We start from the raw sequence: 288358 nt of genomic DNA, 5'->3' as shown, positions 1-288358 counted from the left end.
TTTAAAATCGCACAGCAGCTCTGCTCCTGCAGCGCACACAGCGAGTACCACGATCGAAATAACAGCTGACAAGGGGGAGCCTACAGTTTACCTGGCTTAAGTACACGCCTAGCGTCCTTCTGACGACTAGAGCGTCAAGCCTACCTGCTAGCGCCGAAAAGCGGCACAAAGTACTTCCAAAATGGCGCTCCTAAGATGCCAATTACGCGAGGATGCGGACCCGCCCAACAGCGGTGTGGTTCCCAAAAGTTAAAGTGCAGGTGAGGGCCAGGCGCTATTTAAAAGCAGGGGAAATGCAAGTAAATCTAAATAAAATAGCAAAACGAGGTTTTTTAAAATCGCACAGCAGCTCTGCTCCTGCAGCGCACACAGCGAGTACCACGATCGAAATAACAGCTGACAAGGGGGAGCCTACAGTTTACCTGGCTTAAGTACACGCCTAGCGTCCTTCTGACGACTAGAGCGTCAAGCCTACCTGCTAGCACCGAAAAGCGGCACAAAGTACTTCCAAAATGGCGCTCCTAAGATGCCAATTACGCGAGGATGCGGACCCGCCCAACAGCGGTGTCGTTCCCAAAAGTTAAAGTGCAGGTGAGGGCCAGGCGCTATTTAAAAGCAGGGGAAATGCAAGTAAATCTAAATAAAATAGCAAAACGAGGTTTTTTAAAATCGCACAGCAGCTCTGCTCCTGCAGCGCACACAGCGAGTACCACGATCGAAATAACAGCTGACAATAAATTATACTTATATAAAACAAACTATTAGAGGTATGGTGTCTAGGGGAATCAGAAATAGACCTTCTGTTGCATGTTGAAATTTCGTGAGTAAGTGTTAATTAAGGTAACTGACCCCACATAAGCTCAATGTTCAATCTTGCTCCCCATTAAAGCGGGAAAGCACCATTCACTCTCCTCTTCTTCACTAGTTACTGTATAATAGCCGCTTAGTCATATGTTGTGTTAAAATCGCCAGCTGCCAATAGATTGGGTTTCCTTCTGCTGCCTCTGCATTTACCAATCATGCAAAGTTTGCCATCAAGACAAGCTTGAGTTCAGGTCTTTGCTGCGTTTTGACCACCTTCATTGCAAAATTCAATGGGCTCGATTCACAAAAGTAAACTTAGACCAGAAGTCTAAGTTTAGACCTAAAGTCTAACTTTAAGACTGCTAAAGTTAAAATGTTGGTTTAAGTTAGACTTTTGGTCTAAACTTAGACCATAAGTCTAACTTTACTACTACTACTAAAGTTAGACTTTTGGTCTAAGTTAGACTTTTGATCTAAACTTAGACCAAAAGTCTAACTGTACTCCTACTAAAGTTAGACTTTTGCTCTAAGTTAGACTTTTGGTCTTAACTTAGACCATAAGTCTAACTTTAGTAGTAGTAAACTTAGACTTTAGGTCTTAACTTAGACTTTTGTTCTAAGTTTACTTTTGTGAATCAGGCCCAAAATCATTAGTGGCTTGCAAATCTTGAATGCCAACACTGGCTATTGGATATCATGGAAATTGCAATCAATTTATTGAACCGTACAATTCAATGAAATGTGTACTCAAATTGTTAGGCCACCTGACATTCTAACTCTATGTTGCCTAAATGGTAGATTATTAAGGATGCTTTTTAGGATAGGCTTTAGCTCCCACATATCCTGGAAAATACAAATTGCATCTTTCTCAGCTACATTACACTGATTGATTTCCCCCAGTTTTTATGCTAGCCTGCCTAGTAAGTTGATGGATGAGGACGCACAAAGATGCTCTCCATTAATATGTATTTCCTCTATATTTCCTACTATCAGACACTCCAGGTATACCGTATTTGCATACTTAAAGTAGTTATTGAAGGCTTCATTGCGCTCTTTTACTGACGCTTTTGCTAGGAGCGATGCTGTGTCTTCTGTTGGAGGGACTGTACTAGCCACTTACCTTCAAAGCGGTCTCCCCTATAGGTCGTCACAACCCTATTCTCTATATGTCAATTGCAGTAAACCTTCACACTCAACCCGTCTACCATATTACTGCAGATAGGGGACTTAAAATTAACCAGACTCCTCCTTAGCACCTGTCCGTTGTCATAAGGGCAATCACTTCTGTGGGTAGGCTGCCTCTGGTGAGTCTTAACAAGAATGGATCTTAGACACAAGTATTCCAATATTAGGTTTGCCTTTTGAGCCCATCATGCTCTGCAGTGGCATTTCTCTTTGTCGCAATTTTGGACCGTCCACTTTAGTTTAGGCAAGTTCCTCTTCTATATGTGCTGCATACATTTGAGAAGCCTTCTTCGTTCCGTGATGCATCAGCCATTGCATCATCAGTATCTGACTCCATTTCAGCATGGTTTGTATTTTTTACTTGCATGCATGTTTCATCTGGATGGGAATGTGCGCTTATGTCGAGTAGGGTTGTCTGCAGGGGAAAATGTAAACTGGCACCCACTACACAGTGGAGATTTGATGTAGTGCCAACGTGAACTGTAGTAGTTGTAAGCTAGCTAAAGGCTGTACCTTTAGATGCTGTGTTTTCATTTAATAATCCTGTACCATCCTCTATCCTGCCATGATGGAAGGTGACTTTGCAGCTGTGTCGACTCAGAACACAGAGTCACACTTGGTGCTTCAGATGACATGTGTGTCTGATCATTGATCAAAACCTCATTTGATCCCTCAAGCCATTTTGCTGGTAATAGTTGGATCTCTTTGATAATATCATCAGCCCTAGGGTAGAAGATGTAAGTTGTTAACATTTCTGGTGAAATTGCTGCTGATTTTAGTTCTAATTCTGTTAAAGAGTTACAATTTTCCAAGAGGTCGGTTATCTTGCCCAAGAGCCCTAGATGCTTGTTGCTCTTTACTGCTTGGGCAAAAAGAGACAAGGAAACAGGGTCCAAGGCTTTTGCTACAGCGGTCAGTGCCTCAAGCACTAGAAGGACCAGAGGGGTATCGTTGGAGAACGGTCCCCCCTTGTTGTTTCCTTCTGGTATGATCTTATTTGTCTTTCTAGCCTCAACCAAAACAGGCATCAACGCTTCTAGTGTGATAATGCAGGCCAATTCTATCTCTAGATCTTGTAGGACTTCAAATGTTCTGTTTGTAATTGTTGTCTCTGTACCATTGTACATGGAGCCAGGAAGTAAACTATAAGGCCACTAAACTCCTCTCAGTCATACATAGATTTGTTGCTATTCTTCAGTATGGAGATCAATAAATCTTTAATAACACCATTGGTGCCCTAGTAGAACCGGTGAGCTGATCGCCAAGGTTACAAAAATTTTGGACCGCCAAGCTACGGTTGTTGCATACCGGAATAATGTCTCAGAAGAGGAAATAAGCCTTGTTTTGTGTCCTCTGTCATAGGAACATCCAGCCCACCCTAGCTCCCAAGTGTGATGTCATGTTCAAGAATAAATGAAAGGGGTCCTGGCTGTTATGGCAGGTTAGGCTGTACCTGCACACTCTGTGTCACAGTTGTTACTAAGCCCCTAGGCCAGAACACACAACAACCTGATGACCAGGAACTCTGACACTCCACCACTGCCTACCAGCTGCACTCCAGAGAGGGTGCCCTGCAAGCCATTGAGATGCCATGTCTCTAGATACCAATGCAGAGACAGACGCACACTCATATGCAATCTATTTACAACTTAAAGAATCAACTGTCTCTGCCAGAAGATGGTCTGCAAACAAAAATAAACCTGACTTTTACTTTAATCCCATCTAAAAGTGATGCCCCAAGTGATGACGTCTGCATACCAGACACACCAATTTGAAGAACCGTGATTATACGATTATGTCGATGGAACCACCTGAGCAAAGATTTTGCAACACTGCTAAACAGTCAACACTTCATGGTCGTAGTGGATGACTACAGTCAGAATCCAAAAGTGGGAATAGTGCAGAACACATCTGAGGAAGCTATTCCCACATTTGAGAAAATGTTCGCAACCCACTGTCTCCCACAGGAGATCAAGCCCAACAACAGACCCCCTCTTCCAGGTCTAAGAGATGGTCAACGACTTTGCCCCTCTGAACATCAAACAACTGAAGCTCATGCCCTGGTGGCCAAAGGCCAAGCAGAGAGGTTCATGAGATCTTTAATACAGTGCTGTATAAAGACCCTCAGAACCAGTGAAGGAGAGACATTGATGGCATGAGAAGAAGGCGGAAAGCATAACGTAAGCCCCTAAGCCGAGATGACATTTACTACTGCTAAACTAGCAGGGAAGAACAAGTTCAAGTCACGCTTTCACCCCAAACCATGGACCATTGTAGAATTCTAATGAATGATGGTAACTGCCAATGGTGAAGGCACTGTTGTCACATCTCACAGTTCCAGTGGATTATATCTCAGGCAGACCACACCAAACAATGCCAGTCATCAGTGAACAACTGGGTACTACCTAACGTATAAGAAAGTACTGATCAGTCAACTTTACACAAAATGTGTGATGAAAATTACCAGAAACCTCTCCGCCAACTTTATTGCTAACCCCAACTCCCCTTCCTGACACTGCCAGGATTGGCTGGCATCCTTACTTGCTGCAATCTCACACCAGATCACTGCAACTCTACAAGGACTATGACGTCTAAGACTACTTACTTCAGGACACTCATGCCAGCTGACACTCTCCTAGTTTCACCATGCTTGTATGTAAATGTTAGGAGGGGTGTTGTGTCCTCTGTGATAGGAAACCCCCCCTCACCTTTGCATTAGTCACAGTTGGTAGCTCCCAATTGCTCTGCCACATTCAAGTATACATAAAATGGGCCCCTTCAGTTCCAGTAGGTTGTGCTGTACCTGCATGCTGAATGTCATAGTAATTTTTTACTATGCCCAAGGTCTCCAAACCTAGGCCCATCCAAACAACATCCAGGTTTCTTTGAACCATTCACCAAGACCCAGTTCCAATTCCTGGTGTGTGACCACCAGAGTTTCTAGTGCATGTGCAAGGACAGAGACATCGATGTATGCCAACGCCACAATAGATTTTGTGGAGACTACTGTGTTTTGCAGAAATTGAGATTGAGATTGCAATCGGTAGAAGTAATTTGTGCTATGGGCAAGCAAGACTGCTGTTTCTCATCTATGTTAACTGCATCAGTGTCTAATTTTTTTTTAGAACAAGTCTGCATATTTAAAGATGTGGGAAAAGGAATTCCCATAAAAGATGGTTAGCTTTTTTTATTGGATACCCCTTGGTGTACCAAAACATGGCTGAATTAGAGTCAGGTTGAACTATCGAGAACTGTCGAGAAGTCACATAGGGGAATATTATCAAGGGTGGCCCCCAGGGTGAAGTGAAGAGGGGGATGTTCATGCCATACACTACATCGCAGGCACCATGTGGTACCTGCCATGTAGTGCATGGCAGTGCCGTGCACAGTCCTTTTCCATTCTGGGCGTGTTTGCAGTCAGCAGATCCACCCGCAATGGAAAAGGCACAGGACGCATCCTAATGTGCATGGCGGGACCGCCGCAGCATCGTCGGGCGGTTCTGCGCTCCATTACAGTGGTGGGCAGACTATGTCTACCCGCCATCATATTAGGCCCCCAAATCACTTATGCCACTACACTACAGAGTCTGTTAGGAGACATAGGGTTCCCGCACTCTATAATATACAAGACACTACTTCTCCCCTTTGTTAAATAAAAAGTACAAAGGACACATACACACACACATACAAATATATCGATGCTGGATTGCGGTGCCGCTTGTGTCCTGTCTCGCCTGAGGGCATGGTGTTTTTCAATTAATACGCGGCGGCCCTGCCGCGGAGGCATGCACCACCCCAAGTGCTGGGAGTCACAGGACTTTGAATCACCGAAGCCTGATGTGAAGCGATACCAAGGGATTAATGGACACATAGTATTCTGGGGCCCATACAGGGCTGTATATTTTTCAGCGGTGGCCCCCCCATCCAGAGAATCAACACTTACTACAAATCCCACAATGCAGCGTTCACACTCATTTGAGTTTTTTTCAATTAACAGTGAGAGTGTTGAGCGCCAAGGACAGTCGAGCCTCTAATGACGAGCAAACGGCTCAGAAACGCGTCAGGCGAAGAAGGACTGAGAGCTGACACCGGCATACTGATGTGTCTTCTACCCGTTGGATTGCGGTGCCGCTCGTGTACTGTCTCGCCTGCGGGCATGGTGTTTTATATATATATATATATATATATATATATATATATATATATATATATATATATATATATATATATATATATATATATATATATATATATATATATATATATTTTATATATCATAGTTCCTCAATGAGTCATTGAGGCTCTCAAACCACTCTTCCAGATCCCGTGATGTGAGGCTGAGGAAACACAGGAGAAACAACCGCAGCAGGCACTGATGATCTAGACACTGACCCTTTGATGACAAAGTCTCGCTCCAGATATCTGGAGCCGACATCCTCCAAGGCAGGTGTTGGAAATGTGAGGAATCCCTCATCATGGATTTTCCAGGACAGTAGCCAGTTACCATGTGTCGCTTACCAGCAACTTTGCATGTATTGGCATCAAATGCAGCATCAGATTTGCATTTCAGCCTCCGTTTAATAAGGACACGGTCTCCTGTCTGAAAAATAATGTCCCAAGCACATCAACGCATGTCTGCATAATTCTTCATTTTGGATGTGTGAGATGAATCAATGAGTCGAACTTTCTGAGCATTAATTGTTCTTTCAGTTGTGCACTGGGGCAGCTTGGTACCCATGACTCTCTCGAACATCAGGGTGGCTGAGTTTTTGCCGGTTGTAGAATGAGGGGTAGATCTGTTGGCATGAAGAGTAGAATGAAGAACTGACTTGAGCTCAAGTCCTTCTAGGGCAGCGAGCTGGACAGCCTTCTTAAGAGTGCACATAAAACACTCAACAACACCATTAATCTGTAGCCATTGAGGTGTACTTTTCTGTTGCTAGATATTCAAGCGACTAAAAAAGTATTTGAATTCCCGACCATTGAATGGTGGGCCATTGTCAGATTTTAGAATGGACGGAACACCCCTGGTTGCAAATATGCCTTGTATTCTTTCAATTAATCCATCATTACTCGTTCATGAGGTATTGACGAGAGGTCTTCCATCAGAGGAAACCGGGAGTACTAATCCACAATTACCATGAGGTCCAAAGAAGTCAATTGCAATTTTCTTCCAGACCTATAATGGAAGATCCAACATGTTCAAAGGATGCCCATTGTTTTGAGAGATAAACAGTTACACAGATGGCAAGCCTGGAGTTTTCTCTCAACTCACTCATCAAGATGAGGGAACTAAACAAGTTCATGAAGGGCTCCCGTTATGGCGACGATTCCACAATGTCCCTCATGCGCCACTTCAATGACTTGCTGTCGTAGACTTTCAGAAATTGCATTGGTAGCAGCACTTATTTGCTCCATGGAGACAGCAGCAGGAGTGCTGGATCTTACAATAAAGTTAACATAGGACTCAACAAGTTTGGAAGGTGTACCCTAGGACTGAATGGGCACTCGAGAGAAATAGTCAGCAGGGTTTTGATCTTTTCCCGGCCGGTGCGCAATGGAATAGTCATACTCTTGCAGTCTCTGCCCCCACCTCTCAATGCAAGGAGGCGTCTTGGCCTTTGGATTACTAAAGTTAGTTAGCAATACTTGGTGATCAGTAAGAAGCATAACATGTTTCCCATGCAGAAGCACATGAAAGTGTTTGTAAAACCACACAACAGCTAGGCTTTCTTTCTCAGGTGGCGAGTAAGCTCATTCAGTGTGTGACAAACTTTCGCTAGCTGAAGCTACAATGCGCCTTCATATGTTTGCATGTCCACCATGACAGATCAAAGTAAGACATTTCAGAAACATTCAGAATTTAATGCTTAATCGTCTTGAACCTTTGATCACACTCCTGTGACCACTGAAATGAAATATTTTGTTTCATTAACTCTCTCAATGGGGCACTCACAGTGGAAAAGCCACAGATGTACCTGGAACAGTAGCTGGCTACACAAAGAAAGGAACTCAGCATGGTTACATATTGTGGAGGGGAGGTAGATGACAAAGCCCGAACCTTGGCTTGATCTGGAGTCATTCCGTTGTCCCAGAAAATGTGCCCAAAGAATTTTAGTTTTGTGTTGTGAAATTCACACTTTTCTGCATTGAACATAAGACCTGCATCAGCAAATAGACGGAGCACGTGTGTAAGGAATCTATTAAAGTCCAGTGGCCCCAAATACCAGTATATCAACGCTGTAATTGAAAGTATGCATGACAGGATGTATAATGCGACAAATGATATCTTGGTAAAGTTTGGCAGCTGAAGACACTCTGAAACTCAATATTTTGTATCTGAACAAACCAACATGAGTTGAAAAGGTAGTAATGTACCTGCAATGTTCTTCCATTTCGAGCTGATTACATCTGTGGAAAATAACGAAATTGATGTACATAAGCAGCGTTCATTTGCCCTTTCCCATTCCCTTCCCTGTACGTTAACCACACCACTCCGCCAGTAAAAGCCCGTGCCCACATGTACCTGATAGCCATTTTTAGGCACCATGGCCGTTTGCCCACTCGTCGGAATCCCCGGCTCCCCTCCTGTGCGTATTTGAACCCCCCCCCCTCTCACATACATAGACCATGCAACCCTCTCCCTCTGCGCGACCCTGCTATGAAAAGCAATCCTCTTGCTTGACCCACGCAAAGTCCCCCATTTCCTCTTGAAAAAGCATCCCTCGCCTCAGCTGACATAACCCCCCCCAGCTGTATCTGACTGCCCCCGCTCTCTCATGTACAGGTCACAAGACCTCTCTCTCTGTGCGACTCTGTCCCTGTGCGCACCCTGGCTCTCCCCTCCTCCCTCACATGGGCAAGTCATAAACCTCCTTCTTCTGCAAGACCCCGTCCTTGGGAGTCACAGCCGCACCTGACCAGCACCTCCTTTCCTTTCATGAATAACCCCTCTGTTAGTGAACCCTCCCTCCGCGATGGACTGTCCACATGTCCGAGGCCATCGCCTAAGCCGGAAGATACTGTTTATTGCCCCTTATTGTATAGAGTCACTCCTCTTCAAAGAACCCACTATTGATCCTGGGCTCACCACCCCTTGGGATACGATCAGGCGCACATATCCTAATAATCAGCGGAACACTCAGCTGCGTCATTGCCCCTTCTCTTATCGACAGTTCAAGGGTCTCTATTGTAAACATATGTGGGGTAGGATTGACACGAGGATTATGGGGATGTCTTTTCTTTGTTTCACAATGTCATGATTGTAATGCCAAGTGTTTTGTAAGGTATAAAAGACGATGTCTCAGCTCACTTGTTAGAGCACCTCCCGAAAGACACTGTGTTTCGTGTCCGAAATGACAGGCTCTCTTCATGAGTAATAAATCCCGTTCTTGTGATTCCTGCTTCCAGCGCCCGTCTCTTTATTTGGTAACTACTTAGAATGGGAACTAAGAGGCGACTTGCGCCAGCAGCCCGGGCATCGATAGTAATTTGGGCTCACTTTTTACAATTGGCGTCCCAACGCGGGGCCCATCAGTGACATAAGGTCCAGTAAGAGAGATCCAGACGAAGAGGTGAACATCTAAATGATCGGAGTATACCTGCCTTGAGAGGGCCCTCGTCCGGCTGCCGATCGAATGAACTTCACCGATTCTGAACGGACCTCTCTCGAGTGACCTATTGTCCTGACTGGGATCCACAGGAATGCTGCATGGAGTAAGAGAACGATCGGGCGCTGGAGGAGGAAGACGAAGAACTGTCCGTATGGTCCGGTCCGGGTAAGATTAAGTAGGGCGTTTTACGCCTGATTGGTAGGATGGTTTTATCCATCTGATTGTTTGATTGATTGAATTGGAATCGGTATTTGGATACTGATATTGTTTGGTTATTGGTTCATTTAGCTTTGGATGCTACTTGAAATATTGGTTCTCTTCTTGAGAACGAGACATTCTCTGTTTACAAACAGCGGCGAATAGGAACGTTCGTCTCTCTTTGCAGATAGAGAAGGGTAGGTAATGCAGACTTTTGTCCCCGTTGTAATCCGTCATGCCTACCTTTCTCCCCACTGATTGTTTGAAATCGATTAAATAATCGATTGTTGCTCTTTGAGATCTTCCCTGTCCACAAACAGAGACGAATAGAAATATTCTGTCTCCCTTTGCAGATAGCGAAGGGCAGGTAATGCAGACGTTTGTCCCCGTTGTAATCCGTCATGCCTGTTTTTCTCCCCACTGATTGATTGAGTGACTGGACATTGTTGTCCAAGGAATTGTTTGTTTGAGGTATTTTCTGTTTGCAAACAACGTGGAATAGAAATATTCTGTCTAGTCTTTGCAAGTAGTAAAGGGTAGGTTATGCCCCTTTATGATTCGTCAGTCCTACCCACTCCCCACTGATTGACTATTATTTGGGGGGTAGCTCACCTGGTCCGTCCAGGAGGCTACCCTAATGGAGGACACATGCCCCCACTTGTTGGCCATTTATTGGAAGTAACCCATCTGGTCCGTTCAGGAGGCTACCCTAGTAAGTGGAGGTACATCATTCGGTCCGTCCAGGATGACACCCTAACGACGGGATATGTGTTCCCCTCTGATTGATAATCTAGTTCCACCCTGGACCATTTATTGGAGGTAACTCACCTGGTCTGTCCAGGAGTACCCCTAATGAAAGGACATATAAAAATGAAGTGATCACCGTACCCTACTAACAGAGAACTTTAGCTCGAAACACGCTAAGGAAAGGAAGGAAAAATAAAAGAAATCGGGCTAAGTCAGTAACCCCCTGATGAGCTTTTGACTTCATTAAAAATAAGAAACATTAGAAACAGTTCGTAATAAGAAATATAAAATGGCGAAAACTCGACAACAAAATAGCCACGAGGTAGCTAGGCTCCGCTGCCTATTCCTGCTCCCAACATGTCTGCCTCATTGTCTGCCACACCCAAATAACGGTAACATGAAATAGATACAAATCAATAAGACACCTACCCCCATTCCGGAAAACTCCCGAAGTGCAACAGGTCCGCGGTTACGCCCATCCGGAAGGCGAGGCCTCAGCGTGTGCAGAGCAGGGCCTGGCTGGCCGCCATCGGAGGGGGAGGCTGTAGGGCGGACGGCCCGAGGAATCATGGAGGTCTCTCCTTTTCCCCTCTCCTGCTGCCCTGCAGGCCACGGGGGGGGGGGGGGAGCTGTCTTGCCTCAGCCACCGACCACCCCCCTGCCCCCCTCTCTTGCCTGATCCGGCCATCATCGAAGACCGGAGCCAAGGCGAGGTCGTCAGCGTTTTTCCAATTATGTCTTGGACAACCCTTGAGAGTTGCAGGTAGTCCCGCCACAAGCGGCAACCCCTGACAGTTGCAGATAGTCCCGCCACATGAAGGGGGGGGATGTCTTGCCTCAGCCACCGACCCCCCCCATCTTCATCAGCTGGCACGGCCAATACCGAAGTGCTGGAGCCGAGGAACGGCGCAGGGTCGCTGGAAGGGGGAGGCGGCGCGAACGAGCCTCCCCCACCTCCCTCCAGGTGGAGGCTTCCAGCGACACCCCAACGCTCCTGCTTAAAGAGGGTCCACATCGAAAAGCGTTTTTTTTTGCCCGGGACGGGCGCACGTCCCGTGCCTTCTCTCCTCAACTTTGAAGATTCTATGAGAGCCGGGGGCCCCCCCCCGACCCCTCCGCATGGGCGCCCCCGTCCCCCTCACTGGGAACCGCGACACCGGCGCACTCCTGCCGGCACCAGCCTCAGTTTGGAAATGGCTAAAATACAGCAAAGGTACAGACTTGTTCAGTTCCGGTGGAACACCAGAACGACCCGGTAGGAAAAATTGTTACCGCCCTCCCCACTCTTTGACTGATGGTCCATATTACTAAACTTTTAACCCATTGCGAAAAACTTTTGAAACCACCAACGGAAGGTTCTGGTCCTACTACGAGTCAGTGGAGGCAATCTGACTATACTGGGACTTGCCTGACCTCGCCCAAAATGGCGCTGATACAAAATGAGACTTTTAATCCTTGTTGCACCCTGATTGCTCGGCTTTGATGCCCCAAGATATGTATGCAGTTTTGGACGATGAAAGTAGATAAGAAGGATATTGAGTATGTGCTAGGAAAAGAAAGCGATATAAGATGGATATTGATTATGTGCTGGGACGATGAACTGATTTAGAGTGGGTACTAATTATGTGTTGGAAGAAATGAATTTGTATGAAATAGGCACTGACTGGGCATTTGAACAATGAATTGATATCCGTTAGGTATTGAGTAAATAGTAGGATAATGAAATGATATTATTGAACGCTTGACACGCATTATACTTGCCGCTTAAGAAAGTTCGATATGATTTTCATTGCACTGCTGCACTTTATGAAATAAATGGCCACCGATTTCGTTCCTCTTATGCCCAGTTCCAGTTTGCTCCGTAGCCGGCCCACTGGGTTGTAGGCCCGTATTTGTGCGCCAACCTTTTCATTAAAGTTTTTTGAACACGCAACTATTATCGTAGCGTTTGTATTTATGAATGGTATTGAAATGTATGGCTACTGTCACCGACATAAGTAAAATACATGCAGTATGACTAAGGTTGGAGGTTAAAAGGGTCCGATACTTAGCAGCTACGTTATGTGTCACAGACAGCCGGAAAAGTGTTTCAGACGCCCTTAAAACGATACCGAAGAAATGCCCCCTGACCACCACCCTTGCACATGACCTAAAAGGCCACGATCAGGTGATTCATGAAGATACGCAGACCATCAACGATTATCTATCTAACACTGCTGGTCCCTCTGGGCTTAAACGCCGAGATGCTAGAGAATGCACCCCGTGGAGATAGGTCGAGTATGTGGTAGGTAAAAACATTTTCAGATCTATGCTCGTTGGTGTGTTTTGAATGCTGCCCCCACCCCCTTCTTCTCCTCCCTTCTGCAGGTCGCGTTGGAACGTCGGCTGACGTATGGAAGAGCGATGATCGAACGACCGACGATACGGGAAGGAGGAGACTTGAGCATAGTACTTATGCTAGACTTAGATATGACTGTTCCTCCTTAGCACGTTAGATCGACTGGGAGGATGGACTGACATAGAATCTCGACGGGTATTGTATGACGGGAATTGACTCGAAATTAGCACGTTAGATCGACTGGGAGGATGGACTGACATAGAAACTTGACGGGTACTGTATGACGAAAATTGACTCGAAATTAGCACGTTAAATAGTGCAACCATGATGTTTAACTAGGTAGGGAAAGGACAAGGAAAAGTCCTGAGGTAAGGGTTACCCAGGCACCACCCGTCTGGGAAAGTAGAAATGTTGTTGATGTTCGAAATGTACCACCTCCTTCTCACCCTCTTATAGATATAAACAAGCGGTCTGGCTATTCTCCTGATCAATACCCTCTGTTGCCTCAGCCTGGAGAACTTCCCACCAGAAGAAGAAAATCAAAAGTGTTTTAAGATCCAACTGTGGGTAATAGCCTGACCAGGTTAATTTCTGACCGGCTGACCGAGGTGTAAGTATCAGTAATTGAGAACGCTCGCAAAAATAGCAAGCGAGAGGAAAAAGGCGGAATAGGTAAAAAAGAACTCAACCCGTAGATAAATAGGATATTAAAAATGAAAAGAGATCTTTTTTTTGGCCAATAACTGTTCTATGTCTTGTCATAAATTTCTTTGTATGTAATATATGTACTGTCTTCCTTCGTCTGAAGTTTTGTGTGTATGTATTGTATGAGTTTATGTCTTCCCTCTGTTTTGTGTTTTCGTGTTACTTGACCCTGCTGTTCTGTGTTGTGAGCGCACTAAAAGACCTATTTTCGTACACGTCTCTCCCTCTCTCCCTCTCTCTCTGTCCCTCTCTCTCCCCCTCTATCTATCTCTCTCTCTCTCTCTCTCTCTCTCTGCATGTCATACGTGTACTGAATAGCTCGTTTAGGTTGCGGATGACTCTCACTATCTACGAGAGTCCCCCTGTTCCATCTCCTTTTTTTCTTGTAGATAAAATTGTGCCCCGCTGGCACCAGTCTGATTGGATACTTATCGAACACGAAGGTGTTCAGCGAAATTGACAGAAAATAAAATGATTGTAATTTGCCGTATTACTACCTCTCCTTTCTGCAAAATGAATGAACTCGAATTGGCTAAGAAAGAAAGGACAGGTGAGACGACTAAGGTCCCCTAATCTGGCCCTCTTAAAAGGGGAACTATATGTCAATGGCACCCTATTTTTGTTGTCGTTAGAGACAAGCGCCAACGCCTAGATTGACCCCCAATACCCAGATTGCCCCACCCCCTTTGCACCCAAGCGCGAATGCCCGAGGCGTCCCCGCCCCACTTGATTGACCCCAGCTGCTGTCCCCGATATATATAATGGCCATGAGTACCTGTCGCCCCTCGAGAGAAACTTGTTTAATCCTGTCTCACGATGATTGCACCCTCCGCTTAAAGGGTTAGCCGGCTCTAAAAAGGGAAATGTAAGACTGCCAAGGCTTGGGTTGGAAGGACGAGTCTCCCCTGAATGTTTATTTATTTTGATGAAATGCACAAGTGATAGGAATCTGACCTCTGTCCATATGTATCATGAATGAACGCCAATTAGACTTCCTACAAACACAGTAGAAATACCCACATACTTACTTCAAGGTAATAGACTTCTGACCATGACCAATGAGCATGACCCCCAGGTGCTAGGATTGCGGGTGGAATTCAAATGTTAAAAATCTCTTCTCCTGCCAGTCCTCTAAAACTTGTTTTTACCCATTCAAAGATATACGACCATCGGAGGAGAAGGGTTGGACGTGACACACAGCCTGGCTGCAGATCCTGGGACGCATGCGACCTCGACCAAAGGTGGAGCCACAGCACAGCAGGAATACGGGACGAGGCAGCACTCTCCAATGTGGTAAACGAAAGGATGAAAGGCTGTCCTGAAGCCATCTGTCCGCCTACCCACGCGTGCCTGAAGCCTCAGTCCCCCTTTTCAAGCCCGGTTGATGGGCCTGCCCGCTTGTTATCCATTGCTCCCTTGGTCCCTTTGGTGTGTCCCAGGAAATCCGACCCCACTCCGCTCTCTCTCTCTCCCATCGACTACTGAACCGTACCCCCTTTTCCACGTGACTTTTTGTCGAAAGGAAGAACAGCATTTAGGTGGAAATGGGGTTATGCCACAGGAATATAGGTGCCGCGCATAAGGCACCATTAAAAGGATTGGTTAGGGAACAGGACTGTGGTCTAACAGCAGAGGACTGACCGCACCCTGCAACGCGTAAGGATGGATCCGAGCTGGACCTATAGCTCCACCGCCGGTGCTCAACAGCGCCAACAAAAGGACACGGACTAGAGCCTACCAGTGATGGCTCACTGCTAAAAAGACACTGTGACGAAGAGATCTTATTTGGACTGAATTCCTCCCTCAATTGCTTGGTCAAAATGTTCATTGGTCACCCTTTTTGAGAAAGTCGGAAGCATTTATGCTATGAAGTTCGTTTGCAAATGCAATTTCCTATGTACTGCATTCTGCCAATCCCACCAACTGTTCATGATTATATGCAATATGTTAGTATTGACAAATGCCATTTCGTCAACCACACATGTTTATATGTACACCCATTTACTAGGAAGAATAGGGAAAATGAACTTTGTTATGTAAAAAGCGGCGACTGTGGAAAATAACGAAATTGATGTACATAAGCAACGTTCATTTGCCCTTTCCCATTCCCTTCCCTGTACGTTAACCACACCACTCCGCCAGTAAAAGCCCGTGCCCACATGTACCTGATAGCCATTTTTAGGCACCATGGCCTTTTGCCCACTCGTCGGAATCCCCGGCTCCCCTCCTGTGCGTATTTGAACCCCCCCCCTCTCACATACATAGACCATGCAACCCTCTCCCTCTGCGCGACCCTGCTATGAAAAGCAATCCTCTTGCTTGACCCACGCAAAGTCCCCCATTTCCTCTTGAAAAAGCATCCCTCGCCTCAGCTGACATAACCCCCCCCAGCTGTATCTGACTGCCCCCGCTCTCTCATGTACAGGTCACAAGACCTCTCTCTCTGTGCGACTCTGTCCCTGTGCGCACCCTGGCTCTCCCCTCCTCCCTCACATGGGCAAGTCATAAACCTCCTTCTTCTGCAAGACCCCGTCCTTGGGCGTCACAGCCGCACCTGACCAGCATCTCCTTTCCTTTCATGAATAACCCCTCTGTTAGTGAACCCTCCCTCCGCGATGGACTGTCCACATGTCCGAGGCCATCGCCTAAGCCGGAAGATACTGTTTATTGCCCCTTATTGTATAGAGTCACTCCTCTTCAAAGAACCCACTATTGATCCTGGGCTCACCACCCCTTGGGATACGATCAGGCGCACATATCCTAATAATCAGCGGAACACTCAGCTGCGTCATTGCCCCTTCTCTTATCGACAGTTCAAGGGTCTCTATTGTAAACATATGTGGGGTAGGATTGACACGAGGATTATGGGGATGTCTTTTCTTTGTTTCACAATGTCATGATTGTAATGCCAAGTGTTTTGTAAGGTATAACAGACGATGTCTCAGCTCACTTGTTAGAGCACCTCCCGAAAGACACTGTGTTTCGTGTCCGAAATGACAGGCTCTCCTCATGAGTAATAAATCCCGTTCTTGTGATTCCTGCTTCCAGCGCCCGTCTCTTTATTTGGTAACTACTTAGAATGGGAACTAAGAGGCGACTTGCGCCAGCAGCCCGGGCATCGATAGTAATTTGGGCTCACTTTTTACACATCCTTTGTTGAGATCAAAGTGCAAAAAATCATTGGCACCATTCAACTGGGTAATCATATCGGTAATGTGCGGACCTGGGTGTCGTTCTCTTTCAATTGATCTGTTTGCTTGACGCATGTCAACACAGATTCGCACAGACCCTCAACTATTCTTTTTAGGTACCGCCACTATCGGCGACACCAATCGTGCCAGAACGGTAGAGTGCTCAATGATATCATGCTTTAGTAGAGTCTCAGTTTCTTTTTCAACAACCTCTTGTAGATGAAAGGCAATTTGACAATGTCTTTGAGCAACAGGACAAATGTCCTTATTAATGTAGAGCTGCACTTTCATTTTATTAGGTTTTCCTAATCCATGAAAAAATGACAGAAACTGACTCACTATGGGGCATATTATCAAGGGGGTTTATCTCCGCTTTTTTGGCTTTAAAAGCCAAGAAAGCAGAGATAATTTATCTCCCTATGACCTAGCTGTCGCTAACACCAGTTAGCGACAGCTAGTAGGAGATAGCGACCATCTTGGGTCCCGCTTTGCATGTCAGTGATATTTATCACTAATGACATGCAAAGTGGGCGTGCCAAGATGTTAGCGACTGGAAACAGTCGCTAACATCGCTATCTCCTGTTACCAACTTTTGGAGATATTTGCGCTAAGCGCGAATATCTCCAAATGCTAACACCTGCCCCTGAGCAGTTCTTAGCCATGTTATCCAATGGTAGGTATATCGCTTAGGAGATAAACCTTGATAATATCAAGGCTCCTAAGCGATAAAAATCGACGATGCTCGGCGATATAATTTCGGCCGCTAACCAAGCTGAGCGATATTTTTCACTCATGCTTGGTACTATGCCCCATGTTGTAATGAGCAGTCCCATGTCAGCAGCAGCGTTAAGGTAAGCAAGCATGCACTTGACAAAGGGCCCTTAAGGACATGGATTGGGGCTTGTTGCTTCGTCTTTTTATGTTTCATAGTCTTCATAAATGAACCTTGACTTTGCAATGGTGTTCAGGCTGCCCATGTGTATATTTTGGTTTGAGCTGGTTTGAGAAGGGGCACCTGAGACAGTTGATGGTACTTTTTGGCTAGCATATTTATTGACGCACCACAGTCTATGACAAATGGTATATAACAGCCATTAACCTTTAGTTTCATTTTGGGACAAGGTCCAAATGAATGACGTGATTTCACTTGTCAATTCTTTTTTCCAACTTGTATTCTTTCTTGCAAGAAATGAGACCTACATGCGCTCATCTTTCATTAGTGAGCATCGACATTGCAGGCCCATCTTCTCCACTGTCTCTCAACAGTGACGTTGAAGAACACGGAATTAGATGACAATCAGCATCTTTCAGTTTCCACTTACCTCAACTAATGTTGCAATTTACTTCGGTGGGCATGACAGGAGTGCTTCTGGATTTTTCTGGCTGCTACTCTGTTTTTATGATGAGGATTGCACTGGCAGCCATTTTGTCTTCACAACGTGACACACTCACTTTTCCTCTCACTTTGCAAACTGTTTACTCTTTACTGAAGCCTTCACATATCTTCCTAATGGCAGAACATTTACCTTCATGGGGAAAAGAAAATCCACATCGAAAACACAGCTTCTTCTACTTCAGAGTCATCACTTTGTGGCCTTCAACCTTGTGTTTTTGTTTGCTTTCCATACTAAGCGCTAATTCACTCTGGGCTCCTCCAGCCTCCATGTCAGTGACTTGCTTGTTGGAACGTTCTTTAGCTCTGGCTGCCATGAGCAGAATGCAGCACACATAGAAAGAGGAAAAAATTAAAAGAAATAAAGATATTTCTCCCATTAAAAAAATTGCATTATTGAAAAGCAAGCAGAGACATTGTTGTCTCCTGACCACGGTAGGCCACCATCCCTGTAATTGTAGTCAATTGTAGTGGGTTGTAATTTGCCATCTACCTCTTACATTTTGATAGGTCGATTTGCGACTCTCTATGATTCTATATTTTGTGAACTTACCTATTAGTACATAGGTTGGTTGGCAAAACACAAATTTGCAAATTGAGATCCCTTTTACCAACTGCATTCTTTGCAGATAAGGCCTGGTGTTAATAAATAGTGAATCCTTAGAAATCATTATTTAAGACACTGGACTCATAGTACACATCATTTTGCAATTTCTAAATAGTGAATAAGTAAACATCTCTATTTAGGAATCAGAAAATGTACTTTTCGTACATGAGCCCCTAAGTTCTGAACTGATAACCCTCAAGCATTTTTTTTTAGCATAATAGGCCTTCACTAATACCAGCATGCCTCATGCAAAATATACACAAACTACCTGTTATACGACTGATACTCCTTTAATAAAATATTCAGCTTTCCTATGATCATTAATTATTGCAGTTCATACTCAGATATTTCCCACTCTTATAAAGTGATCAATGGATCTACACATTTTTCTTAAAGTTATACCGTTAGCTATCACTTCAAATGCCTACCTATTCATTTCTCCCACAGAGAAATGTTTACAGGTGAATGGAAGAAAAGATAAATTACATTAAAATAAATGATGTTGAAAGCATAATGATGCCACTGTTGTCACTACCTTTGTTATTAAAAATAATTTGTATTTATTTAAAGCTTCCTATTGCAGCTTCTTTGTAGCATTGATTATTAGAATAACCATATTACTCAACTAAATCATGCTTATTTTATTGATCTTTACGGAATGAAAGACTGAGCTGGTCCTGTTGGGATTAATACAAAGCTTTGGGATACATTACATAGATTGAGTTGAATGCCTTTTCTGCATCCAGCTACCAGACTGCTAGATTTCTTTTTATGGTCCTTGTGTACTTAAAAGAGTTATGAAAATAGTGAAAATGGTCCTGTGGGGCACACATTCCATCTGATCTGGGTTGATCAGGGTTAGCAAGAGGAGCAGCAGTCAGTTTACTAGAATATTCACCAGTATATCTGTCTCAGCATTCAGGACTGAGATGGGCCAATAGGCTAGGCAGCTATATCCTGGTTTATTTTTCTTATGTATTAGTGTCACTATACCATGGTTCAAATTCAAAGACTAGTTGTCTTCCTCTCAGACATCTTTAAAAAGCTATAGCAGGCAAGGGTCAAGAACAGTTTTCAGATGTTTGAAGAGTTCTGTTGGGATCCAGGTCTGGTCTGGGACTTTCATCTAATGGGTCTGTCTTATTACCTTTGAGGGGTCTTCGAGATTAAGTGGTTCTTTAAGATCACTTCTGTTGGTGTCAGACATTTTGAGCAAGCCTAACCTATGAAAATATTGATCTTGGTCTTCTATAGACACTTTCATTTTAGAGCCGTACAGAGACTCAAAGTATTTTGAAAACTCATTTGCTTACTTGAAGCTGACAATAATGTTAGGATCCAATTCTTTGCATATTTCGCCTATCCACCTCGAGGTTTCCTCGTGTTTAGCATTTTGTCTGCTTTGCTGTCAGTTTCCTATACCCTATTTCTAACCCTGATATAGGGCTTCCTGGCTATCTCTATGGTAATGTCCCTATATTCAGCAGTCAGTCTGTCTATCTTCCTGGCAGTAGCTTTGTCAATGGAGATTGGAAGAGTTCTTTCAAAACATACTGACATGAATAACTAACTGTTACACACCTAATCAACCCCCACATGTTTATACTCAATTCTGAACTAGCCACTCCTTCAAAACATGAAGTGACTCTCACACTCATCTGAAAACTACTCTATAGAATGCTACCATTTGATCATAAGACTGACTTGTTCCAGTTGCACAAGTTGTCAAAGAAAGACAATAGGAAAAAAATAGCAAGTAAGGAGATGGTGATATAATGGGTCATGCCTTGCCTGGCTTCAAATAAGCAATATCAGGTGAGATTAGATAACAGCCCTAAACTATAGTTACATTACCAGTTAGTTAGGCAGGCACATTCTTCTGTGGTCAGCCTCCCAGGAAATGAATGGACAGAGCGAGGCTGCTATGAGGCCCATGTCACAACACGTCCTCATCAATCTATCACGATAGCCTGCATAAGTCATTATACATGGGAATGTTTCCTCTGATGCTGTCAGCCACTCAGTTTCACAGTAATCTTGCACTAATTCTACACTTATTCCTCTCAGAGTGGTAGGTCTGAGTCCTATGTTGGCATTCTTTCGCGGGTAAGTTATTGTATCCTAGTTAGGGCCCCCATCTACAAAATAAGGGGATTTTTGTTTCCAATTCCTCCAGCCAGTCCCATGCCTCCTCTTGTGTCTGGAAGCATTTTGTTTTCTTATCCCAAAGGACCTTCAAATTTGTGTCATCATATAGTTTATACCCATATTTTGATGCTTCTTCTTCAACCTGTTGAAACTTCCCCTTAGCCGCTGGACTGCCTGAGTGAAGTCAGAGTATAGAGATACTGAGTTGTCTTCACTGCGGGTATGCTCAGTCTTTCAGTCATACTGTAGGGGGACATCCCTTTGTTTATAATTTATAATTCAGGAACCTAGGTATTACTGCCCTCAGAGCTCTCCAGGCTGGGGCTGCCGGCCCATTACATGATGAGCTCTCTCCACAAAGCAGGCTTCAAGGTCCTCTGGCTTGAGTACTGACTGGATCCAGGCTTTTAAGAAGGGTTCTGTGTTGGAACCCTCAGCCCGTTCTTCTATACCCACAAACTGTACATTGTTTCTTTGAGACCTTCGTTCTGCATCCTCTGTCCAATTGAAGAGGTACTGAAGGTCCGCAGTTTGTTTTTTCACTGTTGTTTGGAAATGTTTCACAGCAGAGATATCTTCACTCTGGCTACTTTCCATTGCCCCTCTTCTTTTAGAGATCTTCCCAAAATCAGTAAGCAGGAGGTTGAGGTTTCCATTCATCTAGTCTGTCTTACATTCCAAAGCCTTCCTGGTATTATTTACTGCCTGCCGAGCATCATTGAGAGTGGGTTCTGGATCTAGAGTATAAATATTTATAAAGACTATTGGACAATTGTTGGGTCAACCCCTTATGATTCCCATTCTTTGGGGTTACAGTAATTCAGTTTTCCCTGTGACTGTTGACTTCAGTGAATGGGTGCCTTTTGCTCAGATCCTTGTCCCCTTAGACATTTCTATATTCATCAGTACTGGTGTTGTCTCTTCCACTTACAGAAAGCAAAGTGGAGGGAAGGTGGGCCGGAAGTGACTGCAACTTCCCCCTTGCTTGCAGCACGCAGGTTAGCAGGCTAGTTGTTCTGCCCACCCTCAGTACAAAGAGCTGAGCACTCCCACGCGCTGGTGGACTCGTCATTACAGGTAACAGAGACCAAATTGCCACATCGCTGGAGCAAGTGAAAAAGGGCTCCCATTGTTTTTTAAACCACTGCTGCACACCAGACCTTGCACACTGTTTTTCTGTTTTAATCAGTTAAAAATCGTGTTTTTATCACATGGCTCTCACCTTGCTAAAGCTCCCCATTCCCCGGTCCACCACTGACGTAGTCAGATTGTTGTGGAGGGAAGGCAGGCCAGAAGTGACTACAACTTCCCCTTCGCTTGCGGAGCGCAGGTTAGCAGGCTAGTTGTTCTGCCCTGTCCCACTATAAAAGAACAATTCCATTCTGTTCACGCAGCAGATGCGCGCAGCGCCGAATGCGTGCCAAAGGCAAGCCCGTCTGCGCCTGTCCACGCCAGAACGGGCCCAGGGCCAGGAATCTCTGCTCCCCTCAGGCCCTAGAATCTATACCCAGGAGACACTACTTCAACTCAGGCAGACTACAAATATACCATGCCTCCACTCATTCTCCCTAGAGGGATGACAAAGCCATTGCACCCACTGCTCATATACTGTCACCAAAGACATTCCCATCCCCCATCGAGCCCCCAATCAGCATGGCCCTGCTGAACTGCAGGTACCTACCTAAGCACTCCTCATAAATCTCCATGCTTCTTCAAGACACAGACACAGATGTTCTGATGCTGACAGAGACATGGTTATCCCTAAGCTCTGAGCCGGATGTTGTTCAAGCCCTCCCCCCAGGATACCTCATCCAGCGCCTCGACAGAGTATGTGGTAAGGGTGATGGAATTGCAATTATCTATAAAAGCCACCTCTCCTGCCGCATACTAGATAGCCCGATCCTTGACTGTGAAAACGCCCACTTTATTATTCAACTCTACCCTTCAAAATCATTTTCGGGCATTCTCCTGTACCACCCACCGGGAGCACAGGGACAATTCTGTAGCTCACTGATGGAAGCCATCATCCGGCGGGCCTGCTCCTCTTCCAACTTTACTTTACTGGGAGACCTAAACCTCCACTTTGATGACCCATTGGACAAAGTGGTAGGTGACCTAACACTTGACTTGGCTACCTATCATCTTCACCTAAAAATCCTTCAAGTCACAGACGCAAAAGGCCATCTACTAGACCCTATCTTCTCAAACATCACTGAATTAAAAACTAGTGATCCCTTACCCATCCCATGGTCAGACCACTTCCTAGTACCATTCACCTAGCAAACCATTAATGAGCCCCCCACCGGCCATCTCCTCGCTTCCCAGATCGTCCTTGGTCAAAACTAGCCCCCGATGATTGAAGACGTGAACTCGAAGTCACCATCCCCACATTCGAACCAGACCCATTGTTAGCAGACAAGCAATTTTCAACTTGGATAGAAAATTCATTGGATCAAGTACTGCCAAGAAAAATCTTACCAAAAAAAATGGAACCTTCAAATCCCCTTGGTTCACCCCAGAACTCCGCGACATGACAAAACAATGCAAAAACTAGAACGTAAATGGAGGAAGGACTGGGCCAATAATAAAAAAGTAGAATACAGAGCAGCCATCAGGTCCTACAAAGCTACCCTTAAAACAACCCAGGCGGCTGTCTACGAAGAAAAAATTCAAGCCTCCGCCAACTCCTCTAGGGAAACATTCTGTATTGTTAGAAAACTTCTGAAAGTCCCAGACCCACCCCCCGTCATCGACCCCTGTGGCCGCAGATGCAACGAACTGGCAGAATTTTTCACCACCAAAATTCAAAATATCCTAAAAACCCTCCCAGTTACCGACTACCTACCAGAACCCCCCCCCCCCATTTCCCGCAAATAATGCCCCCCACCTAGACTCTTTCTCCCCCTCACAGTGGAGATGCTCCCCCTAATCTTAAAATCAATTAAAAGTGGATCACCCTCGACCCCGCACCTTTTAACATCCTGAAACTAGTGAGACCCACCATGACCTCCCCATCACCAACTTAATTAATGCCTCCCTAGAACAGGGTACTGTTCCCCCCAACTGGAAAAGAGTTCCAGTAAGAGCACTGCTAAAGAAACCCCATCTGGATCCCCTAGAGTTGGGCAACTACCGGCCCATCTCCTTCCTACCTGCGCCTTGGGACCCTCACGGGTAAGTAGCATGCTTTACAAGTACTCTGATTGATTGATTGACCTGGAATCAGCAAGGTGGCAGAGAAATTCATTAACCAACAGTTCTCCGCCGTCCTTGAATCTAATGGACTCCTGCACCGCTCGCAGACAGGTTTTCAGCCTGGCCAGGGCACGGACACCGCCCTGGTGGCAGTTGTAGAAGAGGCGAGAATGATCCTGGACTCAGGTGGAACTGCAGCAGTGATCCTCCTGGAATTAAGCGCAGCTTTTGATACAGTGGATCACTGTATACTTGTCCACCGTCTAAGCAGAATAGGAATTACAGGGTCGGCCCTATCCTGGCTCAAATTATTTTTAGAAAATAGAACCTTTCAGGTCTCCGAAGGCAACATTTGATCCAGAGCTATTCCACTCCAATGCGGGGTGCCCCAGGGCTCATCTTTAAGCTTTACACTTTTCAATGTGTATATGTCCCCACTGGAGGAAATTGTAGCCCCTTTCAGCTTCAATCTGGTCACGTACGCAGACGACACCCAACTAATTGTCTCCCCAAACCAGACGGACCGCTCCCAGGAAAATCTATGCTCCTGTCTCAAAGAAATCTCCAGTTGGATGAGCAAATCTCTCCTCAAACTAAACGGAGACAAATCAGAGATCCTAGTGCTAGGCAATCAAGCTAAATTCTCCCCCAAACCCATATGGCCAACTTGCATGGGGCCAGCTCCCTCCCCAAAAAAGAAATAAAAAGCCTGGGTGTCTGGCTCGATCAGGACCTCACTTTCCAAAGCCAAGCTAGGAAAACCGCGGGAATCTGCTTTGGTCTCCTACGCACCACACAAAAATCCTCCCCCTTTTACCTCCCCATTCCAGAAAACTCCTCATTCAGGGTCTCATCCTCTCCAGACTGGATTACAGTAACGCCTGCAATCTTGGCGCCCAGAAACCAGTCATAAACAAACACCAACTCAGCCAGAACTCAGCAGCTAGGCTGCTAACAGGCATAAAAAATTGATGCTCTGCCAAACCTGCCCTAAGCGCCTTACATTGGCTCCCAATCCAAGAGAGAATTATTTTCAAATCCCTCTGCATAACACATAAAATTCTCCAGGATAAGGCCCCTCCAATCCTGAGAGCCCTGATCAAACCATACAAAGCCAACAGGAAGCTACGATCCGACCACCTCTTCCTGGCAAACATCCCCAGAATCAAGTAGGCGCGGTCAGGAGGACGCCTCTTTTCTTACAATGCCCCCAAGCTCTGGAAGTCCCTCCCCCTCAACATTCACATGGAACCCAAACTATTACAATTCCATAAGCTCTTGAAAACCTGGCTCTTTCCCTAGGTCACATCCAGTCCCGAGCTAATTCCACAAGCTCAGAGCTGGGACGCCCCTGGGTAGCCATGCGCTTTACAAATCCACTTCCAATTTCAATTTCCCATGACTTTTTGTGCACTGCCTTTTTGGCACCACTTTTTTAGTGCCTTTTCCACCACTACTTTCTTCACAGCTCTCACTGCATTGAAGTGCTCTTGTCTAGTAGAGGTGTCTAGTAAAGGTCAGGGTGCCCAAATAGTGTATTAGAGTCTCTTTTATGACAGTTTTTAGTTGGCAAATATAGCCATACTGTGCCTCTGGGTGTCATGATTCTACCACATCGGCTTCCTGGTGCACCTTGTCTGGCACCTGTTTACTGTTTTCTGCCATGTCAGTTTCCTGGTGCAACTTGTCTGGCACCTGTTTACCGGTTTCTATTGTTTTTTCCAATGCTTCCTGGTACTTTGCCACTTGTCGGTGCTAGTGCTTGTTTCAGAATATGATGTTATCAAGGCCTATTGTCCATTCTCAGCTCCAGTAGTTTTGTTTTTTTTAACTTTTTTTTTTACTCCTCATCTCACCGTGTAAAGCCTTTGTGGACCTTTTACAGCCAAATTCTCTACCTATTGGCCACTTAGCTGACCACGCTTCACTCGGGTCGCCTGACCTCTTCCCCTTTAGTACCGGGGACATGGTGTAATCATTGGAGTGACTGGATCATTCTTACAGTTCTCCCCCACCTTATTAAAGAGTGCCAGATGTTAGATGGCTTATCGTCTGCCCTTTCATATTCCAGCCGGGCCATATTAAAAGATGCTTTTAACCAATCCTCTCTTCCCGGAGTAAGGCGGTCTTTCCATCTCCTACATATTTCCCTCCTTGCCAAAAAGATCATGTACAGTAGCAGCCCTTTTTCCTGCCATGTGGCAGTCTGACAGAATAGACCGTCATCACCAAATATAATCAAAGAGGGGTTAACTTCAACCCTGGTCTTAAAGACTCCGAACAGTACTAGCCCCACTTCTTTCCAAAAAGGTTCCAGCTCTTTACATTCTGAAAACATGTGGATATCGCCTGCCAACATTTCCTGACATCTCGGGCATTTTGGTGATGGTGCAGGGGCAAATTTCGTGATTTTAAAGGGAGCATAATAGAGCCTATTGACCACGAAAAAGTTTCAAACAGGCAGGCTTTATATGTTTCTATAATATCCTCAGAGATGATTCGAGCATACCCTCCACCTGTGTTACCATGGAAGAATTGTTCCAGACCCCTTCTGCCGAGGCTATCCCATTATCCTTAACCTTTAGTAGTTGTTGATACCATACTGAGATTTCTTTTTTGATTGGTGTGGTGTATTGGGCTAGCCTTTCTATCTCCTCATTGCTTCTTATCTCCTCGCTTTCTGCTGTGTGCCAAGAGACCAATTGAAGGTATTTAAATCTTGATAGGTCTGTCCATACATTTACCCTCAAGTACTCCCATGGATGTATTCCTTTCTCATCCATTAACTCTTTCCATATTGTGATCCCTGCCCTTTTAATTGGTATTGCCAAGGAGTCATTTAAACAATCCGGGGTACCGGGTGAGTCCCAGACTGGGGCCAAATCTGAGTAATACCCGATCCCACTGCTTACCCTTATCTTGTACCATGTCTCTAGAGCTGTTTTTAAAACCTTCAATCGAACCTGCTTAAATAATCTTTTAGGAGAAAGGCTTCACTTCCCCCTTCCACTCTCACCATTCTCCCAGCAATCTTCCCCATGGTGAGTGATCTGGTTTGGTAAGTAACATACGTATGCTCTTAAACTGGAATGCCACCACATAGAGACTAATGTCAAGGAGAGCTAACCCACCTTTTATTAACCTTCTCCATAGTTTCTTCCAAGTCAGGCGCACCCCTTTATCCCCCACACGAAACTCCCTATTTTGCTCTGTATCTTACTTAAGTCTTTCTTTGGAAATGGTAGCGGTATAGTGGAAAACAGATAGGAGAGCTTGGGCAGAATGACCATTTTCACCAAATTCACTTTTCCATATATGGTCAATGGAAGATTTTTCCATCTGCTAAACAGACGGTCTATTTCTCTAGTTATTCTGTCCAGATTTAACTTAGGAATTCGATCAAGTTCCCTCACGATATATATTCCCAGATACCTAAACTCCTGACTCTCAGTGCCATGCCATTGATCTATGTTCCAACCCATGACCTCTGTCTTGGATCTATTCACCTCATAGCCTGATAGAGCCGTGAATTTTACTGACAGTTCCTCGATTCGGGGGATCGCTGAACTTGGATCACTAGTGTATATGATCAAATCGTCTGGATACAGGGCCAACTTGGAACTGTACAGGCCTGACTGAAATGGTGTTATAATAGCATCAAGCCTGATTGCTTGAGCCATTGGTTCAATATATATATTGAACAATAGTGGTGATATAGGGCACCCCTGTCTGGTTCCCTGCTGTATGTTAAAGGCCGATGTTAATGTACCATTTAAGAGGATCCGTGCAGAGGCGCCTCTATAACAGTTTTTTAAGGTATGTATAAATACTGGGCCAAACCCCATTATTTCTAAAACTTCCCACAGGTATTTCCAGCAGACTTTATCGAAAGCCTTGGCCACGTCTAAAGCTACCACGGCCAAGGGTTCCGTTGTTTCTACCGCTAAGTCTATGTTCCCTAGTAGGAGGTGTGTTTGATCTTCGATGTGTCTTCCAGCCACGAAACACTTTTGATCTGCGTGTATCAGTTTAGGTGACAATTTGGCCAATCTCCCCGCGAGAATGCCCATAAAGATTTTATGATCTGCATTCAGCAGGGAGATTGGTCGATATGAATCCACCCTTAAGGGATCTTTTCCGGGCTTCAAGATCAAAACGATAATTGCCTCCTTCCATGAGCTGGGAACTCTACCAGTAGACAAATATACGGAGTTGAAAAAGGTTCCCAGTACTGGACACAACTCATTTATCAGATGTTTATAAACTTCACTAGGAAGTGCATCTGTGCCGGCAGCTTTTTTGTTTTTTGATTTCTTTATCTGTACTGCTATCTCTTCTTCTGTTATAGGGGGGTCCAAGCTATTCCTACCCTCCTCAGATAATATTTGTAGATTTTTGTTTACCAACCATGAGCGTATAGCTTCAGAGGGAGGGTTAAGAACCTCTCTATATAGATCTGAAAATAACGAGAGGAGGCATCCTTGCATATCCTCTATTTTACTTGATGTATCCCCATTACTGTTTATTATTAGTTCTTTAATATCATTCCTAGCCCGGTCTGTTCTAGATTTCCAAGCCTGCAATGCTCCTGCCTTCTCTCCATATTAAAAACTATCCATCCTACTTGAATCCCATTGGGCTTTACACTTCGCATCTAATTTCCCTCTGTATGTTTGTCTTGCCAGATCTAATTCCTGTTCAATCTGGGAAAGTCGTTCCTGGTCTATATTATGCATGTTATTCCTCTCTAGCTCCAACTGTCCAATTCTGTTTTCTATTTCCTTCAATATCCTTGCCTCCGTTCTATTCTTGGCGCATATGATACCATAGAGCCTCTCTCCTAACCCGGCCTTGTAGGCATCCCAGATATAATCAAAGGTTGTAGACCCCATATTAAATTCAAAGAAATCTAAAGTAAAGGACGGAATGGAGCCAAATATTTCCGAGTTTAAGAGCATGGCCCTCTTTAATGTCCATCTGGATTGCATCTGCTGATTGTTTATTGAATACACAAACAGTAAAGGAGCATGATCTGACAGGAGGCTAGGCATAACTTCTATCTTCCTGATATCTGTGATGGAGTGTCTATCTATAGAGACATAGTCAATTCTCGAGGCGTGTTTGGACTTCTTGCTATAGAATGTAAACCCCTGATGTAAACACTGTTTAGCTCTCCACAGATCCACCAAGTCTAGATCATGGATCATATTTCGCAATGCCGGCCGTATCTTTGGTGCCCCTACATAGTTTACATAGTTGCTCCCATTTGACCTGTCTTTAATGGGATCTAACAGTACAATAAAATCGCCTCCCAGAATATAGGGTGGCGCCTCCAACATTAATACAGATTGTAATTTCAGGAGGTAGGAGGAATCATCCACATTGGGACCGTAAAAGGAGACACATACTATATCAATATTATTCAATGCCATTTTCACTACTATCCATCTCCCAGAGGTATCTGTTTGGACCGCCCTTATCATACATGAGGTACAATGTTTAACTAATATAGCTACCCCTCTATTATGTGCTGTTTGTTGTTAGACTTCGAAATATTTTATCCATTTAGTCCTAGAGAACACTGAACGACTTTCAGTTAGACTTAAGTGTGTCTCCTGTAATAAACAGATCTGAGCACTCGATAGTTCTAGATATTTGAGAATGAGTCTCTGCCTACGGGGGCACCGCATACCATTGACATTCCAAGTCGTGAAAATGATCTGTTTACACCCTAAACTTTGGTCTCCCATCTTTCTTTCTATTTCCTAACAGGCTTAGGCTCTTAATTCTAGTGAGACAAGTATTTTTTTTATTTTTTCCCTATGCTCTCCCCCCAAGTGCTCTCCCTTCCTCCCCTTGTGCCCAACCGCCCATGAGGAACCCTCCCTTCCAATAGGCTAAGCCTATTTGGCTCAACTCCCTTACCAGGATGCAATATTTATTTTCATTTTTTTTCCCTTAACTGTACAAGGTCCTGAAGTTCAGCTCTCTATCATGATATTAGTGCTACTAATCAACCAACCTCAGTGGTACAGCAGTAAAACAGTAAAAAATGAGAGAAGGAAAAAGGAAGAAACCAAAAAAAACAACAAAAAAAAGATGAAGATGAAACGGAACAAAGGGGCAAGGGAACAAAGCCAAATCCCTGTTTACTGAACTATGATCCCTGCTCTTTCCTGATCTTCGTGATTAACGCGTCTGCCTCATCCCCTGATTTTACCAGATGCATGTGGTTATTCCACATCACCCTAAGGTGCGCAGGAAACTTTAACTGTGCCCTTGCCCCCCAATCCATTCAGCTAGTCCAGCCTTTTCCCGAGCTCCCATTGTCTAGTTGCTGTCACATGAGAGATATCAGACCTTATTTGAAAGTTAAAGGGGTTGGAACTATTAAAAGCAATTGATTTTTCTTTTAAAGCCAATGTAAGGATCGGCTCTTTCACTGTGTATGTCAGAAAATGTATCAGTATTTTCCGCGGTTTTTGCCTAGCAGGATTCCTTCGAAAAGGATCTCTGTGCACCCTCCGGATTTCCCTTGCTAGGTCCACTGTCTCGTCTCCTTTCAAAACAGTTCCTTTCATCAACATTATCACAAACCCCTTTAGGTCATCACCTTCCAAGGCTTCAGGCACATTTAATAGTTATAAATTGTTCCGTCGAGAATGATTTTCCAACCTTTGGACGTCTTCTTTTAATTCACGATTTTGCGCACTTAGCTTTGCAACCACTTCATCAGTAGTACGCAGGGAGTCCCTTATCAACGACATTTCTTTTTCCAGTGCCTCAGTTCTTAAGGTAATATCTTCCAGTTTCTTAGCTAAATCCTCACACGAGGCCTGTATAGATACCTGTTCGCTTCAGACGTTAAAAAGCGACTAGCCAACTCTGCCTGATTGTTTTCCGAGACTGTAAACCTGTTCGTTATTTCCTCTTTCATAGTCAAAATAATATCTGCCAGTGTGGAAGAGGTTACTTCTAAGTTAGTTACACCAGGTTTACTTATATTTATTGTGTGTCCCTGCTTCTCAAGCTGTCCATGAGGCCAATGGCATAATTGAGTAATATCCCCTTCTTCGGAGTTACTATTTCTCAGTGCAGAGTACTTATTTGATAGGCTCACATCTGGATGTACACTTAAAACGTCTTCATTTTCAACCTCAATTGCCACCTTGTCAATCGGCACTGAGGGGATTTTTTTTCTTATTTTCTGAGCTTTCCTCCAACGAGGAAAGTTCCTTTTGCTCCACTGTGCTTTGTTTAGTGACAGTTTTTGGGGTGGAGGTGGAGGTGAGGGCATCTGTGTTTTTAACGATTTTGACGACTTAGATGGTGTCTGAGAGGTGCTGGTAGCCATGACTTTGTAGTAAGTTTTCAGCGAGGGTGTAACCTTGGTATATGCTGGAATACCTTTCTTAGTTTTTACCTTCCCTCTATTTACACCTGTGCCTTTTTTTTCTTCCCAGACCCGGGCACCTCTAGGTCTCTGTCTGGGCTGCAGATTTTACCCTTGCCTCACTTATTACTTGATCTAACAAGAGAAATGGGAGGAGAATGGAAAGGGGCGACCACTCGGTCCCCCCGAACGTATGGTTGGGTGCCCCGATCCTCCCGGGAAACCATTTTGGGCGGGGGGCGTGTCTCGGCTGGTATGCCCGAAGTGGTGTAGCCGGGGCGCGCCTTTTTCCTAGACACCTACACCGATGACCATGCCCAGTAGGCGTACCGGAGGAGGGTACACGCCCTCCCGCAGAAGAATAAATAGAGCGGGAATCCGAAGATGCGACCTCTTGTTCCTGTGCTCTGAAGGCTGCACCCACTCGTTGCTCGTCAGCCCTCGACGGAACAAGCAGCAATTTTGAGAACTTGTAATTCTTGTGTTTCTCTTTCAGTTATTGGAAGTCGAAGAGTCCAGGACCTCGTTGATCGTCTAGGAGAGGATAATCGAAACCATGGCTGGCAAGAAAGCAGAAAAGGGTTCCGAGACGGATAAGGTGCTACGCCTGTTGTCGAACCGGATGGCTTGCATGGACCGGAAACTCGGACAAGTCCAATCGATCGGTCGAGGTTTGGCGGAGGTCAAAAAACAACTGGCTGCACTGAGCAATCCTGGTAACCCTAAGAAGGTAATAGGCTAATGGCCGGGAATCGTCCCCGAGGGTAGAGGGAAGCGGGTCAAGAAAAGGGCCATTTCAGGGGAGGTTCCGGTCCCAGAGGTACCCCCGGCCGCCCCTGTCGCACCGGCAGACAACCCAGTACCAATCCCAGACGCGGGTCAACCGATCCCGGTAGTGATTACCCCCGCTAACGATGAAGATATGCCTCCCGAATTGGCCACCCAGTTGGCCGCATGGCTCAATAGAAAGGCAGGGGGTGCCAAGGCACCTGGCGACTCGGCCGAAGAGGCCAAGCTACTAATCCAGCAATTGCGGCAGTCGAGAGATGCCGCAAAGGCGAATCTTCCTCTTGTTTCCCCACAGGTGACACCGGTAGGACCTGCTGTTGGTCTCGAGAAAACGGCGGGAACAACGACCGAACCGGGTAAGCTCGCTTTGCCAATGGCAGGGGAGGGCTCATTACCCTCAAGGGGAGAGAGGGTGGCACAGCACATCCCTATGGCCACAAAAGAGTTGATATGAGGAGACAAATATGTCAATATGTTTTCATTATTAACTGACCATCGCGAGATGGAATATGCTAAAACCCAGAAAGATTTGTGGCACCCGAGCGTGTGGCACGCCAAGATGGCGGAATTCAGGGTTGATGAAACGATAACGAATTGGGCGAAGGCCTTTGCAATATTTACTGCAGTTATGGGGGAATGTAAACCCGAGGTTTTAACTGAACTGTCTTGCTATCAAATTATGGATTTTTATGAAATGTATGAGGGAGAGGAATGGAAAGGTTATGACATGAAATTCCGAAAAGCGAAAGAATATGATGCCTCTCTGACATGGGACTGCCTCGACTCGGTCTCATGGCATAAGCAGCTCCTGCCGGGGGCGGCAGGTACATCCTCGCCGGGTGGGAGTGGGTCGGGGGTCGTCCGCCAAAAAGCCCGCGGTGCCCTTTCGAGCAGGCGCTGGTGGCGATCACCAGCCGAAAACCGGCGGGAATGGCCGCAAGCGGGGGGTCTGTTGGGGCTTCAATCGAGGCAACTGTAACAGACCGCAAGGAACATGTAGGTTCAAGCATGTGTGTGCGGGCTGTGGGAATTCCTCACACCCGGAGAGTTCATGTAGATCAAAAAATAACGGGGCGGGTGGGAAGGGAGGGTCCAAGCAGGAGTAAGGTAGAACGTTGTGACCAATTGCCTACACCCGTTGATCTCATGGCTATGATTCCTTGGTTGAACAAATACCCTGATCATGTATCCGCTGGGGTGTTGAGGAAGGGATTTTCACACGGCTTCCACATCCCGGCGGGGGATTTTCGAGGGGACTCCTTTTGTAAGAACCAGTTATCGGCGCAACATAACCCAAGTGTGGTAGAGAGAAAAATTGTGAAAGAAGTCAGCTTAGGGCGAGTGGCAGGGCCTTTTCATCGCCCACCGGTGGCGGATTTCATCTGTTCCCCGTTAGGGGTTGTCCCGAAGAAAGACCCAGGGGAGTTTAGGCTTATTCATAACCTGTCTGCTCCAAGGGGTTCCTCGGTGAACGAGGCCATTGACCCAGAAGTCTGTTCGGTGCGGTACGCATCGTTCGATGAGGCCGTGGCCATGCTGAATCGCCTGGGCCCCGGGGCGCTGATGGCGAAATCAGATATCGAGTCAGCGTTCCGGTTGCTCCCGGTACACCCGCAGGATCAGCGTTTGCTAGGTTTTGCATTCCAAGGGAATTATTACATGGATAAATGCATGCCTATGGGTTGCTCCATTTCTTGCGCCTATTTTGAAATGTTCAGTTGTTTTTTAGAGTGGGCATTCACCGAGGCCACAGGGCATAGGCATGTTGTGCATTATCTCGATGACTTCTTGTTTTTGGGAGCAGCCGGCGATACGAAATGTGCGCAGGCGCTGCACTACTTCTGCATCCTCATGAGGGAGTTTGGAGTCCCATTGGCACCAGGTAAGACGGTTGGACCATCTACTTCACTGGAGTTTCTGGGAATTGAGCTCGATTCTGTGGAGGGATGTTTCCGTTTGCCGATGGGAAAGGTGGCCAAGTTTAGGGCTTCCTTGAAGCTATGCCTTGGTAAGGAGAAAGTGACCCTGCACCAGTTGCAACAAACAGTGGGTCAGCTAAACTTTGCCTTGAGAGTGATACCAATGGCCCGCCCCTTCTCACGCTCTATTGCACAAGCTATGGTTGGTCTCAAAGAAGGACACCACCGTACGAGACTGTCTGCAGAGGTTCGCCAGGATATGTGCATTTGGTTGGCATTTCTGGCGGACTTCAACGGTCGAGCAGTATGGAACAAGCCCCCAGCTTCTTCAGATGAGCTAGGTCTGTGGACTGACTCGGCGGGGAGCGTGGGATTTGGCGCCATTTTTGGTAATCGATGGTCGGCGCAAACATGGCCGGCGTGGTGGCACTCCAGCGGTCTCACAAGTAACATTGGGTTCCTGGAGCTATTCCCCATTTTGGTTGCTCTGATGGCATGGCCAGACGATTTCAGAGACCGCTCAGTGGTGTTTTGGTCTGATAATATGACTGTTGTCGAATGCATTAATCAGCAGGCAGCACGCTGCAAATGGATCTTGAGATTGTTGAAAGAAGTTGTGCTGCTTTGCATGAGACTGAATGTACAGTTCAGGGCGAAACATGTGCCGGGTGTACTGAATCATGCGGCTGATGCACTCTCTCGTTCACATATGCAGGCGTTCAGGGGTTATCTACCTACAGCGGACCTAGTGGCGGCACCATTCCCCGAAGCACTTTGGCTAATCGGTGCCCCGGATTACAAGACCTCGTGGCAGCAAGCTTAGACCCCAGGACAAGGAAGGCATACGAAGGAGCGTTTCGTTCCTATTGCACATTTTTGGGTCCGACAGGGAATCAGAGCTGGGGTCAGGAGGAATCCTTCCTGGGGTTCCTGGTAGCACTGCACAGGAAAGGCCACGGCCAATAGGCATAGGGCGGCCATTTCATTCATGGCGAAGGTGCATGGCATACAGATCCAACGTGTTCTTTTTTGGTGAAAAAAGCCCTTCGCGGCTGGCAGCGCCTCAAGGGTCGCAAGCAAGATGAAAGGCGCCCGATTGGCTTAGATAGGTTGTCCCTACTCATAGCGAAACTAGACGAGACATGCTCCTCCCAATTCGAAGCAGTTCTGTTCCGGGCAGCTTTCGCATTAGCGTTCCATGGGGCTATGCGGGTGAGCGAACTGGTCGCAAGGAATAAGAAAGACGTTGAGGGAGGCTTGTGCAGGGATCACGTCCAAATTAGGGGTGATTCGATGGTGGTCGCCATAGCCAGGTCCCCCACATGCCTGATAATGTGTATAGAGGAATACTTGGCACTGAGGGCGGCTACATGGGGGGGGAGTTTGCTGAGGCACAAGGATGGCACCCCACTGACGAGGTTTCAGTTCCAGAGGGTGCTAGCACTGACAATCGCTGCTGCGGGCATGGACCCGTGCAATTTTGGGACCCACTCCTTTAGGATAGGGGCTGCTACTGAGGCTACAGCCAGGGGTCAGAGTGCGGACGAAGTGAAACGGTTGGGGCGATGGTCCTCGAATTGCTTCAAAAGGTATGTGCGATTGCACATGTTGTAAAGATCAATTGACATGCACTCACGCTTCTTGTCTTTTGTTTTAATTACAGTTTCGCGAGCTTGTCACGCGGGGCGGAATTTGCAGTCGACCCAGTACCAGGAGACCAGCGGTCATGGATCACCGTCTAGAGAGAGAGCACCCGTCCGCGCCTGGACCGCGCCCAGCGCCAGGACCCCTGGCCCCCACCGACGGAAGACGACCCGACTGTCCTACAACGCCACCAAACTCATCGCACTCAACACCGGCGGGATCCCTGGATGCTACCGAGCCACCCCGAGGCGCACCCACGGACCCTTCAGCTGCCACACCTGCAAGTTCACCTGCATCCGGACCTGCCCCACACCAGCACCCGCCAAGCCGAACACCAGCAGCAACCACCTCAAGTGCATCCTGCTCAACACCCGCTCCGTCCACAGGCACGCCATCGAACTCTGGAACCTCCTCGACACCACAGCTCCTGACGTCGCCATCCCAGAGGGCTACAAGATCACCCAAAGAGACCGCGTCAAACAGACTGGAGGAGGCATCGCCATCATCCACAGGGACACCATCCACATCACGACCAACACCGACGACACCCTGAAAACCGCCGAACACCTACACTTCCAGATCCGCACCGACCCGAAGACCACCCTCAGAGGCACCCTGATCTACCGACCCCCGGGACCACGCACACAATTCAGCGAGGACATCGCCGACTTCGTCAGCTCGCATGCCCTCCGCTCAGCTGACTACATCCTCCTGGGGGACCTCAACTTCCACCTGGAGAACAACAAAGACCGCAACACCACCACCCTGCTCGACAACCTCGCCAACCTCAGACTCAAGCAGCTGGTATCCACCCCCACCCACCTCGCCGGACACACACTCGACGCCGTCTTCTCATCCAGCAAAGACATCGCCTTCAGCCACGCCACTGGACTCCACTGGATGGACCACAGCTGCGTCCACTTCACCTTCAGAAGAACGACGATCCACCACCACCAGCAACCGAAGCTGGAACAAGATCACAGCCGACCAGCTCGCCGCTTCCCTGAGCCAACACCCCCCCGCCAGCTCAGCGAACCCCAGCCAGGCCGCCGACAACCTCACGAAGTGGATCAACAACTGCGCGGACGAACTCGCCCCACTGAGGACCCTGCCTAGCAGACCCGGCAAGAAGGCCCCATGGTTCACCGACGAACTCAAGAGCTCGAAGAAGAACTGCCGAGCCCTCGAGAAAGCCTGGAGAAGGGAACCAACACCGGACAACATGACCACCCTCAAGCTTGCCACCCGGAAGCACCACCAACTGATCCTCGCCACTAAGAAAACTGCATTCAAGGACCGGTTAGACAACAACGCACACAATTGCAAGGAACTCTTCAACATCGTCAAAGAGCTCTCCAACCCCAACGCCGGAAACAACGACATCACCCCATCGCAAGACCTCTGCAACTCCCTCGCCTCCTACTTCCACAACAAGATCGCGGACATGCACAACAGCTTCAGCACTCAACCGAAGCACGCCACAACCGAACCTCCGCCCCCCACCACCACCCTCCGCGCCTGGACTCCGATCAGCACCGAAGACACCATCCGCTTGATGAACTCCATCCACTCCGGATCTCCGACCGACCCCTGCCCTCACCACGTCTTCAACAAGGCCGACGCGGTCATTGCACCCCACCTGCGGGACATCATCAACACCTCCTTCGACACCGCCACCTTCCCGGAGAGCTGGAAGCACGCCGAACTCAGCGCCCTACTCAAGAAACCTACAGCGGACCCCACCGAACTGAAGAATTACCGCCCCATCTCGCTCCGCCCGTTCCCAGCCAAAGTCATCGAGAAGACCGTCAACAAGCAGCTGGCCGCCTTCCTCGAGACGAATGGATCCCTCGACCCCTCACAGTCTGGCTTCCGAGCCAACCACAGCACGGAGACCGCCCTCATCGCTGCCACCGATGACATCCGAGCCCTGATGGACAACGGAGAAACAGCGGCCCTCATCCTCCTAGACCTCTCCGCTGCATTCGACACTGTCTGCCACCGCACCCTAGTGCAGCGCCTCAGCAACATCGGAATCCAGGAGAAGGCACTGGAATGGATCATCTCCTTCCTCGACGGAAGAACACAGAGAGTCCGTCTACCACCGTACAAAGCAGAGGCCACGGAAGTCATCTGCGGCGTCCCTCAAGGATCCTCGCTGAGCCCCACCCTCTTCAACATCTACATGAGCCCCCTCGCGGCCATCGCACGCCAACACAACCTCAACATCATCTCCTACGCTGACGACACCCAGCTGATCCTCTCCCTGACCAACGACCCCGCCGCCGCCAGAGCCAACCTTCACGAAGGGATGAAAGACGCAGCCGAGTGGATGACGACCAGCCGCCTGAAACTGAACTCAGACAAGACGGAAGTCCTCATCCTGGGTTCCTCGCCCTCCGCCTGGGACGACTCCTGGTGGCCCCCCGCCCTGGGCAGCGCACCCAAACCGACAGACCACGCACGCAACCTGGGCTTCATCTTGGACTCCTCCCTCACCATGACCAGACAAGTCAACGCCGTCTCCTCGTCATGCTTCAACATCCTGCGCATGCTACGGAAGATCTTCCGGTGGATCCCCACCGAGAGCAGGAAGACGGTCACCCAGGCCCTCGTCACCAGCCGACTGGACTACGGCAATGCCCTCTACGCCAGAACCACCGCCAAGCTCCAGAAGAGACTCCAGCGGATCCAGAACGCCTCAGCCAGACTCATCCTTGACATCCCACGACACAGCCACATCTCCGGACATCTGAGAGACCTGCATTGGCTCCCCGTCAACAAAAGAATCACCTTCCGCCTCCTCACCCACGCACACAAAGCCCTACACGATCAAGGCCCTAGCTACCTCAACAAACGCATCAACTTCTACGCTCCCAAACGACATCTCCGATCAGCCAGCCACGCCCTCGCCACCGTCCCCCGCATCCGAAGAACGACAACAGGAGGAAGGTCCTTCTCCTACCTGGCCGCCAAGACCTGGAACTCCCTACCGACCGACCTGCGCCTGACCCAAGACCACCTCTCCTTCAGGAAGAAGCTCAAGACCTGGCTATTCGAGCAGTAGCAGCACTCCCCCCCCCCCTAGCGCCTTGAGACCCTCCGGGTAAGTAGTGCGCTATATAAATGCCTGTGATTGATTGATTGATTGATTGTATGGGTCGTGGGCCACTCATACGTGAGGCGCGCCGGGGACGTATTCAAAGCAGGTGACACGACTCACGCAGCTGGGGAATACGGGTACAGAGTGGCCTTCTATGGGAAGGGCGGGCTCTGTTTTGACCAATTCGAGTCATTTGTTGAGGGTCTCTTAGGGCGGCAAAGGTCACCGCCATCTGTAGTCATAGTACACCTGGGGGGCAATGACTTGGTGACACTGGGTAGACGAGTGTAGTTTGAACAAGTTTTGTCTGCTGTTAGCTGGTTGGCGAAAAGAATCCCGGGGTGCACGATTGCCTGGTCCCACATGATTCCCAGGAAGGTATGGCGGGGGGGGCCTTTCGGTGTCAGCACTGAACCATTCAGTGAAGAGGGTGAACAATAAAATTGGGAGATTGTTTCGCTCTTCGCAGTTGCATAGCATTCCTCATGGCTGTATTCGGGGTGATCACATGTATCTGAATGATGGGGTTCACCTGTCCCCGGAGGGGAATGATTTACTCATAGGAGACTTCATAGCATGGCTAAGGGGTTTGAGGAAGCATGACCTTTAGGAGGAGTTGGGGGGGCCGGATAGTCGGTCAACTATCCGGCCTGTGGCGGTAAGGTCATGATCGGTGAGCAGTAATTTCAAGGTCCCTAGAGGGGGACGCCACCCAGAATGGATGGGAGTGCCCGGGGGGAGGCAGCCATTGGCCCCTCCCACGGGGAGGCGGCACCCACTAAGGATGGGTCGCCTAAGGGGAGACGGCCATAGGCCCCTCCCAGGGGAGGAGGCGGCTATATGCCCCTCCTACTAATTTCCCGGGGGCCGGATATCCGCGACGGCGGATAGAGAGTGTGGGGATGGGGGGGGAGTCCACGCTGTCCTTCCTACAGATACCTCACACGGGAACTCGGACGACCTCTAAGATGGCGTCGAGTGGAAAGGGGGCCCCCACACGACAAGGGAAGTTACAGTTGGCAATGAGGGTAGAGTCCTCTGCGCATGCGCCACTCACACCGTGAGGGCGAGAGTTTTGGTAGTAGGGATCTGACACCGGTTAAGACCATGCCGTTGGCCCTTAATGCTAGGATGTACAATTTTAATTTAGAAATGTATGCATTGGCAGGATGTTAGACTCGGCTAGGAAACCTTTGTATTAGAGATCTGTTAAGGTTAGCCAAAGAACATGTCTTCATCGAAATGTAATAAATGTAAAATTGTACATGATTATGAAACTTTTATTTAATGTTTTAAATTTTGTTTCATATTTTAATAAATACGGCCGGGAGGGTGACTCCCTCCCGCCTTCCAAAAGTTCAAGCCTGCGTCCGACTACCCATCCTTGGGGAGTGTGTTGAGTGTGTTGGGAGGGGGTGACGGGCATCCCGGCCATATGGAAAGGGGTGACCACTCGGTCCCCCCGAACGTATGGTTGGGTGCCCCGATCCTCCCGGGAAACCATTTTGGGCGGGGGGCGTGTCTCGGCTGGTATGCCCGAAGCGGTGTAGCCGGGGTGCGCCTTTTTCCCGCCCAGGAGGGGTTGTCCTAGACACCTACACCGATGACCATGCCCAGTAGGCGTACCGGAGGAGGGTACACGCCCTCCCGCAGAAGAATAAATAGAGCGGGAATCCGAAGATGCGACCTCTTGTTCCTGTGCTCTGAAGGCTGCACCCACTCGTTGCTCGTGAGCTCTCGACGGAACAAGCAGCAATTTTGACCCACCCACCAGCCCCTTATGGCAATGTTTGTTTTGTAATAAAGTTTGCTGAATTAACACCCTTTTTTCCGTTGTAGAAAAGTAAAGGAATGTTTAGGGTGAGGATGTGACTTCTGTCTGTAGGATACTGTTTTTTCTTTTTAGGAGTAAACAGTCTTGATTCGATTAGGCATGCTGAATTTTTCCTTCCTTAGTAGATGAACAACTGTCGTATTTATTTTTTGGTCGGGTGGTAAGGTCATGATCGGTGAGCAGTAATTTCAAGGTCCCTAGAGGGGGGCGCCACCCAGAATGGATGGGAGCGCCCGGGGGGAGGCGGCCATTGGCCCCTCCCACGGGGAGGCGGCACCCAGTAAGGATGGGTCGCCTAAGGGGAGACGGCCATAGGCCCCTCCCAGGGGAGGAGGCGGCTATATGCCCCTCCTACTAATTTCCCGGGGTCCGGATATCCGCGACGGCGGATAGAGAGTGTGGGGATGGGGGGGAGTCCACGCTGTCCTTCCTACAGATACCTCACACGGGAACTCGGACGACCTCTAAGATGGCGTCGAGTGGAAAGGGGGCCCCCACACGACAAGGGAAGTTACAGTTGGCAATGAGGGTAGAGTCCTCTGCGCATGCGCCACTCACACCGTGAGGGCGAGAGTTTTGGTAGTAGGGATTTGATACCGGTTAAGACCTTGCCGTTGGCCCTTAATGCTAGGATGTACAATTTTAATTTAGAAATGTATGCATTGGCAGGATGTTAGACTCGGCTAGGAAACCTTTGTATTAGAGATCTGTTAAGGTTAGCCAAAGAACATGTCTTCATCGAAATGTAATAAATGTAAAATTGTACATGATTATGAAACTTTTATTTAATGTTTTAAATTTTGTTTCATATTTTAATAAATACGGCCGGGAGGGTGACTCCCTCCCGCCTTCCAAAAGTTCAAGCCTGCGTCCGACTTCCCGTCCTTGGGGATTGTGTTGAGTGTGTTGGGAGGGGGTGACGGCATCCCGGCCATAATGTGCGTAAGGTACCCAGAGCTCTCTTGCAAAGGGTCGTGTGTCAGTCTAGCTCTGAGAGCCTACCTGTTTACTTTCCTGCTTTGTGCTTGAGTCTGTGCTTGAGCCTGTGCTAAAGCTCCTGACTGCTCCACTATTTCCTCCACTTTTTCTGGTTTTATAGGTTTTTCCACCCCCCACACCTCAGCTTCCACAGATTTACTTGTGTCAATATCCATCCATCTAACTACACCCCCAAAAGCACCCCTTTCCTGCTGCAAGTCAGTGGTATTTTCTTCAGTAGGTGGATTCAGATCACTCACACTTTTTTGACCAGCACCCCCCGGCAAGTATTTTAAGATGTATGTCTGATATCTCCCTACCACTTTAGCCTCCCTCGTTGTTGTAGTAAAAAGTTCTAACGTTACCCGTTCTGCACAGATATTATTACCAGGTACACAGGCGGCGCTAAACACGCTTCTGCTCTTACTGCTCACGCCGTCTCCCCCTCCACCACCGCTGCAAACACATTCATCTCCCAGTCTCGGTGCCCAAAGCACAAACAACACCGAATCGCGTCTCTTCCATGCCTGGGCTGCCTCCGCCCACCTCGCACACCCAGGGTACTCACTGTTACCGCCAATACTGAGGCCGAACTGAAAGCTTAGCGTTACGGCTCCAAACGCCCCTGTGTTCTCCTTTTGTCCTACCGCTGAAGTCTTCACGGTCAGCGTATCCTGCCACTCGAGACTCGGTAACCAGCCATTACAGAGTCAGAACCTTCTTTAGCAGTTTTGCATCCTGGAGGAGCCGAGCCGCGGGCGTTTAGCTGGCGGCCGCCATGTTCCTCTCAGTCTCCGCCCCTCCTCAGCTCTAATAGTTTACCTGTGAGCTGGAATCTGGAAGCTAATAGGGGCCACACCCTAATCTGGAAGCTTCTTCCTGAGCACTTTAAATAGGGGCCACACCCTGTTCTCCTTTCTGGTTATTGATAACCCTGAGCTGAAGCAGCTGCTGTTACTGTTCTACGGTTGCTGAAAGAAGATTCGGGTTGCAGCAAGAAGATGTCTGTTTTCTTTTCCCAGGTTGTGGATCCTCTCTCAGCTACAATCAGTAGGATTGCTCCTTTCTTAACCAACAGCTTCTTGAAAGGAACTACTTGCTGTTTTTGTTATCTGCATTTTGAAGGAAAGTTGCATATTGTGCTGAAGTGCTTTTTGAGCATTTACATGTTTGGTCATTTTGGCACTGCTTTTCATGTTTGATGATTTTGGCATTTTTGTACATCGCCTGACGTGCTCTTTGGACATTTTCATATTGATGACCCTGGCATTTTAGACACATCGTGCTGAAGCGCTCTTGGGGCATTTGTATACCTGATGACTTTGGCATTGTGTCACATTGCGCTGACGCGCTTCCTGGACATTTGCATATCTTGGACTCTGATACATAGCGCTGAATCACTCCCTTGGGCATTTGAATATTAATCTGCCTCAGTAGCATATGTAACGTGTTGTGTATTGGAAAGAAGGTTGCTGGAAGTACCACTGTGATCTTTAACAGTGGTCAAAGCACATCATTATGGAAACATTGTGTTTAAAAGCCAAGTGGTTTCTTTAATGAATGTGCGCTTCGTTTAGAAACACGGTTGTTTAGTCATAACATTGTATCCTTTAGAACTATAGGAACAGAAATTGTCAGTGAAGCCTGAGAAGACGTACACAACGACTTTTCTATGCATAAACCTGCTTTTCTTTTACAGGTATGTTGTCATTGCTTAACCCATGTTAAATATAGTCAAAGAGTTTATGAAGCACAAAAGGAAAGTTAATCAAGGACAATGTCACGTTCCAGGTCTCCCTCCCCACAGTACCCACCCTAATTCCCTTCCCCCAGTCTAGCCACTTTGATACTCAGTGAAGTTAAGCTTGAGTCAAGGCTGCTGGAAGGTGGGCTTCTTGAGGGTACTGCACCTAAGGAACCCAACAGAATGTTACCAGTTCTGACAGAATAACCAGCCCACAAAATTGGTTCCTCCTGAGCAGTATCGTTGGGATGGCCACCTTGGAAGATTTGAGTTCTATGTTGGGAACCATGCAGAAAGAACTGTCAGCTGCTTGGCAGGAAACTGCGGCATTAGCTAATAGGGTCACTCATTTACAGACACAACTAGCGCCGTCTCATCCTCCTGAGGTAGTTGCTGCCAGGAGCTCAAATCCATCTACAGTATTGGTAACAGTTCCAATGACTGTTCCTTTGGCAACTCCAGAAAGGTTTGCAGGTGAACCCCGCAAATTTCAAACCTTTTTAACGTAAGTGCAGTTACACTGTATGGTTAAACCCACATCTTTCTCTAATACTCAATCGCGAATCGCCTTCATGATCTCTTATTTGAGTAGAGACGCTGCCATGAGGGCAGTCCCTCTTGTGCAATCGGATGTCCCATTGCTTTTCAGTTGGTCTCGCTTCTAAACAGAATTTAAAAAGGTCTTCGACTAAAGAACAATAACAGGATCAGCTGATTGAGAGTTATTAGAACTCAAATAGGAAAATAAAGGCCTGGTCCATTATCTAACCCAATTCAATCACTTAATAGCAGAAACAAATTGGCCAGAGGAGAGACAAATGAAGAGATGTGATATCTCCAGTAGACGCTCAACCTAGAACATGTGAAGACCTAATAGCCTTAAGTCTTCACTTAGACCACAAGGATTCAGATTGTAAAGGAAATAAAAAACGGTTGGAGTTCAGACCTTCTATTCCACCTAAACAAAAACACATTTTGTATCACAGGATACTGGTGAACCAATGGAGATTAACCTCTGAAGAAACAAAGTCTCGTCGGAAAAAAGGTCTATGTCTATAGTGAGGTAGAAAAGGACATTTTGTCAAAGACTATAAAGTTAATATTTCTTATTTCAACTGCTGTTGAGGATTGACTAATGATGACACAATGTTTTTATCTTTTGTACTTTTCCAACTACCACTTTTAATCATTATGTATAATGTGCTTTTACAATCTTTTATGATTTTTAACAAAATCAAATAAAAGTATTATTGATTGATTGATTGTCAAAGACTGCTTAGCAAAGCCAAATACAACTGTGACCTCCTCTACAGGCCACCAGGACCCCGTGCACAATTCAGTGAAGACATCACTGACTTTATCACCCCTCACGCCCTCCCCTCCGAGGACTACATTCTACTGGGAGACCTCAATTTTCATCTAGAAAAGAGCAACAACAGCAACACCACCACCTTACTGGACAACCTCGCCAACCTTGGACTCAAACAACTTGTTAACACCCCCACTCATCACGCAGGCCACACACTCGACCCCATTTTCACCTCCAGCAAACATATCTCCTTCAGTCACACCACAGCTCTCCAATGGACGGACCACAGCTGCGTTCACTTTGTCTACAAAAAGGCCACAACCCACAACCATCCTCAACCCACTCTACGAAGAAACTGGAACAAAATCACCATCGACCAGATCTCCTCCTCGCTTCTTCAAAACATCCCCTGCCCACTCTTCAAACCCCAACCAAGCAGCCATTAGCTTCACTCAATGGCTAACCAACAGCACCGACAACCTAGCACCTCTGAAAAAACGTCAAAACAAACCAGACCGCAAAAACGCTCCCTGGTTCAACGATGATCTTAAGAAATCCAAGAAACTCTGTCGCTCCCTCAAGAAGGCCTGGAAAAAAGACCCGAACACCAGCACCAAGGACGCCTTCAAAAACGCCACCCGCACACACCACCATCTGATCCGGACTGCCAAGAAAGCTGCACTTAAAGACCGACTAGACAACAATGCCCACAACAGCAAGGAACTATTCAACATCATCAAAGAATTTACCAACCCCTCTGCCAACTCCATCCGACATCACTCCCTCACAAACCCTTTGCGACTCCCTAGCCTCATTCTTCCACGACAAAATCGCAGACATCCACAACAGCTTCGACAACCAACCCAGAGACCAACCCTCACAACCTTCTGCCGTACCCTCACCCCCCTCGAACATCCTCAACGACTGGATCCCTATCTCCACCGAGGACACCATCCGTCTGATGAACACCATTCACTCTGGCTCCCCTACAGACCCATGCCCTCACCACATCTTCAACAAAGCAGACTCCATCATAGCACCTCATCTCCGGAACGTCATCAACTGCTCCTTCAACTCCGCCACCTTCCCGGAAAGCTGGAAACACGCCGAACTCAGCGCCCTCCTGAAAAAACCCACAGCCGATCCCACGGAACTCAAAAACTACCGCCCCATCTCGCTACTACCTTTCCCGGCCAAAGTCATCGAGAAAGCTGTCAACACCCAGCTCGCCGCCTTCCTCGAAACCAACAAATCCCTCGACTCCTCACAGTCCGGCTGCCGAGCCAAACACAGCACTGAGACCGCCCTCATCGCAGCTACAGACGACATTCGTACTCTACTGGACAATGGAGACACAGCAGCCCTCATCCTCCTTGACCTCTCCGCAGCCTTCGACACAGTCTGTCATAGCACCCTCCTACAACGCCTCAGAAACATCGGAATCCAAGGAAAATCACTGGAATGGATCTCCTCGTTCCTTGCTGGAAGAACTCAAAGAGTCCGCCTCCCACCATTCAAGTCAGAGGCCACTGAAGTCACTTGCGGAGTTCCACAAGGATCCTCACTCAGCCCCACCCTCTTCAACGTATACATGAGCCCCCTCGCGACCATCGCACGCCAACCTAACCTCAACATCATCTCCTACGCTGATGACACTCAACTGATCCTCTCACTCACCAAAGACCCGTCCACCGCCAAAAACAACCTACATGAAGGAATGAAAGAAGTTGCCGAGTGGATGAAGCATAGCCGTCTGAAACTGAACTCAGACAAAACAGAAGTCCTTATCTTAGGCACCTCTCCCTCCGCCTGGGACGACTCTTGGTGGCCAGAGGCCCTTGGAAAAGCACCCATCCCGACCAACCATGCACGAAACCTAGGAGTCATCCTGGACTCCTCTCTCTCGATGAACAGACAAGTCAACGCCGTTTCATCATCTTGCTTCAACATTCTTCGCATGCTCAAAAAAACATTTCGCTGGATCCCCACCGAAACCAGAAAAACGGTCACTCACGCACTGGTCACGAGTCGCCTAGACTACGGGAACACCCTTTACGCCGGCACCACCGCAAAACTTCAGAAAAAACTTCAACGCATCCAGAACGCTTCAGCCAGACTCATACTAGACATCCCGCGTAACGACCACATATCTGGTCACCTGAAAGACCTCCATCAATAAGAGGATAACATTCCGCCTCCTTACCCACGCACACAAAGCACTCTACGAACTTGGACCCGAATGTCTCAACACTCGACTTTCCTTCTACACCCCCCCCCCGCCAACTACGCTCCTCCAACCAAGCCCTTGCCACTGTACCTCGCATCAACAAGACTAATATGGGAGGAAGATCCTTCTCCTACCTGGCAGCTAAAACCTGGAACTCACTTCCCACTCACCTTCGCCTCACTCAGAACCATCTAGCATTCAGAAAGCAACTGAAAACCTGGATATTCAACAAGTAATTCCCCACCCCTTCAAGCGCCTTGAGACCCTCTGGGTATGTAGTGCGCTATATAATTTATTTGACTTGACTTGACTTGACTGGGAAAGTAGAATACTTGGGGAACAGCCAAGAGACTTCCTCGAGAATAAATCGTTGCCTCCTGACCAATCTGTTGCAAACACATTACAAATTTCCATTCCCCATCTAGTATTAAACGTACAATTCACCATTTCTCAGCAAGAGCCTAAAATTGCGGTGGTCCTGGTGGATTCTGGAGCCACCGGCAACCTTATCGATGCTGCTTTCGCAACAAAATTAGAAATACCTACCTTAGTAAAAACAAAACCAGAAATGGTTCATGCGGTAGACGGCAAACAATTAACATCTGGACTGATTACCCATTCTACTATTAAAGTAACCATCACATGTATTTCTCAGGAGCAAATGCACATGGAGGAAATTTCCTTTGATGCTTCCCAGTTTGGTATCATCCCCAGGATGCCTTGGTTGACTGACCATAATCCCACAATAGATTGGTCTAAGAGAAGTGTTACATTTCAGTCAGAATGGTGTTAACAGGAATGTTTACAACCACAAAAAAATACTTCCATTTCTTAGTTCAAGATCATACCAAGTCTACTGCTCATTATATGACTACAGCTGCGGAGCTGGACATAGAATTACCTGCAGTGCATGAAGAGTTCTTAGATGTATTCTGTGAGAAAAGTGCTGAGATCCTTCCCCCTCAGAGAACATATGACTGTGAAACAGACCTTGTACCTGCAGCTAAGATTCCCTGTAGCAGGATCTATGCACTTACTGAACAAGAGAACCAACATCTTAGAGATAACTTTGGCAAAATTTTGAAGAATGGTTTCATTCACCCTTCTAAGGGCCCGATTCACAGAACTAACTAACTAACTTTAAGACTCCTAAATGCCTTCTGTGAATACCGAAAGTCTTAAAATTAGGATTTTTCTCAATTTAGTAGTAGTAAAGTTAGGACTCCTAACTTTACTACTACTAAATTTAGAAAAATCGTAATTTTAAGACTTTCGGTATTCACAGAAGGCATTTAGGCGTCCTAAAGTTAGTAGTCCTAACTTTACTACTACTAAATTGAGAAAAATCCTAATTTTAAGACTTCCGGTATTCACAGAAGGCATTTAGGCGTCCTAAAGTTAGTAGTCCTAACTTTACTACTACTAAATTGAGAAAAATCGTAATTTTAAGACTTTCAGTATTCACAGAAGGCATTTAGGCGTCCTGAAGTTAGTAGTCCTAACTTTATTACTACTAAATTGAGAAAAATCCTACTTTTAAGACTTTCGGTATTCACAGAAGGCATTTAGGAGTCCTAAAGTTAGTAGTCCTAACTTCTGTGAATACCGAAATGAGTAAGTTCATTCTGTGAATACCAAAAGTAGTAAGTGCATTCTGTGAATGCCAAAAGTAGTAAGTTCATTCTGTGAATCGGGCCCTAAGTCTCCGGCCATATCCCCACATGTACTCCAAAGTAATGGGGAATTACGCCCGTGCATAGACTATTGTGCTTTAAATAACATCACAATTAAAACCGGATATCCTTTTCCCTTATTGCCGTTCTCTTGGACCAGGTAAGATCAGCAACTATTTACACCGAGTTGGATCTCAGAGGGGCATACCATCTCATATGTGTCTGAGCCTTTTTGAACTCGTTATGATTTGTTCGATTACTGCGTAATGTCCTTTGGCTTATGCAATGCCCCAGCGGCATTTCAATTTTTTATAAATGATGTCTAACAAGATTTTCTTGACAGGTTCACCATTGCTTACATTGTTGATTTGTTGATATATTCACAGTCTATCTCAGAACATGAGAAACATGTAAAACTGGTATTAACCACCCTGTGCCAACATGGCCTGTTCTGTAAACTATCTAAGTGTGAATTTCACACCTACAAAGAGGAATTCTTAGGTTTCATATTGTCACCTCAAGGAATCACAATGGCACCCAGAAAAGTTCAGCCAATATTGCAACGACCAGAACCAACCTCAATGAAAGATATCCAGCGATTTCTAGGATTCGTGAATTTTTATCGCTGCTTCATCAAGCAGTTTTCCAGCAAAGCAAATCCTTTAACAAAATTGCGAAGGAAACATGTTCCGTTCCAATGGATGCCAGAAACCAAATCTGCCTTTCAAACCCTTAAAACTGCATTTACAACAGCCTCTGTTTTAAATCATTGAGAAATCGATCAGCCTTTCATAATTGAAGCGGATGCTTCAGACACTGCAATTGGGCCAATTCTATCTCAAAAGGATGAACAAACTAACCAATTACATCCCATTGCATTCCTATCCCAAAATTTTTTATCTGCTGAGATGAACTATACTGTGGCAGATAAAGAACTGTTGGCATTCGTCTCGCTTTTAAAGAATGGCGCCATTATCTTCTAGGTGCAAAACATACGGAGACTGTCTAAACAGACCATGGTAATCTCCAATTTTTACGATGTGCTTGAGCTTTGACACCTTAACAGTTACGTTGGACCTTATTCTTTGCAGAATTTAATTTTGTTATAATGTTCAGACCTGGCAAAATAAATAACAAAGCATATGCTTTATCTCAATGCGAAACAGTAGAAGAAAAAATTAAAAAGGCAATTACACCTCCATCCATAATTACAAAAGAACAAATTATCGGAGTTACCTTGTCTGTACAATTGTTTTAAGACATAAGAAAAAATATGCAGTGAAAACAGATCTTAATTTGGCAACAAAAAGACTGAGAGAACTAATATTCAAGGATTACCGTTTCAAAACACACTCCTATACATTCCATCAAAATCATTACAAAAACAAGTCTTACTATGTTGTCAGACAAAACCGTTAGCTGGACATCCAGGAATAGCAAACACCCAAGAGCTTGTCCAAAGACATTTCTGGTGGCCTACCTGGAGACAAGATGTATCCAATATGTAACTCAATGTGCTATTTGTGCTCAAACTAAAGGAGATAATAGCGCAAAAAAGGATTATTGCATCCCCTTCCTTCTCCAACGTGGCTCTGGGAAGATATATCATGGACTTTATTACGGACCAAGGATCAAGGGAAAACCACCATTTTAGTGTTGGTCAACAGACTGTCAAAGATGGCTCACTTTCTTGCTTGTGAGAAAATGGCAACAGCAAATCAGTTAGCAACCTTACTGGTTCAAAACATAGCAAGATTACATGGCTTTCCTCACATTATTACTTCCGAGCAAGAGGCACAATTTACTTCAAACGTATGGAAAGCTTCGTGCAACACTTCACAGATAAAAAGTAACTTGTCCACAAGTTTCCATCCAAAATTAGATGGCCAAACAGAGGGAGTGAACCAGGTATTAAACAATGCTATTTATTTAAACAACAAGGCTCATGGGTGAATCTCCTCTGGAAACCTGAATTTTCCTACGATAATTTAAAGCACACTTCCACAAACATGTCACCATTTTTCGCGAATCATGGCTGTCATCCACATTGCGCTTCATTGCTGTTAGCACAACCTCACACCAATATACCATCTTTGGAGATTACAAGGAATGACTGCTATTATAAAACATTTACAAAGAAATGTACAGAAGGTAAATCCAAACTATAAATGAGTTGCTGTTGGAAAAAGAAAAACAGGGCCAAAGTACAAGACTGGTGAATTCATCTGGCTCTCTGCAAGCAATTTTCACTTCAAAAAGAAAAATAAATTCCATCCACGATTTAGTGGGACGTTTGAGATCAAGGAATGTGTAAATCCAGTAGCATTTAAATTAAGTTCCATGAAAATCTATCCTGTATTTCACACTTGGATGTTAAAATCAGCAAAGACCAAACAACAAGCTGGTCCACCACCTCTCCTCGTTGGAGATCATGAGGAATATGAAGTACACAGTATAAAGGATAGTAAACGCATAAAAAGAAAATTGTGGTATTTGGTTTCATGGAAAGGCTATGGTCCAGACGAAGACTCATGGGAACCAAGTGATGCTATTCATGCACCACATTTGATACGTAAATTTCACAGAAAGCATCCAGAGACTCCCATGTGACTGGCGGTGTAAGCACTTTTGATGGGGTGGACTGTCATGATTCTGCCACATCAGTTTCCTGGTGCACCGGTCCTTCTCTGGCACCTGTTTATTGTTTTCGATTGTTTTTGCCGGTGCTTGTTGTGACTTTGCCACTTGTCTGTGCCAATGCTTGTTGCAGACTATTATGTTATCAAGGCCTATTGTCCCTTCTCAGCTCCAGTAGTTTAACTATGAGCTGGAATCCGGAAGCTAATAGGGACCACACCCCGTTCTGGAAGCCTATTCCTGAGCCCTTTAAATAGGGACCACAACCTGTTCTCGTTGCTGGTTATTGACAACCCTGGGTTTGAGAAGCAGCTGTTCTTGTTCTCCGGTTGCTGAAAGAAGATTCTGGTTGCAGCAAGACGACTTCTGTTTTCTTTTCCCGGGTTGTAGATCCTCTCTCAGCTACAATCAGGTAGGATCGCTCCTTTCTTAACCAACAGCATCGTGAAAGGAACTACGTGCTGTTTTTGTTATTTGCATTTTGAAGGAAAGTTGCATATCATGCTGAAGTGCTTTTGAGCATTTACGTGTTTGGTAATTTTGGCACTGTTGTACATCGCGCTGAAGCGCTCTTTAGTCATTTACATGTGTGGTAATTTTGCCACTGTTTTACATGTTTGGTGATTTGGGCATTTTTGTACATCGCGCTGCAGTGCTCTTTGGACATTTACATGTTTGGTGATTTTGGCAACTTGGCACATCGTGCTGAAGCACTCTTTGGACATTTACATATTGAGGACTCTGGTATTTGGGCACATTGCGCTGAAGTGCTCTTGGGGGCATTTTCATACGTGATGACTTTGGCATTGTGTCACATCGCGCTGAAGCGCTTCCTGGACATTTGCATATTTTGAACTCTGTTACATAGCACTGAAGTGCTGGGCGTTTGAATATTAATCTACCTCATTAGCATATGTTAAGTGTTGTGTATTGCAAAAAAGTTGTTGGCAGTACCACTGTGATATTTAACAGTGGTTACAGCACATCATTATGGAAACATTGGGCCCGATTCACAGAATGAACTTAAGACTCAATCCTAAACTTACTACCATTTCGGTATTCATAGAATGCACTTACTACTTTTGGAATTCACAGAATGAACTTACTACTTTTGGTATTCACAGAAGTTAGGATTTTGTCTTAAGTTTGTCTTAAGACAAACTTAAGACAAACTTAAGATAGACTTAAGACAAACTTAAGACAAAATCCTAACCTCTGTGAATACCAAAAGTAGTAAGTTCATTCTGTGAATGCCAAAAGTATTAAGTGCATTCTGTGAATACCAAAATAGTAGTAAGTTTAGTATTGAGTCTTAAGTTCATTCTGTGAATCGGGTCCACTGTGTCTAAAAGCCAAGTGGCTTTTTATATGAATGTGTGCTTCGTTTTGAAACATGGATGTTTACCCATAACATTGTATCCTTGAGAATTATAGGAACAGAAATTGCCAATGAAGCCTGAAAAGACATCCACAACGACTGTACTATGCATAACCTGCTTTTCTTTTACAGGTATGTTGTCATTGCTTAACCCATGTTAAATATAGTCAAAGAGTTTAAGAAGCACGAAAGGAAAGTTAATCAAGGACATTGTCTCATTCCAGGTCTCCCTCCCCACAGTACCGACCCTAATTTCCTTCCCCCCATCTAGCCACTTTGACACTCAGTGCAGTTGAGCTTGAGTATATTGCTCCTGAGGAACCAAAAAGAATTTTAGCAGTTCTAACACTGGGTGGCAGGGGGAAGCTACACGTTTTAATCATGATCTTGGTTTCTTGCTGGGGACGAGCTGAACTCAAGAATTCAGTCAGGTCAAACTCGGGCTTTGTTGGTTTCCTATTTCTCCCTCCTCCTGGTTGATGAGAGGTTTTGTCTGGTTTATCCAGACAAAGCCTCTCATCATTGCCCTTGATGACGTGACTTTACTTCCACTACCACCTCGGATGTTCGTTCATACTGCACAGCGGCTGCCCCACGATCCAGTCCTCCTTAGGCAAGGCCCTGACAGCAGGAGAGGGGAGAGATAGAAGGTGCATCTCTGCAATTTCGTAATCATGTGGCTTACCGTCTTCCGACACCATGATAAGTTATGAGAGGTGTTGTCTTTATTGCAGGTTGTCAACCCACCTCTCGTCAATGCTTTTAATTGTTGAATTTTGACACATACTTCACTGGATGGGCCAGAGCTTCGATTCAAGTGACTATGTTTTGTCCACTTTGCCATGTTCCCATCATTTCATTCTTAAATGTTCTCATCAACTGTTTATATTGTCTTTCAGTCACACCAGTTCTAATTCTCCAAGTCAGTCTCCATGTACCCAAAGGTTACCTCTTTGCAATGGGCGAGAAAGCACACTGAGAATGCTACTGAAATAAATTCAATATAATAATATAGCTCAGTAGTTTAATATCCTCCTGTGGACATATTGTACAATTTTGCAGGTCTTAGGTTCAAACCACACCAATGTCGTAGATCTCCCTAAGGTCAATGAAATAATTACTTTTAAGTCTGGATAATAATAACAACTCTTTTTTTTTTAATTTAATTTTTTGTTGTCCTCATATATGCCACCAGTAGATGTTAGCTCTAAATAGGCATTCTTCAAGCCACTGACACAAACCTTCCTTTCCAGCCCTGATGTTTGTGGATAGCCAGTGAAGATTGCCCAGAGGTAGGGTTATTTCCCATCCAACTCCCTTTTGCGATGTTTCTTGCTACATTGGGAGGACCGGACCACTTAACCTCTGGCATAATCATTGGACTATTAGATATTATTTTTCCCTCCAGATTTTTAACGCAGAACACAATTTAACAGACTTTGCCCCTCCACAAAGTGTATCAAATTTACTCAGCGCCATGATGTTTTTAAGACATTCTGAAAATTTTGGGGGAAGTTCCGACTTCCACCCTTTACAGATCTCTCTTCTGGCGATGACAACCACATAAAAGATAAACTGTGATATATAACTGTTAATGTCATAATCAGATTGAAGACCAAAGAAGACTAATCTGGGGGTACATATGAATGGAAATAACAGTACCTCTTCCAAGAAACAACACACTTGTCTCCAGTAGTTAACTATTTCAGGACATTCAAGAAACATGTGAGTGTCATTAGCTTCAGGAAGCTTACATCTAGGACAAGTATATTGTACTGTTGACATTTTAGAAAGTTTCGCCGGAGTCCAATAAGCCCTGTACATTGTAAATAGGTGATTTCTTCTCAAGTTTGAAGGTTTTATGGTATTTTGAGACATTGTAAAGGAATCTATTCAAGCTTTCATTAAATTATCTGAGTTCTGAACTATGGTAGTCTCCCATAATTTGATAATTTCTGTTTGGAGGTTATCCTTACTTCCCACTAAAATTTTATACCATACCGCAGTCTCACCCTTCCTTCCCATATTGCTGCTTATTAATTCCAACAGAGGGCTCTCCTCTTCTGTATTCCACTTTTGACTCCCCCACCAGGCAGACAGTTGGTAAAACTTGAACCTCGTGAGGGTACCCCCGGTTAAACTCACTAGAGATTCCCAACTTAATAGTGTCGAGGCATTACAGAGGTCCCCCCATTTCGCAAGACCGGCTCTCCTCAATGGAAGAGCTAATTGATCCATTAAGCACTCCGGGGTGCCGTGGCAGTCCCAAATTGGGGCTTGAGAGTGGTAATAAGGAATACCTAATATTTTACGGACCTGTTGCCAATTATCTAGGGTAGCCCTTAACAGTTTCATGCGAATTTTTTAAAAAAATGTTTGGTCACCAAACTTAAACAAAAAGAAATCTGCACTATGTGGAGGGTCTAATAACATAGCCTGAAAAAGTCTGCCATGTGAGGTAAAGTCCTGTTTATTGGCTAGAAGTCTAAAATTTTTAAATTGGAAGGCATAGCAATAGAAAAGTAAGTCTGGAAGTGCCAAACCACCAAGTTTTAATACTCTCCTCAACTTCTTCCAGGCTATTCTGGGAGATTTTTTAGCCCAAATAAAAGAGCCTATCCTTCCTTGCAGGTTGAGAATATCTTTTTTGTTAAAGATTAAGGGAATGGAGTTGAAGAGCAACGTTACTTTTGGCAGGATTATCATTTTAATTAAATTCACCCTGCCGTAGATGTTTAAGGGCAGGGTGTTCCACCTAGTCAGGAGTTTTTTCACCTCTTTTATTACAATTACAATTACAATAAATAAAAATAATAACAACTCTTGATGTGCATATATACACATTATGGGTGTTCATGCTATTTAAGTTGTATTAGAAAATATGATCTCTTTATGAGCACAGAATTTCTTGTGTCACAGTTCGGAATGTAATATAAAGAGACTACCATTGTTTTTCAGAGAATTTCTGTATTCCAAGGAAGAACAAATATCATCCTTTGTATTGAAATTCTTGAAAGATGGTCACTACACCCCATTCTCCAACCACCAAACATAACCATATTATTATTTGACATAAAGAACAGGCAACCATTATGCATCAAATCAGGATGTCAAACTTTCCCGATGTGTTAACTCCAAACCCCACCTTCTCCATGTTTTCAAATAGTTTGGTGTTTGCACAATTCAACATTTTTGTGCCTGTAGATTTCATGTCCAAATCTCTTAGAAAGCATTGCTGCAAACTTATTTTCCCAAAATTGTTATACATGAACACATAGATATATACTACATTTGTAAAATAGATATTTTACACAAATAAACAAGTCATCATCAGTTGTGGTAATGGTTCACTCCACTTTGTGGTTCACTCCCTTTCCCATGTAAAATGCAAATATTGTTTTGTGTTTTAGCTTGCAGATTTCAGGTCAAACTTTTTAGGAATTATTGGACCTGCTGCAAAGGTTTTTTCCTATATTTTTATGCATGAACACATAACACTTCATTTTCCTTTTCTTGGTTTATGACACCACTTTCATATTTTGGTATTGGCAATTTAATAATATTCCACATTCCTGTTGCAGTAAATATTGCTTTCATAGATCATTTGAATATATTTGATCTAATTATCCACCAAAGTAATCGTCTCCTTTGAAACAGGAAAATTTATACAGACTTTGCTAGTCTCAGAATTCATTTGTTTACCGATGAGGTAGCAGATAATATGCAGGCTGTATTACATGTCAGTGATGGATGTTAAATCCCCTTTTTACAAAATCACTGCATGTGCGATTCCCTCTTCCCACTTATCTTTCATCAGTATCCTGGACTTTGCTATTGCCCTTGCCCAGGCTAATAAAGAAAAACTTTATTTGGAATCACCTCTGAGAAAATCTCACTTACTGTTGGATACTTATTTCAATTCTTGGGTACCATACGTGTGATGAGACAGACTATCAGGCAAAGCTATCAACTTATTTTACTAAATAAGGAAATAAGAGCAAGCATAGGAGGTAAATTTATGTAGCCATACTATTTTAATCTACGATCATTATCTTTAAAGGGATACATCGCTGTGATTTCCAATCTTCAAGCAAAGCAGTCCAACAGTTCTAAAGTCATCAAGAAACCATGCACTAACTGCAGGGCAGATGATGCGAATCCACAGAGTGAACACTTAGCCAAATGCAAAGCATGATAAATAATGGTCAGTTCTATCAATGATAATTAATCTATTTGATTCACTCTTTATTTAATGCAATTGGTTAGGATATGTAACTCATCCATTGTTCTGGTAATACTCATATAAAAGTCACTGAACATTTTTATCTAGAGTAATAATTATTCAAGTATCAGACATCAAGTAATGGACTTTCAGTGCATTTAGCTTGGTGGGTTGGAAAAACCTATGAAAACCTGTGCTGAAGCCTGTGTTGGAGTCTGTGTTAGAGCCTCAGTCAAACAAAGCAACATCAGAGCCTCTGGGGGGTCAGCAAGAGAGGAAGGACTGGTAAAGGTATGTACCTGAGCAATATTGATGCTGGTTTGTTGGAGTGTGGCGTAATGCAGATTTATTGAATAGTTGAGTTGGTTGATTAAAGAAATAAAAGTCATTACATTGACCTTTGAACCAGAGTAGTGAAAATAGTTAAGACTATAACTTGTCTCAATGTTTATGTAACACTTTATACCAAATCATATATTGTTCTCAATAACTGCATTGGCTGATGATACAGTTTGGTGTTCAATAGTGCAATAAGTTAGCATCACAGTACGTTGACGGCGAAAGTCCTAAAGCTGAGAGAGAGATACATATTGAAAAAGTGCACAGCATTTTATCTGGACAACTAATGGAAATTGTTTTAAACCCATCTCGCTGTGGCAGTAGCTGTTTTGGTTGAAAGTGAAGAGTAGTCATACGGAAGGCTCTATCTCTACAAAAGGGTTTCTCAAACCCACTAGTTGGAACTTCATGGATGTTGCTAGAGGACTGTGAGGAGGTCGCCTCTCGCACCAGATTAATCAATTATAAGTCACAGTGCGGGAACCACAATGTTAAAATGAGGTTACAAAAAAAAAGCGGGCCTGTTCTATAGTATAAAAGTAATTGCTTAGAGTAAAGTCATATGTTGATCATATTTTTATGAGTTGTGAAAAAGACAAAGGTAAAAGGGAGAAATAGTGGTATTGGGGGGCTTTGCAGAAAGATTGTAATGCCAGCTCCTGAGGCAGGTCACACTGCCAGATCATCCGATTTCGCCCTACTGCTGGTACGACTAGATTTACTGAGCCTACGGTTGTCATTAAAGTAGATTTTGGCAGTAGCGAGTGGTACGGTCTTGCTCTTCTCTGGAGCGCTTGGCGTATAATTTATTTGAACAAATCGACCATCTCCAATGTCCTCCTGCTTTTGGACCCATTCCGCAGCACTGTTGACTGTGTTCTGCTGGGATTCCAGTTTATTGGGAAATGGGTTGATGTATTTTCCATTTGCACTGTTCAAGCACTGATTAAAATCTGGAGGTGGGGTGCAGCTCCGAGGCCTCACATTCGTTTGATGGAGGTTGTCTGTCGGTAACTTGGTCCTGGTTGCTGGCGGTATGGCTTTGTCGGAGCCCGGCAACTTTTTCCTGGATTTTTTCCATGCAAGGTGGCAGAGCTCAGCCAGGCTCAAGAGAAGCGACAGCACTGCCACGGCCAGCATGAAGACGATGAACACATTCTTCTCTGTGGGTCTAGAGACAAAGCAATTTACAGGATGGGGGCATGGACTACGTTGACAGACATACAAAGTGTCCAGAAATATCCCATAAAGCATGTATTGTCCGACAATGAAGGCCACTTCCATCACAGTCCGTATCAAGATACTGAATACATAAGTGTTGAGTAGGCAACCTTGAAGCTTAATTTTTCCACTCAACTCATCGCTGTAGGATAATTCAGCTTTTTCCACTGGATACTCCCGCTGATGGTAGGAAGAGTTATCACTGATTTCCAACTTTGCCCTCTCCTCGTGTTCTCTTAGTTTTTTCTTCTCCTCCATGCGGACGGTGTGCATTGCATGCCCCATGTATAGGAGTGATGGGGTGGACACAAAGATGATTTGCAGGACCCAGAAGCGGATATGGGATATTGGAAAAGCTTTGTCATAGCAGACATTTTCACAACCTGGCTGGGTAGTATCACACAGAAAGTCAGACTGTTCATCTCCCCAAGAAGACTCAGCTGCTGTCCCCAACACAAGCATTCGGAAGATGAAGAGGATGGTCAGCCAGACCTTCCCAATCACTGTGGAATTTTTCTGTACTTCTTCCAGGAATTCTCCCAGGAAGCTCCAGTCACCCATGTCTGCTCACCAAATCTGCAGGCTCTGTTGAAAGGAACAAAATAGTTATTACAAAAAATGATATCTTTTCAATAATCCCACCTATTCCTTAGCATGTATTGGATATAATGCAAGTTTGATAGCATAGACCGCCCCATCAGTTATATACTGTGTGACATACAGCCATTTTGATAAATGTTTTTAATCCACAATTATATGTTCGCTTCCATACAAATACAATCATTCATAAACATAAGTTTAAATCACATAGTGGCGACCTCATATTTAGGTAGGTTTAGTGTATGTTCTAACATAGCTCCAAAACCTTAGCAAATAATTATCAAAATGCGTGGACAGTGCAAAAATACTAAAAGTCTGATGAACAGTATTATTTGATATAAAATACACTAATTATTTAAAAACACTGAAATAAATGTAATAACCAAATGGTGATATACTGGTAATTACATTTGAATCAATGATATATGCACGCACACAATTGAATATAATGTTCCGCAGGTGACAAACTAGTAATAAAACGAATCCAACACCATTTTATTTTGCATTTAGATATTTGGTATCTCCTGTGTCAAAGCTCTGAAGCTGAATCATGCCATAGTTTTGCAGCTTGAACTTATGGGGGATTTATTTTTTCCTTTTGTGTGATAAAGCTATGAGCTTGCACGTCGTCCCTATCACACTTGGACATTACACCATCATAGCATGGGCATCATCCCTTCACAGCTTGTGCAGTTCTACAATCCCAGCTTTCAGTTTTGCTGATAGAACTAAGCCAATGAGGTCAAATACGTTGGGATCTTCTAATGAATTATGTTTTATTAGACACGGCTGACACAAACTTGTTGATGAACATCCAGTTTAGATTCAGAAAAGAATTGGAAAAATTATTTAACTTTCTCAAACCGAAATTTAGGGCCTGATTTAATATTTGTCAGACGGCCCGTCCTCTGCCAAGGCAATGGAGTAAGTTACTCAGTCGCTCTAACGGATGGCCCATCTGCCAAATTTTGAAATGTCTGCTGGTGCAGAATACATTTGAAGCATTGTCAGGAACCACTGTCATGGCGGATCCTGTCAATGCACTGTAACTATGACGTATGTATCAAATTTCCTCCCATGGTGAGGGGGAGCACTGAGCACCTTTCAGTGCCCCTTTCCGTCAGGTTTTCCTCGCAGTGATGGGTATTGAAAAATGGCTGTTAGTATACCCGTCTAAATTTGGTTGTTGTACAAACAGCCAAACTTACGATAGGCCTTACTCCATCGGGCAGCCGGAGGAGTTTGACCATGGCAGAGATGGAGTAGCCTCTGCTGTCGTCAGACCATAGCCATCCACACAGGGGCCGATTCCGATTCAGTAAAATCTCTTAAAAATAGCCGTATGGAGCATATTTCCGTACGATTCGTACCCTGAAACGTCTCCGTACGTACGATGAAGTACGATTTGGATCCAACGCAGATCTCTATACGAATCGTACCAAAAACCATACGACTGAAATATACGTACGATTTGTATCCGGAAGAGGCATTACGCAATGTCCATACATAAAGAAGCAGCAGTTTCCGGCCCAGCAAGTACGATTCGTTGCTGAGACACTCCGTACAACCCTTTTTCTACGAGAGCTCAAAACGTCCGTAAAAGCAGAGTCCGGCCTGAACCCCATCCCTGGTACGCGACATACATGCCATGAACCCCATAGTCCGTGTCATCCCAGTCCTGTACGCCTACGACCTGGTGCACAGAAACAAACGACGGCGCATATGGTGAGCACAACGTACCACTACAACGGAAGTGTACTTGTATTGTGCATCTTATATGCACGCGTATAGCACCATTGCAATAGTGATACAATGCCCACACACGCCAGAAATGTTGGGGTACGGTGCGTTTTACGCGCTCATGTATGGAACCATGACAAAAGTGATACGATGCGCGCACACGCCATTAATATTGTGGTACGGTGCGTTTCACACGCTCGCGTATTGCACCATTACAATAGTGATACGATGCGCACACACGCCATGAATGTTGAGGTGCGGTGCGTTTCACGCACTCGCGTATGGTACCATGACAATAGTGATATGAGGCACACACACACCATCAACCCCATGTGGCCAACAGTATGGGGGTGGGTGCATATGACTCCCAGAAGTGCCCAGACAGATGAGGGGTGGGTGGATATGACTCCCAGCAGCGCCCAGACAGATGAGGCGTGGGTGCACAGGACTCCCAGCAGTGCCCAACAGTATGGGGGTGGGTGCACAGGACTCCTAGCAGTGCCCAACAGTATGGGGGTGGGTGGATATGACTCCCAGCAGTGCCCAACAGTATGGGGGTGGGTGGATATGACTCCCAGCAGTGCCCAACAGTATGGGGGTGGGTGCACAGGACTCCCGGCAGTGCCCAACAGTATGGGGGTGGGTGGATATGACTCCCAGCAGTGCCCAACAGTATGGGGGTGGGTAGATATGACTCCCAGCAGTGCCCAACAGTATGGGGGTGGGTGGATATGACTCCTAGCAGTGCCTAGACAGATGAGGGGTGGGTGCACAGGACTCCCAGTAGTGCCCAACAGTATAGGGGTGGGTGGATTTGACTCCCAGCAGTGCCAAGCAGTATGGGGGTGGGTGGATATGACTCCCAGCTGTGCTCAACAGTATGGGGGTGGGTGGATATGACTCCCAGCAAAGCCCAACAGTATCCGGTGGGTTGATATTACACCCAGCAGTGCCCAACTGTATGGGGGTAGGTGGATATGACTCCCAGCAGTGCCCAGACAGATGAGTGGTGGGTCCACAGGACTCCCAGCAGTGCCCAACAGTATGGGGGGTACATCATCATCAGCATACCACAACTACATGGGGGTATGTGCACATCCCTAACTTGTGACTATAATGATAGTGCCAGAGCAACACATCACTTATAGCAGTGTCCCACTCCCTGGAGGATGGATTACAGTCACACACTGTGTGACACACCACATGTGGGTGTGAAGTCAAATTCCACATGCATACCCACCCATGGAGGCGTCAGGCAAAATACACACCCTACCATCCTGACACAATAGTGTATAGTCATGTACCAACCCACCAAACGAAGAGAGCGAAAGGGAACACACACTGCCACGTACATCCCAGGGCTGATATGAATGTCCAGGTGGTGGTCAGACCACCAAGATGTAGTCTCTCATGGAAGGAATAGGATTGAATCCCCTTAGATACAGTGCACAAAATTGTGAGTCATGTGCCCAAATACCCTGCATAACAATTCCCAACATAGGGTTAGGCTGTGATAACACACATGCATACTGGTAAAAAGGGTGAATGTGTCCATGAAGGCATTTGTACATACTCAAAACACAAGCACAGTGAGTTTTAAGCATGGCACATCAACCAAAATCATCTTTCAGAACCCCAAAACATTATCATGACACCAACTCCATGGCCCTCATCACCAACATCAAGTACCTGAAAAGCAATAGTGTTGAACGTAAACCGTGATGTAACAAAACTTGTGGGGGCCCCCTGCAAACCACATGAAGGGGCCCTCCTGGCGGCCCACCACCTACCACTTTGCCCCGGTAAACAGTCATAATATCGATTCCAAATAATAGAATGGACATAATATCGAAGTAAAAATATAGACTGGACAAAATATCGAATGGATACAATATAGTCGTTAAAAATATCGAATTGAAGGTAAATTATATCGATTGTCAAAATATCGAAGTCAAAATACCTAAGTATTAAATATAGGCATTAAATATATCGAATGCTTTATAATATTGAATGTTTTAAAGTGTTTTGTATGTTAGTATATGTGTGAAAAGTGTATTTTATTGTTTGTAATGTATGTTTAATTTATTTTAAGTAATGAATTTCTGTTATTTAATTTTTGCGAAATTTAATTGTGTAGCGGGTTGTGGGTTTATAGGGGAATAGGGTGGGAAGTTATTTAATTGTATTAAATTAAATATTATTTTTTAGCAATTATTATTTATTTTTAATTAAATTTTGCTTTTTAGTTCTGTAATGGGTTGTGGGTTTATAGGGAATAGGGTGGGAAGTAATTTAATTTTAGTTAATTACATATTTTTATTTATGTATTTGTATTCATTTTGAATTTATTGTTAAATAATTTTTAATTGTAATTAATTTCTATTAATTGCTAATTATTTTGTATTAATTAAATATTTGATAATTATGATAATTGTATTAATTTATTTTTCGTAGCGGGTTGTGGGTTTATAGGGGAATAGGATGGGAAGTAATTAAATTGTAATTAATTAAATAATTGTATTTATTTATTGGGATTAATTTTGAATTTACTGTTAATTAATTTTTAATTGGTAACTAATTTCTATTAATTGCTAATTATTTTGTATTAATTAATTATTTGATAATTATGATAATTTTATTAATTTATTTTCTGTTGTGGGTTTATATGTGAATAGGGTGGGAAGTAATGTAATTGTAATTATTTACATATTAAAAATACTTTTTGTGTATTGATAATTTACTGTTAATTATTAATTGGTATTAATTTTCATTATTAATTAGTTTTTGTTATTGAAAATTAATTAGTTGTTAAATAATTATGAATAGGTAATTAATTTTGTATAACTAATATTTATTTGTATTTCTAATTAATTATTACATAATATTAAATTGTTTATTAATTTCAATTAATGTTTTATTGGTATTGATATTTAATTTATTTTTAATAATATATTAAATCATTACTTGTCATAGCAGGATGCGCATGACAATGTTAACCAGTCTCTGTGCAGACGCGGAGGCATGCGCACCGTGCACCGTTTAATTTATTAAACAGAGGTAGCAGCGAAGTATCTAGTAAGTGCTGGACTAGCATGACCACGGAGAGGCCCCCTAGTGAGCAGTGCACTGCAGGGGCTGTGGGGGCCTGTGTTCCGCCCCTGAACGTAAAAGAAAAGGCTTTATTCAGCATGAACAAAAAAGAAGTGCAAAAATTAGTCTCTGCTCAAATAAGGCCAATGACCAGTCCAGACAATGGTCCTACTAGGGTGACGTTGGTTAGGCCGTCTACCCCAACTCGCCTGCACATGGATCTGTTAATGGGATGTGGACCCTTGGGGGGCATCATGGGGACCAGGCACCGCAGGGTCAGGAGTGGTAAGGGTAGGTGGGGTGGGTGCGGGGGCGGACACATCCTCCTCAGTGCAGTGTGCAGCACCGAAGGTTGACTCATACTCAGCACTGTACACTGCAGCCAGTTCGGCCAGCCCAACCCCTACACCCGAAGACACAATTGGAATGGAGGTAGAGGGCTGTGAGGGTTGCACACTGTGACTATGGCTGCGTGTATGTGGTCTATACCCTATCCCCTTGAGTGTGTCTACGGGCCGCTGAGTTTGCATGCCAGGAGGTGTGCGCTTCGACTTTTGTAGGGGTGTGCTCTCTGGGTCTGTTGTGGTGCGTGATGGTGTCTTCCTGCGTGTGTGTTGGACAGGTTTGGGAGTGGGGAGTGTGGATGGGTCCGAAGGAGGTGGGGGCGGACTGCTGCAGGAGGGAAACTGCTGCCGTCAGTGAGGAGTCCATGGACTGCATTACCCGACGTTGGTCAGACATTTTAGCTGACATGCCCTCCATGAACGACAACAACTGTGTTAGGATTTGAGTGTGGCCATGGAGGACATTCAGCATTCATGTCTGACCAACCTGATTCTGGCGGAGTAAGTCCACAGACTCCGCACTGAGGGCAGCAGGGGAGACAGGGCAGGGGGTGCAGTGCCGGGCCGAAAGAGACATGGGGAGCTGAACGGACAGAAGGGACCGGAGCAACTGGGAGGGTGGAAATGGTTCTGGAGGAGGCGGGGACAGACACAGTGATGCTGCCAGGTGTTGCGGCGATTCCCTCTCCTCCTGGGAGTCACAAATGGATCCGTCTGCGTGGTAGGATGTGTCGCCTTCCAACAGGTCCGCAGTCTGACTCCCTCACCCTTCCTGCTACAGGCTCCCTCCGACTCCTCAGCGCTGGTGGCACTGTGGCTGGGTCCCTCCTCCAGGTCCGTGCAGCTGCCTCCTCCTGTCTCTGTTGATGATGCTGTGTGCAAGGAGAAGAAACAGAAATGCATCAGTCACCTGTACACATCTGACACAATAGCACAAAATCAGTAGGTCACACTGGAAATCATGGCATGCATCATGAGTAACAGCCAGATATCTCTGCACATATTTGAGCCTTGTACTGCCCAGTTGGTATAGACACAATGCTACTTGGACACAATGATCCAAAGAACACACCAGGCCACAACTTGAATGAGAAATACACAGAGAAGCTAGTGTTTGTTTACAGGAGAGCAGATCAATACAATGAAGTGATGCCTCAGGGCAATCTAACCCACCTCACTCCCCAAGGTGACACCACACTCCGAGCCCTGTAAGTACATTTGGCATAAAATATATGTAACTAAATGTTGGCATCTTGGGACTCACCATACTTGACACAATCAACATGTATTGAATGTGTTAATTCGCCATCTTGTGAAGGGAACACGTATGTGCCTGCATGAAAGATGTCTCACAATGAAATGTACACAAACAACATTTACACATTCATTGAAACAGCTGGCACCCTTTAAGATAAAACACTGTTAGAAACAAATGGCGTTGCAGATGTGCCATATACATGGTGCAACGGAGGTCTCGATGTCTTGACACTCATTAGTTTGTACAATTGACAACAAAGGAGTTTCAAGACCACTGTGGGGACATGTATATGGAGATCAAGGCGCACCATTAATCACTAACACTGGCCTCTTTGAAAAGGTAAAACCAAAGGAAATGATGGACGGAGCGTTGACAATACAAGCACTCACCCCCAGTCAACTGATCTGGGTTTAATCCATCACCGTTCTTTAGCCCACTCTGCCACCCCAGTTCAGACATGGCCATATGCAAATCAGTCTGAACCTGTGCCTCATGGGAACAGTCCAGCCCGAACTGCCAAGCCATGCCTTCCCTGGACCGGAAACAAGCCACCGAGGACCGGTTTCTGGCATTTCAGCCATCTTCAGCCCGGCTTGCTTGAATACAGGGGCAAAGTGAGCAAGGGACTCACGTCTGAGCATACCCTGCCAACTTATGTCGAACAAAGAAAAACCAAAGGAAATGATGGACGGAGCATTGACAATACAAGCACTCACCCCGAGTCAATTGATCTGGGTTTAATCCATCACCGTTCTTTAGCCCACTCTGCCACCCCAGTTCAGACATGGCCATATACAAATAAGTCTGAAACTGTGCCTCATGTGTACAGTCCAGCCTGAACTGCCAAGCCATGCCTTCCCTGGACCGGAAACAAGCTACTAAGGACCGGTTTCTGGCATTTCATCCGTCTTCAGCCCGGCTTGCTTGAATCCAGTGGCAAAGTGAGCAAGGGACTCACATTTGAGCATACCCTCCCAACTTATGGCGAACAAAGAAAAACCAAAGGAAATGATGGACGGAGCGTTGACAATACAAGCACTCACCCCCAGTCAACTGATCTGGGTTTAATCCATCACCGTTCTTTAGCCCACTCTGCCACCCCAGTTCATACATGGCCATATGCAAATCAGTCTGACTCTGTGCCTCATGGGTACAGTCCAGCCCGAACTGCCAAGCCATGCCTTCCCTAGACCGGAAATAAGCTACCGAGGACCGGTTTCTGGCATTTCTGCCGTCTTCAGCCCGGCTTGCTTGAATCCAGTGGCAAAGTGAGCAAGGGACTCACGTCTGAGCATACCCTGCCAACTTATGGCGAACAAAGAAAAACCAAAGGATAAGATGGACGGAGCATTGACAATACAAGCACTCACCCCCAGTCAAATGATCTGGGTTTAATCCATCACCGTTCTTTAGCCCACTCTGCCACCCCAGTTCAGACATGGCCATATGTAAATCAGTCTGACTCTGTGCCTCATGGGTACAGTCCAGCCCGAACTGCCAAGCCATGCCTTCCCTGGACCGGAAACAGGCTACCAAGGACCGGTTTCTGACATTTCAGCCGTCTTCAGCCCGGCTTGCTTGAATCCAGTGGCAAAGTGAGCAAGGGACTCATGTCTGAGCATACCCTGCCAACTTATGGCGAACAAAGAAAAACCAAAGGAAATATTGAACGGAGCGTTGACAATACAAGCACTCACCCCCAGTCAATTGATCTGGGTTTAATCCATAACTGTTCTTTAGCCCACTCTGCCACCCCAATTCAGACATGGCCATATGCAAATCAGTCTGACCCTGTGCCTCATGGGTACAGTCCAGCCCGAACTGCCAAGCCATGCCTTCCCTGGACTGGAAACAAGCTACCGAGGACCGGTTTCTGGCATTTCAGCCGTCTTCAGCCCGGCTTGCTTGAATCCAGTGGCAAAGTGAGCAAGGGACTCACGTCTGAGAATACCCTGCCAGCTTATGGCGAACAAAGAAAAACCAAAGGAAATGATGGACGGAGCGTTGACAATACAAGCAATCACCCCCAGTCAGTTGATCTGGGTTTAATCCATCACCGTTCTTTAGCCCACTGCCACCCCAGTTCAGACATGGCTATATGCAAATCAGTCTGACCCTGTGCCTCATGGGTACAGTCCATTCTGAACTGCTAAGCCATGCCTTCCCTGGACTGGAAACAAGCTAGAGAGGACCGGTTTCTGGCATTTCAGCCGTCTTCAGCCCGGCTTGCTTGAATCCAGTGGCAAAGTGAGCAAGGGACTCACGTCTGAGCATACCCTGCCAACTTATGGCGAACAAAGAAAAACCAAAGGAAATGATGGACGGACCGTTGTCAATACAAGCACTCACCCCCAGTCAACTGATCTGGGTTTAATCCACTGGATTCCAGATAGCCTGGCTGATGAGGATTATGAATCCGAAACCGGTCCCAGGATTCTTGTTTCCGGTCCAGGGAAGAAATGGCTTGGCAGTTCGGGTTGGACTGTTCCCATGTGGCACAGGGTCAGACTGATTTACATATGGCCATGTCTGAACTTGGGTGGCGGAGTGAGCTAAAGAATGGTGATGAATTAAACCCAGATCAGTTGACTGGGGTGAATGTTTGATTTGCTCAAACGCTCCGTCCATCATCCCCTTTTGTATCGCTTTGTTCGCCCTAAGTTGGCAGGGTATGCTCAGACGTGAGTCCCTTGCTCACTTTGCCACTCGATTCAAGATAGCCTGGCTGATGAGGATTATGAATCCGAAACTGGTCCCAGGATGCTTGTTTCCGGTCCAGGGAAGACATGGCTTGGCAGTTCAGGCTGGACTGTGCCCATGAGGCACAGGGTCAGACTGATTTGCATATGGCCATGTCTGAACTGGGGTGGCGGAGTGAGCTAAAGAATGGTTATGGATTAAACCCAGATCAGTTGACTGGGGGTGAGTGTTTGATTTGCTCAAACGCTCCGGCCATCATCCCCTTTTGTATCGCTTTGTTCGCCCTAAATTGGCAGGGTATCCTCAGACGTGAGTCCCTTGCTCACTTTGCCACTGGATTCAAGATAGCCTGGCTGATGAGGATTATGAATCCGAAACCGGTCCCAGGATGCTTGTTACCGGTCCAGGGAAGACATGGCTTGGCATTTCGGGCTGGACTGTTCCCATGAGGCACAGGTTCAGACTGATTTGCATATGGCCATGTCTGAACTGGGGTGGCGGAGTGAGCTAAAAAATGGTGATGGATTAAACCCAGATCAGTTGACTGGGGGTGAGTGTTTGATTTGCTCAAACGTTCCGTCCATCATCCACTTTTGTATCGCTTTGTTCGCCCTAGGTTGGCAGGGTATGCTCAGACGTGAGTCCCTTGCTCACTTTGCCACTGGATTCAAGATAGCCTTGCTGCTGAGGATTATGAATCCAAAACCGGTCCCAGGATGCTTGTTTCCAGTCCAGGGAAGACATGGCTTGGCAGTTCGGGCTGGACTGTTCCCATGAGGCACAGGGTCAGACTGATTTGCATATGGCCATGTCTGAACTGGGGTGGCGGAGTGAGCTAAAGAATGGTGATGGATTAAACCTAGATCAGTTGACTGGGGGTGAGTGTTTGATTTGCTCAAACGCTCCGTCCATCATCCCCTTTGTATCGCTTTGTTCGCCCTAAGTTGGCAGGGTATGCTCAGACGTGAGTCCCTTGCTCACTTTGCCACTGGATTCAAGATAGCCTGCCTGATGAGGATTATGAATCCGAAACCGGTCCCAGGATGCTTGTTCCCGGTCCAGGGAAGACATGGCTTGGCAGTTTGGGCTGGACTGTACCCATGAGGCACAGAGTCAGACTGATTTGCAAATGGCCATGTCTGAACTGGGGTGGCGGAGTGAGCTAAAGAATGGTGATGGATTAAACCCAGATCAGTTGACTGCGGGTGAGTGTTTGATTTGCTCAAACGCTCCATCCATCATCCCCTTTTGTATCGCTCTGTTCGCCCTAAGTTGGCAGGGTATGCTCGGACGTGAATACCTTGCTCACTTTGCCACTGGATTCAAGATGGCCTGGCTGATGAGGATTATGAATCCGAAACCGGTCCCAGGATGCTTATTTCCGGTCCAGGGAAGACATTGCTTGGCAGTTCGGGCTGGACTGTTCCCATGAGGCACAGGGTCAGACTGATTTGCATATGGCCATGCCTAAACTGGGGTGGCGGAGTGAGCTACATAATGGTGATGGATTAAACCCAGATCAGTTGACTGGGGGTGAGTGTTTGATTTGCTCAAACGCTCCATCCATCATCCCCATTTGTATCGCTTTGTTCGCCCTAAGTTGGCAGGGTATGCTCCGACGTGAGTCCCTTGCTCACTTTGCCACTCGATTCAAGATAGCCTGGCTGATGAGGATTATGAATCCAAAACCGGTCCCAGGATGCTTGTTTTCGGTCCAGGGAAGACATGGCTTGGTAGTTCGGGCTGGACTGTTCCCATGAGGCACAGGGTCAGACTGATTTTCATATGGCCATGTCTGAACTGGGGTGGCGGAGTGAGCTAAAGAATGGTGATGGATTAAACCCAGATCAGTTGACTGGGGGTGAGTGTTTGATTTGCTCAAACGCTCCCTCCATCATCCCCTTTTGTATCGCTCTTTGAAAAGGTGCCAGCTTCTTTAAAAAAAAGTGCAAATGTCATTTTGTGTGCAATACCTTGTGAGACAACTATCATGTAAGCACATAAGTGTCCTTTACACAATTCGTCAGATTAACACATTCTAAACATGAACAACTTTTACAAGTGTTGTGAGTGCCAAGGTACAATCATTTATGTGACACAACTTGAAATATGTAAGTCCTCACATGGGCATCCATTCCCTGATGACACAGTTGCTTCCACATAAAATCTACTTGCTGTCATGTGGAGGGGCACACATGTCCCAACTCTGGACAATGCTTAACCAATTGGGCCAGAAATTGTGATGAACAAAATCATTGCTGCATTGTGGACACACCGTTATCCCCAGGGAAAATGTCAACACAGAAGTGTGCACACTAAGACAAAACAGCGTTGCGTCTGAACTACATACATGTGGCAAAAATGTATGAGCCTGAATCATGTTTGGAACAAAATGACATAGGCTGCCAATCCCCAACTGAAATCACTGGCCACCCTCACAGGGGCAGTGCATGGTGAATCGATGTTCAGCCAATTCTCATGCACAGGTCAGGCTAAATAAGGAAGGCCCATGTAGACCTCTCCTGCACAAACACCCCCATCCCTCAGTCAATGTGATTAATACAGCTCAAGAAGTGAGATCTCTGAATCAGGGTAACAAAAACTGTGCAGCAACAATTCCAAAAGTAACTCAAGCTCACCTTGTGGGGCTGGCAATACATATTTGTGACAAACAACCATCAACAGATTGTTGTGAATAGGCACACAGGCACTGCCAAATCTTGTATCCCTGTCCAGTGGACACATGTATCAGACACAGGAAAAATACAAACTCTGCCAGGGACCAATGCCACAGAGGCAGACCCATGCTGAACCCACATAGAATGGGTACAGTGTTGGATGCCACATGATTAGGAGGACAGGGTGTCTCAGGGGACTGTAGTGGGCACAGTGATCCGTGGGTGTGGAATGAGCTGACTGTAACATGAGTAACCATCATGGCACTATGCATATCTTCTACTGATGTACATCATGTCTGAGAACACAACATGGGTCATGCATGCTGTAAGGGTGTGCAGTGGAAACCTCACACGCCTATGTTGAGACTCATCATCAGTGCAAACAAATATGAAGCCCAAACACAGTGCACAGGTCATGGCACTGGCAAGGTCCCAATACATGTCACAGACGACGCTCCCACATGATGTGGAAATCAATGTGCAATCTTATTTTCTTGCACCCTAGATGAACATGTGCAAATGTGATTACACACAGACCAGGGGACACATGTTAAGGAGGGGAAGGGATGAAAATGAGCACCAGGTGACTATAGGGAACCGAAAACACACTGCACATATAACTTGTCTGACCAGACACCACAACTGTGGGAGTGTAGCCAGGCTTCAGAGCACCTCAAAAAGCAAGTGACACACAACACAACAAACAGCCATGTACCTACCCCCTCCTTGCTGCTGTCTCTCCTGCAACTGCCTATCGAGGTCTGGAAACACGACCGCCAGGATCTGGAGCATGTGGGGGGTGAGGTGACGGCTGCCGCCATGCCGGCGTGGAGGTTCCAGCTTCAGCTGGACCCGGGCGATACGCCGGGCCTAGCACCGGATGTCTTGCCACCTGTTCTGCACGTTGCGCAGCTGCCGGCGATGGCCCCCCGCAGACATGACAGCCCTGACAATGTCCATCCAGATTTCCCCCTTCTCGTAGGCAGTTACCTGTCAGGAAGACAAAGTGAAACAACATCACTACAACTGCTCCATGTCCCAGAGGCACACACTTGCACACCATTGATAATGTGAACAGGGTATAGGATGCTGACAGGACTAGCATCATTGTCCATGTGAATCTGGCCTGTGGGCAAGCCCCAATGCACAACATGACATTGAAAGGCAACAGATGGCGTAACGGGTGCAACACACTCACTGATCATGGCACACAATGGGCAACACATGCAACTGCAGGGTGTGGGACAGCACGTGCCAAACAGTCACATATCCCACTTCACTGTAGAACCCTCAGCAGACCAGACAGACACACCCTGGCACAGATCACTCGCCTTTCACTGACAACAGCGAACACAACCATCACTTTGCACATGTGCCACTTGATAATGGGGTGTCACAGGTGTCATGCTAGCTTTGCAAGTCAGGCACACAGCACTGCTTACTTGTCACATCAGATGGCTAGAGCTGCTGCATACGCCATGCAGCAGTGGTGCAACACATCACATACACACTCACCCTGATGACAAGGCACATTTACACACTTCAATGTCCATGAGGTTAAACACATCATTTGGACAATCTCACCACAGGTCCCCTCAAGTCATAAACATCTGTGAGTACAGTCACCTGTCACTCCGGGGGGAATACTGTTCCAGCTCAGGACATTTGGGAATAAAGCCTCCAAGCTCTGGCACGGCTGAATGTGTCATTCACTATGCAGTGAATGTCACAATAAGCACAATGCAAGAGAGGAGTGAACACACATGAACTACATCATGCTCTGCATAAGAGAGACACCCATGTACACCCCCTGGGACTCACTCAAAACCACATTGTATGTCTGTCCCACCAATACACAATGCCTGTTGTGACACTCACACAACAGGTGCACAGTCAAAGGTAGTGGAGTCAGCACTCACCTGCTCCCCTGGTCTCCCATACAGCTTGCTGTACTGTGGTAGGAGGCTATCCAGCAGGGCCTTGCTTTCCTCCTCAGTGAAAGCTGGGGCCCTCTCCATAGTACGAGTCATGAAATGCCAGAGGATGCAGAGACAGCAGCAGTGTGGTCCACTCCAATGTTGTGCAGGCAAGTGCCCTCTCAGGGGTTCTTGCTGCCTTAAATCAATGCTGATGAGGGGCTTTCGGTTTGAGGAGTACAGAGTGATAGGTCATATTCGTTCACATCATACGTTTCCTCCAATCCCTTTAAACATCCAGGTCTGACACGCATTTGCATCGTTAAAAATTTGAGCTTCAGCTCTACAATCATTTTGCAACATTGTATTTTTTTGCCCAACTGACTTTTGCAGGGCACCTGTAGCACACACTCAAATCTCAGTATCCATGACCCCCAGGATGCATTCAGGGCCTACTATTTGTCCCCTATGTGTCCCCTAAGTTGACTATATGCAAAGTAATTTAGATGTGTGTTCTGATGTGTCACGCAAGTGCTGATGTCATGCCACACAGTAATGCGCAATGACTTAGCTTGAAATTTGCGTGTGTCCTACATTGTTCCTGTTTTGTACATGCCCATGTCTTTCGCAAAGATTTTTACCTGTGACCCCTTGTGTGTCTGTCATTCCCAGGTTGCTGTGCCTGTTGTCTGTTCATGTCATCTTAGTCCTCCTGCTATTCCTCATGATGATTGCAACGTGGGCCGAATCAGCGTTTCATGCACAGACATGTGTCAATGTCAGTTCGGGTAAGAGATCCAAACAGGCTTTTTGGGGTTGGTATGGTTTGGGAATGTGTGGGAACTGTTTCTGTGCATGTTGTAGTACCATCCAAACATGTCTCATCACCATGGATCAAATGACATGTTGCACCACTACCATGACAGGACAGTCACCCTTCTTGACAGGCATCTGTAGTGGAGTGTGGACTCTGGTGAAGGCATCAATGTGTGTAAACCTTGCCCCTGACACATTGCGGATACCACGGCATGACATTGTGTGGGACATCACACCCACAAGCTCTATGGGGAATTGCAGCCTCGATGTGTGCAGCAGGATGTGTTTGGCTCATCCACTTAATCTTGTGTGCCAGCACATTTGGATTTCCAACAACCATGTTGTGAAGTTGTGGGCCAGCGTATGTCCCACATGGTCTGTCAACTGTCCTGTGAGTCTGTTCGTATGGCTGCATTGCCTCGTGTTCCAGTATGTCATGTCACTGTCACGTCAATTCCTCAGGGGCCGGTGGAGAACACTGCTATGCAAGCCTTCTCTGTAAGTTGATTTTGACTTTCTATTCACATGATGCCAAGAACGTTGCGCTGAGGACGTCACTACGTTGGGCTGTAGCAAATGTTAACACTTACGTGGCACCAGTCGGGTGCCGTTAATCCCAGGATACTCTTGTGGCGTGCTGCATATCCTGGTCACGGTAGGGGTGGTTTTGTGCCATCGCTCCTCATTACTCTCTGTTGAGCTCCGGACCAGCAGCTAGTTCTGTTTGGCATTTCAAAGCCCAGTTGGACGAGGCCATTACTGTCTCTTGTAGGGCTTCCTTGTGTTCACCTAATTACCTAGCTCGTTGGATGAGCTTCTTAAGGCTCTTGAGGGGGATGTGTAATTTCCAGTCTTGACCCTAACTGATTTCCAGGGGTAACTACAGATTGTTAGCTTTTTGTGAGTTGCACTGCAGCACATTTGAATTTCTATATATTAGAGCCTTATTCATACACTGTAACTTTCTGGATTACCGCATGGCTCTAATTGCATTGAAGCAGCCTGCAGACCGTTATGCCCCCTTCATATAGCTGCAATACTCTGCTACCTTTTATGTGTCTTCTGTGAACCCTGTGCTAGTTGCACAATCCTTGGAATAGGATCATAATATTGGCCAGTTCTTTAGCAACTCGTACATCATCATCTTTGGTGTGTTATGGTGTTTCATCACCTTTCCATGTGCTATGAAACCATGTGAATTGTTCATCTTTGTTTTCACAGCAGGGGCTTGTAGAGTTCCTTCAGGAGTAAGCTCACATTTCTAAGTTACTTGGCAGTAAAGACTTTTTTGGGTATGTTCATAACTGCTGCATAAATACATGTAAATGTATGGAACAGCCTTCTTTTTAAGTGTGTAATAATGTCCTTGTTCGATCTTCAGATCTAGTATCACTTTCATTATCGTGATCCCAACTAGGATACAGTGGCTGTTGTTTTCCTTTATAGGTGTAACTGTTACAGTATAGGTCGTGAGGTATTCTGTGACTCTGTGACAAGAAGGGTTGAATCCTTATGCTTATTTACCTTTGTTTCAGATCTCCCTCCCTGCTGTTCCCTTCCTTTCCTTCCCTCGCCTGAACACCCGTTTGAGTCTGTCATTTCTACTCAGACCAAGAGGCTATTGGGAGATGGACCACTTTGAGCATCGCACGATTCTGAGGATTCAAGGACCTGACAGTCCCAGGCAGTCCTTTGCAGATTGTTTCACCAGTAGTACACGTAAACTCATTGCATGACTGTTATTTTCTTCAGAGCAATGGCACTTGCCGTGGACATTGGCTAAAGCAGCATGGCATCAACACATACTTGATCCGTTTGTGTAGAAAATGTGTTCACCACAGTACAATGTGCCTCATCACAATCAACGCAGATCTCTTGCCACTTTGCATGCGCCATCTATGGCATAATTGATAAAGATTGTGCATATGGGAGTATGTTTACTGTGGCAGCATGCATGCACTCTATAATGGCTTATGATCCCTATTGTGCATGGTTGTGTATGTATTAGTGCAGGTTGCTACCCACAACGGGTAGGCAACACCTGCTGAGGCTGTGTGTCCTGTTTGCAGCTTGGCCTTTTGGTGCCTGGTCCTGTGCCCGCCAGTTTTGGTGATTGTTCATCCATTTTCTTTCATTTGACCCATGAGTAACCAGACACTCCATCCTTTCCATACACCTTTTACATTGTGCTTTTAAGACCTCCTTGTCTTTGTGTGCTAGTTTTTGTCTGGTGTCTCACCCCGTCTGCCGTCAGGTGTTCACTCATTCCTGCTGCTGCCTCCCCTGCAACGCCGCCCCACCGAATGCCCTGTTTTTGCAACACAAACGCCTCCCAGATGCTCCTCCCTCCCTCCACCCATTCTTAATGCATGCAGCAGCTTGTCTGTGCCACTGTTGGGTCACCTCCGTGCCAAAGGCAGGACCGTCAGCGCCTGCAACGTGCACAGTGCAAGACCCTCTGGTCCTTGCATGACCCACGTAACACAACAGACTCTCCTCCAGCCACCTTCCAAACAATTAACACCAGACAATCAACCACCTGCTATCAGGCAACCCCTAAGCGCACAAACAACAGCTTTGCACGCTGTGTGTGCAACTCCTACTGACAACAATGCTCTGGCCTGCCTAATAGACCATGTCTGTATAACCAGGTCATGTGCCTCCTACTCCACACCCGCTCCATCCACCAGCACGCCATTGGACTCTGTTACCTCATCAATACAACAGCCCCACACATCGCCTTCATTACAGTAACCTGGTTGAACGCATCCTCAGCACACAACTTCCACATTGCCATCACAGACAGATACAAGATCACCATCGGGGACCGCACCAACAATCCAGGAGGATGAATTGCAATTCATTCACAAGTACACCCTCAGAGTCACAAACAACACCAAGGACACACTTAGCATTGTCAAGCACCTGCACTTCAGGTTTCACACCAACCCCCTGACAAGCCTCAGACTAACACTCATCTACATATCTCCAGGCCTACATCGACAATTCCACAAAGCCATCAACAACTACATCAGCACGCAGGCCCTCACCTACACACACTACATGTGGCAGGGGGACAGCAACTTCTGGCTGGAGGACAACCACACCACCATCCTTCATTGGTATATCAACATTTGCATCAAGTTGTCCGACAAGCAACACACTGCACCACACTCCGCTACAGATCCACCAAAGATGGTTGACCTAAGTCAACACAAACGAGCTGTGTGGCACCCTCACTCCAACCAACGACACCGCCACACCCTGCAAACGCACACACGGGATCAGCGACTGATCCAACACTCTTGCCAGCATTGGCGGACTTTACTGTGAAGCAAAACAACAGTTAAGCTACCAGGGACAAGGCAGACCTACTGGACTCATACAGGTTAAGCCGGACTCTTGTGCAAACCTTGCAAACAAACAACCTTCAGTTACCTTTCAGCCCTGAAATCTGCAACACACAGACATTACCATATCATCAGCACGGATAAGAGGACAACCTTCAGGTATGACCTAGGCACCAACACACACAACATGAATGACCTCATTGGCATTGTGAGTGAACTATCTAACCCCAGCTCTCCATACAAAATACATCCCATCCTTGCAAGACTAAGGGGATCCCTTGAAACCTTCTACCACTCCAAGCTCATGGACGTACACAATAGCCTCACCACACAGAGGCAGACAGCGATATTATCCACAGGACATACCTCCCCCTCAGGTCCTGGACTCCCGTCGGTAGCAAAGACACCACACGGCTCATGTACACCATCCACTCTGCCTCTCCTTCAGGACCTTTCCCACACAACATCTCAATCACAGCATACCCCATCCTTGAAGCCCACCTCCGGCATGTCATGAATGTCTCCTTTGAGTATGCCACTTTCCATGTGAGCTGGAGGCAGGCAGAGACCCAGGCCTTTCTTTCACAATGGACGGTAGTACCGCAGGATCTCCTGGAATATCACCCTGCTTCCCTACCCGGCAAATGTCATCAAGAAGACAGTCAACGAGCAACTGACCATCTCCCTCAAAGCAAACATCTCCAGGCAACCCGCCCCAGTCCATCTTCCACAGTAATCACCCCACTGCAACAGCCCTCATTACCACCACCAATGACGTCTTGGACCCTGCTCAACAATGGAGAGACCACCACCCTCACCCCACCCTCACCCCATCGACCTCTCAACGGCATTCTATACCATGTGGTACCACACGGTCAGATCACACATCTCCAACACTGGATCCAGAGGAAGGCCCAGGATGAAATCGCCAAGTACCTCACCAGCAAGGCCCAGGGAGTCCGCCTCCCCCCTTCAACATGTAGTACACTGGGATAATCGGGCCCATGCCCCAGGGCTCATATCTCAGCATGACAATCTACAATGTCTCCATGACACCCCTCTCCACCATAACAATGGCACACGACCTCATCATCATGTCCTATGCCATTGACACCCAGCTGCTCCTCACCCTCACCAAAGACCCAGCCACTCCCAGATGCAACCTTCAAGAAGGCATGAGGTGAGTTGACAAATGGGTGAACATCAGCCACATGAGGCTGAACTTGGACAAGACTAAGCTCATCATCTGAGGAATGTCCCCTTACGGCTGGGACAACTCCTTGTGTCACACAGGCCTGGGCAGCGAAAAGCACACAGTGGCCACACACGCAAGCAGGTGCTCATTGTACACTCCTCGCTCACAATAACCATGCAACTCAACACTATCTCTACATCATGCTGCAAGTCCCTCCGCATGCTGCAATGGATCTTCTGATAGATCCACTCCTAGTCAAGACAGACAGTCACCCAGGTCAACGACACCAGCCGGTTCAACTACAGCAACGCACTCTACGCAGGAACAACTGTCCACCTGAGATATCTACAATAGGCTCACTGTCAACTGCAGGATCACCTTCATACTCCTCAGCCACACTCAGGAGGCACTCCACAACCCAAGCCCCAAAGACGAACATGGACGTCTCCCATCCAACACCCCATTGCCCCAACTCCGTACAGCCAACCTTGCCCTGGGCACCATTCATCACATCCACAGTACAACTGCATGCGGTGATAGTTCTCCCACATCACCAAACAGACCTGGTACTCCCTCCCTGGGAAGGATGTATGTCGTTACAATGCATACTTTTACAACGCATACCTTTACAACGTATTTTTTACACCGCAACATCCATTACAACGCATTCCATTACAATGCATGCCTTTACAACTAATTCTTTAAAACTACCTTTACAACGCATTCCACTACAACGCATACTACATTTACAACGCACACCATTACAACGCACACCATTACAACGCATACCATTACATTGCATGTATGGATCAGTATTGGATAGTGTAGGGGTAAAAATTACTATTCTAACTCCAGGGGGTGCAACAGTAGGGTAAGTGTTGGATAGTGTAGGTATGCATTGTAATGGTATGCATTGTAATGGCTGCGTTGTAATGACATGCGTTGTAGGGGTATACGCTGTAGTGACATGCGTTGTAATGGTTGCGTTATAATGGTATGCATTGTAATGGATGTTGCGTTGTAAAAGCTTCATTGTAAAGGTAGTGCGTTATAAAAGTTGCGTTGTACGTGTTGTTTCCCCCTGGGAACCTCCACATGACCCATGACCTCTACACTTTCATAAAACTCTTCCAAAACTGTCTGTCCGAGCAGTATGGCAAGCCCTCACCCCCCCCCCCCCAGCAGATTGAAACCATCACAGGTGAGTATTGTTCTCCATGTATGTATTTGATGATACATTGTGACCTATGTGTGTCCTCGACCGGACTCAGATCCCAGTGTATGGATGGCTTGAGTTTTGTTCCACACTCTGGCATACTTTGACATATCCCCACACATATGTTGTTGACTCATGGAAAATGATTGCAACATCAATTTCACTTGTGTTCGTTTTGTTTATTTATCTGTCTTGTGCGGGAAACGTGAGTAAGTGCTAGGTGCTGTACAAAAATGCTGGGAATCCAAAGTTCACAGAGGGAGATGTGATGCTTTGCAGTTTGAGTCAACAGAGTCCAGACCACAGTGCTTGGCATCATTGTTCAGACTGCAACCAGCAAGTCCATGTGGGAGAGTAGGACAGTCAATAATGTGATGCTGTTGCACATAAAGGCAAGATGCCAGACCAGTTGACCTGGGAGATGGGCATGGCCCACTGCCTCTCACTGTCTTTTCCGTGGACAACCCAGCTTCCTTGGGGGTGCCTCATATGCAGGCCTTGACGATGCATGGGATGCTCCGTCGGAAGATTCCTCCTCCTCCTCCCTCCCTGTGCCTGTTATTCTCCTAGATGTTTCTTGCCTGGTGACACAGGGAGTATGCTCCATGTTATCAGCGATCCGACGGAGTGAATGGCTTATGTCCTTTTGCACCGCCAGGAGCTCAGCCAATCCTGCCTCTATCCGTCTTTCATGTTGTTGTTGACTGGCGTGTTGCTCGGCCTGCAGGTTTTTGATCTCTGTGAGGGCCCCCACTACCTTGCTGAACTCCCTGGTGTCCCGTTGGTATGCCTCCATGATGTTGTGCAGTTCAGACATACCGGGCCCTGCAGCTGGCTGGTCAGGTTCTCACCTCTGCCTGGTGCCACTCCCACCACCCCTGCCCATACGAGCCTGGCCTGCCGTTGTGGGCACATCGGGTCGACAGGACTCCTGCGGGATAGCAGTGGTGGTGTTGTCTGCCTCCTCATGGGTGCCCGGCGAACCTTGTCCCTCATTGTCAGACTGGCTCAGTTGTTGAGTGTGGGCATGGCTCCGAGATGTCTGCTGGGTATGACAGGAATGGGTGTGGTGGTTGGCACAGATGTTCCTGATCCAGCTGCTGCACGTGTTTGGGAACCAGAGGTGCCAGGTTGGTCGGGGTTATCCGTGGAGTGGTGAGAGGCGTCACTGCTTAGCCTGAGACTGCGATTCATCTCATCCATTGTTGGGGGTAGATTCCACACGTTGCCCTGTGGATGTGAGAGACAGACAATGTTAATGCCTTTTAATGCAACATCCATTTTTCATATACATTGTCGTTGGCACTGTTCCACCTGGTAGTTGTCTATGCTTTGGATTGTTCTCAAATTTCACTTGTGGATGGGTATGTTGTGGTGTCAGATTGATCTGTGCTCAGGAGTCATTGACATGTGAGGGACTATTTACAATGACAATGCATATCAGCAGGGATTCGCCAGTCATTGTGCACCACAGCTATGCCAGGATGGATGCAACACATTTACAATGCGTATCAACATGGTGGAAAAACGGTACAGCTGCGTCACGCATCTGTGCCGTAGGAGTGGCATATTGCTGGAGCTGAGTCGCTGGCGCAACGCATCACCACGAATGCTCTGTGGGGCCCTATCTGCACAATGCTGCGTCAATCCTTACGCCTGCTTCTAGCATGCACAGGGTTTTGAGGCAGCATGTGTATAAAAGTGACTGAGTGAAATCTTTAAGATTTCAATCAGCCAATTTTGGGAGGGGTTGCTGTGCCGTGATGGCCACCCACCGCCCCCCACACCATAACACATTTTTAGCTTCATCACCATCCCCCTTGTACCCTCCTCCCCTCTGCCTTGCACACTTCTCACACTCTGCCTTGCACACTTCTCACACTCTGCCTTGCACCCTTCTGACCCTCTGCCTTGCACCCGTCTGGCCCTCTGCCTTTCACCATTCTGGCCCTCTGCCTTGCATCCTTCTGGCCCTCTGCCTTGCACCCTTCTCCCCACTGCCTTGCACCCTCCCCCCTCTGCCTTGCACCTTGTTGGCCCTGTGCCTTGCACCCTTCTGGCCCTCTGCCTTGCATCCTTCTGGCCCTCTGCCTTGCACCCTTCTCCCCACTGCCTTGCACCCTCCTCCCCTCTGCCTTGCACCTTTCTGGCCCTCTGCCTTGCACCCTTCTCCCCACTGCCTTGCACCCTTCTGTCCCTCTGCCTTGCACCCTTCTGGCCCTCTGCCTTGCACCCTCCTCCCCTCTACCTTGCACCCTTCTGGCCCTCTGTCTTGCACCCTTCTCCCTACTGCCTTGCACCCTTCTGGCACTCTGCCTTGCACCCTTCTGGACCTTTGCCTTGCACCCATCTGGCCTTCTCCCTTGCACCCTTCAGGACCTCTGCCTTGCACCCTTCTGGCCCTCTACCTTGCACCCTTTTCGCCCTCTGTTTTGCACCCTTCTCACTCTCCCCCTTGCACCCTTATTGCCCTCCCCCTTGCACCCTCCTCCCCACTGCCTTGCACACTTCTCACACTCTGCCTTGCGCCCTGCTCCCCATTGCCTTGCACCCTTCTGGCCCTCTGCCTTCCACCCTTCTCCCCACTGCCTTGTACCCTCCTCCCCTCTGCCTTGCACCCTTCTGGCCCTTTGCCTTACACCCTTCTCCCCACTGCCTTGCACCCTTCTCCCCACTGCCTAGCACCCTTCTGACCCTATGCCTTGCACTCTTCTGGCCCTCTGCCTTGCACCCTTCTCCCCTCTGCCTTGCACCTTTCTGGCCTTCTGTCTTGCATACTTCTGGCCCTCTGCCTTGCACACTTCTCACCCTCTGCCTTGCACCCTTCTCACCCTCCCCATTGCACCCTTATTGCCCTCCCCCTTGCACCCTCCTCCCCTCTGCCTTGCACACTTCTCACACTCTGCCTTGCATCCTTCTCCCCACTGCCTTGTACCCTCCTCCCCTCTGCCTTGCACTCTTCTGGTCCTCTGCCTTGCACCTTTCCAGCCCTCTGCCTTGCACCATTCTGGCCCTCTGCCTTGCACCCTTCTGGCCCTCTGCCTTGCACCCTTCTCGCCCTCTGCCTTGCACCCTTCTCACCCTCTCCGTTGAACCTTTATTCCCCTCCCCCTTGCACCCTCCTCCCCTCTGCCTTGCACACTTCTCACACTCTGCCTTGCACCCTTCTCCCCACTGCCTTGCACCCTTCTGGCCCTCTGCCTTGCACCCTTCTCTCCACTGCCTTGCACTCTCCTCCCCTCTGCCTTGCACACCTTCTCACCCTCCCCCTTGCACCCTTCTCGCCCTCCCCCTTGCACCCTTCACGCCCTCCCCCTTGCACCCTCCTCCCCTCTGCCTTGCACAATTCTCTGCAACCCCCTTGCCCCCTTCCCACACAATGGAGGGTGCTGCCACCTGGGACAATGGCACCATTTCAAAAGCATGATGGACTAGGGCCGGCCCTCACTGGGCCCACACCAGACACACTGGCGATCCAGGGAGGCCAAGAGCCCCTCTTGCCCCCCTTGCAGACGCCTATGCATTTGGGTCTTATTTGGATTCCCACGATGTATTTTGTGACACCCACCCTCCCAGCATACTGGACGTCCATTCTTGGGTCTGTGCTTCCTGAAGCATGGGAGATAGCATGGCCTTGGTTTGTCAATGGGGCATACACATGTTAGTGACATTAGCGTTGTTTTTGTCTGTAGTTGTGGGCGGCGGGTGCTTGGGGGTTGTTGTGGGCATTTTTGTACTTGTAGTGTGGATGCCATTACCCCCATGTTACATAAGTTGTTTGTGTACTCACCAGGCTCTACGACTCATTCAATGCCATGTACTCCCACCGCAGGGCCATGACCTTCTCCTCCCAGGGATGGTACTGTACTGGTCTGCGGGGAACACCACCTCCAGTGACCTGGCTCTGGGCGTACTCCTCGTCCATCTTCCACTTGGTCATCCTCCGCAGATCACACCACCTGGCCTTACACTCCCTCCTGGTGCGTCTTCTCCCACAGGCGTGTTTTATCAGCTATGCTGGTCCATCTGACCAATGCGCCAAACAGCTATGGCTCGACTCTGATAACTTCATCTACAAGGATCTCCATCTCCTCATTTGTGAACTTTGGATTCTGCTGTGCAGGCATGGTGTGGGGTGATTGTGATTGGGGGTTGACGGTGTGTGGGTCTGAATGTGAATGGGGCTGTGGGTTTGAATGTGATGGTGGTATGTGTGAAGGTGGATGTGTGCAGTTGTTGGTGTGCTGTCAGTGTCTGTAGCTAAATGGGTATGTTGCAAAGGATCATGGTTTGCGTGTGTGGGCCCTTTATATTGGTCCATTTGTGGGTGGGGCTTAGTTTGAATTTTTGGTGGGTGTGTTATAACGGGTGGGTGTGAGTTAGGCCCTCTGTTTGCCTGTTTGGATCTGGCCAGGACATGTATTTCCAATGGTTAGTACACAGGAGACATGTTTTGTGGTGTTGTGCGAGACATTTGTACCCTCCTTGTGCTGTTTTTAGGGGTTCACGTGCGCTTCATTCAGGGGGGGTTCGTCTCGTATGTACTTTTGTGGCTCACGCATACGCAACATTTTTACGGGGTTCACGTGCGCTTCGTACAGGGGGGTTCGTTTCATATTTGATTTTGTGGCTCGCTCATACTTGACGTTTTTATGGGGTTCGCGTGCGCTTCGTTCAGGGGGGGTTTGTTTCGTATTTGATTTTGTGGCTCGCTCATATACGACGTTTTTACGGGGTTCACGTGCGCTTCATTCAGAGGGGGTTCATTTCGTATTTGATTTTGTGGCTCGCTCATACACGATGTTTTCCATACAAATCGCAGCTCATACAGATGTTTTCCCGTACGAATCGCGCTCTCGGTCCCCGGACCGGATCGTACTTGTCGGGTCATACAGCATCTTTACTATTGTACGGATTTTCACTTGATTTTTGTACGGTTTGCAAAGATTTGGATGTATCTTTTACCAACGGATCGTACTACGCAAATCGGACGGATTTGTACGATTCGTACGGTAACAGCTACGAATACGAATCGTCGTACGGATTCCTTTCCCGAATCGGAATCAACCAAACAATGTTGTAGAATGTGACTATGTATTGTTATGATGTAGGTAGGGTGCATGAGCTCGGAATGTAGAATGAGAAGGAACGTGGGGCTCTGAGGATGACGGTTAGGACTGAGACGCTGTTGCAGGTAGTCTGCCAATTAGCTGAGTCCTTCTTTGCTTTTGTTTTCATAAGACTCTCAACATTGTTCCAGTTAGAGTTACATTTGCAAAGAAAACCAAATGCTGGCAATATAACCTTCTTACGTGATTGGTTGTGCTCAGTAATCATTGCTGAAATACCTGGCAGATTCACAACTCTGATTGGATGTCCTCAGCCAATATGAAATCCTTCAATGTGATCAGAATGTTGTCATTAATTGCTGAATAGACTTTTGGAATAGTGCCATCCAAGGCTAGTCTGGCCACCCATTTCCTTCCGGGCAGTCTGTGACAAGTCAATCTTAGAAACAAAGGGCCAGATGTACGACCTTTTTTGCAGCATCAAATGGGAGAACCTCCCGTTTGCTGCCACAAAAAAGGGTAATAGCATGTACAAATGCTATTTTGCGAGTCACTGACTCGCAAAATAGCATTTGAGACTCTCACTATTAGGAAGAGGAGTCCCTTCTTAATAGCAAGTCAAGATGCTATGTACTAGTCATTTGCGGCTGCCAAACACTTCACGTAGGTGGTAAACCATTCGCAAAGGAGGACCCCTTCCCCTTTGTGAGTATGTTGGAAAATATTTTTTAAGAGCAGACATTGGTCCCAGAGACCACTGTCTACCCTTAAAAAAATGAAACTAAAAAGTTTCATTTTACTTTTTTTAATGCGTCCCATTTACATTTAAGTTAAACGGGCTGCATTTAAAAATAAAAATGCTTTATTAATAAAGCAGTCCCAGATATAGTGGTCTGCTGAGCCCAGCAGGCCACCATCCCTGGGAGGGTCTGTCATTCCCAATGGTCTTGCAAATTGCAAGAGGCTCATTAATATTCATGAGCCTTGCAATTTGCGACCCCATTGGGAATCGCAAACAGTATTAAACATACTGTTGTACATGCAAATAGCACCTGGAAAATTGGGAGTTGCAAATGATTTGTAATTTGCGATGCGCAATTTTGCAGGTCGTACATCTGGCACAAAGAATCCTCAAGGATGCTACTGCATCCCCTAATGAGAAAAAACTCACGCACCTTCCAAATTATGTGCTTTCTTTCTCCAGGGAATACTTGAATCTCACTACAATCCAGTTTCTTCCATTTCAGTTCCAATGCCTGCTCTAATCTACAGTCCTAAAATTGCGATTTTTCTCAATTTAGTAGTAGTAAAGTTAGGACTACTAACTTTAGGACTCCTAAATGCCTTCTGTGAATACCGAAAGTCTTAAAATTAGGATTTTTCTCATTTTTGTAGTGGTAAAGTTAGGACTACTAACTTTAGGACTCCTAAATGCCTTCTGTGAATACCGAAAGTCTTAAAATTAGGATTTTTCTCAATTTAGTAGTAGTAAAGTTAGGACTCCTAACTTTAGGACTCCTAAATGCCTTCTGTGAATACCGAACGTCTTAAAATTTGGATTTTTCTCAATTTAGTAGTAGTAAAGTTAGGACTCCTAACTTTAGGACTCCTGAATGCCTTCTGTGAATACCGAAAGTCTTAAAATTTGCATTTTTCTCAATTTAGTAGTAGTAAAGTTAGGACTCCTAACTTTAGGACTCCTAAATGCCTTCTGTGAATACCGAAAGTCTTAAAATTTGGATTTTTTCTCAATTTAGTAGTAGTAAAGTTAGGACTCCTAACTTTACTACTACTAAATTGAGAAAAATCCTAATTTTAAGACTTTCGGTATTCACAGAAGGCATTTAGGAGTCCTAAAGTTAGTAGTCCTAACTTCTGTGAATACCGAAATGAGTAAGTTCATTCTGTGAATACCAAAAGTAGTAAGTGCTTTCTGGGAATGCCAAAAGTAGTAAGTGCAATCTGTGAATACCAAAACAGTAGTAAGTTTAGGATTGAGTCGTAAGTTCATTCTGTGAATCGGGCCCATTGTCCTATGGACCACAGGGAATGGATCATAGACACACAGGGCACATAGCTCCTGAAAGATGTGATTGCAACAAAAGAAAGTCTTCCGTTAGAGCGGATTTATGTTACAAGAAGAGTTTGTGCATCGCTTGGACCCATACTCCAGGAAGACATCAGAAGAGTAGTAACATTTCCTACACCAGCAGGACTAAGGCTCTTCCATAGACGTTGCACTCCTAGATGTGGAGATGTCATAATTTCCACACTTTCAACTGAACTTATATAGCCATCCAGTTATACTGGCCCCCAGGCCCCTAACAACACTGTTTCATTCACCCCGGCTAACTATCGAAAAGTCATTCCTCCAGTTGCAGGAGAATTATTTTGGGGGAGAATAGCCGCTTGAAATGGAGACCCCGTTGACTGTTTGTTGCAGCTTCATTATCCTACCTCTTTAGTTGAGTAGCAGGGCCTGATAAGATGTGAGGCTGACAATGGAAAATGACACTCATAAGGCACTGAAGATCTACATGACCAACCAGGACCACCAACCAAGATGTACACCTTTAGGATGGCATGGCTGTCCAGCAAGAGAACATCTGGAAATAGCCCTTGGAGCTCAATCACCATAGAACAGTATTAAATAAAAATAGTCTGCAAGCCCTAATGGCTATACACCAAGAGCAATCTCTCTCTGCTGAAGGACTCCTGCTAAGAAGGTGGCAGAATATGATGCCGAAATCCCTCAGGAAGATAAACATGCAGCTGACATATTTAAATAATCGAAGGAGTCATTCGAGAAAGAGATGGTGGATGGTTCAGTGGCACTGATCTTTTTATCTGCTCTCCATGTGTGGAGAAGTCCTACCACCACACTCAGAGTAAAATACACAGGGCCTCATTTATAAGGTTTTGCCGTAGGACAGCGCAGCAGGTCTTCCAGCTGCACTGACCTACGGCAAAAGAAAACGGCAGGAATGCGCCATATCTATAAGATACTGCGTATTCCTGTCCTTTTCCCCTGCGCCGGCGCACAATGGGCTGCCGTGCACCACGCAGGCACCTTTGCACAATGGTGCAAGGGTGCCTGTGTTGCAGAGATGATTGTTTTTGTACATGAAGGGAAACCTTTCTGTACAAAAATAATCACAAGAGGATTTTTCCTCTTTCTATGTGTGCTGCAGAATGCAACACACATAGAAAAAGGAAAAACGAGGAGAAATAAAGATATTTCTCCTCGTTGTGCCTCCCTTACGCCTCCCCTGGGAAGGCGTAAGCTTTTGGCGCTGCCTTAGATTTACGATTTCCTCATAAATCTGGGGCAGTGTCAAAAGGCCATGGATGTTGCTGGGAACTCCGCCAGCAACACCCATTGCACGCCCCTTTAACGCAGAACACTGATGAGCTCTTACAAACTGCACAGAACTTAGGGGCATATTATCAAGGACCAGTGTTGAAATTATCGCCGTTTCATCGGCAGGAAACTGCCGATACAACTGCGATAATAGGTTAGATAATACGTCCTTGTTAATTCCCATAGAAGCCTATGTTAACACCAGATCATGGGCTTCTATGGGAATTAACAAGGGCCTATAATCAAGCCCATTATCGCCGTTTTATCGGCAGTTTCCTGCTGATAAAACGGCGATAATTTTTAACACCGGTCCTTTTTAATATGCCACCCAGTTCATTGTCGCTGCAGTTTGTAGGCATCAAATGACAATACAGTGGAACATAAACATAATTAGGACTGCCAAGAGCAGAAGTTCAGTATGCCTAGCAGCATGTATGATATTTTCACAAAATACACATGTATTCTTATTATACTTATGCCACACACCGGCAGCATTATCTCACCCACACATCACTCCGAGGGAAGGGCATCAGTAGTAAACATGGACCAAAGGCGACCAATCAGAGAGAGCAGGTGTGTTTGGAATGAGGTTTTAAAAATAGTTTCCTGTAATACATGCAAATCCAGCATAAGAAGGCGCGTTGCTTCCGAGCCTGCCATAGAAATGAATAATGGTGCCGGAATGCTTTTGGTGGTGGTATTAATAGATTGTCAAAAATACTCGTGCGTCATAGCCTTATCTCAGGAGTCCGCAAAGAGATATTTTTTCTTTTAATTAAATATTTCCATGGGTTAGCTGCCTTCACATAAAAGGACTGTGACGAGGAAGCGAGACAAAGCTGTAAGATCAGACCGCAGAAAACATTCAGAATGAAGAAGTTGCAAAAAACGGAATAAATTAGAGAGCGATGGGAAAGAGAGAATTTTATTATGACAGTTACTCTAAAGATCGCTTAAATTGAATCCAAAAGCATACTTTTCTGCATGTTTTAGGTCTCGTGAGTCCACAGCATTTTGAGACTTTAAGATTGGCGATAATGAGTGAACATTCCCTTTGATATAAGTTTAAAGAAAATAGGAATTTCGATATAAGCCACAGAATTATGAATAGAACACAACCCAAAAATTGGGATGGATTTGTCAAGTATTCTGCCGATAATGTAAATTGATAAAGGCTAGAAAAGGCATGTTTGCACTATGATCGATTAAAATCCCTAAACCTGTCATTCATATGTGGGCAAACTGGAAGGAAAACAGGTTTGTGGCTCATACTACCAGAGTCCGTGCTACCGAACATTGAAAGAGGGAAGGCAGAAGGCCAAGCTTAGTCAAAGATGGCAGCTGTGCGTGCATTCACAGCAGCCATCTTTTAATGCATTTTTTAATAGTTATAAACCCATTAAAAGATGGCCGCCGTTGATATGTGTGATTTCGTAGCAGCCTTGTAAGCAAAATATAAAAACATTAGAAAAACAAATAAGTTTCACTCATGAGAACTATTGACTTTGACAATGGTCTTTTTTCTTTTCAGGAGTCCCTCATCTGGGCTTCATAAAAAAAACCTGATGTGACAATTGTTACCCAGTAACAAAGATACCCAAACTAAAAAAAAGCCATCCCAAGAAACTGGGCCACAAATATGGGATGGGGGGAGATAGACATAATCTATTTAAATATTTGTGGAATTGTAAGAGAGAGGAGTCAGGCGGAGGAATGTTCTCCCAAAATAAAAGGAGCAATAGTGGCAAACATAATAAAAAAATATTGGTGAAATGGTTCCTCTGCTTACTTCCACATAGATCATATTAAAAGAATCACTTCCCAATGCGCCTTCTTTTTGGCCTCAAATTATTATCAAGCTACAGGAAGGTGAAAACCTCAAACAAAGAGGTGGGGAGAGGTGGAGTGTAAGAATGATGTCAATGAAGAACAGAACTGGATGAAGTTTAAATAGTCACATAGACTTTTATTACAAGTATCGCAAAATTCTATATAAAGTCAGTGGAAGGCTGGTATTAATCAAATATCTTTATTCGGATAAAATATCCATAAAAGTAGATCATCACCACCAATATGACATAAAATACAATCATCAGAGAACATGTAAAATACATTAAAAGTAGGAGAATAGGGTTCAGCATGCTAGGTCTAACATCATTTTTAGCATTGAGACAAAATGCAAAAATGTCAATAAAGTACAAGTAAAGTGCTGTACGTGCATTTGACAGGCAGCAAAACTTAGCAGCAACATGGTGCAAAATCGCAAAATATAAACTTTAGGCTAATCTGCAAGATAAGCAGTTGTCTGTAGATTAAGTCCTCTAAAGGGCAATATATGTGCAAAAACAGCAGTGTTCTATAAATAAAATGCTACATCGTGCAATGTATCAATCAGCGATACACATCAAGTTGTGGGGGTAAACAGGCTAAAACATCGTTTTAATTGTTCCTAGATCTATTAGCCATGAGCGATAAAATCTTTTAAATACCAAATGGTACAGATATGTGCCATATAAGCTGATTAGAATGCAATGTGCAGATATGTTATATATTTAAAGGGTATTCATGGAGGCTCGTGAACGTACCACAGTTTGCAGAAATGAGCTTACTCGAGAAATCATATCGTCACTTCCTAACAGCAATATTTCATGGTATGCCAAATTAAAATTAGTAATGACATGTACCTTAAAATAGGGAATTAAATACTGTTTAGTGTATCTCACATAAAATTTACAAAAGAATAAAAAATGTAACAGCGATTGTTTACTGCCAATTGCTGCATGGGCAGCACAGCTTCTCTAGATTATTATTAAATCCAATCGGAAAACAAAGTGAGTATTTTATGTTGCCATCCCTGCGACGGAAAAGTAGACTCCTATTCCATCTCCCGATATTTTTCCTGAGATATTCCTGTGGCATATGATATTCATTTCCTGATAACACCAAAATAGGGATATATCTAATAGTCAATGGTTTGCAATACTCAATATTTCCTCTTTCCTTACGGTATAGGTCGTACAATGCCCCCCTCACTGTTTTTATACTTATGCCGTCTGCCGCTAATGGATGGAGGAAAGTGTGCTCAAGCTTCACGCTGGCTAGGCTATTTTTTACTGCGCCAAGCCAAGGTATGCTGCTACCCCTATCACACTTAAGACAATCTGCAATTATCTCTTGTGTTAAAATCGCAGAAGGATTTCGCCATATCTTTAACCAGAATAATGCTGGCCAGGATTTAATAAAATCCTCCACATAATGTAAATTCAATTCTTTGTGGCATATATAATTTGGAGATGATTTGTGCCCCGAGCACTTTTCTACAAAATCTGTTTTCCTCAATTTGGATCCCACTGCAATTCACATACCCCCACACTTCGGCACCATAAGTCGCCGTTGGTACACATTGAGACTTCTAAATCTGTAATAAGGGTATCACCACCTCTACCTGCTTAGGCTGTGGCAGGCTGATGATAGAATTAACTGCCTTTCCAAGTTTATTTCTGCCATAGGCTACATGGGCTTGCCATGATCCTGAGTCTGAAAAAACTAGACCCAAATAAGGGAAAGTGCTGGTGCATTTTAGGGAATCATTTCCCGAGGTTATATGATTAATGAGGTGTTTTTTTGCCCCACAGTACATAGCATATTATTTTTTTAAATTAGTGCAAAGGTCCAGGTCTGCCATGAAGTATACAAAACCCGTAATTAAAGTGCGCAGTGCTTTTGGTGTGCGGCACATAAGGACCGCATCATCCGCATATAAAAGTACGGGGATCAATTTGCCATTAATTTTAGGTACATCACATGTCAGTTTGGACAAGGAATGATGTAGTTCATTTATATAAAGAATAAAAAGTAGAGAGGCTAGAACACAACCATGTCTAACTCCTCTACCGATTAAAATGTGCCCGGAGACCTCTCCTTCATTGCTTATCCTCACCCGTGCTTTCAGGTCTCTGTGCAAATACGCCAAAAAGTGAACAAGTGTCTCATCCAACCCATAATTTAAAAGAATCGCCCATAAACGTGCTCTGTTAACAAAATCAAAGGCTGAGGTTAAGTCCATAAAACCCAAGTATAGTGGAACTTTTTGAGCAATGGTATATTTACCCAATATGAGGTTTAAGTTCAAATATTGTTCCACAGTTCCAACATTACTCCTAAAACCCAGCTGACAATAATTTAAAATTTGGTTGTCTTCTGCCCAATTCCTAATCTTATTAAAAACAACCCTACCCAAAATCTTTAGGGTGTTATCTATCAAAGATATTGGGTGATAACAGCTAGGGTTAGATCTGTCACCCTTCTTAAAAATGGGCACAATAATACTAATTGACCAAGTTTTTGGAATTGTGGTATTGGTCAAATTTTTAAAAACATTACATAAAAGAGGGGACCAGAAGTCAGGTTCAGATTTAATAGGATCAATTGACAATCCATCAGGGCCTGGGGCTTTATTCCCTGCACTTTGATGTATGGCATCTTCAACTTCAGTTATTAATATGGCAACCTTTGCAACTGGGCAATAACTAATAATGGTCATTATGGGGGCTGTGTATATTCTTGCAAAATGCTCCTCCCATGACTCGCTAGATATATTGCAACTTATGGGAGTGATAATCAATCCCATCGACCTCATGGCTTTTACTTCAGTCCAAAACCCAGTTACATCTTTAAGTGAGGCAGCGCAAGCGAGGGAGTCCCACCGTTCCTTCAGTATCTTCTCTGAGCGTAGTTTGGTTGCTCTCTTATAACACTCTCTCAGTGCTCGAACCAAAGTCATGTCCCTGGGTTCCTCAGCTAATGCTTTGCGAAGTTCTCTATTGGCCCGGGAGCAGGTGCCATCGAACCATCTACTTACTCAGGTTCATGACGGGTTTAGAGATTTCGTGTTTGATGCCAACGCATAACCCGGTAAAAGCCTGAACAATCTCTGTGCCTGAACAACTACTAGACAAACACGTCTCCACCAATAGGGGGTAAGATTTTATCGTACGTGCAAGTAGGGCTTTATTATCTTTGCCCTTCCAGATCACTTTAATTTTGTCGGTTGATGCCATCAGGTTCTTAGCCCCGATTTCCTTCCGGATTATAAATTTGTTATAAAATCGGATAGTTGTCAGAATTGGGTTATGGTCACTATAACTAGTGCCTAAAATCTCAGCCTTGACTAAACAATTCTCGAGAGAAGAGGATATAAAAACATAATCTATGATAGATGAACAGCCACGTCCTCTGTAGGTAGGCAATGGGCCTTTGTCTGACTCACATCCAGCCTTATCCATGCCATTGATTAGATCCCGAGTGGATAGGTGATTGTGCAGTTCTTCCACTCTTTTGCACGAAGTTACCTGGACAGGGGTAACAACAGGCTTATCGGTTCCATTGTACAAATGTGCATTGAAATCCCCCCCTAAACAGACTCCGTCCAATTTGCCATACCTCTGTTCCTCTACCAAAGTGTCAATAAATTCAAACAGGTTAATAAAATTCCTATTGGGTAGTGATCTAAAATCGTTAGTAAAAAAATTAATTAAACATATCGTGGTTCCATGTGAATAGATCGTAGCCTGAAAGTTTGCATCGTTTGTCTCCAAGGGTTTTATACTACTCCCAGCTGTAATCTTTATCCATGTGGATAATCCCCCACTAGGTTGACCAAATTCAGGGCTGGGTACAATATTATTGTAGCATACAAATCCCTCAGGAAACGAACCACTGGTATACCATGTCTCTTGGAACATTAGGATGTCGTAGTTACTGACCAAATTAATCCACTCCGCTATATTCAATTTAGATTTTAGTATTAAATCTTTTTATTCATCGCAGAAATACCGACCCATGCTTGTGAAGGCACCGGCCACACATAACAATGCAAAAGTAACTCCATAGCAGGCGCAAGTGCCATACAAGATGCGTTAAACACAGCAAGCCGCCTACAACCCAGTCGGGCTGGCCGCGTCTAAAGGCAAGAGAACCAGTCGGATGCTGTAGCCATGTGTGCAATAAAACCAAACCCCAAACTAACCCCCCCTCCCTTTCCTACCCCCCACCCCCCTCCTTGTCCGCTGAGTAAACCAAGCAGAACCCCCAACCAGTCCTGCAGCAATAAAGGGGCAGTCTTCAAACTATTTTATATCTGGACTTTCCGCCTGCGAGCCTTTGTCTTGGGCTCAGTGAGTGGAGTGTCCGCGAGATGCAGCAATCTCAGATAGCGGGGACAGCTCAGCTTCCTGAACTCCCCGGTGAGCAAAGTCAAGAACGGCCGCCAGAGGTCTGCAAACTCCTCACCTCTCCCCGCTGCTGTCAGGGACAGCTTCTCCATCCCTAGGATTGTCCAAAGTCTGTGTAGCCAGCCAAGTTGTATGGGGGGCTGCGGGTCTCTCCAGCAGGCCACAATGTTCTACACAGCTGCCCCTAGTGCGATAGCAATCAGCCTCGCTCTCATGGATTTCAAGGGGTACATCAGCGCATTTGGTAAGCCAAGGAGTATGTAGGCAGGGAATCTAGGGAGCTGGGTGTCTAAGTGCGTGTCTATTAGATCTAGGATGGTGGACCAGTATTGTTACAGCCGCTCGCAGCTCCATAACAGGTGCTCAAGTGTTCCCCGCTCCCCGCACCCCCTCCAACAGCGATCGCTTGCTTGGGGATCCCAGCGATGGATTTGCGCTGGGGTATGATACCAATATGTGGCTACCTTAGTCAGGGTCTCCGTGAGGCCGGTGTGATAGGCCGAGTGCCTGGCCCTGTGGTATATCCCTTCCCATTCTTTGCGCGTGAGTTGCCTCCCCAGGTCTTCCTCCCACCTATCCTTCCCTGAATTATATGTGTATATGTTGGAGAGGAGCAAGTGTTGGTATAAGTCTGAAAGTAATTCCTTCTCGGATGTGCGTGTGAGGAGCCATTTCTCGTATGGCGTGAGGAAACGCTGCGCTCCTGGTCGAATGGACGGGTGCAGGACCCAGTGCCGGACCTGCAAACAGGGAAGTCGATCAGCCTCTTGTACCCCATACTCCTCCTTCACCTTCTGAAAGGAGAGGATGCCTTTGAGGCTGAACATATGGCCCGTCTCCCTACAGGGAGTAGACCTCCACGTTTTAAAGAGCTGTGGGTCATGACCCGGTGTAAAGTTGGGATTCCCGAATATTGGCGTTAGCGGGGAGGAAAACGAAGTGAGTTCTCTCCTGTCAGCCACCTGATCCCACACTTTCATCACCGTACTCGTAATGTATGATGCATAGAGGTTAGGTGGCCTGTGACCCCGCGGTAAGAAGGGCACACCCTGGAGGGGCCGGCCAGCCACTGCTTGGTCCTGAAAGAGCCAATGTTTGCTGGATTCAAGTTGGTACCATTCCACCAGAGTGCGCAGCTGCGCTGCTTGGAAGTATAGGGTGAGGTCGGGCAGGCCCACGCCTCCATGAGCCTCGGGGAGAGTTGCGATCTGCTGCTTAAAGCGGGTACGACGCCCGTTCCATACATAACACGCCAGATCCGCCTGGGTCTTCTGGAGCCATCCCGTCGGTGGGCGCAGAGGAAGGGTCTGGAAGACGGAGAGGACCTGCGGTAGGAGGGTCATCTTGACTGCCGCTATACATCCTAGCCAGGAAAGTGTGAGACGGTTCCATTTCCTCAGTGTCTCACTGAGTTGTGCGCTTAGCCTGGAGTAGTTGGCATCCGCCTTGCCTCGCACTGTTGGTGCCAGTAAAACCCCCAAATACGGAACCGTGGAGTTGGACCACTGCAGGTCAAATTCGGCGTTGGCATCCGCCAACACATCAGGGGGCAGGGACACATTCAACGCCACCGATTTTTCCACATTGATTTTAAAACCCGAGACATGGGCGAAGGAGTGCAGATCGATGAGGAGCGCCCGCAGGGATTGCATTGGGTCCATGAGGGAGAGCAGGATGTCGTCCGCATATAAGCTGATCTTGTGCGTGTCTCCCCCAAAGGGGATGCCTCTGATGCGTTGGTGTTGTCTGACCCGTTGTGCTAGTGGCTCCATGTAGAGCGCGAACAGGAGGGGAGAAAGCTGGCAGCCCTGCCTGGTCCCTCTGCCTATCGGAAAGCGTGGCGAGGTATGACCATTGACTCGGACCGTCGCGGTTGGCTGTCTGTAGCAGGTAAATATCCGATTGCGGAGAGTCTCCCCGAAGCCGAATCTCTGGAGCGTCTGTTCTAGATAGGGCCAGTGCACCCGGTCGAACGCCTTCTCAGCGTCTATGGTTAGAAGCATACAACCCGGTCTTGTGCGAGATCCTGCGGAGGACGCGTCTGGTGTTATCGCTCATTTGCCGCTGGGGGATGAAGCCGGCCTGGTCGGGTTCAACCAGCTGCTTCATATAGGGAGCCAGCCAGTTTGCAATGATACCTGTATACAGCTTAAGGTCTATGTTTAATAGGAATATCGGCCTGTAGGAGCCGCAGCGAGTTTGGTCCCTGCCTGCTTTGGGTATCACCGAAATTGCCGCCTCTAGTAGCTCCGGAGGGATAGACCCGGCCTGATCGAAGGTGTTGAAGAGATCCCGCAGCAAAGGGGCCACCTGCTGGCAGAACTTCTTATAAAAAGCCGCGGAGTAGCCATCTGGGCCCGGGTATTTCCCCAGCTTGAGGCGGGAGATCGCTGAAATGACTTCCTCCAGGCCTATGGGCTTATCGAGGAACTGTGATTGCGCCTCACTCAAAGATGGAAGGGTTGCCCCTTCCAGGTAGTCGCTGCCGCGCTGTAGGTTTAGCCTGTCCGCGTCATATAGGTCTGCATAGAAGGCCCCGAACGCTGCTGCGATGGCAGCATCGTCGGTGAGCGAGTCACCTTGAGTAGATTGGATGGTATGGATGTGTCGCTGCTGCCGTTGTTCCCGCAGTTTACAAGCCAACAGTTTTCCGCACCGGTCGCCACCGGTGTAGCAGGCGTATAGCGGCGAACTCCGCCACGTCCTGATCTAGTGCAGCCACCATCTTCCGCTCTGTGCAGAGCTGGTGCCAAGCCCTGGCAGCCCCAGTACGTTGGTGTAGTTGCTCCAGCTCTGTTACGCGCTGTGTGAGTTCAGCCCTCTTCTGCGCACGTTCCCTATTATTGGCCGCGGCTAGTGAAATAAACTCGCCGCGGAGGACAGCTTTAAGCGTCGCCCATTGGGTAGCTTTGGTAGTGTCGTCGTTAGCGTTGTGTGTGAGGAATTGGCTGATGGCTGCCTTGATCTTCTCCACCGAGGATGGGTTCTGCAGCAAGCCATCTCGCAAGCGCCATTGTCATTGTGGGCTAGGTGCGTCTGTTACCAGAAAGGATGCCTCTATCGGGGAGTGATCAGATAGCGAGGCCGGGTGGATCTCAACATCTTGTGCGCGCGCCGCTAGTTGGGCGGAACACAAAAGGTAATCTAGTCGCGCATACGACTTATGGGCTGACGAGTAATGAGTGTAGGCTGTGGCATGGGGATGGCAGTGTCTCCACAGGTCGACTAGTCCCAGGTCTGCAAGGTGTGCGTGCCCCTCCGCTGCCAATGCCCCCACCTGGCCGAACCTCTGGTTGGAGCGGTCAGCGATGTTATGAAACACCAGGTTGAGGTCCCCCCCTAGCAATAGGTGCTGATGCGTGTTGGCTGTGGCTGCTTCTAGTGCGGAATGTAAGTACTTCTCTTGTCCTTCGTTGGGTGCGTACATGGAACCTATCAATAGTGTCTGCCCCGCCACGAGGAAGCGATGGACCAGTAGCCTACCCTTCACTTCCGCCTCCTTCTGCAACACCCGCCCTCTGAAGGACCTTGCCACTAGAATTGCCACCCCTGCTACTTTCTTGGAAGCGGACGAAAAAAGCTGCACCGGAAAGGAGCGGGACCGAAGCCTATGGTGGTCCTTGGACAGCAGATGTGTCTCTTGTAGAAGGCATATGTCAGCTTGTGAGTGTTCTAGGAAGGAGAGGATCGCCCTGCGCTTGTTGGGGCTGTTAAGCCCTCTAACGTTTAGGGAAAGTACAGTCAGCGGACAAGTCATCCTGAGCGTGGAACAGGGGCAGGTGCATGTTTAGAGCGGGCTGGAAGCGTAAAAGGGAGAAAAAAACAGCGATGCTTCTCAGCGACTATGGACAAGGAGGCCCCTCCCCCACCTCCCCCGTCCCCACCCGAAAAGACTGACCCACCCGAACCCCAACTGGAGATCCGATCAGCTCCCCTCCCACCCTTCTCCCTCCCCCGTCAATACCCCAACTTGAAACCCCAAAGAACAAACCATAGTCTCTGCCCTGATTGGCAGTTCAGGTCTGCAGAAGTGTCTCAGTGGGAAACGTGGCAGTGGTGGCTCCCCTTCGGCCCCCGACCTCCCCCATTATTAAAGCAAAGTGTGGTGGTCAACCCCCCATTGTGCTAGTCATGGAGCAACAGTGGTATCCCGCACCACTTCTTGGACAGCCGCCGCTTGTTCCTGGGCGATCGTCGCAGGGTCCGACCTATGGTGCGTCCCACGCCTGCGCCTTCTTCTGACCCTCTGCCAGCCATCCTGGTTATGCTGCGTCAGTCTGTCTTGCAATCCATGGGGCGAGCCATCCTCCATGTCGGTAGGGTCTGGCAGGTCAATATTTAGGAGGGTACAGGTGTCGCTGAGGGAGCGAAGTTGATGCAGTTTCCCCTGCCATTTGAAAATGATCCGGAACGTATGGCCCCATGAATATAGCACCTCTTTCTCGCGTAGGTAGGTTGTTACTACCTTGAATTCACGCCTCTTTTGCAGCGTGATGGCTGACAGGTCCTGAAACAGAGCGATGGCAACCCCTCTAAATTGCAGAGGCTGTTTCCGCCGGGCCTCCTGGAGGATCCGTTCTTTCACAGGAAATCAGGGAGGTAGGCCAGAATGTCCGGTGGCGGGGCCGGTGCGCGCCTTGGCAGGCCCACCATGTTTGCAAGGTCTATGTGTATGGTGAAGTTCTCTGACTCCCCCAGTACCTCCCGGAAAAGATCCTGTAAGTATCCTGTGACGCTATTTCCCTCGGCACCCTGTGGTACATTTCTGACCCGTATATTATTTCTCCGAGAGCGGTTCTCAAGGTCCTCTGCTTGCGCCTGTAGGTCCACCTGCTGCTCCTGGAGACGGAGGACTTCCTGTTGTAAGTGCACCAGCTCTTCGCTGCGAGCATGACCGGCATCCTCCACCGCGGCCACTCTCTCCCCCAGACCGTCTATGTCTCTACGGAGTTCCCGTTGTTCCCCCGCGATGTCCTGTTTGAGAGCCTGAAAATCGTCCCTGAGGGTGTTGAACAGCGATTCTAAGAAGGTGCGGGTGATGGGCGCTTCTTGCACCTCCTGGTTTTGCACATCAGAGTTAGCCGGGGTAGGGGGGGTGTCTGAGCCTTCCCTCTCTTGGATGTAGGCTTGTGAAGCATGTCTGTGATGGTGCGATTAGCTCTACGGCTCGAGTTGGCCACGCTGCTCCTAAGCGTGGGGCCTGTTATAACTCTGGGTTCCTCTCCTGGGCCCCAGATGGTCGCCGTTTTCCATCTGCCAGTGAGGAATTCAAGTCCACCGGCAGTACCACTTTTGCCTTCGGGCAAGCCCTGGGGCCCCTTCCTCTCCGGCTCCGGCCCGCAGCGTCTGCTATCACCTGTCTCTGCCTGTCTCTGCCACCCAGGCCCGGCTCCGACTAGTGCCACTGTCTTCTCCCGCCGGGGGCCCGATCACCTTGCCCCCGAGGTATGCGCCCCACTCCTCACCTCAGCTACGGGCTCCCCTGGGTTCCCTTGGCACTCCTCACCGGCACACTCCCCCAGTAGCGCAGGATCCTCTGCAATAGCGATGGGGCACGGTATCACTCCGCCAAATTGTGCGTGGGCAACTGGGTGGCGTGTAGTCAGTGGGCCTTTGTGTCCCATGCCACCAGTAATGGGTCCTCTCTGACGCTCCCAGAGATGTCTTGATCTCATCGTCCCGTCTGGCCCGCTGCCGTCGTGGGCCCGAGCGCCCGGCCACTCACAATCTCGTAGATCTGGGCCCCTCCGCAGTCGTGCCCGGTTCCAGGCCTCCTGCTTTCAGGCCCGCTTCTCGCTCGCTGGACTCCTGGCCGCCCTCTCACCTGCCCGCGGCGGTCCGGTGAGCGCCGATGCCTACCCCTGCCTCTTCGGCCTCGCAGCCGGCCGCCGAGGCCCAAAGCCGGGGTCTCGATTGCGGCGTCTCGCCACTCGGCCACCTCTCCGTGTCTTCACTGTATGGTCCTGGCCCACCGGCCCAGCTTTCGTGACAGGGAGTTGGTCGCTCACCAACGGGCTCCCCGCTGCCATGTTTCGGCTCCGGACCAGCCGCCACCGGCCACCAGCGCCGCTACTCCCCTCGAGGCGCGCGGATGCACCCCCGGCTGCCCCCAGGGCGTGCAGATGACCGCCCTGTCCCCGTGTCAGTGCTCCTCACCGCTGGGTCTCACACTCCTGTCGGGGGGCCGTCAGGCCGAGCGCCGCTTCTGTGTGTTCCTGCGTGGCCTCACTGCTGTCCGCCTAGGCCCGAAGCCGGGGCCTCAATTGGAACGGCCCGCCGGCCGGGTGCTGGATGGCCGCCGCCTCTTGCCGCCCCCGTCGCCTCAGGGAACTACGCGGTGCAGGCCGATGTCAGAGCCCGCCCGCCTCTCGTGGGGCTCGCTTCCGACCCGCCCGGGCCCACCGCCGGCAGCTCCGCTGCTCCCCGCAGGGCCGCTCTGTCTCTGAAGCCCGCCTTGCCGGTGTTTATCTCCTGGTCTGGGCTGGGTCACGGGCCACTCCGTCTGCTGCCGCACTTCTGGGCCGGGAGGACGGTCCTGCCGCGGGTGACCACTTGCCCACGCCTCTGGGGAGTAAAATCGCCCAGATCAGGGGGTCACCACCGCTATGTTAAGGCTGTTCTGGGTCTTGGGCCGGGGAGCAGAGGGAAACCACGTCCGTTCAGCCCACCATCTTGGCCACGCCCCCTCAATTTAGATTTTAGACCTGCGATGTTCCAGCTAAGTATATGATTTTGGTCTAAAGGTCTAGTTTCAGTAACAGCCGGACAAGCTGATAGCGGTTCTACCGGGAGAGCTTTTTGAAAGGTATCTATGGACCTGGGTTCGATGTCCACCGGACGGGCCATAGGTAATTCCATTGGCCCTACTACAGTAGTCAATGGTTTATTCAGTAGCCAATCCTGTCTCTCCAGGTTAGAAAGAGCGGTGAACCGGTTATATGTGGTATATGTTAGGGTGGCTAAGTTACAGGGTCTCTGGGGGGGTCTGTAGAAAAAACCCAATGGTAATAAAGTTATGAATGTTGGAGTGCTATTATGGGTGGTTTGGCCTTTCAATAACCATTTCACCAGGGAGGGGCACCTATTTCACAACTATACAGTCGCCCATGATGTTCTTAACTGAAGGTCCTACCCATCCCACCCGTCGCACCATCAAGATTTCATTAGCAATCTCCATCCCTATTCCCTTATACTTAGATAACCGATCAATACACTTGTTTTTGAGTTGGTCCCAAGACTCGATTTGATTTTTCTTTGGTGGGGGTACACCAGCTAAAATGACAACCTGTGTATCAGAAGTGGGGTTAATGTTTGAACCAATAGACAATTTCGTGGGGACTGGGGCAAGCAATACAGGGGTGGCAAGTGGGAGTTTGTATGATGGATTATTACTAGAAGGCCTATTCTCAACAGGTGCTGGGGGATGTGGTCTTCTGCCGTTGCCCTCAAGGTGCTCGGAAAACCACAGTGCTGCCCCGCCGCCGTTTCCCTCACTGCCGGAGCTATCAAGGATTCCACAGTTCGCAACTTATTGCCCCTCTGAGCGCTCGGCGCTAAGCTGTTAAGTAGTGCTCCGGGCGCAGGCTGTGGTGTCACCGGTGCTTCAGTGGTTGCTGTGGCACCTGGGGAATGTGGTCTTCTGCCATTGCCCTCACGGCGCTCGGAAAACCGCAGTGCTGCCCCGCCGCCGTTTCCCTTAGGGCCGGAGCTATCAAGGATTCCACAGTTCGCAACTTTTTGCCCCCCTGAAGGCTGGTATTACCAACACCACCGAAAACCTCCACATGGAATTCCTGCAATTACGATTTACACCCCATGCATTAGGGAACAAGTGTGTGGACCCATGGAACCAAAGACTATGACTGAAGTCTGTAAAGAAACAGTGATTCAACCACTTGTATGTTCTATTGAATGTAATTTCCACTAATTAACACAACACAGGACTGCTTGTTGATTGAGTCTCAATTTAATTTATTTTGAGATGTATCAAAATATGTGTAGATTGTATTGTTCACAGAAACGAAGGGGGGGCAACACGTGTTTTGCATCAATGAGGTCACTTCATCAAGGCAATATCATTACCTGGGAACAATTAGAAATATTATAGAAGTAGCCACATGTCACACACAGAAAGTGACCAAAGACCAGTAACAAATAAAAAAGAAATAGAAAAAAATAAAGAAATGTTAGCCTAACATACAATACAGATATTCACACTGTATAACAATTGTTTTAACTAAAATCTCTTGATGGGTCTACCATTGTTCTAAAATTGGTGATATGAATCAAGATTAATTAGTGAAGGCATTAACTGAGAATTCTAAAACTCACCTTTGAACTGGTGTTTTAGGGGAGTCACTAGCTGATCTCTTTTTTTAGCGCTTCTTATTCTCAATCTTATTTTATCCTTTTTCTCTCTTTACCTGCCACATGTGCAGGGTATCCCTCTTTTGCTTTTTGCACGTCCTGTTGTCGCTGACACGGGTCACTTCTTCTGTCCTCTTTGAAGCAGGTTGTTCAGAACTGAGGTTCTGGTGTCAGGGGTGTCCCTAAATCCAAGATTTAGGGGAGTGAGTGGTGTGGAAGTAAGTAGCCAATGGGCTGCCAGTCCCTACAGTAAGATCGCCCCTGAGGTAATTACATCCAGGTTTGTCGGTCCCACTTTCTACCCAGAACGCTCTATTCTGCCACTCCTAAAGATGGCAGAATTCTAATTTTAGTGTACAGACCAGGCTGCTCACCCTGGAGGTGTGGCTAGCCTTCTGTGGGTGTTCACCTCCTTGACTAGCTAATTTCCCACCTGTCTGGGTGCAAATGTGCCTGGGGCAGGGGTGGGCTGCTTCCTCCCTGCTTCCTTCCAGCCTTGGTGCATATCAGAGGCAGTGCAGCCTTTGAAGCTTACTGCTATAATGTGCCATGCCACTGCACTAGCCTGCTTAGGCGGAAGGAGGTGTGACCTCCTTTCTGCCCAAACCTTTGTTCCTGACTCCTGGGAGTGATCACACTCCCTGGCAGGAAGTCAGAATCCTGTCTTGGGAGCAGCAAAAGTCGGAATTGCAGGCTTGCCATCCAGAGCACAGAGAAGCTGGGGCAACTAGGTGGGCAACCTCTAAGGTAGTCACCTGGGTGCATGCCACATCATCAATAGCACGAGATTCATGTCAGGGGTGAGAAGGGGTTTGATAATAAACACAACATATTTAGTCATTACCATAATAGAGCTGCCAACCTTGGGTTTGCCCAGGGGCCATCTCATGCTATCCTATGAACCGGCTATCACTTATAGTGTCCTTTTATCCCAAACAATACTATAGGTTCATATAAGCTTTCACTTACAAGTCTGCACCTTTGATATAATGCACCCTACCTCCTGGGCTTTAGGAGGCATTCCTTAGGGGTAACTTGAATATAAGATGCATAGAGCTTGCCACACATGCGTACGGTAATGTTGAGCTAGAGCAATTTACATTGCTCCTGCAGTCTGCAATGGTTGCCTTGCTGTCAGTAGTGGGTCATTCAGGGTGGCACAAACAGTGCTGCAAGTCCTGGGAAGCCTCTACAAACCATGTCCTGAGTACCACTGATACCATATAATAGGGAATCATAAGGGGGGCAAAGTCCTTGTCAATAGGAATTACCAAATTACACATTAAAAGAAATATATTTTTATTGGAAGAGTTTAATAGTCAGAAGAATTCATATAAACAGAAAGTCAGGATTACTAAGACCAATTCACCCCTAACATCACTGGCTCTAGGTCCTGGTTAGCAGGCTTCAGTGCACTTTCAGTGTCAAAATACCAGTATCTGGTAGCCAAAATGTAGGCAATAATTGGAGGGACACCTGCAAAAAGCCCTGATTTCTTACAGAACTAAATAGTTCATGAGGTCTGATCTGTCTGACTATTACAGCCATTCCCCCCTTTTCATATTAGTGTGGGACCTATTTTTTCTAATTAGAATTCCACAAACAAATGGTAAATGTCTGTGATGGCTTCTGCGTGGTGTGGGAAAGAAAGAGAGAGCATGGGGATGGAAAGGGAAGATGCCGCCTTGCGGGGTGGAGGAGGAGCCTCACTTGCTCCCCAAATACCCGGCTGAAGGTTGGACAGGGGCCAGGGAACAGTTTTGGGGTGCAATTCAAGCACACTAGAAAGAAAAGCCACCCAGAGCTACTCTCAGGTCCTTTTATATTTGTAGTCTATACCCCATGTTAGAACCGGGGGTCTCTAGTTGGCAGAGGTAGGTACCACTGTCCAAATAGGGACCCTTGATTCTAGTCAGGGTAAGGAGGAAACCCTCTGAGATAACCCCTACTCACCCTCTAGGTAGCTTGGCACGAGCAGTCAAGGCTATTCAGGAGACAATGTGTAAAGTATTTGTACCAACACTCACAGTAACACAGTGAAAACACCACAAACTGACTCCACAACAGTTTAGAAAAATAAAGGTATTTAATCTAAACTACACGAGACCAAAACGACAAAAAATCCAACATACACAGTTCAAGAATATGGTTTCAAAAGAGTTCTTAAGGTTGTGATAAAATAATCCTCAGTTGCGTGAAAAGTTCACAGTTGCGTCACGTTTCAGACACAGTACCTTTAGTTGCGACAAAGTTCTAAAAGCAGAAGCTGGTGCGGTGGAAAACAAGCGATGCGTTGCTCCTGAGACCCTAGGGAGGCGATGCGACAGCCCAGCTGCAGCAGCAGACGTGTTGCGACGAATCCGGTCTGTATGAGGAGGAAAGCCACTTGTATGGATTCCGGTGCGTAGGTTCCGTCGGAAGTTTGTTCTCGCAAAGGCACGATGCGACAATCTCTGGAGTTGCGACGATCTCCGGGGCGACGGTGCGTGAACCAGCGGTGAACTTCTCTCTAGCAGCTCCTCAATGCGATGGCTTCTGTGACGACACTAGCAGCGACGTGATGCGGTCCGCAAGCAAGCAGTGTGGCGATCTCACCCAGCGACGACAGGCTCTGCGACGATACTCGCAGCGATGTTAGGCTTCCAGCACCGATCGGGTGCGTCCCACAAACAAAGGATGCGACGGCTCTGACAGCGGCAACAGGGGCTGCGACGATCTCGACCTTCGTAGCGGCGGGAAACTTCTCGTACTGTCGGGGATGCTCTCTGCAGCGAGCGATGCAATAACTTTTCAATTGCAAACATTCTCTCAAGCTTAGTTTCAAGCTTCCTAGCACAGGTACAACTTCCAGAGGCCCCACAACTGGATCTAGCACTCTAGGAAGGACAGAACTCTCTCAGCAGAGTTCAGGGAAGTTGGGGGTGAAGTCCTTTTGTTCCTGGGACTTCAGAACATGGAGCCAGCTCTTCTCAGGCCCTTGGAGATTCCTTCAAGACAGGGGACACAGCACAACAACAAAGTCCTTCCCCTCTCCTTGGCAGCAAAGCAACAGGTCAGTCCAGTAGAGCAACAGCAGGACATTCCTCCTTCTTCAGATTCAGCTTTATCCTTGGCAGAGGTTCCTTCTTGATGCCAGGATGATCTAATTTTCTGTTGTCAGGGGTCCTGTACTTATACCCCTTAAAGTCTTTGTTCTCTTTGTGCATGTGGGCCCTGAGCCCAGTCTGAACCAGTTCTGGGTGTTTCTTGAGTACTTTGTTTTCCTGGCTTCTCCTTTCCTTTCAGAGTGAGGGGCAGGGTCGTCAGACGCCCAGCAGGAGGTGGAGCCAGGATTGTGGCAGGCAGGCACAGCCCTATTCAGGCCCAGGTGCTAACTCCTCCCACCACTCAGGTTGCAAATGCAGTCATTCAGCCTAGGGCTGACTCAGCCAGCCTCCTGGGGAATCCCCAGCCCCTGTCACTCTCAGATCAGACAGTCAATACACAAACAGGCCAAGGCACACAGAAGGGTCAGACAAGTGAACAGCAACTTTCTAAAAGTTCTGTTCTCAAACACAGGATTTAAAAACAACCTTTCCTAAAAGATGTGTTATTAAATTCTGAGTTCAGGGATACTAGACTCTTATGTCCTATCTTGTTCCCATGGGAAGAAATGCTGGTAGCTACTGAAGCCAGCATCCCCCATGTTAACCTATGGAGCAAGATAGCCTTACAATAGTGAAAAACGAAAATGGCTGTCATTCACTACCAGAGCATGTCACCTGCACCAGTACATGCTCTACCTTTCACATACACTGCACCCTGCCCAGGGGGTACCCTGGGCCTTCCATAGGGGTGACTAATGTGCACAAAAAAGGAAGGGTTAGGCCTGATCAATGGGGACACTGACCAGGAGGACACAGCAGTTCCTAGACTGCACACAGGCACTGCAGTGGCAGGCCCGAGACACCATTTTAGGGCTACTCATGTGGGTGGCACAATCAGTGCTGCAGGCCCACTAGTAGCATTTGCCATCACCAGCCCTGGCACACCCAGCGCACTTTACTAGGGACTTCGTGGTGATACAAATATGCCAATCATGTATATCCAATCATCATAACAATTTACATAGAGAGCACTTACACTCTGGCACTGATCAGCAGTGGCAGAGTGTCCAAATCATCTAAACAGGCAAAACGAAATCCAGCACAGCATCAAAAATACAGGAGGTAGAGGTAAAAAGATAGGGGGAAACCACGCCAAAGATGCCAGGTCTAACACCCCATAACCCAGCAAAGAAGCTCAGTCACAGAGATGTGCAAGTATTTATTTATTCACCCATAAAGTGCAAGATTTACAAGCTTATACACAGTGGCTGAAGCTACTTGTTGACTTATGTTTCACCTACACGCAAAGGCTTTATCAAAGTCATATGACTTGCAGCAAGATTCGACCATCTGTGAGTAGAATCCCACACATGCAATTCAAAAGTGTCAACCTGTTATATACAATGATAACAGTAAGTGCACACTAAGGATAACATATCCCACAATGCTTCACACTGTTGTTTATGCACTTAATGTGATCATTTATCAGAATGATACATTTTTCATCCTGGGAAGGAAAAAGGGTTCATACAATAGAGTTCTTTACAGCTGCATAAGTGCTTTCATGCCACCTGATTATATAAAGATTATTTTAATTGATAGTTTAAAAATTCAGAATCTATCCATTATATGAACTGCTTGGAGAAACATATGTTTATAATTTACTACCTATGAGATATAAATAGCAGTGCTCATATTAGGTGCATGATTATACATCCCTTAGAATAAGTAAGGACAAATTATTAAAACCAGTGTACAACCACTTAATAAAACCAACAATTATTGCTACAAATATCTCATTCTACTAATAATGCCATTATATATTTACTGAATCTCAGATATAATGACAAGAGGCATATGTACAACAGAATGACGGAGCGTGGTGTTAAGCAAAACTTGCTAACTACATACTCCTCCATTCTGAAAACGTAGGGATACACTGTATTTACAAAGATACAGTGCACCCCTGCATTCCCTCTAGCGCCGGGTCTTAATAAAGCTGTCTAGTGCCAGCACAGGCACCCTTACACAATAGTGCAAGGGGTCCTGCTTTGGGTGGAATGATAGTTTATGTGCAGGAAGTGCACCCTAGAATGAGGAAAGAGTGGGCCGAAACCAATATGGAGTCCCCAAGAAAATTGGTTACGATACTTGTTAATGCCAAACTCGATCGCCTGAAATTACAGGAACAAATAGAAAAGTTACATGATGAAATAAGCCAGATGGGTCAGAGCGAGGAGGAGGCGAAATTGCATGATGACATGACCAAAAGACTCCGGAAGTAAGAGGAGAAAATTCGGAAACGCAAGACTTTCAAGTTCCACAGGGACAAGACCGATTATGAGTGCGGATGCATCTATACTTTTGCAAAGAAATACGAGTCTCTGAAAATCTCAAAATATAGTGGGACAAGCACAGCTAAAACCAATACTGGCAATAACAGGGGGGGGACATGTAAACTCCTCCACTTCAGACCTAAGTTCAGCCCTAGAGAGTGAGACTGAGCTTGAATCCAGAAATTCCAGAGACATGCAGGTCCTGGCAAAACTATCATTAGAACAAGAACTTGGGGCTAGATGTAGGTAAATATTTTTTACTGATTCTAAAATACCGAATTTTACCCATTCGGTATTTTAGAATTGGTAAATTAGATGTAGGTAATAATTCGGTATTTTTTACCGAATCTGTAAGATTCGGTAATTACCGAATCGGTATTTACCGATTCGGTATTTGCCATTGATTCCTATGGGCCTGGATGCCCATAGGATTGAATGTCAATTACCGAATCCGTAATTACAGATTCGGAAAATATCGAAAAATTCAAGGGTCGCAGGGTGTCACTTTGACACCCTGTTGCACCCCTGATTAGTGCTTGTGTGCCATGTGGCACACAAGAACTGTGGCATGTGGCCCACATACATGCCCTAAGGGCATGTATGTTTGCCACATGGCACAGTTGTAAATGCACATATTTGCATTTACATAGGAATTCGTTATTTACCACCAACTAATAGTTGGTGGTAAATAACGAATCCTTAAAACCCTGTAGCACTTACAGTGCTACCTACATCTCAAAACACAGATTCCGTATTTGGATACCTACATCTGGCCCTTGATTCTTTATGGGAAGAACGAAGACAAACTCTTCGACCTTGACCCCAGCAAACCCGGCAAGGAAAAACAGCACAATTAGATGACGGGAGAGGAGACAAACCAAACGAGGGAGAACAACAAAAAAGATCAAACACACGGAAACACAGATAACAAGTACTGGTGTCTCTAACAACGTGGTCAGCAATCTGGCCAATGTTGATTTAAAAGAAGCAGAAAAACAAAAACTGTCCCTTGGACTATCATACTGCCCTGAAAAAAATGTTTTACTACCCAACAACAAGAACGAACATTTTCATGGGGGTATGGAAATTCAAACTTAAAAAATTGCATCTACTCAAGGATAAGGCAAACCACGTTAAGTGAACAGCAGCAAATATCACTCCCTTTTATTCTAACCTCTTCAAATTTGCCGATAATAAGAGATTCAGAGGAATTGGCCCAAGAAAATCTACAAGCCGCAGTTAACATTCCAACATCAGCGACAACAAAAGAATACAGCATTAACAGGAATAAACCTCAGATCACTGCCACCGCACTCTTCAAACCCAAATCAGTATTTACTCCAATAAAGGCAAGAGATTTGATTGATATATTTCATGAACAAACCATCGCAGGAATAAAACGTCTAAACCACAAAATAAGAGGATTCAACAAAGGAAAAAACAATTCCATACCACCAACTCATGGGTAAATTAAAGAACAATGCCCAGCTAATCATAAGAAATGCTGAAAAAGGAGGCAACTTAGTTATCTGGGGGAAAGCAGTTTACTTAGAGGAAGCCACAAGACAATTATCAGATCAAAATTGCTATCAGAAGACTGACATGCTTTTCTTAAAATCATCTTATAATGCATACTATAATAAACTACTAGCATGGAAAAGTGCAGGCTTGCTCACAACGGATTAATACAAATTTAAAAAAATGACACATCAACAACTCCAGTCATTTACTTCATCCCAAAGCTACATAAGAACTCACTCAAGCCCCTTGGACGGCCAATAATATCTGCACGGAATAGTCCGACTGAAAAAACATCACAATATGTAGACCATTTTTTGCAGGAGTACGTCCAGCAACTTCCTCTCCTATTTAAAAGACACTGGAGATTTCCTAGCCAAAATTCAAGATTTCAATTGGCAAGAGGACTTTCTTTTAATAACTATAGATATTATGGCACTCTACACAAGCATCAAACATAAAAATGGCATGAGGGCGGTTCAGCACTACCTCAGAAAAAGACCCGCCTCACATGAGCAACACGGTAAAATGCTCATCAATATGATTGAATTTTGCTTGAATAAAAATATATTTTTATTCCAGAGTACCTTATACCAACAGTTACACGGTGTAGCAGTGGGGGGCAGCTTTTCCCCCAGCTAGGCCTGCCTGCACATTGGTTGGTGGGAGGAGCTGGTTTTACAGCAGACCTATGAGACAGTCTTACGGAGAAATGGAAAAATGTGGTTAAGATTTAGAGATGATTTGTTCTTAATCTGGCGTGGGACAGCGTCAGATGCACAGAAATGTATAGACAGTCTAAGCAACAATGACATCAATTTGGAATTTACAGCCAATATCAGCACAGAGACAGTAAGCTTTCTAGATGTTCAGGTTTACATTAAAGAGGGCAAAATAGAGACCAGGGCCCATAGAAAACCTACGGCCGGCAATTCAGTGCTGCATGCAGCCAGTGCCCACCCACAACACCTCTTACACAGTATACCCTATGGGGAAATGATTAGACTGAAATTAATCTGTAGCAACACAGAGGATTTAAGAATAGCACAACAAGCTAGCAAAGCTAGATTTCTAGAGAGGGGTACACAAGGAAATGCATCGATGCAGCGATTACCAAAAGTCAGAAGTTGCACAGGGCAGACCTACTCAAACCCAGTCAACCGCAAGTATCCACTCCATTAGTGGTGGTAGTTTCAGATAGGCCAAATACCCCAGGGGATACATTCAGAATGATAATGGGGTTTAGTAGACAAGAGAAAGAAATTAATCACATTATTCAGAGAAATTGTCTGATAGTGTTAAACGATCCAACAATAGGCCATCTACTACCTACCAAACCAGCTATCACTTACAGCAGAGCCCCTCCATGAAAGATGAGTTGGTGCAGAACAACCCGGTTAACAAAACTCCTGTGACATGGCTGCCCCAAAGAAAAGGTTTTTTAAATGTAAATCATGCAAAGCCTGCCAAAACGGCATCACTAGGTCAACATACAAAACACCATTCAGCAAACAGGAATATACCATCAACAAAGCTCTGGCTTGCAAGACCGACTATGTTGTATATGTGCTCGAGTGTCCCTGTGGTTTGAGGTATGTGGGAAGTACCAAACTACAAGGGCGCAAGAGGATATTGTGAAATATTAGAGGAATAAAAAACCAAGACCAAACCTATCCAGTGGTTCGCCATTTCGGAGAAAAACATCAATCTGATATTAAGGATCTGAAATATTATTTAATTGATGCCTTACAAGTCAGTAAAAGAGGCGGGAATAGAGAAAAAGCCCTACGCAGGTTAGAAACGTGATACATTCTGGAGCTAGACTCTAATTACCCTGTTGGACTAAATATTACTGAGGACCTTTATACATGTGTATAACTCACGTTAGGAATGCTTAAGTTATACACATCTTTGTAGTCAAGGTATTCATAACATAACGATGTTCAACCCAACATATAAATTGGGAAGATGCTGCTAGACTACTCGACAAGAAAGTCAAAACAATATGTTTTCTATTCTATATTTATCATTTTAGCTCTTTTAGCATCTAGACACTAAGAAGGTTTTTAGCACTTGCCCTTTAATTGAGACACTAAGCACTTGTGCACTTTAGTAGCTGATGTTTACATAGTACAGGCAGATGAGAAAACTGTTGACGCAAGCACCGTTTTTGCAATTCAGAATGGGCTCACTCTGAATAGCCGTTGAATCCAGTACTGTATTTGGCTTAATTTGCAGATATTGTATTTTACAATAATGTTTCTTTTGTCACAGTTTTTAGCATGCAATGTTTACGATATAATTGTTTTTAGAGGGAAGCAAGCTAATCTGTTGATACACCAAATATAGAGTTAACTAATGGTAAACCATGAGTTTCTCATATAGTCATGTCGATCACACAATGACAGTGTACAACAACTATTGAATATGTATCTATGACATTAGCAAATAAACATACCGGAAGGTACTTGCAATGATAGAAAACAAGCAGCATGTTGTCTGTTTACAGCTACACTCTTCTTTTTTCTTTTTCATGCACTTATCACTTTAATTCAGGGTAGAAAAAACGCGATAAAAATCATGTGTTGACTGGTTTGCGCGTCATGTTATCAAGGCTCTCCGGGGCTGAAAAGCGTTATGGCTGCCATGTAACCTGGTGGAATAAAACTAACTTCAAACACTTACTCTGTGGTCTTTGCTCCATTTTTAACAGCAGAAAAAATCGCCTGGGGCAGGATGGAGTGCTCTGGATATATATATATATATACTTATAGGAATGGATGATTCAGACATTCAACAGGTGCCAACAACACAGTCAGGAAACACTTTGAGATCAGTGATGAAATTAAGTCAACAAACACCTTTCAGACCAAAATCCACGTTTAACCCCATTATGATCCGTGATTCTATCAACATCTTTTATGAACAAGTGGTTGAATGGATCAAACAACTCAATGAGAAAACACAAAATATCAAATTCAAGTATAACAAACAAAACCACGAATATGACAAACTCATGAAAAAACTAAAAGAAAATAACAACATAGTCATCCGAAATTCGGATAAAGGAGGAAATATTGCTATAATGTCTAAAGAGGAGTACACAAAAGAGGCCTACATGCAACTAAATGACAGGACGTGCTACATAACAAATTACAGGCATGGAAGATCAATGAATTGTTAACTTTTCAGGAGTACAAATGTTTGAAAAACGACCATCCTGTTGTACCCACAATTTACCCACAATTTTACTTTATACCTAAAGTCAATAAAGATCCACAAAAAACACCAGGCAGACCTATTATATCAGCCAGGAACAGTGTGCTTGAACACACATTACACTATGTGGATTATTTTCTCCAGGACCTAGTTAAAGCACTGCCATCATATGTATGAGACACCAGTGACTTTCTAAGGAAATGAAAAAACTTTGAATTGAAACAAGAATATCTGCTCCTAGTGCTGGATGTGAGCTCACTTTATACAAGTATCAGACATATTGATGGCCTACAGGCTTTGATGTACTATTTGAAGAAAAGAATGAGCAATACTGAGAAACAGAATGAGATGTTGACAGAAATGATGGAATTTTGTTTAATGAATAACGTTTTTATGTATAACAACTTACTGTACCAACAGGTCAGAGGTGTGACGATGGGGGCCAGCTTCTCTCCCAGCTATGCATGTCTTCACATGGGCTGGTGGGAGGAGCTGGTCCTCAAGACCCAACATAGAGAATTCATTGCAACTAATATCAAGGTATGGCTGCGATTGATGGACAACCTGTTTGTGATATGGGAGGGCACCGCTAGCGAAGCCAATTAATTTGGGAATGCTATAAATGTTATTGATCTAAATTTACATTTCGCAGCTACCATAAGTGCGACTCAAGTGAGCTTCCTAGACACACAGGTATACATAGCGGCCATAAAAATTGAAACCAAATGATACCGTAAAGAGAATTCCAGAAACTCCACACTACATACCGAGCCATTCTCATGCAAAACATTTAGTTAACAGCATCCCCTATGGGGAAATGCTAGGTCTGAGGTGCATCCATAGCAAAGATAGTGATTTAAGAGAAGCACAGAATGCCAGTAAGTTGAGATTCATGGAGTTCAGGCTATCCCCGGAAAATCATAAATAGTGCCATTTTAAAATCTATGCGTTATGATAAACACGTGCTACTAGAAAACAAATGCACCAGCCCTGACAATGTTACACAACAACCAGAGAAAAGGGACCAGGCAGAGAACAATGAATTTAGAATAATTATTCAATATAGTAAACAACAGAAACAGCTACAATCGATCATTGTCTGCAACTGGCCCATGGTATTAAATGATCCAGTGTTTGAGCCAAGTCTACCCTCCAGACCCTCCATTACCTACAGTAGGGGTATATCCATGTGTGATGACCTGGTGAAAACAAGTCCAGAGGTATTAGAGGGAACAAATTGGTTGCAACCACATAAAGGCTTTTTTTAATGCAAAATCTGTAAAGCGTGTCACTAAGGCGAGAACAGGACACCTTACACAACTCCATTTAGTACTAGGGCTATGAAAATAACCAAACTCCTGACTTGTAAAACTGAATTTGCAGTTTATGTTCTAGCCTGCCCATGCAATTTACAGTATGTGGGAAGCACCAAATCACAGGTGCATAAAATGATTTTATAACATTCGGGCGAAAAAAAACAGGATAATATATACTCCGTGGCCCGGCATTTTAAAGCAAGGCACCAATCAAAGAATCAGGACTTCAGATACTAAGTTATAGACTCTGTGCTGCCCATCAGAAGAGAGGGAAACAGGGAGCATAGTTTGTGAAAACTGGAAACCCAATACATTTTAGAACTTAACACTAAACAACTGGCTGGGCTGAACATAACTGAGGATTTATATACTTGCTTATGATCTCTGGGGAATCATCCATATACCGTACTGTCTATTTATTGAATTAAATAATTTTAAACAGAGCCTATTTATCCAATATTTATAGACATTTTAGCATCATATATATTTATATTAGGTATTTTTTATATATATTATTTGTTTTATATAAGCTCATTACTACATGCATTTCTTTTAAAGTGTTCAAACAAAAACATAAACATAGGACTACTTGTCCCTACACCATTTCGATAATCCCTAAATCGCAGAAATTTTTAAGTGTTCAAATGCTGTGGTTATTGATATAATTCGAGCAAGAAAATCACAGTTTAGATTATTGCTGCCCAAATGGGCTTGTTAGTACATGGTATTTCAATCTCGCCCCAGTGGGCATAGTATATAGTCTTTCATGGAAAATGGTCCATAGATGTTGAATTGTTTTGCCCCAGTGGGCTTGTATTCAACCACATTTCAATCACACTAATAATCAAAGTTACCATTTGAATATGTTTATCCAACGGTGTGCGGACTACTCTGTCTCCTACAAAAAATACAAAATGTGCAATCACTTCGGTGTTTAGTGCAATTTAAAACCAATACTTCACATTACAGACAAAATGATATAGCATCCTGCCAACATTTCACATAGTTATTTCTTCTACCCCAAAAGTACTGCCATCTCTTCATCTTTGTTCAAACCTTTAGGATAAACTGTATCATAGCTAATTATAAATCTAGACTCTAATTGCCAAAGTTGTCTGATTCTGTCACCCCTTCTTTCCGAATGGGGAACCCTATCTAGGGCACATAACTGCAATTGTCCAATATCCTTATTATGGCATTCTTTAAAGTGTTTGGCAATGGGATAATTTTTATCCTCATTAACAATGGCCCTAGTGTCTTCCTAGATTCTCTTTTTAACTTGATGCTTAGTGCACCCAATGTATATTAATGGGCATGAGCATCTCAGGGCATGTACACAGTAATCTGAATTACATGTCAAGTGTTTTTGTATGATAAACGTTTTTTGTGTATGAGATAATTGTAACTCTTTTCTGTTGATACTGTTTCCACACGCCTTGCATGATCGGCATGTAAAAAAAACCTTTACTGCCCTTTCATCTACTTGTTCTTTAATGGTATTGCTGCATAGTAAGTCACTCAGGGTTGTACACTTTCTAAAGGTGACCTGCGGTTGGTTACCCACCAGATCTTTTAAGACTGGGTCTAGGTGTAGTACATGCCAATACGTTTTCAGGCTATTTCTCACTTGCCATGATTGGGCACTATAAGTTGTGATAAATCTGATTGGCTCATTTTCCTCACGGAGTTTAGCCTTGGGATATAATAGCTCTGCTCTGTTGATGGTTCTCACTTTCAGACAAGCCTGTTCCACTATCTTGTCTAAATAGCCCCTTTGATTAAACCTAACCTTCATTGTTTCAACTTCCTTCTCAAAATCCTTGTTTGTGGCACAGTTGCATTTTGCACGTAAAAGTTCTCCAAATGGGATGGTGGCAATCAGTTTTTGTGGATGGCAGCTTTCAGCGTGCAAGAGACTATTGCCAGCAGTAGGCTTACAACTTGCTCCTAAATCTATCCCCTTCAGTGTATACAACTACATCCAAAAATTCCACTGACATCTTGTCCATGTTACATGTGAATTTTAGATTACAGTCGTTAATATTCAGGTTATCCACAAATTGCATAGCATCGTCTTTGCTGCCCCTCCAGACACAAAACACATAATCTATATACCTGGCCCAGAGGACCACGTTCTGGGTAAAGACCAAGATGTTATTGGCCACCTGCTCCTCCCACCAGCTGAGGAACAAACCAGCGTAGCTGGGGGCGAAGCAGGTTCCCATCGCGGTCCAATGAGACTTGCAATAGATGAAATGGTTAAATAAGAAGTAATTGTTCGTGAGACAGGTTCTCATCATTTTGATCAACATGTTAGTGTGAGATATGTTGTTATCTCCTCATTGTTGTAAGAAGTGTAAATTGGCATTCAATCCTAACGTATGCGGTATGCATGTATAAAGACTGTTTACATCAAGGGTCATTAGCCACATTTCATCTATACACACACATATATATATATATATATATATATATATATATATATATATATATATATATATATATATATATATATATATATATATATATATATATATATATATGTATATATATATCCACGCAAATCACCTCTCCAGCAGGAAAAGGATAGGAGGCCACTCAAGGGGATTAGTGGGAGCCGTTTAATCAGGACTGCAAGGCAAGATGCATTTCGGCGTGAAAGCCTTCTTCAGTTGCCACAGCTACCATGTTTAGACTCCACCCACGTCTTTATGTGTCCAGCTCCCACCAGATTGGCAGGTAAGTGAGTTCCACCCCAAAGTCACATGGTTGTAGTTCCGTAGTGGCTCAAAAAAACTTCAACTCCCAGAAGCCACTGCTCCTGGTGAGTATGGCTGGGGGTGGGAACATCATATTCAGGGCAAAGGCGCAGTGATGAAATGGAGAGTTTTCACGGTGTAATTGAAAGTCCAACACGCTCCCTCGGGTCCCCTTAGCATTCCAGCCTCTAAAGTGCAGAGCAGCCAGGTCTTGAGACGATAATACAGTGATTTCGGCTCCTCGTGCAGTCACGAGCTGCACCTGGCAGGAGTCCTTGGCTGACCTTGCGTTAGAGGTGAGCAGAAGTAGTTCCGATACCTCGGACAAAAGAGAACAAGCTTCGACAGCTGGTGCCAGCATAACTTCTGCCGCTTTCTGGAACGGAGCCTCCTGCGCACTTCTGGCTAGTACGCAAATTGTATCCACGCAAATCACCTCTCCAGCAGGAAAAGGATAGGAGGCCACACAAGGGGATTAGTGGGAGCCGTTTAATCAGGACTGCAAGGCAAGATGCATTTCGGCGTGAAAGCCTTCTTCAGTTGCGACAGCTACCGCGTTTAGACTCCACCCACGCCTTTATGTGTCCAGCTCCCAGCAGATTGGCAGGTAAGTGAGTTCCACCCCAAAGTCACATGGTTGTAGTTCCGTAGTGGCTCAAAAAAACTTCAACTCCCAGAAGCCACTGCTCCTGGTGAGTATGGCTGGGGATGGGAACATCATTTTCAGGGCAAAGGCGCAGTGATGAAATGGAGAGTTTTCACGGTGTAATTGAAAGTCCAACACGCTCCCTTAGCAATCCAGCCCCTAAAGTGCAGAGCAGCCAGGTCTTGAGACGATAAAACAGTGATTTCGGCTCCTCGTGCAGTCACGAGCTGCACCTGGCAGGAGTCCTTGGCTGACCTTGCATTAGAGGCGAGCAGAAGTAGTTCCGATACCTCGGACAAAAGAGAACAAGCTTCGACAGCTGGTGCCAGCATAACTTCTGCCGCTTTCTGGAACAGAGCCTCCTGCGCACTTCTGGCTAGTACGCAAATTGTATCCACGCAAATCACCTCTTCAGCAGGAAAAGGATAGGAGGCCACACAAGGGCATTAGTGGGAGCCGTTTAATCAGGACTGCAAGGCAAGATGCATTTCGGCGTGAAAGCCTTCTTCAGTTGCCACAGCTACCGCGTTTAGACTCCACCCACGTCTTTATGTGTCCAGCTCCCACCAGATTGGCAGGTAAGTGAGTTCCACCCCAAAGTCACATAGTTTTAGTTCCGTAGTGGCTCAAAAAAATTCAACTCCCAGAAGCCACTGCTCCTGGTGAGTATGGCTGGGGGTGGGAACATCATATTCAGGACAAAGGCGCAGTGATGAAATGGAGAGTTTTCACGGTGTAATTGAAAGTCCAACACGCTCCCTCGGGTCCCCTTAGCATTCCAGCCCCTAAAGTGCAGAGCAGCCAGGTCTTGAGACGATAATACAGTGATTTCGGCTCCTCGTGCAGTCACGAGCTGCACCTGGCAGGAGTCCTTGGTTGACCTTGCGTTAGAGGCGAGCAGAAGTAGTTCCGATACCTCAGACAAAAGAGAACAAGCTTCGACAGCTGGTGCCAGCATAACTTCTGCCGCTTTCTGGAACGGAGCCTCCTGCGCACTTCTGGCTAGTACGCAAATTGTATCCACGCAAATCACCTCTCCAGCAGGAAAAGGATAGGAGGCCACACAAGGGGATTAGTGGGAGCCGTTTAATCAGGACTGCAAGGCAAGATGCATTTCGGCGTGAAAGCCTTCTTCAGTTGCCACAGCTACCGCGTTTAGACTCCACCCACGTCTTTATGTGTCCAGCTCCCAGCAGATTGGCAGGTAAGTGAGTTCCACCCCAAAGTCACATGGTTGTAGTTCCGTAGTGGCTCAAAAAAACTTCAACTCCCAGAAGCCACTGCTCCTGGTGAGTATGGCTGGGGGTGGGAACATCATATTCAGGGCAAAGGCGCAGTGATGAAATGGAGAGTTTTCACGGTGTAATTGAAAGTCCAACACGCTCCCTCGGGTCCCCTTAGCATTCCAGCTCCTAAAGTGCAGAGCAGCCAGGTCTTGAGACGATAATACAGTGATTTCGGGTCCTCGTGCAGTCTCGAACTGCACCTGGCAGGAGTCCTTGGCTGACCTTGCGTTAGAGGCGAGCAGAAGTAGTTCCGGTACCTCGGACAAAAGAGAACAAGCTTCGACAGCTGGTGCCAGCATAACTTCTGCCGCTTTCTGGAATGGAGCCTCCTGCGCACTTCTGGCTAGTACGCAAATTGTATCCACGCAAATCACCTCTCCAGCAGGAAAAGGATAGGAGGCCACATAAGGGGATTAGTGGGAGCTGTTTAATCAGGACTGCAAGGCAAGATGCATTTCGGCGTGAAAGCCTTCTTCAGTTGCCACAGCTACCGCGTTTAGACTCCACCCACGTCTTTATGTGTCCAGCTCCCACCAGATTGGCAGGTAAGTGAGTTCCACCCCAAAGTCACATGGTTGTAGTTCCGTAGTGGCTCAAAAAAACTTCAACTCCCAGAAGCCACTGCTCCTGGTGAGTATGGCTGGGGGTGGGAACATCATTTTCAGGGCAAAGGCGCAGTGATGAAATGGAGAGTTTTCACGGTGTAATTGAAAGTCCAACACGCTCCCTCGGGTCCCCTTAGCATTCCAGCCCCTAAAGTGCAGAGCAGCCAGGTCTTGAGACGATAATACAGTGATTTCGGGTCCTCGTGCAGTCACGAGCTGCACCTGGCAGGAGTCCTTGGCTGACCTTGCGTTAGAGGCTAGCAGAAGTATTTCCGATATCTCGGACAAAAGAGAACAAGCTTCGACAGCTGGTGCCAGCATAACTTCCGCCGCTTTCTGGAACGGAACCTCCTGCGCACTTCTGGCTAGTACGCAAATTGTATCCACGCAAATCACCTCTCCAGCAGGAAAAGGACAGGAGCCCACACAAGGGGATTAGTGGGAGCCGTTTAATCAGGACTGCAAGGCAAGATGCATTTCGGCGTGAAAGCCTTCTTCAGTTGCCACAGCTACCGCGTTCAGACTCCACCCACGTCTTTATGTGTCCAGCTCCCACCAGATTGGCAGGTAAGTGAGTTCCACCCCAAAGTCACATGGCTGTAGTTCCGTAGTGGCTCAAAAAAACTTCAACTTCCAGAAGCCACTATATATATATCGCAGCAGCAAAAAATCTTAGAAACAAAGTAGGACTTCATCTACCTCACATTTGGTTTGAGCTGAATTAAGAACAATTGTTATGGAACCAAACACACAAGGGAGGGGCTCCTCTCTTTCATACTATGTTAATAGAAATTGTTGAATTTCAATTAATTCATTTAATTTCAGCACTTTGCACTTTTTATATAATTTGCACGATACAGCAATAACTGCTTCTTGTCACACTTAGTGATGTATATTGAAAATCAGTTCACATGTGGATATGAAATCTTTGCACAAGCACTTTATTCAGGTCCCCACTTGGGATTTATCAACTACGTGTTTTTTTTACAAGGAAACTCATGATCTTTTATGGGATTTTATCTATGTATGGTTTTATGATGTTACATATTTATATTTATTTATATTTATATATGTATGACCATTGCGATTTATTGCACATATTTATTTCATCATCATTGAGAATTATGTATGGTCTTTACTACTATAAGTTTCATCGTTTAGACTAAGGGCTATTATTTTGTTTTTAGTCTATTCTTTGTTTCCTTGGAATTAACCTATGACATGTGGAGGGCGGGAATTAATGGTCCACCCTCTGTGTTCACTACTTATACCTCACTTGTGACATAGCAATCACATCATGTGATCAAGACTGTGGAGACAGTCGAAACGCGTCATGGTGGCATGCTGAGCAGAATTATGCACAAATAAAGGCACCTTTGTTCTGCACCAAATTGGGTTCTACTCATCGTCATTCTTTCCGGTTGAAACAGTAACTGGAGGCGCTGCTAGCGCCTGGTGAAGCTTTGTTCATATATATATATATAGAGTGAGGAACTGTATGTACACTTATGAAGGATTGATGGAGTGTTGTGTCTAAATAACAGGTTTGCTGTTCGTAATTGAGAGAAAGCAATGATATAAATAACTTTTCAAAAGAACATTGGGACCTTAAACGTAACTCAAAATGCTAAATGGTGTGTGAGACAAAACTAAGGAACTAACTGAAGGTGATGGTCAAGTAAATTACAAGTGGTGTTTAAGCTAGAATCTGGATATTTGTTGTAATGGAAAGGAAACGGGGCGCATACAATTGCCCACTGGAGGGCTTTATTTTTGTAACAATTATTTGTGACGTACAGAGTCTGCCCACTAGAGGGCGATTTGACAATCTACAATGTTGTTTTGTTTTTGGCCCCGTGAAATACAAAGTAACGGATTTACAGAGATGCATTGGCATGTTGCTAGCAATGATTCATACACACAGACACTGGCTAAATTTTAATCACCTGATGTTTACATAAACCGTTCCTCACGATTGCACCGTTTATATATATGTTTTAACGCAATGTTTCAATGTAAACTACATTTCCCAGCTACTTCCTGCTGGCTAACAGGAAGTAAATGTAAACACAAGGCGGGTCCCTCAAACATATAGGAGGAGAATCCACATTAACAATCGACCGTGATCAAGCAACTGCTGTTGCGAAACGCGTTGGTTTGTGTGTTGGTTGGAGAATTTGACAACGAAGAAAAGAATAAAAGAATATTGGGAAACTTGAAATCTGTGAGTGCTGACTCATTCCCCTTCCCGCGGGAAAGGGATTTGTTCATATATATATATATATATATATATATATATATATATATATATATATATTGCTTGCCCACTTGGACTTCATTGTTGTCAACTTTGGAAATTAATCCTATGGATTTTTTTCGAAATAATGCATCACATTTTGATTTATTTTTATTGTTGCAGCTAAATCTTGCATACGGTAAAAATCATGCACTTTGAACAGTATTGGGTGGTACAAGTGAATATTTATTGTTTTAAAGGTACATTATTTAATATGATTGTTTTTATCTTTGTTAGAACTACCCCCATTGCTGGCTATTTGTAATTGTTACAAACAATTATTACAGCTATTGTTTGCTCAAATTGAGAAATTGCATTAACGCATTCAAACAGCACTACGCTATCAAATGTTAAAGTATTTCTTCACTTTTTATTATGTAAATGAGCACTGTGCACTTTAAATAAGGGTCATCAGCCCCATGGCTGTGTCATGTGATCAAGGCTTGTAAGAGCCGAAACGCAACATGTCGGACTGGTGTTGGGTCGCACAATAAATTGAAAAACCTGCACTATCTATGGGTCCTGCCTCGTCATTCAAGACACCAACTTGTTTGTGATGTCTGTGCTTACCGAATATATATATATATATATATATATTACCTACTGGCGGTCGCCAGTAGGTAGTTATAGTTAGGATTTTTTTCAATGTTAAATCTCAAAATTCTATTTGGAATAACTTTGGCGCCGGTTGACGAATCTGCCTGAAAATTTCCTCAAAATGGCCTCGCGGCGCCCCGGTCCTTCCCTGAAAGTTTGGGGGGGATTTGTCAAGCGGGGGCTGGGATAAAAGGGGGGTCCCAAAACGTGTTTTCCCCATGTTAATTTCCATAGGGCGGTCGACCTCACTTTTAGCCCGAAGGGCTGAATGGATTTCCACCAAACTTGGCAAAATTGTAGGGACTGGTAGCCCGATGTGCCTTTGCTATGTCTCAAGATATGTGCTCCAGTGGATTTTGAGAAATTTAGGTTCAAACAATTTATATATCTATGGCAGCGCCCCGGTACGCGCTCCGGGCGCGCCACGCGACTTGCGCACGGAAAGCTGATTGGCTCTCGGGTGTCTGTAAACATTCGAAACAGTCCGGAGCGGCCGCCATCTTGTGTCTCGGTAAAATCGAGACATAAGAGGTGGAAAAATCAAAGGGGGAAATGACCATAAGGGGGCAGGGTAGACCCCCCTGATTCCCTAGGTTTGATGTGGGGGCTATAAAAGGGTCCCGCTGGGCAAAAAAACCCCAATTATTTTTGATTTGCGCGGGGGGAGCGCCCGGTACGCACACCGGGGAGCGCACCGGGGAGCGCACCGAAGAGAAAAGAGAATGGCAGAGTTTAAAAATGTAAGTCATTTTATATAAAGGTAGTTCTGAAAAGAACTTTTTTTAAAATTGTTTTTGTTGTTTTATATATATTTTTTTGTGAACATTTTTTTGGTTTTTCAAAACAATTTTATATATTTTTTTGTTTTTTTAGTACTTCAAAAAAAACAGAAGGATTTGAAAATGGCTCAACAGGAGCAAGAAAAACCAATAAAGAATCATTGCTTTCGTTTGTGAGAGCACTTGTGGTTTTCTTCTGCTCTGTTAATTAAGGTGATACTTTTTTCACCATAAGCAATAGTAGCCCCACAATAAATACAAACTATTTTGAAGTGTGAGAATTTGCTTTGGATGTTGGGCACCATTTGACGCCCTTCAGGTGCTGCAAAAGATGATTCCGCACTTGAGGTGCTACGCTGGGGGGTCTGTGGGTTTTCAGCCATAGCTCTCAAATTATTTGGGTGCCACCTCTCCATGTGGCGAATCATGGTGTGGTTGCCAAAACTATATTTTTTAGCAGGATTGCCACGTGAAAGGATGTTGCTGCAAATTAGACATGTTACTTTAGGGGCATTAACTTTCTTCAGTCCTGCAGGAAACTTAAAGAATTGCCAAATGTAGTGCTCCTTTACATGAGATGGGTGGGGTTCCTCTGGTAGGAACTGTCTCTCCTGCTCCTCCTGCTCCTCTTCCTCCTCTTCGTCCTGCTCACCACTAAAAAGCAGAGGTGGTGGTGGTCCTTTTGGTGGTGGTGGTGGTGTTTGAGCACCAGCAGCAGCAAGTAGAGTAGCCATTATTGGTCTCTCACAAAGAAATAGCTCTTGCTCTCTCAAAGAAAAAAGTAAGAATGAGGAAAGAAGGTGGGGGCTTTCCTCTTTTGGAAAAAAAATATTAGGAACCAATGAAAAGTGTTATTTTCAGGTCACATGACCAGGGGCTTCATCATTATGAAACCAAAACTGTTATGAACCAATAAAAAGTGTTATTTTCAGGTCACATGACCCGACGCGCTTACGCTACGCGCCCCGGGGCGCGCCCAGGGGCGCGTAGGGTAAGCTCGTCGGACGCCTACGTTGCGCGATCGTATTCGCTCGAGTGCTTCCGGGTGCGTTTACGCCGCGTGTATCACGCGGTCGCGGGTACGCTATACGTCACGATCATGTTTTCATTCGCGATATTGGCGCTTACGGGACACTCCCCGGTCCGCGCCCCGGGGCGCTCCATAAAACTACGTTTTCCGGGGCGCTCACCGGGGCGCGCACCGGGAGCGCTCCAAGGTCCAAAAAAATTAAAAATAAAAAAATATATACAAAAAAAAATTGGCAAAATTGTAGGGATTGGTAGCCCGATGTGCCTTTGCTATGTCTCAAGATATATGCTCAAGTGCTTTTTACGAAAATTAACTTTGAAAAAAATATATATTGTGCTACATTGGGCTATATATATGTTTGAGCCCAAATGTAGCCCAAATGTAGGCCAATGTAGCCCAATGTAGCCCAGATGGCCACCAGAGACAAAAAAAAAACAAATGTAGCCCAAATATCAGCCAGATGTAGCCCAAATATAGCCCAATGACAGAATGTCACTGAGTGTTCTAAAGAACAACTAGAGCGCTAACAGTCTTACTTATAAACTGAGACTTATAGTTAGGGATTAACATTTAAAAAACCTTTGAAATTCAATGAAAAAAACATAGGTTTCACACCAGTTATAGTTAGGAATTAGCATTTAAAAAACCTATGAAATTCACTAACTATAACTGGTGTGAAACCTATGGTTTTTTCAGTGAATATATATATATATATATATATATATATATATATATATATATATATATATATATATTCAATAATGTTCCTGCTCGCCACTCCACGGCGAGAACCCAGGTAAGGACCTCTTTCCAATGACCATTGGAAAATTCACAGCATCAGGCAACAAAGAAAAACTCCAAAATTCTCTTCAAGTGAAAAGCAGAGTGCATTAAATCCATACAACGAAAAATAATGGACATAATGTCATCCATAACGCGTTACGCTCCTCAAGGGAGCTTGTTCACATATATATATATATATGCACTGCAATGTCACATGTCTGTTTAAAACCCTATCGTAAACACAATAATGTCACTCGTGAGCAAGGGAGGTGAGCTCCTGAAACGCGTAGAGTTACTGCCAGAAACCTGCATTAAAGCGTTTCTTGAAGATAAAAGGTGTTCGTGTGTTTTTTGACGGAGAAAGTGTCAAAAAGTTCGACTATATATATATATATATATATATATATATATATATATTACCTACTGGCTATCGCCAGTAGGTATATATAGTTAGAATTTTTTCTCTATGGGACTTTTGAAAATTCTATGTCTAATAACTTTGGCGTTTGTGGACGGAATCGGCTGAAATTTTCAGGAAAATGGCACATTTTGATTCTGAGCAGCCCCTGAAAATTTGGGGGGGTTTCGTCAAGGGGGGGCCGAGAAAAAAGGGGGGTCCCAAAACGCGTTTTTTGCATTGAGTTTTCCATAGGGCGGTTGGACTCACTTTTAGCTCGAACGGCTGAATGGATTTGCACGAAACTTGGCAAAATTGTAGGGACTGTTAGCCCGATGTGCCTTTGCTAGGTCTCAATATATGTGCTCCAGTAGTTTTTGAGAAATTAACGTTCAAACCAAGATATATATCTGTAACAGCGCTCTGGGCAGCGATCCGGTCCGCTTACTTTTCGCTTATCGGAACTTTGCGCGCAGAAAGCTGATTGGCTCTCCGGTGTCTGTCAACATTCTAAACAGTCCGGAGCGGACGCCATCTTGTCTCTCGGTAGGATCGAGAGAGAAGAAGAGGTGGAAAACGAAAGGGGAATTTAATGAAAGGGGGCAAGGTATCCCCCTCTTGACCCCCTAGGAATGTTGTTGGGGTTATTAAAGGGTCCCGTGGGGAAAATAAAAAAAAAAATGATTTTTCACGGTAGAAGCGCTTCACGGGCCGCGAACTGGGCCGCAAACTGGTAGCGAAACGGGAATTCGCCATTTTGTGCTTCGTTAATTAAATTACTAGGTATAAGGGGGTGCGGGAGACGTATCCTAATCCCCTTACTAGTTATAAGTGGGTGCGGGAGACGTATCCTAATCCCCTATGTTTCCTGAGGGTGGCTGAGGAGGCTGATATATGTTGATACATCTCTTCCAGCGGCTGTGCGTGAGCTTTTTTTTTTTTTTTGCTGCGTGACAGTCCGGAGCGGCCGCCATCTTGTCTCTCGGTAGGATCGAGAGAGAAGAAAAGGTGAAAAACTAAGGGGGAATTTAATGAAAGGGGGCAAGGTATCCCCCTCTTCACCCCCTAGGAATGTTGTTGGGGTTATTAAAGGGTCCCGTGGGGAAAATAAAAAAAAAATGATTTTTCACGGTAGAAGCGCTTCACGGGCCGCGAACTGGGCCGCAAACTGGTAGCGAAACGGGAATTCGCCATTTGCTTCACGGGCCGCGAACTGGGCCGCAAACTGGTAGCGAAACGGGAATTCGCCATTTTGTGCTTCGTTAATTAAATTACTAGGTATAAGGGGGTGTGGGAGAGGTATCCTAATCCCCTATGTTTCCTGAGGGTGGCTGAGGAGGCTGATATATGTTGATACATCTCTTCCAGCGGCTGCGCCATCTTGCCTTTTTTTCGAATGCCACAATTTTGTCGTGCACGGCAGCCATTTTAGATGCCAGGCTGGTCCCAGGATATCACCTAACCCTGCGGATGTAGTTTATGGCCCCAGCTGTAGAGAATTCAGACATGCCAATCCTCCTGATTCAGGCGTGTGACTACTGATTTCAGTGCTAGTCTCCCGCCTCCCGATTTCTGCAAGCAAAAACCCGGGGGCATATTACGAACAACTAGCGATAATTTTTGTCTCTAACTTGTTTAGAGACAAAAATTATCGCCGCACATCGGCGATTTTTATCGCAGATAAACCTTGCTATTATCGCAGAAAAGTCAGCGATATTCATGTATTATCGACCTAATGCTCTTAGCCATGTTATCCACCTCCCATTGGATAACATGGCTAAGAACTGCTCAGGGCAGGTGTTAGATTTTGGAGATATTCGCGCTTAGCGCGAATATCTCCAAAAGTTGGTAATAGAAGGTAGCGATGTTAGGGACTGTTTCCAGTCGCTAACATCTTGGCACGCCACTTTGCATGTCATTAGTGATAAATATCACTGACATGCAAAGCGGGGCCCAAGATGGTCGCTATCTCCTTTTAGCTGTCACTAACTGGTGTTAGCGACAGCTTGGTAATAGGGAGATAATTTTATCTCCGCTTTCATGGCTTTTAAAGCCAAAAAAAGCGGAGATAAACCCCCTTGATAATATGCCCCACGATTCCTTGGGGGTTTCAGCCGACAGGGCTTGGTATTGTGTTACATGGTAATTTTTCCATGAAACGTCAGAGGGTCGATGCAGGGGTTGTAGAAGAGGTGATAAACCATTTAAGCCTCATGAACAAGCGCATGGTCTTTTAAAGATTTGTGAAGTACTCGGGGCGGCGGTGTGTGTGTGCCCTCTTTCAGGAGCGGGCGGGGGGGCACTGCCAGCAACTTGCCAGGTCAGGTAGTGTTCAACACGTGCATCACCCTTTCTCTGCCTGCTATTGCGCTCCATGCTTCGGAAAGGTAAGAAAAAGAACGTGCATTTGAGTTTGAAATGTCCGATCCTGCAGCAGCACACTTCCAAAGCTCACACATGACAATAACCCGATTCAAGGCCCCATTCACCCGTTTTAAAAAAAATAGATAACACTCCAACAAAGTAAGGTTATAAAACTTTATTAACTACTAACTTTAACAAACGGAACAAAAACTAAAAACATTTAAACATTTCTGAACACAAAAAGCAACAATGGTTAGAAGCGGTCTTTTGTGCGAATAGTCCCAAGGCAGCACAACGTGCAGAGTTCTGGACGGCACCCAGGTGATGTCGCCTGGGTGCCGCACTGGTTTAGGGATCCTACAATGCTGCTCCGAAAATTGGCGTGGGGCGTCCCGGGTGGGGCCAGGGGAGGCCTCGTCAGTAGCGGTCTGTTGTGCGAATAGTCCCAAGGCAGTACAACGTGCAGAGTTCTGGACGGCACCCAGGTGATGTCGCCTGGGTGCCGCACTGGTTTAGGGATCCTACAATGCAGCACAGAAAAACAGCGTGGGGCGTCCCGGGTGGTGCGGGGGGAGGCCTCGTCAGTAGCGGTCTGTGTCCAGTGTCACATGGCTGACACAACATGTACGACAGGCACCCAGGTGATGTCCAGTAAACTGCCGCACTGGTTTTGGTATCCTACAATGCTGCTCCGAAAATTGGCGTGCGGCGGCTCGGGGGGGGGGCGTGGGGGAGCCGGCGTGAACGGGCCTCCCCAGGTGGCGGCCATCTAGCTGAGTTGCGCTCGCTCTTGCGGCCACAGCATCTCGCTCACCATGTTGTTGAGTTGCTCCCACTCTTTCAGTGCAGCGATAGGCGGCTGCCACATGGCTCTTAAAATGGCGGACAGCTCCTCGGTTTTAGGCCTGGTCCACTGAAATGGCCCTGGGACACTTTGGAACTCGGACGCTTGCCTGCTAGGGCTTGGGCTCCATTCTCGAAAAGCGTCCGCTCAGCCGTGAAGATTGTATAAAAGTCTTGGGGGCCCCCGACTCCCGCAGGCTTCCGGTGGGGAGCGGCTGCCATGATTGCTCGCGGAATGACCACGACGGAGCCACGAGATGGTGGTGCTCTCATGCTGACGCCAGCTTCAGTCTGAATGATCCAGAAACAAGGTGGGGCTTTCATCGTTTGGGAAAAAAAAATGTTCTAAACCAATGAAAAGTGTTATTTTTAGGTCATATGACCAAGCCTTCCATCTTTAGGAAACCAAAAGTAAAATGAACCAATGAAAAGTTTTATAAACAAGTCACATGACCTGTTATGCGACATAGGGCTACAAAAAGCGTAGAAAATCCGTTGGCACGTGAGGCGGCGTCAGTAGCGGACCGATGTGCGAATAGGCCGAAGGCAGCACAACGGGCCGAGATCCGGATGGTACCGAGGTGGTGTCCAGCAAATTGCCGCACTGGTGTGGCCATCCTACAATGCTGCGCCGAAAGACGGCGTGTCCAGCTGAATTGCGGTCACTGTTGCGGTACAGTGACTCGAACGCGCCGAGATCCGGATGGCACCGAGGTGGTGTCCAGCAAATTGCCGCACTGGTGTGGCCATCCTACAATGCTGCGCCGAAAGACGGCGTGTCCAGCTGAATTGCGGTCACTGTTGCGGTACAGTGACTCGAACGCGCCGAGATCCGGATGGCGCCGAGGTGGTGTCCAGCAAATTGCCGTACTGGTGTGGCCATCCTACAATGCTGCGCCGAAAGACGGCGTGTTCAGCTGAGTTCCGGTCACTCTTCCGGCACAGTGACTCGAACGCGCTGAGATCCGGATGGCACCGAGGTGGTGTCCAGCAAGTGGCTGCACTGGTGTGGCCATCCTACAATGCTGCGCCGAAAGTCGGCGTGGGGTGCCCCGTTGGCTTATGAGGTGATGTCAGTAGTGGACTGATGTGTGAATAGGTCGGAACCAGCACAAGGCGCCAAGATCCGAATGGCAAGTCCTGGATGTTGAGTGCCTCAGTTGAGATTTCTGAGCAGTGCTTGTAAGATTGTCTGAAGCTTATTTGCACCTGCTGCAGCTTCACTAGGTCCGGCGGAACTTTTTTCCTTTTCCTTTCTGCTTCTTTTCCTACAATGCGTTTCATCTGAAGACACGACCAGGTCCCTGAATGTGTGCAGGGGGACGCTATTGATTGAATGAAAATGGCGGCTTGACACAAAGCTGACTCAAGCGTTACTGTTGGTGCTATACAGACAAAAATTGGTTTTCAGTTTGTACATTCTTCAGGTTTTTTTTTTCCATCCAAGTCTGATTGAGAGTTTGTAGAAAAATGGCTTCAGATTTTCCACATACTACTCTTCAACATTCTTCCTAAATGTAAGAATGTGAAACTCACTAGGAGAACGGCTGTTTCTGTTTCCTTTCAAAATGCTGCCACCAATATTTTCTGAATGGAAGACACCATCTTGTAGCATAAAGGGCCGAAAGGGGTTCTGGTCTGGCCGATGGTTGGTGGAGACATTTTGACTATAACTTGGACCTGCCCGGCCTCGCCCAAAATGGCGCCGGTATAAATGGGACTCGTAACTCTTTGCCCGCAAATGTATATCTAGAAAATGTTATTGTAAGTGGCCCTGTCGTATTTTAATTACAAAATGTACGTCCACCGATTCCGCAACTGTTAGACACCTTTGTTCTTGTCACCTAATGGCCCGCTCGTTACGTTCTTCTACAGTGTAAATGTCTCCTCATCATATACGATTTCAGTTTGCTCCGTGGCCGGCCCACGTGGTTGTAGGCCCGTATTTGTATACTGACATTTTTACAATAAAGGTTTTTAAAACAAAACACGGTAGTAGTATTTTCATTTGTAAAGTTTTCACTTTTAGTGACTGTTTTCGAATCAGTAAAAGGCAAGTGAAATAAAGCAGTCCAATTACATGACGGATAAAAGGTATAATATGTAGGAACGCAGTAAAGATAAATGGTCAAGGGCAGTTGTGTTTTCCACTCCTGCAACATAAAGTGATCGATAAGAATCTGATAATCAGGCGTATCGGCGACTAAGACAGCAGGCCGAATCTCTTTTACTCAACGGCTCCGTCATGGAAGGAAGAAACGCCCTTTTTCTCGAAAAAGGAATATATTTTACTTGCAAGACAGTTGTAAATTTTCCGGGAAAGTACATTAGCCTGGAATATTATAACATATGTTTGAAAAAAAAATATTGTTCGAAAATAATAAAAAGCGTAATTTTTAGGTCATATGACCAAGCTTTTCATCATTAAATTAACAAAAGTAAAATGAACCAATGAAAAGTTTTATTAACAAGTCACATGACCTGTTATGCTTACGTTACGCGCTGCGCGCCGCGCCTCGGATCACTTCCGGGTGCGCTAACGTGGCGTGTCATAAAACGCATTACGCGACAACGTAGGTCAAGAATATAGTCAAAATGTCTCCACCAACCAGCGTTCAGAACACAACCCCTTTCAGCAGTCCAAAAAGTTCTGTTAAATGACAACAGAGGGGACAGGCAACAAGAACCATCAGTCAAAGAGGGGAGGGCAAGTTCTTCTCTTCCGGGTCATGTTGGGGCGCTACCGGAACTGATCGAATTGGTAGTCTACAGTGTTTCTGGATGTTTCAGACTAAAGCTGGCGTCAGCATGAGACCACTACCATCTCGTAGCTCCGTCGTGGCCATTCCACGAGCAATCATGGCAGCCGCTCCCCACCAGAAGCCTGCGGGAGTCGGAGGCCCCCAAGACTTTTGTAGAATCTTCACGGCTGAGGGGACGCTTTTCGAGAATGGGACCCAAGCCCTAGCAGACAAGCGTCCGAGTTCCAAGGTGTCCCAGGGCCATTTTAGTGGACCAGGCCCAAAACCGAAGAGCCGGCCGCCATTTTGAGAGTCCTGTGGCAGCCGCCTATCGCTGCACCGCAAGAGCGGGCGCATCTCAACTACATGGTGAGCGAGACGCTGTAGTCGCAAGAGCGGGCGGTAAACAGCTGAATGGCGGAAGAGGCACAGTGTAGCAAAAGCGGGCGGAATGGCAACTAAAACGATAAAGGGGCGCCCCACTACAGCTTGTCTTCAGGTCAAACGGATTGTGGGACAAGGTCCAGAATTGAAGAGTCATCAAAAGGCAAAAAGTTCCGCCGGACCCCGGGAGCCGGCCGCCTATGTCGGGGGCGATCTCAGGCTACACCAGTGCTATAAGACTTGGGGAGGGTGTCGGAGCCAAGCGTCTTCTCCGAGTCCATGGCCATCACACCGCCCCTCAGGGGCCTCCGTCAAGCTGTTTAGGAAGGTAACATATCACATTGTTTTCTAATGCAGTCAGGTCCACAAACGACACTCACTTACTTTGAGAATAGTGAAGCTGCAGTAGGTGGAAATAAGCTTCAGACAGTGTTACAAGCACTGCTCAGAACTCTTAACTATGGCACCCAACATCCAGAACTTATGCTATTTGAGAATGGTAGTGACATCGAAGCATCTCAGGGACCAAAACCATTAACGTACTTTCACGTATGAAAATCTTACTTGGGGAGGGGGCAGGAGCGAAGCGCCCCCTCCCAGTCAGCGCCACCACACCGTATGTTGAAAATCTGAAGCCATCGTTCTACAAAGTCAACCAAACTTGGATTGAAAAATCTAGAAAAATGTACAAACTGAAAACCAGTTTTGGTCTGCATAGCATCAGTAACAACGCTTGAGTCAGCTTTGTGTCAAGCCGCCATTTTGATTCAACAAAGCACAGGCATTGAAAAAGGCTGAAATTCAGAACTCTAAACTATGGCACCCAACATCCAGGAGCTTGCTATCTGGATCTTGGAGCCTTGTGCTGTTTTCGATCTATTCACACATCGGTCCACTACTGACATCATCTTATAAACCAACGTTATGTAAATAGTTTTTTAATAAAATGTTTTACCCTGTTTCTTTGTTGGTGTGTTGTCTATATTTTTAATATTTGCATAGGGTTTGTCGTTATTTTGTGCGGGATGGGTGATGGAGCCGAGCTGTCTTGCAGCCCTCATGGTGTGGAGCTCAGTTCATCTCACTATTTTCGTATTTCTCAAGAAGGGTTGTTCCTAATATTTCTATTTTAGCGAGGTCAAAAAGAGATCCAATTAGTGGCCTACTGATTTTGCTCGATTACTTTTATTTTTTTACACGATTTTCACTATCTGCAAAGACTAAACAGAGTATTGCGACTTTGTGCTTGTTTGTAAATAGAGAATGATCCAAAGAGAACCAATTCTAAAACAGTAAATGCTTGGACAACAATCAATCAAATGGAGAGACAAGGAGGCACGACGGATTACAACGGGGGTAAAGGCCTGCGTTAACTACCCTTCAGTATCTGCAAAGAGAGAGTACTACTAAGGCAAAAGAGGGGAGGGGGGGTGCAGCGTTCAAAGCACATCAGCGTGCATAAATACGAAAATGTTTTTATCTATCACGTACTTGACATTTTAAAGCTTTTCATATTTGCTATTAAAAAACCAATGAAATTCACAGAAAAAACCATAGGTTATAGTGGATATATAGTTAGGAATTTGCATTTACAAAACCTTGAAAATTCAATGAAAAAACCATAGGTTATAGGCCATATATAGTTAGGAATTAGCATTTACAAAACCTTATTTTACTCGCATAAAACCATTGAAATTCCATATATAGTTAGAAGCGCTAACTATATATCGCGCACCCGCAATCCACTGCTGATGATGTCACATATTACATCATTCATGACATGGTCAGTGACATCACTGATGACATCACTGATGACATCTCAAATGACATCACTGATGACAACTCAAATGATATCAATGATGACATCTCAAATGACATCACTGATGACATCACTGATGACAACTCAAATGACATCACTGATGACATCTCATTTGTCATCACTGATCACATCACTCATGTGATAATACAATGAACCTCTTCAGACTCTAATATAACCTTACATACACTCAGTATAAACAGACACTCACAGACTGTCAGTCATCCATGGAGTTACTCACACACCTAGTCAGTCATGCAAAGAATCAATCACACCTCCATTTCCTCAACTATACAGTTATACACATCTTACTTATTCAAACATATAATAACACATATTTACTCTCTTATATAATCCCTGATACAAGCTCACAGTGATCGATACAGCCACTCACACATTCACTAGCTCTTATGTTCAGTTATTTATATATCTCAACTCTCACATGTATTGTATTTTACATACGTACTTACTTGCTCATGTAGCAATGAGAAATCCATTCACTCACCAACACACCCATGCATAGTCAACCGCCCATATAGCTGTTTCCACATGCACTCTTGAACTCATACTCCTAGTGAATCAACTGCTTACACATCTATGCACAGAGTCACGCACCTCCCAGCCACCCACACACACACTCAGCCTCCCATTCAAATACTTGGGCAACCAATCAATAACCCATATGGCCACTCTTATAGCTACTGATCAACACATGCAGCAGCTTACACAACAACAAACATACTGATGCACAAATTAAGACAGTTTAGTCACTAACCCATGCACTCAGTGAGACACATTTAATCACTCACTCATACAGTCAGTCATGCACCTACTAAATTCTTCATCCAGACACTTATACATCCACTCATTCTTTAATATGTGAAACATATTTTAACTTTACAGAAACATACAGTCACTGGGTGTTGTCATCAGTGATGTCATCAGTGATGTCATTTGAGATGTCATCAGTGATGTCATCAGTGATGTCACTGACCATGTCATGAATGATGTAATATGTGACATCATCAGCAGTGGATTGCGGGTGCGCGATATATAGTTAGCGCTTCTAACTATATATGGAATTTCAATGGTTTTATGCAAGTAAAATAAGGTTTTGTAAATGCTAATTCCTAACTATATATGGCCTATAACCTATGGTTTTTTCATTGAATATATATATATATATATATATATATATATATATATATATATATATATATATATATATATATATATATATATATATATATTGCAGCAAAAAATCTTAGATAAGAAGACACCGCACCCCTCTTGGAATTTTCAGTTTTGGGTTTATTGACCTGTTTCACTTCTTCCATCTACGCGTTTCGAACACTAAGGTTCCTGATCACGGTAGTAAAACATTACGTAGGTTTTATTACCGTGATCAGGAATGTTAGTGTTCGAAACGCGTATGTGGAAGAAGTGAAACAGGTCAATAAACCCAAAACTGAGAAGTCCAAGAGGTGTGCGGTGTCGTCTTATCGAAGATTTTTTGCTGCTGAGAAGTATTGCGAGGAGGTCTTGACCTCGCCACCGGCACCAGCTGATAGCCGCTCCCCCCGCTAAGTGCATTTTGTTTTAAACATATATATTACCTACTGGCGGTCGCCAGCTCCTTCCCTGAAAGTTGTAGGGGGATTCGTGAAGCAGGGGCCGAAAGGGGGGTCCCAAAACGTGTTTTCCCCATGTTAATTTCCATAGGGACCTTTAGACACGGCTACAGCCCGAACAGCTGAATGGAATTACACGAAACCTGGCAAAATGGTAGGGCCTCTATTGCTGATGTGCCTTTGCTATGTTTGGTGAAAATCCCTCCAGTAGTTCTTGAGAAAATTGAATTTGAAATGTTTCAAATGGCATTTTCATGGGACCTTTAGACACGGCTACAGCCCGAACGGCTGAACGGAATTACACCAAACTTGGCAAAATGGTAGGGACAGGTATGCAGTAGTGCCTTTTCTATATTTGGTGAAAATCCCTCCAGTAGTTGTTGAGAAAATTGAATTTGATCAAATTATATATCTATATGCGCTCACCGTACGCGCACCGTACGCGTACCCTTACGTGCGCGAGCGAGTTTCTGATTGGCTGGCAGTCAACTGTCAACATTCCAAACTGTCCAAAACAGGAAGTGTTGGCCACCATCTTGTTTATCAGGAGAACTGAGGCACAAGAGAGCCCAAAACAAGAGTGGAAAACACGAAAAGGGGGCCGGGTAGAGACCCCCAACCTTCTAGCCCTTCTCAGGGGGTCCCAAAAGGACCCCCAAGGGCAAAACATTTTTTTGCACTTGGTGGTCCTTCTGGGACTTCCTGAGAAGGGCTTGGGGGTCAGGGGGTCTCAACCCTGCCCCCTTTTCGCGTTTTCCACTCTTGTTTTGTGCTCTCTTGTGCCTCACTTCTCCTGAGAAACAAGATGGCTGCTCAGGTGGTCCCAGAAGAATAATAACATATATAAACGTTATCCGCTAATAGAATTAGCATTTACAAAACCTTTGAAATTTATTGAAAAAAATATAGGTTTCACGCATGATATAGTTAGGAATTAGCATTTAAAAAACCTTGCAAATTCACTTTAAAAACCATAGGTTTCAGGACATATATAGTTAGGAATTAGCATTTAAAAAACCTTGCAAATTCACATAAAAAACCATAGGTTTCAGGCCTTATATAGTTCGGAATTAGCATTTTAAAAACCTTGCAAATTCACTTAAAAAACCATAGGTTTCAGGCCTTATATAGTTAGGAATTAGCATTTAAAAAATCATTGAAATTGCTTTTATATAGTTAGTTGTACTAACTATATTTCGCACACCCGCAATCCACTGCTGATGATGTCACATATTACGTCATTCATGACATGGTCAGTGACATCACTGATGACATCTCAAATGATACTACTGAAGACATCACTGATGACATCTCATTTGACATCACTGATCACATCACTGATGATATCATTCATGTGATAATACGATGCACCTCCTCACACTCTAATATAACCTTTGATACACCCAGTGTTAAATACAGACTACCATTCTTGAAACCATTGACACACCAATACCAGTTACTACATACGCACTCACTGATTCCTAGGTCTACACACACATTCACTCATTCACCCATAGAATCACTCATACATACAGTCACTCATCAATACAACACTATCATATGCACTCATACACCTATACAGACACTCACACACTGCCACTCATCCATGGAGTTACTCACACATCTAGTCAGTCATGCAAAGAATCAATCACACTTCCATTTCCTCAACTATACAGTTATACACACAACACCTTACTTATTAAAACATATACTAACACATACTTACTCTCTTATACAATCACTGATACAAGTACACAAAGATCCATATAGCCACTCGCACATTCACTGGCTCTCATGTATAGTCATTTATATATGCCAACTCTCACATGCACTGTGTTTTACATATGTACTTACTTGCACATGTAGCACTGAGATATCCATTCACTCGCCAACACACCCATGCACACAGTCAACCGCCCATATAGCTGTTTCCACATGCACTCTTGAATTCATACACTAACACATACTTACTTTGTTATACAATTACTGATACAAGTACACAATGATCCATACAGCCACTCGCACAATCAGTGGCTGTTATGTATAGTCATTTATATATGCCAGCCACCCACACTCACACTCAGTCTCCCATTCAAATACTTGGGCAACCAATCAATAACCAATATAGCCACTCATATAGCTACTGATCAACACAAGCAGCAGCTTACACAACAACAGACATACTGATGCACACATTCAGACAGTTTAGTCACTAACCCATGCATTTAATAAGACCCATTTAATCAATTACTCATACAGTCAGTCACGCACCTAATAAATCCTTCTTCCAGACACTTATACATCCACTCATTCTTTAATATGTAAAACATATTTAAACTTTACAGAAACACACAGTCACTGGATAATGTCATCAGTGATGTCATTAGTGATGTCAAATGAGATGTCATCAGTGATGTCATCAGTGATGTCATTTGAGATGTCATCAGTGATGTCACTGACCATGTCATGAATGATGTAATATGTGACATCATCAGCAGTGGATTGCGGGTGCCCGAAATATAGTTAGTACAACTAACTATATAGGAGCAATTTCAATGGTTTTTTAAATGCTAATTCCTAACTATATAAGGCCTGAAACCTATGGTTTTTTAAGTGAATATATATATATATATATATATTCACTTAAAAAACCATAGGTTTCACACCAGTTATAGTTAGCTGGAAATTTTACTGACATAAAACCATTGAAATTCCCACGTTATAGTTAGTTGGACTCACTATAACTTGCGCGCCTGCAATGCACTGCTGATGACGTCACATATTACATCACTCATGACATGGTCAGTAACATCACTCATGACATCACAGTACACCAGAACGAAGGGTGGTCGCTAAAGGATCTTTGCAGCAAAATCCAACTATTTATAACAGTACTTTGAAAAAGGAGGACGACACCTTGTGCGTTTCAAACTTCATTTTTCATATTTTGGCTGATCCCAGCCTTGCTCACAAATGACTTTGGAGCATTCATGTCACGTTTTATCCAACACCATTTTAAATTTGTGTAACTACAAGTCTGTAAACATAAACAACAGACCCGTATTTCCTGCACTTAGTATACGCAGGCCAAGCCTATTGACACAGTTTCAAACTACAGATCCATAGACATTAACAACAGATCTGTAGTTTTTTGTATTATTACCTTCCTGGTTCAATCCGTTTTACCGCAGCTGCGCTCATACTGTACATACAATATTTATGAATTATTGTATACAAATATTGAACTTAAAAACATCTCAGAAATTGTGAGTCTTTGAAAATTCAACATACATGATCAGATTGTCCAATTTACATGCAAATGCATAATTACACATAGCTAGCGCTCATTTATGCCATTAATGCCATTAGAATCGCTAACTCAATCATGGTGCCTGATTATTGAAACTATGGCACCATACATAGATGTTGGTCAGAATGATAGAAAATTGTCTCTTCAACCATTTTTTTCCTTTTCAATAATGATTTGTTTCATCAAAAATGTGGAACTGCGATGGGCACCTGCTTCGCCCCCAGCTATGCCAATCTGCATATGGGCTGGTGGGAGGAGCAGGTGATCCAAACGCAGTATCATTAAATATGGGAAAATAACATAGATCATCTGTTTGTTGTTTGGAGGAGCACTAAAGAAGAAGCAGAGGACTTCTTAAAACAGATTGAGTTCAATAATTTGAACTTGCACTTCACTAGTCTTGGATCTGACAGTGTATGTGGCCAACAATCGATTTGAAGCCAAATTGTACAAAAAGCCCACTGCGGGCAATACCCTGTTACATGCATCATGTTTTAACCCAGCTAGTCTAGTCAGGAGTATCCCATACGGGGAGGGCTTAAGGGTGAAGAGCCAATGCAGTGAAGAGGGTTGAAGCACAAAAGGAAACTCAAACTTTAAAGACCAGATTCCGCAAAAGGGGCTACCCAGATGAATGGGTAAACACTGCATTAGCAAAGGTAGACCAGCACGGCAGAGAGTAAGTACTTTTCAAGAAAAAAGAAAAAGAAAATCAGAAAAAAGAACAAAAATCTCATTTCAGATTAATAACTGCATATAGTCTACAACAAGGCAGGATAAGAGGGATCAGTAACACATACTGGTTTCTGAGAAGGAATGATCCAATTCTGGGAAGATTGGCTTCTCTGAATCCATCATTAACCTTCAGAAGAGCACCCAGCATGAGACAGAGTCTAGTGAGCAATACACTTAAAGAATTGGAAGCAACTGGTGGGCCTACGTGGCTGAAATGAAAGCAAGGATTCTTGAAATGTTCTAAGTGTAAAGCCTGCCAATTTGGTAAAAACATGGAGGCTTACTCAACAGACCTCAATCCTAGATCTAAGAAAGTCAAAGGAAGATATACATGCAAAACTGATCACGCAGTATATGTTCTACAATGCCCCTGCAAATTAAATTATGTGGCTAGCACAACATTAGAAGTGCATAAACGCGTGTTACAACACATTTGTGCTATTAAACATGGGGACAAAACCTACTCCGTACCACGTCACATTGGTAAAAAGCATAACCAGGATGCCAAAGGTCTTATATATTATGTGATTGATTCGGTACCCATAAAAGAGAGAGTTGGAATTTGAGAGAAAGCCATGAGAAAATTGGAGTCAAAGTATATAATTGAGTATAACCCTAAAAGCCCTAAAGGTCTCAACAGAGGGGAAGATTTACATACCCACCTGTGAGTAACAGTGATAGTTGACATGAATTCCTCTTCCCTTTAGCATTCAGAAAAGATAGCAAATGGAATTGCTAGCTAGTTTTTAACTGTAAAGTCTTTTAATTCACTTGAATTCACTTTCACGTAACAATATTAACACTTTAAACTTTTCACACAGTAGTTACCCTTAAATATCATGTATACTGTACTATTGGAATCTTAATACCAACTCGGGCGGGACATCATCAATAATGGCACTCATTGAGTAAGCGATTCTAATGTCATAAATGGCATAAACAATCGCTAGCTATCTGTAATTATGCATTTGCGTGTAAATTGGACATTCTGATCATGTATGTTGAATTTTCAAAGACTCACAATTTCTGAGATGTTTTTAAGTTCAATATTTGTATGCAATAATTGATGAATATTGTATGTACAGTATGAGTGCAGTTGTGGTAATACGGATTGAACCGGGAATGTAATAGTACAAAAAACAACATATCTGTTTATGTCTATGGATCTGTTGTTTGAAACTGTGTCAATAGGCGTGACCTGTGTATACTAAGTGCAGGGACTACGGGTCTGTTGTTTATGTTTATACACTTGTAGTTACTCAAATTGAAAATGGTGTTTGATAAAAACATGACGTGAATACTCCCTCGTCATTGGTGAGAAAGGCTGGGATCAGGCGAAACGCGTCTGATGGCGGTTTGACAAAATAAATGAAGTTTGAATTGCATAAGGGGTCGTCCTCCCTTTTCAAAGGATTGTTATAAATTATATATATATATATATATATATATATATATATATATACAGACACACACACACAACCTCTTCTCCCAAAGGGAGGGGAGCACGCAAAGAAGGGTTACAGGATTAGGGCTTCTTCAATATAAGGGCCTCTTCCGACCCAGCAACCAAGAGATAAGAGTTTCGGGTGTAACTACAGCTTTTGTCAATCATATTTTCCAGATATATTACCTACTGGCGGTTGGTATGATTTGGACCTAGTTTCCATATAAAAGGCATTGTTTGACTTGCCTATCACTTTTTGTGTCGTTTGACTAATCTTCATGAACTTTTCCCTAAAAAGTGTCAAAGTAGGTTATGTGTGTAATGGAACGCTTGGGGTGACCCGTGTACTGGGGACCAAGAAATAGGGGCACGAAATAAAGGTGCATTTGAATGTGTTGTTGAACCTACAGTCTGAACAGCTACACAGAATTATACCAAATTTGGCAGAAAGGTAGATGTTGCTAGGCAGATTATGCTTTTTGTCATTTGGTGAAAATCCATTCAGTAGTTTTTGAGAAATGTAAGCCGAACAATATAGAGATATCTCTGGCAGTGGATATTTTGCGGCAATTTTGCAATGCTTATGGATATTGCTGCAACATCGCAAATATTGGGGATAATCTTTACAAAAAATGATATATCTTTTTTATCTATATATTTGTACACACTCGCTAGTCACAGCCACAGACTTATTTATGCACTCACATATCCCCTAAGACACTCAAACAACCACTTAGACACTAATGTACCCACTCACAGACTCTCTTAGAGACCCATGTGTGTATTCACATAAGCATTCAGAGGCTCATGCACCCACTCACAGATGCACTCAGAGAATCATGCGCCCACTCACATACATAGTCAGAGACTTATTCAAGCACTCACAGACCCACTCATAGACTCATGCACCTAGTCACAGACCCACTCAGACACTCACACGGTGACTCAAAGATGCACTTAGACAATTATGCTTCCACTTATCTACCCAATAATAAACAGACTCACTCAGACAATTATGCACCCACTCATAGATCCACTCACAGAATCATAAACCCATTCACATACTCCCTCAAACACTCACACAGTCACAAACATACTTAATCAGAATCCATTATATAGTCAGTCAACCATAGACTTACTCAAACATCTTCTCACTCACTCTTAAAGTCAATAACCCAGCCACTTACTCCCCCATACAGTTATACATACAGTCACTCACTTACTCATACAGATACTAACACACACTCACTCACCTACAGTCACTGACACAAGCGCACACTTAATCATTCAGCCACTGTTACACTTACTCACTCATCCATAGTCACTCACATACCCCATCATTCACCTATACTGCCTTTCACATACCCAGTTACTCACCATAAACCACTGACACATGCATTCACTCACTGACACCGAGATACACACACTCAATCACCCTTACAGCCCTTCACACACGCTCACTAACCCATAGCACCCCTGATTAACTCACTCACTCATCCATACAGGCAGTCACACACACCCTCACTTCTCCACACAGACACTCAGACACCCGTTCAGGCAATGGTAATGTAGTTTCTTATATAGCGCACGTATCACCACAAAGGGTATCTCGGCGCTTGCTTTGGGAACCCGTCACTCACACACACATTCACTGAGACACCTAATCAGTCACTTATATAGTTAGTCAAGCAACCTCTGAATCATCAAATCACGCACTCATACACCCACTGATTCACCAATACACCTTGGTATACATATTTAAAACTCATACACTTTTTAAAAAACAATCACAGTCTCTGGATGATGTTTTTGACAAATGGGTTGTGAAAATAAAGTTATACTAATATGTTACTACACAGCTAGACTCAAACTTTGTTTAAAATATGTCTATATATCTGTTTTTCACTTTGTAATTTGTATTCATGACTACTGATGTCCTCTGCTGCGACCTCTGCTGCTGAGGTTATAGAAGGCTAATGCATTTTTGATTTAGTTATTTCGATAAATGAATACAAAAGGGAAAGTTAAATTAGTATCTTACTAAACAGCTATACTGAAACTTTATGCAAAATATGTCTATATATATATTTTATACTTTGTAAAAAATGCTCGGTATTCGCGGTGTGTCTTCAGCAATCGCGACATCATCATGAAAATCAAAAATATCTTGAAATAAGATGATTAATGCGCATTTTATATATATAGATGACAAATACAAAAATAAATGGTGCACCATACAGATGCAATACTCAATATCTAATTATAGAAAAAATACACAGATGTTATAGTAAAGAAATAGAATTAAAAAAATGTTTTAAATTCACTGAAAAAACTAAAAGTTTCAGCTAAGTTATAGTTAGGAATTATAATTTAAAAACCCTTAGAAATTCACTAAAAAAATAAAAGGTCACAGGGCTGTTAAAGTTAGGAACTGGGATTAAAAAACCTTAGATATTCACTGACAAAAAAACAGAGGTTACAGGGATGTTATAGTCAAGCTGATATTTCAGTCACACAAAACCAGAGAAATTCAACAGTTATAGTTCACTGAGCTAACAATAACTCGCACCACTGCAATGCACTGCTTATGACCTCACATTTAACATCACTGATGACATGGACAGTGACATCACTGATGACATCTCAAATGACATCACTGATGAGTAGGTGTACATTTGCTGAAGAATGAATCTGAGTAGCGAGTGGGGAGACATAACGTACAAAGAGAGTACGACAAAGTGATGAACCTTGCAGAACTCCCAAACTGACGTTTTGAAGGAAGATTTTATTGGAGGCAGGGTTACAGCCTCAAGGAGGTCAGATCAAAAGGAAGACAGCCATTGAAGATTGATCTCTAATGGGTTTTAAACTCTCTCAAACTGGAATTAGCAGGCAATTCTTCCTGCATAGTGACTGATGCTCTGACTGTGCATCAACTGATCGTGGATGTTGACTATTAACCCATGTCTCTGCCTCTCATATATTTGTGCAATGTATGACAAGGCTGAAGTAATCTGAAGTGGTCAGAAACTAGGTACTTCTGGTAACCAAGAAATGGAAGGGCTCATTTGTGGTCATTACTAATTGGGCAAAAAAACCCTTTAAGTGCAGTCCAACCAGGTTGCCAGGAAGGATAATTCTTAGGATCTAAATTTCTGTCCTTGTTTTGTGCTTTTGCCTCGCATCCGCAGAAGTCTCCCTAATTCCATTGCAGTAATGTGTCATACACCTCCAGACTAGGACTGCATCGCCTTCCAATCATCTCACAGACATGCTTGTAGAGAGCCTTACCTATTCTCTTAATCATCCATAGCACTTCCTTCATATCCCACCCATACAACTCTGAATCTGAAGTGACCAGGATTTAGAGGAACATGGCAAACACATCCCAAAGAATGCACAAAAACAGACTCTAGCTCAAGAGTGAAAAATTTGGGTGCTCACTCTCTTCGCCTTTCTGGGACAGAGGGTCTATTCTGTGGCTACTGTTGATTTTCAATTTAAGACTTATCTAACATACAACAAGACATGCCTTCTGTGGTATTTGTAGGTAATACTTGTAGATATTGATGAAGGTCTGAATTGGGAATCTATTAATGGAAGTTTTGGAAAGTCAGATGTAAACAGAGCCTCTTTTATTGTTATGAACATTTTTTCGTTGATGTCAACTTCTATAATTGCAGATGAATGTTTCGGCTCCGTATGAGGAAAGGAGAAGCATCACAGAAGGTCTTGCTGCTACCGATGCTTTTTCTGGGTCAGACAATGTTTGACTCTTTAACTGACAAAGTGGTCAAAGTTGGCAGAGGATGAAAAGCTTTTAGTCCCTTCTGACCCAAGCCTACCAGGACAGCTCAGACATGCTCTTCTATGAAGTTGCAGTCACATTTTCAACCATCTTCACACTCAACTCCAATCATGCTCCAGCAACATATTTTCTTCCAGAGGTCAAAGTTCCAGTCTTCCTGTTAAAAGCCAACTTTCCTCCATTTGTTGGAGCCAGCAATACTGATCATTCTGGGCCAAAGCTCCTAATAACTTCAAGGACCTATACACCTATGGGTTGTTGAAGTTAGCTTTTCACCTCTTTTAGTCATAACCATGTTTCAAAGGCTTGGGGTCTGGAGGTGGTCCATGACACTCAAGGCCTCATTTACAATATTTTGACACACAGCAGCACAGCAAGCCTTCCTGCTGAGCTGGCGTACATACAAAAAGGGCAGGAATGCGCTGTTTCTACAAGATTTGGCACATTCCTATCTAGAAATAGCAGCTGTGCACCAATGCAAACACCCTTGCCTCATGTTGCAATCATTCCTGTGTTGCGGTGATAATTGTTTTGGTGCAGGGAGGGGCACCTTCCTGCACAAAAACAACAATTGATGGCATTTTCCTTTTTCTATGCATTCTGCAAAATGCAGCATGCACAGTGCAGCATGCATAGAAAGAGGAAAAAACAAGGAGAAATAAAAGTATTTTTCATCGTTGCGCATTCTTATGCCTTCCCTAGTGAGGCGTATGATTCGGATGCATTTTCAGGTTTACAAAATGTTGTAAATATGGGAATGCGTCAAGTTCCATGGATGTTAAATGGGAACACCTACTGCAACATCCATGGAACGTCCCTTTCATGCTAGGTTATGTGTGAAAGGGAAACAAATTTAAAAGCCATGAAAAGTCAAGCTGGGTGACTTTACATGGCCTTGTAAATATGGGCAAGCCCATTGTAATGCCGGTGCATCAATTCAAGTGACACACCAGCAGTGCAATGGGCTTGTAAATAAGCCCCTTATTCTCTGGCATATGCATAATCCTCCAGAGTTTGCTGGAACACTTTGAGGATGCAAATATTTCAATAGGAACATTAGGGCTTGGGGTAGAAGGAGCTGATATGAATCATGTTGGTCTGGAGGACATGGCTCAAGAGTTTTCTCATTCTCCTGCTTTAGAGATCCGCTTGTGACTTCCATCCTCTCATTTATTTAGAGAAACAAAAGATCAGTTTTATAGTAAACAAAACACAAACTCCCACTTTTACTATGAAGCCTGTTAGACCTGGCATCCTTGGAGTGGTTTTCCATGACATTTTGCCTCTACCTCCTGTGTCTTTTATGCTGTGCTGGATTTTGTTTTTGCTGGCTTGGATGCTTTGGGCACTTTGCCACTGCTGATCAGTGTCAAAGTGCAAGTGCTCCCTGTGTAAATTGATATTGGGATTGGTTCTCCCTGATTGACAATTTCGTTTTTCACTATTGAAAGGTTATCTTGCCCATAGGACAGAATAGGGAATGCTTTTTGAAATTTTACAAGCATATCTTTCCATAGGGATAAGATGTAAAAATGGAATTAAGTACCCCTGAACTCAGAATTTAATTACACATCTTTTTAGTAAAGATGGTTTTTAAATTGTGTGTTTGAAAATACCACTTTTATAAATTGGCTATTTTCTAGTACAACTTTCATGTGTGCCTCTGCCTGTTTGTGGATTGACTGTCTGTCTTTGGAGAGTCAGGGCCTGGGAAGGTGCAGTGGCTTCAGGGGTCTGGATGAGTCAGCACTATGCTGAATAGGCCTGATCTGCATTTGGAGTAGTTGAAGGAGTAGCACCTGTAACTGAATAGGGCTGTGCCTGCCTTCCACAATGCTGGATCCGCACTCCTGTGGTGTGTGTGGGACCAAGGGCCACACTGACAAAGGAAGTTGTTTTGCACTGGCGGAGTGCCCACAGAACTGGTTTGAACTGGGCCCAGAGCCCCATGCACAAAGAGAACAAAAACATTGTGGGGTATGAGTTATAGACCTAAAACCCCTGAACTTTAGATCATTCCTGGAATTCAAGAGGAAACTTTGCCAAGAAGAAGAGCTGGAGAGACTGAGGAGAAGTATTGCCCTTGCTGTGTGTCTGGTGTTGGCCTGTAGTTGCTGTTTCTGCCAAGGTACGAGAAGGACTTTGCTGTGTGCAGTGTCCCCTGCTTGAAGGTGATCTCCAAGGGCCTGAAGAGAACTGGCTTCCTGTTCAGAAGTCTCAGAGACACAAAGACTTCACCCCAGCTCCCCTGAACTCTGCTGTTGTGAGTTCTGACCTGCCTTGAGGTGCCTGTGCCAGTGTGGGGCCTCTGGAGGTTGTTCCTGCTGTTTAGTAGCTGGAAGAGAGAAGAAACTCAAAGAACTACAGAAACTGACGCATTTTTCTTCTTGTGGATGTTTTTTTACGCATCTTCACAGCGTGAGAAGAATTTCCACGCATCGCAACTTCAAAAACCATTGCAGCGCCTGTCATCTCTGTAAGAATCAACACATTGCGGGATTGCGGCTGAAGTGGACCGACAAAGCGCTGGCGCATCCCGAAGATCCACGCATCATACCTGTGTGACACGTATTCCCGATGCATCACCTACAGACCCGAACCGGCACAAAGAACCAACGCTTCACTTCACATACAGACTGGAATCAACGCAACTCTTCCTCTGTGTGCAGCGGGACTGTCGCGTCGCCTCCTCAGGGTCTCAGGTGTCGCATCTCTTTGTTTTCCGATGCTGCGGCTGTTTAGTTTGGTGAGCTTTGACCCAACTACAGGTCCTTTGATAAAAAGTCATGCATCTAAATGTTTCTATAGTACAAGTTCTTGAAACCTTTTTAAAAGTCATATTTTTAACTGTGTATGTTGAATTTTTGTTGTTTTGGTCTTGTTTAGTTTAGATAAAGATGTATATTTTTTTCTAAACTGGTGTGGTGTCCTTTTGTGGTGTTTTCACTGTGTTACTGTGAGTGTTGGTACAAATAGTTTACACATTGCCTTTGCTTTGGGATGTGCCTGTCTGCTCGTGCCTAGCTACCAAGGGGGTGAGCAGCAGGGGTTATCTATATTGTGTATCCCCCTTACCCTGACCACAAGCAAGGGTTTCTATTTTGACAAAGGTACATACCTCTGACAACTAGAGACAACTAGAGACCCCCATTTCTAACAAAGCCCAACCAGACCTCCTGGATCTCATGGGGATTGTAATAGACTGTACCTTGACAATATCTCATTTCCTTCTGGTATGGCTAGACCCAGATTTACAAAACTGTCACACAATGCAGCACAGTAACCAAAGTTGCTGAGCTGAGCAGGCAGAAAAGCACCATATCTACTAGGGCATGGCATTATCCTCCTCTCTGCCTAGTGCGGCGCTCTATCAGGCTGCTGAATTAAAGGCAGATACCTTTGCAACATAGCGCAAATGTGTCTGTTTGAGTCTAGCATAGTTTTTTTAGCTGAAGAGTACCGTGCTAGGAGAAAATACTATGCCTAGACAAACTATTAAACTTTTAATACTTTTCCCACTTTGGATGTGTGCTGTAGAGTGCAGCTCACATTCAATTGGTCGATTGCGCTGCTTTGTAGATCTTCGTTTCATATCGACTGCGGCCATGAAGAGGGGCGCTGTTGTAGCACCTCAGTTTATACTGAGTTTTGCTTCTTCTCCTCATAATCTGGATTTCCTTCCTCCACTGTGGATGTTTCTCTGACTCTTGGATCATGCGGTTAATACTTTGGTATATTTCTAAGGATGCTGGTATGGAGGGTGATCTCAAGTGTTTCATTGACTTGACGGACACAGTTATGGTTCTCAATTTTTATTTTTAAATCAAACAGCGTGTCTCTACGGGTTGGTCACACTTAAAACTATGAGTGCTGTGACAAGGAACAGCTTGCCGCAGTATCATGAAGATCAAAAGCAATGTGAGAGAATTCCCCTTGTGACTTTATTGATGAATTTATTGCATGAATGAGGCATTTCTGGTCATTTCTCCTTCAATAATATTAAAACATAAGTTGTTTCTAATTTGCAGAGGGCCCACTGGACCATGCACATGTGCCTTTATATTATTACCTATCTCCCATTAGTGAGTGATAGCAGGGGATATAGATATTTTAAGGCACAAAATGGGATTTCAAATGATAGATTGTGCATTTATTTAGTTCCAAGAGACATATTTGTTGAAGTGCTGTCATTCGCCTAAATTTCGTTTTAATAGCACTTTAGTAGTTCACCTGTTAAATATATTGCATAGGCACCGAACGCAGGGAGTCTAGTTCTCTGTGTGAAATTGAAGGCTTTGGGCCCACATGCATCAAGCAGTTTTGGAGTCGGGTGCGATTCCTCAAAATCGGCCGTTTGCGATTCCAAAAATGCTTTTTGGAATGCATCAAGCATTTTTTGAAATCGCAACATTTTTGCGATTTCCAAAAATGCGATTGTGTTTAAGAAATCGCAAATTTGCGATTTCTTAAAAGCAATGCATGAATACTTTTGAAATTGCGAATTCGCAATTAGAGGGACAAATTTACCGAGTAGTTGAACTACTCGGTAAATTTGCAAAAAGTGTAATTAACACAGAAAACGCATTTTAAAAGCATTCATGTTACGGACACACATGTCCTTAGGACATGTGTGTGTGCAACATGATGCGAAAAATACATTTCAGGAGTGCAGGGGGGGTTCATTTGAACCCCCCTCACCACCCTTGAAATGCAATCAGGATTTGCGATTTTGAAATTGCGAATTCGCAATTCCTATTCATTCCTATGGGCCTTTTGGCCCATAGGAATGAATGGGAATTGCGAATTCGCAATTTCAAAATCGCATTTTTTATGCGATTCGGTAGAAATAGCGATTTCTACCGAATTGCATAAATATTTAAAAAATAATCATGCATAGGCTTTTGCGATTTCTAAATTGCGAATTGCTTTTTATCGCAATTTAGAAATCACAAAAGCCGAGATTGATGCATGTGGGCCTTAGTTCCGTGCTTGGTGAAGCTGACAGGACAGAATGGATTTTAAATGCTGTATCATTAGCGTGGGACTGATATATGTCACTAGTGCATTATTCAAGGCCCAGTCCTAGAAGTGTAATAATAGATTCAGTCAGGTGCGTGTTTCAAGAGTCTTATGTACTATTGCCTTTTGGAAACCAGGGAAATGCAATTTGCACACCCACTGGTTTGCTAACGGAAATGCGATTTATGATGCGACCTATGAACTAATAGATCACATTGTAAATTGTCCGTTCATTGGGGGTCGCAAGTGACCTGTCTAATGAATAATAACTAATTAGACAGGTCGCACTTTGCGACCCACTGTGATTGGCTGCAAATGCAGGCATAGATCCTGAAGGGACAACAGACCTCTACCTGTACATTTGCACCCCAAACTGGATAAAAGAATTTAAGCAGCCAGTTTCTCATTTTTCAGAACACGCCTGCTCCCTCAGAGGCACTCATCACGATTCCCAGAAGAGCAGACGTCCCAGGCAGGGTCAGATAACACTCCATTGAGGCTGTCCGTATCTGAACAATGGTTTGCGTCCGCAATTGCAGTTGTAAATCATTCATGTCCAAATCGCAAATATAAGGGTGATGTTCCTTGCACACCCCCATCTATTTACGATTTTGGCATGGTTGCAAAGTCCGTTTTATGAGTCAGAAAGCTTTTTTCCAATTCGTAAATGTGCTTTAGTAAATAATAAAAAGGTATTTTGCAGTCTCAAACCATGGGATATTGTTAATTGCAGGCTTTGCAATCACAGAATACTTTTGTACACCAGACCCCTAGCAGTGGCATAGCAAGGGCACGATGGACCCTGGGGCTAGCAATGAAATTTGGGCTCATGACCACTAGCATAGCAGTAGAATATAGCAGCAATCTTGGTTCAGTAGGTACCCCTCTGGCATTTAAGGCCAAGTGCAACTGCACCTGCTGCACCACTGAGAGGTACGCCCCTGGCTCCTTGCTGGTTCTGTTTTCACACTAGTTATTTTCTGGCATCTACTAAATTAATAATAGGTGTGGCATGTTTTTACTAGAAGACATTCTCTTAGCAGAGTTAACATTAGAAATCAAACTATTTTGGTTTTTTGAGATATGAATTTGTGTTCCTCATATAGAAAACAGTTTCTCTGAAATTTGTGAAGTTGCAATGTAGACCGTGACAAAATGTCAGTATATGAAACCCATTAAACCCGATGTAGGTCGCCCAATACCGGTCGGTAACGGCTGATTGCGGCCGTTACCGACCGGTATTTGCCTTTTGACATGTAGGTGGCTCTGAATTTACAGAATCGGTATATTTACTGATTCGGTAAATTTACTGCTTCGGTATTTTTCCAAATCGGTAAATATACCGATTCTGTAAATCCATATGTAGGTGGCACAGTTTGCAGTGCCACAGGCCCTTAGGAATTCTTAATTTACCACCCAATCCTATTGGGTGGTAAAATACCGAATTCCAGTGTACATGCACATCTGTGCATGTACACCCATGCCATGTGCACATGGCACACAAGCCTGCAATTGGGGTGCTACAGGGTGTCAAAGTGACACCCCGTTCCCCTTTCATAGGAATCAATGGGAAATACCGATTCGGTATTTACAAATTGGTAAATACCGAATCTTACAGAATCGGTAATTGAAAAAGAAAAATTACCTACTTCCAATTTACCTACTCTTAAATACCAAATCGGTATGATTCGGTATTTAAGAGTAGGTAAATCGGAATTACCTACACCTGGCCCTAAGTGAGAAGGTAAAATGCTTGACTGAGGCAACCCGCTTGGAGTATCTGACATGCTGTCCATCAATGAGGTCATCCTGAAATCGTGCTAAGGTCCCAGTTAATTGAGAACAGTGACTTCTGTTTGGTTCTTTGCATTTTCTTGGCTCTTTTCCCTTAAATCTACAGTTCACTAGAAAGTCAAAATAGGTATGTTGTTGCAAGCAAATGTAATTCTACAACATTATGTTTAATGGTCATAAAGCACATACAAGACAAATGGATCACCCCAGAGGGGCAAGTAGTCAACATCATATGAGTTCCTCGTCTGTAGTGTGCCATAGTACAGAGTCTTATTACAGATGTATAGTTCAAATCTCGCCTCCCCAACTCCCTTTGCCTTAAATCTTGAAAAATGCATATCAGTGGTTTGCTTTACTGGATTTGTGTTGTTTTGGGGTGTTTTTACCCTTACATTTTTTTTCTTCGTTTTTAGGATTTGGCTGTGGGATTTTTATTACACGGAGTGCTGCCTTTGTAATTGTTTTACTGGTGCGAAATATTTTCCTAAATTAAGCCTGTCTGCACTGTTTCATAGCTATCAGTGGGTTAAACCCAGATTTAAAATACTGAGTCTGTGATTTACCCTGACAAGTGTGTGCCTTATTCCTTGTGGTGGGCCCACATTCACCCAAATGAACAACTACTTTCACACAGGTGAGTATTCTAGACTAGGTATGTCAGGTAGTTATCATAGGTAGGTATGATAGTAAGGGTGATTGTTTAGGTATGGTAATTTAGGTGTGATAGTTATGATATTGGCAGTAGGAAGGGGCAATATGGTAGGTGGGGTTGGTAGAAATGGCAGTATGTATGGTAGGAAGATAAGGTAAGGGGGATCATTTTGCTTTTTCTGACACCGGAGGGGAGAGACTACAACTCCCAGTGAGCTATGCTGCTGGGGTGCCACCAACAACGTTGTTCTAACGTGCCAGGCGGTGCACATAAAGCTTGAGGGTCATCCCGCAGCGCAGTGGATCATTTTGCTGTTTCCGAAACCAGAGGGAAGAGACTACAACTGCCAGTGATCTACTCGGCTGGCGTGCCACCAACAACGTTGTTCTAACGTGCCAGGAGGTGCACATAAAGCTTGGGGGGCATCCCGCAGTGCAGGAGGCACGCAGGTGTGCCCGTGCGTGCCCGGGCGAAGCCCAGGCTAAGAACGGGCCCATCTGCGCCCGTCCACGGCAGGACAAGGCTGGGCTGGGCCACCCCCTGGTTCTACGGGAGTGGCTAAGAACTGGTAGGAAAATATTTTTCCAATTGCCCTTTATGAATAAACCAAATGTGGGATAATGGGCAAAAGGAATTTACCTCCCATTACTGGGAAACAGACTGTGAAAACATACCCATTACTAAATATCTGAAAAATACTATGGGGTTGATCAATAATAAGATTACCCAAGTTGAGAAGCCATTGGCGGCCTCTAAGACGGCACTGGATGCTGCTCTTAAAGAGGCTGGATCAGAGAGTGGGTCAGATCCACAAGTATTGGTGGCAACTGGGACTGAAAAGGAATCTGTTTTGGAGGCACATGGATCCTGTACAAACATAGAGGTTAACGTTCTGAGAGTGGCTAACCACTGTATATCAACGTCCCCTCTGGATATATCTGTACTATCTAACCATTCAGACTTGGTCTCCCCATCAGCTAAAAAGTTGAAACAACAATCAGTGATAACCATCAAACCTTCAGTAAAACAGATAGCAAATGTTAAAGCCTAGCCAAAGAAAGGGGAAAAGAACCCAGGGTTGGCAAAAGGCACGGGGCCTGCAAAACTACGAACCATGTGCTAAATATGTAAAACCTTGAAAAGCTTTTTAAAAAATTGCACTGTAAAATTGATACAATTGAAATTAAATCAGTGCAAAAGGATGTCACCCATTTAACAGATCTGGTTACAGAACTATTACCACTAAAATCTATGCACAAGGCATCTACTGCAAGAAAATCAGTTGAGAGGCCAAAGAAGGATTAAGTACCCCAGTCACCATTGGCAACATCCATCTGAAGCTGATAATATCACCAAAAGAAAGCCTTAACACACAACCTGTGGCAGAATCCAGGGACAATAAGGCTAGCAACATAAATTCCTTAAGGACTGTTGGTGCTAATCAAGGGAATAAAGTGAACAGGAACTTACGACCCATGAACTTTTGCGAGGCCACACTCCATCTCACACCCCAGGCAACTCCCTATGTCATTGTCCTGAAAAGCGTCCCGAAAATTGCAGACAATAACACAGAGTCATGGGAGACTTTGAAGAACCAGGTTGTGCACTGGCTTGTTTCAAAGTCTAATTTTGGCATTAACCTACTACATCCGAACATTATAATGATAAGAATAGTGAACTGGGTGGGCAGCACTAGGAAATCATGCCAGGGAGAGTGTGTGGTTGTGAATTTCTGAAGCAGGAAGTTGGTGGGGTTCCTGACAGAAGAACTTTTCAACAAATTCGTTGAGCCTTATACCCAACAGGATGAGTCCATAACTGCTGTCCCACTTGGATATTTTTATACGCCTAGAAATGTATCCATATATAGGGGTCAGATGTAGGTGGCCAAATACCGGTCGGTAACGTCCGATTTCGGCCGTTACTGACCAGTATTTGGAGTTTCAGATGTAGGGGGCTTAAAAATTACAGATTCTGTAAATTACCGAATTGGTAAATCTAGATGTAGGTGGCATTCAAAACAGTGCCACAGGCCCTTAAGAATTCGTTATTTACCACAAAATAATATTTCATTCTTAAATAACGAATTCCAGTGTACATGCACATCTGTGCATGTACACCTGTGCCATGTGACACACATACATGCCCTTAGGGCATGTATGTGTGCCACATGCCTTAGGGCATGTATGTGTGCCACATGGCACACAAGCCAGAATCAGGGGTGCAACAGGGTGTCAAAGTGACACCCTGTCCCCCTTGACAATTGGGTATTTACAGGAACGGTAATTGACATTGATTCCTATGGGCCTCAAGGCCCATGGGAATCAATGGCAATTACCGAATCGTAAAAAATTACCGAATCATACCGATTCGGTAAAAATGACCGAATTATTTCCTACATCTTACCGAATCTAGAATACCGAATCGGTAAAATTCGGTATTCTAGAGTCGGTAAATGAGATTTACCTAGATCGGGCCCACAGTAAAGTGAACGTATCTCACAGTTTTGATCCATATGCAACCTATCCCTCGCATAACAGGTTCGCCCCCCCCCCCCCCCGAAGAAGTTGTAGTGAAACCGATAGACAGAGGGAGAACGTAGGTCGATCACTAGTCTGTAACAAGGACTATATTTCCACATGTACTACAACACAGTGGCTTTTAACTATCATGTCCTGGAACGTCGCATGGGTAAAACATAAGTTAAATGATGGGAAATGGCTAAAAATGATACAGGATTGCACCTTAATTCTTATGCAAGAAACCTGGCATACTCAACCCTTTGTTATTAATAGATTCAAAACGATTTCTACACAAGCCACCCCTTCAAGGGTGGGGAGAGCTAAAGGAGGCTTAGCAGCCTTAATGTTAGCAACCTCACGACTAATACGAGTTAAAGCCCAAATCATGTCACAGTTCTATCAGTGTTAATATTTTCGTTCTGAGGGGAAACAGTCCATTATAGTAATATATTTTTATAACAATGTTTTTGATAGTACAAAGCACAGGGTAATTGTGACTCTAGAAGACGAATTAGACACATTTTTAAAGGGGGTGGAGGGAGATTGTCTACTTATCTGGGCTGGTGATTTTAATAGTGAAAAGTGTACAATTTTAACAGGAGAACAATGTGAATACTGTGACCAATTTGGCGACCCAATCCTTCACTTCTCACATAACACTTATGGTGAAGCAATTGATTCTATTATTTACAAATATAATCCACAAATCATGGAACCACTCAAACATATGAAGGGGCGAGATCTTCCTCGAACATTGACCACACCATTGTATCATGGAATTGTAGGGGTCTAGTGGAAAAGTTTTTCATTAATGCAAGCTTGCTTAGCGACCATCACACGTTATTCTTGATCCTGAAGCTAGGCCTGCCTCGGGGGAAGGCAGCCGACATAGATATTGAAACACGAGGTAGTAATGGAGTCTCTATTAAAGGGTCGGGCGTGAACCGAACAACATCCATTGAAAATGTAATATGGAAAAAACAAAAAGACATTAACACCTGTCTGGTAGTTCTTCCTTCAACACAGATATTATAAGACATAGATATTGAAATACAAGGTAGTAATGGAGTCTCTATTAAAGGGTCGGGCGTGAACCGAACAACATCCATTGAAAATGTAATAGGGAAAAAACAAAAAGACACTAACACCTGTCTGGTAGTTCTTCCTTCAACACAGATATTATAAGTGCTTTTCACAATAGCATGACTGAAATCTCTGGTGCTCTAAACATGAAAGATAAGAAAAATAGTGACCACAACCCCAGATGGTTGAATCAGGAGTGTTCAAAGATAAATAAGGAACTAAAAGCAGCCCTAAAAGTAAGATCTAGGGATAATGAAAGTATCCGCTCCTTAAGGAAAAATTATAAATATACCCTGAATTTAACAAAATTTTCCAGGGGAAGTCACAAAAATAATTCCTCATGGCACACCTTCTCGCCAATCTCTCAATAAAAAATCTATAACACTCTTCAAGCAATCAGCCCCTGGAATCAATTTTTCTAACCCCCTTCCTCCTGCTCTATTCTAAATGCTAAAAACAAATATGCTACCACTATGTGCAAACATTTTAAACTCCTCTCTGAGACAAGTCTCCATACCGGACTGTCTTAAAATAGGGAAGGTCACACCTATACTAAAGAAATCCGATGACGCCCCATCTGATCTCAAAAACTACCACCCTATATCCAAAATCCCCACTTTGGAGAAACTGCTGAAGAAATGTGTACAAATTCAATGATGCAACCATATTGAGAATTACAACCTCCTAGACAGTACCAATCTGGCTTCCGTCAAGGTCACAGCACAGCATCTGCACTCGCAAACATAATGGATGACATACTAAAAATGCTTGACCGCAACAAATCATGCCTAATGGTACTTCTTGACTTATACTCGACATTTGATACGGTCAAGCATGACAACCTATTGTCCCTATTGGAATGAAGGATGGGACTCTCGGGCACAGTGTTAGAATGGTTCTGCTCCTTCCTAAATAACAGAACACAAAGAATCAAGATGAAGAATTCACTCTCTCAACCCTCCGTGGTCACCCTGGGGGTTGCAGAGGAATCAGCCCTATCACCTATTCTTTTTAACCTATTAATGGAACTCCTGGTGAACGCATTGAAATCATTTAATATTCTACATCGCCTATATGCGGACGACACCCAACTGTATTTGAAAATCTCCACTCCACCGCATACTGAATACCAAAAAAACTGAAATAATTCTCATCTCTCCATCGAATCACACACCTAAGATAGACCGATGGTTGAAACACCTAACCTCCTTTGACTGTGCTCCCCTCATATTTGACTCAGCAAAATCCCTAGGAGTCACCATAGACATACACCTGAATAGGCAGACGCACAACACTAATGCCACTAAGGGAGCTAATCACAAGTTGAGTATACTAAGGAAACTCAAATCCTTCCTCCCTCAGACCGACCTAAAAATGGCAGTGCAAGCCCTAGTGCTACCAGGATTAGACTATGCAAACACCACTCTTTGTGGTCTCCCAAACTACAAGCTGGCTCCGCTGAGGGCATCACTTAATGCTGCGGCAAGACTGGTATCAGGAACGAAGAGAAATATGCACATCTCTCCGACCCTGAAAGCTCTGAACTGGCTGCCATACGAGGCAAGAATACACCTAAAGGTTGCCTGCATGACCCATAAGGCACTACATAACAATACACCCAGTTACTTAGCTCTAAAGCTAGTAAGGTCAGGAGGATGCAGACAACTACGAAATGCGAGTATGTTACTTCTGAAACCACAATCCTTTCATTAGAAGAGAACTGGTTGCAGAGTTTTCTCAGGGATTGCAACAAAGATTTGGAACTCCTTACCTCCAGGGGTATGTGGAATCTCTTCCTTTACCGCATTCAAAAAAGAAGTAAAAATACTACTTATGAACAAATTCCCGTCCTAAGACTTAATTCTATGCTGACATCGAGTCACCTATACATTCTTCATATCACTGCCTCCCTCTGGTGAAATGAAGGAGAATATTATATGTATGTTTATGTATGTCGTAATGCTCATTAACTCTATATGGTGTAATGCTCTATGGGCTACGGGTCTACTATATTATCCATCTACCACATACCTATGGTAGATTGTAGGAGAATATATGAGTACGTTTATCATCACAACCAACTAATGCTCAATAACTGTCTATAGCGCAATGTTCTGTTGGCTACGTGTCACCTATGTTATCCATATACTACATACCTCATTTGTACATAATGACGAATACCAAATGCTTGTATACTACCTCATCTTTTTATGTTTTATACTGTATACTATAAAGCGCTCTGATACCCTTGTGGGTTACGTTCACGCTATACTAACCTTATAAATAAATAAATAAAAACCCTACCAAACTGCCCTTGTGACAGAAAGTCCTCTCAGTCCACGCTGCATTTTATTCTTTTTTGTAGTTTTTACCGGGACATTCGGAAATTTGTGTTCAAACCACTTTTTCTAGATAATAAATGATATTCTTATAAACACGCTTTTAATTATATCTGTAGTTTGGAAAACGATAAAATTCAAAATACAGTTATTGCTTTTATACAAATGGCAATCAGGAGAAGAAAGGATAATTCATATTTAGAAGCGTTAACGTTTGAAAAACAAGACATTTGAAATATTTGAAGGACTATAATTCTCAGCCTAAATCAGTCACTGCCTTGCACTTATTGCACTTTATCATGTAAGCACCTTTGTCTATATAAACCAAACGAACACTAAAATGCAACATGCACTGACCCTGACCTTGAGTCTAAGGGGCATATTACCAACGAGTAGCGATACTTATTGCTAACTAGGCTTTGCAACTATTTTTTTATCGCTAAGCATCGCCGGAAATTATCGCTGAGATAACTTGCTATTAGCAACGTTTATCTCAGCAGTGATAAAAATCCTCACGCTAACTGCCAAATGAGAGATTATCGCTGGAAAACCAACGATAATCTCTTGAACTTTGGCGTTAGATTGATGATAGGGGCTCACAAACTTAGCCATGATATCCACCTTCCATAGGATATCATGGCTAAGTCAGGAAAATACCAGGTGTAAAAAAAGCAGCGCTAACCGCGTTAGCGCTGCTTTTTTTATCACTAACAGGGTTAGCGATATCCTTGATAATAGGAGAAATGTCGCTTAACAACATTTCTCCTATTATTTTTCTCTGGAACGCCCCCTTTGCATCTCATTAGAGATGCAAGGGAAAGCGTAGAGAATAGGGTGCTAACATGCAAATTTGCGTGTAGCACCCTGTTGCTGATAGGGAGATAATTTTATCTCTGCTTTCTTGGCTTTTAAAGCCAAAAAAGCAGAGATAAATCCCTTGATAATATGCCCCTCAGTTCTTATAAATGTAGTTTTATGGGGTAATGATCTGTTTAATATCTGTAAGGATCAAAATGTGTTTATATGCTTAATTTATGAATGTTTTTATCAACCATGATTAATTCTGTAACAGTAAAACGTTTTGTTTTAATAATTGTTTCTTTGTTACAAGTTATTAACTGGTATTGATAGTGGAGTAGGAATCCGTTTAGAAATTAGTAGATGGAATACCTGCATGTAAGAAATATTTTTTAGAAAGATTTTTGTGATTATTAGTGATGTTATCTTTTTGATCAGAATGCTTTTATGATTGTATATTATGCACAGAATAAAGCTTGGTTGAATTGAATTGATAAGGTGACTACCTTAGCTTGGTAGGGTAGGTATGGTATGTTAGATATAGCAGATTAGTTATGTTAGGCATAGTAGGTAAGCATGGTAAGTTAATCATGATTGATAGTTATGAGCAGTAAGGTATGATAGGTTAGTTATGTTTGGTTGGGTATATTTTGTAAGGTAAGTATGAGAGGTAGCTATGGTAGGTAGATTTTGTAGGTGGGTGGGCATGGCAGATGTGGTTTGTATGATCGGTTAAGTAGGTAAGATGGGCATTGTAGGTAGGTAAGATAGGTAGGATAGGTATGGCAGGTATACTACGTAGGTAAGATCTCCTAGGCATGGTGGGTTATTTAGTTATTTATTTATAACATTGTGGTTATTTAAATATTATATCAAAGGTGTGGTTGGTGTGGTAGTTATGATGTTATAGGTAAATAAGTTTGCTGGGATAGGTAAAGAATAGTATGGAGGTAAGGTAGGTAGACATGATAAAATGCATGGTGGATATTTGTGGTAGATAACATATGGTAGGTATGCTAGATATGTTAGGTTAAGTATGGTACATTAACTATATGATAGGTAGCTATAGTAGTTAGGCATTGTAGGTTGGTATGGTAAAATAGTTAGGGTGGCTTAAGGATGACAAATTAGGAATGATAAGTTTGGTAGGTTCAGTTTGGTAGGTATGATAATTTAGGTAAACTAGTAATGGCATGCATGTAGATAAGGTAAGGTACATAGATATCATAGGAAGGTTTGGAACATATGTTGGGATACGTATGGTAGGTTGATAAGGTGGTTATGGTATGTTAGGTATTAGATATGGAAGGTTAAGTAGGATATATATCGTAGATATACCTCTCCATCAAAGCCTTTACATTTTGTGGATTGTTATATATTACCATTTGTGTTTCGATTAGGTTTTTTAGATGGGGATATAAGTCATATATGTGCTATACTGCATGAGCAACTTGATGTTTATTTTTTGCAGTGTGGTGATAGTTTGGGCTGGAAGAAGATAGTTCAACACCATGGATGACCCAGGGGGCGAAGTAGAGGTCTTGGGATGAGTTGCCTTGAGCCCTATTCACTGCCTAGCCTGGTGAGGTGTGGGCTGCGATAATTAGTTGTAGGAGTTGTCTCCGAGACACTTTCTGGATTCTCTGGAGTCTTCACCGTCTAGAGAAATGGATCCCAAGGGACATTCCTTTGGCATGCGTGAGAGGATCACAGAAATGATGAGCGAGCCCTTGAAAGACAATCCTGTCTTTAGGTAAAGTTGTATATTTATAAGTGTTAAGTAACAGCAAATGTCTGCTTTCTTCTGTTTGATAGTGCAATAAATGAAGTCATGAGAATACTAACAATATTTATTTATTCTTATCATACAGCGTCCTTTTTTTTTTCCTAAAAAAAAAAATAGGAGTATATTTACAAGAAAGTAGACAGAGCGCAGCGTTAGCCTTCTCGGCTTAACGCCGCACTCTGCCACTTTTGAAACGCTGGGCTGAACTGTATTTACAATAATACGGTGCAGGCCTGTGTTTTCCCCTGTGCTGACACTAATTACAGCTGCCTAGTGCCAAACGCAGGCACCCTTCCCCAATAGTGCAAGGATGCCTACATTGTGCGGATGATTGTTTATGTGCAGGAAAGTGTCCCCTTCCTGCATATACATAATCTTATATGGCAATTTGTAACTTCTGTGTGTGCTGCTTTGTGCAGAACACAGAGAAGTTGCAACTCGTCATTTTAAAAACGATTGTTTATGTGCAGGAAGGGACACCTTCCTGCACATAGACAATCGAGCATGGCGTTTTGCTGTTTTTATCTGTGCTGCACAATGCAGCACACAAAAAAACAGCAAAAATGAGGAGAAATAAAGCATTTCTCCTCATAGCCCCCTGTTAACAGCAGGTTTTTTTGGTCTTAATTTTGGCGCTGCCCCATATTTACACCACCCTTGTAAAGGAAATGTCAAAATCAATGGGTGTTGCGGGCGAACGTCCATCGCAACATCCATTGCCCACCCCTATCACGCTAAGTACATCAGACGCTACCTGATTGTCCACGGACGGGCTCAGTTCCCGTAGTGCCGCAGCACCACTAGCAAAGGGCCGGGCCTTGCTCCACCAGGTTCCCGGCCGGGCTTAGCTCTGCCAGGGCCCCTCCCACCCCAGTGACGCCTTCACCAGCGCCAGGAGGCGCATAAAGGCAGCGCCAGTACCCCGCCCCGCGGGACGCGTGCATGCACGTGCCGGGAGAAGCCCGGGACAAGGGCGGGCCGTCTGTGGCCGTTCGGGGCCGTCCGGGGCCGAAGTAGGCCGGGCTGGGCCACCCCCCTAAGTTTACATCATGGGAAAAAGAAAAGGCACGGCGCACTCAGGGAGGTAAGAAAGCGAAAATTACCACTCAGTCCGAATCTATACTATCGTACCTTTTGTCAGCGGTGGGGGCTCTCACTAAGGAAATAGCACACGCTGAATCTGAACTGAACTGGGTCTTCCATTAACGTCACCTTTGCCACAGACATTCTCACCAGTTGTGGTGCCACCAATCCCTTTGGACCCCGAGGTGTTGATTGTTAAACCCACTACTGCGCCGAACATTGTGGAGTCCTCCTCACCTACCAGCAATATGGCCCTCTTGGCTTCTAAGCCTCCCCCTGTACAAGCACAAGGTGCAAAGCACACCGCGAAAAGGAGGAAGAAAAGGGGGGGTACACCCTCTACATCTTTATTGATCGAGAACCCACTGGGCGATCAATTAGAATCCTTGTTTATCCCACGTATTGAGCCTCTAATCATGGATATAGCCAAGGATATCGTGGAAACTCTTAATACCTGTTTATCTGGCTTGCTGCCTAAATGCTCCTTAGTCGATAAGCTAGTGAAAGACTTTGTGACCATATCCCTACAGCTGGCCGGGGGTACTGTTCCAAGGGACAGGGGACCATCAGACGCCACAGTTTTGGCAAACCCTTTGCTTACTAGTGGTGGGAATACTAAAGACTCGAATGGGACTGGAATACAAACAGCAAAAAGAACACTTTTAACCTACCCTAAGCAACCACCTCAGACAACGGACAGTAAACCAAATCGGAGTGACGTGTATCGGGAGAGACAGCACGGTTTCCCAACCACCGAACTACCCCCAGAAGCAGCCCCGCTCGTGGCTGTATTTGTGGGCGTCCCACCATTATTAGAGGGGGTGGCGGAATCATCAACGTCCCTTGTCAACAAAGCAAAATCATGGTGTGCGGGGACATGTAGTGGTGGCTCTGATATTACTAATAATGTGATTTTTGCTTGCAGGGTAAGATGGATCGGGAAAAGGGACAAACACATTAAGGGTGATTGTGTCATTGTAAATTTCAACATCCCTGATGTGGCCCATAGACTGTTCTGGGACGGCTCTAATATTACCAGTGAGGATTCCCTGAGACCAGTCCCGTTAGGGTATTTTTAGCCGCCCTCTCCACCGGCATGGGGACCAAGGTATACCCGTACTACCAGTCGCAGAGAGACTAGCCGCACCTGGTAAGCGGACATAGGCCAAGCACACGGTCATATACCACCCCTGGGAGTACTTTGTCCCCCTACATCACGCCGTCTGTGGCGCCCCAGCCCTTGTGTAACGACCTCTTGACAGTGACCCAGACCAACCGTTATGCTCCTCTTTCAGATATAGAGGAATTGGATTGACAGCCAGCCTCTACACACAATATATGTCCTGCGTCCAATATATCTACAGATGTAGAGGTCTGCAAAATTATTAGCTGGAAAAATTGCAGGCCTAAGAGCTAAAAGGACCGACACACCTTGGTTGGAGCTTATTAAGGCACACAATAATATTGCCTGTCAGGAGACATGGGATAGCTCCCCTGACTTCTGGGTGGATGGTTTCATTACCTTCACTACACCTGCAGTCCCAAGCCGATCAGGCAGAGCCAAGGGGGGTTTAATGTTCATGTTTTCCCTTAAACTGAAGGGCAGCTTCAGGCAGATCCATTGCGACTCATCAAATTTCCTAGCCATAGAATGGGTTGTTTCACCAGCCTGCACCATTCTTTTTTATTAATTTCTATAATGCGTGGGAGAGAATCTCTGAAAGTGAACATTTGGCTGGACTGGATAATTTTTTCTCATTGTATAGTTTAAATAATCACACTGTGTTCGAGTTGGTTTTATTAGGTGATTTCAATGTACATCTTTGCAATGATTTATGTGGAACTGAAGATTGGGAAGACCTACCTTATAACCAGGTGCCACATTTTGAACACTCTAAAGGGGGGAAGCCCTAGAGGAACTAATGGCATTGTATACTTGCTTGAAGCAAACATTACGGAGAAAGGTGAAAGGACAATCACTTTCAAGGGAACATCCTCCGGTTCTATAGTAGATTACATCTTTGTGTCACCGGGCATATTATCTAAAGTCAAGAAATATAATGCTTTTTTTGCAGCCTATAGTGATCACAATCCTGTCCTGCTAGTGATACAGGGGGCGGACTGGTTGCATACTAAGCCACGAGGGGATGTCCCGGGATCATCAGTAAGTCCCACAGATCAAGGACGCAGATTAAAATGGGCAAACGTGGTCCCTGAGTCTTTCATGCAGGAAATCTTACCAAAGATTGGGCCCCATATAGGGATCTGTCAGGAGGCAGGCACACCTGTTGAAATTATTATGAGTAGTTTCGAATTAATTTGTTCAGAGGTCTCAGCCGCTCTAACTGTTAATTGCACCCACGGTTCCCCTAAACCACACAGGTGGTTTGATGACAAGTGCTCAAAAGCCCACAGGTCACTCATGAAGGCACTTAATTGTTGCCCGAGAGACAGGGATAAAATCTCAGAAGCAAGAAGGGCATATAGAGCATGTATTACTGGGAGGAAAAAGGCGCTCAAAGAAGCAGCCTGGGATAACTTAACTTCCTCAGTAGTTGTCCGGGATAGCTCATTGTTCTGGGCCACTGTGAATCAACCATTTCTCTCAGAGTCAGACAATTGTCTCATGGATTGTGTGATACCTGATGACAAGTGGTTATCCCACTTTGGCACAATCTATGGTTCTGGGGAGATGACCAATCAAACTGAAACGTGGGTACCCTTGGTGTGTGTCCCATTGGTCTTCACTGTAGGAGAGGTAGAAAGGGCTATCCTAGAGACCTCTAAAAGGAAAGCCCCAGGCCCGGACGTGGTGCCCGGTGATTTTTATATGTCCGCTCCAAACTGTGGGCAGGTGTCCTAAGTCAGGTCTTCACAGCAGCCAATAAGAACATTTTTCCCAAAAGTTGGGCAACCGCGGTCATTGTGCCAATATTTAAAAAGGGCCAGCATGATGACCCAGGTTGCTACAGGCCCATCTCTCTTTTGGACTCTGCCATTAAAATCTTGGGCAGAGTCCTATTTTTCCAACTGAGAGAAAACATCAAGAAGGGGGAGGGACTGTCAAACCTACAGTACGGTTTCAGGGATAAGAGGGGAACTGTGGACCAATGCCTCAACCTGCAACTATTGATCTCTAAGTATACGGTCGCCAAGGAGGGGTCTCTGTTTCTTGCATTCATGGACCTCTCCTCGGCTTTTGATATGGTCAATAGGGCAAAACTATGGCCAATTATGCTGGAGATGGGGGTGGACGGCTCTTTGGTGAATTTTATAGCCTCCCTAGACCAGGACCTGTTTGCCAAAGTGAGTGACAAACGAGGGCAGGTGTACCACCTGTTTTAGATCAGAAAGAGGGGTTCGGCAGGGCCGCATCCTAGCCCCCCTCCTCTTTACGATCTATATTAACAGGCTTGAGAAACATCTGATGGCCGTGGAGGGGGACGTTCTGCGTGTAGGAGAGAGGAAAATACCAGCTCTCCTATACGCGGACGATGCTGTCCTGATAGCCAGAACCGGGGTGGGCCTCCAACGCCTACTAGACTCATTTGGTAACTTTATGGACCAATTAAACCTTAAGATCAACACCAAGAAGTCCCATACTATGGTGGGGTCCCGTAAGAAGCATAAAACTATGTCCCTTCATTGTAAAGGTGAGGTTGTGTCCCAAGTAACATCGTTCCCCTATCTGGGCGTAACCTTTGATGAAAAGGGAACCCCGGGTCCACAGATCAAGATAAAAAAGCTGGCCATGACCAGAGCCGCTTCAGCTCTCGTAGGGTTCGCAAATAGGCTGGGAGGAAGACCAATGGAGGCCATTTTAAAAATATATAACGCAAAATGTATTGCTATAGCCACATATGGCGCGGCCCTATGGGGGTACCTGTCCAATGATCTACTACAAAGGGCTGAAAATAAATTCCTTTGTCGATTACTTTCTGTTCCTCAATCAACACCCACTTTTTCATTGTATGTAGAGATGGGTCTAGATTATATCTCTGACAAACTGAAATTGGCTCCCTTAACGTGTTGGTTAAAGTTATGGTTGAATGAAGAATTATCCCTCAATCATGTTATTTTGAAAGATGTCATGTCCCTTGATCAAAGGAAGAAAATCCCCTGGTTAGAATATGTGTGCCTGGCGTTTGAAAAACTTGGACGCCCAGGCCTTTTTAACCTGCCATCTTCTATCAGGGTTGAAGATATTAAATGGGCTAAAAAATACTTTATTGAGAATGCAAGGTTAGCCCGGGAGGAACATGAGCTGACTGAAAAATCAGTAAGATCACACTATATGCTGCTATCCTCCCCATCCATAGAGCCTTATCTTACTTTTGTTACCAAACCATTACATAGACATCTTCTTATTAAACTTAGATTTAACCAGATTCCCTACGTGCTGGGCTGCTTCCACCTTTGGAGCACGCCAGAATCTGGAGCCCCATGTAAATGTGATGAATTCTCAACACAGGACACGTTGCACTTTATGATGTTTTGTAGGTTTTTTAGGGAGCCAAGAAACAAATATTTAGTACCTGTTTTAAAGGATGCCGGTTTTATACAAGTCAGGCCTGCTATGTTGTACTTACAGTCTTTAGGTAATATCTTCATCACATACTCTGTGGCTAGCTTTTTAGTCGCCGCATTTAGAATCAAGTCGAGGTTCAAAAAGGGTAACGTTGTAACTTGATTGTTGATATCTATGTTCCGTTATTCATGACTGTCTAAAGTGTTGTATATCCTGAAGATTGTAACCAAATCGAATAAAGTGCATTTTGAACATCATAAAAGGATGCCTTATTTACACAGCAGCGTCAAGCCATGTTAAGTGGCTTAAAACTGCCTTATAAATGTGGCGACGTCCCCATCGCCACAGGAACATCAAAAGTGACGTACCTATGGCGATAGGGGCTTGTAAATATGCCCCTAAATGTCATTATATTTATGCATTTTATTGTATTACTCGTCAATATTGAATAAAATGAAAGTAATTAATTATGTCTACTAAAGTTAAACTACAAAGGCTATTCAGTTATATTATTGGAAAAACATAAGATTACAGAGGAACGCAGACGATGAAGGATATCAAACCACATAAGGTAATGCTTGCTTAGTCAAAAATAATAACAGAAAACTGCATGTTTTCCTGACAGACTTCAGACAAAATCCTAACTTTTGTTAATACCAAAAGTAGTAAGTTTAGGATTTTGTCTTAAGTTAGTTCTGTGAATCAGGCTCAATGGGTTTTGCATGGAACACCCAAGCAACACCCATGTCCTCCCCTTTCACACTAAGCATAGTGTGAAAGGGGGCCTTATTTACAAGGCAGCGTTAAGCCACGTTAAGTGGCTCAACCCTGCCTTGGAAATAAGGCAAAGCCCCTATCGCCACAGGAACGCCCTAAACATTCCCATGGCTGTGGGGGCTTGTACATCTACCACTGTGTTTGAAGTATAAGGAGCTATTATTAGTGCTGCTGGTGCAGTGGCATTGAGCACAAAAGATGTCAGGGGTCCATGTTTGCCAGAGTATACTTGCCCCTTACCACCCAATAAATCAAAAGAAATGCAATTTTTCTTGTTTGCCTTAGGGCCCATGGCAGCCTTGCTACATCACTGGAGAAGAGGCCAAGAAGAATACGACGTAAATAATACACACTAGAAAGGACACTTGAATCATTATCTCTATCTCCTCCATAACATTGCAATAATCAGGCATTGATGCTCAGTCTTTGGGAGATCACAGCTTACTACCCTCGGCCTAGTCTATAATTCTTACAATGGCTTACAAGCTCTTTAAATCCTTCCTTCTGTATCAGCCTTCTGGGCACTCCAGATGGGCCTCCTTAAATGTACTTAATTCTTGTCCATGGACAGCGTAAATGATTTCAAGGAAGAAACACTCCATGCACAAGGCAAGACCCTATGGTAGGTTTTTTCTCAAAACTCAAAAATAATTTCCTAGATTCTGATCAAAACTCAAAACTCATCTGTTCCTACTGTCTATCTACTCGATGGTAGATATTATGTCCATCTAATCTATGGTAGATATTACTAATCACATCATGGCTTCCTTCTTTTTCAGTTCTAACAATTACGTTGATTAGATGACTGAAACAGGCTTATTTCATCCCATATTTACAAAAGGCTTCTTGATATTCTTTTCAATGACTTGGTCATATCATCTCTCATGGTCATTGAGATGCGTGACCACTAGACAACCTGCAATAATATTAACTTGCATTTTGGACAATGTCTGATCTGTTGAGCACCTCTGATACTGCCTAATACTTTTCACACCTCGTTCGCATGTAGCCTTCTCAGATGAACAGTACAAGAGGAATGTTAAACGTCATTTGAGATTGAAGGGTGTTATTGGAGTCTGTTCCACAAACAAATTTCGTTTTATAATTGACAAGTGTGGTTATGGCTGAAGCAAGTGAGATTGGTGTAATGTTGTCTTAGAAGACCAGCAAAATTGAAAATGTGTTTGCATCAAGAGCACTGATCCACTAGGGAGGAAAGGTATTTGGTGACAGAGTAAAGCTCTTTAGTGTTTTGGGGACAAATCATTTCCAAAACTTAATTTCGGGATCGGAGTTTATAATCAGGCGACACCATAGTTCAAGTTCAAGTTTAAAATTTGTATAGCGCACTACTCACCCAGAGGGGCTCAAGGCGCTTGAGGGAGGGGGGGGTACCTTACTTATCGAATATCCAAGTTTTTAGTTGTTTTCTGAAGGAGAGGTGGTTCTGTGTAAGGCGGAGGTAGGTGGGGAGAGAATTCCAGGTCTTGGCCGCTAAGTAGGAGAATGATCTTCCCCCTATGGTGGATCTTTGGATGCGTGGGATTGCGGCGAGGGCTTGATTGGACGATCGTAGTTGGCGGGTGGGGGTGTAAAAGGACAGGCGCGTGTTGAGGAATTCGGGTCCTAGGTCATAGAGGGCTTCGTGTGCGTGGGTGAGGAGACGGAACGTTATTCTCTTGTTGACGGGGAGCCAGTGGAGGTCTTTCAGGTGACCGGAAATGTGGTCTTGGCAGGAGTTGTCTAGGATGAGTCTGGCTGAGGCGTTTTGGATGCGTTGGAGTTTTTTCTGTAGTTTGGCTGTGGTTCTGGCCTAAAGGGTGTTTCCGTAGTCCAGTCGGCTTGTGACCAGTGCATGAGTGACCGTCTTTCTTGTTTCGGTGGGGATCCAACGGAAGATTTTTTTGAGCATACGTAGGATGTTGAAGCATGATGATGAGACGGCGTTGACTTGTCTGGTCATCGAGAGGGAGGAGTCCAGGATGAAACCCAGGTTACGTGCGTGGTCCGTTGGTATGGGTGCGTTTCCCAGGGCCGGTGGCCACCATGAGTCGTCCCAGGCGGAGGGGGATGATCCTAAGATGAGGACTTCCGTTTTGTCTGAGTTCAGCTTTAAACGACTGTTCTTCATCCACTTGGCTACTTCTTTCATCCCTTCGTGTAGGTTGGTTTTGGAGGTGTTTGGGTCTTTGGTGAGGGAGAGGATCAACTGGGTGTCGTCTGCGTAGGAGATGATGTTGAGGTTGTGTTGGCGCGCGATGGATGCTAGGGGACTCATGTATACGTTGAAGAGGGTGGGACTGAGTGATGATCCTTGTGGTATGCCACAGATGACTTCGGTGGCCTCTGATCTAAAAGGGTGGAGGCGGACTCTCTGGGTTCTTCCGGCGAGGAATGAGACGATCCAGGTCAATGCTTTTCCTTGTATTCCGACGTTGCTGAGGCGTTGTATAAGGGTGCTATGACAGACTGTGTCGAACGCTGCGGAGAGGTCAAGTAGGATGAGGGCGACTGTTTCTCCGTTGTCCAGTAGGGTTCGAATGTCGTCTGGTGCTGCGATGAGGGCGGTCTCGGTGCTGTGTTTGGCTCGGAAGCCGGACTGTGAAGGGTCGAGGGATTTGTTGGATTCGAGGAAGGCAGCGAGCTGACTGTTGACGGCTTTCTCAATGACTTTGGCAGGGAATAGGAGGAGCAAAATGGGGCGGTAGTTTTTAAGTTCGGTGGGGTCTGCTGTGGGTTTTTTCAGGAGGGCGCTGAGTTCGGCATGTTTCCAGCTTTCCGGGAAGGTAGCGGAGTTGAAGGAGCAGTTGATGATGTCTCGGAGATGGGGTGCGATAATGGAGTCTGCTTTGTTGAAAATTTGGTGGGGACATGGGTCGGTTGGCGATCCTGAGTAGATGGAGTTCATCAGGCGGATGGTGTCTTCAGTGGTGATTGGGTTCCAGGCGCAAAGGTTGTTGGAGGGGGGTTTTAGTTCGGAGGTGGGTGGGGTGGACTGGTCACCAAAGCTGTTATGTATGTCAGCGATTTTGTTGTGGAAGAACGAGGCTAGAGAGTACAGAGGTCTTGGGAGGGAGTGATGTCGTTGGTGCCGGCGGTGGGGTTGGTGAACTCTTTGACGATGTTGAATAGTTCTTTGCTGTTGTGGGCGTTGTTGTCGAATCGATCCTTGAATGCTGATTTTTTGGTGGAACAGATCAGTTGGTGGTGTTTACGGGTGGCGTTCTTGAAGGTGGCCAGGTTGTCAGTGGTTGGGTTTTTTCGCCAAGCTTTCTCGAGGGTGCGAATGATCTTCTTGGATTTCTTGAGGTCATCATTGAACCAGGGGGCTTTTTTGCTACCTTGCTTGATTTGATGGTTTTTCAAGGGTGCTAACTCATCAGTGCTGTGGGTGATCCATTGTGTGAGGTTGGTGGCTGCTTGGTTTGGGTCCGATGATTTGGCAGGAGGGTTTTGGTGAAGCGATGTGAAGAGCTGGTCGGTGGTAATTTTGTTCCAGATTCTGTGGGGAATTGGTTGTGGGTGGTTGTGGGTCGTAGTCTTTTTGTAGTTGAAGTGAACGCAGCTGTGGTCCGTCCAATGGAGAGCTGTGGTGTGATTGAAGGAGATGTGCTTGCTGGAGGTGAAGATTGAGTCGAGCGTGTGCCCGTCATACTGGGTGGGGGTGTCGACAAGTTGATTGAGTCCAAGATTGGCGAGGTTGTCCAGAAGGGTGGTGGTGTTTTCGTCGTTGTTCTTTTCCAGGTGGAAGTTGAGGTCTCCCAGTGGAATGTAGTCCTCGGAGGGGAGGGCGTGAGGGCTGATGAAGTCAGTGATGTCTTCGCTGAATTGTGTGCGGGGTCCTGGTGGCCTGCAGATGAGGGTGCCTCTGAGTGTGGTCTTGGGGTCGGTGTGGATCAGAAGTGGAGGTGTTCAGCGGCTGCGCGAGTATCGTCGGAGCTGGTCGTGATGCGGATGGTGTTCCTATGGACGATGGCGATGCCTCCTCCTGTTTTGTTGATGCTGTCCTTTCGGATGATCTTGTACCCGTCCGGGATGGCTATAAGACCTACAATAGAATTTTTGATTACAGGCGACATTCTGAAGTCCTCAGAGAGTATTGAGAAGTTATCGATGAAGTGCCAAGAGTATGTGTACTGAGAGGAATATGAAACAGGTGTAAATAATAGAATGGCTGATTGCTTGTCATGGTTGCTTGAGGATATCAACAAAGACTGAAAAAATATTGACCATACAACAACATCTACCGGCAAACATTTCAAGAGGCACCTAACAAACTGACAACCATGTGCAGCCAAATATACCATGATTGGATTTAGAATGCTAATTTATATCAGCCCTACTGTAGGTGGGTAGTTAGTTGAGTAGGTAGTTAGTGTGGCTAGATTCAGGAATAGGAAGATATTTATATGTGGTTGGTATGTTTTTTTAGGGTCTATTTTAATCAGTCCTGAAAGATGTTTCACCCGAAGCCCATTAATCAGTCTGAGGAGCTAATTTCAGCCAGTTTACTGGAGTTAAAAACCTTTCAAGGATACAGATAAGTTAACTTTAATTGGATGGTTCTGGACATAGCCAATGAATCCTTTCCAAAGGTTTGAAAACCATCTTCCAACCTTTCCAAAAACCTTTCCAACTTTATCACAAATGTCCTCAGTTGCCAAGTCATGTATCTCATGATGTATCTCAGTAATGTTACTTATGTACTTATGTACTTCCTCAGATGGTGTGGGATATAAGTACTGCACTGTTGAAACCTCCGCTTTTTTGCTAATAACACGTCTAAAACAACTGTTTTGCGGGGGCGTGGCTTGGCGGGCGAAGATGGCGGTCGCAGCCTTGTAGAGCTCCCGCCGGCCCGGACTTAATCCGATCATTTATCCTGACCCCCGAGCCCGCTACTGGTACCCAGTGCTTGCTTTTGATCTGGTGGGGTCTCCTGCCTACTTTGGTGTGCCGATCCTGCATTTCTACCCTTCCTGTGATCGGAGGGAGGCGGCGACGAAGTGCGGCCTGGTGGCCGGCCGGAGGCCGGGGTCCTCGAGTTTCGCGACGCCTGGCGGTGGCAGCGATCTGGCGTGTGCGGGTGGCATCCGCCGCGCCGGCCTTGGCTAGACTCGTTGACTGCACCCGCCTGAAGGATCGAGACGGTGCCATCGGATCCTACCCATCGGTTCCTTCCCTGTATGGCCGACGGGCGGAGGAGGCGAGGCGTGGCCCAGCGACAGTCTGGAGGCGGAGGTCCCTGAGCCCCGAGGCGGCCGGTGGCGACCTGGCAGACGGCAGTGACATCGGATCTGCCCATCCTGGCCTGGCCCATTGCTGCGGCGGTCCACAGATCACGGACCCACAGCTTCTTCAATTGGTACTTTGGACAGCTGCCCGTGGGGACGAGCGCGGGTGCGGCCTGTCCCGCCTGGGTGACGCTGGGACCTCGATTTTCGTGACGCCCGATTACTGTGGCCGGCCCGCATTTCTCTCTGGGGCCTCATCTGGGCCGTCCCGCTAGAGACTTGTGACAGTATCCGAAGACTCGGAGGTGGTGTCCGCCCTGCCTAGCGTGTGCCATGACCAGGGACAGGGGAGGTGGCCCGCCTAAACATGGCCCTATCGACAAATTCACTGGGCCGAGTGGTGGCGCCGGGGCGGCCGGTGGCAGCGGTAGCCCTGGGCCGGACAATGCAGCTCTACTGGCGGCCATCACCCAGTCCCGAGACACGCTTGATGCCAAGATTGGGGCGGTTGGGGCGGATGTCACGCTCCTGCGCCAAGACCTCCGCAACGCAGTGGAGCGGATTGCTGGGGCCGAGACCCGTATAACGGAGACCGAAGCGGACATTAGTGGCCTAAAGAAGCGACTGGCGGAGGTGGAGAGCATTCAAAAGACGTTGGCGGCCCGCGTGGAAGATGCAGAAGGGCGCGCGCGGCGCAACAACCTCCGCTTCATCGGTTTTCCTGAACGGTGCGAGAAGGACAACATGGAGCGGTTCCTGACCGGGTGGTTGGAGAGCTGGCTCCCCGAAGGGGCACTGTCTACGTGCTTCGTGGTAGAGAGGGCACACAGGGCTCTGACCCAGCGACCACCGGAAGGCGAGCGCCCACGGCCTGTTATCGCTCGGCTGCTGAACTACCATGACCGGGACGTTATCCTCCGGGAGGCAAGGAACAAGGGCTCCCTCGCCTTTGAGAATCACACTATCATGATTTTCCCGGACTACACGAAGATGGTTCAGCAACAGCGGCAATCCTTCATGGACGCTAAGGCTAAGCTTAGGGGCCTCAAGATTCAATACTCGCTTCTGTATCCAGCTCGCCTGCGAGTCATATATCAGTCCCGGACTCATTTCTTCGATTCGCCGGAGGAGGTGTTCCGCTGGACAGATGAATCGGTGAGGCTCAGGCCCCATGCCCAGCCGGGGCTGGATCCAGGCAGGTCCCAGGGTTCGTCGCCAGAGCGAACAGATCGCCCGAACAGGAAGGGCCGCCATCGGAGGTCCCGCTCCAAGAAGAGATCGGCCTCTGCCAGCGCAACGCGGCCGGGTGATGCCCGGGACTCGGAGCACTCCGACGCGGGCAGCTGAACATTGCTGGATCTGCACGCACTTTGTATGCTGCATCCTGAACTGCCCTGCTTTGGCCGGTGAGACTGTTTCATGCTGTCCTTGATGTGCCGGTCGATTCCCTTGTGAAGACTTCAGTTGTTGTCATGGGGATGCAGTGGGGCTTGGGGGGTACCACTTGTGGGCCTCAGACCCTCACAGCTGTGAGTGTTGTTGGGGGGGGTGTGTGTGTCATCGTGGGGTTGTTGGGATCCATTGGTATGGTGGGTCCTGGGTCCTCTGTTTGGGACCCGGGTCTCCCCATGCCGCGACAGATACTTCAATGTTTTCTGAGGTATTGGGGTGGTGGGTGTGGGGCGTGGGGGGGAGTTTTGGAGTTGTACTTGTTGGGGGGGTTCAGGGTCGGGAAGGGAGCGCGGTGGTTGTGGGTTGGGGGGGGGGGTCCACACATGTCTGAGGCTTTGATTTTTGTCGGTTTGCGGGTTGCACCAGGGTGGGAGGGAGGGCCAGATTTTGGACTGTGTATTGACAATGGCTGATACTGCGCTTATGTCTCCTTCGAAAACCCTGCGGGTGGTGACATGGAATGTGCGGGGTATCCTGGACAAGATCAAGCGTGGGGCTGTGCTGCGATGGGGGAAGAGGGAGATGGTGGATGTACTCATGCTCCAGGAGACTCATATGCTGGGCTCCAAGGCCCTCAGCCTCCAAAGGTTCGGTTATCAACAGGTTTACCATGCTGGCTTTGCGAGGGGTTCACGGGGGGTCGCCATATTGGTACATCGTAGGGTGGCCTATGTTCATGAGAAACAGTGGATTGATCCTCAGGGTAGATTTGTCTTTATTCAAGGCCTGCTGGGTTCCGAGCCGGTGGTTTTTGGAAGTGTTTACGCCCCTCCCCCCCTGCAGTGGGCATTGTCTGAGCGGTTGTTTGCGCTGTGGGAAGACATTCCCGAGGTCCTGACCATGGTGGGGGGTGACTGGAATGAAGTCATGGATGTGAGCCTGGACCGCCAGCGACGAGTGCATGTGGTGCCTGACCCCCCCCCCGCGGCTGCTCCCACCCGGTTGTGTGCGACAGTGCGTAGTCTGGGCTGGATTGATGTGTGGCGGCATTTCCACCCCGCGGAGCGGGCCTACACGTATGTATCGGCGGTGCATGGGTCCTTCTCTAGGCTCGACTATTTGTTTGTGCCGGGTGCCTGCCTGAGCCGTGTCAGGGACGCAGCGATACTCCCCAGGGGCCTCTCGGATCATTCCCCTGTCCTGGCCACTGTGACCCTCCCCTCTAAACGGCAGCCATTTCGATGGCGCATGTCCGCCTGGCAGCTACAGCGGCCGGAATACGTGACGCATATACGCCAAGCGATCGATCATTTTTGGCGCGAGAACCTGGTGGGGGGTGTCGATGCCATTGTTGTGTGGGAAGCGCTAAAGCCTACGATACGGGGCGTCGATATCGCCTGGTGTGCGGCCGCTCGGCGGGAGCGTCGGGAGGCCATTATGACCGCCGCGGCCCGAGTGGAGGACCTGGAGCAGCGTAGCCGACTCGGGGGCGACGAGGGCGTCGTGCGACGGCTCCTGCAGGCCCAGCAGACGTATGCCTCGGTTCTATACGAGGAGGCCCGGCAGGCGTGGCTCGCCACTCGTAGCAGGGTGTACCAGTGGGGCGACAAGTCCTGCACAATGTTACATAGGCTTTGCCAGGCGACCTTCCAACCCCTAGAACTGCCCGGCCTTGCGGCGGATGACGGGTCGATCATGTCCGACCCGGGTTTACTGGCGGCGAGCTTTGCCCGCTACTACGCGGCTCAATATGCTTCCCGGGACCCAGTGGCGGGGAGCGACATAGCCTCATATTTGGATGACCTACTCCCACAGGCAGTCCCGGATGAGACTAGGACGGCCCTGGAGGCCCCTCTCACTTCCGAGGAACTTGGGGAGGCCCTCGGCCAGCTGAACACCGGGAAGGTGCCCGGCCCGAGCGGTTATCCTGCCGAATTCTATAAGAAGTTCCACGTTCAGCTGGGACCCCATTTCCGCAACGCTCTGGAGGCGGCGAGGTCTCGGGGCGAGCTGCCACCTGACTGGCGCCACGCCGAGATTGTGGTCTTTTTGAAGCCGGGCAGGGCGCCGGATCGGCACGACTCTTACAGGCCGATCTCCCTCCTCAACATTGAGGCCAAGGTTCTGGCGAAAGCCCTTGCGAACCGCTTGCTACCCCACATTGCCGACCTGGTCCACCCTGATCAGGCCGGGTTCATGCCGCGCAGGGCTACCCGGCATAATATCCGGCGGGCACAGGCAGCGATCGACGCCATGGGAGCCAGGGATGAACAGGCTGCACTCCTTCTCGCGGACATGGACCGGGCCTTCGACTCGGTGAGTTGGACATATTTGTTCACCTTGCTGGCCCGCCTCAATCTAGGGCCGGTCTTCCTGTCCTACATTCGCCTCCTGTACACTAATGTCACAGCCTCGGTCCGTGTCGCCGGTGCGGTCTCTGGGCGCTTCCGGATCGGCCGTGGTACCCGACAGGGTTGTCCACTCTCCCCCTACTTGTTTGCCCTGGCCATGGAGCCCCTGGCGGCGCGGGTCCGAATGGATGCCCATCTACGTGGCTTTGTCTGGAACGACCACCTAACCGATAGGATTGCACTCTATGCAGACGACGTCCTCCTGTTCCTTACTGATTTGCGGCGCTCGGGTCCCCGAGTCTTGGAGATCATGCGTGGGTTTGGCGAGGTCTCGGGGCTTCATCTTAACTTGTCTAAATCAACCCTGTGGGTTCTGCGTGGCGGAATGGTTGCCGATCCTTGGGCCGCCGACTTACGCGTGGCGACAGACGGCCTGAAATATCTGGGCGTCTTCCTCTCGACCTCGCGGGCCGTGGCCTGGACACGCAGTGTCTTACCGGTATGGGACCGAGTCCAGACCGATGTCAAAACATGGTCCAGGATGCCCCTTACAATCTTTGGGAGGTCGGCCATCTTTAAGATGGTGGCGCTGCCGAGGCTGCTGTACCAACTCCAGAACTTCCCACACCCTATTGGCATGGAGTGGTTCCGTCAGGTGAACTCTGTGCTGAGCCGCTTCCTGTGGGATGGCGGAGCAGCCAGGGTGGCCCTGAGAACGTGCTTTCTGTCCACATACTGTGGGGGCTTGGCCACGTCCGACCTCCTCTCCTACTATCAGGCGTCGCACCTCCTTGTCCTCAATGACTGGTGGTATGGAGATAGGAGTGATCCGGCCTATGCCCTAGAGAGACACCTAATGGGGGATCAGACGCTTCACACCATTCTTTATTCAGCTCGTATACGCCGTGGGTTGCCGTCGGTAACTAAAGTGGTCTTTGCCGTGTGGCGGCAGTCTCTGCGCCGGATGGGTTGGTGGGGCACACTGACAGCCGAAACGCCGTTGTGGCACAATGGCATGCTCCCGGAATTGGCGGCTTTGGCCGGGTTTGAGGGCTGGGAGGCTATTGGAATTACACAACTGGGCCAGGTCATATCGGGTACCACCCTCAAGTCCTTTGAGGACCTCCGTGCGGAGTTCCAGATGTCTCACTCCCAGTTCTTCCGCTACCTCCAGCTGAGGCATGCCCTAGCCCCGAGTATCGCCGGCCTCGACTCCCTGCCCGAGTTCAGCCCCATTGAGGCGAAAGTGTTTATGGGTGACTTGGGAGACAAGAAGGTTTCTAAGATCTATCAGTCCCTTGTTACACACTGCTCCTCCACTCTCAGCTCCCTTCGGGAGGCATGGGAGGTGGATGTGGGCGCCCTGGACGAGGATGATTGGAGGGAGGCACTGGAGTCCCCACGTGGCACCGCTGTTGCGGTTCGGCTCCGCCTGATACAATTCAAATACCTGCATCGTGCCTATTACACACGTGAACGCCTGTGGAAGGCTGGTTTGATTGCGTCCTCGGAGTGCCTGCGTTGTGGGGAGGTGCCTGGCTCCCTGCTGCATACAGTGTGGTCGTGTGGTCGCCTGGCTGGATTCTGGAGGGGAGTGTGGAGTTGCCTGGCTGAGGTCCTGGGATGGGATCTTCCTCGTACCCACCGATTAGGCCTGCTGCACGTTATGGAAGGGGTTGGGGGTAACGTTTATAAGCGCCACCTGTTGCTCCTGGGCCTGGTCGTGGCCAAGCGTGACCTGGCTCGGGCTTGGAAATCTGTAAGGGCTCCCCCCCTGTCTGCATGGAAGGCTGGGCTGGATTACTTCATGGGCCTTGAGAAACCAGTCTTTGAGGCGCGGGGTTGCCCGCGCAAACATTTCAAAATCTGGAAGCGGTGGGCCGACTACCGCGGCCTGTCCTTGGAACCCCCAGCGGAACAGGAGGAGGACATTTGATCGCAGTGACATTCCTGGCCCGAATGGCAAAGCCCTGGTTGCATCATACCTGATTCTTCTATGTATACCGTCTTTATGTTGCCTCTGTACATGTGTGGTGGGGGGGGGTGTTGGGTAGGGGTGGGGGAGTAGTTGGGGTTGGGGTGGGCAGTTAGGACGTCTTTAAAGCTGAGCTTCATCATTTGATTCATGGATTAACGAGTATATCACTGTTGCATTGATACTGTTGTGGGGATCTTGGTATGTGAAGATACCACATTCTTGATATTCTTCTGCTCAATAAAATTGGTTTTGAAAAAAAAACAACTGTTTTGCCTCACCATAGCTCTTATAGAGACCATCTCTCGATCCACAGGTAAAAATGACTGAGCTGTATTAACCAACAACTTATCCACTATAGTTGACAACCTTCGAATCTTGACATCATTGAAGACCACTCCCAAACTAGGTATCATTGCTCCAAACACTTCTCCTACAGACAACCAGTTCGGTTCACACATAGGGAATGGTTCTTTTATTCCTGATATTTTGGAAGCAATACAAAGACCAAAAGAAATTGCAGTTGGCAAGAGTGCAGCTCGTCAGGGTGCAACTGAATTGGCCATGCTGGTTCAAAAATATGCTGACCAAGTTGCAAAATACTGTGCACTTGAGAATAATACCATGAGCCGACACAAATGCAAGAGACAGACCTCATCACAGGAAAAGACAATTTAATAGGTTTTCTCATTCAAGTTGAAACCTGTATGTAGGGCCTCATTTAAAATGCAGAAGGGCTGCCATTCGGCTGGGGCAATAGAGGCCCCATGCTGGTTAGTCTAGTGGAGTCTGGCCCACTATATTTACAGTTCTCAGTTACTCTGGGGCTGGGTTTCACAGACAGTGCTTCCTCTGACACCAGTTTGAGCACTACACTCAATGAAAATACCAATTCAGTTGACATTATTTTTGTTTTTAAGAATAACACTTTCAAAGTAAGGTTTATAACAATAAACAGGACAACAATAATAAAATGCTCCAGCAAGTGTATCCCATTGTTTAAGGCACATTACTGTTTTTCACATTCAAAACCACCAAATTGAAAAAAAATTGCATTGAATATCCAGACCAAAATTGATGGAGCCTTCTGATGTTATCAAATCAGCATTCCTGTGGCAGCTGGATTGGTTTCTTAGGGTTTCAGCTGGCCAGGGCCAGGGCAACTGTTGACTTAATTGTAGGACACTAAAATGTTTCTATTCCTGGAAATGAGACAGGAGAACTGCAAGATGTTCTGCTTAGCCCAACCTCTAAATAAGCCTTTTAGGCGTTAATGTGAAAAATTAAAACTTTTTGTTTTCCACAACTGCAGCTTTCTTGCAGCAGGTTGAGATTCTGCCTTCATCTGCACAACCCACACACCTGCATATGAGCAGGACCACCAGAGGTATTCCAGTAATACTCTGGTATGGCCAAGAAGGGGCGCGCAACGCCCCCTCTCTACATGTAATAATCAGATCCTTCTAACTCCTGCCAGCAGTATCAACCATTTGGGAATGACTTTGAATCAGAGTTTAAAAATGTGTCTTAGCACCCACAATGAAAGATGTATGTCTCAATTTTTCACTTCCCAGAATAAGAACATACATTTGGAAACTCAAACATTAAGGTCAACCCAAGACCCAGTAGTCTCTATGTATGATGGTAACATATAAATGCATCTAAAATAAAAACTGAAACCCATTCATGAGAACCAAAATTGACAAAAATACTCCCCTCGTGAAGAAAGAGTTAAATAAATAACATTACATTATTAAAATAGAAGCATTTTTAGAAATGCAAGACGAATTGTGGACTCCCAAAAAAACAATGAAGACAAAGGTAGAAAAGAAGTTTGTGCGAAAGGAAGAGTAGGGGAAGAGTGAAAGTGAACTAATTTTAATGAATAAAGTGCTGTTGGGTGGATATCTTTCTGAAAAACGAGGCAACGGAGGATGACGAACAAGTAATGCTACAGGGAAAAAGGGATGGAAAAAGGAAAGGGAAGATGAAGTAGTAACCACTAGATTAACAGGTTTTAAAAAAGTGTAACTGAGCAACAGGACTTGGAAAAGTATGAGGAAGTAGAGTACCAATTTTCAAGACTAATGGCCTACATCTTCAAAAGCATATCAAAGGCAATTTAAAAAAAAAGAGAATCTATGAATTGGTTTCCTCCAAATGGTAAATGCCATTCATCTTGACAATTTTGAGTAAACCCTTTAGATGAAATAGCTTCTCAGAACTGATGTTCTATGAACTTGTTTTTCAGTCCGAAGCAAATTCATTTTTGACAGATTTATGAATCACTTGATAATTAAAAATACCCTAGATGGAAGTGCTGTTTTAAGACTATGATGAGCGTCATCAGAATGCCGGGCTCCAGTAAACACCTGCTTTGTAGCCGCCCCCTTCACAACAGCTGCCCCATGGAGAGATTTAAGAGATTTTAAGTTCATGTGTGTCTAAAAATAGAAGCTTCCTTTTAAAGAACTGTTCTCCCCACTGGGACTCTTTCCCCACAAAATATGTGCAAGTGACACGTCAAACATTTTTAAGTGACCCTGTCAGCTGGATTGCTTCAAATCCAGTGTTGTCAAAGAAGTAAGCTGGTAAGGCCTCTCAGTGGGTTGAGTTATTGCTGCAGAGATCTGTGCTTACTCTGTAGAACACACGTTTAGACTAGAGCATGGCAGGATGGTGTATCTTTGAGTTAGGTAATAACAACAATTAATAAAAGGGTTTTGACTGGCTCCGTGAGGTCACTTATACTACAGTGGTCCCTGGCATTGATGGCAGGGGGGGGGGCTCATATAAGGGAAGTAGTGACTAAAAAATACTGGATAAGAGATCCTTTGGTCAACTTCAACTTGTTGTGCTGTACACCCAGCACACTGAAGTGGTCGCAAGACGATATAGCACTATACAAAGACCATTAAATGCCAAAATAAATTCACAACTCATCTGAAAATAATGTTTTGAATAAACAGATTTAAATTGCAAAATATCTTTTAATGAACGTTTCTTTCTCGTTCCCATTTTAAAGACACAGGAATATTTAGCGCAAAAAAAGCATTAGACTTCATTTTTTTTAGTTAATCTTAAATTTGCTGTTCAGCTGTAGAATGATCAAGAACCTGGGGCAGTGCCTGTAAGTACCAGACAGGGTTTTTTTGCCACGCAAGGCAGTGGCACGGATGCGATGTGCTGTATTTATTGCCGCACGCTGTTTAATGCACAGATATGCAATTATATGTACTTGTTTGATGTATGGAAAACATTAAAAATCAATAAAACTTTGTTTAAAAAAAAAATCTTACATTTGCTGCACTTCAATGCCAGTCCCAGGACATTCTAGTAAACTAAACATTGCTGGCCAAATAAAAATGTAAAAATGTCGACTCAGTCAAATAGACCAAACTGACCCATTGTCCTTGTTTTCCCGCAGGACCTTTTTATAACATAAAGAGGAAAGCATGTGCTCCCTCTTATCAGGCTAGATAACAGCACAGAATGCCCGAGTCCACTTCCAGGAATTTGCTTAAATATATCGACTAATAAATATGCCGTAGACACCAGTTGAATGACCTTTGAAGATATATGTTTTCGATCTAAATGTTATATTGGACCCTTTTGTGAAAAATTGAGGTTCTGGCATTGTTTTCACATTTGAGATATAGCAGGAGTCGGGAGAGGCTCTCTCTAAAGAGAGAGGGCCTTATATCTCAATATTTTGCACAAAAGTATCAAGGTGCCTTGCTGCGCTGGCCTGCGTGAAAGGGAGCGGGCAGTAATACGCCATATCTACGAAGATATGGTGCATTCCTGGTCTCTGCCTGCACTGGCGCACAAACCGCTGCCTAGCGCCACAGCAGGGACCCTTGCGCCATGATACAAGGGTGCCTGCGTTGCAGACAGGATTGTTTTTGTGCAGTAAGGGGCACCTTCCTGTGCAAAAAACTCCTCTGAGGATCTTTTCACTTTCTGTCTGTGCTGCGGGCTACAGGACACATAGAAAGAGGAAAAAATGAGGAGGAATTATATTTCTCTTCATTACACCTAACCTAAGAAGGCATAACATTTTTGACTCATTCCTATGTTTACCAGCCTTGCTAAATTTGGGAAAGTGCCAGAATCCATGAGTGCGGATGAGTGGGAACCCTCACACTCCACCCATGAAATGCCTCCCTGGGACAACTTGCGATGCCTTGCGTTATTCCATATTTACCGAGCCACACAGGACCCACAGACCAGCAGACCTACAGGCAGGATGCATACCTAAAAACACACCTTTCGACACTCTTGCACAGACAATCAAAACATATAGACAGACAAATAGCATCTGTGCAACAATCACTAAAGAGGTGTGGGCAGGTAGGTGTATAAAAACCTGAAAGGAATACAATTGGAATTTATCCTGAAGTCGACCTTGTTTCCCATAGAGCATGCTGAAAAGAGGCATGAATAACACTTTTTGGCTAGTAATATTCTAGCACCATACCAGATTTCCCATTAATCCATTCTTCGTAAAGTCTCCTATCAACATACCCATCCATTCGCCTACCATTGTACTCACTCCTTTATTCAGAATCCATCCATCCACTCACTCACCAATTCACTGAGCCATGTTATTAATTGCCCATTCAATTATGCACTTACTCACTCCTAAATTTCTCCACATGCACTCACTCACCCATTATTGCAATCATTCATTCAATCAGTTATTAATTTATTCTTACATTCACCCACTCGCCCATCTTCACAACCACAATCCAGTTTGCACCAGAATCCAGTTTTTGCCAGTCAGAGAAGTACTTTCATCAATTGAAAAAAGCTACATCTATTGACTTTGTTAGCTTATGTTTTCTTTGTTAACCCAGTAATGCACCTTCTTGCACCAATGCCCTCGATAGACTAGTTGGGTCAGAATTTTTGTTTGCAGCCAGCCCCAGACATCCCCACCCAGGCAGCCTAATTAAAGGGCAAATGAGCAACAAATGAGCGTCCTTAATGCCCTCTGACCCTGGGACACGTAGGAACACCTGCCATTCGTTTGCAAATCTAAGCCACCTCTGCTGGGACAAACAAGGACAACCAGAAGAGAAAGCTTCAAGAGGTCCCAGGGTCAGGACCACAAATGCATTGGCCCATCAAGAGGGCACCTTTTTTGGAACCCCCCCCCCCCCCAGCAAACGCAGGATGTTCATCCTTGGGTTTCTATACTCAATGCCCCTTCCAGTATACCATCTTCAACTCAGCACACACATTGACACCCATGTAAGCCACCTTCGTTGTCAGTATAATGAGCTGACAATGCCATCTCACATGTGGACTAAAACAACTGATAACCTTGGGAGACACAGAATGGTCATTTATAGAGACCGAATAATCCCCAAGCCACACCAACATACATCTTCTATTCAGAGGGGTGGATGGGTCGAGCTCAGCTGGTCATGAGGTACGGTGGCGCTGTGCTCATGATGAGCTGAGTTCATCATGACACGCGTGGCGCTCACACGCGGGTCTAATTCTCCTGCTGTGCTGAGCGTTCTATAAAAATGGGCGTGGTCATGCAGCGTGATGAGCGGAGCTCGTCGAGAGCACTGTGGCGCTGCGCGCACCCCCCTCCCCCCAGCGCCACGGGTGGAATTAGCCCCGCAACGAAGGTGTTAAATAAGTCTTTTGTTATTATGGCCTAGAATCTGGGACAGCTAAGGAGCAAATTTCTCAAGGCCTGTTTTAAAGGATTGCTTGTCCTTGGTGTGCATATGTGAAACAGACCTTCACCACTTTGGGGGTCCCTGAACCTTTTTCTATTCCGGAGGCAATAGTTAGTGCCTTCAAAGATTGGGTAAAGTGACTGTTATATACTTATTGTCTGAATGATCAAATGGAAAGAATACAAAAAGTACAGAAAACAGAGACATACTCTGACCTGCTGATCGCATTAATTTTGGAGCCTGCACTTCCGCTGGATTCAGTATCCTCAATTTAGTTGCTACCTCATTCCTCTTAGATTAGGCACCTTGCACTTTTTATTTGCATTTCCTATACCGGGAACTTGGGGGTATATTAAAAAGCAGGGCGTTAAAAATTATCGCCGTTTTAGGGGCAGAAAACTGCCTCTAAAGCGGCGATAATGGGCTTGATAATATGGCCTTGTGAATTCCAATATAAACCCATGTTCTGGTGTAAACATGGGGGCTTCTATTGGAATTCTCCAGTGCATATTATCAAGCCCATTATCACCGCTTTAGGGGCAGTTATCTTCCGCTAAAACGGCAATAAATTTACCGCCCATCTTGATAATATGCCCCCAGTTTCAAAATCTCCCAGTTGTTCCAATTATAATTTCTCTAGAGAAAGCTCTTTACATCAGATGCTGTTTTGCACCCTGTATATATCACGCACAGGAAACGTTTTCTGATCCCAATTTTGAAGGAAGCTAATAAAGCCCTACAAAACTAAATATACATTTTTACAAGAGTTGGAGTCAAAATAACTTGTTATGCTGGAATGAATTGTACTGAGTGAATTAGGAGCGCGAGTTAAAATAAGGAACGGGTAGTACTTGGCATAGAGGTTGAAGAAATCCCCACTGCTGCATATGGGTACATCGATTAAGAATGTTGGGATCAAATTAATTTTATTGCGCATCTTTTTTAATCATGTTTTATATTTTTCATAGTGTTGTATTTATCATTATTTACTTTTAATGGCTAATAAGGATTGATTTAATGATTAAATACTAGGCAAAATTTATTTAAAATGTGCTGCGCTGAATCAAAATGTGCAGTGATGCATTTTTTAAAAGGTGAGAAAAAATATGCAGTTTATATTTACATATAACCGTGCACAGATGAGGTCATCAGCACTGTTACAAAAAATACAGTTCAGAGTGATCGGCTTCAGCAGAAAGGTAAGTAAGCGATGTACTGAGTGAAATTTGGTACTAGAATTACCCCATCCAGTAAAAGATTCTATATAACCACAACATCAAGAGTAAGCCACGTAAAATGTGTAATTCCATAGATATTACACATAACGTGTATTTGTAAAGCGCACACTCACCCATAGGTATCTTGGCGCTGAATTATAGATGTTTATTGTTACCCAACTCAATGGTACTCATTTTATGACAGAGCGTTGCACGCCAAGGGTAGCGAGGAGAGAGCCACCGATTCACTTACTCGCAAATATGTTACGCTGTAATAAACCATATCAAGATATAACGGAAGTTCCCTGAAGAAGGGCTATATGCTTGAAATGCATTGGGCAACACAAATATTTTGGAATATGACATAAAATATTCATGAAAAATATGCAAATATTGAAAATCTTCGCTACTAATAAATAAATCACAGAACAATGAAAAACGATTTCTTGAAAATTTAATGAAAAGTAGAAAGGAGTGCATGGATGGAATGTATCTTGTGACACAGGATTCATATCTTTATTCACTCATTTTTCGACTCAGATGTATGAGAGGCTGAGTGGAAGGAATTTGAACCTGTGATCATGAGGTCAAACATAGGCCCCTGCAGTTGACGCATTAGTCCACTGAGCCACTATACCCGACTTGTGGCATTACATGTGGCAATATCATACAATAATGCCTAAATTATGTGTACACGTGGAATCGCATGTTCAAACTATTTGCCCAAGATATGGAGCACTATATAAATTTGTTTCCTTCTGTAGCCTACATTGTCTGATTGTTTGTTATCGCAGAAAGACTTCCCACTATACTCCTAAGACCCTCCATGAAAAATTGACCATGATGTGCTTCTGCATAACTCCTCTCCTTTCTTTCGCGACCCTCTCCTTGCCATCCATCCTCTGTATGGCTTCTGTTTCTGGGTATATCCTTCTTTCAGTCATCTGCCTCCCTCAATCATTTTTATTGTAATTCTGAAATTGACTGATATCTCACTTCATAGATCACAACCTCTCCTCTTGAAAACCCTATCCCTGTAATCTAACATTACCTATTCTCCACCAGCCTATCTATCTCACCAACCATTCACCTGAAACCACATAGCCCCCCACTAATGGTCACACCTAACAGGTATTAATATAATACATCCCAAAATATTTGGGGGAAATACATGACTAATCGCAATAACTAACAATAACTACTAGATTAACCATTAACCTTGGGTTCTGGAGTAGCATGCTACTCGTTTTAAATCGCTTCATCACCTCGCCTGGGTATCAAGCGCTACATAAATGCAACTACAATTACCATAAACCTTGCAGGCATTCTTTGCTCCTGATCTCATCCTATAAGCCAGGTTATTGGTGGGTCTGGCTTTTCCTGGAATCTAGTGGGTGTTTGCACTGTTTTCATAGCACTACTAGCCCCTTCCATATACCGTGAATCAAATTGATTTTTGCACTTTGCCCACATTAACCTTTGGCCCAAAATCTTTTGTGTGTGTAAGTTGTTTGCTGCATTCATTTGCTCTGCTGTGCAGCTAGAGGCACATCATACAAGACCAAACAAAAATGATATTCCACCCAGCACACTATGTCACATGACGCAACACATTTGACACTTCACTACACTCCAACACACATAAAAGTATATCACAGCACTTCATTCCACATACCTCCACAGAACACCACACTTCATTAACCAACAACATCAAACGCACAACAATAAAATGTATCCCACTGCTACATTATTTATGCCAATATGAAAATATAAAACTATAAAAATATATAAACTATAAAAAAAACTTTAAAAAGCACAGTATGTCACACTGCACAGCCTCACTCCCCACATCATCACCTCTTGCTGAACCACTTCACACTTCTCCACAATAATCCACACATCATTCCATCCAGTGCTTTATAACACTACACCAGATAATATATGAAAACATGCACTGCATTATACTTCGCGCACAATCCTCCTTTGTCAAATCCATACCACACGTCAAATCACGCTGTTCCACATAAAACCACATTATACATCATTACACTGTGCTACACCACACAACACAGCATGCTGCCCCAACATACCATACAACTCACCACCCGTCATACCACATCACTTCAAACAATGCCACTACTCATCACACATCATATCATACAACAACACACACTATCACTACAGGTAGCAATGCATCAATCCCAACATTATCCAGATCAGTTGTCTCCAACGAGTCAATCAGGAGCTATCAGCAGCTCTCAAACACCTTTAAAGTAATTCACAGCCCTGAGTTCATTTTCAAATAAGCACAGGGTCACATTATTCTTTTCAGGTTAAGGAAATTCTGAGTTAACTTGAAATTTTTATCATCAGGCTGCAGATAACAGGGTCTGATAATGAGAAGTGCTCAGTCATATTTATAGACCAGGCTGGGTCACAGAGGTGAAGAACCAAAGCACTGAAGTATCTAACTCTTAAATAAAAGTCCTCTGACTCAATATTGGAATGTGAAAACAACATTATGTTTCTGAACGCTTTTAAATGGGAGAAAATGCTATTGAAAAGTTACCTTAATGACTAACTCTCCATTTAAATTTTCTCCCATTTAAACGTATTTTATTTACAAGTAACAGGCCTTTTGCTACCAGTGGGCAACAGATAATGTGCCATATTTATAACTTCAAAATAGTCCTTTTTTTCAAATGGGAGAAATTTAAAATGAAGAAAATATTTTCTATGAAACATTAAGTATTAATGTCTTTCTCCACATTCATTTAAGCCAAATACATCTTAATGTTTTATGAAGCATTTTTATTCACTTACAATTCCTCCCACTTACACACATTTATTTTTCTGTTATAAATATGGCACCATCTCTACAGGCCTCTAGGAGCAAGATGTTTGGTGTTTGTTAATGTGACACTTGGAAATGGGAGAACATTTAAATTATGAGTTTTAGGGAATCCATAAGAACAAAATTAATTCTTCAGTTACATTTTCTTGATAGAGTGCCATATTTATAACTGAAAAATAAAAACATCATTTTAAGTTGAAGGAATTTAAAGGGCAGACAAACATTCCATATTCTCAACATTTTAGCTGAAATTTTTTCTTCACTTTAGATTTCTCCGGTTTTGTGTTAATCATGTAATGGTGCTTCATATGGTGAAAGGTGTGTCCTGTGCCACAAGTGCAAAAGACACAGTCTCTTAGTCACCTGTACACATATATACTATTCATATGCACACATGTTCATACACCCTCAAAGACCCTGACACGCATGGCAGGCCTGTCATAGAGTCCCTAGTCAAAGTATTTTGGTCAAACCATAGCATCTGGCTCTATGACATTAGGTTTAAAGTTAATTAAACTGGGTGTGGGGACATCTGTAAACAACGAGCAAGTTGCTGAGCCTTCTTTAGCTTACAATGATTTTCACAGAAGTAGCTCTCACTATAGAAACGGCTGGGCACCCTTGATCCAGTTACTTGCGGTGCTGCAAATATAAAGGGAAGCAGGGAAAAAAACATGAGAGGGAGAGAAATCAGCAAAGCAAATAACTAATGAAAAATCTACATGTGAGGGAACAGAAAAGGGGAGGAAAAACAACAAACGTGTGGAAACGCAAAGCTGGGTAAATAACACTCAGGGGCAAGAAGCTAGGAGCACGCCACAAAGCGCTGTCATGCAAAGGTGTACTAAGCAAACTTTCTTGTGCTGACTCTGACTACCCTGCTCTGGAAGGGGGTCAGTCTGGCCAGGAATTCCTGCCCTGTGGTCACTGATGGGCCAGCTGCCACAGGCCTGTTTTCCACATCTCCAAGCTTGTGATCTGTTAATTTTAGAGGCAATGTCAGAGTGATGCAGTATTGTGTGGACGGCACTTGGAGTGTGTTGGACTTTTTGGTGCATTAACCGTTGTTAATGCATGTTAACTCCATGATCCTTGTTTTACCCTGAGCCGGATCAATGACAGCCCTGTGTTTACTTTATATAAACACATAGGTGCATAGGCCCAAAGGTTTTCTCAGGAAACTAGTGCAGGTGATGCTGAATACTGGGGTTGCTGAATTTCAACAATGCCTGGTTCTGATACCACAGCATGCTTCCTGTGTATTGCTTGTGGGTTATTTTTCCCAACAGTTTAATCCCTTTGCTGCAGATACATTACCTTTATCTTCCGCATTTTCAGCCTTTCTCTCTCTTGCATGAAAGTCTGATAATGAAAAATAAGTTCTGTGTCCCACAAAGGAGTGTTGTTGTGCCCACCACCTGCATAAATTAAGCAGTGGGTTTGCTACAATTGTACTAGATTAGATTAGATTAGATTAAAAGTTTATAAAGTGCATGATTACTCTAATGGAGTGTCCCCGCGCCAAGACATCCCTGTCTTAGAGAAAAATGGTGCCCAATCCAAGACAGCAAAAGTTAGCACCAATCACCCAAAGGAGACCAAAAGAACCATGTTTTGAGTTTTCTACGTAACTGCACTTCTGAGGGCTGCATCCTCAACTCCAGTGGCTGTTGGGCGTTAGCTGCTAAAAACCTAAAAGATCTGCCTCCTAAGTGTGCCATATGAATTTTTGGCACTGTCAGCTTAGCCTTGCCGGCAGACCTCAGATTCCGGATAGGTCTGTAGGGAGTGAGTAAGGGCCGCAGATAGCTAGGTCCTTTGTCATTAAAAATCCTATGAGAGAAACACAGAGCTTTAAGAATTACTATGTCCTGCACTGATAGCCAATGCAGTTCCCTCAGGGCTGTTCCCACTGGGGTTCACCTTGGGATGTTCAGTAGCATTCTGGACTTTCTGTGGCATTCTCATATTGCTTTTAGTGATCCCTAGATAGAGAATATTGCAGTAATCCAATTGAGATGTAATCAAAGCCTGAATAATTATCTTTTTGCCATCTAGAGGTAGGAGATCTAAGATTTTCCTTAGCATCCTTAAGTGGCCAAAGCAAGTACTAGCCATCGCTGATATTTGTTCTGTAAAGAATAGTGTATTATCAAACCAAACTTCAAAATGTTTGATCTTAGGTTAGGGAACCAGGGTCCGCCCTAATTCTTCTGGCCACCAGCTATGAGACCAGATGGAAGGCTGTTTATCAACAACCATGATGGCAGCCTTGCCTGCATTTAATTGGAGGCAACTGAAATGCATCCATTCAGCCAGATTAATTAGTGCAGCCTCTTCATCCTTCTGTTCTAACGTGATGATCAGCTGAGCGACACCAGCTTCCCCCCAAGTTTCAGAACTAAATTGGCTAATTGTACTAATTAGAGTAACACAAGTAATAGCAATTCTTTATTGGGGAAAAGTTGACATAGAGTTGACATAGAGAGAGAGATGACCACCCTAAGCCCAGGTCCAAAACAACATAGCTCCTAACTTCTAATTGCTAACAGTGTTAGGTTGCAGTCTACAGACTTCCTGTCATATTGGCTGGCAAGAGGTTGTAAAGTTTCCAAATGCTTGGTGTCTGTAATATATCACTTGATGTATTTTATCACCATCCTTTTGAGTGTATCTCAGTTGTCATCTGAACACTGTCACTGTGTGTGGCTCAAGCTGTCTGCTGTACAGTTCTACCCAGCAGCGGGTAGGCTGCAGTGTTTGTGCCAAGATCACTTTCCATTCTCCCAGCGTGGTTTGTTGGTTTCAATGTTTTCTTCCAGGCGTGATTGCTGTTTTGTACTCAAGCTGTTGTGTATCACTTAGCAGAGTTTCTGCTAAAGCCATAGTCAAGTCCATTCTGTTTGTGACTGACTGAGTTATACAATAACAGCAGTCTTCAGAAGGGGCTAGCATGTGTTTTTCCTGCTTTCTGTCATTCATGAGATGTCTACGATGGTTATCTGGAAAGAGAGGTTTATCAAGTACCAACTTCTATGTTCATGAATATCAACTCACAGAGGAGGTTCAGGGAATGCAAGACATCTTTTGGAAACAGAAGTGGTGGCAACACAATGGTGATTCACTTAATATTGCAGGCGGTGGAATTTGACCCCTAGGTATTGCGAGTACAACCCGTAATGAGGGCCATAGTTGGGATTAGGTGGAACCCACGGTGAGGAAACAAGCACTATTGGGTAGAATTGATAGATATAGGACTGCATCCATGGAAATCAATTCACCAAAATGCCAGGGGGTAGCAGAAGTGTCATCACACGCCATTTGACTTTTACTTTGACAGACATGTTTACCAACAATAACTCATTCACACACTCACATTCAGTTACCACTCACACTATATTTTTCTGTACCTTTCATTTTTTCACTTATGGTTCTATGGTAATGTTCCTGCCACGATAACACCTGTAGGCCGTGAACATTTTCTCCTGGGTAAGGAGAACCCATATGATGTAAAAGCGCGGTACAGAGCGGCAACTGATGGGAATATTTTTCCCAAACCCTTGAGATTTGTTTAATTGATTTGTCACAATTACACACATCTTTTAGGTTTTTCCACCCCTGTTAGTAATTAGTTGTGTCTTGGACGGTTCTCATAGTTGAGTTTCCTTTTTTCTGACCTCTAGACATTGTTTGTTGTTAGTACAACATACATTGAACATCATTTTGTACTTACTTTAGCTCCCAGATAAGGTCATATTCCAGGGAATGTGCTCCATTTTTATTACAAGAATAGTGAACAATATTATTCACTATTTGTGTAATACTGTTTTTTTACAGAACCCACAGAAGTGGAGCTTCAACCAACGTCCATTATGAAGATCTGCCCCTGGGTTCCAGGCACTGATTTTGCCACCTCTGAGGTCAGGGGTCCAAAAAGCAGTGCCAAGGTTAGCAAGGGGCAAGCCAGGGGCAGCAGCTTTGACCTCCGGTGACCCCTAAATGGCGTCGATGGCTGTATCATATCAACACTTTTATTATCAGCAGTATTTAAATTTGTGTGCAGCAAAAGCTGTTGGCAGTATCAGCATTCAGACCGAAATTTCACCCCCAACCAACAGATAATTGCAATAATATTTGAAGAATATTTTCGAAACAGAAGACAATTGTAGATCAATGCCAACATGGCGACTGCCATGGGCCATTTTCATAATGCTCCAATCCAAAAATCTCTATGCCCTGTGAACCCTGGCCTACAACCACCAGGCCAGTCTTGGAAAGTATTTTAGAGAAGTGGGAAGTTAAACAACATCAACTCTTTTCTAGACTCCACCTGCAGCCTATTTTCCGTTTGTCTGGTTTTAGACCACAGCATTGAATTAAAACATCCCTTCTATGTTTAAGGAAGACACAAGACACAAGTCAGCTTATTGTTGGGGGGGAGGGAGAGGGGCAGTGCTGCTCCTGGTGATGTTGGACCTTCAGGTTGGTCAACTACGAGGTACTTGTAAAGCATTTGTCCAGTGGGGGTAATTCGTAAAAAAATAAGTGGCGGGGCTCTTGTCAGGGGGCAGCTTGCACCACCCCATTTCTGAAGTGGAGAGAGGATGTGGCGTAATGGCCACAGCTGTGGACCTCTGAGCTGGGGAACCAGTTTCGAGTCTCTGCGTCAGCCCAACATCCTGTGATTGTGGGCAAATCTCTTTCTGTCCCCGTGCCTACCATAAATTAATGTTTCCTTAACTGGTGCTCCTGAAAAGCGCCGGTATTGATGTTTAAGTGCTGGTGATGAGCACTGGAAACCACTTGCTCAAATTAAGCATTACATTTGTCCATCAAGTGAGGTGCCTAGACATTTAAAAGGTTTCAACTTTTTTGATGTACAGCATCAAAGGCTAGGTCCATTACTGTCATACGACCATGACATATAAGGTGTGCCGCAGGGGCAGTTCTCTCTGCCACTCTTAATTTACCTACATTCCTTGCTTGACCCAGTTAAATAGCTCCAAATGTCAGTACAATTGTCTACAGATGACACTGATCTGGGTTTTCACAAGACACTCAACTGGTCCAGATCAGGTACAGCTGTAAAGATACAATTGAGAGAAGGGGTAGTAACACACGGATTGCATTCCTTGATTGGCTTAATCTGTAGTTTTGTTTGATTAACCCTACTTTGTGGCCAGTACCCCTATGCACATTCGGACAGATTAAGTAAGGGGGAAGATAGGGAGGCTATACGAAATGTAATGAGGTTCGTGTACAAATTAGGTAAAATTGAAGTAATTGGCGGTATGCAAATGTTCATGTATTAATTTACTGAAATACTGATAGGAATTGGCGAAATATTTCTGCCTCTGAAACGTAAAATTATACAAGGTTTCAGCCAACATGCATTTCGCTCCCGAGGTGGTGCGCAGGCTCTCAAGGTTGTATTGATTGAACGGTCAGAAACCAATGTGTAATTTACAAATCACAACAAAATCCGGCATACGAAAAATATGAAAAAATAATATGGCACAAACAATAGTAGGGAGAAAAATAGAACAAAATAAACAAACATGTCAGTAATTTAGAGCCAAAATCCTGTTTGCAAAATTATTATAAGATTTCAGTATCAGGTACACCATGCTGTGTGCTACAAAACTGTGCAAAATGGTAGAAATATCGGGTACCATCTATCTCTAAGTGTGAAAAGTGAGTGGTGCCCAGCCTTTAGAGAGGCAGTATATTACAGTAGTGGCTTGGTTTGGTGGTGAATGGACTAGGGCCAGTAAGAATGAGATTTTGTGATAAAACAGGTCCCTCTATCCAGTTAATATATATATCCGGATTATTATTACTGTGAACTTCTCTGTATTTCATACCTCTTTATTTATCTTACCATATATTTTTCCATTGCTGTTCCCCTTCCATTCCCCCATTTTCCCCTTTCTTCCCTCTTTCTTTCTCTCTTCCTTCCCCACAAAATGAAAAGTTATAAAAGCATTTTTTCTTTGTATAGCGTTTTCCCCTTTTGGGGCCCTTTCTTGTTTATTGGCACATTATTCTCCACAATTATTTTACTTCCTATTGCTCTTTATTTGTGCTATTATACTGATGTTTTACATTGTTTTCTTCAACTCAATAAAGCTTTTCAAACTCAAAAAATATATATATATATATCCGGGAGCCGGTCATAGCACTTAGGGTAAAATACCTAGTGGTCCAAAGCGTAACGTCTTCCAGAAAATATGTACACCAGATAAGTCCCAGAGGGAGGGAACCCCATTAATTAATTTAGAAACGCCACAGAAGATTACTGCTGATTAGTTTGGTCAAACGAGCCATAAATGCTCTAAAACACATCAGACTCTTTTACTGCCCAGTAATAAAATAGAGGATGCATCGAAGATTTTTTTTTCATTTCGTCTGTATGTGGGACATTGTTTTTATTAGCAAATTATTCTTTTGATTTCGGATCGTTCAATCAATACAACCTTGAGAAAGCCCCAGGCCTGTGCGCCACCTAGGGGGGTGAAACAGGTGCTGGAAACCTCCTATACTTATATGTTTTAGAGGCTGAAATATTCCTAGAATTCCTATACATATTTCAATAAATGATCTTGTATCTGCATAGCCAAACAGATAAGTATTTGCTTTCTACCTGAAGCTTCTGAGTGAGGACCAGAACTTGCTTTCAAGTTGTAGTGTATTTCCACAGCAAACAGAGCCAGAGTAGCCTCATTGTTCACACAGACTATCGTCTGCAACTCTTAGAAAGATATTATCATTACTGTGCATGTTAAGCATGAAGACCTCTCTTTTGATCTGAGAGGACATGTAGCCTAGGGCTTGCTGATGAAGGCATTTGTATAAAAGGCAATTGATTTTGAAAGGAATATGATTTGTGACTGGAAGCCAGTGCTAAGATCTGCTTGCTGAATCTTTTCAGCCAGACGCCTGCTGAATTCCGGGACAGTCTAGAAGAATCTTAGGAAGGAGCACATACTGCTGAAGGGGGCTTTCTAGATTAGTATCTGTTTTTGTCATCAAAGATGATTTGGGTATACTTCAATGATGTGATTGGATTTTGATGACAGCCAGAATCCACATTTTATTTTATTGCAATTTTACATACAGCAAACTTTGAGCAGTTATTTCCAGTGCACACCATATATTAAGTTTTGTCAGTGGCACTGACCACATACATCCATTCCTGAATCGACTCCCAGATACTGATGCAAAATCCTGGCAGGACACCCACCTGGCTCTAGGAGGGCAAGCAGCATGTATAACAGCTGCCTGCTCTGAGGTTTGTCATCCACAGTGAGTGCCTTCAAGAGGAAGACTCTGCCTTTCACACACATTCTTCTTCTCTACGTGGCATTGAAAACTTACTGCCACTGCACCTAAGTTCTAAGAAACCGGCCATTTTTTCATACCGCTCATGAATGTCTTTTGGACACGCATGGAGAATTGAAGTGCGTGCTTTGATAGAGTGTGCATGCGCTTGGTAAGGCTGTGTGCGTGCCCACGCACATGCGGACGCTGCTGGGAATAATTGTTGTGACAGAATCCCCCTCCATTATTCTCCCATCTTGCATTAAGATAGGGGCAGGGTATAGGCGGCACATTTGCACCTCCCTCCAGCAGCATGGATGTCACGCTTGTAAGCAAGGTGTCTGGGCCGTGCCAGAGAAAAAAAATTCTTTTAAACTGAATTTTGCACTATCTCTGGCAACAGACATTTCATTCCCCCATCTCACACTTGCTGCAGATGCTGGTGGTTTGCTGGCTGGAGTACAATATTTTTGTGGCAGGCACAATTTGTGCCTGCCACACTATTCATACATTCTACCATTCCATTTCCTTGAGGATTGTAAAGGGAAGTGCGCACATGTTTTATGCCATTCCACAGTAAAAAACATAAGATGTTATTTGTGTGCCATTATCAGTCACAAAAATTCCTGGCAGTGTGCCATTATCAGTCACGAACTTTCCTCATGAAAATTTGTTTCAAACTTTTAATCACATTGTCACTTTTAATCACGATACACCTCAGAAACTTCACAGTGGCCCACCTGGAACAGACGTCCTCAAATACCATAGCAAACCTTTTGTCCTCAGACAAAATATACATTGGGCCAATACACAGTTTTCCGAAGGAGCTCCAGAACTTTCCTCATTCACTCTGTGTATAGACCTTTAGTCCCTTTTCATTTTCCTTGCACAACGAAAACATTTCTCCACAAAAGCTTTAACATGCTGATCCATACCTGGCCCCCAAACGTAACTTTAGACATTTCTTGGTAAGAGTGTGTCCCAAATGTATGTATGTATGTGTGTTCTTATATAGCGCTCGATGTTACCCTTGGGCATCTCGGTGCTTGCCTTAGGAACCCGTCCTGTTTTTCCCTGTGAGATCACCCATGCTGGGCATCCCCAAGGTGAAAGCCAGGCATCCCGCTGCGGGAGGGGGGCCGTTGTAGAGATTAAGCAAGCTTGTTGCCCAGAGCTGCATAGTGTGAACTCGTGCTTAGAGTGGGCACCAAAGCGAGAATTATCGAGTCCGTGGACAATTGGGTTCAGGACCCTGCCGCGTCGGGAATCGAACCCTGGTCCTGGGTCTGACCTCAGCTTCAGGGTATGCCTCCTCTAACCAGTGAGCCACACTTCTCCACCAAATGGCCCTCATGCCCCAAGTGACATACCAGAAGTACATATCTCTCTCCTCTTAGTACTAAATTGTCAGTAGCTCCTATACTAAGGCCCTCTTGCAGCTTAACAAAGCAGTGCAACACTGATCTTACGTCACCCTCAGGCTTCCAACAAAATCTAATGCACCTCACTAACTCTTTAAGAGTGTCATCCTCCTCAGCCACTTCTGTCACTCTTCACTGGTAATCGATTTACATCCATCCTCTAATGCATCCTTAATGCTATCTACAAGACAACCCACTTCCTCATTATACAATTCTTCCACACCACAAGCAAGGGGCAATCTTGATAAACAATCAACCTGCAAATTTTTCAACCCAGCCACATACTCCACTTCGTATTTGATATTTTGCAACCTGGCACCAAAGCACATGAGGCGCAAGGAGCCTTTGTCTGCACTGCCAGGACTCAAAATCTTAAGTAGCGGCTTGTGATCTATCCTCAATGTGAATCGCGCACCACACAAGTATGCACAGAAGTACTGAAAACCCCATGCTGCAGCTAAAACCTCCCTCTCAATTACATAATAATTCCTTTCTGATTTGTTATGGGTGCGTGAAGCAAAGGCTACTGGTTTCTCCTTACCGCTCTTCACCTCAGACAAAACTGCCCCATTACCGTGAGCACTGGCTTCAACAGTGAGAAGAGTTTCCTTCCCTGGTTCAAAAGGAGTTAAAATACCAGCATTCACTATTTCATTCTTTATACTCTTAAACAATTTGTCTTGACTGGAACCCCACTCAAATTGTTTACCTGTCCTCAGGAACTCTCCCAAAGGCTCAGTTTGTTCAGCAAAATCACGAACTAATTTGGGATAGTACTCTACTAACCCCATACATTACTTTAATTGGTCCTTCCCCGTAGGATTAGCAGCCAACTCAGTGGATTGGATTTCAACAAGACCTCTTTGGGTTGCACTCCCTTTTCAGAAATAGTTAACCCAAATAATATTTTCCGTTCAACAAAAATGTGCATTTGTCCTTTCTTGGGGTATGACCTGCATTCTCCAGCATACCAAGTACACCTATCCAAAGTCCTATTATGCTCAACTTCAATTTTCTCTGTAATTAAGATGTCGTCCTGGAAATAATGAACATTTCCACCAGTCAAATTATGCATCATATGCTGGAAAACTATAGCATCGGAAGCCAGACCAAATGGAAGTCTTTTGAATTGAAACACACCTTCCATGGTGACGAAGTCTGTATAAGCTTTTGAATTTGGGTGTAGAGTGGTTTGATGATAGGATGATCTTAAAAATCCATTTATTAAGAGCACAATTTCTGCAATTTTGGGCAGGGGAAAGCAGTCTACCACAATACTCTGGTTTCGTTATCTGAGATCAACACAGAATCAATACATTTTCTCAATTTTCAATCCCATTTTTTGTAATAACAACTGGAGAGAGCCATTCTGACACCTCTACAGGCTCCATGACTCATTCCTTTTGCATATCAGACAACATCTCTTTCAGTTCACTCCGAATAGCATTGGGAATCTTTTTCACTCTATATCCAATGGGTTTGTAACCTTCTTTTACCTTAATTTCATGTACGTAGCCTTTGAGTTTACTCAAATTTTTACATAAGTCTTTCGCATGTTTAGTGATAATGGATCCCACATTGTCACCATCCTGTACTGACAAAACATGCTCTTTTTAACCTGGGATCCAGGACTACATGCAAATCTTGTGGTGAACCCACCCCAAGATGGCGGGACCGTCCCTTGAAACATTCATTTTCCCTATTGCTTTCCTCCCCTTGAACTCAAAGTTGGTCTCCACGAACCCCTCAATTGATATGGATTCTCCAGCATAACCCTTAGGTGTAATGTCACTAGTGCATAATGATGTATTTGGCCACTTCTCTCTAAAGATGCTGACAGGTACTATTGTATGCATGGAACCGGGATCAACCATTAGTTTCACCGACTCGCCATTCAATATAAAGACCGCTTTTAGTCTCTGTATATTCACCTTTCCCTCAGGGTCTACACACAATACTATATTCGATGTGGGACTATCTTCATCAACAAAAGCAACTCTGTTTCGTGAAAAATCTTTGCAAACTCTTGCCAGGTGCTCCCTTTTTCGACATTTCCTGCAGTTGTTGTCTTTTGCAAAACAACCTCTAAAATCTGCAGCATGGCCCATGCTGCCTCACCTACAACAACCATTTTATTTGTTCTAGTTATCCACCACAGCTTTGGCTTTGGGTCTGGTCACAGGTGCCTTGTATTTCTTCTATGTTTAGATCTTTTGTCAGCAGGTGAAAGATTTTCCTTCCTCCCAACTACATTTACAACATCGTCGTTTCTTAGCTCTAGTCTCTGCATTTCTCTCATGCATGTATCTAACTCCTCTACAATATTTGCTATAGCAATGGCTTCTTGTAAGGTGGGATTCCTGGCTGCTCACAGTCTTTCTTGCATTATTTTACTCTTGCATATCTGATCTGTCATGGGACCACTGTCAGATTTGATAGCCAATTCTCTCAATCATGTAACCATTGGATCTACTCTCTTTCTCTCTTTCTGCAGTAAAGAATAAAACGTATGGTGTTGCATGACAATATTGTCTTGTTTTCCATAGTACTTCCCCAATCTATTCTTTGCTTCTCAGTAAGGATTTTCAATTGGTTCACCATTAGTTCCCATTACTTCCGACAAGAATATAAACTTTTGTTGGCCTTGTTTGCCTAGACAATTTAACAATAAAGCTTTTTTTCCTAGAAGCAGGGAAACGTAAGTCAATAGCTTCAATGTAATTTTCAAAGATTGCAATCCACTCTTACTACTCTATAGAGGGGGATTTACTCTCTGGTAAAAATGAGAGATGTGGTGTACCCATCTGACTGGTTGCCATATTAATATAAGTAGGGTACCTAAGGGTAAAGTTTATCCAAAGAAAGAAGAACTGTATGTCTTTAATAAGATACCTGGTCTAAGCTCCAATGCATACAATCAGACTGATGTGCACAAGGAAGAACATCATGGTGCTGCGCTTTGCATAAATCAACTCTGCTGGTGAACATATCACTGTGATTTGAGGAAATGGTGAGCAGATCACCGTTTGTAAAAACACAGAGAAAATATGAAGTCACAAGTCAGTTGTGACAAATGAGAAGGCAAATGGAATGGTGTGCAAATCATTATTGTGTGATCTGCATTTACTTGAGGTGTGCAGATCACCGCTCGTAGACACTGAGGGGCCCATTAGGATGGCGGGTGGACTTCCGTCCGCCCCCCACCCTAGCGGTGCTGGGACCGGCAGCCAGTGCTGCGGCGGTCCCGCCCCGGCGATCAGGATGCCACCGCCACCATGGCGGTGGCATCCTCCATTCCCAGGATTGTGGGGACGGGGCTCACAGCACCGCCCTCCACAATGCTGGGAATGAACTGCGTTCATTGTCATGCACAAGGTGACAGGCACCGCGAGGTGCCTGCCACCATGCCCATGACAATGCAGGGGGGTACCATAGATGCCCCCTGTGTCCACCCCCCCCAATACCCTGGGGGCCCGCAACGGGCCCCCGAAAGCAGAATCTACATGCCTTTGATTGGCAGCAATGCCGCCACGAAAAGTCATGTTTCCGCCCCCATGCTATTATGGATGGCAGTGTCTAGCGACTTGTCGACCGGGCAGATAAGTGGAGGACGGTCTTCTCGTCTGTAGCCTTAACCTCCGCCATACTAATATGGCCGGGGTAAATGAGTGGGGGTTGGGGAATGATGTAGGGCGGATTGCCACCGCCATGCAGGCAGTGGCGATCCGACCTAAATCCTAATGGGCCCCTGAGTGCATAAAGCCGATGACTTGAAATCAGATGCTGAAGAAGCTGACCAACACTCTAGGAACTTACAGGAGACGCATACCTCCAAAGTTTGGAATCGGAACTGCACCAAGATGGCATCACGTACAGCATGTTGCCAAGCTGCGTGTGATGTCCCATGTGCTACCCCAGCCGTGGAATGGATGAAGACAGCGTTGCTTGCGAGGTCCGAAGTGCAAGATGTTAAACCAAGGAAGTAAATTCATAAGAAAACAGTACCAACCTCACTGTGATGAGACACAGGCAATCGCCGCTAAATTGTTGTAGATGAAGTACACGCACTCTTGAGTAGGTCAATAAGGCTTTATTGCTCACCTCTGTCGGAGGTTACCCGCCTGCTCCACCCATCAACCATCTCGGACCACTCGCCGCGAGCCACAGCAAATGCCACAAATGCGCATTCCAGCAGCCCACGAGGCACAACATATGATTTACATCAACATGATATACAACTGAACACTAGCCTCTAATAGTTAAAGAAATCCATCCATGTCAGTGATTCTGAAAAACCAGTATACTTTGGAAGAGTCATTCACATACAAGGGGGACTCTGACTAGATTGTGTGGCTGCTGTAGAGTCAGTCATATGCTTAACACACCTCTGTAATTTAACAAGGTGGCAGTGTTAGTCAACACCTAGCTGCAACTCTGGCAGAGCATTAGTGCTGGAGCAGTGTTAGCCGCATGCCTGGGGAGCATCTGACAACCGGCTACAGCTAGTCTTCTGACAGTTACATGCTGGGGTAGGGCTGGGGTAGAGTCAGTAACACGTCAGGAACACCTCTGAAAGGGCAATAGGTTTAGAACAGTGTCAATCACATGATAGTTGCACCTCTATACTGTATGTATGACGTTACAGCGGAAACAATTACAACGCGGTTTTTACATCGCAACTACCATTACATCACATGATTTTACAGCGCATGCTATTACAACGCATTTTTTAAAACCACCATGTCATATTCCATATAAGTACCTTGATATAGGCTCAGGTAAACTCAATACCCTTCACCTATATTCTTCCCTACATTACATTTACAACGGTTTTCACAATGCAGGTTTTGCTTAGTTTGAAATCTCAGGAAGCACAGAAGTACTACCATCTCCTGTATAATATCTGTGTATAAAGTTCATGCCCAATGTCATCCTTTGGCCGACACAGTAATACAGCGAGGTGGGACCCCTGGGAAGACCTATGGGTATACATACATCACATCTTGCGAAAATAGAACAGAGGAGACCGAGACTTCCAGCCCGACACACTGACCACAGACGCTGATGTACCTGCATGCAGACATTACATCTTGCAGTGGTCTAAACATCCCTCAAGGGGTGTCCAACTCGAGACCAGGACGGGGTCCCAAAGTCTCTCACTTCAGGTAATGGTGTTGACTTTATCCTAGAGGGATTCTTGGCTTAACACCTACACACATGCTAGGTACACTTAGGTACATCTAGTTAGGGAGGCATTGTAGGAGTATGCATCTTTTTATCATGTATTTTATATACTTGTATGTATTCAAGATTACTTCAAGATGGTAGAGCTATACCATCCATTTACCTTTATAGTACTGCTAATCATTTATATTTTATACTGTCTAACGGTTGTTGCAGCTCATCTATTCTGCACCAAAATAACAGCTATTCAATAAATATGTATTTAAAACGCCTAGCCTGTTTATTCTGTGTATCTCTCTGAGACAGACAAATCTAGCACGAGTGACTGAGCGAAAGGGTGTATATTGCTTCTACGGTCCTGAGGGATCACAGTTGTCATGTTCGATGGTTGACAAGAACTATTCTCTCCTTCCTAGTGCCACTTTGAGCTAGCTGATGCAAAAGGATAATACACTCAGTGGAGGTGTTCAGAATCAGTCTGACACCAATCCTACAGTGTATGCTATCCGAACGTGCAGATCCTGTATAGTTTTTATAGGAACTACATGACAACCATTACAACGCATTCCATTACAGCGCATAATATTTTTAAGGCAACATGAGGGAAAGTGTTTGATAGTGCAGGGGTAAAAATGACTATTCCCATGTACCCCAAAACCCACACCCACCCTAAAACGAAATAATCTCCATTACTTACCTTATAATGGGGTGTAATGGCATGTGTTTTAATGGTATGCATTGTAATGGCATGCGTTGTACTGACATGCGTTGTAATGGCATGCTTTGTAATGGCATGTGATGTAAAGGCAGTTGCGTTGTAACAGTTGCGTTGTAAAGGTAGTGCATTGTAATGACTGTCTTGTAATGGATGTTTGGCTCTGGCCTAGCAGACACACCTGTAAAAAGCCAGTGGGGCTCTAGAAGTCAGTCATATGTCATGTGAAACTTTTACATGAAGAGAGGCTTGAGAAAGAGTAAACTACATGTTAGTCATGCGTCTGGCAGCCTGGTAGAGCAGAGAGAGAGAGAGTCAGTCATTTGCCAAGTGCACATTATACAGGTTGTAGGTCTGGACGGAGGCTTTCATATGTTAGGGGCATCCCTCAAAGACAGGGTTGCTGCAGTGTGCAGTACTTGCCGCTAGTGTTGGGACACATCCCTTGAGGTTGCTGCACACTTCACAAATACCATGAGTTGAATTGAATTGAACTTAAGAGACATCGTAGTATCCCCTTCCGTGGGGTTAAAAAAATAACTGGATGGTTCAAGAAGGAGGAAGTTAGCATTCACCAACCTGCTTTAAGTGTTCCTTAGCAGGTTAAAGGGGAAGATTGGGAGGCAATGGAAAATGCAGTGAGGTTGTTGTTCAAATAAGGTATTATTAAAGCAATTTGCACTGTGCAAATGTAAGAGTGGAAAGAAAAAAAAAACATTTTGTTTGGTGTACGCTTACTAATGTGTACAGTGAGTCATTCATGTTACAATGGACTTTATGAGGCTGCATATCCATTTTCATGTTAAATAAGTAGTGGAAAAGCTAAAAACCTTTGTTTCTGTTTAGTGTGTTCACCCAGAAACACACAGCATACATTTGCACATGCACATATCGTTCGCACTTATAGAGAAGCAGGCAGGCACCCATTGCATACAAACTAACATATGTACATGCAGAGCTCAGCAGAAAAACAGCATCAGCAGCAGACCAACAGAAATACTGGCACTGATGCATTGAGGACAACATACTAACAGGCACGACGGCACATACATCAACAGGCACCGATTGAAAGAGGGAAAAAACATATAGGCACCCGAGCTCAGACATGAATACCCATGCATTTATACCAACAGACATACACATATCCACCCCAGTTCATAGTCCCTGTATTATCCTATATTCCTCCTGAATTTGGATGTTTTACAGTGGCTCATAGTCCTGAAACCACTGGAGTGCTGGCTTCACGTTTGTGGTGCTGCTCCGGCAGAATATTTCAATCTGCTGACCTCGTACCCATCTATTGTTGAGGAGGCTACCCCTTCCTGACAGGCAATGAAAGATGTGGTAAATGAATGATGCATAGTCCACTGTGTAAGTTAAGATCCTTTATTGCAAGTTCCTTCCAAGTTAAGAAGACAGGTCAAGATCATAAGTAAACCCCCACCAGGAGCCAGCTGTTAGCAGCTCAGCCTGAGATGACCAACTGCCACAGTAAGTTAGAGCGAGGCACTGTGAGCCAGAGGGACACCCAGGCATTCTATGATGTCACAGATAACATAGTACAGTCTATCCAGAGAAGAACAGTGGAGAGGACATTTACTACACATCCTCTTCCCTTATGGAGTAAGAACAGAATAAAGAAACAATCTGCAAAATACCTCAAATGCAACATCAGCAGGAAAGTACAAAACTTGAGATGAACCAAAAGTAATAATGTACGACAAGAGATGACGTTAGCATGAGATAACATTAGCAGAGAAAAGAACAAAGAAACAACATTATGCCACAATATGCCTCATCCCCCTCCCTGAACGAAACAGCAAGGTTTCGAAAAAACAAGACGAACAGCTAAGCTAGCTGGTGACACTCATAACCTCCCAACACATGGGTACACTACAGGGTAAACACCCTAGAAATAAAAATTAGTGTATACTGGGAGAGACACAATAGGGGTAAGATACACTTAAGATAAACCAAGAGAGCAAACCCCTTTAACAAGAATTCACCAAGGAAAAAGAAAAAAAAAACTACCCCTGATAAAGATATGCTGACACTAACGTATGGTAAATACACAGCTCAAAATCTTACCAAAATGAAGCCCTGGCCAGTAGCTGCAAGAAGGTAGACTTCGACAGGAACATAGTGCACAGACAATCTCCACCAAAAACAGGGAACAGCGCAGAGTGTGGAGAATGGACTACTCGCAAACCCTCAACCTCCCCAGATAAGGGTACACCACAGGACACTAATCCTGGGAATAAAAATGGGCGTGGACTATACCCACAAATAATCAAACTCCCCTGAAAAGTGTACACCGTAGGGTAAGGACAATAACCCTGGCACAAAAAAGGTACACCGCAGGACAGTAATCCTGGGAACAAAAGTGGAGCATGGACTACCCACAAACAAAACAGCCTCCCCTGTGGGCATGGACTACCTGCAGATACCCAACCTCCCCTGAAAAGGGTACACCGCAGGATAAAGACTGTAAACCCTGGGACAAACGATGGGGCATGGACTACCCACAAACACCAACTTCCCCAGAAAAGGGTACACTGCAGGATAAAGACAATAACCCTGGGACAAACGATGGGCATGGACTACCCACAAACACCAACTTCCCCAGAAAAGGGTACACCGCAGGATAAAGACAATAACCCTGGGACAAACGATGGGGCATGGACTACCCACAAACACCAACTTCCCCAGAAAAGGGTACACCGCAGGATAAAGACAACAGGCCTGGGACAAAAGAAGGGGCATGGACTACCCACAAGTACTCAACCTCAAAGGTACACGGCCGGGTAGTAATCCTGGGAATAAACATGGAGCATGGACTACCCCAAACAGACACACAACCTCCCCAAAGCAGGGTACAGAAATGGGCACGGACTACGCACAAAGCACACAACCTCCCACAGATAGAGTAAACCTGTTAAACACTAAATACACCCCTGCAGAGAGAAGTTAACATTACAGAAATTAATTAACACCAGTGAGCGACCTCTCACCCGGGAACCAAACACCCAGACCATATACCAAACAGGACATACATAAAGTCAACTTGCTGTGTCCCAGTAGAAGGCTTGCGGGTCGATGTATTTTCAGTACTGGTGTCCAGAGTCAACGCTGAGTCTTGCCACACAAAGTATCAGGTCGTCTATTGGATGCCATAACTGAAGAAAAGTCAAGAGATGTAAAGCTCCACTCGCTATTCGACTGATACATCGCCCAAAACATCTGCATCGTAAAGAAAATGAAGCACTGAAATGCAGGTCAAATCGCTTTTTTTCGCCGAAGAAACTGAGGTTTAATTGTCAAACCTACACTGAGACAGTTGCCCTCAGATCCTATCTCCTGCCGGTTGCTGCTGGCACCAGTGCTGGATAAATACCTTCAAACTAAATGACTTTTGTGTACAACAACGTTGTACAGTAACTGGGAAGTGTACAGAGCAAGCTGTTGTCGTGGCAACTAAATTGAAGACAAAATGGCCATCACGTCGAGCGTAGCAGCGTAAGAAGCGTGAGGGACAAGCCTGACGTGTCTCCAAAGGAAGGCATCACAGGCGTCATAAAAGCCTCATCAGAAGAACCTCGCTACGTGAGAAGACCTTCACCAACTCCCAGAAGCATTCCAAAGACGTCATCAGATGGACAGGAGCAGAGAAACAGAGAAGATCGCTGCCGGCCAACCATCGGCCAACCGTCATCAACATACAGTACGGTGAGTAACTGAACATGGCAAAGCGCATTGAAACAGTAGACTCATGCTGAAGCGGCACTGTATTTACGCGTGGAGAATAACTTCCGATGCTTAAAGAGCTTGCACACAAAAGTTCCCATGCAGAGCAACACACAACCAGCGAGGAACTAGACTAATGCGCAGCAAGTAGCGAGTTCTGGCGTTGTAAAACGATAGAGTATAAGTGCAAGAACTCACCAGAGGGACTGTTCTTCAGTGGTTCTTCAATGAAGGACCCAGTGTGTCAAATCGGCACAACAGTTACTCTGAGGAAGATCAGAAACGTTCACAGCATTTGCCACTGATGCTACCAATAAACCACTTCACCTATAAATTGCCAGTTTCTGCCAACGCCTGACGCTTCCCACACTGGATGAAGGCCAGATGAAATAAAAAAAACACACCGCAGGCCTCAAGGGAGGAGTATTGCTGGAAAAACTTTTCCCAGACAGGAGCTAGGTGACAGCAGGCAAAATAGTAACAAACGCCCAGGTTGCAGGCTGTCCAGATAGTAGAGGACACTGGGGTGCTTGACAAGGGCATTACTTCTTATTTTCAAAGACGTGTTGAAAGTCCTTAAAGTCTATGTTTCTTTGTCTTAAGTTTACTTGGTTCTTTAGTTGGCCTTTCTCCTTAATACACATGCAGGTTCATCCTCTTTAAAATGTCGCCAAGTTGTGGTAAATGAATGATGCACAGTCCACTGTGTAAGTTAAGATCCTTTATAGCAAGTTCCTTTTAAGTTAAGAAGACAGGTAAAGATCATAAGTAAAACCCCACCAGGAGCCAGCTGTTATCAGCTCAGCCTGAGATGACCAACTGCCACAGTAAGTGAGATAGAGGCACTGTGAGCTAGAGGGACACCCTGGCATTCTATGATGGCACAGATAACATATTAGAACATTGGAATGTTGGGAGCTCCATTGAAAACAATGGAGTGCTCTGGGCTTATAATGGCTGGTATAAGCCTGGAGCTCCAACATTCCAATGTTTCTTTGTTCACAGCTCTGGCTGTGAACAAAGGCTTCAGGGAACCTGAGGGGATTCCAATCCCCTCACGCTCCGAAAAGGCTTTGTTTTTTTTGTTAGAACATTCTGTCCTCTAGTGACAGAATGTTCTAATAGCCTTATAGCCCTTCGTAGATGGGCTATACCGCTATTAAAGTCCCTCTCCCTTGTTAAAGGCCTTCGCCTTCGGCTCGGGGCCTTTAACGCTGGAGAGGGCCTTTAATAGCCGGTATAGCCCTCTACGGCGGCCTATAAGGCTATAGTACAGTCTATCCAGAGAAGAACAGTGGAGAGGACATTTACTACAAAAGACTAAAGGCTGGCTGCAGACAAATAATTAATCAGGAAGCATGTTTACTTCTCAAATTACTTATTAATTTTTACTTTCTTTTTTTAATTGGTATTGGATTTTTCTAGTGAGGAGTTTTTGCTTTATATTGTGCTGCATAAATACTTTACAGATTGCCTCTAAATTAAGCCTGACTGCTTTTTGCAAAGCTACCAGAGGATTAAGCACAGGTTAATTTGGGGTTTGCTTGTGGTTAATCCTGAGCGGGATTGTGGTTACTGCCTCAGTAGGGTTTCACTCCCCTCAACCGGTAGAACAATTTCCAACACCCACCCCCCACAAACGCCACACAGATAGTGCATGCATCAGCAGCAGAAGCTTCCTTCACACATACAGAACAGTTATAGTGCGAAAAGCTACAGTGCAATGTTACCCTGTGCCCCTCTGCACAAAGTGGTGTGCTTGGCTTTTCATACATCTGTTGTCTATATACAAACTAAGGCATGTATGTTGTCTGAGTATATGTGTACCTGCACGTGTGTTACTCTATGAGTACACATGCAACCAGTAACTGTCTTGCTCTGTCTGCATATGTGCATGTATGTGTGCCCTTTGTGTGCATGCAAAACAAAAAAGCCAAATCTGTTTGGCATTTGCAGATAATGTAATTGTAATAATAACCTAATTAATATCATTACTACTACTACCACTGACAATAATAACAATAATAATAATATAACTAAAATAACTTTTGCCAATTGTTAAGATATGGCTGGAGACAGAACCTTCTGTGATTTTGTAACCACCTTGCTGCCCTTCCAGAGATACTGAGTGTACAATATGTGTGACTAACTCTTCACCAGCCCTCGCTGCTTGCCAGAAGTGTGTTTGACATGTGACAAACTCTGTACTAGTCATACTGACGTCACTGTCAGTGGTACACCTGGCATGTGCTTGACTGTGTCTCAGCCCTATTGATCATACACAGGTGAACCAGATGTGACGCACACTGCAGCAACCCTCCCTTTGAGGGATGCCCCTAACATGTGAATGCCTCCGTCCAGACCTACAACCTGTATAATGTGCACTTGGCATATGACTGACTCTCTCTCTCTGCTCTGCCAGGCTGCCAGACGCATGACTAACATGTGGTTTACTCTTTCTCAAGCCTCTCTGCATTTCAAAGTTTCACATGACATATGACTGACTTCTAGAGACCCACTGGCCTTTCACAGGTGTGTCTGCTAGGCCAGAGCCAAACATCCATTACAAGACAGTGATTACAATGCACTACCTTTACAACGCAACTGTTACAACGCAACTGCCTTTACATCATATGCCATTACAACGCATGCCATTGTAACGCATGTCACTACAACGCATGCCATTACAATCCATACCATTACAACACATGCCATTACACCCCATTATAAGGTAAGAAATGGAGATCATTTAGTTTTAGGGTGGGTGTGGGTTTTGGGGTACATGGGAATAGTAATTTTTACCCCTACACTATCAAACACTTTCCCTACTGTTGCATTCACTGGAACGGGAATAGTCATTTTTACCCCTACATTATCCAACACTTACCCTACAGTTGCCCTAAAAGTATTATGAGCTGTAATGGTATGTGCTGTAATGGAATGCGTTGTAATGGTTGTCATTTAGTTCCTATAAAAACTATACAGGATCTGCACGTTCGGATAGCATATACTGTAGAGTTGGTGTCAGACTGATTCTGAACACCTCCATTGGGTGTATTAACCTTTTGCATCAGCTAGCTCAAAGTGCCACTAGAATCTCCTCCTTCCAAGGAGAGAATAGTTCTTGGCAACCATCGAACATGAAAACTGTGATCCCTCAGGACCGCAGTAGCAATATACACCCTTTCACTCAGTCACTCATGCTAGATTTGTCTGTCTCAGAGAGATACACAGAATAAACAGGCTAGGCGTTTTAAATACATATTCATTGAATAGCTGTTATTTTGGTGCAGAATAGATGAGCTGCAACAACCGTTAGACAGTATAAAATATAAATGATTAGCAGTACTATAAAGGTAAATGGATGGTATAGCTCTACCATCTTGAAGTAATCATGAATACATACAAGTATATAAAATACATGATAAAAAGATGCATACTCCTACAATGCCTCCCTAACTAGATGTACCTAAGTGTACCTAGCATGTGTGTAGGTGTTAAGCCAAGAATCCCTCTAGGATAAAGTCAACCCCATTATCTGAAGTGAGAGACTTTGGAACCCCGTCCTGGTCTCGAGTTGGACACCCCTTGAGGGATGTTTAGACCACTGCAAGATGTAATGTCTGCATGCAGGTACATCAGCGTCTGTGGTCAGTGTGTCGGGCTGGAAGTCTCGGTCTCCTCTGTTCTATTTTAGCAAGATGTGATGTATGTATACCCATAGGGCTTCCCAGGGGTCCCACCTCGCTGTATTACTGTGTCGGCCAAAGGATGACATTGGGCATGAACTTTATACACAGATATTATACAGGAGATGGTAGTACTGCTGTGCTTCAAAGAATTATCTAGGTGAAAGTTCAGTCCCGGTAAACCGTTATAAATGTAATTTAGGGAAGAATATAGGTGAAGGGTTATTAAGTTTACCTGAGCCTATATCAAGGTACCTATATGGAATATAACATGGTAGTTTTAAAAAATGCGTTGTAATAGCATGTGCTGTAAAATCATGTGATGTAATGGTAGTTGCGATGTAAAAACCACGTTGTAATTGTTTGCGCTGTAACGTCATATATTCCATACATACAATATAGAGGTGCAACTATTGTGATTGACACTGTTCTAGCCCTATTGCCCTTTCAGAGGTGTTCCTGACGTGTTACTGACTCTACCCCAGCCCTACCCCAGCATGTAACTGTCAGAAGACTAGCTGTAGCCAGTTGTCAGATGCTCCCCAGGCATGCGACTAACATTGCTCCAGCACTGATGCTCTGTCAGAGTTGCAGCTAGGTGTTGACTAACATTGCCACCTTGTCAAATACAGTGGTGTGTTAAGCATATGACTGACTCTACAGCAGCCACACAATCTAGTCAGAGTCCCCCCTTGTATGTGAATGACTCTGCAAAAGTATACTGGCTTTTCAGAATCACTGACCTGGATGGATTTCTTTAATTATTAGAGGCTAGTGTTCATTTGTATATTATGTTGATGTAAATCATGGTATACAACCGTTTCAACGCAACTTTTACAACGGACTACTGTTACAACGCAACTACTACAACGCAGGATCCTTTACAACGAATGCCTTTACAACGCATGACATTGTAATGTACATGTAATGTACAGGAATTTATATAGCGCAAATCACCAACCGGTCTCTAAGCGCTTGCTTAGGGAACCCGTCCTGGTATTCCCCTGTGAGATAACCCCGGCAGGGTATCCGCAAGGTGAAAGCCAGGCATTCCGCCGCAGATGCTATTACAACGCATGCCATTACAACGTAAGTATAGGTAAGTATATCATTTTATTTAAACATTTATTTAATTCCCAAAAATTATTTAATTAATTTAATAAATATTTAAAATAAAATAAATTAATTAATTTAAGTAATTTTGGGCTAGGTTTGGGTTATGGGGAACAGGGGTATTTTTAGGGTTCAGGGCTAGGTTTGGGTTATGGGGTACAGGGGTATTTTTAGGGTTCAAGGCTAGGTTTGGGTTATGGGGTACAGGGGTATTTTTAGGGTTCAGGGCTAGGTTTGGGTTATGGGGTACAGGGGTATTTTTAGGGTTCAGGGCTTGGTTTGGGTTATGGAGTACTGGGGTATTTTTAGGGTTCAGGGCTAGGTTTGGGTTTTGGGGTACAGGGGTATTTTTAGGGTTCAGGGCAAGGTTTGGTTTTTGGGGTACTGGGGTATATTGACCTACTCAAGAGTGCGTGTACTTCATCTACAACAATTTGGCGGTGATTGCCTGTGTCTCATCACAGTGAGGTTGGTACTGTTTTGTTATAAATTTACTTCCTTGGTTTAACATCTTGCACTTCGGACCTCGCACGCAAAGGTGTCTTCATCCATTCCACGGCTGGGGTAGCACATGTGACACCACACGCAGCTTGCGCAACATGCTGTACGTGATGCCATCTTGGTGCAGTTCCGATTCCAAACTTTGGAGGTACGCGTCTCCTGTAAGTTCCTAGAGTGTTGGTCAGCTTCTTCAGCATCTGATTTCAAGTCATCGGCTTTATGCACTCAGGGGCCCATTAGGATGTAGGGCGGATCGCCACTACCCGCATGGTGGTGGCAATCTGCCCTACATCATTCCCCAACCACCACCCATTTACCCCGGCCACATTAGTATGGCAGAGGTTAAGGCTGCGGACGAGAAGACCGTCCTCCACTTATCCGCCCGGTCGACAAGTCGCTAGACACTGCCATCCATATTAGCATGGGGGCGGAAACATGACTTTTCGTGGCAGCATTGCTGCCACGGAAAGGCATGCATATTCTGCTTTCGGGGGCCCGTTGCGGGCCCCCAGAGTATTGGGGGAGGGTGGGGGTGCACACAGGGAGTACCTATGGTACCCCCTGCGTTGTCATGGGCATGGTGGCAGGCACCTCGCGGTGCCTGTCACCTTGTGCATGACAATGAACGCAGTTCATTCCCAGCATTGTGGAGGGCGGTGCTGTGAGCCCCGTTTGCCACAATCCTGGGAATGGAGGATGCCACCACCACGGTGGCGGTGGCATCCTGATCGCCAGGGCGGGACCACCGCAGCACTGGCTGCCGTTCCCAGCACCGCCTGGTGGCGGGCGGGCGGAAGTCCACCCGCCATCCTAATGTGTCTACGAGCAGTGATCTGCACACCTCAAGTAAATGCAGATCACACAATAATGATTTGCACACCATTCCATTTGCCTTCTCATTTGTCACAACTTACTTCATATTTTCTCTGTGTTTTTACAAACGGTGATCTGCTCACCATTACCGCAAATCACAGTGATATGTTCACTAGCAGAGTGGATTTATGCAAAACTCAGCACCATGATGTTCTTCCTTGTGCACATCAGTCTGATTGTATGCATTGGGGCTTAGACCATGTATCTTATTAAAGACATACAGTTCTTCTTTCTTTGGATAAACTTTACCCTTAGGTACCCTACTTATATTAATATGGCAACCAGTCCGATGGGTACACCACCTCTCTCATTTTTACCAGAGAGTGAATCCCCCTCTATAGAGTAGTAAGAGTGGATTGCAATCTTTGAAAATTACATTGAAGCTATTGGCTTACGTTTCCCTGCTTCTAGGAAAAAAGCTGTATTGTTAAATTGTCTAGGCAAACAAGGCCAACAAACGTTTATATTCTTGTCGGAAGTAATGGGAACTAATGGTGAACCAATTGAAAATCCTTACTGAGAAGCAAAGAATAGATTGGGGAAGTACTATGGAGACAATATTGTCATGCAACGCCATACGTTTTATTCTTTACTGCAGAAAAAGAGAGAGAGACAGTAGATCCAATGGTTACACGATTGAGAGAATTGGCAATCAAATCTGACTTTGGTCCCATGACAGATGAGGCATGCAAGAGTAAAATAATGCAAGAAAGACTGTGAGCAGCCAGGAATCCCACCTTACAAGAAGCCATTGCTATAGCAAAAATTGTAGAGGAGCTAGATACATGCATGAGAGAAATGCAGAGATTAGAGCTAAGAGAAGACGATGTTGTAAATGTAGTTGGGAGGAAGGAAAATCTTTCATCTGCTGACAAAAGATCTAAACATAAAAGAATTACAAGGCACCTGTGACCAGACCCAAAGCCAAAGCAGTGGTGGATAACTAGAGCAAATGTAACGGTTGTTGTAGGTGTGGCAGCATGGGCCATGCTGCAGATTTTAGAGGGTTTTTTTCAAAAGACAACAACTGCAGGAAATGTCGAAAAAGGGGGCATCTGGCAAGAGTTTGCAAAGATTTTTCACGAAACAGAGTTGCATATGTTGATGAAGATAGTCCCACATCGAACATAGTATTGTGTGTAGAGCCTGAGGGTAAGGTGAATATACAAAGACCAAAAGTGGTCTTTATATTGAATGGAGTGTCGGTGAAACTAATGGTTGATCCCGGTTCCCTGCATACAATAGTACCTGTCAGCATCTTTAAAGAGAAGTGGCCAAATACATCATTATGACATTACACCTAAGTGTTAAGGTGGAGAATCCATATCAATTGAGGGGTTCGTGGAGACCAACTTTGAGTTCCAGGGGAGGAAAGCAATAGGGAAAATGGGTGTTTCAAGGGACGGTCCAGCCATTTTGGGGTGGGTTCACCACAGGATTTGCATGTAGTCCTGGATCCCAGGTTAAAAAGAGGATGTTTTGTCAGTACAGGATGGTGACAATGTGGGATCCATTATCACTAAACATGCGAAAGACTTATGTAAAAATTTGAGTAAACTCAAAGGCTACGTACATGAAATTAAGGTAAAGGAAGGTTACAAACCCATTAGATATAGAGTGAGAAAGATTCCCAATGCTATTTGGAGTGAACTGAAAGAGATGTTGTCTGATATGCAAAAGGAATGAGTCATGGAGCCTGTAGAGGTGTCAGAATGGCTCTCTCCAGTTGTTATTACAAAAAATGGGATTGAAAATTGGGAATATGTATTGATTCTGTGTTGATCTCAGATAACTAATCCAGAGTTGTGGTAGACTGCTTTCCCCTGCCCAACATAGCAGAAATTGTGCCGTTAATAAATGGATTTGTAATATCATCCTATCCTCAAACCACTCTACACCCAAATTCAAAAGCTTATACAGCCTTCGTCACCATGGAAGGTGTGTTTCAATTCAAAAGTCTTCCATTTGTTCTGGCTTCCGCTGCTATAGTTTTCCAGCATATGATGCATAATTTGACTGGTGGAAATGTTCATTATTTCAAGGACGACATCTTAATTACAGGGAAAAGTGAAGTTGAGCATAATAGGACTTTGGATAGGTGTACTTGGTATGCTGGAGAATGCAGGTCATACCTCAAGAAAGGACAAATGCACATTTTTGTTGAAGGGAACAGAATATTTGGGTTAACTATTTCTGAAAAGGGAGTGCAACCCAAAGAATTCTTGTTGAAATCCAAACCACTGAGTCGGCTGCTAATCCTACGGGGAAGGACCTATTAAAGTAATGTATGGGGTTAGTAGAGTACTATCCCAAATTAGTTAGTGATTTTGCTGAACAAACTGAACTTTTGAGAGAGTTCCTGAGGACAGGTAAACAATTTGAGTGGGGTTCTAGTCAAGACAGGACGTTTAAGAGTATAAAGAATGAAATAGTGAATGCCGGTATTTTAACTCCTTTTGAACCAGGGAAGGAAACTCTTCTCACTTTTGATGCCAGTGCTCACGGTATTGGGACTGTTTTGTCTGATGTGAAGAGCGGTAAGGAGAAACCAGTAGCCTTTGCTTCACGCACCCATGCACCCATAACAAATCAGAAAGGAATTATTATGTAAATGATAGGGAGGCATTAGCTGCAGCATAGGGTTTTCAGTACTTCTGTGCATACTTGTGGGGTGCGCGATTCACATTGAGGATAGATCACAAGCCATTACTTAAGATTTTGAGTCCTGGCAGTGCAGACAAATGCTCCTTGCGCCTCATGCGCTTTGGTGCCAGGTTGCAGAATTTCAAATACGAAGTGGAGTATGTTGCTGGATTGAAAAATGTGCAGGTTGACTCTTTATCGAGATTGCCCCTTGCTTGTAGTGTGGAAGAATTGGATAATGAGGAAGTGGGTTGTCTTGTAGATTGAATTAAGGATGCATTAGAGGATGGATGTAAATCGATTACCAGTGAAGATTGACAGAAGTGGCTGAGGAGGATGACACTCTTAAAGAGTTAGTGAGGTGCATTAGAGTTGGTTGGAAGCCTGAGGGTGATGTAAGATCAGTGTTGCAGTGCTATGTTAAGCTGCAAGAGGGCCTTAGTATACGAGCTACTGACAATTTATTACTAAGAGGAGAGAGATATGTACTTCTGGTATGTCTCGTGGGGCATGAGGGCCATTTGGGACACACTCGTACCAAGAACTGTCTAAAGTTACGTTTGGGGGCCAGGTATGGATGAGGATGTTAAAGCTTTTGTGGAGAAATATTTTCGTTGTGCAGGGAAAATGAAAAGGGACTAAAGGTCTGTACACAGAGTGAATGAGGAAGGTTCTGGTGCTCCTTCGGAAAAAGTGTGTATTGGCCCCATGGATATTTTGTCTGAGGACAAATGTTTGGCTATGGTATTTGAGGACGTCTGATCCAGGTGGGCCACTGTGAAGTTTCTAAGGTGTATCGTGATTAAAAGTGACAATGTGATTAAAAGTTTGAAACTAATTTTCATGAGGGAAGTTTGTCCAGCAATGTTTGTGACTGATAATGGCACACAGCCAGGAATGTTTGTGACTGATAATGGCACACAATTAACATCTTATGTTTTTTACTGTGGAATGGCATAAAACATGTGCGCACTTCACTTTACAATCCTCAAGGAAATGGAATGGTAGAATGTATGAATAGTGTGGCAGGCACAAATTGTGCCTGCCACAAAAATATTGTACTCCAGCCAGCAAACCACAAGCATCTGCAGCAAGTGTGAGCCGGGGAATGAAATGTCTGTTGCCAGAGATAGTGCAAAATTCAGTTTACATTTTTTTTCTCTGGCATGGCCCAGACACCTTGCTTACAAGCGTGACATCCATGCTGCTGGAGGGAGGTGCAAATGCGCCGCCTATACCCTGCCCCCATCTTAATGCAAGATGGGAGATTAGAACATTGGAATGTTGGGAGCTCCATTGAAAACAATGGAGTGCTCTGGACTTATAATGCCTGGTATAAGCCTGGAGCTCCAACATTCTAATGTTTCTTTGTTCACAGCTCTGGCTGTGAACAAAGGCTTCAGGGAACCTGAGGGGATTCCAATCCCCCCACGCTCCCAAAAGGCTTTGTTTTTTTGTTAGAACATTCTGTCCTCTAGTGACAGAATGTTCTAATAGCCTTATAGCCCTTACAGCTATTAAAGTCCCTCTCCCTTGTTAAAGGCCCTCGCCTTTGGCTCGGGGCCTTTAACCTGGAGAGGGCCGGTATAGCCCTCTACGGCGGGCTATAAGGCTATAGTAATGGAGGGGGATACTGTCACAACAATTATTCCCAGCAGCGACCGCAAGTGCGTGGGCGTGCACACAGCCTTACCAAGCGCATGCACACTCTATCAAAGCATGCACTTCAATGCTCTATGGGTGTCTAAAAGACATTCATGAGCGGTACAAAAAAATGGCCGGTTTCTTAGAACTTAGGTGCAGTGGCAGTAAGTTTTCAGTGCCACGTAGAGTAGAAGAATGTGTGTGAAAGGCAGATTCTTCCTCTTGAAGACACTCACTGTGGATGACAAACCTCAGAGCAGGCAGCTGTTATACATGCTGCTTGCCCTCTTAGTGCCAGGTGGGTGTCCTGCCAGGATTTTGCATCAGTATCTGGGAGACGATTCAGGAACGGATGTATGTGGTCAGTACCACTGACAAAACTTAATATATGGTGTGCGCTGGAAATAACTGCTCAAAGTTTGCTGTATGTAAAATTGCAATAAAATAAAGTGTGGATTCTGGCTGTCATCAAAATCCAATCACATCATTGAAGAATACCCAAATCATCTTTGATGACAAAAACAGATACTAATCTAGACAGCCCCCTTCAGCAGTATGTGTTTCACACTGCTCTGTAATATTAGGGGTGGGGTCGATTACAAATAGTGAAATGGGGGGTGATTGGAAAGGAAATGAGGGTGACTGCCAGGGGCAGGTAGATGCGGGGAGAGCAGGAAGATGCCTGCTGGACAGGAGGGCTTGGAGAGAAGCAAAAAGACTGCCAAATGATGCCAGGAGCTCACATACCTGCCTAGTTCCGGACTCTAGGCAGAAGCAGCTGTTGGCGGGAGTCCAGCAAAGATTATCGCCGGACATATCACAATATGCCTTTTCTTCGAGGAAACTGTGGCAGGGATACCTCTTACTCCGAGATGGTGGAATCAAAGGAAATTAGGTAGAAAATTACCTTTTTCTGTTTCCCGCTTCCGTTTTCGTCTTGAACCCCATTGTCCAGGTCCTCCTTCTGGTGCTACTACATGACCACGATGCTAAGCAACTTGTTGTCGCCGGGATCTAATGTAAGCTTCTTTTACACTTGTCTTACTAAAAATAGTGTGTTGACAATTGCTTTAGTCTCATGTATATCTAAATTGCTCCGACATGCATTTGTTTTATGTGTAATGCATAGTGTACATCTTACAACTTGAGGTAACATGAACACTCCTGTATTGACAATTGTTAGAAAGGGGGGAGTCTCTCAATGGCAGTGGTTTGGACCCCATCCAATTAGGGACCCTTCCTTCTAGTCAGGTTACAGGGATTACACACCTAAAATAACCCCTGCTCATCCCCTTGGTATCTTGGCATGAGCAGGCAGACCTATCTCAGAGGTAATTTGTAAAGTACTTGTACATAACCACACAGTAACACAGTAAAAGCACTACAGATGGACACTACAACGGTTTAGAAATATAACCAATCTTTATCTAAACCAAACAAGACTAAAATGACATCCATCCATCATACATAGATCAATATATCACTTTAAAAATATTTAAAACAGTTCAATCCATATAGAATTATGGATGTATCACATTTAGCACAAAGTACCTGGGATGCGTCACAATCACAAGACAAAAACAGGCACAGGGAGGTGAGGCACCAGAAAGCAAAGTGATGCATCAGTTCCTTACATGCAGGGAAGGTGATGCGTCAGTTCCTTGCACCCAGGGGAGGTGATGTGTCAGTTCCTTACTGCTATGCAGGGGAGGTGATGCCTTGGATCCTTACTGTGAGACAAGGTTATGCGTTGGTTTCTTACTGCACAGGGAGGTGATGCATCAGTTCATCAGGGATGTATGACGGTACCACGCGTACTTTTACAACGCATACCGTTACCACACTACTTTTACCACGCAAGTCGTTACAACGACTTGCGTGGAGGGGCGCTGGATAGTACATTTTTTAATTTACTATTCCAACTCCAGTCCCCGTGGACTCTAGGGAAAGGAGTTGGATAGTAAATCAAACTATTTACTATCCTGGAGCGCCCCCAGCGCATGTCGTTGTAACGACATGCGTGGTAAAAGTAGCGTGGTAACGGTACCGCGTTGTAAAAAATGCGTGCTAACTGTTGTATACCGTTCATCAGACATGCAGCCTCAGTTCCTTACTGAAGCCCAGCATCAATGTAGACTAGGCGTACAGGTGCAATGTGTGGAAAATCTGGACGCTTTGGAGTCGAAGCGGCGGTGGCAAAACAGGTACTGCATAGGTGATTCGTCGATTCCTTGCAGCCGCACAGCAGGGCCTGCATCAAAGTTGAAGAGGGGCTTTTGGATGTTGGAGGAGCGGTGCTCAGGACTCGGGCTGCACAGCATCGATGCATTGGTTTTTCAACCAAATGGCAAACTTGCGGCAGGAAAAACGTGCTGGAAGAGCAATGTGTGGATTTTGAGTCTTTAGAACCATCATACTTCCTCCAAGGGCCCAGAACTGGAATTGCACCATGTGGCAGGTCAGAACTCCCAGCAGAGAAGTTCAGGGGGATGCAGGTGAAGTCTTTGATGGCCCTGAGATTTCTTAAATGGAGGCAAGTACACACAAGCCCTCAGAGAATCTTCTGAAGCAGGATAGCAAAGCAAAGTTCAGTCCTTGTCCCCTCCAGACAGAAGCAGAAACTGCAGGCCAACCCAGCAAAGCGACACAGCAAAGGGGCAGTACTCCTCCTGACAGCTCTCCAAATCTTTCTCTTGGCAGAGTCTCCTCTGGATCCAGAAGTGTTCTAAAAATGTGGAATAACAGGTCAAATACTTATAGTATGCCTTTGAAGTAGGCATACTTCAAGGGATAGTCTTTGTAGTGCACAGACCCTGCCTTTCCCTGACCTGGCTCCAGACACACTACAAGGGGGTAGAGACAGCATTGTGAGGGACAAGCACAGCCCTATTCAGGTGTCAGTGACAACTGCTCCTACTACTCTAGCTCAGGAAGACCCATTAGCCTGGGTATGGGCAATCAGGATATGCAGGGAACACCTCCCTTTGTGTGACTGTCTAGAGTGATTGCACAAACAGCCCAACTGTCGGTCCACACCAGACGTGGATTCCACAGGCACGCACAGGCACACATTGGTAAAGCAAGAAAATGCCCACTTTCTAAAAGTGGCATTTTCAAACACACAATCTAATAGCTAACTTCACAGAAAGATGTGCTTTTAAATTCTGAGTTCAGGGAACATAAACTCTAAATCTCTATCTCTTCCCAATTGAAATTTAAACTTGTAATTGATTACAAGGAAGCTTCAATGATAAACTATGGGAGAGATAGTTCTTGCAATTGTAAAAAAAGAAATTGGCATTATTTCACTATCAGGACATGTAAAACACACCAGCACATGTCCCACCTTTCACATACACTGCACCCTGCCAATGGGGATATCTTGGGCCTTCCTTAGAGGTGCCATTTATGTGGTAAAAGGGAAGGTTTGGGCCTGGCAAGTGGGGGCACTTGACAGGTTGACATGACAACTTAAAATTGCCTCCACAGACACTGAGGTGGCAGGTCTGAGACATGGTTGCACGGCTACTTAAGAGGGTTGCACAATCAGAGATGCAGACCGAGTAATAGAATTTGATTTACACATCCTGGGCACACCTGGTGCACTTTACAAGGGACTTACTAGTAAATCAAATATGCCAATCATGGCTAAACCAATCACCCATACAATTTAAAAAAGACACCATATTCACTTTGGCATTGGCCAGCATTGGTAAAGTGCCCAGAGTCCTAAAACCAACAAAAACAGGCCTGACAAAATAGGAGGAAGAAGACAAAAAGTTTGGGAATAACCCTGTAAAAAGGGCCACGTCAAACAACACTTGAAAATAAAAGATGTCTTTGTGGTGGTTTTAGGTGTTGGGCTTTTGGTGCCTGTAAGTGTTCATTCATTAGTGTGTGTGTGTTGTTGTTTATTTGTTATTCAATAAGTAAGAAAGTTGCATAACATATTACCTACATATATTTTAGAAGAAAACACAACATATATGTGTATGGACACATAAATCAGTAGAACTTACCAGTCTCCACTCCACCAGAAACTCACTCTGTCAACAAACCGCTGCGAGTACAAACCAGCACAATCGGGCCATCTAAAGAGGCTCGATGTAAACCCACCGCCTTGATGGTGACGGAGTACTGTTAGTCAGCAGAGGAGTACGCCACTTATGTGGCAGGAAACATTCTTACTATGTGGACTGTGGTTCAGCCAGCAGACATCTAAGTACAATGGGTGGGATACCATCAGCTTGGCAGAGTACTTGGATACTCCGCCGCGGAGGGACGATGGGAGTCCCGCCAAGATCTAAATCAGGCACATCTTCTCCTTATGGGGCAGGTCTCACTCAGCTTGTTATAAGGTCCATTTTGGGGGTTCTGCCTCCAGAGAGCTCACAGTGGTGTCGCAGAACCAGGGGAGTTATGCAGACCCCTAAAGCCTCGGTGGCGCACGGGGTACAAACTCTTTAAGAGGGGCCCCATTCAGCCCAAGGCCAATGAATATCTCTGAAATATGGGAGATTTGGAGCCCCTCATCACATTCTGCAGGGGAGACTTTGTGTTACACCACTGCACAGAGCATGACAGAGAGAATGAAAACACCTGACTTCTGCCCACCTTCCTCTTATTAATAAAAAAAGGATAAAATAAGTTTCCGTGTTTGTGATAAAAAAATTATGGCGGTTTTACTAAAAACTTGAGTTTAAAAACAAACAAACCAATTTTGCAATTTTTTTTGCAAATTGCAATATCTTGAACGGTCTGGCCAATGCAGCCAATAACGTATAATAACACCAGGTCACCTATCTCTGTATAGACTACGCGGCCTGTCAAACAATTAAAGCGGTCTTTGCCAGACCTAAAAAAAGAATTCCAGGTGTTTCTAATCTTCCACATGCTGCATCACATTTCTGGTGTCTTGAGCGTTGACAACTACTTCGAGGACGTCACTCAATCCACGCTGGAAGCGGGTGGCAGTGCGACCCTGATGACACAAGTTCTTTGCCAAGCCTTGGCGAGCAGAACATGCTGACAGATGACGTCCTTGGCCAGGGTGCTGATATAGATGTGAAAATGTATTAGTGATTAAACATAATCTTGCATGAAGCCACTGCAGTGCGGGAGTGTGTCATTTCAGCGATAATGGTAAACAGCTTAAGAACTTTTAGCTGGAGGGCAATCAACATTGGTGGAAGGTTAAATGAACACATGGAGCATTGGTGGAGTTATGTGCTTTCCATGGGGTGAAAGTGCATGCACTTCAAATGGCATGAGGAGGAAAGTAAAGTGTAGCTAAGGGACAGATGTATTTATTGAGTGGGACTAAAAGGTAGAGCTTTAAGTGGAATATGCATATTTCTATCTATGCGGGCTCATTTCTGCTGCATGTGCACGTGGTATTGTTTTGTTTTAATTGAGCATGAAAATGAACTTTTTTTTTTTTTTTTTGAAAACCTTTATTGTGCGAATAGAGGCATACAAATACGGGCCTACAACCAATCAGGCCGGCCACAACACATTATGAACGCACAGGAGTCAACATTGAAGTTCTCCGGCAGTCACCCAGTGGTATACAGGCAAGCAATCAAACATTAAGAGGCCGAATGTAACCGTTAGAAGCAGGATTAAATAAGGTTAATTTTATAATATAATAGAAAGTATAGCAGGATCAGTTGCAACTTTCGACAGAAAATGAACTTTTTAAATTCTCATTTAGCCCATATTTATTGAAGGGTTTCATCGCTTTTACACCAGGCAACAGGGTGCAAGTGCAAGCGCAACACAACCCTTAAGTGCGATTTAGCAAGCCATGCAAAGCTCCCTTGCACGACCTGGAGTGGTTTGATAAATCCAAAGTAACGCAAAGTAGTGCAAATCGCTGTGTTGTGTTACTGTGATCCAGGGAGGTGTTCCACGGGTGATGCATGGGCAGGGCCGGCTTTCGGCATGGGCGAGCTGGGACTAAGCCCGGGGTGCCAAATATTTCGAGGGGTGCAGCAGGGAGCAGCCTACTTAATGTAATGCAAAGAGTAGCTCATACATTTCACTTGGTCTTTGTAATGAGCCCTTACAGTCCCTCAGGGTAATTGTTAACACCCCATCAACCCCATACCCTCCTCCCATCTCCCTCACACCCGCTGGCTGCCATCACACTGCTACTAAACGCCACCCACACAACAAACACAACATTTTCATTCCACCCAGGACGCTGTCCCAGTCAATCTGTTTTAGGGCTGGCCTCGTGCGTGGGTGTTCCCACGCAACACCCATGGATTTTGACCCATTGCCAGATTTACCATAAGTGGCAGGCCTGGGAATGCACCAAAACTACGGGAGAAATATTTGTATTTCTCCTAGTTTTTCCTATATCCTATGTGTAGAGGAAAAGAGGAAAATGCCTTAGGGGATAGAATGTGTGTCGGAAAAGTACACCTTTCTACACAAAAAACAATCCTGCTTACAATGCAGGCACCATTGCAGCATGGTGCGAGAGTGCCTGCATTGGCGTTATGCAGCACATTGTGCTCCACTGCTTGGAAAAGGCAGGAATCTGCGGTCTTATGTTAAATACAGTGCATTCCTGCCCTTTCCCTATCACACAGCACAGCGAGGTGGCTTGTTACGCTGCGTCATAGAATGATAAATATGCCCCCCGATTTCTCCTCCAGAGCACAGGTGCTCCTGTGCCCAGCATCTCTCCAGTATCTGCCAACCGCACTTCTCCATCCTAATCATTGAAGCTCTAATGTACAGCCTTGCCACAAGCCTCAGCCTCTCACACATCTCTTACACACAAGTGACAATCTAAGTTGTGTCCCTGCAGGAATTAGTAATTGCACTTGCATTTGTATAGCGCTTCATGTGACAGGCAAGGGGCCAAAGCGTACTATAGACCCGCTGCACGCTGCACCCTGGAGCTTGGTTGGAGGGGTATTGTTTCTTATGCACACCTCATCCTTCTTTGGTTCCTGCATTATGATAAATACATTGCCTGGACCCCTGATAGTGCTCCTCCCCAACAGAGAAGTCAGTGTGCTGTGAATGGCTGAAGGGTCCTTCTGTTGCTTTATGAGGAACACAAGCTCCACTAGGGGAAGGCACTTTAAAGAACATTGTCAAGGGCTCTCCAGTGTAATTAACTTAATGGAATTACTATTAAGGTGATACCATTGTCCAGTCCTTGACAGTGTGAGATGGCACAAGAGTTTCTCGTTCCCTGCGTTTATCACTTTGTTGAACAAGGTATGTCTTCCTGTATTTTTATTCCAGGTCAGGGGAATGTAAAACAGCAGAAATGTTTCAATTACTCACCAATAATCTTCATTATTCCCATTTGTTGTTTTCTTCGTCACAGTACTTATGCAGTGAGGCATCTCTTCCTCCAGACCGAGAATTCCCACATTTTAGGGTACAATCCCATTCTTTTTTCGTCCTCTTTCTACAGCTATAGGAAGGTAGAAGACCCTCCATCACCATGCCCTGACTCCTGCATATAACAAAAATAAGAATTGGAGGTGCCATTCGGGAGAGAGGAAGGGATGTGGAGAGAGACTGGGATGAGGACCTCAACAAATTGAGGAAATGAAGATTACCAGTAAGTAATTGAAGCATTATCCCCTCATCTTGTCCTCCTCGTCTACATCCTGTACGTAGTGAGACTGTACCAAGCTTCAAGAAATAATGCACGACAATCACTGAAGCAGAAATGGAATTTATTAGCCAGACAATTACTTCATTGCCTATGCAAAATGATAGAAGAACATTTACCATCATTTGACCTCGACAAATCTAAATTGTAATGTATGATAAATGTGTGATGGGAGGACCATGTGGCAGCCCTTCACATCTCCTGTAAGGACGCCTCTCCTTCCTCAGCCCAGGTTGCAGAAATTCCTCGAGGACAGCTACCTTGTATAGAAGGAGGAAGATCTTCATGCATTGCCTTACAGGACTTCAAGATGGCCTGGCAGACCGACCTTCCAAGTGTTTGAGAGATGACCTTCACTCCCTTATTTGCAGTGTAAATGAAACAAAGAGTGACTGAGACCATCTAAAGTCTTTTGTACTTTTTACATCCAAGGAAGAAGGAACGGCGTTATCATCCTCTGACTGCAAGACAGGGAAAATTATCTTTTGACAAAGGTGGAAAGAAAATACTTCCTTAGGGAACAAATCTAGGTTCCAATTTCATACTCACCCTGTCTGGAAAAAAACATAAGTAAGCAAAAAAATTATCGAATGCAGTCGGAATATTTTGCCGAGGTAATAGTAAGTAACAAAGCTGTCTTTGCAGATAACCAACCCAGAGTAGCTTCTTTCATTGGCTCAAAAGGCAGCCATTGCAAATCTTTCGAAACTAGCAACAGGTCGCACGTTGGACCTGGTACAGCTACAGCAGGCCTCTTCAAACGATTTTTTTTCAAAAGTCTACCCACCAAAGTTACAACTTTTCTTCGGTGGCCGTTGTAATGTTCTGCTGGGCACGTTCTAGTGTCTCAGCAGGCACAAGTTTACCAGCCACAATCTGGAGAGCTGACCACACACACCCCACACTCATCCACCACAGGCATCAAGAGGGACGTGCATCCGCTAAAAAAAGGGCCCGAGTGCACGTACTTGTGGCCAGTTTTATAAGCATCAGCTCAGTGTCCGTGTTGTGTTTCACTAAGTATGTGGCCCTAGTGCCAATGACTTTACAATGGCGATGAGGGAGCAGGCCCCACATGTCGTGATGCCTGTGGTCACCCACCGTGCCCGGTGCGGTATGCATCAGCTTTGCTGAGATCACCTGCCCCGAGACTGAGGCCACGTTGCCATGAGATGAGTGGAACCCTTTCTTTGACCATGGAAGGAGGCGAGGAAAGAGACTGCTTCACCTCAGTTTCCTCACTGACATAGCTGTCACTGGTGAGAGCGCCAAGAATGGAGGATAGATTTATCTGCGGGACACCGAGGACGCAAGTGCCCTGGCCCCTCCAGGGATGACCGGGCCCATGCTAGGCAATTCCCAAGGTAGTGAGGCATCAGTAGCTGCCACCTCCGGCATGAACGCCGCCTCTAGAATATGCAGACTGCAGCACAGAGAGCTGTTGTGAGCTGCCCTATCACCCAAACGCTACAAAAAGTACAGTAGCCTGCCGCTCCGCTTCCCAATAACAGCGACGTGCATGTAGTGCCCCGCAATATCGACTCTGCCTCACCCGTACAGCAGAGGCTGTCACACTGGCAGCAGCAGGACCCACTGAGGCATAGTAGAGGTGTCTCCCCTCCTGTTGGCATACATGTCCTTTGCTGTTGGTGAGTGGGCATTCATCGATTTGTGCTACTGGCCTGGAAGCCCCTATGCTCACAACGGAGGCTGTGTTCCTCTCTGCCGCGTTCTGGGTCTTCCGACTGTGGGGCCCTTCACCAGTATTGTGCGCGTCCACAGAGCCAGCAGTGCAAGTGAGAGGTGTGTGCACCAGCAGCTGACTGGAATATCCTGACAGCAGAGGAGACGATCACAGCCTCGCTCTTGCAGTGAGCAAACCCGCGCACCGGCATCTCAAGCATCCGCGATGCCAGCAGCATCAGCAAAGCTGCTGCGGCCTCCTGTATTCTCTGTAGTGCCACCTGGTGGCCATTGTGGCATGCCATGCCCTGAGCACCCCAAAAGAAAAGAATTCCCAGCCCACCCCTCAGTGGTAGTCGCCACCACCACAAGATAGAAGAGTAGGGGCACCTCACAGGGACTAGGCATGTTGGAAAAAGACCATGGTCGCCCACCAGGTGCCTGCAAAAGAGGTGCTGCACATGCCCAGCACTCCCTGGAGAAAAGGGACGGGGTAGGCCAAGCTTGGCCTGACTGTAGGAAAGAGAGCATTTACATCTCAGCCTATTCAGGAAGTGCCCCCAACACAGCCGTAAGACTGCGTCACACATCGGCCCATTACAGGAGGAGAGCCGTACATCCTATGTGACAAGCTGCCACCACCACTACACGAAGAAGAGAATGTGGCATGATGCCACTTCATGAAGAAAAACAAGAGTAACAATTCTGTCACCCTGAAGAACTGGACAACCATAGGTGCACTGGAGTCATCAATATGGGGATAAAAACCGGGTCGCGCACAACTACAAGAGTGCACCTGCAGACGCAAGCTAGCCACCGAGGTGGAGCGACTTCACTGAAGACAGCTCAATAGGGGAACCACATCACATATAAGCCGCCAGCAAGCGCAAAATGAATCTCTCCCCCTCCGCTTCTCAGTGCGACTGCCAGTTCTCAGCATCGGCTGCTTGGGACAGATGGCATCTCTGCTGGCGATCGCATAATGCTAAGGGAGAAGAACAGCCAGCAAAGACACCGAGTTACGTGGCTGCGAAGTCCCCCAGTTGGCCTCACTCCAGGCGAGTCATCACCACCTGTCATCCAGGTCATCCATATGGCAAATGCATCCATCAGTGCCAAGAGCATCACCATAACCACCAAAGGAGTATCTCAACACCCAAATGGAGCCGAACCCTTACAAACCACCAAGATACCCAAAGGAGAAAGCTCCACAGCGGGTTCCATGATGCTCCTGATGCCCAACGTTTGAACTTTTAACATCCAGTGCATCACAGCGAGAGCACGCCGGACTGATCATAATCTCATAGGTGGACTGTAGCCCAATTAATGTGAAGCAGATGGATATGGATTTCATCAGCACAGCGTTCTTGTCTAGAAGTGTTCTGGTTAAACTATAGATGCGTGCCGAGGTGCCCGGGTGCTCCCAGCTCCACATGTTGCCCGTTGCCTAAGACAAAATCCTAACTTACGTCTGTCTTAAGTCTGTCTTAAGTTTGTCTTAAGACAAACGTAAGAGAAAATCCTAACTTCTGTGAATACCGAAAGTAGTAAGTTCATTCTGTGAATGCCAAACGTAGTAAGTGCATTCTGTGAATACCAAAATAGTAGTAAGTTTAGGATTGAGTCTTAAGTTCATTCTGTGAATCGGGCCCTATCTCCCTAAGGTTAGCACCATATTAGAGAGGTATCATTTTGGCCGCAGACCCCAATTAAAAAAAGAAACCATTGAAAATTACATTACGTCTCTAAGAAAACTTGCTTCTACCTGCTAGTTTGGTGCATCTGTTGATGAACGCATAAGGGATCCATTTATGCTTGCTATAACATTGAACGAGTTAGGTAGGAATTATGACAAAAAGTTGAACCCTGTTTAGACGATGTTGTCACTATTGCTAAGAGGATTGAGCACTCCATTAAATGTGTTGAGTTGATTAAGAAAAATGGGTAAAGTAAAGGAAAAGACTCAGTTCATGCTGTCAAGACAACGCTTAAAGGTGAGAGTTATCAAAAAGATGTTAAAGGTGAAACTCCATCTAACAAAGTTTTAAACTGAAAACTGCAAAGTAAATTCGATTTTTCACAGGTGAAATGTTTTCGATGCGGAAAGATGGAACACTTCGCTAACGATGGATAATGTCCAGGTTGGAAAGCAACCTGTAGTAAGTTTAAAAGGAAGGGGCATTTTTCTCTTGCTTGTAAAGGTAAAAATTATAAGGGGAATGTTAATGAAATATTTTATGAGTTTGATGAGCAAACCGATAATGTTGATGAAGTTGATTGTGGTCAGATTTTAGTACAAACTGTACACAATCAACAAAGTGGAAACTTCCCTTCTGATGAGATTCTAGTAGATGGTCATTCGACAAAGGTATTGTTTGATTCTGGTGCAAAATCACCATTGTTGCAGAAGAATTTTATCTTAAGAAATTAAAAGATAGAACTAAATTGTTTCGCCCTGATATCAAATTGTTCGCTTATGGGGGTGAGTTCATCAAGCTACTTGGCTATTTTGTGGGGCTTATCAATTACAAAGAGAGATTGACCAGCACTAAAATTTATATATCACGAAAAGGGGACAGCATTATGATGCTGGTTTGCTCAAAGAGATCTGGGAGTAAGGCTTGACCCAAATTCGTCTCCTACTGTTATTCTGAAAGAGCCTTTCGTGTCTGAATATAATGCTGTGTCTACTGTGTGTCAAGACTTTAGCAGTAGTTTGAAAATTAAATTTCCAAAGGTCTTTTCTGAGAAGTTAGGGTGTTTGAAAGATTACTGTCATCATATAAGATTGAAAGATGCGGTGCCTGTTTGTTGCAAGGTACGGAATGTGCCTGTTGCTGTTAGGGACCAAGTAAAAAGTGAGCTTGAAAAACTTGTTAAAGAGGGAATTATAGAAGCAGTCGAAGGTACTGAGTGGGTCGCTCCAATTGTCGCAGTGAAGAAATTGGATGACTCCCTTCGTCTCTGTGTTGATGTAAGAGAATTAAATAAAAGTGTAGTGGTGGACCGATATCCTATGACCAAAATAGCAGACATGTTGATGTTGTTGAAGGGGGCTAGTATTTTTAGCACGGTCGATTTAAGATCCGTCCTACCACCAGATCAGACTTGATGAGATGTAGAAAGATCTAACAGCTTTTGTAACCCTGTATGGCACTTTTTGTTTTGTGAGGCTACCATTTGGTTTGGTTTCAGCCTCTGCAGTTTTTCAAAGAGCTTTGGAAAATGTTCTGAAGGGGTTAGAAGGAGTCAGAGTCTACCAAGATGACCTTCTTATTTTTGGGTCTGATGATGAACAGCATGATAATAGACTGTCGGACGTCATAAAAGTTTAAGTGAGTCTGGACTAAAAGTTAAAATTGAGAAGTGCAAGTTCAAGAAGGATTCCATTGATTACCTTGGTTACACTATTACAAAAGTGGGAATCTTACCAAAGGAGAGTTTAATCTCTACAATTTCAAGAATGTCTTCGCCAACTAAAAAGGAGGAATTAATGAGTTTTTTGGGTATGGCTGAATACTACAGCAAGTTTATAAAAGGCTTTGCTTCCATGTGTGTGTATATGAGATCATTATTCATTATTTAAGAAAGGGTGTGAATTTATTTGGAATGACAAGTGGCAAGAAGAATTTTGTCTGGTTAAAGAGAAGTTGAAGTGTGCCCCGAAATTAAACAGTTTTGATCCTGGTGAAAAGTCGATCTTAATAACTGATGCAAGCCTGAAAGGTTTAGGGGCGGTACTTGCTCAAAACGTTGGTGGTCATGAAGAGGTAGTCCTATTTTTGTCAAGGAGTTTAAGAGGCACAGAGACACGCTACTCGGTGGTTGAAAGAGAAGCTCTGGCTGTGTATTGGTCAGTAAGGAAACTTAAACATTTGTTGTGGGGTAGAATTTTTTAAATAAGGACTGATCACAAGCCACTCTGTGAGATTTTGAAAAAGAGAGGAATTGATGCAGTGTCAGGCAGAATTACAAGGTGGGCTGTAGGATTACAAGACTACAATTTTGAGGTGAAGTGTCTCCCAGGAATTGAAAATAAGGTTGCTGATGCGTTATCTCGTCTTGTTCCGAATGATGAGTCTTGCAAGGGGGATTATTTTGAGGAGGAAGACGAATTGGTTTGTGCCATGGAAGAGAGTGTGGTTGACAGAGATAAATGGGTGAAGGCATTAGAAGAAGACTTGTGGACGTCTTGAAGCTCATAAATGCAGGATGGAAAATTAAACCTAAAAGTAATGGAAATCTTGAAAAATGTTGGCATGTTAAGGACCAACTTTCAGAACAAGATGGCTTACTTTTTAGAGGTACAAGATTGGTTCCACCACTTTCTGTTAGAGATGAACTCATGTCGTTGGCACACATTGGTCACCTGGGAATTTCAAAGCATGGATTTGGAAGTTGAGCGGAAGATTAGGGATTGCATGGATTGTGCATTAAGTGAAAGAGTAGCAAAACCTAAAGTTCAACCAATGGTTATTAGAGATCGTCCGGATGGACCGTGGAAAGAAGTAGGTCTAGACATTTTAGGGCCAGTATCCTCTTCTGGGTGTGAGTGGTATGTCCTTGTTTTGGTAGGGCCCGATTCACAGAACTAACATTAGACAAAATCTTATACTTACTACTTTTGGTATTCACAGAAGTTAAGATTTTGTCTTAAGTTTGTTTTAAGACAGACTTAAGACAAAATCCTAACTTAAGTCTATCTTAAGTCTGTCTTAAGACAAACTTAAGACAAAATCCTAACTTCTGTGAATACCAAAAGTAGTAAGTTTAGGATTTTGTCTTAAGTTAGTTCTGTGAATCGGGCCCGTAGATTCTTTTTCAAGATGGCCGGAGATTGCCATCTCTCGTGGTATAGAAACAAAACATGTAATACCGTTCTTGGAAAAACTTTTTGCTAGGGAAAGTATTCCCAATACAATTCTAACGGACAATGGTTGTCAACTAGTTTCCAGAGAAATGGAGACATTTTTATCCAAACATGGTGTGAGACATAAAAAGTCATCATTGTACCACCCAGAAACCAATGGCATGTTTGAGAGGTTCAACTGGGTGCTCAAGGAGACCATTAGGATGGCAAAGTGTTCAGGATCTGATTGGAGAAGTGAAATCTTTAAAAAGGTTAAGGTTTATAGTCTATCTCCACATGCCATCACAAGTAAAACACCGTTTGAACTTTTCAGGTCAAGGAATGCTAATACCTTGGTAGCGCCAGCTTGGGTTAATGGCTTACAGCCTAGGTTGGTTTCTGCCAATGAGGGTGGTGATTGGAGGTTATGTGAATCTCTGAAAATTGAAAATAGGAAGAGATTTCATGATTTGAGAAAGAATGTAAAAAAAAACGTGTGTTAAAGTAGGTGACTGGGTACTTATAAAAAATCAGTGTAAGAAAAACAAAATGCTTTCTGCTATGTTTTTGAAGCCTATTCAAGTCATCAAGATCTTCAATAATGCTATCCAGACAGCAGACCATCAGATTTGGAACATGAACAGAGTTGGGGTGGTCAGGGAAGACTTTGTATCTAAATCTCGAGGTTCTGATGATCCAAATTTGTCTCCTCAGTCTCGAGGTTCTGATTATTCTACTTCATCAAAGGAGTCTCCTCAAGGAATGCCATCATTTAATGTTCGAAAATCTTCAAGAGTTTCTCGTACACCTACTTATCTAAAAGACAGACAGCCTAATTCATGAAGCCTAAATCAGCTCGCAAAGGGCCAGATTCTGAGAATCTGGCCCTTTGCGGTTGCGATTTTTGCATTTGGGATTCATCATCCCAAATGCAAAAATCGCTAATTGCGATCTCGCAATTTTGCGAGGATTTACATTTAAGAAATCTCAATTTGAGATTCCTTAAATGCAATTCATCATGCAATTTTAATTTGCGAATTCGCAATTTCTGGCCGCAATTTACCGCGAGTTCAGACCTCGTGGTAAATTGCGAAAACTCAGAAAAATGCATTAAAATGCATTTTTCTGAGTTGCATGTTACACACACACATGTCCTTTGGACATGTGTGTGTGCAACACCTGTGTCAAATGTCATTTGAGGGGTGCTACAGGGTGTCCTTTGGACACCCCTGGCACCCTTCAAATCGCAATCTTATTTGCGATTAGCAAATTGCTAATCGCAAATAAGGAATACTCCCCATTCATTCATAGGAATGAATGGGGAGTTTTTCCTTATTTGCGATTAGCAATTTGCTAATCGCAAATAAGGAATCAGTAGGAATCGCAATAAATTTTGCTAATCCTACATGAATCCCGTTTTTGTCGAGTCCTTAATAGCGAATCGCTATAATTCGCTATTAGGGCCTCGCAAAACGGGAGATTGATGAATCAGGCTGTATGTTAATTGAGGTTTACTTATTTGTATTGTTTGTTTACTAAGAGGGCAGATGTGTGTCATCCTGTTGTTGGTGGTAGGATCATTAGAATGTTATGTGCACCAGCTGAGAATGTTATGTTTAGAAAGGATTGAGTTAAAGCCTGCTGGATGTACTGTTGACTGCTGGCCTGTGGATGGGATCCTTTTCACTGGAATCAAGTCATCTTATCTTCACTACCTTGTCCTGCACTTCTTTACAACCGCCCAGAAGAGAGTGGGTTGAATGACAGAGACAGTCAGATACTGTCTCGCCAATCTCAGGAGAGTGGTGTGGCGTACATGTGCGAGGCACTGGATGGTGAGGTGAAGGATAGTTTGATTAACCCCTGTAGGGGACTGTGTGAGCCAATTGTGGGAGAGCATTATGTAAGTCCCTGTTTTCCAGAGCTATGCCAACACCTGTTGGAGAGTGAGTTCTCTGACCCCAGGGAGCTCACGTTGGAGGCAGACCTTTTGGTGGATTCCAGAGGGTCTGGAGAGGTATTGGTGAGTGACCCTGTGGGAAGTGGCTCAGGTATCCTCCAACCCAGAGTGGTGGAAGTGGTGCAGAGTGGCCGAGCTAGGCCCCATTGAAGTGGGAGGGGTGTAGGGGCTCATGTACTGTCTCAGTGGAGAAGGAGTGAGTGTGGGGCTGCATGTCCCAAGGTCCCTGAAACCCAGTCTCAGAGCCTGGATGGTTCTTTAGGGGACCACCAGGTGGGGAGCCTAGGCTGTCCTGATGGGCCGCCCGTTGAGGGGGAACCCCTGGTGTCTGGTGAACTGGGAGTGTCTGTAATCAGACCTCCGTCAGTTCTAGTGTCTGGCAGTGCCGCTCCAGTTGGGAGGGTACAGAGGTCCAGAATGAGGGGTGAGAGGGGGAAAGGGTCCCCAGTGGAGGAACCAGTGGGTCAGGGGCCAGCCAGAAGGGCTGCGTCACCAGTGAATGACCATGGAGACACCACTTCTGTCCTGGGCAATCTTTGCGCACTGTCAGATGGACAGGGGTTGGGAGATCTGCGCAGACTGTCACACGACACATGAGTTACGTGTTACCCTTGGGAGGAGCATATGTGCTCCCAAGGAAGTCCTGGGTCGCCAGGCAAGTGTTCAACAGCAGGGTTTGGTCCCTGGGTTGGGAAGCCAGGTTCAGGTGTTGTCTGACCTGGAGGAAGGGGCAACTGTAATCAGTGTCATGACCTAGGTAGCTTCTAGGGGTACCACTCCAGTTGGGAGGGTGCAGTGCTCTGGAAGGCGGTGCAGAGGGAGGGAGTCCTTGCCTCTGATCCCTTTGCAGTCTGAGGGTCTAGACCTTGGGTTGGAGGGCCAGGTTCAGGATGTCCCCCCTGACCTGGAAGCCCCGTTGCAGGATAGAACCCCTGAACTGGTGGGCGAATTGTGCAAGACACCTGCTACAGGCACCTTGACAATTCTGGAAGGGGGTACCACTCCAGGTGGGAGGGTACAGAGCCCCAAGGAGGAGGACCGGGTGTGGGAGAGCCCACCCCAATCTCTGGTCCAGCCGCTGGGTACAGGCCTAGGGCTGGTGGGTCAGTGTCAGTATGTCATACCTGACCTGACAGAAGGGAGAGTGGACAAAGGGTGCCAAGCACCTGGGGCTACTGCCCCCTGCTCTCGGATGCCACAGAGGTTTGAGAGCACCGAGAGGCATAAGACCTGGGTCCCATCCCTGATTAATGTCAGTGGCCATGGTGACTTGCCATCTGTCTGTTGGAACACACCTGTGAGTAAGTTAAATTTAAAGTTAGATGCTGCACAGGTGGTGCCACAGGTGAAGAGAAGGGATCCCCATGGATTAGCTTGGTGGAACCCGAGAGTATGGACAGAGGATTTGAAATGGGTTCAGATTGGCATAGAACTGGAATATGGCCCTGCTGTTGCGGGCCAGGTCCAGGTTTTATCGCCCAAAGCAGGGAAGCCCATCAAGGTAGTGATTGGTCTACCCTGCATTTCGGCTGGAAGGGGGTTGTGTTGGACTTGGCCCTTTTTGCAGGGTCCTCCCTGAACTTTTTGCCTTCCTCCTTTATTTTTTCTGACCTGTTGTTGGCTATTTTATGACTCTGGGCACTTTACCACTGCTGACCAGTGCTAAAGTGCATATGCTCTCCCTATTGTAAATTGATGTATGGATCAGTGATTCCATGATTGGCTGGTTTGGTTTACCTGTCAGACCCTAGTACTGTGCACCAGGGGTGCCCAGGGCTTGTAAATCTAAATGCTGCTAGTGGGCTTGCAGCACTGGTTGTACCACCCACAGGAGCAGCCTGGTAACATGTGTCTAAGGCCTGCCATTGCAGAGAGTGTGTGCAGTCTGGTACTGTCATGCTGACTGGGCAAGTGCACCCACTTGCCAGTCCATAACACTTCCCATTTCTTCATATCAGACACCCCTATGGTAGGCCCAAGGGCACGGTGCATTGTAGGTATAAGGTAGGACATGCCCTGTGTGTGTGGCATGTCCTACCAGTGAATTACAGCCATTTTCGTTTTTCACTATTGCAAGGTTAACTGTTCTCCATAGGCTAGAATGGGCAGTTAGAGTATTACATTTTATAATCCTGACTCAGAGAACATGGTGGAAATTCAAGTTTAGTATGCCTGAACGCAGAATGATAAAATACATATTTTAGTGAAGCTGGTTTTAACATTCTGTGTTTGAAATACCACTTTTAGAAAGTAGCTCTTTTCTTGTCTAACTTTCCAAGCCTGCCTCTGCTAGGTTGTGTATTCTTTGTCTGGAGTTTGAGTGACTGAGCTGGGGGATTCCAGGAGACAGATTGAGTCAGCCCAGTGGTGAATAGAGAGATCTGCATCTAGATGGGAGGGAGGAGTTGCACCTGGGACCTGAATAGGACAGTGTCTGCCCCCACAGTGCTGGCTCCACCCTCTGTGGTGCGGCTGATGTCTCTGCCCCTCACTGTGAAAGAAGAGAAGGAAGCATGTCAACAAAGTGCTCCAGGGCTGTGCTTTCCCTCCACAATGCTGGCTCCACCTCCTGTGGGGCGTCTGATGTTTCTGCCCTGCACTGTGAAAGGAAAGAAGGAGTCATGTAAACAGAGTGCTCCAGAAATGGTTTGGACTGGGCAAAGGCCCCTCTGCTCTCAGAGGACAAAGGATTTTGGGGTATAAATATTGGGACCCTGATCCCAAGAAATTAGATCACATTTGGACTACAAGAAGAAACCTTTGCTGAGGAGAGGAACCTAAAGAAACTGAGGAGAGACTATCCCTAAACTGAATTGCCGCTTGGGGGATTGTCCTGCAGCTGTTGCCTGACTGCCAAAGAAAGGAGAAAGAACTTTGTGTACTTTATTTTCAACTTGTGAAGGATCTCCAAGGGCTTGGAAGAGAGCTTGTCCCCAGACCGAAGTCTCAGGACCAGTAGACTTCACCAGCCTTTGTGGATTGCTGCTGGAAACGCTGTGTCAGTGGCTACAGAGGCAGGGAGCTGTGATCAACTCTCACGACCAGCCTGGTGTCCTGTAGGCACCGCATCGAACAACGCCCACATCTTGCAAAGTAAGCTCTGAGCTCACCGACTCCATCCTGAGCCGTTGCCTGCACTGTAACCTGTGGACACCGCGACGTGCAACGCCTCGCTACACCGACTCGTACTGGTCTGACCGACGCGTTCACTGTTGTTGACTTCGAGTCCTGTGAACGCATCGGAGTTGGGCATCGCCTTGCATGCTTCGCGACGCACGGCCCGACTCGTACAGCTGTCCTGACTGATCGACGCCAGCTCCCGAACTCCGGCTTTGTCGCCGCACCGCAAGCTGGAAGCACCGCAACGAAGAACCGTCTCGCCCTGCAACCTACGCCTTGCACACACTGACTCCGTCAACGGACCGCTGCCTGCACCACATCGAGGGACAACGCGTCCTGCACCGCGACAAACGCCTCAAGTAAAGGTACTGTGATTGAGTCTGTTGACATTTGAGTAGTCCCGGAACAACGCGATCCGCTGGATTTGTTAGACTCTGTGTTATTTCAGCAACGCTGTAGCCGGACAGGGCTACCGACTCACACAGAACTTTGATTTAAGTCTTTTTAACAAGAACTCTTTAATTCTAATAGTATTGTGGATAATTTTGTCGTTTATGGTCTTGTGGTAAATATACATAAAATATACTTATTGTTATAACTATTCAACCTGTGTGGTGTCCATTTGTAGTGTTGTCACTTGATACTGTATATGTTCACAAATGCTTTGCACACTGCCTCTGAGGTAAGTCTCTCTGCTTGTGCCAAGCTACCAAGGGGGTGAGCAGGGGTTATTTTAGGAGTGTAGCCACTTACCCTAACTAGAGGAGAGGGTCCCTATTTGTCACAAGTACCTACCTGTGCCAACTAGAGACCCCCAATTCTAACAAACACCTATTGATTAACTTTCTCTCACTGAGCAATGCATGCTGGTTCTTTCTTCCCTACCACTCTCAAATCTCACCAAATTCCACTACATTCCTGTTCACCTTTAGAGCTTCAATTTCTGCTTACTGAGCTGATAGGGTAGAGGGCAACAATCCCTGCAAAAAAAACCCTTAGAACTTCTTTCACCTAAACAATATTTAATGAAAGGGTATCAAACTATTTCAGAAAATACAATTTCTGAAAAGATTTCCAATGTTTATTGTAGGGTGACAAAGTGGAAGGTTTTCTTGACTCCTGAATATCTTTTGCAACAACTAGTGAACAACCAAGGATTTGAAAGCTGACCCTTTCACGTACCCAGCCATCAATCTGAGCTGTGCCAGTTGAGACAGAATCAGGGATGGGAACTGGATATGGGAAGTTTAGAGAAAGAGGTGAAGGAAGTCCCCTTTGGAAAAAGCCATCAGGAGAGGGAACAACTGACAGCAAGGCAAAAACAGTTCTACCAGAGTTACCAATGTCCTCTTGTCCCAAAGCTTCTGAAGTTCCTTCAGGAGGAGAGGAATCAGTGAAGGTATACAGAATCCCTCTTTGCCATGTTATTGATGGCCCATTACTGCGAACACCACTACTCTGAAAAAAACACTGGTAACACTGCATTCTGAGGAGATGAGACCATGTCTATCCAAGGGTGCCCCAAATTCAATTGAATTCCTGAATGGAAGGGTGGTACAAGATTGAGGCAGGAAGATTTTGACTTAGACAGTTAGCCCTGAAGTTGGTTTGACCTGGAATATACACTACTTGAAGAGCCAATAAATGTTTCTTTTCCCAGGCAAATATGTGCCTCGCCAAGAAATTCTCGCACCTGGCACCCTCCTGCCTGCTCAGATAACAATGGGGCCACTTGATTGGCTCTCTCTAACTGGGAAGAACATGTTTGCAGCCCCATCCAGACCACATCCACTTTTATTCTGTTGGAGGATTGAACACTCTCCTCAGAGCCATTTCCCTTTTACTTCCTAATTTCCTACAGTCACTGACCGACCCCAAAGGCAGGCATCCATAATGTATCAATAATTGATGGGGAACACACAGAGGAACTCCTTTTGTCAGATTGGCGTCCTTGAGCCACCAAGTCAGATTCTTCCTAAACTGAGTGGTTACTAGCACAAGAGATTCAAGAACTCGGAAACCAGCGGAGAAGGAGATTTACTACTGGCTTGAGATGATAACACACCCAGGGTTTCATGGCCTTGTTTGCAGTCATCACTCCTTGAATCCTTGGCCATGCTTGATCTGTCATCGTAGAGTGAACCAACAGATGAGAAACAGCTGATTGAAGTGTGGTGATACACGCCTGAGGTAGAAACACATCCCACCAAGGTGTGGATCGATAAAGGTCTTGAGTTGTGTTGGGTGAAAAAACGACTTCTGAAGGTTGATCAGCAATTGAAGGCTCTAAAAGGCATCTGTGACAATCTGTACATCTGCATTTTGGTTTTTGTCCCCATTGCAAAGCATAGATACTGCTGGCTGTCTTGATGGATAGTGTAACTAAGGGTATACTGTTCTGCACTGACTAATCAGACTTTCAATAGGGATCTGGTAGTAGTCACTAGGAGTGTGTGCTCATAGGTGCAGGTGCCCTCATCCACCCAAAGGTGGCATGCTTAATTATTGGGCTTGCTCCTCATTGGGCTGGCACTGCAATGTCCAAGGGTCTCAAGGCGCTGGGTGGGGGGCGCTACTGATCGAACAGCCAGGTCTTGAGTATCTTCCTGAAATTCAGCAGGACTTGGGTCTGTCGTAGGCTCAGTGGGAGGGTGTTCCATGTCTTGGTGGCGAGGTGGGAGAAGGATCTCCCACCGGTGGTTGTTCTTCAGATGCGTGGGACTGTGGCGAGTGAGAGGTCGGCGGAGCACAGCTGGCGGTTGGGGATGTAGAAGGAGAGCCGTCTGTTGAGGTAGGCTGGGCTGGTCTAGTGGAGTGCCTTGTGTGCGTGGGTGAGGAGCTTGAAGGATATCCACTTGTTGACGGGGAGCCAATGCAGGTTTCTCAGGTGGGGGGTGATGTGGCAGTAGCGTGGTACGTCCAGGATCAGTCATGTGGAGGCGTTTTGGATGCGTTGTAGTCATTTCATGAGCTTGGTCGGGGCTCCCGCGCAGAGGGAGTTTCCGTAGTCGCGTCTGCTGCTGACGAGTGCCTGGGTGACTGTCTTTCTTGTATCTGTCGGGATTCATCTGTAGATCTTGTGGAGATTGCAGAGGGTGTTGAAGCAGGAGGAGGAGACGGCGTTGACTTGCTTGGTCATTGAAAGCGTTGAGTTGAGGATGATTCCCAGGTTGCGTGCGTGGTCGGTGGGTGTCGGGGCTGCCCCCAGTGCTGTCGGCCACCAAGAGTCGTCCCAGGCTGAAGGGTTGGAGCCGAGGATGAGGACCTCCGTCTTGTCCGAGTTCAGCTTTAGACGGCTGGTCTTCATCCAGTCGGCGACGGCCTTCATTCCTTCATGGAGGTTGGCTTTGGCGGTGATGGGGTCCTTAATGAAAGAGAGGATCAGCTGAGTGTCATTGACGTAGGAGATTATGTTGAAGTTGTGCTGTTGGGCTTTGTGTGCGAGCGGGGCCATGTAAATGTTGAACAGCGTCGGGCTGAGGGAGTATCCCTGGGGTACGCCGCAGATGATCTCGGAGGTTTTGGAATGGAATGGGGGGAGGCGGATGATCTGGGTTCTGCCGGCAAGGAAGGAGGTGGTCCAATCCAGAGCCTTGCCTCGGATCCCTACGGCATGGAGGCGTGTGCATATTGTGCGGTGGCAGACGGCAGCAGAGAGGTCTAGGAGGATGAGTGCTGCGGTCTCGCCATTGAGGGCAGTCTCTGTGCTGTGGTCGCTGCGGAACCCTGACTGGGAAGGGTCCAGGATTCTGTTTTCTTTGAGGTATCGGGTTAGTTGTCGGTTTTCTCGATGACCTTTGCCGGGAAGGGGAGCAGAGAGATGGGCCGGAAGTTCTTGAGGTCTCTTGGGTCTGCCTTAGATTTTTTGAGTAGGGCGTTGATCTCGGCGTGTTTCCAGATCTCTGGGAAGGTCACAGTCTTGAGAGAGAGATTGATGACGTTGCGCGGGTGGGGTGCGATAGAGCTGCTTGGACCATGGTGCGGGAATGGGTCTGACGGAGAGCCGGAGTGCATTGTGCGCATGGTCTTGATGGTGTCATCGATGCTCACGCTGGCCCAGGCTAGCAGGGGGTTGTGGTCGATGGTGGTCTATTGTGTTTCTGTCTGTCTGTTGAAGCTGTTGTGGATGTCTGCTATCTTGCGGTGGAAGAAGGTGGTGAGGGAGTCGCACAGGGCTTGGGACGGTGGGATGTCGTTGGTGTTGGAGCTGGGGTTGGAGAGTTCCTTCACGATGTTGAATAGCTCCTTGCTATTGTGTGTGTTGTTGTCGAGGCAGTCTTTGAAGGAGGTCCTCTTGGCCGCCCTGATGAGGTGGTGGTGCTTGCGGATGGCGTCCTTGTGATCTTTTTATATTCACCAGTGGAGGACTGGAGTTTTGAGGGTGTTCCAGCCAGGGAGTGAGAAAATTGGAAAAAATGAGAGTTAAAATCAACTATAGACCTGGTGGAACTATCGATTTAATAGGGATCCAGGTAGTTGATGAATTAAACGCAGTCAGAAAAACCTACTGGACATAATGATCCAAGTCTCTCAGAATCAGTGGTATACTAGATCGTACAAGATCAAGCTGGTGTACAATCATCTTAACTACTGGTCAACATGTTTCATGCCTAAATATGTCATGGTGCAATCAAGTCGCATTTCTACAAGACCTAGGTGTTGCATACCTAATCTTCTTGTAAGAGGATGAGCCCAAAATGTATTAAAGTGTCCTCACCCCTGTGGATGGTGCGGTAATCCATCCAAAACAGAAAGGAAGTAAACACTCACGCAATTACCTATATGTTCACATAAAAACAGTGACCCTCCATATAGAAGGCACACAGCCTGCATTTAGTGAGTTACTTCCTCGTTCACCATGGGGACTTTGCCTCCTAAATGGAGTCTGGTGAAATAAAAATGGCCTGAAGCTGCAAATAATGAACGTGGTAAGCTTTATGAAGTAAAATAAATACAAAAAGGAACTGTCTTACCTCTTTCAGAGCTAGAAATGAAACAGAAGCTGAGGTATGGGGAGGGAAGTTCTTTCACCTTTCTAAAGAGGTAGAAAGAGAATAAAGGATGCATGTTATTGTATCACAAAATGTGAAAATACTCTGTCTGGAGGCTGAGATGCCTCACTGCATAAGGACTAGGACAAGGAGTACAGGATGAGAGGGTAGTGGTTGAATGTACCTGCAGTTACCCACCTGCTTAAAACATTGTTTTTAATAAAGTCGATATTTTTACAAACTATATTTTTGTAAACGATATTTTTTACTCAATATTTTTGTACTTACCTGTTTGTGGATACAAAGTCGATATTCTGTCTGTCGATATTTTTTCGCCGATATTTTTGGTAGTCGATATTATGTCCCTCGATCCGGGTTAGAACTTCAGTTCTCTTAGGAGCGCTGAGTGAGGCCGCTCTACCCAATCCTGGTGCTGCTTCCATGCAGTGAAAGCAGAACCAGGATTGGGTAGTGCAGTTTCCCACATCGGGAGCTTCCTGGAAGACACCCGAGGGAGGAGGACGTCACACTATGAAGGTAAGAATTTTTTTGTGCCCCAACCTCACCACCCTCGGTATAAGCCAGCCGCCACTGGGTCCATCAAGCGAAAAATCAGCCATAAACATTTTTTGCACTCGGATTCACTCGTAGAGCCCATTACAGGAGTAGTGCAAATGACACTCATTGCAAACTTTTGCGTGTAAACATTTCAGGTAAAACCTGAACGAAATCGCACCTCGAAACGTTAAAGCACAACAAAAAATCAATACTGCATGTACATTATTTATCAACAGCTGTTTTTCCACCCGATACTATCAACACACTGAGAATAAGGCATATGAATCAGTGGAGAAGCTTCTACTAAGCTCTCACAAATATATCTAGTCTTTTTTGTAGAAAAGAATTAACCAAATTATTAAATAATACACGTTGTCCATTTTGAAGCAGCAGTAAATGCAAATATGATAAACAGTAATCATAATATTATATTACCCATATAATTAAAAACTGAAAGCAAGGCAACCAATGTCAGTAAAAAAAACATCTAATCTAACAAACAAAAATATATGATAGAAAACAACACTGAAGGGATGTTGACATATTTCTGCTCTCTTATCAATTCTTGACAAAGATATGCTGGGAGAGGGAAAAGGAAGAAAAACAAATCAGTTCTGACACGCAGTGTTTGATGAGATCTCAGTACTGAGAGACTCACACTACTGTAAAAATGTATTAGGCACACAGCTTTTCATCCTTCTGAGGTCGAAAAAAACGAATACTATTCAGTATAATAAAAATAATAAGATTAATAATAACACCAATACCTGTTTTTACCTTCCTCAGAGTAATTCACTTTACTAACGCTGTCAATGTGATTTCTAAACCCCAAGTTCCCATACAGATCACAATTAAACCTCCTGTGGGCCGACCACAGGAAACTGAGACACATGGTGTCAGGCACAGAGTTATGGTGACCGAAGTCGCTACCCGTCTCAAGGCACTGGAACAGGAGGTGGCCAGATTGAAGGACAAAGTGAACGATGACAAAGGACAATTCAGACACAAAAATATTTGTCTAGTGGGAGTTCCGGAGAAAGCTACATGCCCCAGTATGGAACTGATCCCTGAGGAATGGTGGTCCTAGATGGTGCCAGGGGGCAAGACATCAAAGTGGTTTTCAGTGAAGTGAGCCCACCGGGTCCCGGGGAGACCACCCGTGACTGACACCTCACCACGTGTCATTGTGACAAGGCTACTCAACTTTCAAGACAGGGCTGCAATTTTGCACACAGCACAGATGCATGGACCATGGCGAGTAGATGGGGAGAACATTAATATCTATCAGAACAAATCCACGGTGGTTCAATGTCAACAGGAGGTTAAGTCCTGGAATACTCATCAACGACAAAAATCTCCAGAGCTTTGGTGGTGCAAACCAGAATCTCAGGCCAAGTTGCGGTTTGATGCCATCAGCTTGACTCTCGCCAGCAGGTTGGTTAAGTTATGGAGCTTTTTGACACAAATTCTCAAAAATTCCTCAAACATTTGGATTTCTTCCAGAGGGTCGTTTTGGTGTTCCAGAGTGCCCACAACACCAATCCTAGGTCCCAGATGCTGTGAATTGCTCCTAGGGATGTTTGGACTACATCACCCACATTTCACCTAGCCAAATACTTTAAAGTTCAGCTGAAGATGATCAGCGTTTTCTTCTTGCTGAAGATGATGCAGGTGGAGATATTTTATCCTGTTGCTTTTAGGGAGTCCACTCCTTCACTTTTCAAACCAAGGCTAAGTCCTTAGGGCTTTAGTTCAAAAGTGTGTAGCAGGTGCAGTCATTCAGAGTGTAATCCTCTTGGCGCAGGTCAGGGTTTCTAAAGGGGAGTCCTTCTTCTTCTTGTAGTTTCAGGCAGATATCTGAGTTGCTGGTTACCTATCCCATGTTTATCCAGGGTTCTTGGGTGACAAACAGGGTGCCACCCAGAAATATGACACATTCCTCCAAAGTGTGGCATATTCTTGTCCAAAATGGAAAGACTCTTTCATGGAGGTTGAAATCTGGCTAAGCTAATCCACTGGCATGGCTGTGTTCCTCTAACAATCCCCTTCTAGCCCCTCTGCTAATTCATTTACTGGGGCCTCTGTCTGGCTGGGGTTGCAGGATATGGGCCTGTGTCCTGTCATAACGGTCATTCCTTTTTTGAATACCAGTTTTCTACTCAACCCCTATTCTGCTGTTTACTCAGCAGCTGCAGATCTCCTCCACCAGATGTCCTTTGTCTCTATGCAGGCTACATCACACCTTATCCGAGTAGTTTGGCTCAGCCTGTCAAAGACCGGCCAATCAGGGGAGGCTGCTGCAAGGATGGATTTTGCAAGTTCTATAACTTATTTTCTGTAATAGTTATAATAGTTCTAACATTGGCAAGTTATTAGATTTATCATAATTATTCTTTTAGTTATTTAAATTATATTTTTTGCTCGCTTCTGTCAATAGTTATACTGTATTAAAGTATTACTATGTTAGCTCATGGAGCCAATGTTCTACAATGGGAAAAACTAAATTGTCAGTTTGTCCCACACCAGGGCATATAAAATATCTTTTAAAATGTCCCTGCTTATAATTACAAGGCACCCTACCACTGCAGCACTTAAGGAAGACCTTCCGGGTGAAAACAAGATAGTTAAGACATTGGGTGTAACTTTAATTTCAAAGTTGAATTTAGAAATAATTTATTTTAAAAGCAGCCTGCAAAGAAAGGTTACCTTTAAAATGACAGCAGTCCACACATACATGCATTAAATCCACTGGGCCTCTAAATCTACATGCCCTACCATATTCTAGGGACTTACAGATAGGTTGTCAGTACCAATTGTGATTATTGTTAGATTCTGTTATTAGTCTGCATTCTCATACCTACACATAGGATGAGAGGGTGACAGGGTGTGCAGAATCTAGTTTTATTGATGGAATTTTCTTTTAACAAAATCACCGAATAAAATATGATACACTCTACAGTGAGCACTTAAATCATTATGCCCTTTCTTCATTGTATGGCTTATTTTTTTGTGGGATAATTCACATAGCAATGTCCTTGCATTCCTAAAGAGTTGTACTTTTGGCATTTCATGGGTTATTTACTGAGGTTTGTGAGGGCCCTCTTGAGGTGCTGCATCATTTTGTCCTCCACCCAAAGGCTTTTATAATAGTTCCTTCAGAGTGGCTTACTACAATGTCTGGTACATTGAAGAACATGTATGAAATATCAGTTAATTAAAATTGATTTTGTACATCCAGGGTGTGATTGCACTTCAGATCTTTTGTGGTCACAACTCTCAAGGGGCTGCCTGCCAATACCGGTGTTTCAGATGGTGCCCAGGGCTGGACTAGCCATATCGAGCACTGGGCATTTTCCAGGTGGGCCGGAAGGCTGGTTTTGGAGCGGTGGGAGTCATTTCTGCTACTGGGGCCGGCCCCCTGTAACAAAAGCAGACGTAGTGTTTTCCACGAGCCCCTCCCCCCAGGCCGGTCCGACTTAATTGCCAGGGCTGGTTTAAGGTCTCAGTCCAGCCCTAGTGGTACCCCATCAGGCTCGGAGGAGGAGGAGACTGATAGCCTGATGTGCAGCTCTTCCACTGCTGAGTAAAGTAGTAAAAGAGCAGGCACTGGGCATGTGAGGGTGGATGTCCTGCAGGCAAGGGCCAAGAGCAGCAATTATTTCCTAAATTGGGGGGGGGTTATTGTTCCAGATGAGCGTCTAGGGCTGCCCATATCCCCTTTCTTACTGTATGGTTAGCCGGTTTGTGGTTTGCGGTGATGTTGTCTGCCCCCCACAGGAAGGTTACCCAGTTAAACCAACGTTTGAAAGTGGCTTTCCCAGTGTCCTTCCAGTTACCCAAGATAGTTTTGGCGGCAGCTGTGAGCAGGACGTCCACTAGAAAACCAAACAGCCAAGTAAATGTTTCAAACTGTATTGTATTGTATATGCACATTTTTTTTTATTTTCAATAAAATACTTTGAAATAAAAAAAATAAAAGAAAGGGAACTGAGCTTTCTCTCAGCCATGAAACTTTTGGAGCCCAGCCTTCCAGCTCCTTTCCTATCCTCTAGAACGACCAGCAGCCATTTCTTTCTGGGTGCATCCTTCCCCTTACCTCTGCCAGCCTTTGCTATTCTCCAATCAAAACGCATAATGGCATTAAATCAATGTAATTAATGCACAGTTAATTCAAGATATTTTGCTTTGAAACCATCTTCATTTTAACATTGATAATGCAGGCCTCGATTTCGAAAGAGTTGCTGCCTGTTGGCCGCTTCTTCTTGCACACAGTCATTTTGCTGTCCTTTTCACACTGCACGTTCGGCGCATGAAAGAGCTTTCTGTGGGCAATGGTTTGAACATGATGTCATTCTCCCACGTACAACACGATGCTTGGTTCTCAAGCTTCGTTCTCATGATGTGTTGGAAAAGTGAATGCTTTTTCCAGGTCCCACTCTGCAATTCTTATGAGAATGTAACAGTGACAGTAACAACATGTGTGCGAACTATTAGGTGCCACTGGAGCACCTGAGATGGGAAACACATTTTATGCATCTGAGGGACATTTCTGAGAAATGTGACTATCGGTCTTTCTTTAACTCGGTTGGATGGGATTTCTGGGCCTTTCCACATTCACACCAAATGTATGAACCTTACTGTTTTTCACTCTATAAAACAGTCCTTATCCAGAGGTTGCTGGGTTCACTCTTCCTGATCCTTAGACGGTGACACTGTCCATCTGATCTCTGATTTATGAGCTGTATTATATTCTGTACTGCTATTTCATCATTTGCATTTTATTCTGAGCTTCATGCTTTATGTGACAAAGGCCTGATTGATTGTCTCCTCGCCGTTGAATTTGCTTCTGTAATGCCTTTCAACTTTCAATAAACATTCAGGGTTTTCATTCTGATACTTGTCAGTCTTTACTGTGAAACCCAATGTGCTTTACATTTAATTCTGGCATGTTATTTGACTTTGAGGTTTACTAACCTTTCATGCAACGCAGTATAGCAAGGCGACTTGCTGTGCTGTGCTGCGTGAAAGCGAGAGAGCAGAAGTGTGCCTTATCTACTAAGATAGCACTATCTAATACGATAGGGCACACTTCTGCTCTCCTACAGCACTGGTGCACTTGAGGCAGCCCAGCGCCAACACAGGCACCCTTGCACCACACTGAAAGGGTGCCTGTGTTACAAGAAGAATATTTTTGTGCAGCAAGGCATACCTTCCTGCACAAAAATGTAAATGTAAATTGATACTTGTATAGCGCACTACTCACCCGCAAGGGTCTCAAGGCGCTTGTACGAATACCGCTGTGGAACTCATCCTGGCTTTTCCTGTGAGGCGTCCACTCCTGGGCACCCCCAAGGTGGAGGCCAGGCATCCTTAGCGTTGTGGGGGCCGTTGTGGAGATTAAGCAAGCTATTGCCCAGAGTTGCAGAGTGGGGCTCCATGATTGGAATAGGCACCGAGGCGAGAATTATCAGGTCCGAGGAATTTTGAGCCCAAGACCCTGCAGAGTCGGGAATTGAATCCTGGTCCCGGGATAGATCTCTGCATCAGGGTCTGCCGCTCTAACCATTGAGCCACACTTCTCCATCATTAGGCATTTTCTTCCTCTTCTATATGTGCTGCAGATTGCAGCACACTTAGAAGGAGGAAATAACAGAGAGAAAAAAAGATGTATCTTCTCTTTACGCCATCCTTTGGCAGCATAGTGGTGTCACACAACCGCAGGTTTACAAACCTTGTAAATCTGGAATTGCGTGAAATCCATCGGTGGATGCATGGGAACGCCCCTGGAACGCATCTCAGAATGAAATGTAACACCATGTAGCGCAAGCTGCTGTGCTGCGCTACATTTTATCCACAAGCCAAGCAAAGCAGCGCAAATCTCCCCTTGCGTGACTTTTGTAAATATCTACTATAACATTTGGAGTTATGGATGCGCTACAAATCGGTGTGAGCTTAAAAAAAAAGCTTCACACTTCTTAAAGCTGCAAAGGAGTGACACTGCGCGGCTGCTACTGCTGACCCCGCTGCTCACTCATCTCACCACATGCTTACGCCACCACTTGCCCTAAAGGAAGAAGGAGCTAATTGGCAGATGAGGAGATTAAAGGAGCCTGGATTCACACCTGTTGCTCTGGAAGCAAGTGAGGATGGAGAGTTGAACTAGGGCAGAGAGCATACGTGTGAATGTCTGTGCAAGTGTGGGTGTGTATGCGAAAGAGTGTATCCTGGCAAGCGCCTTATGCAAACTGCAGAGGGGGGCCATTGCAGTATGGGCCAGAAATTGGCGCGATAGGAGAGCACTGTGTAAAGGTCCAATTCTCTAATAAAAATTCCCAAATAAAAGTTGAAAGGGGCCCATTCATCATATAAATCTTTATTCGGTTGTAAATACAGCCATAAAAAAGGGCATAAAATCACAATAATTACATCTAAAACATACATTCAATGTTGTAAAAGCCATAAAAATTGACAAAAGGACAGTATTGAGAATACAATTACATTTAAAAACGCCCCCCTTAGCAGCAACAAGACTAATCGGGTCTGGAGCCCCTTGCTCTCAGAGCAGCACGTAGAAAACGTGAGACAGCAAATAAAACATGTTCATTCAATAGGAGCTGCAAGCACAAAAACACCGGGTGAGCTTGAATGAAAATCAAGGATTTCAGTAATAAAGAACTGCCACGAGGAACGGGCCCCTCCCGAACTGGGTTCCAAGGAGGATGAAAAACCATTTCAGGCTTGTAAAAAAAAGCCAAGTGGGAGCGCCTGACTATTGGAATGAGCCTCGGATAGTCAGAACAAGTGCAGGGAGGTCGTTTTTTTTTTAATTAACCACACAACAGTCCCCCGCCCATCTCTTGACAACAGAACCCAAACAGATTAATCTCCTGACCATATTAATTGAACCATACATCTCTCTGCCAAATCAAAATGCAGGTCAAAGCAGTGTACCACTGTATTTTTTTAGCTCCACAAAGGATGCAGGTGTCGAGCTATTCTGTGGGGGAACATTCCCTAGTACTGCCACATACGGAGTCACTTCCGGGGGCAAGCTGATCACCACCCCCTGCCTTTGAAGATGGAGGATGTATTGCCACAGCGAAGCAGGTTCCAACCATGGGTGCTAAAGGGCCGGGGGGAGGGGGGGGGGTAGAAGAAGCATCTGTTAAAACCATAATTGGCTACAGAGCTTGGGGTAAGGGAACTGTTCATTGACGTGGCAATGCTGGGCCGGTGTTATTTGGTGCCACACAGGGAAGGGAGCTCTGACACAGTTGTGGGGCTACAGAAATTTTCAAGTGGTCCAGGGTCTGGGATGCTCGGTACTCAATCAATGCTAACCTTGACATAATTGGGTCTAGTTTGGTGTTCAGGATACATTTCAGCTCACGCATCTAAGCCTCTTGCGGGTTGATCAGCCTGACCTATATGCTATGCATGTCCACAATAACTGAAATGCTTTTCTACTTTGAGGGAGCTACACGTCTTCAATGCTTACACCTAGGGCTTGTCTGAGTACCTTCCCCAAGAGTATGTCTCGCAGAGGCACCCACTCTCAGCAGCGGGGCTCAGACCTCTGAGGTTCCGTACTGGTCACCCTCCGGTAGACTAGTTTCAGACGTGCCACAAGTCTCCAGAAATGTAATGGAACCGGGGAGGCTAGAAACACAGGGCGAGGTAAGGGGAGAACCATCCCTAGTTAGCAGTAGCCCTCTTTCTGCCAACTCAGTCTCCTTTGATTATCTGAACCTGGTCGAAGTCGAAGTCCTGAGCGTACTCCCGTCCGGGTCTTGCATCTCGGCGTGCGAGAGTGCGAGCAGAATCAGAATCCTCGGCGGCGGCGAGAAACAGCAACTTGTACTGTTCATTCGATGCGATAGAAGGATACTCGTTCTGCCCGGACCCTCAAGCCGCAAGGTGAGATCCTCCTGGAGAGCGTTGCATTCCACGAGCTATTCCTCAGCCAGCTCAGCCAGCTCCAAGCCGCCATAGGAGGGATAAGGATTGCCGGGTTAGCGGGCAGGAGCAGGAGCAGGAAAGGAGCGACACAAGAGTGGTTCTGTGCGACCGAGCAGAGGAGGAGCACAGAGGATCACCGGAGCAGCAGCGAGTAAGCGAGCCTACCCGGCCAGCCGCGATCCAGCCGTGATACTGCGATCCCGTGTGCCCCCACCTTGCCCTCACTTTGACATCCCCAGAAGGCAAGTGGTAGGCGGCAGGTGCGGCCCGGCAACCACTGCATGGAGAACCAGAGCACCCGGAATCGGGACCCGGAGACAGTGCAGACAGTGTAGAGGTTGTGGATCAAAGCTATCCCCCAGCTGAAGCCACGCCAGCACCCTCAACGCCGGCCCTGGGGGCTTGGGTGTGGAAAGCAATGAAAGCAGGCAAGACGCGGAAGGTGCCAAGGTGCCCAAGGAGGTGAGGCTGGTTGAGCACAGGGTGAGGTCCAGGGGCAAGGTTTAAGGCGCGAGCGCGGCTGCCGTCAGAGGCAGCCGCTAATTAAGAGCCCGGGGGCTGCCAAGGCCGATCCGACTAGGTCCGATCTGGCCCGTGGCAGCTCCTGAGTGCCCCACTCACGTCTGGCGTCCAGTCCCCTAGCCCCTGAATCCCTCTCTCTCCTGATTTCCCTCCGTGGCTTATCAGTTCCCCCTTGCAGCCTCTGATAGCAGCCTCTGAGAGCAGCTGCAGGGGAGGGGGAGCCCTAGTCAACTCCCACTGCAATAATTCCAAATCATTAAGGAAACCCAAAAAAAAAGGAACCTCACGAGAAGCCAGCATCTTGCAGAATAGCCCTGCCCACAGCCGAGCAGGGAGGTTCGGCAGCCAAACAGCTTCCCAGGTCTCGCAGAATTTGCAGAATTTCATAGAGGTAATCAAAAGTCACCAAGGTTTAATTTGGACCCGCAACAATACTGAACTTAAAGGAAATTAAAGTAACCCAAAACAAGTATTCCAAAGACCTTGCAAGCGCAGCCAGGACCAGCTAGGACCATCATCTCTAGCAACCCTGACAAAACCCGACAAACCTCATTAAAACCGAGTAGAAAGAAAATGCGTTCAGGAACAAAATGGCAAACATCATTAAATAAAGCTCCACGCAGTAAAAAAATGAAGAAGTCAAACTTACAAAAGCAATCACAAGAAACTTCGGCCCTAGTTGTAGTTCGGAAGGGGGAGTGCGCCCCCGAGGGGACAGGTGAGATGGGAAGATCTCCTCAGTCCCCAGACAGACCCGGCCAAACATCAGGAATGCAGCAAAAGTTTAATAAATTATTTTTCCTGAAAGACCCGGTATCCGCACTGTTTGCTACAACAAGGGAGGCAAGGAACCTACCAAGCCTAATTTGTCCCGACAAGACAATACATTACAGCCGCCCAGGAAGCCCAAATTGTGGCAAGTCAGCAATAGACCAAATTCAAAATCCACAAATGCTCACTACACCCCAACTGGCTCTATCAATTGGCCAATCGCTCATGCCATATATAAAAAAAAACAGAAATCGTGTTGGCTTTGGTTCATAAATCCAACCAATCACTGATCGAAATCGAGCCGACAAAGACTGGTCAACAACCTGCACTGCCCTCCCCAATATCCCCAGGTCAAGACTCTCTGGAGAAAATTTTCAATGACTCTTATAACACGATCAATTCGGGGGACAGTAACTATGACAACCTCCGTAACAAAGCACAAAATGAAATTCAACCAGGAGGAACTAAAGCTCAATCAAATCAGAGGGTTAAGAGGCCTGACGACCAGCTTGAGAACCCGTCAGTGCAAAGCACCCTTAACTCGATTAAATCTATATTGATTTCAGTCCCAAGACTATCCAAGCAAGAACTCAATTTAGAACACGATCTAACGTGTAAGGAACTAAGGCTGAGCCAAGTGGCGTCCACGCCACACACACTAATGGAACCCAGTGTCAATCATAGAATTTTGATAGACGATAGCTCCACTTGTAGTGGTAACCAACCAAAAAGAACTATGCAGTCTCCTATATCAATTTCGTCAATGAGCACGACCACACACCGGGACGACCCAAAAGGGAGCCATTGCAGTCAAGCTCCTTCTTGGCTCTGGGTAAACACATTGATTAGCACTTTGGACCAGGCCATAAAGGCACTTAATTATCAATCTGATAAAATGGAGGTCCAAATAGACCTCATAAACGTCATTACAGAGCACATTGCACAAATCAGCTCCAAGACAGACACAATCATCACTTTATTAACAAACAAAGAAAACTTGGACATTCCCTTAAATCAGGTCCCAACCGATAAAGGCACCACAGGCCAACCCCCCAGTTGTGGCTGTGGGAGCATTATCGAGAAATTTGCATCCCTCCCCGAAATTCTAAAAGACATCCTCGGAGCCGTCAAAGTAGGGAATAAGTGTATGGTTAATCAAGACCTACCATGAAAAAATCATTGTACGGGAAAATCAATTGTCCCAACTGTCCAACCCCTGCTACAAAAGAGCAGAGATGGTGACTGGGAACCTGCCCTAATATACAATACAAAGTACCAACAAAAAGTATCCCCAAATCCGGATACACAACCATCTAAGGGCACGGACATCCACGGCCCCCAGCTCCAAGACAAACTTACGAAAAGGAAAAGGAAACGTGTTAGAAAAGCAAGGACCAAATCAAAAGGTAATCAACCGGTCATCATCATTAATTTCTTTACAAAACCCTCGAACGACCCCTGTAAGGACAAAGTAACATCAAACAACTCATCAATTACCGCCTTTAACAAGTCGGAAGACCAAGACCTTCTTCGGGCAAGTGCCTCGTCCCAAAAATCTAAAAAGTGGTAACTGCCCCTCGATTCAGATCAAGTTTCATCCGAAGGACCGACTGAGTGCCAGCTTTCATTGATCGCCCGAACAAATCCTAAGATATCTCTCAATCAATCTCTAACAACAACATCAATGGAGGAACATCATCGTACTAACCCTAGGGGAAAGTTACCACCCTCTTTAGGAGCCTTATTTACAGTCGAGGGCAGCCTGCCCATGAAGAACTGCACAATAGAGCCACTAATAATAAGCATCTACGGAGCCTTGAAGATGAACACGAAACAACGAAATCATGAAGAAATTCATGTCCTGACAGCAAATGACTTGACCCCTATTAAGATCATAAAAAAGGAAACGACAGGCAATGTATTAAACAATACAAACCAAGGGACCTGACGGGAGCAAACCAACACAAAACAGGAAGTCATGACCCATCTAGGAATATCACCCCGATTAAAATCATAAAAAATGGGCAAAATCGCCAATGCATAGCCTTGAGCAACTCTCTTCCTCAATCAAAAAACAATCGCACTCTACGAATTGGACATTCACCCACTAGGGATACTAGGGGCAAGTGCAATGCAGGAAAGGCGACATCAAAAACTAAACCCAGTCCTGCAAGCGAAACCAAACTTTTTTATTTCGGTCCCCAAGAACCACTAACCTTCCCTATAGATGAAATAGAACCAATTCTGTCATTTACTCCCAAATATGCCACAAAGGGTAGGCAGGACATATTAAATAGAGGGAACTTATTAAAATTAACCAGTCTAATTCCAGAGCTAAGGGGCATATCCACCCAAGACTTAGTATCAGTTGAGTTTCGGCAAAAGAAAGACAACTTAGACACCGAAGTCTCAGTAACCACCTGGGCTTCTAAGGAGCTAACTGTTCAGATCTTCGCCAACAGAGGATCATTTGAGTGTTGGGGAATTGCCCTTACTCAACACACGCATTCGAGATATCCTTACCCGCTTTCAAAAAGTACATTAAACACTAGCGGGGAGGAGCCAACCAGTAGAAAGCAGTCATCGTGCCTCCAGGGAGCCCTAGCGACCTCACAAGATCACGCGGCTGGAATAACAAATACAAGCTTACTGCAGTCTCACCCAGGAGGGCTCCCTAGCCAGGATTGGTCATGGATCCCGTTTACCCTTAACCGAAAGAATACCTAAAACAAACGAGCAATCGACCCCAGGCATATGGTTTGAAGATGTAAGCAAGGATAGGATTCAACTGGTCAAAATCAGCATGTGTAGCTGGAACACCCACGGTTTCAGTAGCATGGACCAGGATCACGAGACACAATAGTTCTTTCAAAATCACGACATTCTTTTACTACAAGAGACCTGGAACCTGGTATCCCCAGCCATCCCTGGCTTCGCAGAACATCATATACTCGCAGTGAGATCATCCAATTTTGGGCACCCTTGTGGAGGGCTATCGACGTACGTCTCACAGAAATTCAACTGGGAATCCGAAAATCAGGATGCGGGGCTGAGTTGGGTCCAAGTAACAAAGATAACTATAAAACCCCAGCACCAACTGTTAATAATAAATGTATACATCCACCCCGATCGTGCAACAAAAAAAGAGAAAATGACAACCCTTGTCAAACTTATAAAAACGCTTCAGAAATCAAACTCTCAAAGTCCTTTGATAATATCAGGAGACTTTAACCTCAACTTAATTCGCGACAAGTCGCTCTCTCACAACTTGAGGTCAAAATCACGAGCAGGGAATAACCCGCTCTCCCTGAGAAAAATTGAAACGCTGTGAATAACGATACTACAATCTACAAAGACGGGTATACCACCATCTGTACCAACGTACATGAATGGCAAGGTATCGTCAACCATCGATTTTACATTAATTAGTAACAACCTGCTTGACTCCATTGACCACTACGAGATAGCAATAAGAACAGAAAGGGATCACTTTCCCCAAATTATACCGATTAAGATCGGGTTGTCTGGGACCGAATAGCTAACCGCTCTCTCTCATCAACCAGAGAAGTTCAATTTACAAAGATTATGATGGAGAGGCCGCGAAATGAAAGCCATCCACAAAACAGCGAGTAATTTCTTTTTGTAAAAAAAAACCTAAAACTAGCAAGACGGAGACCACGTAACAAAGTAGGAAAAAATGCTAGAGACCTTGTCCTCTAAGCATTCGGCCCCTCCCACTTCACAACATGCCTTAAAAGTTCTGAGGGAACCCTGGTTCAACAACGAATAAAGGCATGAAAAGAGAAAAATCGCCCGGGAGCAACGGAAGCTGATAAGGAGTAACAACCAGGGTATCAAATCAAACCTCCTCCTCGTTAGGAACATGAGAAGAAAATACCGTAAAATGGTGTGGACAGCAAAGGCTAAACACAAGGAAGCGATGTGGGTAAAATTGTTACTTGCAAGTAAAAAGCGAAATACGCTGGACTTTTAGGGCATTATCAACAAATTAAACAACGGCAAAGCATTGTCACGGGACCCCGGAATTAGCAATCAAGGTTGAGAAGTTCACGTAAAGAACCTATATTTCAAAAGGGAATCTTCCACTACCGAAATACTTCAACGTTAAAAAATAGTGATGAACGTGAGCTATTCGGAAGGACCATCAGACATGGTAATAACCCCCACTATAGGTAAGAATAAACGGGCGACTAAACAGTTAACAATATTCTCAAATCCGAGGGTGCACCAGGACCAAACGTTCTCCCCAATGCAGTATTTAAATACAACAAGGAATTTTGGGCAAATCACCTCTCAGCTCTGTTTAACCAAGTCTTTATCCGAAACCAGTTGCCCCCATCGTGGAAAGAAACATAATTCACCCGATTTTCAAAAAGGGGGACAGGAGACTACCACGGAACTATCGGTTGATTTCCCTAATAGATGTGGAAGCTAAACTTTATGCCTCATGTATCTTGGAGGAGATTCAGGATTGGGTGGACAACAACAATTTAATTCCCGGCTATCAAATAGGATTTAGAAAAGGAATGGGGACCACAACAAACCTTATTACCCTTGCCCTCCTGATGGAAAGAGGCAAAACAAAGAACCATCGGCTATACGGGTGCTTTATTGACATTAGAGTTGCATTCGACCGAGTGAGCAGGTGGAGACTTTGGGAAAAACTCAAGGAGTGGGGGTTGCCAAACAACCTACTCAATGCAGTTATGCTCCTGTACACTAATACGTTGGCAAGGGTCAAACAAGGCCAAGGAACAAGTCTAACGTCCAAAAAATAACTCAGGACGGATTGAAACAGGGCTGTGTCCTGGCCCCGTGCTTATTTAACTTATACCTTGCCGATTTAGGAAAAACCTTGGGCAAATCGAAAGCCACGCTCCCAAACTCGGACAAAACCCAATCCCAATTCTGCAGTTTGCAGACGATATCGTCCTCTTAAGTAGAACTCCATTAGGGCTGCAAAGATTGATAAAAGCACTACATTCTTATTTAGATCAAGTACATCTGGAATTAAATAGGGAAAAAACAAAAGTAGTACGACTGATGGAGTGCAAGAATATCAAATTTAGTTGGACATCTAACAACCTAGCAATAGAAGAACAGCAATCTTACCGTTACCTGGGGCTGACCCTCGGCCAAGGGAACTCCAAAAAAGAACACACCATGGTTCTAAAAGCAAAGTCACAGACGCTAATATATGGCTATAGGCAACTCCTACAGAAATTGGGTGGCCCAAACCACACCCATCTTCTAAAAGTAATGGCGCTCAGATCCTACCCACTTTATCTTATGGATTGGTGACATGGCTCGGAGGGGAGGCAGGCCTATTAAACAATTTACAAAATAAAATTTATAAGGATGTATTTAAACTACCTAAATCTTCTTCAGCCGCTCAGGTGTGTCTAGAATTTGGACTACAAAATCAAAGACTTCGGTCCATGACAAGATTCGCCAAATTCTGCTATAAACTTCGTGCGGCTGACTCAGATTCTTTAAACAACATCTGTTGGCAAGAAATAAACCTTGATACCATCCAGCCCTCAAGAAATCCATGGGCTATCTATTTGCGAACCTGCCTCGCTGAGCTTGAACTTCAAGAAGCTTGTAATAGGAAAATAGACCAAGCTCAGTTCGGCAAAATTGCTAATTCTATTGCCAAAAGGAAGTCACTGTTAGAGAACAAACAAACATTGATCCATCAACGTCATGCCTGGACAGTAATTTCTTCTTACAAATTCCAAAAACCCCAGGCATACTTGGCCACTCATTTTAGTCAACATTTAAAAAAAAAAATCATAGACTACCGTATGGGTCTCCATGAAACCAAGGACTTAAGACCTTCCTGGAAACTCCAAGAAGAATGCCAACAATGCAGACTGTGCGGTTACCAAAACGAAACTCTACCTCCCCTGATTTGTGTGTGCCCAGCTCTTATGGTTTCAAGAAGATATTTTCTACGGGACATTCTGAATCAATTGAACATAAGAATATGTCGACAGGCTGTGATAACCTGGTTGGGAGGCTCTTCTTCAATCCTAACTTGTTGGGGCCTTAAATTTATGACTGAAGCAAGAAAGCAGCTCCAGGTCCATTAGTGAACGTTCAAAGTTTTATTGACTGAGGAGTAACCCGCCACTCCGGCATGTCCGTATACACCCAAGTCGTTATTGCTGCTATTGGGGGGAATCGAGAAAAAGTTTTAAAAGCCATTTACTTTTTTTGAAGCTTTTAACGATAATCTGTTTGTAAATGTGGACCATTTTTTACTTTGTAAGGATTTTTATTAATCCAACAATAAAAATGATTGTTAGATTCTACCCCAGCCCAGTGGTGGCTGGCACTGATTGGAGATGGGGGTGTGGAAGTGGGAGGTGAGGGGTTTAAAATGTAAAAATGATAAAACATACCTGATTGCCATGTCTCTCCTCCGTCATACCTCGTCGTCTCTCCTGGCCAGATCAGGAAGCACCAGGCTCCCTATAGCCAATCACAATGCTGCAATGCATGGTTGTGATTTCGGGCTGAGACAGGCATTGGGAGCCTAGGCACGTTCTCCACCCACGCTGTAATGTATCCTGGGTGGAGAACATGCAAAGTGCGCATGACTGTTAGACGGCCCGAGACAGCCAGCCAAACATTCATGCTCACTTGGAGTGGACAAACTACTTCTCCCCCTGCTCCTGCTTGAGCAGACCAGCCCTGCCTGCCCTCAAAGTTGCCGTAGCAGGAAAACATAAAATTATACTAATGTCGAGTTATTATCATTTTATGTTTCCTTTATTTCACTGCTGTGTCGCAGCGGGGCGATGCCTCTCTACTTTAGCCTGCATGACTAAAAAACCTCAATGGTGGTACTTCGAGGGGAAGTTGAGGGGACATTAGGTTTGGGCCGGCCGCCAATTCTTCGCCTCATACTTCACACAAAAAATGCTTTAATAAATATGATCAGCCTGACCTATATGCTATGCATGTCCACAATAACTGAAATGCTTTTCTACTTTGAGGGAGCTACACGTCTTCTATGCTTACACCTAGGGCTTGTCTGAGTACCTTCCCCAAGAGTATGTCTCGCAGAGGCACCCACTCTCAGCAGCGGGGCTCAGACCTCTGAGGTTCCGTACTGGTCACCCTCCGGTAGACTAGTTTCAGACGTGCCACAAGTCTCCAGAAATGTAATGGAACCGGGGAGACTAGAAACACAGGGCGAGGTAAGGGGAGAACCATCCCTAGTTAGCAGTAGCCCTCTTTCTGCCAACTCAGTCTCCTTTGATTATCTGAACCTGGTCGAAGTCGAAGTCCTGAGCGTACTCCGGTCCGGGTCTTGCATCTCGGCGTGCGAGAGTGCGAGAGTGCGAGCAGAATCAGAATCCTCGGCGGCGGCGAGAAGCAGCAACTTGTACTGTGCAGTCGATGCGATAGAAGGATACTCATTCTGGCCGGACCCTCAAGCCGCAAGGTGAGATCCTCCTGGAGAGCGTTGCATTCCACGAGCTATTCCTCAGCCAGCTCAGCCAGCTCCAAGCCGCCATAGGAGGGATAAGGATTGCCGGGTTAGCGGGCAGGAGCAGGAGCAGGAAAGGAGCAACACAAGAGTGGTTCTGTGCGACCGAGCAGAGGAGGAGCACAGAGGATCACCGGAGCAGCAGTGAGTAAGCGAGCCTACCCGGCCAGCCGCGATCCAGCCGTGATACTGCGATCCCGTGCGCCCCCACCTTGCCCTCACTTTGACATCCCCAGAAGGCAAGTGGTAGGCGGCAGGTGCGGCCCGGCAACCACTGCATGGAGAACCAGAGCACCCGGAATCGGGACCCGGAGACAGTTCAGACAGTGCAGAGGTTGTGGATCAAAGCTATCCCCCAGCTGAAGCCACACCAGCACCCTCAACGCCGGCCCTTTGGGCTTGGGTGTGGAAAGCAATGAAAGCAGGCAAGACGCAGAAGGTGCCAAGGTGCCCAAGGAGGTGAGGCTGGTTGAGCACAGGGTGAGGTCCAGGGGCAAGGTTTAAGGCGCGAGCGCGGCTGCCGTCAGAGGCAGCCGCTAATTAAGAGCACGGGGGCTGCCAAGGCCGATCCGACTAGGTCCGATCTGGCCTGTGGCACCTCCTGAGTGCCCCACTCGCGTCTGGCGTCCAGTCCCCTAGCCCCTGAATCCCTCGCTCTCCTGATTTCCCTCCGTGGCTTATCAGTTCCCCCTTGCAGCCTCTGATAGCAGCCTCTGAGAGCAGCTGCAGGGGAGGGGGAGCCCTAGTCAACTCCCACTGCAATAATTCCAAATCCTTAAGGAAACCCCAAAAAAAAGGAACCTCACGAGAAGCCAGCATCTTGCAGAATAGCCCTGCCCACAGCCTAGCAGGGAGGTTCGGCAGCCAAACAGCTTCCCAGGTCTCGCAGAATTTGCAGAATTTCATAGAGGTAATCAAAAGTCACCAAAGGTTAATTTGAACCCGCAACAATACTGAACTTAAAGGAAATTAAAGTAACCCAAAACAAGTATTCCAAAGACCTTGCAAGGGCAGCCAGGACCAGCTAGGACCATAATCTCTAGCAACCCTGACAAAACCCGACAAACCTCATAAAACCGAGTAGAAAGAAAATGCGTTCAGGAACAAAATGGCAAACATCATTAAATAAAGCTCCACGCAGTAAAAAAATGAAGAAGTCAAACTTACAAAAGCAATCACAAGAAACTTCGGCACTAGTTGTAGTTCGGAAGGGGGAGTGCGCCCCCGAGGGGACAGGTGAGATGGGAAGATCTCCTCAGTCCCCCGACAGACCCGGCCAAACATCAGGAATACAGCAAAAGTTTAATAAATTATTTTTCCTGAAAGACCCGGTATCCGCACTGTTTGCTACAACAAGGGAGGCAAGGAACCTACCAAGCCTAATTTGTCCCGACAAGACAATACATTACAGCCGCCCAGGAAGCCCAAATTGTGGCAAGTCAGCAATAGACCAAATTCAAAATCCACAAATGCTCACTACACCCCAACTGGCTCTATCAATTGGCCAATCGCTCAAGCCATATATAAAAAAAAACAGAAATCGTGTTAGCTTTGGTTCATAAATCCAACCAATCACTGATCGAAATCGAGCCGACAAAGACTGGTCAACAACCTGCACTGCCCTCCCCAATATCCCCAGGTCAAGACTCTCTGGAGAAAATTTTCAATGACTCTTATAACACGATCAATTCGGGGGACAGTACCTATGACAACCTCCATAACAAAGCACAAAGTGAAATTCAACCAGGAGGAACTAAAGCTCAATCAAATCAGAGGGTTAAGAGGCCTGACGACCAGCTTGAGAACCCGTCAGTGCAAAGCACCCTTAACTCGATTAAATCTATATTGATTTCAGTCCCAAGACTATCCAAGCAAGAACTCAATTTAGAACACGATCTAACGTGTAAGGAACTAAGGCTGAGCCAAGTGGCGTCCACGCCACACAAGCTAATGGAACCCAGTGTCAATCATAGAATTTTGATAGACGATAGCTCCACTTGTAGTGGTAACCAACCAAAAAGAACTATGCAGTCTCCTATATCAATTTCGTCAATGAGCACGACCACACACCGGGATGACCCAAAAGGGAGCCATTGCAGTCAAGCTCCTTCTTGGCTCTGGGTAAACACATTGATTAGCACTTTGGACCAGGCCATAAAGGCACTTAATTATCAATCTGATAAAATGGAGGTCCAAATAGACCTCATAAACGTCATTACAGAGCACATTGCACAAATCAGCTCCAAGACAGACACAATCATCACTTTATTAACAAACAAAGAAAACTTGGACATTCCCTTAAATCAGGTCCCAACCGATAAAGGCACCACAGGCCAACCCCCCAGTTGTGGCTGTGGGAGCATTATCGAGAAATTTGCATCCCTCCCCGAAATTCTAAAAGACATCCTCGGAGCCGTCAAAGTAGGGAATAAGTGTATGGTTAATCAAGACCTACCATGAAAAAATCATTGTACGGGAAAATCAATTGTCCCAACTGTCCAACCCCTGCTACAAAAGAGCGGCTGGAATAACAAATACAAGCTTACTGCAGTCTCACCCAGGAGGGCTCCCTAGCCAGGATAGGTCATGGATCCCGTTTACCCTTAACCGAAAGAATACCTAAAACAAACGAGCAATCGACCCCAGGCATATGGTTTGAAGATGTAAGCAAGGATAGGATTCAACTGGTCAAAATCAGCATGTGTAGCTGGAACACCCACGGTTTCAGTAGCATGGACCAGGATCACGAGACACAATAGTTCTTTCAAAATCACGACATTCTTTTACTACAAGAGACCTGGAACCTGGTATCCCCAGCCATCCCTGGCTTCGCAGAACATCATATACTCGCAGTGAGATCATCCAATTTTGGGCACCCTTGTGGAGGGCTATCGACGTACGTCTCACAGAAATTCAACTGGGAATCCGAAAATCAGGATGCGGGGCTGAGTTGGGTCCAAGTAACAAAGATAACTATAAAACCCCAGCACCAACTGTTAATAATAAATGTATACATCCACCCCGATCGTGCAACAAAAAAAGAGAAAATGACAACCCTTGTCAAACTTATAAAAACGCTTCAGAAATCAAACTCTCAAAGTCCTTTGATAATATCAGGAGACTTTAACCTCAACTTAATTCGCGACAAGTCGCTCTCTCACAACTTGAGGTCAAAATCACGAGCAGGGAATAACCCGCTCTCCCTGAGAAAAATTGAAACGCTGTGAATAACGATACTACAATCTACAAAGACGGGTATACCACCATCTGTACCAACGTACATGAATGGCAAGGTATCGTCAACCATCGATTTTACATTAATTAGTAACAACCTGCTTGACTCCATTGACCACTACGAGATAGCAATAAGAACAGAAAGGGATCACTTTCCCCAAATTATACCGATTAAGATCGGGTTGTCTGGGACCGAATAGCTAACCGCTCTCTCTCATCAACCAGAGAAGTTCAATTTACAAAGATTATGATGGAGAGGCCGCGAAATGAAAGCCATCCACAAAACAGCGAGTAATTTCTTTTTGTAAAAAAAAACCTAAAACTAGCAAGACGGAGACCACGTAACAAAGTGGGAAAAAATGCTAGAGACCTTGTCCTCTAAGCATTCGGCCCCTCCCACTTCACAACATGCCTTAAAAGTTCTGAGGGAACCCTGGTTCAACAACGAATAAAGGCATGAAAAGAGAAAAATCGCCCGGGAGCAACGGAAGCTGATAAGGAGTAACAACCAGGGTATCAAATCAAACCTCCTCCTCGTTAGGAACATGAGAAGAAAATACCGTAAAATGGTGTGGACAGCAAAGGCTAAACACAAGGAAGCGATGTGGGTAAAATTGTTACTTGCAAGTAAAAAGCGAAATACGCTGGACTTTTAGGGCATTATCAACAAATTAAACAACGGCAAAGCATTGTCACTGGACCCCGCAATTAGCAATCAAGGTTGAGAAGTTCACGTAAAGATCCTCTATTTCAAAAGGGAATCTTCCACTACCGAAATACTTCAACGTTAAAAAATAGTGATGATTGTGAGCTATTCGGAAGGACCATCAGACATGGTAATAACCCCCACTATAGGTAAGAATAAACGGGCGACTAAACAGTTAACAATATTCTCAAATCCGAGGGTGCACCAGGACCAAACGTTCTCCCCAATGCAGTATTTAAATACAACAAGGAATTTTGGGCAAATCACCTCTCAGCTCTGTTTAACCAAGTCTTTATCCGAAACCAGTTGCCCCCATCGTGGAAAGAAACATAATTCACCCGATTTTCAAAAAGGGGGACAGGAGACTACCACGGAACTATTGGTTGATTTCCCTAATAGACGTGGAAGCTAAACTTTATGCCTCATGTATCTTGGAGGAGATTCAGGATTGGGTGGACAACAACAATTCAATTCCCGGCTATCAAATAGGATTTAGAAAAGGAATGGGGACCACAACAAACTTATTACCCTTGCCCTCCTGATGGAAAGAGGCAAAACAAAGAACCTTCGGCTATACGGGTGCTTTATTGACATTAGAGTTGCATTAGACCGAGTGAGCAGGTGGAGACTTTGGGAAAAACTCAAGGAGTGGGGGTTGCCAAACAACCTACTCAATGCAGTTATGCTCCTGTACACTAATACGTGGGCAAGGGTCAAACAAGGCCAAGGAACAAGTCTAACGTCCAAAAAATAACTCAGGACGGATTGAAACAGGGCTGTGTCCTGGCCCCGTGATTATTTAACTTATACCTTGCCGATTTAGGAAAAACCTTGGGCAAATCGAAAGCCACGCTCCCAAACTTGGACAAAACCCAATCCCAATTCTGCAGTTTGCAGACGATATCGTCCTCTTAAGTAGAACTCCATTAGGGCTGCAAAGATTGATAAAAGCACTACATTCTTATTTAGATCAAGTACATCTGGAATTAAATAGGGAAAAACAAAAGTAGTACGACTGATGGAGTGCAAGAATATCAAATTTAGTTGGACATCTAACAACCTAGCAATAGAAGAACAGCAATCTTACCGTTACCTGGGGCTGACCCTCGGCCAAGGGAACTCCAAAAAAGAACACACCATGGTTCTAAAAGCAAAGTCACAGATGCTAATATATGGCTATAGGCAACTCCTACAGAAATTGGGTGGCCCAAACCACACCCATCTTCTAAAAGTAATGGCGCTCAGATCCTACCCACTTTATCTTATGGATTGGTGACATGGCTCGGAGGGGAGGCAGGCCTATTAAACAATTTACAAAATAAAATTTATAAGGATGTATTTAAACTACCTAAATCTTCTTCAGCCGCTCAGGTGTGTCTAGAATTTGGACTACAAAATCAAAGACTTCGGTCCATGACAAGATTCGCCAAATTCTGCTATAAACTTTGTGCGGCTGACTCAGATTCTTTAAACAACATCTGTTGGCAAGAAATAAACCTTGATACCATCCAGCCCTCAAGAAATCCATGGGCTATCTATTTGCGAACCTGCCTCGCTGAGCTTGAACTTCAAGAAGCTTGTAATAGGAAAATAGACCAAGCTCAGTTCGGCAAAATTGCTAATTCTATTGCCAAAAGGAAGTCACTGTTAGAGGACAAACAAACATTGATCCATCAACGTCATGCCTGGACAGTAATTTCTTCTTACAAATTCCAAAAACCCCAGGCATACTTGGCCACTCATTTTAGTCAACATTTAAAAAAAAAAAATCATAGACTACCGTATGGGTCTCCATGAAACCAAGGACTTAAGACCTTCCTGGAAACTCCAAGAAGAATGCCAACAATGCAGACTGTGCGGTTACCAAAACGAAACTCTACCTGCCCTGATTTGTGTGTGCCCAGCTCTTATGGTTTCAAGAAGATATTTTCTACGGGACATTCTGAATCAATTGAACATAAGAATATGTCGACAGGCTGTGATAACCTGGTTGGGAGGCTCTTCTTCAATCCTAACTTGTTGGGGCCTTAAATTTATGACTGAAGCAAGAAAGCAGCTCCAGGTCCATTAGTGAACGTTCAAAGTTTTATTGACCGAGGAGTAACCCGCCACTCCGGCATGTCCGTATACACCCAAGTCGTTATTGCTGCTATTGGGGGGAATCGAGAAAAAGTTTTAAAAACCATTTACTTTTTTTGAAGCTTTTAACGATAATCTGTTTGTAAATGTGGACCATTTTTTACTACTTAAGGATTTTTATTAATTCAACAATAAAAATGATTGATTGATAGATTCTACCCCAGCCCAGTGGTGGCTGGCACTGATTGGAGATGGGGGTGTGGAAGTGGGAGGTGAGGGGGTTTAAAATGTAAAAATGATAAAACATACCTGATTGCCATGTCTCTCCTCCGTCATACCTCGTCGTCTCTCCTGGCCAGATCAGGAAGCACCAGGCTCCCTATAGCCAATCACAATGCTGCAATGCATGGTTGTGATTTTGGGCTGAGACAGGCATTTGGAGCCTAGGCACGTTCTCCACCCACGCTGTAATGTAGCCTGGGTGGAGAACATGCAAAGTGCGCATGACTGTTAGACGGCCCGAGACAGCCAGCCAAACATTCATGCTCACTTGGAGTGGACAAACTACTTCTCCCCCTGCTCCTGCTTGAGCAGACCAGCCCTGCCTGCCCTCAAAGTTGCCGTAGCAGGAAAACATAAAATTATACTAATGTCGAGTTATTATCATTTTATGTTTCCTTTATTTCACTGCTGTGTCGCAGCGGGCGATGCCTCTCTACTTTAGCCTGCATGACTAAAAAACCTCAATGGTGGTACTTCGAGGGGAAGTTGAGGGGACATTAGGTTTGGGCCGGCCGCCAATTCTTCGCCTCATACTTCACACAAAAAATGCTTTAATAAATATGAAAAGATTTGTCGCACTACAAGGGGAGAGACTTTTGCAGTAAGCAGCAGATATATGTTAGATGGAGCATTAACTGCTGTTGGATACCTGAATTCTAAGTCTACCTAAGTTTGATTGTTCAGCGCAGAGTCATACAGCAAAAGGTACAGCTGGTGTGTCTGTGTGCTTGCATTAATGGCTATTACATGTACTTTCCCATCATTGTGGAAGGAAGTTGAATAACTGATTTGGCAATCAACAGCTATGAACACCCTTAATAAAGGGGAATACAAATTAGATTACTCTTTTTATTGGGTTCGATTAGATGAATGTGTGTGCCATTTATAGCAAATGAAGGCATACAATATAAAAGAAGAAGGGATGCTCTGGGGACTGGTGCCTAGAACTGATTTGCAATTAGTTAAGAGAGAGATTTCTTCAAGAGCCATAGGGCAAGAATCAAGATTGATTCAAAACTGAAAATGTTTTTTTAATTTTGTTTTACATTGAAACCAGTTCTGCTTTTAGCTTTAACACCCCTAAAGCCGGCGCCATTCATGGTAAATGACAGCATACAATATACAACTAGAAGAGGTTAAGAGAAAGATGTGTACAAGCATCATAGCTCAGTGATGGAGTTTCCCTCTGTAAGGGTTAATGAATGATCTCTTGTTTTCATTCGCAGTCGTTTACACTGCAGAAACAAAGTGCTTTTGTACAGGCAGCACTTTGAAGCAGCTTTTCTTGTGATAGCTGCATGACTCACATCAATGTGTGGTTAAAATATCTTAGCTTTCAAAGAAGGTCTCTACAATTGTTATTTGTAATAAACTACTTTGGCAGCAAGAGTCAGCAAGCTATGTAAATATATACTTATAACTGGGCACCGTAAGATAATTAAAAATAACTAATTAAGAGGTTGAAGATAACAAAAACATTTAACTCAAGTGAAAGCAGAAGCACAAATCTGCAAAATCATAAATACTATGTGTATGTTTCTTACAGTAAAAGATGTTTTCCATCTTTATTGTTCCCTTGACACACGGAACAAGACAAGGATTTCGAAGCATATTTCGCTTCGAAATCCTTGTCTTTATTGTTCCCTTGACACACGGAACACACAGAAAAGGACTCCACAATCTTTGTGCAATTTTTCTTTATTTTTAGCTGTCCGCCATGACACGTTTCGGCCTTCACAGGCCTCGATCACATGATCAATTACAGGGAATTTGTATATGTGTCTTCGGAGCTATATATTTAGAGCCATTTATAATGGAAGTTTTACATGAGATAAATTTATCTCTATCACGTGCCATCTCAATTATATAATTTGAAATTTAATTTTTATTCAATGGGCCTATGTGAGAAACCAACACAGGTACAGTAGACCTGACTCAGGACCTCCAAACTCAATTCCCAAGCCAAGATTGGATTTATTTGGGAGGTATTGCACCCCATGGATTTATTTGGGAGGTGTCACACTGCAAACACCCCTCTAAAGCTACATCCCTGACTGTCAGGCCATGCTTCTTCACACTGCTTGACCTGATCGCCTTTAATTTACACAACCCAACCCAACCTCTACTGATCCCTCTATTCCTCGCATGCAACTGATCTTCTTTCTCAGTATTCCTCCTAATGAACAGGTGACGCAACTCACTTTCCCTGCGCCACCCTGAGAAACCCTTGTGTCACCATGGATGTGCCGTATTTACAATACAGCGCACCATGGCGCAAGGACTAAAAGATGCGTCAGAAATTCTGATGTATCTGTTGGCACTAAAGTCACGCATTGCTGGAGTCGTGTCGCAAGCACAACACAACTCCAGCAATGCATGATGAGGCCTATTCTCATTGTGCTGCATTACTCCTTACGCCTGCTACAAGCAGGCGTAAGGTTTTGACTCAGTGGTGTCCTAGAAGTGGGGCAGTGAAATCTTGTAAATTTCACTGCATCACTTCTACCAGGCTTTTTTGCGTGGGAACGCCCACCCTGCATACATTAAACCTGACGCAGGTATAATGTGACGCAGGGCTTTACAAAGTGACACATCTCCCTCTATGCGTTACGTTGTACATGGGCCACATTATTACACAACCGCTGCTTGAGATTATTCAATTGACAAGACTCTTTTGTCATTTTGCTCTCTCTTCTTCAATCCTTTCCATTATCTTGACACCTAGCACTTTGATAAGGTCTTACAATAAAGCACTATACATACAACCAACATTTCATAACATCTTTCTGTCTATGGGGATGGGTGCATATCAGGTGGTATCTGTGCAGGTGCCCCTGTTAGATATGTTGCTCTATCTGACATCAATAACGCATACACGCCAAAAGGCTATGTTTATTTGTTATTTGCATGCTTATGTGAACAAAAAGAATTTGTAACCTATTGGCTTTCTCAATGCATGTTAAAATGGCACTAGTTTCTTCTAATTTGTGACTTCATAGAACAGTAAAGAAACAGGAGCAAGCTACATACACCAATGGTGCTCATTGTATTGATCCTTGAAGGGTACAAAGCAGGCCGCTTGACTGTAGTTCAAAGCAGTAACTAGTAGATCAAGAACAGACCCCTGCAGGAAGTGCTTTAACCCACTGGGTGTGGAAACTAGCTATACTTATTGTCATTTGAGATATGTTCTCTATTCTTTCTTCAAAAAAAGATGTAGAGTTGATTCACAAAGTCCACTATCTATTACTCATATGTCAGAAGCAACAGTTTTACTCTTAAAGGGGTTAAGAATGTATCCCCTGGGGTGTGTGGCCGAACCACCCACAAGATGGCCACAGACTCCTGAAGCTCCGCACTGCGTCGGAGACTACATTAGGCTCGGGCAGCAGTTTGTTTTATTTCCAGACCATGAGGTGGAGGATTTAATACGCGAACGCGCGGGGGTGAAGGTATTTTCCTTGTTGGCTTTTTTAAAGCTGTATTTGATGCCGTTTTTCCCCCTTGTCTTGTTTACTCGGAATCAGCGGTCTCCACTCCTATTTTCTTAATTGTCATACCAGGCCACTTCCCCCCAACAGCCAGCACGTTTGCAACCCTCCCCCTTGCCCACCTGTAATGCTGCCACAGACTCTCCACCTCCCTCCGTAGATATCACAACGCAGCGCCTAAACCTTCTAGAAACTCAGCTCGAAACCTTGTTCCATGGCCTGAGCAAAACCTTATCCATCCTGGCCGAGATCTGAAAGCCCACCTAGCCGCCTGTAACACCCACTACTCTTACCTATCCTGAGCGTGCCAAGGCATCACCCTCAAATGGGGCTCCTGCCCCGCCCAGGCCCTGGCCTTCAAGATTGGCTACTGAAAATCATTCTGATAGACACAGAAGAGCAAAAAATGCACTTTCCTTGCAGGACGCAGCATATCTAGCCTCAACCTATGACTCTCCACCCAATTCCTCCCCCAAATCTTCAATCCAAGTAATTACGGGAGTCAGAAGAGATCACCTTCCACCGAAAATCCCTACACCTCTAGCCCACCTAACCTCTCTTCCCAGAGCACTGTCAAATAAGAATCCGAACATAGAAGGGTCCCCCATAAAATTCATGCTCCTAAACTGCAGATCGGCCTCTGAAAATGCAACCGAACTAGCAGAAGCCATCCTCTCCCACGATATAGACATTGAATTCATCACGGAGACCGGGCTCAACAATCTTTCTTACCTCAACATGGACATGCTGGTGCCTCCGGGATTCACTATGATCAACAAAGATCCACAAGAACAAAGGGGAGGGGTTATAGCTATCATTCACAAGAACACCTTTTCCATCACGGAAATTACATCCTGCCTATACAGCACCTTTGAGTGTCTCTAAGTCAATATCAAGACATGTGTTAAAAAGGCCAACAATCTGTCATCTCCTCTACCACCCACCTGGCAATTCCTCTGAATTTGGGGAACACCTTCTGACTTAATTGCACAATGTTCTTTCGGTAACTCAAACAATATAATTCTAGGTGACCTCAATCTAAGATGGAATTAATCTAAAAAGCCACTCATTCAATCGCTAAACAATCTCCTACTAGAAAACAATTTGACCCAACACTGCGCAGAAGAAAGTCACCACAGAGGAGCAACACTTGACGCAATCTCAGTGGAGTGGTGTGGCTCACTGGTTAGAGGTTGCAGACCTGAGAGCAGAGGACGGCCCGGGACCAGGGTTTAATTCCCGACGCGGCAGGGTTGTGGACCAGGGTCAGTGCACTCGATAATTCATATCTCGGTGCCTACTCTAACCAGGGATCACACTTGGCAACTCTGGGCATTAGCTTGCCTCATATCCACAACGGCCCCCCACATACGCCGGGGATGCCTGGTTTCACCTCGGAGATACCCAGTAGGGACCATCTCACAGGCAAAGCCAGGACGGGTTCCCCAGCGGTCTACTGCGCAGAGATACTCCTTCGGGAGTTGATTCTAGCGCATTACAAACCCTCAATTAAATAATTAATTAATTAATCATTGCCAAAAGCAATGCAATCACCATTGACCATATCCTTCTAGTAGACTGGTCCGACTATCACCTCATCCTTTTCTGCATTAACCAAATAGTCCCAACTCAACTCCCCACGCAGGACCCTCCCAAATGGGTTAGAATCACAGCTAAGATCCCGCGAGCGACACTAGAAGAAAAAATAAGCTTGCTCCTCCCCAACAGCACTGATCACCTCTCAACTATTGAACTTACCTCTCTTTACCACTCCTATATGACACTCACCCTAGACAGCCTTGCACCTATGAAACTAAAAAAATCCAGGAGCATTCCATCCAGATCATGGTTCACCACTGACATCAATGAAGAAAGAAGACTTCTAAGAGCCTCAGAAAGAATCTGGAGGAACAATCCCACCGCCCTTCATCACGATCAACTCCAAACAGCCCGCAGGAACTACAAAAAGCACATTAAGAACAAAAAGACATCTTTCTTTTGCTCTGCAATAGACACCGCAAAAAACCGACCCAAAGAACTCTTCAATATAATCAGGAATCAAACCTCTAAGCCAGTGACATCCACAACCCCGGCATCCATTGATCGTTGTGAAAAGTTCGTCATCTTTTTCAATGATAAAATTACTAAGATCGACGTTACAATTGGCTCAAATTGCATCCCCACCGCCGCGATCCAGACGTCTGAATCAAACAACTGCGCCTCCTTAAACCCCCAAAACAATGGTCCTCCTTCAATCCCATTCAGGAAGCAGAGATAATCAACCTAATCTATAATGCTAAACCCTCATCCCACACCCTGGATCAATTACCCCCCAAAGTGACCAAGCACCTGAAGCTCATCCTAGCTCCGCTATGGTGCAAGATCATTAACAGCTCATTGTGCTCAGGAGTCGTTCCGGATTGCCTCAACGTTGGCCAAGTCACGCCACTGCTGAAAAAGCCTGGTCTAGACACTGAAGATCTAAATAACTTTAGACCGATATCAAACTTACCCCTTCTGTCCAAAATCCTGGAAAGATGTGTACTTCCTCAGCTAACCCAACACCTGGACAACATCAATCTCCTAGAACCCCACCAATCTGGCTTCAGAAAGGGTTGCAGCACTGAAACCGTAATCCTTAATGTCATAGACGATCTTCACAAATCACTAGACCAATGCTGCCTTCTCATCTTCCTAGACCTTTCGGCTGCATTCGATACAGTCAATCACAAACTGCTCATCAAGACTTTTCAAGAAAGGGCAGGTCTTGAAAAGACAGTCCTCCACTGGTTCTCTTCCTTTCTCCTCAACCGCTCACAAAGAATAAAGATTAAAGTGGAGTGGTGTGGCTCACTGGTTAGAGGCGGCAGACCCGAGTGCAGAGAACGGCCCGGGACCAGGGTTCGATTCCTGACACGGCAGGGTCTCGGACCAGGATCAGCGGACTCGATAATTCTCGCATCGGTACCTACTCTAACCAGAGATCACACTCGGCAACTCTGGGCATTAGCTTACCTCATCTCCACAACGGCCCCTCACAAACGCCGGGGATGCCTGGTTCACCTTGGAGACTCCCAGGAGGGACTATCTCACAGGGAAAGCCAGGACGGGTTCCCCAGCAGTCTATAGCGCTACGAGGCCTGTGGTGCGGGTAGAAGTGCGCTTTATAAGACACTTTCAATTTCAATTTCAATTAAAAACTTTAAGTCTGACCTCCACCCCGTCAACATGGGTGTTCCACGAGGATCAGGCCTCTCCCCTGAGCTTTTCAACATCTACATCAAACCCTTTACACTCTACTCAGGAAATCCAACATACCCTTCCACCTTTAATGCGGATGACACACAACTCTATCTGGCTACCTCCTCCATTGCTGACATCCAGAGACTCAACGCCCCTCTCAGGGAGGTACAAGACTGGCTCTCAAATAATCACCTGAGACTCAATCAAGAGAAAACGGAAATACTCCTCATCTCCAACAAAGACGAAAACCCACAAATCACGGAATGGCTCAAAGCCATTGATGCCCTCAATAGCAACCTCATCCTGGCGGATTTGGTAAAATCTCTAGGTATCAGCTTAGACCCGAAACTGAACATGAAAAAACACATCACAAGATCCACAAAAAGTACCTTCCTCGATCTGAAATTACTGTATAAAATAAAACCCTTCTTCCCACCCAGAGACTTTCAACAAGCCACCCAAGCACTAGTGCTCTCTAGAATCGATTACGGGATTGCAGCCCTGACTGGGACATCAAAATCTCACCTCGCCCTCATGAAAACAACCTTAAATGCAGCAGCTAGAATGGTCACTGGTATTAAGAAATTTGATCACATCTCCCCTGCACTCAAAGCACTCAAACGGCTCCCAATTGAATTGAGAGCCAGCTTCAGAACAGCCTGTCTCACTCACAAAGCCCTGCACACAGGCAAACCGGAATACCTGGCTGCCAAACCCAAAAAGGCCGGCCAGTCCAGAAACCTCAGGAGCTCCAACACTCTGCTACTCATCCTGCTGAAATCTTGTAAGCAGAAAACCGCGACAAAATCGTTTGCCCGAAATGCCCCCAAAATCTGGAACTCCATCCCCCCACATCAGAACGATCCACTCATTTCCCAAATTCAGAAATCTGCTCAAAATCCTCTTCCTTGACCGCTCTCAAACAAACCGTTAGGAGCCAAGGACTTCCCGCAGCCTGCCCTCTTTCTAACTTTACATTTCGACCAGTGACACGAACTCAGACCATGAAAATCTTTCTGGACATTCGTCCTGTGTAAACAAAGCATCTTTGGGGGGGGGCGCCTTGTTTGAACTTCATCCTCCATGACTGCGCCTCTGTCCATCCTTTACTTAGTTTGATTCTCATGTTTGACCATACTCTGTACTGCCTATTTGCACATAATTTACTTGCTGTAAAGCGCTCTGATACCCTCGGGTCCAGCTAGCACTATATAATACTCCTAAATAAAAATAAATAAATAAACATATTCCAAGAAGTGTAGGGAGAAGAGCTGGAAAATTCCAATGAAATAGGGGGGTGTGTAGAGAAATCAGAAGAGTTAGCAGTCACAGCTTTCTTGAGGGTAGGGAATATACAGTCTATCTTGACTGGATTGGATTTAGAGGCTTGTATGAGAATGGTACCCTTATTGTAGAGAGTGATGGTGGCAGTAGCTTTGAGGAAAAGTGTGGGTGAGATCATTAATTTGAGACCATGAGGGGTTTTCCTAAATTCCTTTATTCGAAGCATGGAGAAGATGACCTTCCGCCAACATGCCAGTTTTCTGGTGTAGAAAATGAGGTCATTAGAAGGAATGCTGTTTTTTGGGCAGATGTAGACGTTGGAGATTAGTGTTTTAGGTCTAGATTCGAGTAGTCGATGTTTGTGTTTTTTTGCCTCATTTTTGGAGAGTTCAGGAGGATAGTTGATAGGGTCAAGAATGAAGTTCATTCTGAGACAGGTCAGTGGAGAGAATAGAAAGGGTGGGACCAATTTTCGTGTTCACAGGGGTGAGAAGGATTTTGAATCAGAGGGCAGGCCGGGGTCAAGGTGGAATAGGCAGCATAACAATGAGCGAGAACTTCAGATGACGATAGTTAGGTAAATAAATTTAAGTAGAGGGCTCTATGTGAAAGGACCATTCCAATATGACCAAATTGATGGGTTGAGGAGGAGTTGTGAGGAAGTCCTACCTTTAGCTTAACCGCAGTGTTAGAGGCACAGAGATCGGACCTACTTTGCTTTCAGTGCCCTGACTCAAGAACTTGTCAAAAGGGTAGTCTTACCTTCTGTCAAAGAACCTGTCAAAAGGGTAGTCCTACCTCACTATTTAGTGCTGTTCATCCAGGGTGCAGGGAACAAGAAAAGTAGGGGATTCTGAGCGACACAGCAGCAAACATGAGGCAAGGAGTCTCTAGAGCCCGAAGAAGGGTGCTAAATTAGAATAGTGAACTCTATTCAGGTACAGCAAGGCAGAGCAACAACCGAGAGTAGAGATAGATGCTCCACCAAATGCAAACAGAACTTGAGGATCCAGCTGCCGGTCGGAACTGCGTCCGCAGCATGCTGCCACCAGCTGCCAATAAAATTAGGTAAGGCTATGACGGACTACAGTTGGGTCTTGGGTTGAACTGGAAGAGTAACTAAATATATCAAGTGCTTGCTTTTTCTTTTCTTTTCTTTTATGTATGACTTCCTTTCTTCTGGGTAAGACGAAAAATGCAATCTTCACATACTTTAAATTAGAGCATCTCTTCTTCACTCCCTGGACATAAAGCCCATCTGGACATTCAAAGATGGCTGCCAAAATAGCTGAGATGAGTGTTAGAGGATATTAGTCCTCTTTTATTTCCATTCAGCACAGAAGGATGATCGCTATCTTGTGATTATGGCAAGTCCAGTGATAAAATGGAGGTTATAGTGGGAGTTGGGACCCTGCAGTGCAATAAGGGTCAGAGCAAGCTCAGCTCTCCCCTGATACCCTCCCCGGTCCTGTTTCATAAATGTGGGTAATCTGAGTCAATCGCCCGGTCCCACATGAGATGTTTCTGTGATTGGACCAAGTTAGCCAAAGGAAATCAAGACCTGCTTTGCAGTAGGTCGCGGATCAGAGAAGGATTACCGTTTGGGTAAAGGTGAGGTTAGGCGGCCGTCAAGCAGATCGGGAATGTTATGGCAGCCAAAACCCAACAAAATCAGACATTGTCTGGAGTGAGGCCCTCACCAATTTGTTTTTTTTAAAGATATTTTTATTGCAGATTGGCAAAATATACAATTATTCCGGTCAGCATCATTACAACCAAAACGTACTATATATATGCCACGTGATCTTACAGTACACGGCCATTCAGCCCACAACCCGGAGGGTGGGCGGCATTGTCCATAAAAGTGACGTTTGCATGCATGACATACAAATATATCAAAGACCGGTCAACAATGTAACCTTGCATCTGCTTTTCTTTTTCTCCCAGAACTCCAACGAAGATAATAGCTCATCGAAGCCCGTGTTGACTGATCTGTACTGCTAGTCTTTAGCAGCATTACTCCCGCCACCCCTTGTCCTTTGCGCATTACACGAAAAACATAACACAGCAGGATAGTGCCATCATCCTATGGTCAACACTGAACATTCCTGTAGTTTGCTGTATACTAGATATAGTAATCACTCGAAAGTGGGGCTCTCAGTCCTCCCCTTCTGTCGTTTGATGAACCTTCAGCGTCTGGACTAGGGCCTCCCATGCTCTAGCTACTTCCAATGCCTTCTCATTACCTGATCGGGTAGCCTGTGTGAGCGTTACCACACTTTCAAAGCTCGCTCACTTGCAGAATTCCCGTTTCCAGCGCCCACTCGATGGTCCCTCACTTGGCTTCCAATGCAGGTAATTTCGCGCTTAGCCAGCAGAAGCCCTAGATCGATAAATTTACTAGTAACCTTGGTTTTAGTAGTGTGTGGGAACCAATGCAACAGACAGGTGGCCATATCATATTCTAATTGTCTGTCTGTGATTTCGTTCAAAAGCTCCCCCACTGCCTCCCAGTTACCATCCATTCGTGGGCATAGCCATAGCATGTGTTCTAGTTCAACATCCTCCTCTCTACGTCTCGGGCATGCTGCACTCTGGACCCGGAAATTCTTCCGGATCTGCCCCGGCGTTAAGTAGGCCCTATGCAGTATAAAGTATTTAATTTGTTGGAGACGAGCGTTCCTGGTGCCCTTCCACGCCCGTTTGAGGATTTGTTCCCATGTGGTGTCAGGGATTAGTCAACCTATGCTCTCCTCCCATTTCGCCTTAAGAACTTCCAAGGGACGCATGCCCTCCTGCAGCAGCCGGGACTGGAGGCATGTCACTGCCTTGACCGTTCCTGCCGCCATCACCGTATATTGACAAGCAAGGGTCAATACCGGTTCCGTTCTCCCCGTTCCCCAGTGTTTTTGTATCGCGGTCGTAACCGTAGCATGAATCAAAAAGTCTCCGTCCGGATGCCCATACATGTCCTGCAGTACCGGGAAGGGCGCTACTTCCCCGTCCACGTACAGGTCCCCCACCATCTGGACACCCAACTGTTCCCAATGCGCTAGTGGGGACCAGTCCCTGCCGTGCGGCAGTGCCGTCAGCATGCCCAGTGGGATCTCCGGAGCGTATGGGCGAGGGGTCCCCGAGCTGTGCTGTGTTCTATTCCACCAAAGGCGCAAGGTCCGCTCCTCACTGGTCAGGTCCCGCAGAACGAGATTCTGTTGCATCACGATATATGCCAATACATGGCGTGCTATTCCCTTTCCCCAGCTACCCTCTGGGCCCTGATACTCCCGAGCTATATTCTGTGTCAGAACTTGCAGTTGAGCCGCCAGATAATAAAGCTCAAAGTCAGGCACTGCCAATCCGCCCTCCAGTCTGGGTCTCATCAACGTCGTCAGTGCTACTCGTCGTCTACCGCTGCCCCAGAAGAATCCCACCATCAGCAATCTTAGGTCTTTAAAAATTCTCGGCGGGAGCCAGACCGGCAAGGTACGAAAATAGTACAGTAGTCTGGGGAGCGCTACCATCTAAAGCGGCGCCACCCTGCCAATCACCAACAGGGGGAAGGTCCTCCAAAACTCAATGCAGCTCCTCAATGCTCTAACACACCTGCCTATATTACCCTCCAACAAATCCTTCTCATCATGATAGACCCGAACACCCAGATAAGTGAGGCAGGTCGGTTCCCACATTAACTCCCCCAAGGATGCCGGAGGGGGCATGCCCCGTCGAGTCGGAAAGAGGCACGTCTTAGTCCAGTTCACCTTAAGTCCGGAGACCGACCCAAAGCGGGAGTGAGGCCCTCACCAATATCCCTGTTCGGTTCGGTGGGGTGTGGTGCCATGGACCTGTCACAGGTGCATCTCCATAGAAGCGAGCGTGACCTGGCGACAATGGAAGGCTTATCGACCCTGGAGGGGGGGGGGCAGCCTCTCTCCTTCCTATCCATTCAAGTCGGTTTTGGTCCAGGCGGTCGTCCATCAGCATAGACAGCCTTTTTTTCAGTGCAGTAGAGAATTTCGGAGCAGGATGATGCTGCCCTCCCTACTTGCGCCACCGAGAGTCGACGATCAGCCAATCCGAAATAAAGGTCAAGGCGAGCGGCTGATAGGGTGAGTAAATCCACAGAATAATCCAGGATGGATGGCAGAAACAGGGAATAAGACCCGATAGGTAATCCCCACCCTGTGAGCCAAAACTCAGAGCTCCTATACCTTTCCATCTTGGCAGTGGTAACCTGTGCTTTATTTACTCTTGCCTATTGGATTACGTTTGGGCCTCCCTTCTGCAGCATTTTTTATTGCTATTTTACAGCATTTGAGACTGTCTGCTTCTTCTCCTGTGACTTAAGAGTCTGCTCTCTTTTTACATAAAGAGTCCTCGTCATCATCCTGTCATAAGGCTGTCACCTCATCTACAAACATGCAGTCTGTCTGTAAAGACTTCAACACTGCTACAAAGTGGTAAAAGAAAGATCCTAGTTCTCCTACAAAGTTGTCACCATTACATTTGACTCTAGACATTCTTATGTGAGAAATAAAGCTCCTGAAACCTTTTCTTATAGGAACTAACACTACACTTCAACACATAGATGAGAAATAGTCAAATCCAGAGTATAGTGTGTCGGACATTGAGCAATGGATTAGTGAAGCACAGAATGTGGCAACCAAGATTGATGGTGTGTCTAAGGAGATAGCGCTTCTTATGCAACAAACGGAGGATTTGGAAAATCGGAAGAGATGTAAGAATCTCCAAATTTATGGCATTCCAAAAGCGGGCGGAGGGTTCTGACATGCTTGCTTTCTTAAGAAACACATTCCTAAACTAGTTGGTCTTAAAGAGGGAACAAATCTTAATTTACTATGTGCTGATCGAGTTGGCCCTAAATCTGTTGCCGCTTTGTCATCTGGTCACCCTAGAGGCATGGCTGAGGTATTATATTTAGTTAATATGTTTAGATGAATTCAAGGTATATAATTATTATGTTTTGTAGGCAAATAATCTTAGGGTTATATCTTAGATTGTTAAGGGTCTACGTTGCCCTATCAAGGAACAGAGTTATCACTTGTTTGTCCCATTCTCAAATGTAATATTGCCTTTTTACAAGAAACTAACTTGCTTGATAAATATGTCAACTCACTATGTAAAAATTGAGTTGGTCAGGTATTCTTTTGCCCTGTCACTGCTAATAAGAATGGGGTTATCATACTTGTCCATACATACCTTCCTTTGATAATAGAGAAAGAGGAAAGTGATACTGAAGTTAGATTGAGTTTCATACATGCTACTATTCATCTTACATCTATTTTAATTTAGACTATTTATGCCCTACTGGTGTCAATGTACAATTTTGGCACCAAATGTCGGTTATGATATGCGAATTTCATGGTAGGTGGAGAGTTTATTCAGATTATGGACCCTTTTTTAGAAAGAAACCTTCAAGTTAAATGTGTTCCGAATAAGATGCAGAAAACATTTGCATGATCTATTCACTCCAGAGGTCCGGTGAATGCTTGGAGATTGTACTATCTAGATTCTCTGGAATACACTTTCTATACACCCACTCATAAATCTTAATCCAGAATTGCTTTCATATTTCTTTTCCCTCCTATAATTTCTGCATTGTGAAATTGGGTTCATACTCCTTTCAGATCATGCTCTTGACTTATTACCGGAAGCTTCTAAAATTAACAGATGACGTTTTAACAATAGTCTGCTGAAGGATAAGGTTTCTGTACAGAGTTTTGAATGTTTTCTTAAAGAGTGTTTCACTTATAATAATACTCCTGATCTCCCATTTCATGTAATTTGAGATGATTTTGAGGCATCTGCACAACGTCATATAACTAACTATGTTTCATCTAAAAAGTAAAAAGCCCTTAAGGAATCTTCACTTTTTTCCAACCTCTACTGAACAATTGGAGCATGACTCTTTTACCACAAAAAAATGTATACTATATTAAAACTTCTAATGCGCACCAAATTCAAATTAAATCAAGAAGCTTTTGGAATATTGTTCAAGATGAACTCCAAATTCTATGGGGAGGGGCATAATAAAGCTGGCAAATTACTTGCAAATTACTTGAAAGTTAAATATCAGAAGTCTAAAATAGTTAAGATTATAGATAGAAATAATATTCCAAATTTTAATGATACTGAAATTTTGAACTCTTTCACTGATTATTATACAACCCTAAATACACTTGATTATTTTCCTTCAGATGAGGCACTGGGTTCGTATTTTAATTCCCTTTCAATGTGAAAGCAGCTGGAACAGAATTGTATTCTTGTTTTTCACATATTTTGTCCCACATTAACTTACCTTATTATATCTGTATTTTCTTACTCTTAATGAAGCCCAAAGCACTTTTTTGGAAGCCTTGATTTGCCTAATCCCTCTTATTCCAGATATGGTAGGCTGAGAGCAAACTGGATTAGTAAAAGACGGATCACTGAAATAATATCTACTACCAAAATATCGAGTTCCCAAAATATCGATGACAAAATATCGAGGGACATAATATCGACTTTCTATCTTCACTAAGGTAAGTACAAAAATATCGACTTTAAAATATCGAGTGTTAAAAATATAGACTGTCAAAATATCGATTTTTTTATGTCTTTAAAATAAGTTAAAATAAGTTAAAACTATTATAATATTACATATATTTAATATAAACATTGTTAAAATTATTAAATACATGTACATTATTACATAATTAATGTAAATTTAAAAATTAATAATAATAATACATATATATATTAATACGTGTTATTAATAAAACATATAGAATATATTTACCGTGGCATAGCAAAAGGTTTAAATTTAATGTAACCACTCCAGTGGGTGCTACATTACAGAGATCGTTGGATAGCGTAGGGGTAACAATTACTATTCCCACTCCAGTGGGTGCTACAGTAGAGAAAGCGTACGCCTGTACCCCAAAAACTCAAAACTGACCCTGAACCCTAAAAATATCCCTGTACCCCAAAAACCCAAAACTGACCCTGAACCCTAAAAATACCCCTTTACCAAAAAACCCAAAACTGACCCTGAACCCTAAAAATACCCCTTTACCCAAAAACTGAAAACTGACCCTGAACCCTAAAAATACCCCTTTACCCAAAAACTGAAAACTGACCCTAAACCCTAAAAATACCCCTTTACCCAAAAACTGAAAACTGACCCTGAACCCTAAAAATACCCCTTTACCCAAAAATGGAAAACTGACCCTGAACCCTAAAAATACCCCTTTACCCAAAAACTGAAAACTGACCCTGAACCCTATAAACACACAACCCGCTACAGAAAATAAATTAAAAAAAATTAATTATTTATCAATTATTTATTTTAAATTAATTACCCATTATATTTTAATTATTTACCAATTATTATTTAATTAACAATTAGATTAAATTTACATATTTATTAATTATAATTAAATTACTTCCCACCCTATTCCCCTATAAACACACAACCCGCTACAGAAAATAAATTACTAAAAATTAATTATTTATCAATTAATCATTTTTAATTAATTAACTATTATATTTAAATTATTTACCAATTATTATTTAATTAACAATTAGATTAAATTTACATAATTAATTAATTATAATTAAATTACTTCCCACCCTATTCCCCTATAAACACACAACCCGCTACAGAAAATAAATTACTAAAAATTAATTATTTGTCAATTAATAATGTTTAATTAATTAACTATTATATTTTAATTATTTACCAATTATTATTTAATTAACAATTAGATTAAATTTACATAATTAATTAATTATAATTAAATTACTTTCCACCCTATTCCCCTATAAACCCACAACCCGCTACAGATTTATATTACTCACATATTATTAAATATTAATAACTTACCTTATTTTCGATATTTTTCTTGTCTATATTTCTTTTAGTCTATATTATGTCTAGTCTATATTTTTGATTCGATATTTTGGTTATTCTAGTCGATATTAGTCGATATTTTTGTTGTCTATATTTTGTCTAGTCTATATTTTGTCCAGTCTATATTTTTTACTCGATATTTTGTCCAATCGATATTTTGGACTCGATATTATGTCTGTTTACCGTAAAAGACACATGACTGATAATTCTAGAATTTTTCTGGACATTCTACAGGTTGCTTCAGCTAATAATATGCCTATGGCTGCCATAACTTCAGATGCCAAAAAGGCTTTTGATCGTGTCCATTGGTGATTTATTATCCGTAATCTTGAGTGGCATGGCTTCAGACCAACGTTTCTCAAATATATAGATATATTATAATCCTCCCCAAAGACAACTGTCTTTCCTAATGGTGCCCAATCTTCTTATTTTTCTCTTTTAAGGGGCCCTAGCAAGGATCTCCCCTGTCTCCTTTACTCTTTATATTGTCCGTAAAACCATGTTTGCATACTTTGACTTAAAAGGATATAAACTCAACTTTTCAAAATCTGAGGTTCTCCCCTTCATAAATATTGTTTAAAAGATATGCTTTTTTGGCACGGAGTTCAAATGGAACTCACACTCTATTAAATGTTTGGGAATTAAATACCTCAGTTGCAAAAACCATTCAGATTAATTTAGCTGAAGTCAAACATAAGATTCTTCAAATGGCAGAAAAATGGTCCCCTTTGTATTTGTCTAGGTGGGATAATGCTTCCCATCATTAACTTTCATTTGTCCATGTTACCTGTTTAACTTCTTTTAACATTTTTTAAGGCACTTAAGAAATCACTTGGGGTCTCATTATGATGTCGGCAGACATACCATTGCAGAATCAGGACTGACTAACCTCCGGTAGGCAGTCCAGATCACAGAATTTGTGTGTGCCTGCAAATGGTGCTGTCACACACTCTCATTTCTCTATGGGAGCTTGTGCTGTGGTCAAAAACCTGCCACAGCACAAGCTCCCATAGAGAAATAGGAGTTTTTATTAATCTCTGCTCTGCATGTCAGGCACCACACGGTGCCTGCCGCTCGGGCAAGGATTGACAGGTGGCACCATATGTGCCCCCCAGGCCCCACAAGGTGGCAGCTGTTACAAGGGAGGTCCTGCTAGGGACCCCCAAATTTGCTTTCCAACAGGCTTTTCATGTTGGAAAGCCCGACATGAAGAGCCTGTGGGAAACCAACACTGTATTCCCAACAGTGAAAACATCGTCCTTAAGGGATTACGTGCCTGTTCTGATTGGCCCGTCACAAGCCAGATGGAATGACGGTCAGTTTCAAAATCGACCGCCACATTCATAATATCGCGGTCTGAATTGAAACTGAAGATGTCAGTTGGAAAGACTCCAACCAGAGGTCGGAGGCTTTCCGACCGACATCAAAATCAGGTCTTGGTGTTTTTTTATGGAGTGGGAAAAAAACTTGCATTTCCTTAACCTCCCTATGTAAACCTACAGAATTGGGCAGTGTAAAGTTTCCAGATTTTTAGCAATATCACACTGTATTTGTCTTAATTCAAGTCTTGCCTTATATGAGAGATAATGACCAATAATGTATGGCGTAAACTGGAAGATTTATATAATGTAAAGAAAGAGGCCCCCTGCTAATGGAGAGAATTCCCTAAGGCAGGGATCAATTAATCAGTGTAAAGAATTAAGGCAACACAAATGATATAATCACACAACAATGGCACTTAGATAACAAAAAGAAAGAAGAACGAACCAACAGATACTGTTTTTTATCAAAGAAGTACAAAATATATTTTATTAATGATATAGAAAGTAATAAAATAGCCCATTCACACTATCTCAATTGTATCAACAAACATATATCACCCATAAATTGTCTCAATTAAAAACATTGTCACAACATTGATGCCAACAGAGATTTGATGATCAGATTTAGATATATAATAAAGCAAAACAATGTGGCACAAATTCGATTGACAGTTGTTATATTCATGTTTTGAAAAAATATATTTATTTAACTGCCATTGTTGTGTGATTATATCATGTGTGTTCCTTTAAGTTGTTACACTGGTAAACTGGAAGATTCCCTCATATCACAATTCCCTTTCCACTCTCTAGTATATTTTTCAAAGCCCCCTTGAGCCTTATCTTCTCCACATAATAAATACTCTATCATGCTATCTTCTCGTATTTTGACACAACTCATGTCTTCATTGCAGGAATTTCTGGAATCTTTTATTTGGCATAATGAACTTATCAAATTATCTAATTGTACTATTTTTTTAAAACAATGGGTTATCAAGGGCATAATTCAGGTTAAACAATTAATGTGTGGAATTATTCCTGTCTCTCTCTTTCTTGGATATTCAAACTAAATGTGGTCTTTCTTCTGCTTCAACTTCCAAAGGTTTCTTCAGACTGCCCTTTTGCAATCTATTTTCCTATTCAAGCAAACACAATCTCGTACTCTCGTCCCGCCTGCTGAACCAATTAATCTTTCTTTTCCACCCAAAGCATTCTGCATATACTATTATATACATTACATGACTCCTTCTCATCCAAAATCTAAAACTGAATTAGTGTGGGAGACAAACCTTCAGCACTTCTTTTCTTTAAAGATCCGGAGATCAATTTGGAATAAGGTGCATCATGCCTCTTGTAATGCCAGTACCACACCAACCCTTTAAAATGTTATAATAGGCTGTATTTTACTCCACTTTTGTTACATAAATACGATCCAATTCTTCCTAACACATGTTGGTCTTGTAATTCCCTCCACAGCACATACTTTCATTTGTTTTTTCATTGTCCACCAATTAAAGCCTTTTGGTTTCAGGTGTGTCTGTCTATCTTCACTATTTGTTGTATTGATTTTCCTTTTGATATTCAACACATTTGTTGGGACGCTCCTCAAGCTTTTGGTCAGTTAATTCTAAACTAGGTACATTCGTGGACACTTTAATCATCATTGCATTTCAAGTCATTACGTCCAACTGTAGAACATTCTAATAATTTTAGGATTACTAATTGGTGAAATCTTCTTTGTTCTCATCATAGACTCAATGCTGCATTGGTTACTTCTACATTACAGGTGATTAAGAAGGATTTGTTTTGGTCACCTCTTATTGATTATTTAAACAAAAATCATAAAGCATACAAAAACTCTACGATGGTCTTTGAGCCTCCATGATCTTTTTCTTAATATTTACTTCACCTTTTCCTATTTATTGTCATATTTAGTAAATATAACATAACCTATGTTATTATATGATATACGATTATAATAAGATAAGCGTTTATAATGTGCAGTATATATTTCTTACACCCTCTTTTGTTTTTTCATTGTTTTCTTTTCTTTTCCTTTCCATTCTTCCTTTTCTTTTCTTTCTTTTTTTCTTCTTCACGCATTATAAAATATAAAATGTGATTTTTAAATATGCACAGAATTAATGTATTATTGTAATTGGTTTACTGTATATTTTATATCCTTTCTTATTTGTGTATTTTTTCTTGTTGTAATCTTATGGCATTGTTCTCTAACTTAATCCTGGATTATTAATTTTATAAGGAAACTCTGTACAGCTGTAACTTTATTTAATAAAGCTTTTATTAAACAAAAGAATGAATCCCCAGAGTAAATTCTATGTGTAATTTACAAAGTTTGTGTATTTCTCAAACTAATCCAGTGTACAACATTTACACACACACTGGGGCAGATTTATCATCCTTTCAGACAGCACAATGCAGCATAACATAACAGGTGTATTTGTAAAGCGCACGATTATCCAAAGGGGTCCTGGTGCTGAATATCAAATGTTTATTGTTACCCAACTCAATGGTACTCATTTTATCAACCTCAAACGGATGTAAGGCTGAGTGGACCCGCCGGGATTTAAACCTGTGACCATGAGGTCAAACACAGGCCCCTGCAATGGCTGCTTTAGTCCACTGAGCCACCAGACCCAGCAAGCCACCTTGATGTGCTGCACTGTGCCAAAGGGAAGGGGCAAGAATGTGCCATATTTGCCATTATACAGTGCATTGCTGTACTTTCCTAGCGCGGACACACTTTTGACTTCCTAGCACCAATGCAGGCACCCTTGCATCATGTTGCAAGGGTGCCTGCATTGTAGCCAGGATTGTTTCTGTGCAGGAAGGGACACTTTCCTGCACAAAAACAATCCTGAGAGACATAGCTGAAAACAAAATAGGTGAAATACAGAACATGGATAAATACAAAATAGAAGTGAACATTGAACATGCAAGCATATAAATGAATAGTGAAAATACCATGGAAATGAATAATGAAAAGTAATGAATCCGGAATAGTAGTACATATAGAATTGCAAAGAACATACAAAACAGTTGATTATAATGCACTACTGTATATCACAGATGACTGAATGGATAAATTCAGTGCATACGGAGTAAGAATCAATATACACCCTACTTAACACGGAACGTTAGTAAATAATGGATTAAGTATGGGAAACCAGTGAATACCTAAGCAGTTAAAATAAGCTGGATGTAAAAAAGAAGTACATTACAAGAGGAGTAAATATAAAAATGAGGCAAAGAACAGAGAATATAGAACAGGAGGCATTTGGAATGTGAATGAATATTGAAAAAGTATACATTTTAACATGAGTGTCAGTAGAATATTGGGTTGAAACAACAAATAAATGTATCTAGAAGTACAGTAAGCAAGCAAAAGTTCTGATTTGAATATTGTATTAATTATACAAAAAGAGGTGAATGCCCAAAATCTGTTAATATATAAAAGGAGCGTTTACATAGAATATGGAAGAAAGATGAAAATATATAAGAAACAAGTACACAACGGTAGTGACACAGAAAAAGAGTGAAAATAAATCAGGATTTAATATTGAATAGGAGTGAACATAAAATGGGAATTAACATGGGACAGTAGTAAAATGGGTTAAACTAGGTAAATGCTGTACAGGAACAAATATAGAATAAATGTGTGGGCATATATATATATACACACACGCACACACGCGCGCACACGCAGACACACACACACACACACACACACACACACCCACACACACACACACACACACACATATATATATAATAGGTAGTTATAGTTAGGACCATCTTTTCCCATAGACAAATTGCTTTTTGTTTTGCTAAAAACTGTTTGACAAATGTTCGTGAAATTTTCATAACTAGCGTACAACTTACTTAAACTGCTCTCTGGAAAGATTTGGGGTGATCTGTAAAAGCATGGCCGAGATAAGAGGGGTCCCAAAATGCTTTTTCCCCATGCAATTTCTATGGGGATTTTTCCTTTTTTAGGTACAATTATAACCCTAACAGCTGAACGGAATTACACCAAGTTTTGCAGAAAGGTAGATCTTGGTCTAGAAAGAGACCTTTTTGTAATTTTGTTTAAATCTGTTCAGTAGTTTGGGAGTTATTAGAGAAAGAAATGTATAGATATCTAGGGACATGGATCCTTCATGGACCCATGGGTCCGAAGCCCAATTGGAAAAAAAAACCCTTCCCTTCTCACACACCAAACCGTCGCCGCACACAGGCTTGGGCCACGTGGAGTTGGGTACATGCTGGGGGGGTTGGTAAAGCAGGGTATTGTTGTTGTATTAACGTACAGTAATTATATATCACTTTATACTTTTTTTTAAAACATAGAAATTCACAAAAAAAAAAAGGTTACAGGGGTGTTATAGTTAGGTTGATGTTCTAGCCCAAACAAAACCATAGGCCACGATTTGATAGTTTGCTAACATAACTATAAGTATAACTATAACTGTTGAATTTCTGTAATTTTGTATGGGTAAAACATCAACCTAATTATAACGCCCCTATAACCTTTGGCTTTTCTGGTCAAAATATTTATATCTAATTTAAATGGAGTAAATTTTAAAGGATAAGATTTTGTAGATATAAATGAATGTAGAAAATTGGCAGACGTAGAAGGTGTGAATGCTTATAGAAAAGTTATGACTATAAAAAGGTATGAAAACGCAACACGAGTGACAATCGGACAAGAATGAATTAAAAGAAGCGGAAAGACGATGATAGACCAGAGAATAGCAACGAATAAAGGATCGCGGTGAAGGTTGCTTTAAAAGTGTTCGACTCTAGAGGTAATAGGGACTCGTCGTTACAGGATCAGAAACTGTAATCTGAACTCAGCTCCTTGTGCCAGCATCTGTAGGAAGGAGGCTGCCTCAGATAACCTCAGAGACTGAGGGTCTTATTTACAAGTCACTTTTCTCTATATTAAAAGTGACGCACCAGAGGCGCAAGGGGCCTGTAAATAAGCCCCCGACAGTGCATATTTATAGCGCCCGAAAACAGGTAAACTGTGTTATTAAGCGCTTTATTATTATTATTATTATTATTGATGTTGTTATGATAACGAATAAAATTAATGATAATTATTACAGACTGATTTTGTGTGGAAGTTCAGATGCTGTTGTTTCTATTCTCTGCATTTAATGTTCGTCTGGCAGGCGCCAAACACTTGGGAGTGAGTTATAACACGCCTCGCTAGATTGCTGCTGCTGCATTTCAATCATTATAATAATACATAAATACTCCTCTTTTTATTGCTGCATATTTTGATTTCCAACATGCGCTTATGTAAAGGTGCACAGGATTAGAAGAGGCGAGTCTAACAATTAACAGGTAAAAAGAAGGAAGTGACGTGGTCTTACCTGCTGGCGCGTGGTGTCTGACAGGATGGAGGCTTGTGATGAAAGGAGTTCTTCCCTATGTGGCGAGTGACTCGGAGTCCTGGGCGAGAAGTCCACGTGGTACCTGTTACCATGCCTATTAGTCGCCCAGCTGCACGAAGTGATGCTTCTTTGAGGAGGCAGGACAGGGGAATCCCTTAAAAACGCCCCCTACTTTCAGGGATCTGAGATGGACAGCATGACACTGGTGGGGGGCGGTGTTGGTTGGTGGGCAGTGTTACTGCTCAAAAACTATAAAACGTGCGTCACACCTGCACCCAGCACTCAGAAAGAAAGGAACATCACTCAACTTAGGTTTCCATAAGGGGCATTTTCACTTTCTCCCCGAGCACTGCGTGCCGCTGTTTGCCGAGGTAGACCTCTGACGAAGAATTATTTTGTAGCACTTAATCACACTGAACGACCTCGAGGCGCTTCGTGGTGGAAGCAGTGGCTGCATAAATGTTCAAAAAGTTGCGGTGGGAGTTTCTTTCTGAAGGCCGGGTGCCTTTCCTTCACACAGGCAGACCTCTACGAAAAGGAGGAGTCGGCATCAGCGAACCACAGTTGAAACGCCTCTAGGCGCTTCACGACTAAGGCAAAATTTGGCTCAAGTTGCCCGCCTGGCACTTATTACATAACTGGTTGAATTGCAGCCACTGCCTAGCCAGGGAGTGCCCGGAGGTGATTTGATGTGTGGCCTCTCTGTGAGGGAAGGGGGTATAGAAACGCACCTGGTCGAGCCCCTATGCAGACTCGGCTTCAGCCAACAAGCGTCAAGAGGGGATTCGATGAGTTGTCCTCCGCTACACAAGTCGCCTGACTCAGGGCTTCGCCGTTAGAAACGAAAGCAGCTGACTGCCTCCTGCCTTCTGCCTCCTGCCTGCTAGGAGCAGCTCCTGGTTGCGGCAGAAGTGCGATGACAGGCAGCTTTGTAAACAGGGGCTTGGCCCGCGGTCAGCTCTGCTCGAGTTAGGCTATTTTTAATGAAGGGATTTCAGCCTATCAGGGGGGATGTCAGAAAGTTTCAGGAAAATAGCTTCAAAGATAGAAGCGACTGGCTTCCTGCTTGAGACGCTTAGAAGGCTTCTGGGCGCACGAGATGCTATGTTGGTTCATTTATTATGCGGTAACACTTACCTCACAGACACACCTTTGTTTACTGCCATGTCAGCAAATGACAAGCACATCATGTAGAAATCTGAAGAAAAACTCAGCGGGTTGAGCGTCTGTTGCAGAGATATACGCATAATATAGCTGTCTGTAAACATGGGGGCTTATTTATGAGAGGGTTTCATCATGTTTGCAGCACGCAACGTAGTACCTGCGTGACACAAACTTTCAAGCCAGATATTTGAAGCCCAGCAGAGCCACTATCTGGAGAATCCGGAGCAACATAACACTGCACAATCGCTTCATTGCACTACTCTGCCCCGGGAAGGCGTTCCATGGGCATTGCGTGTCTGTTCTTGTGCAACTCCCTGGGATTTTGAGGCATCCAACCTGGGGATGCCAACATCTTACACCTTCCCAGCAGAGGCGTAAGGAGAAGAAATATCTCCATTACTCCTTGGCAGGCGCGGTTCGTCCATTGGGGCGTGGGGGCGTAGCCCCCCCTGCCCGACGCCGCCCGCAGTTCCCTCATGACAATCATGTCAATGAATC

The 288358-nt window shown here is 44.9% G+C and overlaps 1 protein-coding gene across 2 annotated transcripts; it reads right to left on the bottom strand.

The window, feature by feature from the left end:
• Window positions 1–56763: 56763 nt before the first annotated feature.
• GJA5 (gap junction protein alpha 5) lies at window positions 56764–287590 on the bottom strand. Of its 2 annotated transcripts, none has more exons than XM_086935490.1 (2): window positions 286676–287590; window positions 56764–59119 (listed from the first exon to the last, which is right to left on the bottom strand). In XM_086935490.1, exon 2 carries the CDS (start codon window positions 59093–59095, stop codon window positions 57983–57985), a length of 1113 nt encoding a protein of 370 aa, XP_086791616.1. In that variant the 5' UTR covers window positions 59096–59119; window positions 286676–287590; the 3' UTR covers window positions 56764–57982. The 2 variants fall into 2 exon arrangements, with proteins under 2 accessions (XP_086791616.1, XP_086791617.1); XM_086935491.1 differs by having other exon boundaries at window positions 287428–287590.
• Between the last annotated feature and the right edge of the window lie 768 nt (window positions 287591–288358).

This window comes from Lissotriton vulgaris, chromosome 8 (assembly GCF_964263255.1).
Source record: "Lissotriton vulgaris chromosome 8, aLisVul1.2, whole genome shotgun sequence".
NCBI classification, from domain to species: Eukaryota; Metazoa; Chordata; class Amphibia; order Caudata; family Salamandridae; genus Lissotriton; species Lissotriton vulgaris.
Note: the sequence above shows the minus strand (reverse complement) of the source record. Positions and strands in the feature narration are given on the sequence as shown.

What these genes read in the sequence shown, in the direction of transcription:
- GJA5 (XM_086935490.1), bottom strand. Translation starts at nt 59,095, where the DNA reads ATGGGTGACTGGAGCTTCCTGGGAGAATTCCTGGAAGAAGTACAGAAA.